General features: G+C 39.7%; 1 protein-coding gene, 2 long non-coding RNA genes and 2 pseudogenes across 3 annotated transcripts; 3 read left to right on the top strand and 2 right to left on the bottom strand.

Moving 5' to 3' along the window:
- Positions 1-16,487: 16,487 nt before the first annotated feature.
- LOC144324510 (centromere protein N pseudogene) lies at positions 16,488-19,262 on the bottom strand (annotated as a pseudogene).
- A 4,530-nt stretch (positions 19,263-23,792) lies between these two features.
- PHLPP1 (PH domain and leucine rich repeat protein phosphatase 1) lies at positions 23,793-230,546 on the bottom strand. The gene is made up of 17 exons (XM_077891039.1): positions 228,890-230,546; positions 126,845-127,041; positions 120,763-120,888; positions 102,451-102,617; positions 79,514-79,660; positions 78,654-78,884; positions 72,106-72,308; positions 70,232-70,292; positions 67,494-67,589; positions 63,999-64,154; positions 52,865-53,065; positions 50,007-50,169; positions 41,443-41,573; positions 37,304-37,408; positions 29,492-29,686; positions 26,843-27,071; positions 23,793-25,883 (listed from the first exon to the last, which is right to left on the bottom strand). Exons 1-17 carry the CDS (start codon positions 230,340-230,342, stop codon positions 24,750-24,752), a joined length of 4,995 nt encoding a protein of 1,664 aa, XP_077747165.1. The 5' UTR covers positions 230,343-230,546; the 3' UTR covers positions 23,793-24,749.
- On the top strand, positions 29,267-44,109 carry LOC144310270 (uncharacterized). Its single transcript, XR_013375974.1, has 4 exons — positions 29,267-29,424; positions 29,551-29,801; positions 40,940-41,012; positions 43,900-44,109. It is a non-coding gene; the product is annotated as an uncharacterized LOC144310270 (long non-coding RNA).
- LOC144324591 (uncharacterized) lies at positions 83,922-93,124 on the top strand. The gene is made up of 2 exons (XR_013390064.1): positions 83,922-84,028; positions 92,042-93,124. It is a non-coding gene; the product is annotated as an uncharacterized LOC144324591 (long non-coding RNA).
- Positions 132,306-132,801, top strand: LOC144293754 (transcription factor BTF3 pseudogene; annotated as a pseudogene).
- Positions 230,547-288,358: the final 57,812 nt, after the last annotated feature.

Consider the following 288,358-nt stretch of genomic DNA (forward strand, 5'->3'; position numbering starts at 1 on the left):
ATAGTCACAGAGAGAGAGAGAGAGAGAGAGAGAAGCAGAGACACAGGCAGAGGGAGAAGCGGGCTCCATGCAGGGAGCCCGATGTGGGATTCGATCCCGGGTCTCCAGGATCACGCCCTGGGCCAAAGGCAGGCGCCAAACCGCTGCGCCACCCAGGGATCCCCCACCCAAGGATTCCTAAATAAAATCTTTAAAAAAAAGAAAAGTATGGTGTGGCCCCAAAGATATGCACATGGGAGTCAGCCCCTTCTACGTTTGGAAACGATGGTTCCGCGGGAGCCTCTCAGGAGCTTCTCAGGAGGACGGGAAACCGGCCCCATCAGGTGGGGACAGTCAGAAGCATGCAGGTGGCACCTGAATAACAGCAAAGGACACTTCCGTAGGAGTCTTGTCTCGGCCACAGCGAGACGACTAGATGCCCCACTGCCCTGCACACCTTGCTGGTAAAAGGCCTTGCTGGGCTGGCGGCGTGTGCCCCGCAGGTGTGGTCAGCGTCGTCACCCTCTCCAGGCTGGGTCCTCGGGGCAGCCTGCGGGGGGGCGGGGGGGGCAAGTGGCACAGCGCTGTCCTGGGAGGAGCAAAGGGCAGCTGGGAAGGCCCCAGGCGCGGTGTCCACAGCCTCGTGTCACAAACTGGGGTCCACGGGGCCCCAGGGACCTGCCCAGGTTCCCCCTGTTGGCTCCGAGCCAGCGCGGGAGCCTGGGTCCTAGTCACGCAAGGGCTCTAACCCAGAGGTTGCAGACCTTCACTTCTCGGTGAAAAAACAAAGCCAGAGCCTGCACTGGAGTGTGTGTGTGTGTGTGTGTGTGTGTGTGTGTGTGTAGAGTAACACACGCAAGGACCACACGGCGAAGGTGGGCTCATCCGTGAAATGGAGAAGATGGTTTTGGGCCAACCAGCCCGGGTTCGAGCCCCTGACCCTTCCCAGCGGTGACCTCAGGCTCAGCCTTGGGTCCCTCCGAGCCTCAGCGGCTCCTTGCGTAAATTAGGAGGATGGTCTTCACCTCCTTGCGCTGTTGTCAAGGTGCAGTGGGACCCGAGACGTTGAACATTTGGGCCCATGTCTGACAGTTCTTTGAGACGTGTTTGGGGGCGCCTGGCTGGCTCAGTGGCTCAGTGGTTGAGCGTCTGCCCTCTGCTCAGGTCGTGATCCCGGGGTGCTGGGATCGAGTCCCACCTCGGGCTCCCCACAGGGAGCCTGCTTCTCCCTCTGTGTGTCTCATGAATAAATATGATCTTAAAAAAAGAAATAAAACACACATGAATGTTAACGCTTGCAAGTCCCACGACGTGAACTCACACCCCTGGAGTTTCCAGCTCCACACCCAGGGGTGCCTGTGGCTGAGCACACATCGGGGGGAGACCACCGCGCTCCCCGGCCGTCGTCCTCAGCCAGTGGAGGCCAGAAAGGGACCTGCGCACCTGCCAGGCTGTGGCTGGTGGCGCTGGGGGCCCTTCGGGTGGCAGCCCCCCCCCGACCCCCGGGCCTGCAGCAGGTGTCAGCGGAGCTCACTCACTCAGGCCACGTCCGGTTCATCTGCAGAGAAGGTTCCGACCCGCGGAGACTCCGGAAGGGGCACCTGCTCCAGCTCGCCCCGAGGCTCAGGGAGGGGCCAGATGACGGCGGTGCGCGCCCACTGCGGGGACAGCGACAGAGGCCCGCGAGAGGCACAGGTCGGCTAATTACCCCGACTGCAGTTCCCGCTGTTGTTGGATGGTTTCCTTGATATTTATTGACCTTGGAGTATGTGGAATGGCCTGTGTCGGACACAACGAGCAAACCAAGACGCAGGGACCTGCCTAACCGGGGTTCGCGGGGCACAGGGCGACGCCAGGCGAGTGGCGGGCGGGCGGGCCTGCCAGGGTGTGTGCCACAGCTCCTGAGAACCGCAGGCATTAAGTTGAATCGTTGGAAAGGGTGGCTACGCAACCAGGCTGTGGTCCACGACACGACACCGGGAACGGTTGCACGAGCTGCCCGCAGGCGCTGACGCTCCCGCAGCGGGGGAGACGCACCCGCTCCTCGCCAGGGCCCCGGCCCGCCTGCACCCCGGCTCGGGCCACCCTCCTGCCCTGGAGGCCGAGCTCCAAGCCCTGGGCGCAGCTCCCGGGCTTCAGCCAGGAGGAGCCTTCTTCCAGCTGCGGGACTCCGGCCCCTGGTGCCCCCTCTTCGGAGGGTTGGCTCTCTCCCCGCCCCGCGAGCCCTGGTTCTCAGCTGTGCCCCGCAGCTGTCCTGGGAGAAGCTCAGGATGGGGCCCAGGAAGGGGCTCAGGATGGGGCCCAGGAAGGGGCTCAGGATGGGGCTCAGGATGGGGCCCTAGGATGGGGCTCAGGAAGGGGCCCAGGAAGGGGCTCAGGATGGGGCCCTAGGATGGGCTCAGGAAGGGGCCCAGGATGGGGCTCAGGATGGGGCTCAGGATGGGGCCCAGGAAGGGGCTCAGGATGGGGCCCAGGAAGGGGCTCAGGATGGGGCCCAGGAAGGGGCTCAGGATGGGGCCTTAGGATGGGGCTCAGGAAGGGGCCCAGGATGGGGCTCAGGATGGGGCCCAGGAAGGAGCTCAGGATGGGGCCCTAGGATGGGGCTCAGGAAGGGGCCCATGATGGGGCTCAGGATGGGGCCCAGGAAGGGGCTCAGAAGGGGGCCCTAGGATGGGGCTCAGGATGGGGCCCAGGAAGGGGCCCTAGGATGGGGCCCAGGAAGGGGCTCGGGATGGGGCTGAGGATGGGACTGAGGATGGGGCTCAGGAAGGGGCCCAGGATGGGGCTCAGGATGGGCTCACTGGGGATGGGGCTCGGTAGTAGAAGCCACACTGACCCAAGCCACATTCCCCATTCTCAGCTTTAACCATACAGACGATCTTCTTGGCCCCTTCTGCTTATTTCGGTCTCATTTTACCATCCGTGCAGAGCGGGGTGACAGGAGGGATGCTACTGGGGCCATCCCCAAGCCCACTCGTACCCCCCACGCCCCTCCCTTCAGGGCTCTGTACGGCTTCCTCCCCTGAAATTCTCTTCCTCCAGGTCCTAACTCGTCTTCATTTCTATTTCTTATTGGAGTATAGTTGATACGCAACGTTACGTTAGCTTTAGGTGGGTAGCGGTGATTTAACAACTCTGATGTGCTCACCACCCGTGTACCTGTGCAACCCTAGTGCACAACCACCGACTGCTCCCCATGCTGCACCCCTCAACCCTGGAGTGAACTCCCAACTGGAAGCCTATACCTCCCACTCCCCTTCACCCATTTGGCCCACCCCCCACCCTCTGGTATTTGTCTTTCTCAGTTATTTCACTTAAGATTATACCCTCTGGGTCCATCCGTGTTGTCACAAATGGTAAATCTGTTTTGTGGCTGATACAGCATTGTGCGTACCGCTGCTTCTTTATCCGTTCATCTCTCATGGGCAATTAGGTTGCTTCCCTACCTCGGCTACCCTAAACAATGCTGCAATAAATATAAGGGTGCATGTATCTTTTCAAATTCGTGTTTTAATTTTGAATGGGTAAACAGTAGTACAATTACTGGATTGCATGATATTGCTATTTTAAGGGGGGTCGGTGGGGAACTTCTCCAGTGTTTTCCACGGGGGCCCCACCAATTTACATTCCCACCAGCAGTGCAGGGGGTGGGGATTCCTTTTTCTCCACATTCTTCACCAAAACCTATTTGTCTTTTTGCTACTAGCCATCCTGACGGGGATAAGGTGGTATCTCGTTGTAGTTTAGATTTGCATTTCCCTGATGATCAGTGGTGTTGAGCATCTGTTCACGTATCTCTGTATGTGGTCTTTGGAAAAGGTCTATTCAGGTCCTCTACCCATTTTTTTTTTTTAAAGATTTTACTTGTTTATTCATGAGAGATACACAAAGAGAAAAAGAGACACAGGCAAAGGGAGAAGCAGGCTCCACGCAGGGAGCCCGATGCGGGACTTGATCCCGGGTCTCCAGGACCACACCCTGGGCCTACGGCAGGCGCTGAACCGCTGAGCCACCCAGGGGTCCCCTCTACCCATTTTTAATTGGATTATTTGGGTTTTAATGTTAGGTTATGGAAGTTCTTTATATATTTTGGATATTAATCCCTTTTCAAATTTATCATTTGAAAATCTCTTCTCCCATCCTGTAGGTTGCCTTGTTCTGTTGACGGTTTCCTTTGCTGTGCAAAAGCTAAATTTTAATATAGTCCCATTAGTATACCTTTGCTTTTGTTTTCCTTCCCTGAGGAGACCTATCCAGAAAAATGGGGCTAAGGCTGATGTCAAAGAGATGACTATGTTTTCTTCTAGAAGCTTTATGGTTTCAGGTCCCATGTTTAGGTCTTTAATCCATTTTGAGTTTATTTCTGTGCGTGGTGTAAGAAAGTGGCCCAGTTTCAGTTTTTCATATGTGGCTCTCCAGTTTTCCCAGCACCATTTATTTTTATGCTTCCCCACTGAATATCCTTGCCACCTTTGTCCTAGATGAACTAGTCATAGTGTGTGAGGTTTCTTTCTGGGCTCTCTATTCTGTTCCATTGATTTTTTTTATGTCTATTTTTGTGCCAGTATCATACTGTTTTGGTTATTATGGCTTTGTGTGGTATAGCTCGAAATCTGGGATTGTGATAACTCCAGTTTTATTCTTTCCCAAAATTACTTTGGCTCTTTGAACTCTTCCATGGCTCTATACAAATTTCAGGATTATTTGTTCTAGTTCCATGAAAAACGTTACTGGTATTTTGACAGGGATCTCATTGAGTCTGTAGATAGCTCTGGGTAGTGTGGACATTTTAACAATATTCTTCCAAACCATGAACACGGAATAGCTTTCTATTTGTGTTGTCTTCAGTTTTTCTCATCAGCGTTTATAGTTTTCAGAGTACAGGTCTTTTACCTCCTTGGTTAAGTTTATTCCTAGGTGTTTTATTCTTTTTAGCACAATTATAAATTGTAAATGGAATTGTTTTCTTCATTGCTTTATTCCTGTTACTTCACTATTAGCTTATAGGAACACAATAGATTTTTGTATGCTAATTTTCTATCCTGCCACATTACTGAATTCATTTATTGCCTCTAATAATTTTTGGTAAAGTCTTTAGAATTTTCTTTGTATAGTATGTCACCTGCAAATACTGAGTTTTACTTCTTTCTTAGCAATTTGGAGGCCTTTTATTTCTTATTGCTGTGGCTAGGATTTCCAGTCCTATGTTGAATAGGTGAGAGCAGACATCTTTGTCTTGTTCCTGATCTTAAAAGCCCTCAGATTTTCCCGAGTGAAGTTAGCTGTGGGTTTGTCACATAGGGCCTTTATTACGTTGGGGTAAGTTCCCTCTAAACCTATTTTGTTGAGAGGTTTTATCATGAATGGGTGTTGAATTTTGTCAGATGCTTTATCTGCATCTATTGAGATGAGCATATAGTTTTCATCCTTCAATATCCTCTGATAATGTGGTGCATCGCATGGATTTGTGGATATTAAAACATCTTGCAATCGGAGAAGGACAAAAATTATATGGTCTCCTTCATTTGGGGAATATAAAAAATAGTGAAAGGGAATTAAGGGGAAAGAAGAAAAAATAAGTGGGAAATATCAGAAAGGGAGACAGAACATGAAAGACTCCTAACTCTGGGAAACGAACTAGGGGTGGTGGAAGGGGAGGTGGGCAAGGGTGACTGGGTGGCGGGCACTGAGGTGGGCACTTGATGGGATGAGCACTGGGTGTTATTCTGTATGTTGACAAATTGAACACCAATAAAAATAAATTTATTAAAAAATAAATAAATAAAATCTATGTTGTCCAATATAAAAAAAAGAATTTTTGAATTGATGTGTTCATTAAGGATATTGGCCTGTCATTTCCTTTATTTTATTTATTTATTTTTTTTGTAGTGTCTTTGTCTAGCTTTGGCATCAGGCTAATGCTGGCCTCATAAGTGTATTTGGATACTTTCCTTCTATATTTTGGAATAGTTTGATGAGAATAGGTATTAACTCTTCTTTAAATGTTTGGTAGAATTAACCTGTGAATCCTTCTGGTCCTGGACTTTTGCTGGGAGTTTTTCCATTACCAGCTCATTTTTGTGACTAGTAACTTCAGATTTTCTGTCTTTTCCTGATTCAGTTTTGGAAGGCTATATGTTTCTAGGAATGTAGCCATTTCTTCTAGGTCGTCCAATTTGTTGGCATATAGTTTTTTTGTAGGAGGCTCTCATAGGTCTTTGCATTTCTCTGGTGTTTGTAACTTTTTTCATGTCTGATCTTTGGTGTGTCCTCTCTCTTTTCTATTGGTTTTCTATCTCTGTTTCTGCTCTCATCTTCATTATAGCCTTCTTATTCTAACTTAGGCTTTGTTCTTCTTTTTCTAGTTCCTGTAGGTATAAGGTTATATTGTTTGAGATTTTTCTTGTTTCTTAGGGTAGCCTGTATTGCTAGAAGTTCTGCTCTCAGAACTGTTTTTGCTGTGCCCCCCAAATTTAAGGTCGTTGTGTTTTCAGTTTCATTTGTCTCCATGTTTCTAATTTCCTTTTTGATTTCTTCATTGACCCATTGGTTTTTAGAAGTATGTTGTTAAGTATCCCTGTGTCTGTGCTTTTTCCAGTTTTTTTTCTTGTAAATGATTTCCAGTTTCCTACTACTATATTTTAGAAAAGATGCTGGATAGGATTTTAATCTTCTTAAATTTACTGTTTTGTGGCCTAACATGTGGTATATCCTAGAGAATGTTCCATGTGCACTTGAAAAGAATGTGTATTCTGTTCTTGGATAGAATGTTTTCTCTATTGTTCACCTGGGTGGCTTAGTAGTTGAGCATCTGCCTTCGGCTCAGGGCATGGTCCCGGGATCCTGGGGTCCTGGGATCGAGTCCCGCATCGAGCTCCCTGCAGGGAGCCTGCTTCTCCCTCTCCCTATGCTCTGCTTCTCTCTGTGTCGCTCATGAATGAATAAATAAAATCTTTAAAAAAAAATTTTTTTCCCTACACTGTTAGTCCAGCTGGTCTAATGTGTCATTCAAGGACACTGTTTCCTTATTGATTTCCTGCCTGAGTGATCTATCCATTGAAGTAAGTGTGGTTTTAAAGTCACCTACTATTAATTGTATTACTGTCAGCTTCTTCCTTTGTCAATATTTCTTTGGGGTTTAGGTGCTCCAGTGTTGTGTGCATAGATATTTACAATTATTAAATCTTCTTGTTGGATTGACTCCTGTATCCTTATATAATGCCCTTATTTGTCTCTTGTGGTTTTTTAAACTCTATATTTTTCTGATCTAAGTGTTGCTAGCCCAGTCATCTTTGATTCCATCTACATGGAGTATCTTTTTCATCTCTTTGCTTTCCGGTCTTTAGGTCTAAAGCGAGTCAGCCTGTAGATGGGTCTTCCTTTTTTATTCATTCAAACACCCCGTGTCTTTTATTGGAGCATTTAGACCATTTATACCTAACCTAATTATTAATAGGTATGTACTTGCTGTTTTGTTCATTGTTTTTTGTTGTTTTTTTTTTTTAATTTTTAATGATTTTTATTTTTGGTTGTTTTTATAGTTCTCTCTTCTTGCTTTCTTTCTTTGTGATTAATAACTTCCTTTTGTGGTATGCTGGGTTTCTTTCCTTTATTTTTCTTGTTTCTATTATGTTTTTTGGTTTGTGGTTAGCCTGAGGTTCATATATAATATCTTAAACATATAGCAGCCTGGATCAAGTTGATGGTCACTTAAGTTCAAAGACCTTAATTTTTACTCCCACTCTCCACATTTCATGTATACGTTGTCATATTTTACATATTTTAGCAAGTCCCTTATCTCATTTTTATTTTTATTTTTATTTTTTTATTTTTTATTTTTTCCTTATCTCATTTTTAAAGATCTTTGATTTTACTACTTCTGTCTTTTAATATTCATATTGGCTTCATAAATGCTTACACTCCCACCTTTACTGTATGTTTGCATTCACTTATGAAATGTTTTCCTTTTATAATTTTCCTCTAACTATGGCCTTGTCTTTTCTACTTAAAGAGTTCCCATTAACACTTGCTTGTAAGGCTGGCTTAGTGGTGATGAGCTCTTCTAACATGTGTTTCCCTGGGAAACTCTATCTCTCTTTCAATTCTAATGATAACCTTGCCTGGTAGAGCATTTTTGGTTGTAGCTTTTTTGTTTGTTTTTGTTGTTGTTTTTCACTTTCAGCACTTTGGAGGCCAGAAAGTACAAGCATAATATAGTCAAAAAATCAAAAAATCTGTCGAAAAATCAGCTGAAAACCTTATGGGGTTTTCCTTGTATGTAACTAGTTACTCCTCTCTTGCTGCTTTGAAAATTCTCTTTTATCTTTAATCTTCAACATTTTTATTTTTTGCATCAGAAGGTGTGTACCCCCTTTGGTTCATCTTGTTTGAAATTCTGTTTGCTGACCCTGGATGTCTTTCCCCCGGTTAGGAAAATTTTCAGCTATTCTGTCTGGAAATAATTTTCCTGCCCCATTCCCCTTTTCTTCTGGGATCCCTATAATCAAAATGTTTGTTCACTGGTGTTGTCTAAGAGATCCCTTAACATATCCTCCTTTTTGAAATTTTTTCTTTTAAAAAAATTCTTTTTTCTTTTCGTCATTCAGCTTGGATGCTTTCTACCACTTTGTCTTCCAGGTCACTGATCCATCCTTCTGCGCCCTCTAATAGTGTTCATTCCTTCTAAGCATATTTTTCATTCCGGTTGTTGAATTCTTTGGTTATTTTTTAAAATACTTTTCATCTCTTTGTTGAAGTTCTGAGTTCATCTACTTTTCTCTCCAGTCCTGTGAGCATCCTTATGAACATTAATTTGAATTCTTTAAATGAAATGGACATAAGCAACCTATCTGATAGGTTTTTTTTTTTTTCCTGAGATTTGTCTTGATATTTCATTTGGAACACATTCCTGTTTCTTCATTTTGTTTAACTTTGTACTTTTCTATGAATTGAGTGGAACAGCTATTTCTAAGCTTGAAGGAATGACTTGAATATCATTGTCCCCTGTGTACTCTGTGTGCCTAGTGAATTTGGCAGGCTGGAGCTGTGGCTGTCATGGGCTAGGTGTCCTAGGGCACTCCATGCTGGGGCTGACCTGGGGGACAGACAGGAGCTGCTGTTGGCATGGGTCAGGGTGGTCCTCTGGCTCTCTTCTCAAAGGGCACACTGGCCAGACAGCTGAAGCTGAAGTGGGTGCAAGCCAAGGTTCCTGGGATACTTACACAGTGGGTACCTTGGCGGGGGAAGGCTTGGAATATTCTTGGGCTCGTTGCACCTATGTCATTTTGGTAAGATCTCTGGTGCTGTGGTGATTGCTGACCAGTGGTGTCCATGTGTGAACCACACCGGGGCTGTCCCAGTTGAGCAGCTGTGGCTGGTGTGGGTCCCAGCATTTACTGACACAGTAGACCAGCAAGGGCGCACAAAGCTTGCTCGTGTCTGCCCTAACAAAGTGGAGGGGGGACTGTAAGCTCTGTTGCTTGCCAGCTCCTTGGACCCGAAGAGGGTTCCAGCAGTTCCTCTGCCATTTGGCAGAGCTCTAGGACTGCATCTTTTTTTTATATTCCAGTTGTTCTTTAAATTGCACATGCTTTTCTGTGTCCCAGGGCTTCTAGGGCAGGAGTGGGCTGAGTGCTCCCAGAGGCACCCAGGCTACTTATGGCACATATCCCCTGCTCCTATCTACACTGTCAAGGTGGTAACCATGGTGCCTGCCAGCCCGTGACCTGGAGAGTGTTCCAGTAGCTCTCCCAATGTTTGGCAGGGTTACAGGTGTGGTTGCTTTATATTTTGGTTGTACTTTTAACATGAGGCTTTTTCTGTGCCCCACAGCAGATGCATCTGCTCACAGACCCTCAGTACTATCCCTTCTCCCTGCAGTGACAGGATGGGGGCAGAGGGCCCCTTCATTAGGGTGTCTGCTGTACTCTACATGGTCCCTTTATCTTTGTGCAGCAACTGCTAGGCCTCAGCTCTTCAGGGCGAGTGGTCCGAGCAGTAGCAGTGGCCCAAGCAGTAGCAGTACCTACGCTGTGTCTGGGGAGGGGGGTGTGCAGGGCCTTCCTGCATTGCCATTGGACCAGAACTCCATGTCTTCTTCTTAATCTAATCTAGGTGAAATAGTCTTTATCCCTATACCTGCTTCTATTTCCTTTGTTTTTATTTTTAACATCTGAAATAATTGTCTTCATTAAAAAAATTGTTTTTTATTCAATGTCTCTAGTCAGGAGGGTTTAGGAAGTAGAGTTGACAGGATTTGAGGACACATGGCAGCTTCTGCCACTGTCGGGCTGGGGGCACACTGGGTTTGTGGTGCAGGTACCCTGGGAGGTGGGAGGCCGGGTTGGGGGTGTGGGAGGGAGGTGGGAGGTGGGGCGGGGGAAGAGGGTTGGATCTCCGGGGCCCTCAGCGGTGTGCAGCAAGCGCCCCTAAAGGCCACACACAGTCCCTGGCAGTGGGTCCTGCGGCCTCCCGTGACCCTGCTGAGCCACGCCCAGGCCGCGGTGCTAAGGGTGCTAGACGGCCCGGGCCGGGAGGGTGATGTGGGGGTGGCGGGGCCGTGCCCGGGCCGGGATCTAGGGGAGGGAGAGCCAGGAGGGCCACAGCATCCGGAACGGGGGTGGTGGTGGTGTGTGTGTGTCCGTTTTCACATCGTTCAAGGGGAGCCGCGTGTACACACTTCGGGGCTGGGAGAAGTGCCAGGAAAGAGACGGAGACACCGTGTAGGTGCCCAGCAAGGGGGTGGGGCCGCTCAGCAGGTGCTCGGCAGCTTGGGAAGGGGGTCAGGGAGCCTTGGTCTTTGGAGCTCCAGCGGGAAAGAGAGGGGAAGGAGGAGGGACGGGGAAGGAGGAGGAAGGAGGGGGAAGGAGGAGGAAGGAAAGGGGAAGGAGGGGGGAAGGAAGGAGGAGGAAGGAAGGGAAGAGGGGGGAAGGAGGAGGAAGAGGGGGGAAGGAAGGGGGAAGGAGAGAGGGAGGAGGAGGAAGAAAGAGGAAGAAAGGGGAAGGAGGGGGGAGGGAGGGGGAAGGAGGGGGAAGAAGGGGGAAAGAAAGGGGAAGGAGGGGGAAGGAAGGGGTAAGGAGAGGGGAAGAAGGGGGAAGGGGGAAGGAGGGGGGAAGAAGGGGGGAAAGAGGACAAGGCAGCCCTCTGCCCTTGCTCTTCCCGCCACCCGCCGCCTCATCCCCTGGAGCAGGTGCCGCTAATGGAGATGAGACAAGGACAAAACCCCACACACTGTGATCCAAGGAATCTCACCACGGAATTTCAGGTGGAGAAGTAGAGGACTCATCAGAACGGGGCATGAAAATCCTATGCGAGCTATATGGAGACAGGGTTATAACCAGGCCTAAGGAGGTTTCCAGGAAAAACCCTCTGAGGCTTACCTGTGAGACATGGTGGCTTCAGCTCCTCAGGAAAAAGCAAGGGAGGCAGGGATGTGACCCACATTTCAATGAGCAATTAAAAAAAAAATTTTTTTTTACAATCACCACATTTGAACTTAATTTTTCCCCTTGAAAGAAAATAAAGGGGGAACTTCTCTTGCTAAGCGTACTCTTTAGTCCCCATCCCCGCCCCCCACCTCCCCTCTGGTGACCATCAGTGTGTTCTCCATATTCAGGAGTCTCCTTGGCTTGTCTCTTTTTTCTTTGCTCATTTGTTTTGTTTCTTAAATTCCACGTATGAGTGAAATCATTTGGTCTTTGTCTTTCTCTGACTTACTTCACTAGCTTGATCCTCTCTAACTCCACCCATGGTGTTGCAAATGGCCAGATTTCATTCCTTTGCTGGCTGGCCGTCATATACATCTACTACGTCTCCTTACGCATTCATTGACTGATGGGCACTTGAGCTGCTCGCATAGTCTGGCTACTGAAAGAGGGCTGCAAAACAAACCTTAAGGGCGCATGTGTCCCTTTGTATTAGTGTTTTTATATTTTGGGGATAAATATTCAGTAGTGCCATTACTGGGTCCCAGGGTCGTTCTCTTTTTGACTTTTTGAGGAAAGTCCATACTGTCTTCCACATTGGCTGCACCAGTTTTTCATTCCCACCCAAAGTGCAAGAGGGCTCCTTTTTCTCCACATCCTCACCAACATTCTTTGTCTCTCATGGTTTTGATTTTAGTCTTTCTGACAGGTGGGAAGTGGTATCTCCTTGTGTTTTCATTTGCATTTCTCTGATTAGGAGTGATGTTGAACATCTTTGCATGTGACCGTTGGCCATCTGGATGTCGTCTTTGGAGAAATATCTGTTCATGTCTCCTCATTTTGTTAAAAAAAAAAAAAAAGGTTTATTTTAGAGTCGGGGGAGGGGCAGAGGGAGAGAATCACTGAGCAGACTCCCTGCTGAACATGGAGCCTGATGTGGGTCTCGATTTCCTGACCTATGAAATCATAAACTGAGCTAAAACCAGGAGCCAGATGCCCAACAACCGAGCTATCCAGGTGCCTCTCTTCTGGTCATTTTTAATTTGATTACTTGGTTTGGGGTGTTGAGTTGTATCAGTTCTTTATATATTTTGGATACTAACCCTTTATCAGATATGTCATTTGCAAATACCTTCTTCAATTCAGCAGGTTGTCTTTTAGTTTTGTTGATTGTTTCCATTGCTGTGCAGAAGCTTTTTATTGTGATGTAGTCCCAATAGTTTTATTTTTGCTTTTATTTCCCTTGCCTCAGGAGGCCTATCTAGAAAGATGTTGCTATGGCTGATGTTGCTCTGTGTTCTTAACAATTTTTATGAATTTTGGAAGGTCTCACACTTAGGTCTTTAATCCATTTTGAGTTTATTTTTGTGTATGGTGAAAGAAAGATGTCTAGTTTCATTCTTTTGCATGTAGTCATCTGATGTTCCCAACACTATTTGTTGAAGAGACTTTCTTTTTTCCCATTGGATATTCATTCTCCCTTTGTTGGATATTAATTGACCATATAACTGTAGATTTCTGGGCTTTCTATTCTGTTCTATTGCTCTGTTTATTTTTATGCTAGTATACCATGCTCTTTTAATTACTACTGCTTCGTAGTAACCTTAAATCTGGAACTGTGATCCCTCCCATTTTGTTTTTATTTTTCCAGGTTGCTTTGGCTATTTGAGATCCTTTGTGGTTCTATACCTATTTTAGGATTGTTTGTTGTAGTTCTGTGAAAAATGTGATTGGAATTTTGATAGGGATTGCATTGAATACATAAATTGCTTTGGGTAGTATAAACATCTTAACAATATTTGTTCTTCCAATCCATGAACATGGAATGTCTTTCCATTTCTTTGTATTGTCTTGAATTTCTTTAATCAGGGTTTTATAGTTTCCAGAGTACAGGTCTTTTGCCTCTCTGGTTAAGTTTATTCCTATGTATTGTTTTTGGTGCAGTGATAAATGGGATTGTTTTCTTACTTTCACTTTCTCCTGCTTCATTATCAGTATTTGGGAATGCCATAGATATCTGTAGATTTTGGATTCTGTAACTTTATTCATTTATCAGTTTTAGTGGTTTTTGGTAGAGTACTTAGGGTTGTCTATATATAATATCATGTCACCTGCAAATAGTTTTACTTCTTCCCAGTTTGGATGCCTTTTATTTCTTGTCTGATTGCTATGGCTAGGACTTCCAGTGCTGTTTAAATAAAAGTGGCAAGACTGGACACTCTTGTCTTGTTTCTGATCTTAGTGGAAAATCTCTGTTTTTCTTTATAGAGTATATTAGCTGTGGGTTTGTCACATTTGGGCTTTGAGTTTTTTTGCCATCAGTGAATGTTGAATTTTGTCAAATGCTTTTTCTGCATCTATTGAGATGGTCACATAATATTTGTCTTTTTAATATGGTACATCATGTTGATTTTTGTGGATATTGAACCATTCTTGCATCCTCAAAATCCCACTGACTGTCGTGAACAATCCTTTTAATGTATTGGTTGAATGTGGTTTGCTAATATTTTGTAACAGATTTTTGAATTGATGTTCATCAGAGATATTGGCCCATAGTTTCATTTTTTGTAGTGTCTTTGTCTGGTTTTGGCATGGGGTAATGCTGTCCTTGTAGGATGTATTTGGAAGCTTTCTTTCCTTTTTTATTTTTGGAATGCTTTTGGAATATTAAGTTAATAGGTATTAACTCTTCTTTAAATGTTTGGTACATTTAATCCCTGGGTGGCTCAGCGGTTTGGCGCCTGCCTTTGGCCCAGGGCGCGATCCTGGGGTCCCGGGATCGAGTCCCACATCGGGCTCCCGGCATGGAGCCTGCTTCTCCCACCTCCTGTGTCTCTGTGCCTCTCTGTCTCTATGTCTATCATAAATAAATAAATAAATAAATCTTTAAAAAAAAACAAATGTTTGGTACAATTGACCTATGAATGTTCTTTCATTATTGGGATTTATTTGATTATGGACTCAATTTCATGACTTAATCACTCTATTCAGATTTTCTATTTTTCCCCTGATTCTGTTTTGGATGATTATATGTTTCTAGGAATGTATCCATTTCTTCTAGGTTGGCCACTTTGTTGATAATGTAATTTTTCATAGAAGTCTTTCCTAGTTCTGTGACGCTGGTGGTTACAACTCTGATTTCTGATTTGGTGTCCTTTTTTCTTTTTTCTTTTTCTCCACTTGATGAGTCTGGCTATCAATTTTATCTTTCCAAAGAACCAGCTCTTTGGTTCTGTTGATGGTTTCTATTGTCTTTTTTAGTCTCTTTCATTTAACTTCTTTTTTTTTAAATTTTTTATTTATTTATTTATAATAGTCACACAGAGAGAGAGAGAGGCAGAGACACAGGCAGAGGGAGAAGCAGGCTCCATGCACCGGGAGCCCGATGTGGGAATTGATCCCAGGTCTCCAGGATCGCGCCCTGGGCCAAAGGCAGGCGCTAAACCGCTGTGCCACCCAGGGATCCCTCATTTAACTTCTGATCTTTATTATTTTCTTCCTACTAACTTTGGGCTTTGTTCTTTTTCTAGTTTTTTAGGTGTGTAGGTTAGATTTAGATATTTCTTTTTTCTTTAGATACACCTGTGTTGGTATAAATTTCCCTCTCAGAACTGCTTTTGCTACATCCCAAAGGTCTTTGGATTATGTTTTCATTTTCATTTTTCTCCATGTATTCTAAAATTTCCTTTTTGGTTTCTTCATTGACTCTTTGTTTAGTTCACATGTTTGTGGTTTTCAAGGTTTTTTTTCTTGTAATTGATTTCTAGGTTCATCCAATTGTGTTCAGAAAAGATGCTTAAAATGATTTAAGTCGTAAATTTATTGAGATTTGTTTTAAGACCTAACATATGAGCTCTCCCAAACCATGTTCCAAGTACATGTGAATGAAATGTATATTCTGTTGTTTTGGGTGGGATGTTTTATATAAATCTATTAAGTCAACCTGGTTTACTGTGCCATTGAAGGACATGGATTCCTTATTTACTTTCTGCCTGGATGACCTATGATTGATGTCAGTGGGATGTAAAAGTCCTTTGCTATTATTATATCACTGTCAATGTTTCCTTTTTTTTAAAAAAAGGATTTTATTTATTTATTCATGAGATACAGAGAGAGAGAGAGAGAGAGGCAAAGACACAGGCAGAGGGAGAAGCAAGCTCCATGCAGGGAGCCCGACGTGGGACTCGATCCCGGGACTCCAGGATCATCCCCCGGGGCGGAAGGTGACCACTGAGCCACCCAGGCTGCCCAATGTTTCCCTTTTTTATTTGTTAACAGCTTCTTTGTTGTAAGTGCTCCAATGCTGGGTGCGCAGATATTTGTTGTTGTACCCTCTAGTTGGATTGATTCTTTTATTTTGCAATGCCCTACTTTGTCTCTTGTTACAGTCTTTGTTTTGTCAAATAGGTATTGCCACTCCATCTCTTTTTTTTCCCTTTCAGATCCTATAATTGTTTAGCTTGTGGATATGGTAGATTAATTGTTTTAAAACTGTTGAACCAGTTTTGCATACCTGCAAGGACTATCCCACTTGGTGATGGTGTATAATTTTTTTTAATCCATTGCTGGGTTGGATTTGTTAATATTTTCTTGAGGATTTTTGCATGTAAGTTCATGAGAGAGATTGGTCTGCAGTTTTCTTTTTTGCACTATTTTTGTCTGGTTTTGGTACCAGGGGAATGCTAACTCCATTAAATAAATTAGGAAATAAAACAAGATGAAGTCTGAGAGGGAGACAAGCCATAAGAGACTCTTAATTATAGGAAACAAACTGAGGGTTGCTGGAGGGGAGGGGGTTGGGGGGATGGGCTAAACTGGGTGATGGGCATTAAGGAGGGCACATGATGGAACGAGCACTGGGTGTTACATAAGACTGCTGAGTCACTGAACTCTATCTCTGAAACTAGTAATACACTGTATGTTAATTAATTGAATTGAAATTTTGATAAAGGATAATAAGGGAATACTAAACCCAAAAAACACCCCTAATGGGGACCTAAATGGGACCACTTAGATGAAATGAACAAATTCCCTGAAAAACACAAATTATCACAACTCACCACATGTTAAATAGATTGTTTGAACAGCCCTATAACTATTAAGGAAATTGAAATCATTAAAACTCCCCAAAAAGAAATCTCCAGGCCTAGATGGTTTCACTGGAGAATTCTACTAAGCTATTCAAGTTAATATCAACTCTACACAAACCCTTTTCCATCTTTGTTCCTCCCCCCACCTCACCCCCCAATTTATACGGAATCTTTTTCCCTTTCAGTAAGTGTGTCTTTAGGTCTGAAGTGAGTCTCTTCAAAGTAGCCTTGACCCACCTTCCTTTTTTATCCATTCAGACACCCCATGGCCTTTATTGGAACACTGAGAACATTTGCATCGACCTAATTCATATAGAACCACCTAAATACATAGCAGTCTGTATTGATGATCACTTAAATTTGAACATATTCTATGATTTTATATAACGGAGTCCTTTGATATGCTACCTCCTGCAATAATTTAATGGACCCAATTCTACCCTTTGAATGGACCAATTTTATGACTTTCTAGAGAAGTTTTGAGTTGGGGATAGTTTCTCTTGCTGCTGCTTTCCATGCCTTAAGACAAAATTCCTAGAAACAAGCAATTAGAACCTGATCTCTCCAGGATCAAAGAGAGAGAGGAGTCAGGAAAAGGACCTCTTGTCACTTTTTAAAGGCCCCCAGTTGCTATGCTTTGCAGGATATGGAGGAAGGGGGTGCACAGTGGAAGAGGACAGAATCAGTCCCAACAATTGTGTTGAACATTTCTCAACTGTCAATATCAAGAACTAACTTCTAAAATACAAGCTTATAAACAGAAGCCATCCAGCTAGTGGTTAACTAGTGAGTGTGCAATATAGTCAAGTTTATAAGCTGTGCTTGTAAGACCACATTCGTCTTATTTACATCTAACTTTAATATAATTCATTCCTTTATGGGGCATGTAAGTGAGCAGTGGAGAAAGTGGTGCATCTGCAGTACTGGCTGGTGCTGAGGATTTCAACGCTTCCAGAAGATGCGGGCTAGGGAACTTCATTAGGCACCAGAGGTGCCTCAGCTTTTGTTTCAAGCTCCTGTTGTGCAAATTCTAGTCTTGGTTGAGGATAGTCTCCCAAGTTTCTTGAGTCCCTCTCTGGACTTTCTTTTTCTATTTCATTTTCATGAATGATCCTTGATCCATGTGTATTTCCAGCTCAAGGGTTCTTTCTTGTAGGGCTGTGGTAGAGGGGTCAGTTTCAAAGGCCTGGTTATACTGCTTAAGGGAGTCCGGATTCCAGCTTTGGGGTCCATTTTCACAAACATATGGTGCTGGCTAGCAACTGGCAGTGCCTGCCACGGACGGGGTGTATTGCTCTTCAGGTGGCAGGAGGAAGTGATGGTGTAGGGAGTCTGGGAATAATGCACCCACATAAGCAGGTCTGTACTGGGTTGGCTTGCTCCACTGTGTTCCCCAGGCAACTCGAACCCACACAGCATTCTCCTCAGTGTCTTGGAAGCAGACTCACATTTTCTACTGTTCCCTGAAGAAGTGTCTCAAATGAACCTTTGACTTGTTCCATATCAAAAAGATCAAGGTCTTCACCTGGTCCTCTACTCTCTGAAAAACATCCCAAACTTTTGGTGCCGATGAAGTGGAGTATGAGTGGTGTTTATAGGGCTGCATCCTGGGGACTGGCACGCTTCTCCTCACAGAACAGAACTCAGTCCTGAACAAGAGATTCCTTTCTTTGCCAGAAGTCTATGGTCTGCAGTTGATTCTCAGACAATCAATCAATCAATCAATCAATTTCCCAGACTTGGAGGATTGTCATCTTTCAGACATTGGGATCTTCAATGTGGTTCTCTTGATAAATTCGGCAATGGTTTCATCCATCTCTTTGGTGTGTCTGTCACCACCAGGCGTGTCTCTTCTCTTGCTGCTTTTAAAATTCTCTTTAATCTTTGACATTTTAATAATTATGTGTCATAGTGTAGACTTTCTTGGGTTCATCTTGTTTTGAAACTCTGTGTTTCTGGAACTTGGAAGTCTGTTTCCTTTCCCAGGTTAGGGAAGTTTTCAGCTGTTATGTCTTCAAATAATTGTTCTGCCCCTTTCTCTCTCTCTCTCTTCTCCTTCTGGGTTCTCTATAACGTAAATGTTTGCTCACTTTCTATTGTCCGAGAGCTCCCTTAACCTATCCTCATTTAAAAAATTTTTTTTTTCTGTTCTGCTTAGGTGCTTTCCACCACTTTGTCTTCCAGATTGTTGATCTGTTCTTCATTTTCTAATCTGTTGATTCCCTTGAGTGTATTTTTCATTTGTTACTGTTTTCTTCAATCCCAACTGGTGTTTTTAAATATTTTCCATCACTTTGTTGAAATTCTCAATGAGTTCATCCACTCTTCTCTCCATCCCGGTGAACATTTTTATGAACATTACTTTGAATTCTTTATCTGGTAGATTGTTTATCTGCACTTCATTTAGGTTTTCTAAGGTTTTGTCTCATTCTTTGAAGTATATTTTTCTGTCTCATTTTATACTACTTTCTCTATTGGTTTCTGTGAATTAGGTGGAACAGCTACTTCTCTTAGTCTTGATGGGTTGATCGTGTGTGGAGGCCCCCTGTGTAGACAGCGTGTGCTTGGTGATGCTGGCTGGCTGCAGCTGTTGTGGTCCTAGGCTGGGGGTCTGGGATTGCTCTGTTCGGGGCTAACCTGGTGGTGTGGCTGGAACTGAGGTTGGCGTGGGCTGGAGCAGCTGCAGGGCTTTCCACACACAGGGTGACCTGGCTGGATGCTGAAGGGAGTCAGCCACGAGCCTTGTGTGGTCCCAGGGCTCTACATGCAGGTGGTGTGTAGGGGGTATGGCTGGACCTGGGGGAGATCTCTGGGCTCTCTATGCAGGGGCTGCCCTAGCAGGGTGTCTGGAGTGGAGGTGGGCATGGGCCAGGGGTCCAGGGGGCTCTGAGCACAGGATGACTCTAGGGCAGCTGGAGGTGAGCCGGGCATGGGCCAGGGGTTCCAGGGTGCTCTGCACAGGGGACTTCTGGGGAGTGACCTGTTGAAGTGACACAGGACAGCAGTGTGGTGACACCAGTACAAAGTATACCACCTTGGGGAGCTGGTTGGAGCTGTAATGAGTGCCATCTGGGGTCCTCCTGGTGGGATAGAGAGGGCTGCTGGAGTCTAGGAACTGGTGGCTCACGGGGTGTCAGGCCAGCTAGGGCCCCGGCTCCTTTCTCTGCACGAAGGTGGGAGCAGACCACAGAATGTGGCCCTTGGAGCCCCTGACCTGGCAGCTGTCTGATGGGGGTTTGGGTCTGGTTCCCTTTTATTTCCATTGCCTGTTTATACTGGGGCTTTTCTCCTGGCTCCACAGCAGTCTGCTCATGGCCCCTGGTAGTATCCTCACTGCAGCTCTGAGCATCGGGCCCGGGGTTCCCTTTGTTGCTGAGTCTCTGTCTCTCCTGTCACTCCTTCAAGGGCCTCGCCATCGTCGTCATCTCATCGTCCTGTGGATGCTGCTCCTCTTCAGGGTGATTGCTCTGTACACAACTGTAGATCTGGTGCGCCAGCAGGAGGGGAGTTCGGGGCATTCCTGGGTTGCCACGTGGGACTGAGGATCCTGAAGAGCTATATTTAACCTACTGAAATGTTCTAGGAAAAGGAATATTCCAGCAATTCTTAAAATGTATTCTTGGCCCTAAAACAAATAGAGTTTACTTTGTGTGCAAGATTTATTGCTGGCTTACAGCACAGATTTTGATTAAACGGAACACTGATCTAAGAACCTTTAAACGTTAATTGTGGAGTAGTTTTCTTTAAGACCCAGAACAGCAAATGACCTATAAATGAGTTTACAAAGTCAATGTCTAGGGGATCCACATTTGGGAAAATGACTTTTGTGCTCATTTCGACTTTTTTTTTTTTAATAGATAAGCTTAGTATTTAGAGTAAAGTAGTTTTTGGAATAAGACCCAAGTAACAGTAATGACTAGAAAGTCATTATAACTTTAGTGTAAAGCCAGTTTTACTTCCACCTCTCTAGAAATAGAGGAATGACAATGGGAGTGGTTTGGTTGGTTATAACCAGATAGAAGAAAATTGTCTGCTGTTTCCCCCTTTGAAGAGGCTAGAACCCTGTGTCTCTGATTTGGAATAAAACAAAGGGACTCATGAACCAGAGCCCAACCAAAGCAGTGCTTGTTCGGGGGCACTTAAATTTAGGGCGGGGGACAGCATGGCTTTCTACTTTAGCCCACAGCCTAGAAGTGGAAGGAGATGAGATTCCTTTGCTCATTTCCTTCTGCCAAGGAAGGGGCAATATGCAGGGTCTATGGTCCACCTTCACACAGGCTCAGTGTGGTGACCCCATGTGGTTGGCACAGCCACCCTTACACCCAAGCCCCTGTGTGGCCGTCCAGTGCTTGGATGGAGTGATGGCTCGATGCCGGTGCCTCTTGAACGTGCTGGATGGATGGACATGGGGAATGAGGAGGGTGTGCGGTGCCTGGGGAGCTTGCTTCCTGTTACCAGTCCAAAGCTCTGTCTGCGACGTGTAGTTCACACTTTCACTTACTGATCAGGGCAACAGACTTGCCAAAATCAGTCTGAGTTTGGTTGTAATTCTGCTATGGGGTGGGATGGGGGGTGGGGGACACCCTCTACGGTCATCTTTCAAATATGCAGTAATATGAACAGGTTCATGATAGCTGAAGGACAAAAGGGAAATTAAAAATCTGCATAAATTTGCAGAAAATTTATGTTGGAGGAGGAACTAAAAGAAATTCAGTGGTTAAGAAAGGAGAAAAGCCGATTTTCTCTACCATTACTTCCTCTCTGCTACCTGTAACAACCCCAACAGATGTTCCTCTTAAGGGTTTTTAATTTAAAAAGCTACTTTTTGCTGTGTTGCCGATTATCTTGTCTGATCGTTGTTAGTTCACTTACAGCCGTGACACTTCCACTTACGTAAAGCAATTCGTAGAGAGGAAAGCCTTAAGTACGTACCTGGTTTGATCACGGGGGAGGCAGGCAGGGCAGACAATACAAGCCCCACACTTACCAGAAATCCTCCTGCACGCGGGTGAGTTCACAGCGTCCTCCACTGAGTGCTCACATGCGCGTCGACACGGGCAGGAGCTGGTCTTTATCCCCCCACCGGGCGGAGCGGGCGGTGAGCTGATTCTCAGAGGCTGAGCTGTAAGATCTGACACGCGTTGTGGACTTTTCTTTCTTTCATCAGGGGGGTGGGGAACCGATGGATGCTGGAGCCCGACTTCCGCTCTCCCGGCAACGCTAGGATTCTGGCTACACCTCATGACAGGTCCCCTGGTCAGGTTCCCACCTTCCAAGGCCCAAGGCCCATCTACACTGGCACATCACGTGGTTTACTGCAGCTTCCCTGCTGGTTAAAGGGGGGGGGGGTGGGGGGTTGCTCACCATCAGGAGGCTAGGAAAACCAGAGGGAACTTTGTTTCTTCTGGAAGAGTGGAGGAAGGATAAAGATAGAGAAGGAATCCAATCTCACCAGCAGGTGGTGCTGTGACAACAGAAATCAAGAGCAACCGGGTCAGCCAGGTTGGGTGTCTGGGCTCCAGCGCCTGGGTGACCCCTTCAAAGCCAGTGGGCACACGTGGGCACACGCCTGGCAGCATGTGGTTGACCAACACCAAACAACTTCTAGGTTCTTCCATCGGACCCTTTTGGGTCTCCACAAGGCTGCAAGCTTGCTAGGCTTCTGCTCTAACCCTTTCCCAATCCCCTGGCCTTCCTGGAGGAAGCAGGGAATGTAGCAGGAGAGGCTGCTCTTCTCTCATACTCACTCTGGAGAGCCCTTGGCTTCAGGGACCTTCATGTGTTAAGCACTTTACAGTTTTATAAGCAGTTCTACCTGTATCATTAGATGCCAACTTGAGCAGAAGTGAAAAGAAACTGCTCAGAAAACCAACTGGGAGCCCCAGGCAAGTGCAAGGAGACCCAGAAGCACAGCTCCCCGTCTGGCCACCTAAGATGCGCTCCTCCGTTATCTTTCATCCACGAGCTGTGTACCCCGAGCTCCTACAGGACGAGACCTTGCCCCTTCTGTCTGCGGTACCTCACCTGTGGTGTGTGCTCAGCGGGACTTCATGATCTAATCAACGGAGAAGTGAGCTCTGACTGGACCCAGGAAAACACCAGCTCCAAGTCTGTACCGCTTCTCCCACCCCAGCCACCGAAGTTAGGACACCAGCTAAGTCTTTCCACGGAACTCACCGATCCCAGTGGCTGCCCCTGGCACCAGTAGCTGCTGTGGGATCGACCCGTCATGGCATCTTCCAATTATTGCTGCCTCAGTTGGCCACACTCACGCAGCAAGCGTTGAGTCGTGTGGCAGCGAGCCGCAGCGTGAGTCTGGGTATGGCCCAGGGGCTTGGGGAACTGAGGAAGTCCAGGAACTAGCCCACATCTTCTGTAGTGAACAAGGCACTCTTGTGAAATTCCGGAGCTTTCTGAGTATGCCCTGATCCCTCTGGAGCAGAGCAAAGACTAAGGAAGGCAAGGCACTGGGGGCTGGGCGCAGGAGCCTGAGCTGGCTTGGCTTCCTGTCTGGGCTTGGGCAGTCTTGTCCCTTGGTGCCTGGTCCCTTACTGGGTGGAGTTCATTCTTCTATGATCTTAGAGCATGTGTACAAGTAGCCGGACCCAGAATGAAGCACCGATGTTACCAAGGCAAGGCTGGTCTGCTCATCTGATTTCTGCTCCCAATGAAAGAGCCAGACAGTCCATCACTGAGTCTACGCAATGAGAAATGCTATGTGCCCTGTCCTGGCCCTGACCTAGCCAGGGACCACTGGGAAGCTGGTCCATGGGAGACAGAGATGATTAGTAGCATGTTTAACATGTGGTTCAAGGGATGTAGGGTTGGGGTGAAGGGGGGTGCTGCAGTCAGCAACGTCAGCTCTGGCAAAACCGGATTTCCCGGTGGACCCCACTGTGCCATCGTTCTGTCTGCGAGCGGTGGAGAGGGGGGCAGCCGCTCCTGACTCTCGCTCTTCACATAAAGGTCTAGTAACCTGTTCATGTGGGTGGAGGGGCCCCTGAGAGAATTGGAAAGAACTTGGCTTTGCGGGAGCAGTTTCCCCAGGGATCTCCTCTATACAACCTCTATCTATCCCTGCGTGATAAAGCCTTTCTATTTCCTGCTATTAAGAACAGCTCTGCAGATTGTGAACCATAGGGTTGATTTCATTAGCGCATTCAACATCGGCTAACCAGTGGGTGTTTTCCCTTAAACAAAACTAGTGGCCCCACAGTTACACCCATTCATTCCAAACCCAAGTTGGGTATGATCTGCTAGAGACACACCTGGCTCCCGGGACAAAAGCAGATGAGTCCAATACTTGTAAATTTTGTATTTATTATAACAAAAATTATGACATGTTCATTTGTGCATTCTGCTTTAATATAACTCTTGGTATGTAAATGATCTAATTGAACGCTATACAATCATGCTGATTGTGGCAGCAGTAAGGAACACAAAAAGTGTCTGCAAAAGTCAGGAGGGTTGGGGGGGGCGGTGGACAGGGGAGGAGGAAAAAAGGTGCAGAGGCCCCTGGGGTGCAGGTTTGTTTCTAGTGGCCTAAGGTCCACCCTATCTGAACAGAAGTGCTCTTGGCTGCTCAGCCTTCACACTGCGGGGTGGGCAAGGGAAGGGGAAGGAAGAGGAAAGTCAGTGGTGTGGGCTGTGTCCTTACGCCAAAACTACAAAACATCTGAAGCGTCACTATACAACACTGAGCTATTTACAATAGAAATTTCTCAATCAACTGTTCTCTCAGAGAAAATTAGTGAATCCCAGTGACTTAAGTCACCTGACAGAGTAAAGCAACTCCTAGGAGTTAGTCTCCATATTCTACAAATGTCTATCATTTTCAAGACAAAAAAAAAAAAAAAAAAAGCCTTTCCCCCAAAGAAATACAGAATTACAATATTATTAAATCATTTAGCACTGGCAACCTGCCCTGCCTTCCAAACAAAACAACAAAAAGCCATTTTAAAAAATATTACATTATCATTAACTGTTTCTCTGTAATATATTAAACCTTTTGTTCTTTGTCTTTACACATCTGATATGTTAGGGGAAGAGGTTAACAAATTCAAATCATATTGGTAAAGCATCACTAGAAGAAAAGTGGTAATTGTTTTTAAAAATGGCCAACAGAAGGAGAACCTACAGAGGAGGTGCCAGGACAGGGTGGGGGCGTGGGAGAGGGTGTGGAGTGAACCCCTGGTTTAACGTGAGCCTGGGAGACTCTTTCTCGGTTAGTTTATTTGCCAACGGGCGTCCGGGGGGGTCATAGTGGCGTGTCACAGTAGTCCGGCAGCGGGTCCCCGGGGCTCGGCCTTGGCGCCGGCTGCAGGCCCGCAGGCTGCTGCTGCTGCTTCATCATCTCCTTGACCTCCTCCTCCAGCTCCGGGGGGATGATGAACTGGTCCTCGGGGTCCGGCTGGGCCGGCGCCGCGAAGTAGCCCCCGGGCTTGCGGAGCGGCGCGTCGGCGGCCACCTCGATCACGTTGTGGCTCCTCTCCTGGGGCGCCACCGAGCCGTTGGGCCTGCGCCGCCCGATGGTCCCCGCCGCGCCGTCCGGCCTCCGGGGCAGCCCCGGCTCGTCCTCGTTGGCGCTGGTGACGATGCCCTCGTCGCTGGCCTCGGCCGGCACGTGCAGCAGGCGCTGCGCCTCCTTCTCCCTGGCGCGGCCGCAGTGGATGTCCACCTCGACCTCCACGCGGCTGCCGTTGCTGAAGACGCCCTCGATGGGCTCCTCGTCGTCGCTGTCCAGGCCGTTGTCGGAGAAGGCGCTGGAGAAGGTGGCGCTGGACAGCTGGCGCTGGAAGGCGCTGGCCAGGCCCCCGGGGTGCAGCGTGCAGCGGGGCTCGCTGGCGTAGGCCGGGCTGCTCTCGGCCAGCGCGCCCGACGGCGGCTCGTCCGAGGCCGTGGAGCCCACCTCGCTGCTCATCTCGGACGTGGACAGCTCGCTGCTCATCTCGGAGGCCATGCCGCTGCTGGAGGACGGCACACCCAGCGCGTCGGCCGGCCGGTCCTTGATCACCATGCTGACGGACGGCGGGAAGATGCCGGGGCTGGGCGGCGGCCCGGCGCCCCCCGCGCCCAGCTCGCAGCAGCAGAAGCTGTCCTCCGTGACGCTGAGCTGCACCACCACGGCGCTCAGGCTGTCGTGGCAGCCGTAGCTCTGGGCCAGGGTGCACAGCTTCTTGGCGGCGGCCAGGGCGTCGGGCACGTGGCGCACGGCGGCCACCGCCTCCTCGCTGGACAGGCTGTCCCACAAGCCCTTGCTGCCCAGGATGAAGAACTCGTCCTGGGGGGTCAGGGGCACCGACTGCACGTGGGGGCGCGGCACCACGCTGGGGTGCAGGAAGGTGTAGCCCAGGATGCGCGTGGACTCCGTCACGCCGTTCACCTTGCCGTCCTGGAAGGGGAGGGGAGGGGAGCCCCAAATCGACATTAACGCAGGTGGGTGGCCGGCCAGACTCGCTCATCTCCTCCAGGGCATCGTGAGCTTCCACCGCGGTGGCGGGGCTGCGCGCGGCTCTGTGGGAACCTAGGAACCCGGGGCCGGTGCATGGCTGCGGGGAGGTCTCTGGCGTCCCGCCCCAATTTCCACGCACACAGGGTGTGCTCGGCATCTTGCCGTGAGTCAGTGACCAGAGCGAACTCCGAGGGCCCAGGCTGAAGGAGCGTGTGAAGCCCTAGGACACACTTACTCCAGGGTTTCTCAACAGTGTGGCTGTACCCTTGGGGGAGCCGTCCTGGGCACTGGGATGTGGAGCAGCACCCCTGCCTCTACCTACCACACGCCAAAGCACTCTCCACTCAGCTGTGAAAAACCAAGGTCTTCAGACATTGCCAAATGTCCCCGCAGGGGCTGGGAGTGGGCTGGGGTGCAAAAGAACCCCTGGTTAAAAGCCACTCACTGCCTTACTCAAAGGGAACAGGAGGTATGAACCAAAAATCACAACTGGCTACACTTACACAGATACACTGGCCCTGGAAGACAGGATGGATACGTTACTGTCCCTACTTTGCTGATGAGAAACTGAGGCTCAGAGGCTTACAGGTTCAGGCTGCAGCTGCAGAGCCAGGATCTGAGTACCAGCAGTGTGGCTTCTGGAGTGGCACCCTTGGGCACCAAACCAGCACCTTCACAGAGGGGGCTTGTGCGTGTCAGAGGAGCTAAGGGCCTGAAGCGCTGGGCATAGCCTCCGACGCAGGGAGGCCATGGAGAAATGCTTTATTGTCCTATGCATGATGCCTTCAGACCTCTTGGACAAAGGATTTACTTTGTGACAAGTTTGGAAGTTTGCTGATCCTGCCGTGACCCCGGCCCCATCCTCCCCACCGCTCTGAGGAAAACCGTGCTCTCCTCACCTCCGTGATAATGGCCTTGTGCTGTTTAATTCTCTTCCGTTCTTCTTCACAGCTCATGACGTATGATCTGGACAGAGGCAACGGCTTCCCGTTCCGACAGAGAACCGTTTGGCACTTGCCCACGTTAGCAGAGGTCAAAGTGAAGGATCCTCCTGGGTCCACAGGGTCATGCTTGATATGACAGAGGACAGCAGCACCTCCAAGTTTCTGTCCGGCTGTTCCAAGTTTCCTGGAATCCCAAACCCAAACACAGCCTGTCACATGTCAGTTTTGCTAATTCAATAGGAACAGTGGCCCCTGGGCAGGGCTAGGAGGAAAAATAGAGCCTGGAGGGTCCACTGGCCTCTTTCACCAAAGTGCTGTTCAGTATCTCCAAGGAAAAGGGCTTATGGAATCTGACCCCAACCCCACCTAGGGATCAGTTTCCCACCAAAGGAGCCCTTGGCCTGCTGCATCCAGCCTGCTGCTCCCTTATCCCCAGGCTCCACGGACAGCAGGAAAATAGCCACTTTCCCCCCTACCCACCTCTTTAAATCTCCTCTGCTCCAAGCAGAAGGAACTGAAGGGCTTGCTTCAGCAGGTACACCTGTACCACACCCCCAGACAGGTGTACTTCAAGATGACCTGGCCACCCTCTTCTCCTTTAGAAGGATGTTTGCTGGGATGAGCCTTTCATTACTGGACCACTCATGTTTTTGCCTTATATGGGGAAGACTTTCTAAACCAGTATTATCTATTCCAGAATATTCACAGGAAGGACATTCTAGTGACCAGGCTCCAAAGTGCTGGTGATATACCCCTTTTATTCGTGACCCCTACTCTATAGACTGAGCACACAAAGCACTTACAAGTTCTGACAAAAGGAGCCAAGAACTCCTCTCACAAGCCCCGTGGATGGCACTACCCCCAGGCGCCTGCGGATCCCGAGTGGCACAGAAGCAAGAAGGCTAAGACGGACTCCTCTGTTTATAGGGGCAGACCGCAGGCACTGTCAGCTCCTATCAGCCATCCACATTAGGCGAGCAGCGGTACCAGCAATGGAAACTCAGGCTGCCTACTTGAATGAGTTAGGATGTCATGCACAAGGAGACACAGTTCCTCCAATGGCTGAAAAGATCATCCATATCCCATGTCCTCTTAATGGGGAAAATAAGAAGCATATAAATGGCCCTGGAGATGGGCTGACAATTTGGGTCTTTAAGCTCCGACCTGTGGACATCCATGACTGGACCGGCAGGCACTGCTTGCTTCATTCCAAGGCACAATGATTGCTCTTAACAGAAACCAGAAATTGGATGGTAGTTGTGGAACAGCATAGCTGGGAAGAAATCTGAGGTAGGTTTTTTCTTTTTTTTTTTTTTTTAAGATTTTATTTATTCATGAGAGACAGAGAGAGAGAGAGAGAGAGAGAGAGAAAGAGAGGCAGAGACATAGGCAGAGGGAGCAGCAGCTCCATGCAGGGAGCTTGATGCAGGACTTGATCCCAGGACTCCAGGATCACACTCTGAGCCAAAGGCAGATGCCCAACTGCTGAGCCACCCAAGCATCCTGAGGTTCTTAATTCTTACTTGGTGCTCGCATGTCTATAAAAAGATCTCTTTGGGATGCCTGGGTGGCTCAGTGGTTTAGAGCCTGCTTTCGGCCCAGAGTATGATCCTGGAGTCCTGGGATCAAGTCCCACATGGAGCCTGCTTCTCCCTCTGCCTGTGTCTCTGCCTCTCTCTCTCCGTGTCTCTCATGAATAAATAAATAAAAAATCTTAAAAATAAATAAATAAAAAGACCTCTTTAGGGTGGGAGTATGAAGGGCGTGTATGCACATGTATGTCTGTGCATATATTCCCCCCGCCCCCAGGACACAATGGTGGTAAAAACAGAAAAAGATCGATCGGGGTGGTTGTTGGACCATCCTTTGGAGTCTTATTGCCCCAGGTCAAATTCTGGTTGTGCCATCTACTAGCTCAAAAGAAAAATTTGTTTTACTTCTCTACCTCAGTTTCTTAGTAAAGTAAGTGCATTTTATCCAGAGAGATGATGTTATGGTATGGCACAGTGAGGTATTTAGAACAATGACTGGTAGATAGTATGGGCTCACTAAATATTATCTATTGTCAGTATTTAATTGCTAATGGTACATGCCCACTAGAATATGAAAGTCGGAGGGAAGTCTAGCAGATATTTTTTCTATTGCTGTTATGAATTGACTTCCTCTGGCAGATTACCATGGAGGGAGAAAGGAGAACTCCTCATTGTTCTCATGACCTTTATCACACTCCCCATTTCCTGGGCCCACAGGGGTGTTTGCAGTACAGTATGAACGGGCAATTCCTTTACAACCTACAAAGCCATTAAAGTGACATAAGAAGGAGCAATTCTTTGAAGGAGGGAACGCTTGTAACATTCATCCCTAAGAGTTACAACATTCCATAGTTTCTATGGTGACTGAAAGCCCTAAACAAAATTCCTGTCTTTGACTCGGCCTCCTACAAAGTTGTCTGAACATCAGTATGTCTCAATGAAACACGGTCCATCCTGATGCTTACGTAAAACCAGATCACCTGAATGCATCTTACATACCCACATGTGAGAACAGTGCCTTGAGACTATTGGGCAAACGGTCTATACTCCTCGCAGGGACTCTAAGTTTTACCTTTGCATAACAATGAACGTATTGACCATGTATTCTTCTTCATTTTTTGTTTTCTGCAGCTCTTCAGCCAAAATGTCACTCATAGTGCACTGGAGAAGGTAGGGCACCTCCACATTACGGTCTCCATCAAACACCCCATAGAGGGCCTCCCGGTTGTCGCAGAAGTTGTTCACCGACAGGGCTGCAACGCACAACCTGCAGAGCAAGAGTGATGCGTGCTAAGTCTACTCATCTTTTCTTGCCCACCCAGCGCTATTAACAGTCTTATCTCTTTCTTCATGACCTCAGATGGGTTAAAAATAAACCTAAGGTAAACCAACCCCAGCTAATTTATTTCATAAATCAAAGAACAGTGATTAGCACTGATACTTCATGATGCCCGCCACCTCCACCACCCTATCTTCTGATTTTATTTTTAAATGGCAGTGAAAGAAAGAGTACAGGAGGTATGGGAAAGAATACAAGATTCTGAATCCACATGTCCATATTCATTCATAAAATATTTAGTAAGGAGACCTCATTGGGCAAAAATGGAGTTAAAGCTAAAATGCTGGGATCTTTTGTATGTTTTCATTTTTTTCCAAACAACCTAAAAAGGCAGGAAAAAACAAAACCCAAACCTATGGAACAGTATTCAGACACTGGCTGATAAGAAGTACAGGTCAGAGAGCAAGCATGAAGCCTGCCCAGCTGATTGCCTGGAGAAAGTTTCTGGGCTGCAGGCAGAGTACAAGAGGTGGGATAGCTGCCTACACCAGAGTCCCTGCACACCAAGCTCTACAGAACCATGTTGTTTCCAAGTAACTTAACTCTGTCCCATAGAATCTCCAAAATTAAACACAGAGGGGAAAGATGACTGGCAGAAAAATCAGAGGCCAGGGCATTAGTGAGTGCTGGGGTAACCTCAAGCAGCCAAATATCCAGGGAACTGGAGTCTTCAAAAGAGAAGTGAGACAGGAAAAACCTCTGAAGAGAATGGTTGAAAAGATTTTAAATTGGAAGAAAACTATAAACCTAATAGATATAAAAAGCTCAACAAATAGTAAGAAAAAGAAAATGGGAAAAAAAGGAACAATTTCTTAATATTGGGAATAAAGGCGGGGGAAGTAGGATAGAGAAGAACATAACCTAAGGAGGAACAAAGCCACGAATGACAGAAGACTTGCAGAAACCATGCAGAAGACAGTGGAGCAACATTTTTTTTAAAGTACTGATAGTGGGGGAGGGGGGGGGTGGAGACAAACAAACCCGAAACTGTCAACCTGGCTTTCTAAGTCAGTGAAAATTGCTTTCAAAAGTTAAGGTGCAATGAAGACATTTTGAGACTCAATTTACTACCAAAAGATGAGCAGTATAAGAAATATAAAAGGAATACATGAAGCAGAAGAAAATACCAGATGGAAATCTGAATCTACATAAAAGAATGAAGTGTACAAGAAATGACAAATAGATGAGTACATATAAAACTCTTATTTTAAAAGTCATTTTACAATAGTGGTTCTCAATGGGGGCAATTTTACCCCCAGGACACATTTCTGATGGTCCCAGTTCTATTGATATTTAGTGGGTAGAGGTCAGGGATGCTGCCAAACATCCTACAATGCACAGAACAGTCCCCTTCCTGTCCAATGATATTACCTGGTTCAAAATGTCAATAAGTACTGAACTTGAGAAACACTGCTTTAGAAAATGCCTATTTAAAGTAAAAATTATAACCATGTATTTTGGAATTTATAACAGAAGTAAAATATGACAATAGCACAAAGACCAGGGGAGGGGAAATGGGAGATACATATTGTATCTTACATTGTATCTTACACAAGGTTCTTACATTGTGAAATGATAGCCTAATTACAGTTTATCTCCAAATAATAAGTTAAACGTTATGCCTTTTGTTTAGTGTGTATAGTATAACTAATAAGAATGAATAAAGGAGATAAAATGGAATCGTAAATCCAAAAAAAGAAAAAGAGAAAAGAAATGGAAAACAGATGAGACAAATAGAAAAGAGTTGGCAGATTTAAACCTTAGCATATTAATTTCATTAAATATACAGGTGGTCCAAATACTGCCCCAAAAGACAAGTCAGATTGGATTAAAAACAAAACAAAAAAAAAAAAACCCAAAAAACTCCCAAAATATCTAATATATGCAGCCCATAATAAATCTACTTTAAATATAAAAGGACAAATAGGTTAAAAGTAAAAGGATAAAAGATATACTATGTTTATACTAATCAAAAGAAAGCCAAAGTTGCATTAATATCAAAGTATATTACAGAACAAAGAATATTACAGTCATTTCATAATGAACTGATCCTTTTCATCACAAAGCTACAATGTATTAGGTGTTTATGCAATTAAGACAACTTGAAATACATAAGGCAAAACTGATAAAACTAGGAGAAACCAACCCATAATTATAGGCTCTCAGCCACTGACCGAACAAGTAGATAATCAGTAAGGATATTCAAGACACAACAACATTATGGATCAAGTTGATCTAATTGACACCTTACCGCAACAACAGAATACTCATTTTCCCCAAATGCAGAGAATATTTACTGAGACAGACCATAATCTAGGCCAAAATAAGTCTCAATAAATGTAAAGGATTCAAGTCATTCAAAGTACATTCTCTATTTTGGAAAAATCTGCTTAGAAGGCAATTTATAGCTCTATATGCTGATATTAGAATATTAATCTTCTAAGCTCAAATCAGTGACCTAAGCTTCTATGTTAAGAAACTAGAAAAGAGCAGAATAAACTGAAAGCAAGCAGAAATCAATGAACTAGAAAACAAATATAATAGAGAAAAACCAACAGACCAAAAGCTGGTTCTTTGAGAATATTAATAAAATCTATAAACCTCAAACCAAACTGATCAGTATAAAAAGACAAATTACCAATATCAGGAAGAACAGGAGAGCCATTACTATAGATCCTACAGATTTTAAAGGATAATATTATGAACAAGTTTGTCAATAAATTTGAAAACTAGGTGAAAGGGATAAATTCCTTGAAAGACCTAGATTACCAAAATTTATTCTAGAAGAGAGAGAATCCTATAGCAGAGAAATAGAATGTGTAGTTAGAAGCCAAAGAAAATTCCAGGCCAACATGGCTTTTATTGGTAAATTCTCCAAATATTTAAGGAAGAAATATCAATTCTGTACAAACTCTTCAAGAAACCTGAAGAAGAAGAAATACTCTTCAACTCATTTTATGAGGCCAGTGTTACCCTGATACCAAAACCAAAGACATCACAAGGAAACTACAGGCTAATATCCATCATGAATGTGGACATGAGCAACAAATTATCAGCATATTGAATCCAGCAGCATATGAAAGGATAATATATCATGACCAAGTGGAATTTATCCTGGGAATGCAAAGCTGATTCAACATTCAAAAATCAATGTAATTTACCTATCAACAGACTAAGGAAGAAAACATGATCATCTTAATTGAATGCAGAAAAAGTCTATGATAGAAACTCTTAGCGAACTATGAATATAAGGGTATTTTTTTTTTAAAGATTTTATTTGAGAGAGACAGAGATAGTGAGAGCTAGCACAAGCAAGGAAGAAAGGGAAAAGTAGGGAGCCCGACCTAGGACTTGATCCCAGGACCTTGGGATCATGACTTGAGCCAAAGGCAAATGCTTCACTGACTGAGCCACCCAGGCATCCGGAAAGGGAATTTTCTTAACTTGATAAAGGGTGCCTACAAAAATACCTTCAGTTTTTAACGTGAGAGAATATATTCTCACCAAAGAAGATATATGGATGGATGATAAATGAATGCATGTGAAGATGATTAGCATCATTAGTCATTATAAAAGGCAAAATTAAATCACAATGAGCTATCACTATTAGAATAGCCAAAACTGCCACAACCACCTTATTATAACAGGAAACACTGGTGAGGATATGCAACTAGAATTCTCACACATTATGGCTGGGAATGCAAAACTGGAAATGAATTTGGCAGCCTTATGAAACTTAATATATAATCCTATGGGGTAAATACCTATGAGTAGAAAACACATGTTCACACAAACACTTGTACATGACTCTTGATAACATTCATATTTGTATTTGCTAAAAATTTGAGACATTCTAAATAGATTTCAAATGGTGAATGGATAAACAATACATTCATGCAATGGAACACTTAGCAATAAAAAGGAACATGTGACATCACAGATGAATGTAAAATGCATTATGCTAAATGAAACAAGGTAGACTGAGGGGGCTGTATTCTATATAATTCCATGAATCTGACATCCTAGATGAGGCAAAACCAAGGCAACAAAAAGGTCAAGAGTGGCCAAGGGCTGAGGTCAGGAGGTGAACTGACACAGAAGGGGCACAGAAGTCTGGGGAGTGATGGAACTGCTCTATAACTTGACTGCAGTGGTGGTTATACAATGACATTCCTCATCAAAACCTGTAGTGCTGTACTCCTAAGAGGGTGAATATTACTGAATATACATAACTTCTAATTCTTTATATATTAATAAAAACAAGCATCTGATCTACATCATGGTTAGACCGAGTTTTATACCTGAAAAAATAATCCTAGCTCTTGAGGAGCTTAACAATAGCTCACACTTACTTTCCTATATAGCACATCTTGTTCTAAGTACTTCACATATGTGGGACTCAGGATCCTTACAACAACTCTGAGGACAGGCATTGGTTTTAGTACCATTTTACAGTTGAGGAAATTTAGCCAAAGTGAGGTAGAGTAACTGCTTAAGGTCACACAGCAAATAAGTAAGAAGCCCAGATTCAAAGCCTGGCTCTTATCTCAATACCTTGAAATCCTTGCCTCTATTAAAAAAAAAAAAAAAAAAAAAAAGTTTTCCTAATTATATGGCTATTTGTAGCAAAGTAAAATTTAATAATCCTAAGTCTATCTTCCTTCTGTACATTCCCTGTGCTAGTCAGAATGAGGGGACGCATTAAAAAAAAAACAACACTTTAAAATATACAGTAGTGATTCTTTTCTGTTAAAGCTTCCTGTTTTTTAGTCTGAGAAAGAAATCTAAATTATCCAGTTTCAGGTTCCTGCTTAGGTTTCCCCAAAGGATCTGAAATGATCTGAGAGGCAACACTGCAACCCTTGGGGAGGGAGAAAAGAAAACAGACATCTGAGCCTGGGAGGCAGAACGACCCCTTCTCCTTCTTATAAGATGGCAAGTCTCATGCTCCTTGTGTACATGACCACTTTAAAAGAAAAAAACCCAAAACACTTGAGACTTCTGGCAAAACCTAAGGGTAAAAAAAAGGCAAGGGGAAATAATGTGAGGACCAGGGTAACACAAACTTGAGGTGCTAATAACATTTTACTTTTAATCTAGATGGTACTTTGCAGATGTATTTGCTTTGGGACCATTCAGAGAGTTGCATGCTTATTTATGTAACTTTCTATACGAATGTTATACTTCAATATAACATTAAAGGAAAAAAAAGTGGAGGTGCCTAGGTGGCTCAATTGGTTAAGCATTTGGCTCTTGATTTTAGCTCAGATCATGATCTCTGGGCTATAGGACTGAGCCCCCTGTTGGGGGCTCCACATTGGGTGTGGTGCCTGCTTAAGATCTCTCTCCTCTGACCCTCCCCTACTCTGCTCTCCCACATTCATTCATTCTCTCTCTCAAAAAAAAAAAAAAAAAAAAAAAAAAAAAAGTAATGGTCAAAGAGAGAATTATACAGTAAAAACAGGTCTAATTGGTCCCCGGCTTCATTAATATGTTGGAGTAGATAATAAATTTTAATATCCAGAGATGTTTAAAAACCAATCTTGGGTTTTGTTTCACAGTAGTATCCTGGAATTAGCAGTTTCACATACTGGTGGTTATAAGCAAGACCTACGTCTTTTTAAAAAAATTTTTTTAGACTTTTAAGATTTAAATTTAACATACAATGTATTATTGGTTTCAGAGGTAGAGGTGATTTATCAGTCTTATATAACACCCAGGGCTCATTATATCACGTGTTTTCCTTAATGCCCGTCACCCAGTTACCCCATCCTCCCACCCCCTTCTCCTCCAGCAACCCTCAGTTTGTTTCCTATGATTAAAAGTCTTATGGTTTGTCTCCCTCTCTGATTTTGTCTTGTTTTTTTCCTCTCTTCCCCTATAACAATCATCATATGATCTCATTCATATGCATAGAGGATCATAGGGAAGAGAAGACCTAGGTCTTTTAACAATATCTCCAGAAAGGAACTCTTGAGTGCTCCAAAGAATGTACAAATGTCTCCCCAAAAATACAATGATAAAGAAAGAAAAAAAAATACAATGATAACATTGCGCAAAGTACACAGGACTCATGCAAGAACCAGAGCCCAGGCACAACTGGTTATTCTGCCTTTATTGGGCAAAGGGAGCAGAGGTGTTGAAATGGGGGCTACCTCTTCTCTAGACAGCACAATGCCAAATCACACCCTTAGGGAAAGAAGGATCAATGTGTCAGATCCAGAACTTAAGTTGATTTTGTTTTCTGCTCAAAAAAAGAAAAAAGAAAAAAAAAGCAGCATGGCAACCACAATTCCACTTTTCATTTTCCACAAAAGATACTCAGCTAGTCAGTGGTTCCCATTCCTAGAGGCCCATTAAAATCACCTGTGGGAGATTTTAAAACATTCTGAAAAACTGGGCCCAGGCTGAAGATTTTAGGTTCCTCACCTGACTGATTCTAATGTGCACCCAGGGTATTACTGAATCATCTTCCACTTTTTGTTCTTTCCCTATTGTCAAAACTTCAGGTTGCGATACCTTAATTATGACTATTCTAATTTATAGGCTTCTTTCCTTTTCTGGTACTAATTATTAGCACCTCTAAAAAGCAAGCCCGAGGAGCTTGATTACAAAGGCCCTATGAAAGGGAAGAAAAAGAAATTGAGATGGACAAGTCCTGGCAGCAAGACAAGCAGTTGACATCTCAGGGAATGAAATATGAAACTCCTGCCAACCTAATTTATTTTTTAAAGATTCATTTATTTTAGGGGCCTGGGTGGCTCAGTTTGGTTAAGCATCAGCCTTTGGCTCAGGTCATGGTCTCAGGGTCCTGGGATTGAGCCCCACATCTGGCTCCCTGCTCTGTGGGGAACCTGCTTCTCCCTCTCCCTCTCTGTCAAATAAATGAATTTTTTAAAAAAAGATTTAGAAAGTGCACATGAAAGCGAGTGTGTGAGCTGGCGAGCGGTGGTGGGGGAGGCAGAAAGAGAGAAATCTATCAGCAGACTCCCTGCTGAACGCAGAGTCCCACTTTGTGGGGCTCAATCCCAGGACTCTGAGATCATGACCCAAGATAAAGTCAGGAGCCGGCCGCTTAACCAACTGAGCCACCCAGGTGTCCCTGCCAAGCTAATTTAGATGGTAAGAAACTATTCCATAGAACTAACAAATCAGTAATGGAAGTGATTGAATATGGACAATCAAGGCTACTTCTCTTTTAATACTATCCCATTTTACTTGGTAAATAGGCTTCAGAGAAAGATAGACTTTTCCAAAGGGCAGGGATGCATTTCCATACTCAGGCTTTCTCTAAACACTGGAGTCTCACAGAGACTCAATGTGTCAGTTATACTGTATCCTAGCAACATCTCTCACAGAGAAGAGTATGTGATGCCAAGCAGAGCTTAGCTTACTGTTCAAATGTAAGGCATGAGGTGGCCTCACTTTGGGGAATCCTGCTCAGATCAGTGTGACACGAGGAAAGTGTGTGCTAGCACTGAGTATCTTCCCCACTAAAGAAGGGAGGTGGGCTGGAGGCGCTTCTCATTCCAAAGTTTCACCCACTTGTTTTTCACCCCTGAGGCTTCAGTGTAGCCATGGCTCCATACAGCTGGGGCTCCAGATGCATCTCCTGTTGAAGGTTGATCAATCTTGAAACAGCGGATATTACTAACAAGAGAAAAGGAAGGGACGGGAATCATTAAAGTCAAATACGTGTGAATTGCTACCTTTATTTGAGAAATGAAAAACACCTGCTAAGCACTCTGTACTTACCATTTGTGTTTAATGTGTTTAAAATATTAGTCTAAACTAGCTACTCAACAAAGTGAAAACAAAGGGGCAGATACAGAGAGAGCATGAAAATTAGTTTCTTATCAGCATCCCAGGGTGGTTGAGACCTTTACACATGGCACTTAGATGGTTGCTGTCTCCTGGGAAAGAAAAGGACAGCTCTCAACCCTGGTATGAGAAAATATTATGTTGGGTATATTCTTACAACGTGAATACCTAGATTTGAAAAAGTACAAAATCTAAGCCACAGTAATGTATTTGAATGATGTGAGAGAATTCTGCAACACTCATTCTCAAATCCAATTTCTGCCCATATCATCCCTTCAAATATTTCACAAATATTGAGGATTTGCCATCCCCAAAGTTTCCAATTCTTTCTTCAAACTTGCAGCCATTTGTGCTAAGACTAATATAAAATTACGAAATAAGGGGTATTTCATAAATCACACATCAACTATGTGAATTTAAACTGGGAGACAAGTCATCTCACCTCGGTGTCACACGTCAGAACTGGTCCAACAGGACCCAAGACAAATACCGGAAATGTAAACTCTTGAATGTGGTTTATTAAAAACCACCCTACTAGAGAGTATTCAGTGCCCCCAAACAGGAAGTCATACAGATGTGAAACAGTTTTTTAAAAATGCTGGCTACCACATGGTGAAATAAATCCTACTTATTTATAAATTGCCACTAGTTTTTTTTTCCTCTGTTACTTAAACAAGAGAAAAAAACCTATATATAATCTCTTAACACAAACACTTTTGTCATGACCCCAAGAATTTAAATTAACTCCAAAATATAACAAACACTGAATACCCTTCAACTCTAAGAAATAAATCAGTATCTCATTGTATTCACTGATTCTAGAAATAGCTGGTTGCAATTTCTTTAAAATTTAAAAATATTCCATGAAAAGAAGTTTCTACTCTCAATTACCAGCAAACATTCACTCTTCCCTTTATCCTAAACTGAAAAAGTGCCAATAGAAAATCCAGAAATAAAACTAATACCTTATTTTATAGTAGAGCTATATATCCTCTCTTCAAATTTTTCAATCCCAACAATAAAAGAGAGCCATTTAAAAAGGAGTCTGCCATTATCTGCTATTCATAGAACCTGGAACCAAATTTCATCCATGCACAATGGCAAGCAAACGTGATACGTTTCTTAAGGCCTACCTAAGGTTCTCGCTACATCTCTGCTACCTTTCTGAATTCCAGAGAAAAACTGAGGGCTCATTTCTAAAGACATGAGGTTGATCAATCTTGAAACAGCGGATATTACTTTTATTCTTTTTATGGAACACAGAAACTTCAAAGAAATAATTCCATCCTAGCATGAAATTAGTGAAAAAAAAAATAATCCTTAAACTCCCCCCAATCCTTTGTAGTGAAGTGTGTGTGTGTGTGTGGTGGGGGGGGGGGGGGGGGTGTTCTCACTCTCTGCCCAGCAGAACATAATGTGGCTGAGCAGCTGTCCGAAATGACCTGAATGTTGACTCTTGTACATCTTTAAACGAGTCTGAGAGAACAGAGGAGCTGGAGCTCAATCACACAGAAGAGCCACCATATGCACTCACCCTGACTGATGTCGAATAAACAGGCCAACCCTTGAAAAGCACAAGAAATACATTAGGTATGGAAGCTCTCCCAAGTTATTAAGAAGCCATAGCCCTCTCTCTGTTAAACAGAAGGCAACAACAGTCTTACACAAAAGTCTTAAGACTTCATGTTACCTTTTTTAAATCTGAGAACACATGTGCTACTTTGTAGTAGCTGCTCCAGTCCAGTAGCATGTAACAGGCTCACCTCAGAGACTTTAACAGATTTTTCTGACACATATATAATAGTAGGGTAATTCTAGATATGTGGTTTTGCATCTTTTTTCTAATTACATCACAAACATTTCCCCATATCATTTTATATCCATCCTAAATATAATAGATATATCTTGATAACTACTTCCGTACCTAAAGTGAGCTCTTTTCTGATTATTTTTTAGAATACATTTTGCCACAGAAAACCCTGGTCTAAGTATGTGAATATTTTTTAAAGCTTGATACACAGAGTCAAAAGCTTTTAAGAAAAGTTGTGTCAATTTACAGTACTCCAGAAGCACCAATTTGAGGGGCGGCGGGAAATGTTATTTAAATATTTAATATTTCCTTGATATCCTGAGGTTGAACATCATGTTTTCATGTAACTCTCTGTACCTCTTTTGTTAAAGGTTAACGTTCTTTGCTTGTTTGAGGACTTTTCTTATAAGAACATTTTCTATTGAAAACATGAATGCTTTTATTTTTCCTATTTTTTGCCAGTGTTTCTTCTTAGTTTTAGGTTTACTCTTGATCACTTCTGGAAAGATATTTCAAACTTTAATGTATAAAAAGTATTTTTAAATATTTATAATGTAAATATCAAAACCAATTTTTATATATTGATTTCTCCTCTTGTGATCTCTGTCTTCCTACCACCCCCCACCCACCTTTTTTTGGCCTAAAAAGTCATACATTCATAGGATTTCTTCTTCCTTTTAGAAATTATTTCATTTTATAGAGTTAACTCTTTAACTTAGCTAGAATTTAATTTGGTGTATAATACAAATTCAACTTTTTTCTCCAAACAGCTATTTCCATTTAACTAATTTTGATATAATTATTTTAACATAAAATTTCATCTTTTTGTAAAAATCCTCAAAAGTAACCTGTATAAATGCAATATATATGTTGATAATCCATTCACTCTTAGTTCTGAGAAGTCTCTTTAGCAAGTATCTAGGGCATTCTTCTCATCACACAGATGAGAAAACTAAGGTCTATACAGACTCGGTTGGGCCAAGGCTTCACACATTGATAAACAGTGGAGAGTGCCTGGGTCCCATGTGGCTTTCCTACAATACTCTACTTCAGCAGTATTCTTCAATTATATATTGAAATCAGTTAAATACCTAAAATGAACAGGCACTAATTAGGCCCATTCTATCCAGGAATCACCTTGAGTGATGTTCAAATTTTGGCTTGCACTAAAAGCCTAGGATAATATTAATAGATCATTGACACTGCTTACTCTTTTTTTAAAATTCTACTCCTTTTCAGTTTTTTTCTAAGATAATGGAATATAACTTTTAGCAGTAGATAGTACAAGTTTAAGCATAAATGGCATACATAATGATTACTGTGTCAATGTCCAAGACTTAAACATACCATACAAATTTCTTTGTAAACTTCTTCACATTTAACATCATATGTAGAGATCTTTAGAGTTGTAATATAACTCTACATTGTTGTTTTTAATGGCTATATTCAGTTGTGAAGCTTAATTCTGTTGATAGACTATTAAGAGTTCTGTGATGAAAATTTCTCAAAGACATCTTCTCTAACGAAATTTCCTTTAATATTTTACACAGTGAACTTCAACTGTAATTCTCTATGGACATCAAGATGAGACTGTATCAAAGAATCCTTTCCCCAAACAAGGAGGTAACTTAGCAGGATCTAAATACCCCACACTCCCACTTTTAAATAATCTGGATTTTAGTTCCACATTGTACATTTTCCCCACATGATGCATGTCTTCCAAAATCCTTTCATAACACACCATGTTATTGGTGACTGAGATGTAAGTTTATGTCGTGGCGCATCACTGCTCCCCTGTTTTTCTCTCCCCTTTCTTCTTTGCAGGCATTATTCTTGTTCCCTTTTTGGCTGGATACTTCCTCAAAAACTTTCTGAAAGGACACTTAGGTATTCAACTATTTGAGATTGTTTCTGGCCCTCCATCGTGGTGAACGATATAGACTCACGAGTCACCTCAAACATGATCGATACAGCTAATAGGTCATATTCTGCTCAGTTTTCACGCTGTGTCTGTGATCACTGATGGGGCTGCAGTGCATCACTAAATACTTACTTCAGCAGTTCCAGGGTCTTGTGATCGAGGGCAAGTCGGGGGTTTCCAGTCAGGTCTAGTTCTTGAAGTTTTGGAGGCAGGTTTTCGGGTAAAGTGACTTCACTTAGCTCATTACAGCTCAGGTCCACGCACTGAAGGAACCAGGGGAAGCAGGAAGTGAGGGCCTGGAGAAGCGAGTGGTTCTACACTCCCACCCGTGCCCTGAGAATCAGTCTTACCATTCACTATTCGATACTGGCCAAATGCAGAAAAATAGGTTGTCTGCTGCCCTCCCATAAACACTTAAAACAGATCTTGCTGAATGCAGCTAAAATGTTTACTTTCTTTGATGAACACAGAAAATCTGTGTTCTTTATTCTCCCATCTACATTTAAAAAATAAGCATTAACTGAAAATCCTAAGCATAGTTTTTCTTATTGCTCACAAAATCTCTGCACCTGTTATAGCCATAAGGGTTACAATTACAACATCAAAATGGAAGTGAAGGATTTTCTTAAGCCAAAAAACTCGTGAAATGAGGAAAGGCCAGGAGACATCCAAAATGAGAAGATACTTCAAAAGAAGCTAAATAAGAAATTGGTAAAAAGACTAGCTGGTGGGCATGCCTGCCATATGCATGAGGCAAATATGGATCCTAAACTCCAGGCATCCAATACCTGGACTCCCCAACAGTTCCTGCCTAATCTCATTTGGAAAACAACCACAAAAAGGGTCAGCATATTGATCACAACAAAATTATGTGTTATCTGTGAATGGGAATAATGCCTCCTTTCTCTCAAAACCTATGTAAGGCTTAAATGAGGTAAGCCCTAGAATGAGGTGCTGCATTTGTGTTATGAGAGCAGGGAACCACGGTAGAAGGCAGCTCCCCATGTACAAGAGAGAACAAGAGTGACTGGCAATTTTTCTGGATAAAAGAATATGCAACCCACAATTTGGCAGAATGGGTTGGAGCATTCAACTCTCTGGCTTGGGATGGCACCTTATTATCATTTAAAAAAAATGCCTCAAGAGCCTATTAAAGTTCTTAAGATGGTTTGAAAGGCAAATTGTATCTAAGAATTTCAGAATCTTTAAAGTAGACAGAATCATCTTTACTTGGAAAGATTTTTAAGTCTATTATGGATTGGGGAGGGACAGAGACTGAATAAAATGAAAACCCGTATTTCTGGAGAAATATATTCTTAACTGACTTCAAAAATACAATGTTTCCACACTGTTTTATACCCTTGCTCCCAAACAGTAGCAATGATATAAAATTATGCTGTAATTTTAAGTAATTATTTTTTATTATGAGAGCATTATAACCACATTACCAAAAGCTGGACTAGCAGAAAAGCTTAGGAAACTTGCCTTAAATGTTGCAACCTAATACAACCAGTGTTATTATTCTGTATTCTTGTAGCCTTATTAATATAAACAAAAACTTAAAAAATAGGTACAATTTCATCACACTGCACTTAATCCATGTCTGTACTCCCATCACCTTTGATAACCTTAACACTCTAAGTAGTACATAAATTCACTTAACCTAAACATTAATTGGGGAAATTGTTATCTCCTTTTTGTTATCCTACTTGTAAATAATGGTTGCATCAACAGTCAATTGGACTTTAATGAAACACTGATAATACTTATTAATGATGAGCTATTCCATCATCAGCACAGACAAGACAAATGGTATCCACACAATGTGTGGAGTAGTGGTGACACCCAAGTGTAAGGGCTGGCTGATATGAGTAATTTAGAACAAATAATTGACAGAAACATATTCAGGTCAGAGCATGCACGACAAGGAAAGACTAGACCTTTTAGAACACTAAATTTTATGAAATTGATAAGCAATGTTTTTTAATGTTACCTAATGATTTAAACTTTCACAGTTCTGAAGATGTAAAATTGCTCATTCTTTAAATTGCAAAATCATAAAATGAGTTCAGCAGGGTATTTATTTATAAAGACAATGCCAGTGATATCTTTATAAATAACCCTTTTAGAGGTGGCACCTGTCATCATCCCGAGCACTGGCCCCCCCTCCCCACCCCTTAATTTACTGCAACCAGTTCCCATATCCTGTCCAACTGCATTGCCTCTCCTGGGAGGTCTGGGACAGCATCCTGACGTTGCTCTACTGTCACTTCCCTGTGACCCACTCCCCACTGCTGTCAGGGTGACTCTGATGTGCTTTATCCCATCTGATCACTCTGGCTTGTCTTTCAGTTGCTCCCTACCGCCTTCCAATCTGCCACCGGACTCCTCTGCATGTCAAATAAGGCCCTTCATCTCCACCTTTCACCACCTGCTTCCTCACGCTCTATATTCAGCTGTGTCAAAGTTAATTCCAGGTCTCGCAGGTGTCATGTTCTCACCTGTGCCTCTGTGCACATTACCCTCTGTGACAGGGACTCTCAGGCTTTCTTGCCTCTTACTTGGCAAAAATCTACTTTGTTCTTGTAGGTTTCAACTCCATGCCAATTCCACTAGGACCCCTGTTTCAAACTGATGCTTCTTGTTCAAAGTATCTGCTTATTTATTCCTTCCATTAGACCAGAATCCTGGAGAACAGACACCACCACTTCTCCAGAGTCCTGAGCACTGTGCATCACAAAGAGCAGATGCCCAACAAATACTTTTGTTCAAATGAGGAACCAATAAACAGCTAACTGCCTGGGAATTGGTAGACAATTATTTGTTGAATGAAGAAATGAAACAGTCATCCAAGAAGAGTCTCTAGTAATTCAGTCTCCTAGGATGGGAAGTGAGGTACATGTGCTTAGATTAAATTCAGTCTGGGCTAAGTCACACCACACTGCAACACTTTCTTTAGTGGCAAGCAAGAGAGAAATACTCTTTGATAGCTCTGCACATTGAAAGTTTGTTCATAAAAATTGCAGGATGCTGGTACCTGGCACTGACTTACTGGCATTAACATAAATAGTGAGTGCTCTATTTATACAAGTACTGTTTCCTATTCTTTTAACAGTTCCCAACGAATGTTTATTGGCTAAGTGATTATAATGGCTACCCCTGGGAAAATAGAAAATTGGGAGGTGAGACTGGAGAAAAACACAGTACTTGCATATTGTGTTGTTGAACATATGCTTCTCTATTGTTTAATACACTAAAACTTTCTTGAAAATATGTTGTTAAACGGAATGTTAAATTTGTCTACCACGTGACTAACAGAAAGTTACCTTTCTCTCTCTCAGGCCTATTCTAGGACATAGCTTACAAAAATTACTTGGCTATAACACAAAGTTCTGGTAAGAATACTCAAAATGGAATTATCCAAGCCTCGGAAAAAGTTAGATAACTCCTAGTTGGAGGAACTCATGACTTAGAGGAAAATTACTGCTAATACATCTAGTGAAGAGCACGGAAAAATAATCAGTGCATCTTAAAGAGAAAGAATTGATCTATCATTTAAGTATAATTATCACCAAAGCTCTAATATCTTTATTATAATGTTTTCCTCACAAAACATTACTAAAGGGCAGCAGCCTGGGTGGTTCAGCGGTTTAGTGCCTGCCTTCAGTGCAGGGCGTGATCCTGGAGACCTGGGATCGAGTCCCGTATTGGGCTCCCTGTGTGGAGCGTGCTTCCCCCTCTGCCTGTGTCTCTGCCCCGCCCCCCACCTTGTCTATCATGAATAAATAAATAAAATCTTTTTTTAAAAAAAGACACAAGCATATCAATTTCTCAAAAGATTTATGTATTAGAGAGAGAGAGAGAGAGAGAGAGAGAGAGAGAGAATGAGTGGAAAGGTAGAGGGAGGCAAAGAGAATCCCAAGCAGATTCTCCTGACATAGGGCTCGATCCCACGACCCTGAGGTCGGTACCTGAGCCGAAACCAATAGTCGGACACTCCACTGACTGAGCCTCCCAGGCGCCCTTGGCATATCAATTTTCCATAGCACTGTGTATTTTATTACCTGCCCAGTAACTGCCTGTGCCACTCTCAAATGACAACTTCACCTACTAGCTGAGTGACTCTGCAATGGCTTGCTTCATTCTTCAGACCACAGCTAGCCTGCCACCTCAGCCATGCTGCCCAACCACTCCAACAGGTGCAAAAGGGGGGCTCCCTATCACCTTCACACTCCTTTGCCCTCATGGGGCAAAAGCTTTTGCTGACGTAATTATTTTTGTAATTATTCAGACATGTATATTGTTTAAATTGCCCCACCTTTCATTAGGGAGTTGCAAAAGACCTTTAATTTTATATAAAGCCTCCTTCTCTGTTACAAAGACTGATTTTTCTCTGAACAGGTTCACTAATTTTTATTATGAATTCATTAAGAGGCAAATAAATCCAAGTATTCATCCAAAGGAACACTGATTTAGCACCTCTAACGTGGCAGACAATAAGCCAGACATCAGACATCAGGGATCTACAGAGATGGCATCACAGGCCCTACCCTGGGGGAATTCCCAGGCCAGAGCAGGAAATGGACAATACTACTTCCAGTTGTGCGAATCAGCAACATGTACAAGTGTGCATGGTTGTGACAGCGAAGGGCCCACTGCTAAGACCTCCAAGAAGGCTTTCCAGGACGGGATTTTTGTAAGGAATCAAAGTTAAAGGTAACGTTAGGAAATTTCCTAAATAATTATTCCTGACCCAGATTCTAGGACCATAATGATGACTGCTCCTCATTTCTGGTTTTCAGATATGCAATATAAATGCATCAATGACCTTATAAATCTATGAGGTCGGCTACTCTACCCAGCTGACACCAAAGTGGTCCCTGATCTGTCTTCATTTGCATTATCCTACTTTCCAAAAAATTAATCCCTTTCCTTTCATCTATTCTGACCCAGCCATTTCCCCATGTTCTTGGTGTTTTTATCACCACACTGGTTCTCTCTCTCTCATCTCACCTTAGAAACAGTAGCAAACAGTTTGATTCCAGGGGATAGTCAACTTCCTGTACCCACTGTTCTCAAGAGTGTGGCATATTAAAAATACTTCATACTTCATTTCCCAGTGAAAATAACACAGATCTTAGAGATGAGTTCACTCACCTTATCCAAGTAGTTTATTTCTGCATAGCACAACATGAAAATATTCTGAAGAAAATTTGAAACATTTTAAAAAGATACTGTTCATCTAGTAATTAAAATCAAGATGCCACGAGAACATGTTAAATTTAAAAAAGAAGTTCCTGATATGGTGTTTAAACTACACATTTCATTTACTATATGTATCACCAGTTTATTTTACCTACTTAAACTACACTTCAAAAAAGGTTAGAATAAGTCACTAATTGGAAGTCACTCAACCAAGAGCTTGGGGAACTGAATGCCATACTCATGATTACTTTTGCTATTTGGATTCATTAGCCACGAGTAGCCGAAATGTGGACCTCAGCCCAGGACCAGCCGAGCCAAGTCTGGCTTATGTGGTGACTCTGGGATCATATCTTCTTCTCTAGCTCATTGAGAGCTGATTTATATCCAGAGGGAAGCCCGTCTACTTTAGGACCAGAATAGAATACAACCTGCTCAGGGCACACAGGACTAAAGGTAGAAGATTCATTTGAAAGTGAAGACAATAAAACTAAGGAACAAAAGTACTCTCACTTGGTCCACTTGGGCTCACTGGAAAACTCTGAAAATATACTTTTTCTTACTAACAACTTATATGATCTTCCTGCTCAAGTACAGAAAGTGATGCCTGATGATGAGATCTCACTAAGACGTACCAAAATGGAAAATGGCCAGATCTAAATTTTATCCGATTAGAAGGTGCATACACTCTCTGTTTTAGAGGTAGATGAATAATGGCTTAATTTTTCAAGTTACAAAAATATATTTTGGCACATGTATTTTAGTAGGGGAACTTATTTATACTTTTAAGTAATAACTGGCTTTGGAGCTTTGGTAACAAAGCTATGAATAAGCACTTTTCTTCAATGGCTTAAAAGATGAGACTGCTTGGAGAGAACAAGCTAGTTAAATATACCAGGGCCCATGCTTCTTTAAATCATGTTCCCTGTTCAGTTTTTATAATTGCAATGATCTAATACCTTTTATGAACTACTTTACAATTACTTCACTTTATTTCCAACAAGCAATATGAATATAATCTAGGGTTATTAACTCAATAATAAAATTTTAGTATAGGCTGAGTATTTCAACTGAGGACATTAAAAACACGCTAATTTAGAGCTCAGTTTGCAGTGAAGATGCTCATAGGTATTTTATCATTTGAGATACAGCTAAGCCTTTTCACCCAGAATTTTCTTTTGGATGGTTTAAATGTGTGTAAATACTTACACTGCAATTTAAAATATTCTCATATGAAAGAACACTGACATGCCAATTCAGAGTTCTAAAACATTATAACTACTACTTTATCAACACTATCTGTCCAGGGCTGTGAAATGTGTACTTCTGCACATACAGGATGCTTGATGTTGCCCACCACCACTCCCACCCCAGAGAAAATCCCCAACAACAAAATCTCTATCTGCTGGTGATGGAAGAGCTGGATCAGAAAGACAGGAGATTATTAACATATGGAAAATGCTAAGATTTAATATCTGGGATAACAAGAAAAATCAAAGACCAAAAGAAAGAAAATCATTAAAAAGGCAATACCAGAAGTAAAATTTTTAAAGGAGCTGTAAAGTCAGTTACAGGCAAAAGTCAACAGGGAAAACGTTAAACAGAAATAGGAGGCGCCGACTTTAGAATCCAGGAAGCCAAGCAAGGGTCTAGGAGAGGATCTGTTTTCACAGAACAAGAGTCAGATTTTGCAAAATCTAGTCAAAACCTAAAAAGTTTAAATGTCTATCTGTATCTGTACTTTAAACCAGATACTTAAAAACAAAACAACAAGCCTAATCCACAGTTTAGAGTTATAGAACATTAAAATAGGAGCAGAAAGTAAGACTGGCAAACGGGAGGTTGGTCTTGAGACTTTTCCCTTCTTGTACTGGGGTCCCACTGGGCATAGCGCACAGAGACCAGTTCAATAGGCCCCCGTAGAAGATACCACAGCGCAGCCCCTGTGTCCAGGAATGGGCAGCACAGGGGCCCTGGGAAGCTTAGCTGCTAACCTTTGCTGGTGCTGGAGGCCAAGACTTGATTAAGTAACAGATTTCCAGATTTTGCTGATCATCAGACAGAAGAATTCCATATAATCAACATCAGAGTTGAACCACATCAAGGACTGTATTAATCATACCTAACATTTACAGAGTCTTTCCTATGTGCCACTCCTATTTCGAACATTCACACGTACTGTTTCATTTCATCCTCACGGCACTGTGGTAAAGGAAGGAATATTCTTCCCCTCATTTACACCTGAGGAGATGGAGCAGTTAAGGAACTTGTAACTGGGAATCAACTCCAGGCCTCCCTTCAGAGCCCTGCCTTGTCACCACTGTGAAAGGTACTATGTAGAAAGCAGAAGTAAACTATGTCTGCTAGCTTATAACCAATGCTCTAAAACGCCAGTGACGTATGAAATGATAGTGTGCTCCAAGTAAAATACATCATGGCCTAAAGTGTGCACACACATGCACACACTTAGAAGATGGCTTGTGTATGCCTTGACCACAAATGTACAAAAAACCCCACAAAATGTATGAAGATGATGTGTACTACTTAAAGTGCCTTCAAATGTCTACACACTTTCTATAATCTGATACACAAAGTTCGTATCGGGAAGTGCCTGAAAAAAGAAGAATGGCCAAGAAGGATGACTTCTGTTCCCTTTTAGAAGATTAGAATATGCTCCAAGTCTGTAACTACAGAGTTATTTTTTATTAAGCACAAAAGCGATGGTCAGAAATGCTAAGGTGCTAGTGAAAAAATACATGATATGTAAAGAACTTCTTACTTTTGTGCCAAAAAAACATGAATAAAAAGTTGTTAGATGGCTTTCATTCTGTTGAACTGGTTTCATCCTATGATCTACCCTGAGTCAGAAGTCAGGAACTGCAGACTATCTTCTGCCACCAATTTGTTGTCTTCATGTACACAAATCCTTTCATTATTCAGGAGCTCAGTATCAAATGGAAATAATATCTGCTAATTTCGTTAAGTTGAAATGAATATTTGGTGACAGCAGTGATACTGTATCTAGGGAATTATTACTGATTGGGTGCAGCGGTGGTGGATGCTATTTAATTGGGGGAGTCTGGGGGAAGAGTGTGCAGTAGTACCGTGAACTTTTTCAAGCTGCTGTCAGACATTTAAGTGACATACTTTTTGAACCTCATAACCACCCCAGAAATAAGGAGGACAAGTCTTGTTAGATGGGAAAGTGTTAGGTGACCCTACGGTTAGCCTTAACTCACACAGCTAGTTATGGACAGAGCCCAGAATATAATTTTCTCAATTCCCAATCCAGTATCTTTTTATTTATTGTCTTTGTTGACTTTTTCCCCCTAATGTTGACTCAACAGTGTAGTCCAATGGTTAGGAAAGATGGGGCAAGGATGATTGGAAGTCTTCAATCTAGGAAAGGTACAAACATCCTGAACTGATGAATTAGAGAAAACAATTCTCTTTTCTGACCTGCAGCTTGGAGTTTGTGGAATCAAACCACATACCTTGATTTCTGGGAGCTGCATAACTTCAGGAAAGACTTCAATGCAATTAGAGTGAGCAATCATGGTGTGCATGCGCCGGCAATTCATGATGGTTGTCGGGATAGCTTTTAGTTTATTTCCACTGATGTCAATTTCTTCAAGTTCTTCCAGCTTTGCCATTTTGCTAAAAAAGAGGAAATCCAAGGGGAAGGGGGTCAAAAATAATCATAAGGGAATTTAAAGAAAGTAATACATAACGAGAATAAAAAGGGAATTTACTATGAGCCTAAGGATTCTTTAAAGATTCATTTGCAGCTATTTTAACAAACAGGGCCATTTTTCACTACTGTTTTTGAGTATTGAAGTATTTAAATACCTCCTTTCCAACTACAAAACAGAAACTACTAACTTCAACTTTTCAAATTAGCAAAAACAGAAAAATGAATGTCCCTTTCCTCTTAAAACTCTGTGTGTGGATAAGTTATTCTGGCAACAACCACTATGCTATGTAGCTTAGTCCAAACTCCAACAAAAATCCTACTCAAGTGGGTCAAAAGTTAGCATTAATCCAATATAAGTGCTTTAAAGGAGCTCAGTTTGAGAGAATGATTTCTTTGTACTGGCACTGAAAACTCAAGGGGATGTAGAGGAGAATGAAGTTATAGGCCCTATGAAGATATGCTTCTCCTAAAACTCTACTCCCCAAATTCCTCTGACACTGGTGATGATACGGTGATGGAAGTATCATCTGGATCATCTCCTGACCTTCTGGCAGTGCCCAAATTCGAACCATACCTAAACGAAATTTCTCCACTGCCTGTTAAACATATACAAAAGTGGACTCTCTTTAATCTTACCTTAATAAAATGCCCTAATATAGTGAACACTTTTATTTAAGAATGTCTTTTATTGTTCAACCTTAATTAGTACTTGATCATAATAATATTAAGTAATAATTATAGTAACCAAATAAAGAAAATTTCAGAGTTAGGTTTTCTTGCCTTTTCTGTAAATCTGGAGGGGGAAAAAACCCTCCATCTCCATAATCCTGTAACAGCAACCACTACCTCTCTCTTTTTCTACCACTGGTAATGCTGGACTCCAAAAAGCGGAGGATTCCCAGTAAGTAGAACTCAAATTTATAATCTGAATCATTTAGTTTACAGTCATTGATATCTCTTCTATTTGCTATGTCTTCATTTGTTACTTTTCTTTCTGACATCTCTCAAATATAAAGATTATCTTATTTGCTTATCTTGGAAATAAATATATGCTGAAGATACAATAAGAACTAAGTTTTCATCTTACAACATCAGGTTTTTTAATATCCTGAACAGTCAACATGGCATCAGGATGTGTTACAAACAACATTGTGTACATAAGACTGTGAAGTAATCCAGCTCTGACTGCCTGAATTTGTAAGACTCTTACATTTTGGAAAGAAATATGGAAAAATCAATGAGGAATGGGGGCATGAAAAATAACTGAAAGTAGAAAACTCAGGCCCAAGAAAGAAAAAAGTTCAAGAAGTTTCTATCCCTCAACATACAAAGAAGGTGGTTGATGGACTAGACCGCTGAAGCATGTTCTTTAATTCAGCAACCATTTGTTGAGTGTCTACCCCAGGCCAGACCTCATAGGAGTCGTGGGGCTGACAGAGACAAATTGCAGTCCTGACTCTTAAGGAACTCAGGGTCTTTAGGGGAGTTACTGTGCCACACACATCACAATACCCAGGGCAGAAATAATAGCAAAATGGATCTTTACGAGGTGCATTAAAAAATCTCTGTATTTAGGCTGATTACAACTGGCATGAGTCACTGAGGAATACCATCAAAATGTGAATTGATGGTAATTTCTCCTGCAGGGCTCATTCATCGTCTTAAATGGTACTGTGAGTCCTTTCAAAATTATCATCTTCTTATTCCATAGTAAAATACTATTATGTACACAGTAAAAGTACATAGAAATTAAAAAAAAAAAGTACACAGAGGTCAAGTACACAGGAGAAAAAAAGGTTTAATCATTAACATCAAATGAGAGAAAAAAAAGAAAGATATACAAAAAGAAAACAAAATAAAAACAAAAACCCAGAGCAATACTTTAAGTCAATGCATATTTGGGCCTTTCTCTTTTCATAAAGTTTCAATAGATTTGTAGCCTTGATGGCAGAGGAGGTAAGCTGTGCCCATAGTTTGCTCTGTCCCAGTGCTGGGCTGTAGTTAGCAGCAGAATACCAGAGGGGGTAGTGTTTGCTACTTTGATGTGTGGGTATGTGTTCCAAGTCTTAACTTGTTAGATGGACAAATGCCAATGACATGGAAGTGGAATAAAATCCTTCCAGACTCCATGTGTGGATTCCCTCAAAGTTAGACACAAGGCCACTGCTCCCTAAAATTAGAAGTTCAAATTACAACAGAATTAAAAATGGAATATTCTAAGAGCCATAAATTATTTATAATGCCACATGGTTTCTCTGGTGCCTTTTACACCACAGCACAAATACACAAACCAGTAGCTAATTAAGAACCGTCAAGTGCCTACTTTATGTTCTAATTCCCACACACTGTATTAGGTTAGTTTTTCAAAAATAATTTAGTTAAAAAGAACCAAAAGAAAAAACACATCCATGAAATGACATACCTTATTTCAAGATCACAACAACACTGTAATGATTGGGTCTTTGGATACATTCATATTAGAAAAACTAACACATTTCTCTTTAGGGAAATGCTAATCATTGCTCATGTGAAAGAGAACTGTGAAGAGGAGTAACAAGCTTTACATTATCTGGGAAATAAACATTTTATCTTTTGCTTTTCCATCTACGAATCCATTTTCAGAAATGGAATGAAGAATATTACTTTGTGATCTTTTACCTTGCTGGAAAACTTTGTAGTCGGTTATAGGCCATGTGAAGGATCTTCAGATGAGGGTGTCCTGTTAACAAGGGCACACATTTATCTGTGAGGTTGTTATTTGTCAAATATAACTCCTGTAAGATGCTGTTCGTCTCTTCAGAAAGAGTGGCTGGAGGAAGGGTTTCCAGTTTGTTTGCAGAGGCATTCAGGAATCTCAGGCTACAATGACAAAATGCAATAAAATCCCACTGATGAGTCCAGAATCCTCAACAAATATAGAATTTTTCTGACTGATACCTGGCATGTTAGAAACTGGGCTTAAAAATATGAATTTAAAATTGGGTCCCGGCTTTACTAGCAGGTATATGGATATATAACTCCACTGTCTATGATAAATAAACACAATAACTGTGTTAAATTTAAAAAAAAAAATCAATTTTTATGGAAGAGAAAGGTGAGAGGAAGTGATTAATTTTATAGTTGGTAGGGTGTAGAAAGGAAAGTGGTAAGGTAAAATTAATATTCTGTCTTAAGGAAGAGAAAACAATTGCCTAGTTTTAAATAAAAGGGCCCTCAGAGTAATAAAACAATTAGACATTAGGTCACAATACAACAAAATCACATAGTGACTAAGTCCTTTTCAGTATGGTGCCCAAACCACATTTTACTGATTTTTACTCACAACTGCAGGAGACACTTTGCTCTGTATTGAAACAATAGACTACTATATAGCACTGAGAATGAAAATCTCCAACCACACACATCAACAAGATGATGCTCACAAATAGAGTGAAAGGAGCAATACCAGGGGATTTGCTGCATAAGTCTGTAATTATCAAATTCAAAGTCAGGCAAAACTAATGTATGGGGGGTGCCTGGTGGCTCAGTTGGTTAAACACCCAACTCTTAACTTTGACTCAGGTCATGATCTCAGGGAAGGTGGATCAAACCACATGTTGGGCTCTGTGCTCAGCGAGGAGTCTGCTTGAAATCCTCCTTCTCCTTCCTATGCCCCGCACCCCCTGCATGCACACACGCTCTCGCTCTCTAAAATAAATAAATGTTTAAAAAAACAAAACAGCTAAACTAATGCATGCTATTAGAAGTCAGGGAAGGGAAGTAGAATCTGGGAGAGGGTCTAATTTTTCTAATACAATAATGTTTTGGTTCTTGATAAAGTGCTAGTTACACATTTAATTTGTCAAGTGTTCACTTAATTTGTCAAATGCGACACTTATGATTTGGCCTCTTTTCCTTTATATTGTACGTCAATAAGATTTACGTTAAAATCAAAAAAGTGTATATGCTACCAGTTATCCAGATGAGAGAGTGAAAATGGCTAAAATATGAAGAACGTTTTTACACTAAACTAGCTAAACTAAAATCATGTCTTCCTTCCATAGTTATTGTGCAACATAAATATCAAAATACAAAGCTGGAGAACTGAAACAAAATTCTTGCTGTGATTGGATTCCAGGTCACTGGCAAGAGAAGGGAAGGACAGAGCAGGTACTGTGCATGGCTCATGAGTCACACTGGTGACCCTCCAGCTTCACGATGCATCTCCACTGTGTGGGCTCCCGTGAGGCTGTAGCACCCAGAACATGCGGAGTGTCCGCCCATCAGACTCCCCACTGTGCTTACCAAGGTCAAAGCCACCTTGCCTCTGCACCTGGAAAAGCCTGTTAATGAACCACCTTTCTCTTGTGTCACAACCCCTTGGGTTTGAAACTTTCAGTGTCCAATTCAGGACTACTCTGCCATATGTTAGAAAAAAAGAATAAAATCTTCCTTAAAAAAAAAAAAAAAAAGAATATGGAATATGAGGTACAGTTATTTTTAACCTTGATCAAAAAGAAGGCTTTGTATTCAGGAGTCATCACCAGGACTATCATGCCAAGCTCTCAATCCACTAATCCTCCCCAATCTTGCAAACCCCCACACATACTTACACACACCCTCCAACTCCACTACTTGTCTAAGGAAAAGCAGCTTCCCCAAAATAGAACATTTTCCATTAAAGAAACACGTATTCCGTTGACATTTAAAAAAAAAAAAAAAAAAAAAAGGAAGTTAGAAAGGGCTGTACAGACCATAAATAGTCATGGGAAATTATAGTCGTGTGTGCTACACAGAAGAAAATAAAGGTCATTCATGCAGTTTCTGAAATGATTTTGAACTAGGAAGGAAACCAATTTCAGCACCATAGTTCTTCAAAGTATTTTTATGAGTCTGTTTCCTTAGGTCCCATTTATATCACCTGACTTAAATACCCTGTTAAGGGTTTCTTCAGTGAAGAATTAGAACAAATTAAAATGTATTGCCCTGAAATATCATGGAATGGGGCTAGCTGGGAAACTATAGGACAATCTCATGAAAATATAATTGTCTAGGAAATATATAGTTAAGGATGCAAAAAAAGAGAATTCATGAATGTTTGTGTATTTTCAGGCCAGAAAAGGAAGGAACATTGTTTTGAAAGGAAAAAAGACTTAACAAGTGAATGCTCACCTAGAAAGCTCCCAAAGGGACTTTGAAAATCCCTCACAACAACTGAATGAAAAGAAGAAAGTGATTTCCATAAAGACTTGTTCTCTCATCTTGTTGAAATTTGTATACTGAAGAGCTATATGCTCTTTGGTGGGAAATTAAGAGGGGGAAAAAATCCCACATCCTACCCCTTCAGGAAATGAAACCAAGTTGAAACTACATGGGCTAGTTCCAAAGGATCTGATTTGAACTGAAAGGGCCTGGCTGAATCATCTTGTTAGTTAACGGTCAGAGAGGAGACAATCTGGCTAAAAAGATTTCTGATTATAATGGTCTCAGAAAAATTCAATTCAATGCCCATCCTCTTAAAAAGACTTGTCTCACAACCTCACAGTATTCCAGCAGGAGACAAATTAGACTGGTTTAATGGTGTAGGTGCTGCATTTCCACCAGACTGAGCAACTACTTTAATTTTGCAAAATTTCTCCAGTTTGGTTAACAGTTGAGCTAAAAAAATAGGGTGTATAACCCTACCCCCTGCTTTCAAAACCTCCAAAAAATTCCTTAAGTACTGAGTTTGGTCTCAACTCAAGATGATATGATAATCTCCTTAAGCCTCTCCCTTATAGATTTTTGTGATAACTGTATAAAAGATAAAAGACTGTTTCACGTGCCAAGAAATGTTTCATCCATATAATCCTCTTCACTAGGCAACCCTCTTCTGCTGAATAGAGAAAAAGCAGTAACATATGACTGCTTTCTATTCATCAGTAAGGTAATACGTAGAGACCACAGCGCTTTCCTATTTTCTATTTCATTTGGTTCTCCCATCATCACAGTGATGCCCCCTACTATTTCACCGAAGACAGAAACTCAAGCTGAGAAAAGTCAAATTTCTTGGCAATTGTTAAATAAATTAATGGCAGGGCCAGAAATAAAACTCAGACCTCATTAATCTTAAGAGCCCAAGATTCCCTAACATATCTCTCCAAAATTCAAATGTTAAAAAACACTAATAATAAAACATTTTCCTGATGACATTTTCATAGGCCCTTCTCTACAAAAATGCTGGAGGTCAAGCAGGGCACCTGCTGGGTAGTGTGAAGACCACATGTGCAAAGTACTTTAGACTCCACTCCTAAGATAACTTAGTACTCAAAAGCTTTTCTTAGCAGAAAGTACAAAAGTTGCAGAGAAAAAAACACTCATGTACAGCTCCTGCCCTAAAGCATTTGGAAAGTTGCCCATAACAGCAGGGAGACAAGTCCACTTCCTGCTTCTTGAGCAATTGCTCTGTTCTTCCCTGGCACATTCTGTCCATCTGCTCTGGCTCATCTAGGTTTTTTTGTTTTGTTTTGTTTTTGTTTGTTTGCTTTTTAGTAATTTCCAGCACATCCTTAAATTTTACAGCCAAATTCTGTCACTGAAACAAAGTGCAGGACTTAGTATCAAAACAGATTTACCTATTTGTAGGTATACCAGGAAGTCTGCATTTTTAATTTGAGGTGGGGAGGGGGCAGAGGGAGAGAGCCTCAAGCAGACTCCCTACTGAGTGGGGGAGCCCGACACAGGGCTTAATCTCCCGTCCCTGAGATCATGACCTGATCCAAAACCCAGAGTCGGATGCTCAACTGACTGAGCCACCAGGCACCCCAGCATTCTACATTTTAATAATTTTTCAGGAGATCAGTACTGGGACTTGTATTCTATTAAAAATGCAAAAGGTTAAGATTCTAAGCCCAGTAAAACCCTTCTTTTAGACAAATCCTTGATCCTGGCCTCCAAACGTCTCAGAACTGTGAAACACTCTAAATTCCTTATCATCTGTCTGTAAGACACTTTTAACAATTTCATCTGTCTTCACAAGGCTGAGAGCTCTTAAGGGAAGGGCTTTCAAACTTTTATGATAGTAACCAAGAGTACAAACTACTTTTTACATGACCACTCAGTACAAACGCAAGATATACATGTATAATTAAAAGTTTCACAGGGGCGCCTATGTGGCTCAGTTAAGCATCCGACTCTTGATTTTGGCCTAGGTCATGATCTCAGAGAAGTGGGATCGAGCCCCGTGCAGGGCTCTGTACTCAACCCAGGGTCTGCTTGTCCCCCTCCCTTTGTTCCTTCCCCTGCTTGCTCTCTTTCTCTCTCTCTCAAATAAATAAAATCTTAAAAAAAAAAAAGTTTCATAATCACTACTAAATCTGACTCTATCTTAAAATGATGTTTTCTATCCTGCTTAATTTCCTAAAGTGCTAGTAGAAACCCACTAAATTAGAGTTATACTCCACTAATTTGAAAAAAGACGCACAATTATTAATTGCCTATCGACATCACCAAAGAGTAGAGAGATTCCAAGTGAAGAAAAAGTGCATACATCCTAAGAAATCTATTATTTTGGAAGGTATGGAAATCTGCCTGGCTACAAGGCTACGAGGTAAAGAAACAAAAATTATACACATGAAAGAACTGTTGAACAAGAACACAAAAATAATTCATTTTAAAAATTAAGTACAATTAAGAATTAATTAACATTTATGCAATACTACAAATTAATTGACAGATCTTATCCCAGTTTCATCAATTATCCCACAGATGTCCTCTATTCGGTCCAGGATCCAATCCAGGATCCCATGTTGTGTTTTGTCATGGCACCTCCTTAGCAACTCTTTTTGTCAGTCTTATTTGTCCTAAACAACTTTTACACCTTTTGAAAAGTACTAGACAATTATTTTGTAGAATGTCTCTCAATTTAGATTTGTTTGAGGTTTTATCATTAGGATAAGGTGGTGCATTTTTGGTAGAAATACAGAGTAGTGATATTGTGCCCTCCTATTAGAAGGCATGTGATTCTCAGATTCAACTCCCAGATATTCTTATTAAGTAGGTCAGGGTAAGGCTTCAAAACTCTGTGGAATTAAGGATTCTGATGATTACGGAGTCAGTAAAACAGAGATAAGGGCCAGGAATCTGCATGTTTAATATGTGCCCCAGGGTACTCTGAAGACACTTTGAGAAACACTTTAACTTTATTCTCAAAATATCAGAAGTTCATAAGTTAGCTCCTTCACTTAAACAAAATAGTGTAGGCAACTTAGCTTTTAAAAATGCCAGAAATATCTGTCTTTGCCAAAAGGCACCAGTTGTCATGGTCAATTGATCACGCTCTCCAAATTCTCTGTTCCTGTTTAGTCCCCTTGATATTTACACGTTCTGAGTCACTAAAACTTATGGTCTGTAATGTGACTAATACTCTGGGGATATTTAATAATTACCATGTATTTCATTTGCACATACACTCTCCCCACTCCCACCCCTGAAAGTACCTTGTACTGCTCCAACCAGGGAAAAAAACAGACTCTAATGTCCACCCACAACAGGAATCTATAATTCTCTTTTAAAGGGTCAGCTGCAGCTTTGTTAATTCACTGGCCTCATATAGGAACAGCTCTCTCACCATCCAATGAGTCTGCAGATGTGAGATGGACAGGGAGGTGGACCTCACCAAGATTTCGCAAATAGAAAGATGGCAGTACCTCATCCATCTGCTCTGGTGACTATCTATCCCACCCTGCCCATCTGTTTCTGAAGACTGATTATCTGAAACTCCTAGGGGCTTCCATCAAGATCTTCAACTTTAAGCAAAAAGAGGTAAGGTGAGAGATCTAAGACAGTGAGAGATCTAGATTAGAACACTGCCAGTTGACCCTACAGGACCAAGTCCCACCCTCATCATAAGACACAAAATCACAGTCAACTTGGCAACACACGGTCCATCACATCTCACATCTGTCTACAGTTTTTGAGCTGCCAGTGAAAAGCAAGTAAAAATAAACAAGACTCAAAGATGAATTAGGAGAGTAAATTCATAAGCTAACATTGCTGGTTCAAACCATAAGAATTTTAATAATACTGGTCTAAGGTTTCACAGAAAGAGAAAGATATTACTAAAAGACATCTAATTTAAAGCAGGCTCCCTTCTCTCATTGGGTTACCAAATACCTTCTACTACCAGGTAAAGATTAATAGATGCCACTCTAAAGCTATAATACTTAACAGACAATATCGTAATTAAAACCATGACATTGGTTTTAGCAGGCAAGATTCAGAGCTAAAGAAAAACTCACAAGAAAGAGAGTCAAAGTTCAGTCTTTTGCTCTGTGTCCAATGACGCATGTTTTTCTGACAGTTCTCTTAAAGCTTCCAAGCACAAGTTCTACTTACAGCACGAGCTAAACCATTTATAACTTATGAAGACTTGCATTCAGGCCCTCTCCTCAGTTATATAACCAAACACAGAACTGGCAACAGTAATTTATTACCACAAAAAAAAAAAAAAAAAAGAAACAAGAAGCATCTATATGTTTTTAAGATTTGTATTTTGGAGCAAACTGAATAGAAGGGGAATTGAAAAAAAGTTTCATTACTGCCTGAAGCTATTTACCAAACAAACAGCTCTGTATTCTATAACAGCAAAGTGCTCTTCTTCATGCCAGGAGCATAAATTGAAACCAATTGTGTCATTTCCCCCCTCTCTTTTACCCTCCAAAACCCACCTTTTCTTATGGTCTGTTGTGTAGTTATTTTAAATTCTGCATCAGAGTGTGAGCCTCTTGAGGGTAACACCAATGTTAGTCATTTCCAATGCCCTGCGGCACCCAGCACAGTGACTTCAGTGTACTGGGCAGCAAGATGTTGGCCTGAACCATGCAAACTAGAACAAATCACAAGTGAAACCACCTGCTAGATGCTTGTCATGGAGATTCTGTCCTCAAAAACCCTCTTTCATGTTTTAAGCTGCATCTTTTCTGGGTCGACCTGCTCCCACAACTGTCAGTTTTCCTTTATTCTTTACCCCAAGACTCATCAAACCAAGTACACAATCTCTCTACATTTTCCTGAATGTAAATGATGCCTCAGTAAAAAAAATACAATTTTTTATAAAAACTTCAATAGAGGGGCACTGGGTAGCTCAGTCAGTTAAGCATCTAACTCCTGCCTTCAGCTCAGGTCATGATCTCAGAGTTGTGAGATTGAGCCCTATGTCAGTAATCTGCTTCAGATTCTTTCTCTCTCTCCGTCTGCCCCTCACCCTGAGGCTTGCGGGTGCACAACAAATGAATGAATGAATGAATGAATGAATAAATAAAATTTAGGAAGATAAAAATCTCCCATTTTTTAGGTTTTGGAAAGGAGATAAGCAGAAGTATTAACCATTTATGAGCAGTAAATAGTTTAATGGGAATCATTATCAAGTGTTCTGTGTTGTCTTTCAACAAGTGAGTAAAGCACTCATCAGCTTTACACTATCCCTTTCATAACCCTATTTGCCTAAGAGAACCAAAACTCTTAACTTTTTCTGAGTCAGAGACATGACTAATAATACACTATGCTGAGAGGTGGCTATTATGGTGGTTGGAAAACAAAAGCACTGAAATATGCCTTCTTGAAAAAGTTCATTTCAGCCTTTTTTGGTCATTTGCTCTTCTCTCATAAAATAAAGGAGGATGCTTGCTCCTTGTAATTCACCCAGCCTCCTTCTCAGGACTTTCCTATGCCAGAATTACATTTCACACAGCCTGCCCTCCTCCCAAAACCCACAGAAGCTGGTGAATGCCCCCACAACAGTTCCTATTTTCCAAAATGCAATTGGCTTCAGACAGACCCATCTATTCAGTCTATGGGAATTGCCTCAACGCCGTTAGCTCACACTGTTAGCTCAGCTTATACTCTCCATGACAGCAATGTCCTCTTTCAGTGGTTCAATTCAGGTCCCTAATTTTCCATGTTGAATTACTAGAAATATTCCAGTTCACACAGTCCTTCCACTTCCAAATTACAGATTCCATTTGGGAACTGTCCAGAATATGCAGCATGGGAAAACTGAGATTCAGAGTGAGATGCACAGGGTCACAAAGTCAACAGTAAGCAGAATCACCTGTGGAAGAATCTAAATTATAGCTGCCCAACTCAAATTCTTTTCCAGACATGAAACCACAGTCTCCTTGACTACACTTATGAGCTCCCCTCAGGGACATGTTTTAGATCAGCCCCAGCACCAAGGAGATCCACTGCCTGCTTACTGATTGCTTCTAGAGAATTAAAAATATACAGAACTGTCCTTTTAAAAACTGAACCCTCAGAACTGAATAAAGACTCATTATCTGTTGGGGAGTTCCAGTGTTTTTTATTACTCTATTAGCCCCGAGCTTATCAGGCTTGGCCAGATTCAGAAAAGATTTATCTCACTCAAAGACTACTAAATCTGAGTCCATCTATCCACTTGTTTCTGGAGACTCACTATAGACACCCAGGAGAACAAGTAGATTCTCATGATAAAACTACACCCAAGTTTTGTCTAGTTAGCCTTATGAAAGAAAACACAAGGTTACAACATAACTTAGAATTTTCCTACAGTACACATGACAACAAAAAGCACATGTCCTCAGCTACCCATATACTGTGCATTGTACTGCTGACTCTTGAAAAACACGGGTTTGAACTGTATGGATCCACTTATACATGGATGTTTAAAATATGGTATAGTGCTGGAGGTGCATTTTCTTTTTGATTTTCTTAACACTTATTTTCTCTAACTTACTTATAGAATACAGTATATAATACATTTATAATATACAAAATATTTGCTATTTATATTATCGGTAATGCTTCTGGTCAACAGTAGGTTATTAGTTAAATTGGGGGGGGGTCAAAAGTTACAGAGATTTTTTTACCCCAAACCCCATGTCGTTCAAGGTTCAACTGTATTTTGATATGAATATAGAAATACAAACAGTTCTTTAAATGATCTTGAAACATTGCTCTTTTTGTCAGGGGAATGATATAGCACATATAGAATGATATATGTCAATTACAATTTAACAATCCTATTTTCTCACAATTCCATTATTTCTCTAGAACTATTCCAGTAGGAATTCGCTGTAACTTACATTAAGTACAAAGACTGTTTTTTAAAATGAGGAAAAAAAGAACAAAAGGAAAAGGAAGAGAGAACTAGGAATGGTCTCTGTCCTAATCTAGGCAATGGTTACAGGGGCATATATGTGTAATAATTCACTGAGTGGTATGCTCAAGTGTTGTACAGTTTTTTTACTATAAGCTCTATTTTGATTAAGAAGGTTTTTATTTATTTTTTATTTATATTTTTAAGAGATATTATTTATTTATTTATTCATTCATTCATTCATTCATTCATTCATTCATTCATGAGAGATACAGAGAGAAAGAGGCAGAGACATAGGCAGAGGGAGAAGCAGGCCCACTACAAGGAACCTGATGCGGGACTCAATTCCGGACCTCAGGATCATGCCCTGAGCTGAAGGCAGATGCTCAACTGCTGAGTCACCCAGGCGTCCCAAGTTTTTGTTTTTTTTAAAAGGAGACAGAGAGGAAAAAAAGTGAAAATCCAAGGGTGAAGGTAGTATTTAAAATTCCTTAAATTTTCTTTTGTTCATTAAATAAATATTTGTTGAGCACCCTGCTTTATTCCGGACATGCTGCAAAATGCTGAGGATACCACTATAATTAAGACACAGTCATTGGACACAGCTTTCATAATCTAATAGTGGGGACAGACAGGAAACAGAAATTATAAGACACTGTGTGATGAGAATTATGACAGGAATAAGCAAAGGGAGTTTGGTACACATAGTCGGGTATCTAATTCACTTTAGGAAGGCAGAGTTCTTTCCATCCATGAAAAATCACATGCTGAATGAAACATATCTCAAATTCATATTTTAAGGCAGAAAGACCCATCATTGTTTTCTTCTGCAAGAGAACCATAAAATTAAACTTAAATTTTTTGTTTTTCTTTTTCTTTTTTTTTTTTTTTTTAATTTTTTGTTTTTCTCATGAGGTATACCAAAGGTTAAATCACCTCTAAAATTATGGTCACTCACTAAAAGTTAACTTTAGCAGAGGTCAACATGATGCAGGCCATCAGCCTGAGCATTTTCGTGTGATGCAAAAAAGATGTTCCAAAGTAAGTCAACATTCAGTTAATGTAAAGCTTTCTTTAAGGAAAGTTCTGCATGTGGCAACTCTCCACAGAAAATAGATTCCACTGAATGTTTAAACTAACCTCCCTCTCAAATCAAAACAATGTCTTTAACTCCTCGGTAAAACAAGCTATTTAGGAAACATTTGTTCAAAGGAAAATAGTTTAAAAGCAAAGGGAAAACTGTGGTAAATTAAGTACAACGGGTCAGAAAACAACATCAGCAAGAGAACTTAGCAAACTCTAGGGAAACTATGTCTGTGACCCAAAGTCACAAATGTGTGAAAGCGAGAGCAGAGAATCCTAAGAATATTCAGCTCAGACTGGAGCAGACTTGTGCACGTTATGAGCAGGTAGCGAACTTATCTTCATTTTATAGCTACACCTCCACAACACATGCTATCAACGACTCCAATCACTTCTCTCCAGGAAGCAGCAAAATTAATGAAGAGCCTGCAGGATAGCCCCTGTCTCCACCCCCTCCTAAATAGAGAAGCGGCTGGCAAAACCATTTTCTTTGTAAATCTCGGACACATCAGATAATCCACACGAAGGGTTGGTCTCATACCATATAAGACAAGAATACTAACAAGGAGGCATTCGACAACTCAGATGGATAATAAAACAAACAAGCTACTTTACCTGTCGGCCTTCATGAGAAGGTTCGGTGGCAGCTCCAGGAGCTGGTTGTGTTGCACATCCAAGACCTCCACTGAGGTCCTTTCTAGCCTTTCAGGTAGCCTTGTCAGCTGGTTATGTCCAGCCAGCAGCTTCCGGAGACTGCTGTGACAAAATAAGCTGTGCAAAAGGGGACAAAGACAGAAGGAAACGTATTTAGAGCTAATCTGGGATAAGAAATAAAAAATGAACAGGAGTCGAATACTTTAAATGATCTCTCCAAAGAAACATACATTCATTCAGAGCAACTGCAAATTCATATTAACATAAGCTCAAACTTGGAGCTCTCTATATTTTAATACTTAAACAAACAAAAAAAAATAAAGGAGGGTGGGGAAAAACTGTGAACAGGAATATTTAACAATGAAGCTCTACTTAGTGAAAGAGAAAAAAAAATTCCATAGGAGATACTGAAGAGAAGGGTCTACCCTTGTAAGACTCCGAAGACATGCTTTACAAGGTTGTAGGTCTCAAGGTAGAGCTCATGTCTTCTGTTGCCCTGGAACACGGGTGTTTTACCTACAAAAGGTTCTCAATAAATATAGTTGACCAATTTTTACCTATAGGATCAACATTAAATAAAGATTCTTCTATCCGATTAAACTTTTACAAATGCTAACTGATAAAAAGTTACATTTTTCCTTATTTGCATTTCACAGTTACAATTAATTCTTCCTTTTCTCACTTCCCTAAGTCTGTATACCTTTCTTTTCTCTTTGATTTAATCCTAGACAAAACAGAGACCCCTCCCAAAGAGAAGGAAATGCACTGAATTCACTAGTCTCTTTTGAGCCTTAAGAGAGCTGTTTGGAACCCTGGCTGTGTTTCTTCTATGGGTTATCAAAACCGCAACAAATGATGAATACTTTTTAATCAAATATAAATCTGCTTTATGACCAATTCAGACTTCGAAAGTTGTAGAGAATAGAACAGCCCCTGGGCTTAAACCCAGAAATGTGGGGTCTATGGCAAAGTGAGGTTATAATCTGCATCAGGATCACTCTGGAGGGAGACGTCCTGGTACACTGTCAAAGAACGAGGCAACCCCTACCCACCTCCTGCCTTCTGCCACTCTGACCTTACTCATGGACCACCAGAGCTGTTAAAATCACTCCACATGATGGTTGAACTTTATTCATTTTAAAACTAGATTCTTCACTCATAGAGACACAAGTAACCTGTCCCAACATTGTGACACCATGGGCTGCCATAAAAGGTACCTGGCATGCCTGCCTGGAAGGTTTGGATATCCATGTGACAAGAAAGATTATCCAGGACATTCAGTCACAGGGGTCAATAGTCACGACTATCACAGGGGGTGGTCTCTGTAATTCACCTCAACCCAGTAATTCAGGATTTGGTTCACTAATTTTACTGTCTTGCTGGGCCTGGGGTGCAATTTAGTATTCAGAGGGAAAAATGTGTTATTTATTATTTACACATACACACTTCATCCTTAAATAAATGGATAACTGAAAGACAGATAACAAAATCTTTATCTTGACTTTCCAAATAAGAAAGTAGATATTATAACTACAGAATGAGTCTTAAATACTAACTACTGGACTTAGCTAAATTCTTCTGGATACTAAGCATTAAGATACCTTATTTTCCTTTTAACATTTCTATTTTGAAATATTAATTTGTTTTGTCAAATTCTTCATATACATTGCTTAAATAAAGCTTGTATATCAAATCAACTTCTAATAAATTGCTGTCTTGTTGCCTGAATATTAGATCAATGAAAGGGCTGATAGAAACTTTACAACTAAACACCGTAAGAAAATAGTACATACTGTTTTTGTCCTACATGTTAAACAAAACGTGCACATGCACACACACAGACACATACTTTTAATTCCTAAACAAGAAGGCATTTGGAATTTGCTTTGTAATCATTTGCTTTTGAATTCATTTAGATCCCCAAACAAGGCTGACTGATTCAGATCAAATCAAAGATTAATGAACTTTGGGGAAATGTGGATAAAAATATCAGTTATCTTATTTTTATGTAATTGTTGGGTTTGTACACATAATATCTTTGTTGTAGCCCACAGTGAAACAGAGGTCTGGGATACCAATGTGCTGCTATTTGTCGGACTGGGGAGGTTTGAAGTAGGGAAGACAACAGAGAAAACAGAAGAAAGGTAACATTCAAAGATTTTGTTCCAACAAATTCTTTTTCCCCCATTAGTAGTAGCCTATTTTGATTTTTGCTGTTTGTCTTCTGAAAAAGTCTCTCTCCATCTCACACATACACTACCATCCACAGGGCACATCAAAGTCCTCTTGATAATGTGATTGGCTGCACTGGGTCACCTAAATACTCAGTCAACATAAAACTCCAAAGCAGAAAGCATTTTCAAATAGACTGAAATTCCAGGTATAACATATGGCCAGAGAACAAAGTAAAATCAACTGAGTTTCTTAGAGACTGAAATGTAACCCAGATTTCTTTTATGAGATCTATATTCTAACAGTGTTAACCAACAGAAATACAATGCAGCCATATATGTAATTGTAAATTTTCTAGTAGCCACATTAAAAATGGTGAAAAGAAACAAATAAATTCTTACATTTTATTTGACCCAATATACCAAAAATATTATTTTAACATTTAACTAATATACAGTATTAGTGAGGTATTTTGCATCTACTGCATATTTTATACTTCAGTACTTCTGAGTTAGGACTAGTACATTGTAAGTCTCAGCAGTCACATGTGACAAGTGGAACCACTCATATAAGATATATAGCATTTCCATCATTACAGAAAATTCTATATGGCAGCACTGGAAGAGCCTACTTTTTGTTATTAATTGCATGGCTAGTCACTAACAGTAATACTTTGTACCAGAATTCGTTAACCCAAAGATATTTGTATCTATGGACACTAGACATCAAGAAATGGCTGTGTCACAAATCTTGCCATTAAAGTGAAAATTATGAAATAAAAATAACACATATTAAGACAAAATAGAGAAGAAAAGTTATTGGACCTTTATTCCTAATTTCTACCAAGAAAAACAGAATCTAGTTTGCTCTTTCTAGGGTTATGATCTAATAATTGTTTTTCCCAAAGTTATGTTTGAGGAAAACCAAGAATTATTTGTGGGGAAGGTAGATATGTTGGTCAACAGACAGAAGCTGAAGATTCTGAAAGAACTGAGATTACTGAGGTGAACCAATCATACTATTGGCTAAGTTTTCAAACACTGCTTATTTAGAAGCATCCCCTAAGCACTGCTCATCGTGGCTGTGGAAAGCCTGGCTGACAAAGTCTCACTCTACTCTCCACTGCATGAAGAAAGTCTGTAATTCCAGGATACCACATAAGGTAAAAGATCCTAGAAATTAGGTTTCAAAACAAAGCCTTCTAGGAGTTCATAATAACAAGCTAAATTATTTAAAAACTGCTTATCTGATTTGAGATTCTCTCACTTGATCTGTAATACTTACCGTGCAGGAAGTTCACATATTTGATTATGGCCAATATCCAAAACTTCTAGCTTTCGGCTTTCACATACCCACTCAGGCACGTTTTCTAAGCAGTTCCTAAATATAAGAATATACAGTTTTTTCTCTGATTGGAATTTGGCCTGAAGTATGGTTTGAAACTCAGAATAATTACATAAAATGAATAAAACTTCAAACAAAATACCAAAGTATCGTGAATATTAATCAAAAGGATATGTATATTCACTTTAATCTAGAAGCAAGATGAAGTGTGACAAGGAATAGGAAAGAAAGAAAAAGTAGAAAAGGACACAGTTACATCATCTCTAAAGTCTTAAAAAAAAAAAAAAAAAAAAGAAAAGGTCTGGTTCCCAGAATTGCTATCCTAAGAAATCTATAAATCCATGCAAGCTTAGCAAGAGGATATCTTATATTGGAAAAAACAAACAAGCATACACATTCTTCTAATTAAGTTAAAAGGCATAAAATAGTTTTATTTTCCAATTCACACTTTTACCCTTAACATTAAAATATTTCTCAACTCCAGCAGGTATCATGAAAGGACTGCCACAGATCACAGATCACAGTAAAAGGAAAGAAATGGCACCAGTGAAATGGTACACTGACCTGTAAGGTCCAGAATTATTATTTGAAAACATTAACTTAGACATGAGATGGCAATTACAATTACCAGAAAGAAGTGAACTAAACTAATGCTGACTTTATCATTAAATGAACTCAACACTTCTTAGACAAATCTACTACAATGAGTTATCCCCCTAGTCAAGGATGATTAGCCTTTTTCTTTTTTTTTTTTTTTATATATGTTAAAAGACCAGGCATGAAAAATGTAAAATGGTATATATACTGTGAGCACAATTCTTCAAAAAAGAGATGAACCATTCCGTGAAAATATGATGCTTGGGACAGGACTTTGGTCCTTTTTTTTTTCCTCCTTTCACTTTGATAAGTGAAAGGAGGAAAAAAAACCCATTGTGATGTTAAATTGGGGGCATTACATGTGATTTAAAAACCATTTTCTTTAATTTTGCTAGTGTACTAACTTTTCAATTAAAATATAGAAAAGCCAGCATTATTTTTTTAGCATCTGTACAGGTACACAGGGTTCTGGCTTTGAAGTTCTGAAGATTGACACCCTCAATTATTTTATTTTATAGTGGTTAACCCCTAAAACATCTTCATAAGATAGGAGAGTAGAAGTCCCTCTCCCTATAAACAACCTTGATATATAGCAATACAACTCTTCTCAGTCATAAAAATAACCTGAAACTTTGAACTTGAGGACCTAGTAAACACCATATGATGGGTGACAGCTCAGTTCCTGCAGGTAACATAAATACATCAGAGGAGGAGGGTGAAGAGCTATGTCAGAGGTGTCAGGTTTTCTAAGAGAAAGCCCTATTGCTGGGGAGGCGACTGAGCAGAGTAAGTTATCTACAATGAAGATCCTGGATATTAGAGTTATAAAGAAAGATGGATAGTATTTAAGTGACAATTCAGGGAAAACAAGACAGGGTTTCCAATTCAGTCTCATTCAGGGGTTTCAGTGGGAACCATTTGCCAATTACATGCTCTAAATAAAAGAATAGATTTACTCTATAGCTGACTCTCTGAAATAAATCTGTTCAAGCTATTTCTATATCCCCATGTATGTAAACCCCATTCCAATACTTTTGTTAAAGGTTGAAGATAGCATTCCAGACTGTTTAAAAATAATAATCAGATAATATCTGACTTCAAGTTTATTAAACAAAACTGTTAGACATGAATTTAGTAGGAAATTAATGAAGCAGTATTCATAAAGTATTTTATAATTAAATTTCTGAAAAATTGTAATTTTAATACTTCTGACACTTTCTTACATAATTCTGATTGAGAATATTATTTTGAAAATCACCAGGTTTGTATATTTTTATGACTAAAGGCAAATTCTGCACCTGACCAATTACATGCCAGTTGTATCAGATTTTGCATATGGAAATGAGTTAACACTTGTTATGCTGAGTGGGCCACATTCCCTCATGTACTATGGTTGTTCAGAAAATTTTGGATATCTCCTTTGGAGTTATGTTAAAAGTTTCAATTTTTGAGTGTTAAGGTTATTAAAATCTAATTTATAAATATAAATACATGCTTTAGGCCTTCAGGAATTAAACATGACACACTGCTGTAGTGAATTGTATAAAAGGTGAGATGGTTAGTCTATTTGCAGATAAGCCAAGCAAAGTGAGAAGGCTGGACAGAAATCCTACTTTGGTAGGGTTGGTTGCTACTTTCTAAGGGTTCTTAGCAAGAAGATGCAGGTGCAAAATAACAGAGAAAAGGAAAAAAAAAATCAAAGAGAGCACAATATTTAAAAAATGAAATTAACATCATTTCAAAGACTGAAGATATGGTTAATATAATTAAAGAACTTCTAGACCTTCCAGCCATATGATACTCAACTCACTAATCCTTCAGGCCCAAACATGGTGGCCAAATTGGTGACCACATGGACATAATATCTTGTTTCTTCTATTTTGAACTCTAGCACACAAATGTAGTATTTTAATTGATAGATATTTATATATATTTTTCAAAGGATAAGTAAAAACTATTGAATTTAATTTGTAATATTTACTGTCAAAATATATTTTAAAATTTTTAGGCATAAGCTCAGACAGGATGATCTAAATAACTTTCAAGCAGACTCTAGAGTGCTCTAGGACTTGGCTTCTTACCGTGAAACATCCATGTAGGACAGATAATTTGGAACTGGGTAAACATCCAGTTGAACAAGTTCTAGGAGGCAGGGAAAAAAACACAAAGACATTATTACCATTCAAGTCACACAGAGACTCTTTTTGTATGTAGAACATCCTCACTGTGCTTTATTCACAATTGTTTAGGTTAGGAAGTACAATACATCCATTTGTTAAACTGGGAAACTACAGGAAAGTACAGAGAACCTCCAATTTAATCACAAGATCTTATTTAGAGATCAAAATAAATCACTCATTCTACTTTCCTACCTTTTCCCAATCCTGTGGCTCTCCTTGTTATGCATGGTAAATGTTATCTGGAAGATAAACTGTATGAACACAGTTTTCTACATCTGGAATTCCTTCCATAAAACCAAATGCATCTGGCTTTTGCCTTTTTTGCTCTACCGAAACCATGTTCTTGAGGGTCACAAAGGACTTCGTCTACCGAAATCTGAAAACCCTTCCTCAAAGCTGTCTGATAAAGGATACAACCATCCACACAGGGCTTTGTTTCTCAGAGTAGTTTCTAGATGCCCTTCTGCTTCTCCACACATTCACTCTGTGATTCACAAGTTCAGCATCCATCTGGTTGCCTATCCTGGTGCCAGCTCTGAGGATTTTCTAAGTTGACTTGGTACCAGCGCTTTTCTCTTTCCCAGTTACCTTACTTCCACGGTTGCAGGTACCACTTTGGAACAGACGAGCCTCAAATCAACATCTGTAGTCCTGACTGCAAGTTCCCATGTGCTCCCATGAAAACCATTACAATGACGGGGATGAGCAGGGAGGCAAGGACTCCATTCTTCTCCATAAATGAACCCTGTACACTACTCACTTCTGTCACATGTCCCTCCACTTAAGAATCTCCACGGGGTCTCTCTAAGCTTACCGCACTAGCTTCAAACCTTCAGCATCTGACTCCAAGCCACACATCCTATCATCTTATAACTACCTCTTCTCATTTTCCAGCGCGCACCTCTGAGTTCAGAATTCCCTGACTTCTCCCATCTGCCAAACAGACTACATTCAGATTCTTTCCCCTTCAACACCCACTTTGTGCCTCCTGGCTATCAAAATCCTATAACTCTCAGGTACCTGAAGCTATCGGACATTTGTCTTGTTTCTCCTGTGAGATGATAATAGTCATTCCAAAAAAAAAAAAAGAAAGAAAAAAATCCCCTTTAAATCATGCACTACATTCTGCATAGAACAAGTATTTGATAAACAACTGTTCAACTTGTAGTACTAAGTACTTGCTTTCACTCAGTTTTCTGATTGCAGGGAATCGAAATCTTCACTTTAGCAAACATAGGTACCTAGGATCTTTTCTTTTTTAGAACTGTCAGGATTTTCAGATGCTGTGGAAAAGATCTCATTAAATGAGCAAGACTCTTGATTTGTGGTGTCCCTGTGGGTATAGAATTCAGATCTCTCTTAAGATTAGTTCCTTTGTTTGAGGAGCATGAAATTTGAGGCCCTGAATAGAGTCCAAAATGGACCTTCCTTTCATTTTCACTCTCCCATATTAAATCATGGTTCCAGACTTACTATCTTAACAGAGGTAGTCCACAAAATAGTTTATTCAGGCCCTTTAAGCAGAGTAGCCAAATCAAAAGTGGGAGTAACATCCCTAAACATCATGAGAAAAATAGGTTGGGAACTACAAAATCTTCCGTTTTGGTTCCTTTAAATACCATACCAGCATTCTTCTTTTATGATTTTTACCTCAGCAAAACCTGACACTTATTTTATTAAATGAGCAAAGTAAAATCAGAGTGAGGTAGAGATGACGGCGCTGAGTCAATTCTTAAAACCAGAAGAGAAACTTTGATGTGGTCTACATTACATACCATTAGAAGCAGCATAGAGCGCTTTTAGGAAATAGCCACAGATGTTTAATGTCACCAGCTGATTCCTTTCACAGTGTAGAACTTCAATGTTATTGAAAATCATGGCATCTAGATCACCAAGCTTATTGTCACGCAGATCAAGCTGAGTGACATGCTGGAGAAAGTCCACTTCATCTGCTATTAGCTTCCTAATTACGTTCAGTCTTGAGGAGAAAGGACACAAACAGAGACTATAATTAACTGCAGTGCTATAAATAAATAACCACACCCTAATAGGCCGAGGTAAGGAGATGGGATGCCAGTCTCACTATATTATAATCCTCCATTATTTCTTTAATCTCTGCATCTGGACTTCCTTAACTGGCCAGATTCCTTGGTTATTTTTAGCTACAATTCCATGAAGGTCTTAATCTTGACAGTATATTCTCAAACACGATTTGGACCACTTAGGCTAGAAGACAAGCACATATGTTGATTTTACCTTAATTCATTTCAAGAGGAAAAATCATTTATTAATCAAATAATCATTTGATTTTATTTATTTTCAAAGAATTAATCATTTATTTTCAAAAAATTTGGTGGAAAACAACACAAAAAATAAAACCTAGAACAACCTGTTAGGCATGTTACAACTATACTAAATATTTAAGGAAGGAGAAAGGATTAGTGAGCAGGGAGATGAGCAGTTCATATAGGATAGAATTTAACAGAGACCTTGGGAACGGGGGTAATGAATGGGAGCCACACATGTACCAGACATAAGAATGCACACATCTGGATTTCTGGCTGGCGTAGGACCAAGGACTGATTATCAAAACTATCTCCATTATTAAAATATTGCCGGAGGGGTGTTTGGGTGGCTCAGTTGATTAACTATCCCACTCTTGATCTCAGCTCAGGTCTTGATCTCAGGGTTGTGAGTTCAAGGCCCAAGCTGGGCATGGAACCTACTTAAAAAAAATACATGTATTTATAAATTTATATATATATAAAATATTGCTTGAAAGAGCAAAGCACAGAAAATACTGAAATTTGGTATCTAGGATTCACTGAGAAATTACTAAACAAAGGACAGCAATGGGATCAACAAATCTAGGACAGAGCTAGGCACAGGAGACAGCTGGCAGAACTTAGACCACAAGAACTAGTTAACTAACAGACTGAAGTTGCTATGAGTGGGTTGCCAAGAAGATACGTAAGTAGTAATGGGGACTAGGAATCAATAGAATGAAGACATACTTCAAAAGGGAGAAAAATAGATGAAAATCTCAATTCCTAGTTTGCTAGGCTATCCCCAACTCCTTTACAAACAGTAAGAACCCTACAAAGCCAACAAAGTGCTGAGATAATGCACTTGGTTAGAAGAATTAATATGAGGGCTGGAGCTTAGGAAAAAGCTAAAGGTTCTAAGTTGTGAATTTCTGCCCTTTGAAAAAATAAAATAATGGTAACTGAAAATAAGAAAGTAATGATAACTGAATTATTAAGAGCAATATGATAAAGTCACTGAAACACAAAGATGAGTGACAGATAGCAAAGAGTTAAAATTTGTCAATCTGTAAACACAGCATATGGGCTCTTCAAATGTCCCCAAGATGATTGTTTTTTTGCTTCTTCTCTTTTTTTATTCCAGGTTGTAAGATTTAAAAACTGGCCACAACCCAGTAATTTGCCTACTTCCAAATGCTCCCTAGATTACTAGAATATGTACACAGAATTTTTTTTTTTTAATTTCACTTTAGGGATGCCTGGGTGGTTTAGCTGGTTAAATGTCTGATTCTTGGTTTCAGCTCAGGTCATGATCTCAGGCTTATAATCTCAGGACCATGAGGTTGAGCCCCACCTTGGGCTCTATCTATGCTCAGTGCAGAACCTGCTTGAGATTTTATCTCTCCCTCTGTACCTCCCTCCCCCACCCAGCTGGAGGGCACGTGCTCTCTTTTTAAAATAAATAAACTAAATCTTAAAAAAATAATAAAAATCTCTTTTTGAACATAACATACTATATAGTAATTGAAAAACTGTCCTGTGATTTTCCTACTTTACACTGTAAGTAACTTTCATAATGTGGCATTATCATCTTCATTGGAATGGCTCCCTCCTGTAATTTCACTGTATTCACACTAAAATAATTAAAGGGTTCGTTTAATGAGGAGACAAAAGAAAAAAATCTATAATGAGAGGGAACTGTTCAGTTTAAATTGCCAAGTCTTTTTTTTTTTTTTTAAATGCTGATTCTGACTTAGTAGATCTGGGGTGGGGCCTCAGAGTCTGCATTTCTTTATTTTTATTTTTAAAGATTTCACTTATTTATTCATGAGAGACACAGCGAAAGAGGCAGAGACACAAGTAGAGGGAGAAACAGGCTCCGTGCAAGGAGCCCGATGTGGGACTTGATCCCAGAACTCCAGGATCACGCCCTGAGCCAAAGGCAGATGCTCAACCATTGAGCCACCCAGGCATCCCAAAAATTGCCAAGTCTTATCAGGATTCAAATATCAAAAGTTTTCAGGCTCAAGCAATAACATAACTATTTAGGATGAACTTTCAAAGAGGCAAAATGTGATTAAAATTTCCTTCCCATAATCTCCAGTTAACATAGACATTTTATTTATTTCATAAATACTGAGATTTGCTGTGTGTAGCGTACACAGGCAGTATGAAAGAGCATGATATTCTAGTTCCAATTTGCTCATCATATCTAGTATGATCTTGAACAAGTCACCTAGTATCTCTGGTTAAGCCTAATTCTAATCTGTAAAATGGGATAACACTGTCCTTGTCCTCCAAGGCAGTGGAGAAAGTCAAATGAAGGAGGTGCCCATAGTATGCAAACAATGAAAGATATAGTGATGATGAGGATGATGACCTGGCTTTGTGTCAATAAGAGTGAATAAAACAAGGTGTTTCTCAACAGATTTTAATGCATTAGTGAGGGAAAATCACAAATGCTTTAAAATATAAAGACTACAAGTAGGGTAGCCCCGATGGCTCAGTAGTTGAGCATCTGCCTTTGGCTCAGGGCATGACCCCGTAGTCCCAAGATCAAGTCCCATGTCAGGCTCCCTGCAGGGAGTCTGCTTCTCCCTCTACCTGTGTCTCTGCCTCTTTCTCTCTCTCTCTGTCTCTCATGAATTTAAAAAAAAAAACAAAAAAAAAAACAAAAAAAACTACAAGTATGTGACAAGTGCCATAATGATGTATAAAATACAGAGAATGGTCAAAAAGCTGCAATGGAGGGAGCACCTCATTGAATCCCCAGAGTAGGTAGAATTAATAGATGTAAGTAGGCAAAGAAAGCAGTGCATGATTTAGGGCAGAATGGTCTCTGGACTGAAGATGAGCACAGGGAGCAAGCCACACACAAGTGCAGGAGAGCAGAGCTTGCGAGAGGCTGCAAGGGGGCTGGCTTTGTCAGTCAAAGTACCAATGATGTGCTAACACTGGGCAACAAGGATGAAGGAGGACAGTGTTGCTTGGTTATCTGTGGTGAATGAGCTCTGTTCTAGACTTCTAATCTACCATGGACTGATGTGTAGTCATACTGCACGTGACCCACAGGCGGCTCCCTGTGTGAGTTCATCAACAACTAAACTAGTCTATTCCTGGTACAACGAGATGAGTTGCCTTAAATGAGTCTATTTACATATTGTGGCAATGTCAAATCACCACGTGTTTCTAAAACGTTAAGTCTCAATTTCTACACATATTTCATTGTGGAAAAGTAACCAGCACAGGTTAGAGGACCACACTTGGAGTAGCTCTGAGTTAGAGTCTCAGCCCCAAGGGACTCACAGACTAGTAGGTTGAAACCAGATAAGAAGAGCTTAAATATCTCCAGCTAAAGAATTGAGGGCTCTGGGCCTTCTGAGACTGCTCCAGAGGCTACACAATGGAAAGAGATGGCTCAGCTAGGAGACAACAGTAGCAGGGAGAAGGAAAAGGAAGGGACAAAGAGAAAAACCTTGTGAAAGAAGAACTGATAGACTCTGGTGGTTGACTATAGACAGGGTCCAAAGTTTCATGCTTACAGAACCATTGAAGTGGTGCTGCAATCAGTAAAATAGGAATCCAAGGGAAAGAACTAGTTGATAGAGAAAGAAATTGAACTGTTTCAGGGGTGTGTGGGTAAGTGTGCCAGTGTGGGGGAACCAAGGTAAAACTATGCAGCAGACAGCTCAAGTGGAGTTAGTCCCAAGAAGAGAAATAAGGGTTAGACAGGGGAATAATCAACGTGAAGATGGAAAATAAATAACAATTCCTGAGAGCACAAGCAACCACTGAGGCAGAAAACAGTGATCAGGGAGAGAGATGTTGGTAACATCCAGTTTGCACCAAGAGAAAAGAGGAATTATTAATGATGCCACAGAAGACACAGTATCAGACTCAAAGAAAGTTGATATGAGGAGAAAGATTAAAAGAAAAATGATAAATGATCACTTTTCATCTGATGTTACATTTACATCTGAAGGAGTAAAAAACCCAATAAAATTAGCCCTTTGCAGAAACTAAGTGAAAGTCCCCTTAAGTCCCCTCACTAGGGATGCCTGGGGGACTCAGTGGTTGAGCATCTGCCTTCAGCTCAGAATGTGATCCTGGGGTCCTGGGATCGAGTCCCACATCAGGCTCCCCACAGGGAGCCTGCTTCTCCCTCTGCCTATGTCTCTGCCTCTCTATTTCTCACGAATAAATAAACAAAATCTTTAAAAAAAAAAAAAAGTCCCCTACTAGCCTCAATTTAATTCTACTAGGCAATTCTACTAGGGCAGAATTACAAGCAAATCAGACCAAGATCTTCCCCTTCTCATCTCAGTGGCCTGGAGGGAAGCAGTAAGCTAGGCGTAGTCATTCAAGATGTAGAGTGTCTCACGGCTACTGTGGTCTTTAAATGTCCTGCAACTGACCTCATCTAAAAAGATCCAATTAGAACTAGAAATCTGGGTGGCTCCATTTAAAAGGCCTTAAATTCTTTAATATGAAAGTTTTCTAAATCCAAGTGACTCAGAGACAAATAATGTTAACAATTTAGAAAGAAAGTTCAGTGCCCTCTCCTGTGACATTCCACAAAGTTCTTGAAGTCAGATAAAGTACTACCATTTGTATTCCTTGAATTAGGAATTCTTGGTCTGCAAATTGCTAACCAACATTTCCCCAGATGCAACAGGCATGATTTCTTTAGTCTGAGGAAAGGGAAAGGCACGTAATTTTTAAAAAATATTTTATTTGTTTAGAGAGGGGGGAGGGGAGAAAGAGAGAGCATATGAGCCAGAAGGAGAGGCAGAGGGAGAGGGAGAAGCAGGCTCTGACACAGGGCTCGATCTCAGGACCCTGATGTGACCTGCGCCGGAAGGCAGACGCTTAACCCACTGAGCCATCCAGGAGCCCCAAGGAAAGCAATTATTTGAGGGACTGGAATAAATGTGTTTCCAAAGCTAGACCATATAAATAAGGAAGAAAAGGAGCAAAAGACGATGCTTCTTTATATTGACAGAAGTCAAGAGGCCTCAGTGAGGGTCTAGCGTTACCAACGGAGAGGAAAGTGGGTAGTAAGGAAAAGAAAGAATCATCTTTGACAAATGGGAGGAGTAAAGAGGCTAAGAATGATATCTGAGCAGGTTCCATAAATAGAAAATAATTCCCAATGAAGTAATAAGAATGATACATAACACACTGGGAGTATGAGGCATTGAACTCATATCTTTCCCAAAGTCTATGAATTAGGTTGTGTTATTAACTATAATTTAGAGATGAGAACATAGTTGCACAGAGACATTAAATTTCTTGCCCAAGATTTAACATCATTAGTATGCGGTCATCAACCCCTCGTTAATGGAGGAATTAGTTTGGTTGAAAAAGTATCAAATTGGGCAAATTGTTATGAAGGTCTAAGCCTGATATGTTGCTTTGTAGGAACTCAGTCCCATGACAGTCTCTTGTTTTCCCCCAAAAAACAGATACTTAGAATAGCTTCCTCCTCCTATACTGATTCTTTGTAGATTAGAAACTAAAATTGAACCTCACATACTAAGGGATTATCATGGCACATCTTTAATGTAGCAAGGACCATGCTAGCAGTTTTCAGTAGAAGTTTATTTATTTAGCATGATCAGGAATAAAAATGCAGGTTCCTTGCTCTTATGAGGGGTGAGAGTGGAGGTTCTAGCCAAACTTGGGCCTAACAGGAGGTTATGCATTTTATATTTTTGTAAAGAACAGTAAACTAAGGGCAGAGCCACCTGGATAGAAAAATAGGAAATTAAATAAGTTAAATAATTCAATTAGTACATTGTATTACATTAGGGAAGTGAAGGAAGGAAAAAAAATTTAAGAAAGAAGAAATGCTCAATGATGTTAACTGTCTCAAGCCACAGAAAAGGAGGACAAAGAGAAAAAATACCCACTTTGCTCTCAATGATAGTTTTTCATTCACATAAATTGCAACTAACCAGCTTGCTCGCCTTGCAGCAGAATGTCACCAAAAGGGCTGTAACCTACTCCTAAATATAAGCCAACCACTTACATGAGATCTGTTTCTTAAAAATAGTTACCTTAGATCCACATGTTTAATGTGAGGCATTTTTCTTAAAGCTTCTAGCCTCAGGGTCTCCATACAGTTTCCAGACATACAAAGTTTATCCACAGCAGTCAATTTCTCCAAAATCTCTGGAATGTCAGTGAATTCATTGAAAGAAAGACCAAGATAACTAAGCTGATGCATGTTCTCCAACTCAGGAGGAAGCGCCTGGAGAAAGTTTCCATCCAGCAAAAATGTCTGTAAGCTAGTAAAGGAAACATAAGAATTATAAAGAGAACGTGTAAGTTCTACGTGTTTATTATCAACATGCAAGTTCCATAAGTATAAATCACATCATTAGGAAAAGAAAATGAACTATCTTTTGCAAAATGCATAAGGAGAGTACCTGAAGCAATAATACACCACAGAGAAAAGATCAGAGATAAGCATCTTAATCTTTTACTGAAAACCAAAATTATGACCCATTTTCCCAACTTGGATAGGCATAATTGGGAACAACATGAACTAACTACAGTGTGAATCAGCCCCAATTCCCATCTTTCATTGTTATTTTAAATATTAAAGTCTTAGAATTCAACATAACTCAGAAAATGAGAAAGTAAGCATGTCATCCCATGGGGAGACGCTCCTCTGTGGGGATATTCCAATTTTAAACAAGGATATTTCAGTTTTTTACAAGATTCTAAAGAATATAAAAGCTAATAAACTAACTCTACAGAAGAGCCCAATCTCTTGCTTTGGGGCCAAGTCTTACATGACCGACATAACAAGTTAATCATTTGCTGTGACCCCAGTGCAGCTTCCCGGGGGTAGGGGGGTGGGGGGGAAGAGGCATTCTGAGGGATACTATGCAGTGGAGTTTAAAGTATGTACTTGTGCATAACTCCGACGGCTGCTGGGACTGCTCGAAGAGCATTGCAGGACACGTTCAGCTCGGTCAAGGTTGGAATATTGCAGACGGCTAACGGAAATTCTCCTAAATGATTATTGGAAAGATTAAGACTCTTCAACTTGGTGAACCTGTTACAATAAAGCAAAAGACAAGAAAAGACAAATGTCATAGATGCATAATGTCACATTATTTTAGCATAGCGTTCGAGATAATCTAACCCAATTCAATTGAGGAGGGAATGAGCCCACAGAGGTTAAGTGTGCAGCCGAGCTGGAATGCACCTCTTCAGACTCTGAGGCCAGTGTTTTACATAAAATAAAAAACATTATAATTAAAAACAAACAAACCTGTCAGTCTAGAATAAGACTCTGTTGGAGTAAGGTTTTTTAGCTTTACCTGGGCCAGCTTCATTAACATACCACTAATTGATAACACAGAGAGGGAAGGAGAAAACAGGCAGGTCTAGCTCTTCCGGAATTTCTGTGTTATCCCACACTATTCACAAATCTTTCTGCTTTCACTTCTCCCCAAATATTAACCTGAGATAAAAACTTAATTTATCAGAAGTACACACTCTCTCAGGAACCAAGTTTTATAGTTTCAAATTTGAGAACCAATTATTATCATTGTTTAATCTCAACCCAACAGTTGATCCTGTTAACCACACCCCCTTTCTGGAGAAGCTCTTCTTCGTTTCACTTGCACTATCTTTTCCTCCCCAGCCCTCTTCCAATACTCTCCAATTCTTTCCTCCTAGGTCCTTTCTTTTTTCTTCCTCATCTCTTCTTCCCCACCCCAGGGTCACACAATTCTCACAATCCTGTGCTTGACCAGTTTCTTTCCTCTCTCTACCTTGCCTTCCTTGGAAATCATTTTGCTGCTCTGTGAACAACTCTCAACTGACCACACACCGTCTCCTGCTCCTGGGCTACCCTACAGCATCTTCAGTGCGAAATTCAACCTATGTCTTTCTCCCAGACCAGCACTTCCTCCTATTCTATTTTTGTGAATGGCTCTTTCATTTCCTCATTTGTCCAAGAGATTAAAGAAGTCATCTTTAAAGTTTTATTTCTTCTCAGTCCGTCCACTACTGACCTCTACCCTTTCTTTTTGAGATGAGAATCAGATTAGTTATTGCATTATGCTAATTATTTTTAAAACTGCCCAAGTCTCTATATTGGGCAGTATGCATAATGCCTAGAACAGACATGCATATCTTAAACATAACTCCAATTCAATTCAATCAGCATTTAAGGAAATTGTCCTGTGACCCATCTGTTGAATTTTATAATAAAAAATGCTAAGCTTTACTTTTTTATTTTTTAAGACTTAATTTCTCTATTTGAGAGAGAGAGAGAGCACACGAGCACACAAGTGAGAGGAGGAGAAGGGAGGATGGGACAAGCAGACTCCTCGCTAAGGAGGCCAAAGCAGGGCTGATCTCACCACCCTGAGATCATGACCTGAGCCGAAATCAAGAGTCAGATGCTACTGAACTATCCAAGCACCCCTAAGTTTTGTTTTAAATAGTGACATAAAGTTTATTCTACACAGAAAGATGACAATGGGCCTATTTGACATGTTAAAAGTGACACATTTGATTTTTCTTTTATAATAGCAATTTTCTTGAATGGCAAAGTATAGACAGAATAATATTTTAAATTAAAAAAAAAAAAAACTTAAGAATTACTACTAAACCTGAATAATCATTTGAAATTTTATACTTTACAATGTGATTCATTAGGCCTTCTTAAAACAAAGAATGCTTATCTTTTATTCTGACTAAATCATCATGATTTATTCATTACATGAGACAGAATTACAGATTCTGTTATTCCTAGTTCAGAGGTTCTCAAAACCTGGCTAGAAGACCCTGGAAGAGGTCCCTCAGACCCTTTCAAGAGAATCCCTCAGGTCAAAACTACTTTCATAACAATATTAAGATGCCATTTGCCTTCTCCATTCTTCTTTTCTCTCAAGTGTCCAGTGGAGATTTCCACATGGTACAGGTGTGATAGCATACCTGACTGGTTGCAGAAACAGGAGAAATCCAACTATCTTCTATTAAGACAGACATGGAAAGATTTGCAAAAATACAAAACGATGACACTTTTCTACATATTTAGTTTTCTAAAGTAGTCACTTTTTTTCTTTTTTTTTTTTAATAAATTGATTTTTTATTGGTGTTCAATTTACCAACATACAGAATAACACCCAGTGTTCATCCCGTCAAGTGCCCCCCTCAGTGCCCGTCACCCATTCACCCCCACCCCCCACCCTCCTCCCCTTCCACCACCCCTTGAAGATTTTATTTATTTATTAATCACACACACACACACACACAGAGGCAGAGACACAGGCAGAGGGAGAAGCAGGCTCCATGCAGGGAGCCCGACATGGGACTTGACCCTGGGTCTCCAGGATCAGGCCCTGGGCCGAAGGCAGCGCTAAACCGCTGAGCCACCTGGGCTGCCCTAAAATAGTTACTTTTCATAAAAAATGTGTAGGTTAATAAGAATGGGTTTATTATTTTTCTAAACGAACATATATTAAAATACTTCTCAGGTTTAGGTTTTTAATGTAAATATCAATAGATTTAATCCACATAAATAGAAACTGCTTAAGGTCTTCAATTTTTTTAGAGTAAAGGAGTTTAACATACAGTTGCCAGATAAAATACAGAAGATAAACAACAGGTTTTTTTTTTTTTTTTAAGTGTAAAGTATGTCCCAAATATTGCATGGGACATACTTATACTTAAAAAAAAGAAAGAAAGAAAGAAAAGAAAGAAAGAAAGAAAGAAAGAAAGAAAGAAAGAAAGAAAGAAAGAAAGAAAGAATTGTTTTTTCTGAAATTCAAATTTAACTGGGTGCTTTTTCTCCCTTCTAAATCTGCCAACTCTATCCTGAAATAGATGAAACTGCTGTTCTAGTCCAAACAAAAACAGTATCCTACTTTCTAGATATGATTCCTCATTTGGTAGAAGTGGCCACAGTTTAAAAATACGCACACAATTAAACTGAACTTAGAAAAAAGTTCCTCTAGGAAGGAAAAAGACCTTCCCTAAAGACATTATCCAACAAGAGTGGAGATGATACGATTACACCTCCAGGACTTAACTCAAGACAGCAAATGAGAGCACTGGCTTTTGGAAAAGTATTTGTCAATAACATGGTGGGTGGGGAGGAGGGGCAGGGAGTATCTTCAATTTTGCAAACAAATTTACTATAACCACACCAAAGGAAAGCAGTATTAAGTTGAATGAGTAAAAAGAAAGTTGAAGAAATGAACAGAAATAAAAACAAGTAAACTCCAAAGCCTATGTATATATATTTGGATTTTAAAATGGCCACAGGCTCTAAATATAAAGAAATGCAATTATTCTTTATATCAATTCAATTATACAAAAACACTACCAGACCTTACAATAAAGTGAACTGTCTTCAGTTCCAGGGGTCAAGCATCCCCACGCAGAACAGGAGTCTGGTAAGAGAGCAACAGCCCTCGATGACTATAGAACACCGGAAGTGGGGCTAGCCCAAACTGAGATGCTCTCTAAGTATAAATATACACTGGATTTCAAATACTTTACACAGAAAAGAACATAAACTCAATGTTTTTTAGAACAGATAGCAATTTTGATATACTGCATTAAATAAGATATATTGTTAAAATTAATTTCAACTGTTTCTCCTTACTTTCCCTAATGTGGCTACTGTTAAATTTAAAATTCACGTATATGGCTCACATTATGTTTTCATGGACAAGCATTTTCTCCATACTAAGGATATGCAGAGTTCCAGACTTCTTTACCCAAATGACACCCAACCTTATTTTCAGGGCTTCCGTGGGCCTCTTCCCTGGGCCCATCTTCTTCACCTAGAGGCCCTAGGCACGGACAGAACTTGGGACAGTGTGTCCACAGACCTACAGTGAGGGATGGAGCTAGAGACACAAAGAAAAGACATTTGGGCCCCTGGGCCAGATTTCCCAATGCTGCCAGAACCAGTGTGAGATCCTGAGAGGGGTCTGAAAATTCTAAACTTGATACTACGCTTGCAAGTTATTAAATCTGTTAAGGTAGGAGGAGAGGACATATTTTATTTAACAGTTTATTAGCTTGATTACAACTTAAATATTTAGATATATGGTATGGGGCCTCCATTTATACTCTTGCCCTAGACCTATACATCTAAGTATCTTAAAATTTTTTCCTTCCTTCTCATCATATTCCCTACATCCCTTGTATTCCTCCCTGTGCAGCCCATCCTCCAAGTTCTTCCCAGAAAAGAACACAGTGTTCAGCAGACTTGTTTAGCAAACAAAGCATGGATTGTTTCTGAGAACTCAAGTTCTTGGTCTGAACACATTAAAATTCATTTGTTTTGGAAACTCTAACCCTTACTCTTCTTAGAGTTCCACTTTTTCTTTACAGATGTGGAAAGCAGTCCGATTACAGGCAACAGGCATCTGCCAATTCAAAAATCCCTTCAAAGGTAAGAGGGAAGGTCTACCTAGAATCTACTTATCTCAGGTCTTAAAATGGGGAAGAGATACCAGAGGCAATGTTTAAAAGAGAGATAAGAAATCAAAATGGGGAGTGGATGACCTTTCCTCCTTTTACCTTCACTCAAAAAGAATGCAGAGGAGGGAACAAGGTGACAACATAGTGTTAGGGAAGAAAAGACTGGAAATCTCTATGTCTCCTATAAAATAAGACTTTGAGCTCTGTCATGCTAAAAGGTGAGCCCCATAAACTATGAAACATGCACAGACTCAGATTCCAAAATAAAACTGGTTCCATTTCCTCCTTTGGAAAAATACATATTTGGTGAAATATCTTAAATAATTTTAAACTACTATCACAGTTCCTTTTTCTTTCTTTACTATTACAGTTCTTAAACCCTAAAATTAAGTCCTTAAAATGAAGTTACATTGTATTTGTTCAGATTACAAATATTTCCTGATAGCTGTTCAATGTAGGTATATAGAACAGAACAGATAAAATTTCATATTAATAAAAATTACTAATGATGATTGTAACAATGATAGTGGTTGGTTTAGCAGTTAATAAGGAATGACTCTTCTTGATGTTCTAGAACTAAAAGGGTAAACTCTGTAATTTATTTTTAAAAAACATCTGTTATATGTATATACCTGTATATACATACACACAGTGCCAAGGCTAAAAAAGTTAACTGAAGTAGATATATATTCTTCATTTCTCAGTTATCTAAAGTGAGAATAAAGGGGCCTCTGAAGTCATTTTCTCTCATTTCCCAAGCTCACAGATAAAGAAAGTAGGCTCAGAGAAATTGTGTAAACATCGCATACAACCTGAAAATACCGCCTTTCAACAGCAGTACTACTTCTCATCTCTCCTGCTCTTATTACATCTTATTAGAGACTTTAATATAAATAGATATCAATTACTAACAATTCTAAGTCACAGGTCAAAGAGTAGCCTCAGAGCAGAGTATGGAAAGCACTCTTTTTTAGCCTCACTTCCCCCGACAGAGAGTAGCACGCTGTAGGCAATGGAGGACGATGAATATTTTGAACACCACGTGCAATTCCATTTAAACCAATTCAGGCACTACCCAGGGTTCACAAACTATCCAACAACCTGCAAAGTCTGACTTCACACTGTAGAGCAAGCAATCTGCTTTAAGGAAAGAACTATAATTTGTGTCCATTTGTTCTATAATACAGCTCAAAGCAGGGGGTAAGAAATCAAGTTAACATTTATCCAGAGTCTTTATTAATTCTTAAAGCAAAGTTATGGGTGCAGTATTACAATATTACATTTAGCCAATGGCAATGGGCATTTATGGGCTTCTAGAACTTGGGTCTCGCTTAACAAAGTTCCAAGGTACACTTTTGTTTTTTAATACTAAGCGTCACATAAAAGTGCAATCAGGGGCACCTGAATGGCTCAATGGGTTAAGCCTCCAACTCTTGACTTAGGCTCAGGTTATGATCTCAGGGTTGTGGGACAGAGCCTGGTATCAGGCTCCACATGAGCATTAAGCCTGTGTCCCCTTTCCCTCCCCGACTTGTGCACTCTCTCCTTTTCTAAAATAAATAAATAAATCTTAAAAGTACAATCAACTAAATACTTGATAATCTACAGAGGCAACTCTAATTGTGTTCACAAAGAAAAACTGAAGTCCTTTCCAAATTAGCTATCCTAAGGACCATATAACAAAGTATGGTATTGCTTGCAGAAGGCAGGGGCCTTGAAATGATGGAAAGTCACAAGTGGAAAGATGGTAGAGTGGAGCTGACACTACCACTGCTTTGCCAAATTGATGATAATGCTTTCATTTTCATTTCCTTCTATATTTACACTATAAAATCAAAAGTATAGTAACAACGATCCTGTATCTAGACATAACACATGCTGTGCTGTGGAGGGGTTTGATATATTAATGTTCTTAATTTTTCCTTTCTTTCCCCCACTTCATACCATCACTAATGAACAACAAAGTAGAAATAGCACCTATGTTGAAACTGTTCCTGAGATAATGGAGCAATCACTAGTTTTTGTCGCTGCCCTTGCCTAGTTTCTGTCTTCATCCAGACAGAGTATGACATACTAGAGTCTACACCCAGCTTGAAATGGATTGTTTTCTTCAGTCACTAAATTTACCACCTATAATCTTCCAAGTTACTCCCACTACAAAAAGGAAGGGTACTTAGTTTCTTAAATTAACCTGAAAGGTTAAAATGCATCACATTTATGCATCCCATTTCCCTATCTCTATTAGACAGGTATATAGGTCTTTAAACAGATCAACTGCAGCTCTATCAGCTTATTTCATTCTGGCCTCCGAAAAGCCACTTGGGAGCAAGTGCTCCTTAGAGAATGAAGTGGAGCCATGTTTTCCAAGGGCAGCAAAGAAAAAGCCAATGTTCCTGATATCAAAGTTGAGAAAAATAAACAAATACAAATGCTGATTTTCATATGCTTTCCCTTCTTGGGCTTGTTTTGTCACGATCATAGACACTCTCAATCTTTCTCCTTTCTCAGTTTGTATCCATTCAATCCACACTCAAAACTCAATGGACAAAGTTCTTTATGGATATTTAGGAAGCAAAACCAAATAAATAGTATGATGACTATTCAGAGACATAATAATTAGCTTTAGATCCACCTAAATCTTTAGTAATTTTCCTTTTAGGAACTGAGGATAGATTAGAAAACTTTGACTGTAAAAATAACAGTATGGTGGAAGCACTTTTGTTTTTAAACATATTCCCAATGTGATTAAATGGGAGTCACATGTTACGTACATGAAGAGGAAACCATGCTTGTTTTACTCAATGATTCTAACAGAGAGAAATCAATATTATTTTCTGGAGTTATTATTCACTACAAGTGGGTCAATTAGAAAAAGATTCCCTGGTGACTGGATTTCCGTTTCATAGTAACAGTCTATATTTCACTTGTTTTTTCCCTGTGGGGGAACACGCTAATACACTTTGGAAATTATTAGGCTCCGATATTAAGTAATGAAGGACCTACTCGAGGGCTGGAGTTGTAAGTCTAGCTCTGGGCTTAGTCTCCTGCTTTCCATTAATTATGAGAAGCAGCTCTCTAATGGCTCAGAGTGGCTGGACTATTTAGTGGAGAGCTGCCAGACTGTCAGTGCTTGGGAATACTCACAATATTAGCTTTTAAGAGGATTGCTTTTATTTGATTACCAAAATAATACATGCTCATTTTAACAAGTCAAACTATAGAAGCATATAAAGATCACATTAATAGTCTCTCCTACTTCCTTCCAAACCCCATCCCCCTGAGTTAAACAGCGTCAAGTCTAGTATACAGACTTCGAAACCTTCTCCTCCTTATAAAACACATATGTGCATAAATAGGAGATAGCCTCCCTCCCCCATGTTTTAAATGGGATTATATCACTCACATTTTTTTCTATAACTTGTTTTCTCATCTACTATAAACAAATCATCTTTCTGAGACAGTAGGTAAAAGTTTCACTCTTTTGATAGCTGCATAATACACAGAGCACAAAGGTACCACAATTGATCCCATCCCTTCACTGACTGACATTAGGAGTACTCCCAGTCTTGTTTTGTTTTGCTATAAGGAATAATTCAACATATCCATCTGTGCATCAATGCTTTCATTTTGCAGTATTTATGGGTGCCCAATGATTTACCCATAATTTTGAAATCCAACAGGCTCTAAAAAAGTGAAAAAATTTTCACTGATTCATGTGGTGACCAAAGCAGACCTGAACTGATGTATTAATGTGAATTTATTCTCTTTAGATATATAAACGTGTCTGCTTATGGAGTCCCAAAGCACGCTAGAGGTGTTACAGAATATATAATATATGTGCTATTTATCTTTAGTAATCTGAAACTCTCTGAAATCTGAAGCACAAATGGCCTAAAGAGTTTTGGGTAAGGGATTGTGAACCTGTATTTCTAAAAGTGTAACTGATGGGTCTAAAAATACGTATAATTTAAATTTTAATATGTACTGCAAAATTACCAAAATGTTGTAGAAATTCAAACTCCCAATTCCTTTCCATGCTCCCTTTGCTAGCATTTAATGTGAGCATTCTTTCCAATATGGCTAATCTGATGGGCAAAAAGTGGTATCTTTTTGTGAAGTTCATCTTCTTCAAAATACATATTCATATCTTTTGCCCATTTTTCTATTGGGTTATTTGTCTTTAGCTTATCAATTTGTAGGACAGCTCCCTGAATATTAACTGCCACACTCAGTGTCATATGCTGCATATGTGTCACATGATACTCCCAGCCTTCTGTTCATTTTCCTCCACTCCGTTAATGACTTCAGCACACATACTATTTTTAATTTTTATTTGCTCAAATTTGGCAATCTTTTCCTTTATGGAGTCTATATTTTTCACCTTGCTTGGGAAGGTCCTCTTATTCACATCCCAAAAGATGGCACAAAAGATGGCACTATATTTCCTAGTATTTATGTATTCCATTTTGTACATTCAGATCTTTATTGCACCTGGCATTTATTTCTTACATGTGTTGTTTGGTAGAAATCTACTTTTTTTTTTTTTTTTTGGTCTAGTAGTTAATTATGCCAACACCATTTTTTAAATTAATCACCATTTTCAATATTCATTCAATTTCATACACTAGGGGAAGAGTGAAAAAGAAAAAATAGCCTACTACTGTTCAAACAAAATAAAGAGAAAAGCATAGGTAAAAACAAGTTACGTTTACTTTTTGTTTCTATTTCTTTTTTTCCAAGAGAATTTATAAAATCAAATGCCTTGCTTTTTTGTTCTTCCCAAGAGCCCACCTTGTAGCTTGGAGCCCATAAGATGCTTCAATTAAACAATTCATCTGACAGAGTAACTTGTCCCTTTTATCTGTAGAAGGATACATCTTAGAAAGAGTATCAAAGTACTTTTTAAAAAATGTGTATTAAATGTACTTTCTCTTGAGAAGGATTAGTTAAATCAGTGAGTGAAAGAGATGTCAGTTAGCAACTTAATTTATCCTCCTTGCACTTTAAATTCTGATTCCTCTAGCGTGAACTTTGTCCTACAGCCTTGTTTTAATATATTTGCCCTAATCCAGGTATTATGACATAGGGCAACCAGAGCTATAGTATTTATGTAAGAGAACAAAACAATTTGCAAAAGACTTCAAAGGCTGTCTTTCCTGGATAAAGAAGGAAAGAAAGAATATTTTTTGCCCTATGTTCCTTTCGGACTTGTCTGTAGCTGCAGTGGCATAAGACACATTTAAGTTACTGGGCCTACCTCAGGATTGCTAGGAACATCTACTCTTCAGAAGTCATGACTCAGCTCCTTTTAGCTTTCACACCCTCAAACTCTGATGCCCTGGGATTGAACTCTCTCATTGGTGACTTCTCGGCTTCTTGGTGCAATGATTTTTTTTTCCTGTTGTCCCTTCAGGACAAAGTCCACCAGCCTCGGAGCCAGTGAACACCTGCCAGGGTCTTCTGGTAGTTTCAGCACGCGTACAAATGTACAAATGCTAATATGGCACACAACCAGCTTCTCAATGCTTGAGCCAAAATAAACAGAAACCATTCTATCTTAATCCTAATCACCATTAATGACTCTCAGTACAAGCAAAACAGGCATATCACCTTTTCCTATAACTAGAAAACAAAAATAAATGCATGCATATCTTGGATAAAACTATATTTGAGAAAAATTTGCTTAAGAATTGCCACAGAATAAGTATAGCAAAGCTACAATTCACAGACATAATTTTTGCAAAATAATAATCAAGGAAATCGAGAACACTCATATTGGCAACGATTACAATGGACATATTGCTGGGATGCAAATTAAAGCATTCCCTAAAGAGAGACATTTCTATTTTAATCCTCTTTTAAAATAATTCAAATAGGAGGCACTTATTGGCACTTACTTTGTGCCAGACCTAGGCTAAGTTAACCCTATGTAGCCAGTAAGAGAGCTCCTACCCACGGGGAGGTGGGGGTAGGGAGACGAAAGGGGCAGGCTCCCATGAATCAAGGAAGTATATTTTATAGAAAACCATTCCAAATCATAAGACGGTAATCATGTGGAAAGAGCAGTCACTAGATCTACAGTAATCTACAGTAACTCTGCACTAAGTAAATTCATCAAAACAATGAGTCACAAGCAGCATAAATCTGTCATTTTCTGATTTTTTTATAAATTGGCAATATAATGATTAAGAAGACAAACAAGAGGTATGTTACTATGTTACAGCTAAACATATCTTTCCTATGAAATGGTTTCTTTATTCATTTTATCCATGACTATCTGTTCTCATTTTTTTACTAAGAGATCTGCCCAGAACCAATTCAATTACAACATCATTCAAGAGATGTTTAATATTAACCACCGTACTAGTAGGACAAAGAACAAAAATGTAAAAAATATTTCTGCAAAAAGCAGAAAACAGATCGCTATTTCCATTCCTCTTCTCAAAGGGGAAAAAAAGAGAAGATTTATAAAGTATACTTGGATAAACTCCCAGTTGAGTCATATATGGATATATAAAAATGAAAACCAGATAACATCTCTATCAAAGATACCAGATTACCAAAGGAGAAAGTGAACATAAGCTAAGGTCAAAAAGAATAATTATATCATGAAAATGTGCTTAGACAGGAGTAGCTCAAGCTCACATCACAAATAAACCAAGTATATCTGGTTAATAGAAAAAAATCCAATACCCAAAGTTTACTAGGTATGATAAAACTCTGAACTATCCATTCACTAAACTTTGTCTCAGTTCTTATTATGCACAAAGGTGTGTGAAGCATACAAATGTGAACTACATACAGTTCTCACCCTCCAGGAACTTAAAAATAGTTTGAGAGCAAAGCTGCTATAATACAAAGCACAAGGTGAAAACTCACTGGAAAACAAAAACAAAAACAGTAAGTACTTACAGAAGAGAAAATTCACTTTGGCCAAGGGACACAAACAAGAGTTTAATGGGGAGATGGGGATTGAAAGAACGTTCAAATTTGGAGAACAGGATGACCTGACCGTTTCTCAAATCTAGCATATGCTGTTAAAAATGCATTTTCCTGGGTCTCGTCAGCAGAGGTTCTGACTCTGCAAGGATGGCAGGGAAAGAAGGTATCTCCGTTCCCTGTAAATACCTCCATGTGATCCTGAGGTAAGTATTTCATAAATCACATTTTGAGAAACACTGATTTGGAAGGCAAAAAATACAGGGTATACTTAGGAAACACTGAGCAAATGACTGCGTTAAGCAGTAAGAACTGTGGTCTTAAAGGGCACATAAAGTACAGAGTGCCTTGAATTCCAGATGAAGATGCTGCTACTTACCTATGAAAAATCTGAATAAGGGAGTGAAATCATCTCTGCAAGGATGCATGGCTTTGTATGTATCATGCAAGTCACAGAACACCTCTGCTTTCCTTGTTGTGCTTCCATTCTAAACACACACACATTCTACTGCTCTTTGTGGGGTGAAAGATGCATTCTGACAGAAATCTTACAATTGGAAAAAAGAAAACGATTTGGAAAGTCAGACTTGCCCTAAGGTTCTCTTGTTAATTACATTTCCCAAACACATCACCAGGGAGGGATGGGTGTGCCCTCCTTGAGAGAAGCCACTGTGAAATATCCTGCCAGCAATGGCACCATCATCCTACCCCCCCACCTCCCCACACTCCCCCACCTCCCCACTTCTCCCACCCCGTGGGAAATGACAGCAGGTGTGTGACTCCTCCCATTCACAGCTCTGTTACTATGGAGAGCATGGTGAGCGACATCAGTATTACAGGCACTCTAAGGCATAACAACTCTCATGGATCGTTTGTGTTCCAAAGTGACGCATGTATGTGGTCAGAAGGAGCTCAGGAGTGAGCTGTGGCTGTCTGACCTGAGGCAGAGGAGAGAGGGAGAAGGGGGCATTACTGAGTTTCCCTCAGCATTCTCCCATTGGCAACCAAGGGTTTTTTGGCTTTTTTTTTTTTTTCTTTTTTTCAGAAGTCATCAGGAACAACAGTAATTGTGCTCCCAAGTCGTGACAACACTTCATCATCAAAAACCACAAAATAAGCATCATTGGTGGGCCTCTCCCTACATGCTTATCACTGTGTCCAAGAACTATATGCAGAGTGAAAAGTTGGTCACCACTCAGAATAACAAATACCTACAAATACTGTGTTCAACTTTAACCGCTTGCAGTTAAGTTAAAGCTTGCAGAGTATAGCAAAGAGCTCAACTAGAACAAATGGAAGAATGGAATTGGCCAGAATATAATCGCCTCACTGGAATGAAGCCAAGGCTTCTGAAGATCCCTCCTTTCTTTTTATTTAAGTGGGAAAAAAGGTTAAACATCTTAAAGGATCCCAAGAAGTCAACAGGGCAGACTGTAATTTAATACAGTCTGGCTGATAAAGAAATCTTTTGTTTCTTTCTGAGCTCCCTCCTTTACATGCACCATGTGAGGGAAGAGGAAAATTGGCTATTATTTTCAGAAATGAGGTCGAGAGCCCACAACAAGGGGAAGACCAAAGGCTACACAATCTCAGCGCCCCAAGCACTATGGAAAGGTTTTCCTTTGATCAGGGAGGAAAATGGGAATTGTGTGAAATGGAAAGCTTCCCAAGAGGATCAAAATTCCATCTGAAAAGCAAAGCTGTATCATAAAGGAACTTCCAGTGTTGGGAAGAGTTAACAGAAAGAAGGGCATTAGACCTAGTCTATGAAATTCCTTACACACTTGGCAAGACTCACCAAACCCCAGTAGTGGAAATTCCATCCCAAGGTTATTCATCCCTGAGCAGCACTTGCACTAAGTGTTCTTTAATACATTGGCCATATCCTTTCTGCAGCAGTTAGCTCTTGTTCACTTGTAGTATTTTTTTATATGGCAGAGCATCTTCAAAGAAGCTGAAATTGGGCTAAGTACTGCAGTTCTGTCTGGCAAATGAGCTGCAAAAACATTTTAGCATGCTGCTCCTGATTCTACTGTTAATGAATCATCACTATTCCCATTAAAAGGGAGTTTTCAGAAATTACTGATAAAAACATTAATATTAAAATCTCTCTTTAAAAACCTGGAAACGAACTTTTGGTATGGGTAAGTAATTAACATGAATAACTTGGTAGCTCTGGAATGCCAAGATCCCCAAAAGAACAGAGTAGGAAATAAGGTCATTTGTTTTCCATTCCATGGAGATTAAAAATGTAGAATATTGAGCTTTCTTTCTAAGAAGAAGGTATTTGATAAATTCCTAGCATAATTATGAGTTTCTCAATGCTCATTTCTTCATAGCTTTCATTCTATTCCACCCACACACTTGCACACCCAACTTAACTTCATTCCTTCTCCTCACTGTTCTCCCATTTGAACATCCCTCTTCTTTTCAGCTAAAACACATTTTGCTTCTAAACAGGTATCAGGGATCCCTGGGTGGCGCAGCGGTTTGGCGCCTGCCTTTGGCCCAGGGCGCGATCCTGGAGACCCGGGATCGAATCCCACGTCAGGCTCCCGGTGCATGGAGCCTGCTTCTCCCTCTGCCTGTGTCTCTGCCTCTCTCTCTCTCTCTCTCTGTGACTATCATAAATAAAAAAAAATAAAAAAATAAAATAAAATAAAATAAAATAAACAGGTATCAAATCACTTCTTTCCTCCAAGTCTTTAACTCACGCTGTCTTTGACCTAGAGGTAACTGTAATCTTTACCTTATTTTAGGCTACATTATACCCATTTTATACCATAGTCTATAAGATACAATTATACACTAACTCCTCAGTTCCTTGAAATTGATCTCCAGGTGCCATACAATGTAACATGATTGATCTACAATCATTCTAAAGGACTACTGTCGGCTTAAAATAGTCACCTCAAGCACTAAACATACCAAATGGTGCCAATGTTTAAAGCATTTTTTGGATGTTCTTTTCTGAAAGTTTTAGGATCACATTCCTTTTGATTATCCTTGGTGGTGGGAAAACTAACAATTCAATCCAACAAATATTTATTAAGGGGCTTGCCATGTATTACATCCTGTGGCTAAATATAAGGGAGAAGCAGAGAGTGAAGACAAAGATAAGGAAACTCCATGTCTGATCTCAAGGAGTTCATGTAGATGGCGATTTTTGAAGTTTTCAATTGTTTATTATAAAAGGTATACTTGGTAAATGCATCAAGTACAGAGAAAGCTAACAACTCAGAAGACAAAAAGGTCACATGGAAATGGGAAATAACTAAAAGCTTCAAAAAGCAAAGGTCACTACAAACGTGCTTTGAAGGGAAGGAGGTTTCACTGGGTAGAGCCTGGGTCTGGTGGATGAGAAGCAGGAGAGGCACATTCCTTTGCAAGGTGAAGGTGAAGTATGTTTAGAGAATGGTGAATAGACTCGTAGACTTTTTTTTTAAAGCAGTCCAATATCATATTGTCTGTTTAAAATCTAATGTTTCCTTTTCGAACTTCAAATCCCTTCTTACACATCTTCGTAATCTTTTCTGAATCACCTAACCCCACAGGCTGTCCTCTCATCTTAACTTCAACCAAAGAAACACATTAAGGATTAATTACCAGTCTCCCTTCCTTCTACACGTGGCTACAAATACCTTGTGCAAAGAAAGAGGATATACTTAACACAGAGCTGAATGAATAAAGACAATTTCCACCACCATTCGTTCACACAGTCATTCATTTACCATGTAGTTATTTAATGGCCCATCTGGTAGTAGATCCTTCCTCTGAGGAAGAACAGATCCCTGCTCCCTAAGAATTCAAAGCAAACAAGATAAATACAGAAAACAGTAGGAAAAAAAGAACAAAAACAAAAACCAAAAATGGTGACAGGCTGAAGTCAACTCTTTCCTTACAATCAGTACCTACACTGAAAATCATTCAGGCAAAAATTAAATGCAACATCAAATTGTTTACAAGTTGAAGCAATACTGCTATTCCTACGTATTACATCTTTGGGAGGGCAGTTTTAACTATTGCATAAAATATTGTGAAACTGTGAGGAGCATAGTAACAAAACAATAACAAAGTTCAGTATCCAAAGAAGAATGTTAAAAAAAAAAAAAAAAAAAAAGTCTGAAGGTGGTAAATCTGAGGGGATTTATATTTTTTTGGCCTATTTTAGGAACACATATGGTAAAAAATACATTAAAAATTTTGTAGACATACATGATTTACCAAATAATTTGAAACCCCAACTTCCACTGAAATTAAAGTTAATAATCCTCCTACTGAAAAAAGCAACTCCGTTCCTAGAACTTGCTGGGCCCCTCTAGCTGTGCTAAATTTGTTTCTCTATACCAACTCACCTATAAATAGCAAGAGCTGGAAATCAGATTTGCTTCCCTTATTAATGGGTGGAAGTGACAGACAACTACCAGCCATCAAAACAACTGAAACATAATCAATTTGTATTTAAGAGAGTGATTATTATATACTTTGTCTAATTTTCAAAATACAGAATTAAGCAATTTAAGTATGTTTTAATTATTACCAATTTGTCAAATATTAAAACATAGGCTTATCTATAAAGGTGATAGGCAGAAGTGATTAATAAATTAAAATTATCTAAGATGAGGATATTTAAGTTTAAATGAAGTAGCAAACTTTCCAAGTACCATGGACAAAGCTACCAGAAACAGGTGCATACAAATTATTAACATCAAATTGCTTTTGAGCTTGCTCTTTGAAACACTGTGCTATTACCATAAAAGAACTCTCTGATCTGTCATCCCTTACAAGCTCTAGATCCCTTAATGCAGTATTATTACCCACAAAACCTTACTAAATGGTAATTTTAAAAGAGCTAGATTTATCAGTACAGTAATATGTTTGAACCCTAATTTAATTTTGCACAAGTAAGTTCATACTGCTTTAGTACAGTATTAAAAACAATAAAATTAAGACATGGGAAGGAAAGTTATATTCCTCGAACTTAAACCAGCAAAAAGGTCATCCTCTTCATGACTTTACAAAGAAGTTTATTATATTTTATTTTTTAAAATTCTCCATTTCAAATAATAATAATCTTAGTACTAATACCATCTGGGTCATCTAAATGGAGATGTGGCTACAGTAAGTAAAGTACTATATCTATTAATAAAATAGAGGTAAATAACGCATAATTAATAGTGACATACATCATCAGGAAAGAAACCATTAAACTACCAAAAATTACTCTGATTTTGCCTCTCCTCTATATTTTGAAAACTAACTTGAAGAGTTCCAATGCCAATAAAGGAAAAACAAACAGTGGTCGTTCCAAGAACAATGTTTTCCCTCTGAAACTGCTGGCCTATGTGTGTACATCAGCATGCCATCTTTCCAGATTTAGAATGCTGCTGGAAATACCAACGTAAATGTTCTGTAAAAACAGCTCATTTATTTAAGGCAAGAATTTCCAATAGGAAGAAAAATTAAGGGGATATGTGGTTAAGAGAAAAAGTCACAGAACTCCTACCTGTTATAAATGCACTGTACTTAAAGTTACTCCCTGGATATCTACCCTAACTTTGTAATCTAAAAATTCATTCCTTGAAATAGGTAAAAACAAAATAAGTCCCCCTCTGGTACCTCTCTAACATATTCACAATGAAACACACACTCAAAATTAGCACAAATTCCTTAAATCCATGAATAAAAATAAGCAACTAATATATGGCATATCTCAAATGTATATTAATTTTATTGGAATATAAAAGCTACATAAATTTTTTTGGAGTCTGTTAGTTTAAAATATATATTATAACTTATAGCACTAAGTGCGTGTATGTGTATTACATACTTACAGATTCATTACTTTGAGAACTTTGCAATAAAACATTTCTTGGACAATGTGGATAGTAAAAAATGGTAGGAAAAAAAAAAAAAAACTGGCCTAAAGCCCATTTGTTTTCCAAAGGGCAACACAACAGCAGCTTCACCAGTTGCTCAGAAGCCCCCCACAAACCAAGTTCCCTCATTCCATCTCCCCCAGGCATAAAGCAACAGAAAGAAAACAGAAACCTTTGTTGCAGTGTAAAACTGTAAAATCTTCCATCTTAAGTGAAAGACATGGCTTTATATTGTACCCAATAAAGTACAAACTAGTAATGTGTACCTTCATATGCTTTGTTTGCTTTTCTTAAAAAAAAAAAAAAAACATAAATGAAAGAAGTTGGACAACACTACATACTACCTACCCATTTATATCAAGTACAAAAACAGGAAAAACGCATTTATGCTGTTAAAAGTTAGGATAGTGATTATCTTTGGGGTACTTAGAGGAGAGCACAGGAAGGCTTCTGGGGTGCTAGATATTCTATTTCTCATACAGGTACTGGTCACATGGATGTGTTTACTTTTTGGAAACCCACCAAATTGTGCACTTATACTGCCTTTTCTATGTTTTTGTTATACTTCTACAAAAAGACTTTATGAGGTCATACAAGGAAGAATTAGACCTCAGATCCTCTCCCCAGCTCCAGCAGAAGACAGTTTGTTCCCTGGAAGAAACTGAACTGGAGAGTCTCTGGCTCAAAGACCTCAGGAAGAGTAGAAAACACTGTTTTGAAAACAGGGAACAATTAAAAATCCACACACTATACCTTGAGATTCCAGCTGTCTTCCAATCATTCTGCTTCCTGAATCTTGGCATGCATTGCCCACAGAGAAGACCAAAGGATTCCTCCAAGTAAAACTGACATGCCTTAGGCAAAAGATCCACAGATATTGTCTCTGGAAGTTCCCCCAGTGAAACCAAAAGCTCACCCCTGATAGCCGTGGTAGGGAAGCTATATGGTGGAAAAGCCCTGCCCACATATCACGGTACCCAACTCACTTCAGTGACTTACCATTAAATAGGAACAGAGAGCAAAGGGTCACCAAATAGTTACCTTTCTAACACAACAGTCAGACACCTACACAAACAGGGGGGAAAAACAGTGCAAGGAGGACATAAATAACTTTAATTTCCTCAGAAACAGAAGACATGCACCCATGAAAAAAAGATGAGAATGCTATTAAAATGCACACAAATTAAAAACAAACAAGAAAGAGCTATTGAAAAAGACAGCAGAACTTCAGAAGGGTTAAGATAAAGTAGAGAACATCTGTCAAGAAATAGGGCATTAAGGCAAAGAGATAGGAAAATTATAGAATTAGAGGATAAAGAAGGAGGTCCCACCTAACTAACAGGAATTCAAGGGAAGACAAGAGAAAACCAAGATGGGGAAGAAAATGATCAAAAAACAGAATGAGAAAGTTTTCCAGAACTGAAGGACATAATTTTTTCAGATTGAGTGTCCCTCATAATGGATGAAATTAATAGAGTGCCATAAAAAGAAGATCCTAAAATCTTCTGGAGGTTGTTTAAAACAAACAAGTAAACAAAAGAGGAAAAAAGATCACCTACAAGGAGAGGAATTAGAATAGCATAACACTTTTTAATACCAACTATAGCCCCTGGATCATAAGGGTACACTGGCTTCAAAATTCTAAGGGTACATGTTTTCCTACCTAGAAGCCAGCCAAGGTAACCATCCAAGTGGGAGAGAAAAATATTTTCAGATATGCAAAGTGTCTTATAAATTGGTCTCCCATGTCTCTTTTCTCAGGAAGGTATTCCATTAAAAAGAGGAAGTAAAGTAAGTCTTTCTTCAAGTTACTAGATGTCAGCAAACTCCAGGTCCAACACAGAGCAGATGAGAACCACCAGGAAAATGACAGAAGGTCATTTGAGGACGCCAGCTGTGCAGCAGGCTTACAGGGCAGGTAGCTACCCTAACTCTGGGAGGAAAGAAGTGTCCAAGAAAAAGGTGTCAAGAAGAATGTTAGAGTTCTGTCAGAAAACTTAGAAGACTAGAGAAAAAAAGTACACAAGTGAGAGATTACTCTCCAGCCAGCACAAGAGAGAAAATATAATCACTGCATTTAAGTGCCTTAAATGTGGCCCACAGCTCCACGCTCACAATAAGGACAAACTGACAGGAATCCACTGAGGGAACAGGAGGAGCAGCAGTTTGTGCAGATGGTGTGACAATGTCACAGAGTTAAATCTTCACCTTCCATACTAAGTCAATATATAATGTCCAATAACAAAAAAACAAAACAAAACAAAACAGCAAAAAAAAAAATAAAACCCACCAACCTAAAATAGCAGTACATTCAGAGTACTTTTGAAGGTGGAGGAAAATAGCAAAAAAGAGCCAAAAGACTCAAAAGTGGTTGGGGCAGGGCTGGGGTTTAAGGATGGGCTGGAGTTCCATGCACATATATCTTATTTTAAGTCTTGTTGTTTATTAAGATTTTTTTAAAAATCTACATAGGATGTTATTCTGATGGAAAAAGAAGTTTAAATTTTAAACTATAAAACAAAACCAAGGAATGTACAAAATAGCAGACTTCTAAGAAAACGAGAGAGGGTGTATTAGAGCAGGAGAATGACACAAAGCTCCTGCCAGATCCAGGTGAGAGCAGAGAAGTGCTTCCTCCAACAGCTGGTGGAGAGGCCATATGCTGAGGGATGAGGAGCACAGGAGAAGGGGGAGAATTATAAAGAAATTTACAGATGTAGGATCCACAGATATAGAAAGCCAATCAGAAAGCTCTGAAAGAACTAAAAACAAGCAGGGCAATGTCCCAAATATCCTTTCACCTGGGTATTTATTTGTTTAGTTCACAAATGCTGGCTCTTTGGGAGCATCGTATTTCCTTATGGAATGAGAAGCATTTTGATTTTGTGTCTAGGTTTTAAATTTTGAAATTAAAAAAAAAATTGAAATTATCATGAAACACACAAATAGAGAAATACAAAAAAAATAATGATCATCCAAATATCCATTATTTAGCTTTTTCAAGTATTACTATTTGCCATATTTGCTTCTAAGTTTTTTAAAGAAATAAATATGATGGATATGGTTGAAACCCTTTTCAGATCATTCCCCAATCTGATCCCCCTACACTGCCTCACAGTAACTATTAATCTGAATTTGACATTTATGTTCTCCATTCACTCATCTCTAAAATGAGAGCTTTGGTTTGAATGAATTCTAATGCCCCTTTGCTGATGTCTTAGTATTCAATAGTAGGATATCAAGTTCTTGAAGTTCTGTAGTGGAAATGCAGAAGCCTGCACTGCTATGAAATACACAAGAGGCATCTGGGTGGCTCAGTCAGTTGACTGTCCTACTCTTGATTTTGGCTCAGGTCATGATCTTAGGGTCTTGGAATCAGAGCCTGTGTCAGGCTCAGAGCTCAGCAGGGAGTCTCCTTCAGATTCTCTCTCCCTCCTTCCCCACCCTCTTTTTTTTCTCTCTCCCCTACTCTACTTTTGCGCTCTCTCTCAAATAAATGAACTAAATCTTTAAAAAAAAATACACAAAAATATTTCAAAATCATTTTAAACTTCAAAAACAGACTGAATCATGATATAATTAATACTTAGGCAGAAAAATCATAGTCACTTTATTATGGTAGTGTCAGTAAAATTATTATTATCAACACATAGGGCACATAAAAACTGAAGTTCAAGGATTTCACTGTGGTTTCCTCTCATTGTACCCATTTGCTACAGGGAAAAAGTAGGGAAGTGCTTGAGCCTTCTGGGAGTTCTTACTGCCTAACTAACCAAATAAGTGCAGCACCCAACGGTCTGTTTTCACCATATTCTTTTCTTCAGGTAATCACAGCAAAAATACTCTTTAAAATTACTTGTATGCAGCACAGGAAATACAGTCAATAATACTATAATAGTGTATAGTTTGTACAGTGGCAGAGGATAACTTGTGGTGAGCATTTTGTAATTGTCAAATTACTACACTGTACACCTGAAACAAATCTATGTCAACTATATTTCAGTTAAAAATAAATCTAAAAATAATAATTTGTAATGCTAGTTTTACTTAGAAATGTCCTTCACAATGTAACAAAGTTATTTGTATTACATCTTGACCCCTGAATACATCTTTTTTATTTTCTGGGAGACAAAATGGGAAGTACACAAAAAGCACCTCTGCTGTATAGTAAAATATGATGGTTTTCTCAAAGAAAACACTTGTATGATTATCTGAGCCGTGAGCCAAACTAGTCAATAATTCATGGAATATCACTTTTATGTGAAAGAACAACTGACAAATTCATTATTCAGACTTGGGTATTTGGCAGACATTTTCTCTACAATGAAGTGAGAAGGTCATTTCAGGAAAAACAACTGACGGTATTTGTTGCCAAGGACAGCCTTCAAGCTTCCAAATGAAAATCAAAATTTTGGAAAACTTACTTCCACCGTGAACTTGAGAACTTCCCAATACTTAAAGATTTTTCTGATGAGATCAGTGGTGGTATTAACAACTGTGATATCTTAAAATTGCACAATAAAATGCGTTAACATTGGGAATATCCCCATTATCTAATGAACCAGTATTTCCCAAATGACCAATAATTAATGCAGCAAAATGATGCATGGGCAAGGACCCAATCAAAGTGCAAGAAAGATCAACAGAAGCTAATGTAAAAGAATTTTTTAAAGTTTAACAACAGGGTTTTAGATTCAATGCTGGAATCAACATTTACGAAATGACCACTTGTCAAGTTTTGGTATAGTATCAAAGAAGACTATTCACATTTGTCTGAAAAGACCATTAGAACAGTCTCCTCTTTTCCAATTACACATAGCACAAACTTTATAATAAACACATACTGGGTTATTCTTCCTGAATATTAAAAACCATGAACACATAATCACGATGGTGTTACCATAGTTTAATCTCAGATCATTATCTGCCATTTAGAACAAATGAACAATTCATTGTTTATTTAAGAGTTACAGTCTTCTGCGGTTATAGTCTTATATATCTGCAACAAATATATGAGGCTTAATTTACCACAGAATCAAGAATGATTGTTGCTCTAAAAAGTAAATGAATATAGTAAATTCTTAAATCTGTTTTAGGTACATGCAAATAAAGTCCCTTCTCTCCAGTTATAAAGCAACTGTTTTCATCTAACAGTTGACTCTTGAAACCTACAAGCTAATCACCCAGATGATCTGGTATTAGTGGATTTAAACCTTAGTTCTTAAACTGGTAGGGAAATGTTTTTTCACAGAAAAAAAATGTACTTTTTATAACTTTCAAAAGTAATAGTTTAATCTGTCAGAAGTAACAGATATCACACACAGATTCATTTGCAGATCAGTGTTTTCAAGAGAAATCTTCTTCTTACATAAATCTATCCAGTTAATGAATATCATAAATCATTTATTTCAAAGGCAGGGACCTTCAAAAAAATTCAGATGGAATTGATAATATCCTTACTTTCATAAAATCCTATTATTCTGCCCTCTGAAAGAGAACGGTTACACGCTTTTTTAGCTTTTTAAGCCAGAATATTCAAGAAACAATCAGAAGCTACCCATTTTTGTATGCTCACCTTTGCAGTTCGTTGAGCCCCCTGGCAGTTGGCAGGCAGGGATTTTGCCTTAGGAAGTTTTGTTTTAAGTTGAGATGAGTGAGGTCTTGGCTGTAGAAGAGGTTGGCAGGCAGATGCTCCAGGCTACAACATGAGAGGTCCACTGAGCTAATGCGCTGTGATGCAACCTGGAGGGGGATAAAACCCAGCCTGATTTTAATACCCTCCATTTATCCTACAGATGCCCTCTATGGATGGAAATATAATGACCCCATTGAGAACACAGACATATTATACAAGTGCCACTAGTAGTCCAAATATAAACCAGTAGACTATTTACTTACTATAGAATTGAGTCAGGTACCATAAAAGCGGAAAACAGTGTCCCTGCCTAGGAGGCACTTAGAGTAACCTGGTATAGGAGACAGGTTACAAAAAGCACAGATTATCCTATCAGGTTCAGTGATACCAGTAATCTCCTCCAACCGTGGGTTAAGTTCCTGAAAACATTCATGGTAAGAGAATTCAGAGCTAAATAATACAAGACTCTAGAATAAATACTGGGTTAGGAGATAGACACTAAGGTCTAGATGGAACCTATCAAAGCCCTTGAATATACAGATTTAAAACAGCACAAATAAAAGTAGTATCCATGGCCTTGTACACATCTTTAATAGTAATGGTAGCATATGATCAGATTCCACTGCCTGCTTGCTCTTAACTTCTCGGGTTATCTCTCGCACAAAGCTTCAGTGAGATGCTGACAAATTCATCGTGCTTTGCTTCATGCAAGTATTCTAAGGAAAATTTATTTTCTGTCTGATTATTTATCCACATAGTCAAAGCCTTCATGGTTGAATGACTTATTGTGGTGAGAGTCCCAGGGCCAAAGACCAACTAGCGTGCTAGAGACAGAGCACTGGATGATCTGTATTTCTCAAATGCTTTCTCCCATATTTCAGGTCATGTGGTGCCACTTTATGCCACTGTATGTGGCTTTGGTCCCTCTGACACACACCTTGGCTTCTCTCCTCAGAGAGGCCATGAGAATTCTATGGGAATTCTGTTCTAAGCTCTGGGTTGATTCTCCCTCATGCTCTTTATTTTTACCAAAGCTTTATGGTAGAAACATCACTCCTTAACTATGATCAATCTGATGTCCTCTTCTATTACCAAACTCCAGCTTTTTCTTTCCCAGTTACAGAAAGCAGTAGGGCATGGTCTTCAGGAGTGTGACTCTGGGGTCCATGTGCAACTTTACATTCTAGTTCTCCCAAGTAGGAGCTGAGAGAACCTGAACCAATCACGGAGCCCCCACAAGCTCCAGTTTTCACATCTGTGTAACAAGTGTAAGGGTGACACCTACAAGACGGCACAGAAACAGCATTCAATACACAGTGACTGCTAGTACTATCGCTATTAGTATTAGCAGTACTGCCAAACAGAATGATTCACATCTTACATCTACTGAAATCCAAATTCTCCTGACACTAAAAAGGTATTCAGAATAGTAAAACTATTCTGCTGATAGCATATTTGAGGTTAGAAAGAAATTACTGTGCACATATAGAGCTAAGGGGAGAGTGGGGTAAAAACAGCCTGGCAGGGCTCAATTCAAACTTTACAGAGGAAGTCTGAGTTTGCTTCTTAGCAACCATATCTTTTCTTGAATTTTCACTATTAAAAAAGAAAAAGAAGAAATTGTTTACCACAGAAGAAAGGAAGGAAGGGAGGGAGGGAGGGAATCCCAAATAGGGCCAAATCACCCACATACACCAAAAGATGTAAAAAGAGCCTTGAGGAATGTAATGTGCCTGAAAGGCAGGTGCAAACACTCACAGGAACCTGTTCACAGGAAGCGCGGTGCACAGATGTTGAGCACACAATGGTGTGCCAGGCCTTCTATCTCCTACAGTACAACAGTAAACAAGGCAGCACAGTCTCCACCCTGAGTGAACACACTTCAAGAGAAGGAGAGAGGACTTAAGGTACTACATGATAATGGTTACAATAATCAGAAGTACAAGGGCACAGAGTATGATCTAGGAAGTCAAGGAAGGCTTCCCAGAGGACCTAATGTCCAAACTCAAACTTAAAACTCAAGTGGAAATCTGTGTTTTTGTCTACCTCAAATCCTTTTTCCATATATTCCTATAGCAATCCTTCCAACACCTGAGATCCCAAGAACAAAGCATGCTGACCCTCTGGCCATAGGGGTAGGCATATTCTCCAGGCTTCAGCAACCAGAATACCCCATCTACTGAACCCACAGACTGATCCAACAGGTACTAAGCTAGGCTAACCAGAGGCCTTCTCTGAGATTTATATATTGTGAAGCCAGGAGAGAGGGAGAAAACACAAACACACACGACTCCATATACCATGTATAAATAGTTATGAAGCAGTAACTATTAACTGCATAAACCATACATTGGTCACATGCCAAATTAACGATAGTGACTGCTTCTAGATGGATAAGGAAGGAAAAGGAAATAGGAATGAGAAGATAGGAGATTTGGAATTTATCTGTAATGATTATTTCCTTATAAGAGGACAGTGGAAGATATGAAGAACTATGGGAACACATTAACAACTGGGGAAGACAAGTACATGGAAATTGTAATATTATTCTTTGTGTGTAATATTATTCTGTGTGTTTAATTTTTAAAAAAGTGTAATTTCAATGAAAATTTCAGTTAAAGAAGAAAATGGATGAGAGTAGCCTTCTGGCTTTCCTTGCATTCAGTGTTCTACTAGGTGGTACACCAGGGACAACAATTCTTCCAAGGACCCCCTTAAACCCACTGTAGTGCACTGAATCATGGCCCCAAAAAGGATTTGAGATAGACAAAACCACAGATTTCCACATCCTAATCCCTGGAGTCTATAAATATTATCTTACATGGCAAGAGTGAATATTACCTTATATGACAAGAAGCATTTCTTAAGGATCTTGAGAGAAGGTGATCATCCCGAATTATGCAGGTGGGCCCTAAGTATGATTATGTGTATCCTTATTAAGGGAGAGGCAGAAGGAGTTTAAGGGAGAAACAGAAGAAGAGAAGTCTATGTGACCACATGAGGGCAGAGACCAGAGAAATACAGGCCACCAGCTAAAGAATGTTTAGAGCCACCAGAAGCTGGAAGAGGCAAGGAATAGATTCTCCCCTAGAGCCTTCAGAGGGGTATGGTCATGCCAACACTTTGATTTTGGACTTCTGCATAAAGTTCTGTTGTTTTAAAGTCACCAAGGTTTTGTTAATTTGTTTGTTTGTTTGTTTTTTTAATTGATTTATGATAGTCACACAGAGAGAGAGAGAGAGGCAGAGACATAGGCAGGGGGAGAAGCAGGCTCCCTGCACCGGAAGCCCGACGTGGTATTCGATCCCAGGTCTCCAGGATCGCGCCATGGGCCAAAGGCAGGCACCAAACCGCTGCGCCACCCAAGGATCCTGGTTTTGTTAATTTGTAAACTAATATATACCACTTCATAATTTTTTCCGGAGTACTTTTCATTTTCATTCACTCAACATGTTTACTGAATACCCACTATGCGCCAGTTACTGATCTTGGTAAGTACTTGGTATGCTTCAGTGAACAAAATTAAGATACTTGCCTCCATTAAACTTAGATCTCATACATAAGTAAATTATATGTTAAAAACTGGCAAACACTATGGAAAAAATAGAGCAAGGAAAAGAGGGTCAGATTGTTGGAACTATGGGTAGGTTATATTTAAATAGGCTGGTCAGGGTGGGCTCCCCTGAAAAGGTGACATTTAGACAGGATATGAAGAAGACACTGAACTGATGTGTCTAGAGGAACACTCCAGGCAGAGGAAGTAGCAAGTGTACAGGCCCTAGAAAGGGGTGTGCCTGGCATGTTCAAGGAACATCATGGAGACCATAGGTAAGGGGACCTGTAATGAGATCAGAAAGGTAAGGCGTAGATCTGGCAGGGCCTCAGCAGATCTGGCAGGGCCTTTTAGATCACTGCAAACACTCTGGCTTTTAATGTGAACAAAATGGGAAGCATGGAAAGGCTCTGAAAATCTCTGTCTCTAGACTGTAAGCTCCATAAGGGCAGGGATTTTTGCCTATTTTGTTCACTAATTATACCCCCTGCTCAGTACTTGGTGACCCTCGAAAAAGTATTTGCCAGAAGAATGGCCACTGGACTACTTTACAGCCCTTTCTTTCTCACCAGCTTGCATCTGACCCACCTAGTATATTCTTTCACACAGAGACTACTTTCAAGAGGACAAATCCTATTTCGATGGAAGCATCACACTAAATACTCTCTTTGAACAACTGAAAAAGAATGATTAAATGTCAAGTGGTATTTGATTCCTTGCCTCGTTCTGTACCGCGAGCTGTTGCTGCTGGAAACAGGGAAGAAACCACATTAACAAGGATACAATGAGCAAGGGGGGGGGGGGGATCGTTGCAGAGCTAGAACAGCTACAGCAACAGCAGAAATGCTGGCAGCAGGGCAGAAAGCTGCTAAGGTGGCCACAAAAGCTACCATGAGTTGCACCTCTACCCAGTCCCTGTGACAAAGGGAGCCTGAAGCACTTCCACCCAGACCAGCCTGGGCACCTAAGGATACGCCTCAAAGAAGTTTTGCTCAAATCCCAAATGAAAAAACTAGCAGCTGGATTGCCCAAAGAAGCTGTGACCCACATACATAGCACCTATTAAAACTAAGATCCTTCACAGGAAAGACCTAAATAAGTAATAAAAATAAATCAAAAAGCCACCTAGCTACACCTCAGGGCAAGTAGTCTTTTATTACTCTAACTTTTTTTTTTTTTTTTTTAAGTAGTAGGAATAACAATAATTCTAGCTAACATTTAGGGGGTGCTTCACTTGTGGAAGGCCCTCTTCCAACCGCTTTAGCCATCATATTTAGTTTTCACAACAACTCAGTGTAGCAATGACTTATCCCCATTTCAAAGATGAAGGGTAAGCTGAGTCACAGGGCACGTCCATGGTCACACAGTTCAAGCACAACAGAAACTGAGTTTGCAGAAGGGCTTGTACTTATAACTTCCGTGATAAAATAATGACAGAACCCCTTAGGCCACAGCAAAGATGATCAGATGTCATCCCTAGGATGAGCTTAAGGCTCAGGAAGGGCAGTACAGAAGACAGTCCCCCTTGAGAAAAGCAGAAAGTACCTGCTGCCTACAGACTCCAGGGAAGGGTGAAGCCCCAGGGGGGCACCATTCCTTGACATCATGGACTCTGCCCAGTCCTGTCTACACTGCTTGTCCACCTGGGCAGCGGTGATGCCACCTGGTAAGCACCAAATTGAATCTTAAAAGGTTACAGGACAAGTTTTAAAAGTTATAGAAAGTTGGGGGGAAAGTGAAAGAAAAAAGCACGTGCAGAAACTGCCTCAACTCTTTGTTATGGGAAGGACCTCACAGTTAGAATATGTAATCCTTTTGGCAAAAGCTACTGTACACCTATTATACTTCCCAACATCAAGACAGTGGAAGATCAAAGTTGAAACCCAAGCAACTTGACGTGCAGGAGAAAGAGCACAGTCTTAACAATCAGAGTGTACAAACAACTCTATCACTTCCTAGCCACGTGGCTCTGGATAAGTCACTCCATCCATCTGTCCTTCTGCTCCCTCAACACTAAAGTGGAATAGACAGTACCTACCCTTTGAATTTACCAAGCTGCTGTAAATAATATTCTCCTCATTAAAAAAAAAAAATCAGGAAAGGCTCTGCAGACGCAGTATCCCTTGACCAGCATCCACAGTTGCATGAAGTACAAACTTGTAACACAAAAAGGATGATAGCAGAGACAACTGCTCTCGCCACCTTGAGCAGTTACACAGATAAAGCTCAATCAAAGGCAGAACATGAACTACACATGAAGGGATTCAAGTGTTAGAAGATCAGTTCAATATAACTGTGATAGGGAAATTAGTGCTAGTCTGGATTAACAGCAAAACTTCTTTTGAAGGCTTTAAGAGTTGGTGAACTAATCACCAACCTACATGTAGGTTCATGGAGGGGAAATCCCATTCCGGAAGACACATAAAAGTGACATGAATTCTAGTCACCTTCTCAGGTTGTCTTTTTTCCAAATTACTTGTAAATATGTGTGTGTGGTGGGGGGTAGAGGGAGTTCACTTGGATCTCAAAATATCTCCCCCAAAGAACACTATGGGGTAAAATATAAAAATTATAATATGAACATCAACAAACTTTTCAGACTACCTACTGGGCTTCCAGATATTTCTAACATGCTACTCAGCTCAACACTTTGCTCAGTTGTTTCTTGGCAAGCTTTTAGGACACTTATGTCAAAACTAGTCTCTACTTTGAGTCTAGCTGAGTTGCATTTCTAACCCAAAAATATCTCTATCCTAACTTATCCTTGCTATGCTTTTGAAATTATCATCTTCTCCTACAACAGAACTGTCCTCCACATTATTCCCATTACTCCTGATGTTCACTTTGTGGGCAATCATCTTTTATTAGCAAGGGAAAGCTTAGAAAAACATTCAAGTGATTTTGTTGTTGTTGTTGTTGTTGTTACCACTATATTTTAATGAAGTGGCATTTATCCTTATTATGTGCCAAACATGCTCAAAAATTAAGCAAAATGACCCTGAAAGGCTTGGTCAAAGCAGCTGAAATAGCACGAGTAATTCTGCTTGTGTAAAGCAAAAGACTGCTGTTCACCAGTATAATGAGTCATTAATTGCTCTGGCCTAACCTTCAGTGGCTTGGGAAATTATGCCCTGGCTACAGGGATAGTCTCTGGGGAGTTTACTCCACTTCTATAAAAAATTCTTAACCTCTTAACTGACCTAGTTTTAATTCTCACCTCCTAAAAAATGTTTTGGGAAGGCATGAGGTAGAAGAATATGAATTTAGAAGAATGTTTATTAATCTTTAGGCTAAGCATTCTAGCAACTTATTTTCAACTTCATCTTATCATGTTTTTTAATACCTTCTAAATGAAGTTTCCAATTTTAATAAAATTAAAATTAACACTGCCTTACAACATGTGATCATTTTCTTTAAAAAAAAATTCTATAAATTTCTACAAGAAATACTTTCAATTGACCCCAGACCTTTTTGCAATGACATCTCTCCTGATCCTGTACTAACATTACCATTTTATAAAATCTGTTTAACAGATGAAGAAAACTTTAGTATAAAATTAATTACAATATATACATGAATAGGAGCCACTAATTAATAATTAATTGGTAATCATTAATAATTAATAATTACTATACTTAATAGGAGCAAAGCAAGGTGCCGATTTTGTTAGAATACTGTTAAAGCATCAGGCTATAAAAATATAGAAAAAAAACAATACTGAGAAATTTAGAATAAGAGCACCACTTAAGCATCCAGGTCTCTCTTTGCTAAGGGAATGGATGGGGATGAGTGAATCTTTCAACACATGTTTATCATTTGCCTCAATGAACCAGGCACTATACTTGGTCCTGGAGAGACACACTCTATGTCTTCAAAAGCTTGGTCTCTTGAGACACAGATACCTAAACAATAGTCATTCAAGAAGGTACACCAATGGTGTGATGAGAGCACACAGAGCAGAGAACACAAATCTCAGGGCAAGGCTGTGACAATTCCAGCACCTACATTCCCCTCCCTTAACAAAATGGGCAGGTATTCCCAGGGACCTGGGCAGAGACTTGCACATCTCCACCAAGAGCAGCCACAACTGTGGTATTTGTCCAGGGAGCTCCTTGCATGGCCTCAATTGGAAATGCAGACCCGGCACCACCTTTCTTGGCAGAAGCATCAGTGAGAAACTCCAAGGAGATGGCACCACCAGCCTCCCAGAATCACTCCTGTGTTGCTCTGGCAGTTATCTCCCCTCCACACACACAAACCCCATTGTGTTTCTGAGTAACAACAGAAAAACAGAGCTTGGCTTGGGTGGAGATCAAATCTGAACTCAGAGTTCCTTCCTCATTTCCTTATTGGCAAACTGGGTGTAAACAGTCCCTTTAGACAGTGGCCACCTGAGAAAGTGGCATCTCCCTGACATGGGGAAGGGGAAAGATAGCCAACCACAAAAAAAAAAAAAAAAAAAAAAAAAAAAAAAAAAACCTGAATTCTAACTTTCTGGTAAAAGAAGTGATATAAATGTATACTTAAAAGATTCTACTATTAGAAATAAGGTACTTGACTTTGTATTTTAAGCTCCAAATCTAATATACAAGGTCCAGTATTTTAGATATACAGAGGTCACTGATATTTTTCTAATTATTCCACGATTCCTTACTTTATAAAATTATAAATCAAACCAGTGGGTAGAAGAACTCTTCAGAGCAGCTGCAGGAAATGCAATACTCTGAGTTACAAATATTACAAATATTGAGATTTTTCAAGATAAGCATATATATAATGGAAACTAAACTCTTAAGTATATATATATATATATATATATATATATATAGGACATATATATATGGATATGTAAATATATATTTACATTAGTCTAAATACTCAGATTAAAATAACTTAACTCTATAATATTAACATGGCTAGATACAAAGATGTGATTGATCATATATGTTAAGTTCATGATATGGCAATACTTGACAAGTTTTTGAAGACTTAGGCAACAGCAGCCTGTCCCCTCAACAAGAAAATCAATTTATTAATGATTATCAATTTAATCTGCCTCAGATGACTCAGAAAGCATCTCAGATTTCTTAACTATGTCTTGGTCATCATTTAAGAAGATCGATGACGCTCCTGTCCCTAGCAGCATATCCCACACAACTGACTGTGTGACAAACCACCTTTTATTCTATCACTGAGCTGCCTGGATTCTGCTGACAACTGTATATATGAAGTACTTCCCTTTGACATTTTCAGTAAATTTCAGTTGTTACTTGAGTCTTGGTTTGTTTTGTCCCCTCAGGCCACTGTAAAACATCAGAAGTACAATTAAAGAAAAAACAGCAAGGTAGCAGAACTTCTTGCATAAAACAGTGCTGGATACCGTATACCATAGAGTGCCCTCATCTGCAAAATGGAGATGTGATAGTATCTCTTCCAGAGTGACTACTATCTTCTGTTGTAAAGCCTGAGGTCGTAGAGCTGTAATGAGTACCTACCTCACAAGGCTGCTATAAAGCACCTAGACGTGTGCTTGGCACATAGAAAAGATACCAAAACATTTAGTTATTTCTATTGGCATTATTGTGGTCACTACTAGATCAATTCAAGGGCTAAGTAACTTTGTTAACAAAATATATCAATGAGTTGGGGATTAAAAACAAAAACTCTTTTTATTTTGTTGTTGACCTCATGAATGAATAACTAATTCACTTTGGATACAATGTGTGAAGAAAGGAAGATGATGGTGCTCCCCAGCTGGTATCTGCAAGTATGCGTATCAATAAACCAGGTAACACCCGAAAGGAAGCTGAGGAAAGGATCTGGGAGCCATGTGACAGAGACTTGTCGGAACTACCAGGGATGCTCCTCCTGATAACAGACTGTCAAGGGGTGAGGGATGGCAGAGAAATCATGGTAACTTCCATATTCAGAAGTTACCAACTGGGGAAGAAGTAGAATTAGCTCATGTTATACCAGAGAGCAAAACTGGATCAACAGGTTGAAGCCACAGGATACAGACTTCAGCTCACTGGTAAGGAAGAGCTGTCTGGGCAGACACTACAGGTGTCTGAAACACTAGAGACAGTTTTTAGGAGGGAAGGAAGTCTGGGACTCCAGAAAGTCCTTTTCGAATCTTGAATTTGAAGTCTCTAAACTAAGAGCACTGATCATGGCTACAATTTAAGGTTAAACTAAAGAAATTTCGAAGAAAATGCCAAATAATTGTTACGATAATTATTCCAGAAAACTACACTAGGTAATACTACCTTTTTGGTGACTACGTGACAAGGGCCCTTTCCAATCTTAAAATAATACGTTGTAACTTTAAGCACAGCTGTAGCCCCTCACTTGAAAAGGTGAATGAATTTTATTAAAAGTAATAACAATATACAGATAAATCCCACATGAGGAGCACATCTCTTCCGTTTGTTGAGATCCTAATCTAGAAGTGGAGTCTGGAAGAGTGCCCAGCATAAAGAAAGGGTGGAATTAGTCTTCTCCTTTCCCTCCCCATGTCTCTCGGGGCAACTCTGTAGTAACACCAACAAAGCTGCAGAAGAACAGGGAGGGGGTGACAGACCTGAGGAGGGAAGACGGAGACACAGGGGATGAGTTTAACCCAATAAATGTACAAGCCAGCAGTATTTCACAAAAGTACGAGTCTTTTGTTAGGGTATGGGAAGCAAATGTATTTTTTTTTACTTGTATAAAACTGGATTATAAAACTTTGGAGAAAATTAAATGGCTTTAAACTGAAATGACTCAGAATTCAAGGAAAAAACCCTTCTTTAGGAATATGTTAACTAGGATTTCAGAACCAATAGCTGCCACAGGAAAAAAAGAACAGACAGGATTAGCAATGTGGAAATAAGATGAAGCATAATTATAACCACAAAGAGATCATTTTAAGCATTTTTACTAACTTAATCAGTTTTATGTATTACAAAAACAAAACTTAATGCAATCCAAAATATTTCATCTTTAGCTTAAATTCAAAGCAGAATTCCTAAGTTCCTTAATTTCATAAACTGTTGCTCATATCTATAATAAGAAAAGATTGCATACCATGAATTTCTATATAACGAATCCATTACTATGCTGTAAAGTTAGTTATAATAATCAAATTTCCCCCAGGAAATGACATGGAACTAGCAGGAAACAATCTAGACTGGCCAGTACTTTTTTTACTTTATCTAGCTTCTATTTTTGTTTTCTTTCTCATGCTGCTCAGACATCTGTGATATGACTATGTTTTCACATTTTACCCAGCTGTGCCTTTGTACATACTTTACATCTCTCCTTGAAATGCTCTTCCCCTCATCCTTGTGGTAAACTCCTATTCATCCTTCAGAATTCAATTTGCCCATTACTTCTTTGAAGTCTTCCTGTACCCAAATAGCTCATATACTGGATTTCCAATTTTCTTCTCACGTCTTCACTACAGCGTTGGTATAAGAGCAATCTCCTTGGGATGGGGTGATGTATTATAAGCTAAATCCTTGTCACTTGCTTCACTTAAGATTCTACCACAGATCTGCTAGACTGTCCCTGCTCAAATGGCCCTTACTTCTCTCCCTAAGAAATGGGTATAAAATGTTAAGTGAGGGTTTCCATCAAAACAAATCAAAACAAAACATAAAACGCCTGGACTTCTTAGCAGAAACATACTGAGAGTAAAGCCTCTTACCATTATAATCCCAATGTTAGCACAATCCCTAAAAGACAGGTTTCAAATCATGCTGACAAAAAGCAGCATACTCCCTAATCTACATGCCAAACTAAGAAGCAAACAATGTGTAAAAGATGACTAAGTAATCTTACAGGGTTCCTTGCAACTATTTCTAATGACACAAATCTGTGTGTTGGAAACCTTAATCTTATTACATTAGAATGACTGGACTCAAGTATTAGTGAAGTATTCTTTGAGTGAAATCTAGACAATAAAACACTTTTAAAGCACCTGAAAGCAAAAGTTCATTTGTGATTGACCATATTCTTTGTTCTTATTTAAATAGTGATATTTATTCACTATTTCATGTGATCTTTAATTTAGCACGAAATGTGGCCCTAACTTCCCTACACTATGCACAGTAAGAGTGAACCCAATATATCCAGGCAACCAAAGTTCACTGCAGTGACTTAAAGAAACAAAACAAACAAAACAAAACACAAGAGGCCTAGAATTAAGATACTACAGTTAATACTGGAAGAAAGATAGGACAGAGTGCCACTATGATGACCACAGCCACTGGAAACTGCCAACATGTACACCACTGATCAACACAGACAGAGACGGGTGCACAAGCTATGCTCCTAATGGGGTATGAATTTGTAATGATGGGCCATAGAACATATACCTGGTAACACAACTGGTCACTGCTGAAGATTGTAGAAGCTAGGTCACAGGTATATGGTTGTTACTCTACTATTATATCCACTACTAAATATTTGACATTTTCCATAATACAAAATTAAAAACACATCCATGCATAATACCCAGTGATCTTAAATCTTCCTTGAAATAAAGAAACAAACTTTAAAGTGGGACAATACAGTGCTGTAGAAGTAACTAAGGCTTAATAAAAAATTAAGTATGCTTAGGCTATAGATTTCCATAAATAATAACTGAAGAGAGTTCACAGGATTAATCAATGTCTGAAGCTAATGCACTCCAACAAATGGGCCACAAAGATGGATATAAAGGTCAGCATTTCTTAGAATGTCATTCGTGTGTTTGACAGGAGATCTTTTGCAGTTCCTATTTTCTCAACTACCCCCTGCCCCCAACCTTCCTCCCACCATTTGGAAAACACACTAAATACATGGGCCTGTGTTGAGCAAACAGAGCCCTTTTTTACACTGCATACAATGGGATGTTTACTGGATTTTTAAAGCATGTCATGCATTAATATTTTAGGGATGACTTTATAATCAATATCGTAATCCTCCCAAGGGAGCTGTTTCCTTCCATTCACAGTATCTACCACTAACACCCACCCAAAACAAAAACTCCAAAGACATTGCCTTGTGTATTATTTTTGCAAGCAATACTAAGTCTTAGGAATAAATTTAAAGAAAAATAAGTATGTAAAGACCTATCTTGGTAGAACATATCTAACTTTTTATAAATTTTCCCATAATCAAATGAAACAAATTAGAAGATTAACACTTCTCTTTTAGCTAAGATCCAGAAGCATAAAAATAAAGGATTTTCCTTTTATATTAATTATCTCATTCATTTTAATTTAAAAATCATTGGAATTGGTTCTTTTTGTCCTCCTACTCAGTCTGAGGTGATGGTCATTAAAAATCAGAAACTCAGATATTTCTTTCTGTTGTTTTACTTTCAGATCCTTATCAAAATGAATCTCATTTAAACATTAGGATGTATGACATATGAATATATATATATATATATAAACACACACACACAATGGAAAACTACTCAGCCATCAAAAAAATATGAAATCTTGTCATTTGCAACAATGTGGATGGAACTAGAGGGTATCATGCTAAACGAAATTAGTTAATCAGAGAAAGACAATTATATGATTTAATTCAGATGTGGAATTTAAGAAACAAAACAGAGGGCAACCCTCTTGTGTCCCCTCCCTCCTCCCAAGCTTGGTACTATCACTTTGCTATTGCTCAATAAACCTTGCTTTGCTGCCCACCAAAAAAAGAAGAAGAAGAAGAAGAAAGAAGAAAGAAGAAAGAAGAAAGAAGAAAGAAGAAAGAAGAAAGAAGAAGAAGAAGAAGAAGAAGAAGAAGAAAAGAAAAGAAAAGAAAAGAAAAGAATAGAAAAGAAAAGAAAAGAAAAAGAAACAAAACAGAGGATCATAGGGGAAGAGAGGAAAAAATAAAAGACGACAAAAAAATCAGAAGAAGGAGAACATCAGAGAGGGAGACAAACCATAAGAGACTCTTAACTACAGGAAACAAACTGAGGGTCACTGGAGAGGAGGAGCTGGAGGGATGAGGTAAGTGGGTGATAGGCATTAAGGAGGGCACATGATATAATTAGCACTGGGTGTTATTATTATTTTAGATTTTATTTATTTATTTGAGAGAGAGAAGCAGACTCCCTGCTGAGCAGAGGGCCTGATGCAGGGCTGATCCCAGGGCCCTGAGATCATGACCTAAGTCGAAGGCAGACTGACCTAAGTCGAAGGCAGACACTTAAGCAACTGAGCCCCCCAGGAGCCCCAGCACTAGGTTTTATAGAAGACTGATGAATCACTAACCTCTACTTCTGAAACCAATAATACATTATATATTAATTGAATTTAAATTTTAAAAAGATGAAAAGATATCACAAAAAAGAAGGGGAAAAAACCATTAGGATATAAAGACAATCCATTCTGTGAATGTGGTGTTAAAAAGAAAAGTCTCCACAGTAACCCTGAATGACTATACTGTATAACTTCCTAATGCCTAAGACATGAGGAAGAAGAGGACAATGGAAAGGGAAATTGGAAGTCCAAGTGGCTTATGAGAATCAGCTCTGGCCACTCCAAATTTCCCATAAGCACATACTCCCCAATGGATCCAGCTTCTCATCCTCCTTTTTCTAGTAGCCCCAACTTACTCACCCAGGATGCTGGATTAAAGAAAAAGAGATTGTCACAGGACTACCCTTAATAAACGAAGTTTAAAGAAGAGCATGACTGTTTTATAAGTGATTCACATCCAAACAGTGGGTTCTCATATGGATTTCTTCTATAATATCTAACCTCTTCAACCAGACCCTTACAACCAGTTTCTCCTTTAATTCACTAACCATAACATCTTCTAAAAACTTTTGAAATGTGTATCTGGTTTTTAAGAATAGAGAGAGGAAAGACACTGTTATCTAAAATATGCATTTAGTAAGATGTTCTGCCCTCTGTCCCTGATCCCTGACTTTTCAGGAAGAAATCATTCTCCCCAATGTCTGACATCTCTAATTATGTTACCCCAAAAGGCCGCTATGTTAGGAATAGCAAAAGGTCCTTTGTTCAGATAAACCAAGCATATGTCTTTATCTGCTTAAAATAAACATAAAAACAGATAATGCTTTAAAAAGATCATTTGGCCAATCAGTGATTAACAGCAGGAATGATGGCCATAAAATTATTTTATGTATTTATTTACTCGGTCATTCTCAAACACACACACGCACACACCGTTAGAACCTCTTTGTGCCAGTTATAAGTCTATCATGCATATTTGACATAAGCCCTAGGAGGTAAGAACTATTACTATTCCCTTTACTAAATGAAAAGGTCTAAAACTTAGAAGCTTTGACAGTGTCAGGGTCAGTGAATGGTAGGATCTATGTCTGCCTTAGTTTAAAACCCGAACTCTTTACTCTCATACATTTGTTTTCTCCAAACATTCAGAGCCTTTCTGAAGGAAAGGAGGTTAAGGTTCTAATTCAAATACATTCTTACTAATAGCAGCCAGCTACTAGTTAACTAATTATTAATTCTAGTAATTTAAGGTAATTAGTTTAAATTCCCTCCTGGAAGCACCCACCCACACCTGTGTGAAATGTAAGCTTGTATACATATATGCGTGTGAATAATCTTATGCATATAGCTACATTACACATTAAATACTTTCTAACGGCAATACAATAATCAGTGGAAGAGGAAACTCACACCAACACTCCTCCACCTGCCACCATCACCTTCTCTTGTGTCACTTCTCTCCCTAGCCCCCACCTTCTCCTACTGAATGGCCTGGTGCATGAATCTGTCTGTGGTTTGAATAGTCAGAGAGAGAGAGAGCCTTGTTCCAGATCCACTATCCTACTAGACCATGGAGACGTCATATTCACAAACTAGCAGCATCGAAGAGTACTAACCAAGCTAACACTTGACATTTACAATCACCAGCAGCAAGTTAGAAATAAACAATTTCCATAACCCATTAAAGAGGCATTTCATAATCTACCTCTTCTGCTTACCTCTGCTGTCTCTCTAGAAACAAACTCTTTGAAGTTAAAAACTATTTTGCCATTGTTTAAAGGTGCCAATATAAAAAGTCTAATTAGTGCTTTGGTTTCTGACTGAGGCTACAATTTACCTACTCATTCAAAGCAAGAACCTAGAAGCCATTTTTTATTCTGACCTTTTCCTCATGCTTGATATGTAATTATCAGTAATCCTGTCACTCAATCTTCAAAACACATCCCAAAACACATCTATCCACTTCTCTCCATTTCTGCTCTCACTTCTTGCCTGGAATATACCAAAGAGCCTCCTGCCAGTCTGACCCTCCTGCTTCTCTTCTTGTCCTCCGCACAATAGCAATGTCAGATCATGTAACTTTCTGGAAGAGAACTCTTTGAGTGGCTTGCCATTATGCCAATAATATAATGCCAGTTCTTTATTCTCTTCTGTAACAGAGGACCCCTGCCTTCCCTGACTTTACATCCCTTGTTCCAGTCTTAGGACTTTCACACTATCTTCTCTACCTGGAAAACTCCAGCCACTAGATCTTCAAATAATTAGATACTTCTACTTCTTTCACTGACATTCCAGTTTAAATGTCCCCTAGTCAGAAAGAGTTACTCCTCTTCCATTATTCTCTGTCATTATAACTTGTAATATAGCTTGTATATATTATAACTTGTATATATAGTGATTATTTGGTGTTTTGTCTGTTTACTTATTTATCATCTGTTTCCCCAATGTAAGTGCTCCCAAGAGAGGGGAATTAGACTTGTTCTTTGCTATATCCCAGTACATAAAACACATACTTGACATACAGAAGGTGCTTAATAAGTGCTTGCTAGCTTTAGAAGAGTGACTTATCAATTGTGTGGATGTTTAATATACAAGACTATTAAACTCAATACCTATTAATCCTTTTGTTGTTTCAATCAAAACAACCTGTCATTGGTAAGCTTGATAAATTATGTTTATTTACATCTTTATCCATGTTTAAGTATTTATACCTCTGACTTGTTCCAAAAAGAATGCAAAGCAGGTGACTATGACACTGCATTTGGTTTAAAAGATCAAAATGTCTCCATATAGGACATTCTATAAAATACTGACCAAGACTCCTCAAAACTGTCAAAGTCATTAAAAAAAAAAAAAAAAAAGAACCACAAGAAGACTGAAAAACTGTCACAGACCAGAGGAGACAGAGGAGACATGACAGTCAAATGTGATGTGGTATCCTGGATTAAACCATGGGACAGAAAGAAGACATTAGAAGAAAAACTAGTAAAATCCAAATAAATCCTGGAGTTTAGTTCAGAGTAATGTGTTAATATTGGTTTCTTAGTTTTGCCAAATCTATCATGGTAATAGAAGGTGTTTGGGAAATTGGGTGGGGATATGTGGAAACTGTTTCATGTTTACAACTTTTCTGTAAATAGAAAATTCTTCCAAAATAAAAAGTTTATTTTAAAAAATCAACATCTCCACATAGAAATGTAATGCACTCTGACTACATTTTGGCATTTTACTTTCAAAAAGCAGAATATAGGCAGTTGACTTACTGCCCTGAACCCATGCAACCATTTAAATATAAAAGCACAGTATTATTTAATACTTGCCTCCTCGCATTTGCCACCACAAAGTAATTTTAAAATAACTAGACACATGCACTTAAGGCCTCTAATATCACATTAACTCTGCATCACGGTTAGGAGAATCTTCTAGGTCCTATCAATCCTAAGTCTGCCCATTGCTTCTTCTCTGAAAGGAGGGGAAACCAATAATGTTCTTAAGTGTATGGCATCACCCGAGAACACAGTTTTTACCTGATAATTCAAGGGCAGCCAGTATTTCAAAAAAGTCTTTCTAGATGTTATTCTCAAATTTTCTATTAACTTTTAAGCAAAGTTATTCTCTATTCATTTGTTTGATAAATAATTACATCATACAGCAGTCTGAATCATATTGAACTTGGATAGCAAACTGGATTATGAATTCAAAAATATGAAAGTAAATTCCAAAGTAATGCTTCTATACCCAAGAGAGGTTTCATCGTTTCATAAACACACCCAAAACCAAGGCACAAAGTACTACAATCCACCCATTTTACACATAATTCTATAAATGTGATGTAAAATCATCTTCACACACAGTACTTGAAATACCAACACTTATTTATCTTATTTATCCTGTTATTCTGGCTTCCATTACACACACACACACACACACACACACAGAGGTATACTATTTCATAGGTTATGGTGATCCTATTTAATTAGGGGACTATAAAATGGTCAAAATAATCAAGATGTCAAAAGAAATTAAGCCATCCGAAAGGCAGAAATTGAACAGGCGAAAAGGAGATGGCACAGATTAAACTACTTCTATGAAAAAATAGAGGAAGAGGGGAAATTTGTAACAATTCTCTGGGTATTTTGTGGTTTTACAGTTGTCCTACCCTGGGCTAGTCCCTTAAATATTCTTAGCCTATGTTCCTTATTTTTAACATTAAAATAGTAATGCCAGTCTACCCACTGAATTCTTTTTTGTCCCCTAGGATAAACAAAACCTAACAAATGAAAACAATTAAAAATTTTTTTAATTGGCTACTTTTCAGCCCAAACGAGTTTTACAAAATTAAAAATTGTAAACTACTAGCAGTATCTGAAAAAAATATATATAATACTACATTATGGAACTGAATAAAGCAGAAAGCAACCCTTGAGCCAGCTAGAAGCTGAACGGTGTTCTTGGGTAAGCACCTACCTTGGAGACTTGTCGAAGCCACCTTAAATACTCTGTGAATGTATCAAAACAAATGTAGTAGGTCTGGCTTTGGGGTCCAGAGGAGCTAAATGCTAAACAGTGCTGGTGCTTTTTCACTTCTTCTACCTATAAAAACAAACAGAGACAAAAATGAGGCAAGAAAGCAGACCAGTTACATAGTTCATTGGCCCAACATACATACCTTTGGCCAGTGAGCCTGCACGGATTTGCATCTTTCCCTATATATGTTCCTCTTCATACTTAAAACACACTAAGTTCCTAAGTCTGACCAACAAATTTAAATTACTAGGAAATCGAAAACGGGGAGTTTTATTTTCTTCAAATTTCCCCACAAGAGGGAACTTCTCTTCTTCCTGTTTAAATTGGATGACTCCCTTCCTTATCTTTATCGTCACAATAGGGTGCTGAGGTTCTTCCTCCCCTTGGAAGGAGTTGTACTTAATATTTTACTTAAGGATTTTTATTCCAGGTAAGTTTTTTACTTTAAGGGACTTTTGTATCACTCTGAATTACAATCTTTTGAAAAAAGTCTTTAAGCATGTTAAATAAGTTTTTAAAAATTTAACATGAAATTGAAATTAACATGAAATAAAACTCTACCAAGAGAAGTTTCAAGTCCTCACCAGGCAATGATACAGTCCAATCAAATTTCCACTGCCCAGTAAATTCATCTTAAGGGGAAAAAGTTCAGATAATCAAGTAACATGACATTATACAAGTTCCTATGCTTCATTTGCAAAAATGATCACAAGTCAACAAGTGTAAAAAATTTTCAAAAAGATCAGAATCAGAACCAAAATGCAGTTAAAAGTTAGATGTTCTAGAACCAAAATGCAGTTAAAAGTTAGATGTCAGGGTGCCTCGGTGGCTCAGTCGGTTAAGTGTCTGCCTTTGGTTCAGGTTATGATCCCAGGTCCTGGGAGAGAACCTGGCATCAGGCTCGCTGCTCAGTGGGGAGTCTGCTTCTCCTGCTCCCTCTGCCATTCCCCCTGCTAGTGCTCTCTAGCGCTCTTTGTCAAATAAATAAATAAAATCTTTTTTAAAAACCCTACATATCAGGAACAAATTGGATTTACCTCAGTAAAAGGCAAGATGGCTTAACATTACTGGAGCTACAAAATCTTTAATCACATTAACAGGTTAAAGAAGAAAACTATATTATCATCCCCACAGCTGCAGAAGAAGTATTTCATAACATTCATCACTCATTCATCATTCATGATAAAAACTCCTAGCAAACCAAGAACACAAATAACAATTCAAGCTGACAAAGGGTATTTATCAAACATCTAAGGCAAACTTCAGTGTTAATGATGATATATCACTCTCTTTAAGATCACTGAGAAGACAAGTATTCTATTCATACCAGAGTTCTGGCCATTACACTAAGACCAAAAATGTATTAAATATATTAAAGAAGGAAGAAAATTGTCATTATTTGAATATCATGATTAGCTACATAGTAAAATGCCAAACAATCTATAGACACTATATTAGAATAAGAAAATTCAGCAAGGTGGGGCTAGATATAAAAATCAATACTCAAAAATCAACCACATTTTTACACTCTAAAGAGAAAATACATTTTTAAAATGCCATTTAAACTAATCAATATTAAAAGAAATCAGATCAGTGATTTCTGGAGGATAGGGAAAGTGAGGAAAAGTGTGGGAGGAAAGGGATACAAAGGAGCACAAGGAAACCTTTGGGGGTGGTATGATCATTTTTTTTCTTCACTGTGGTGATGGTTTAATGGGCGTATTTAGCTATCTATACTGTTATCAAATTACTACCAAAATATGCAGTTTATATTTTGATTATATCTCAAAAGAGTTTGGTGAAGATGCAGAGAAACAAGAACACTTGTACACTGATGTGAGTGTAAAACCATGCGTGAACTTTGGAAAACAATTTGATATCATCTTATAGCATGTGCATATGCCCTACAGCCCGGTAACTGCACTCCTAACTATGTATCTAAGAGCAGTGTTTCTCAAGGAGGTCATTTATTATAGGATTTTGAATTAAACAGTTCACTCTACATTGTACAGTACTGTCTAATACTTTGCATGACATTTTATCCTTTGAGTCCCTGCCCTATAAATGCCAATAGATTCCCCCTGTACCAAAGAGATTGGTATTAACCAAACACTATCTACTTTCCACATTTTCCAGACACTCTGCAAGTAAGGTGAAGTCATGTGACTCATTCTGGCCAATGAATATAAGCAGAAGTTTCTGCATCCAAATATACAAGAGCCAGTTCATGATCCTCCTGTTATGTCTTCCCTTGCCTAAGCACCAAAAGTAGGGTACATGTTCCAAATGTTCTAAGAGAGCAGAGCCTCCATCAGACTGGGTCCCTTTACAGTTATGTGAAAAAAGAAATCTCTACCAATCTACAGTGAACAATTAGTGGAATAAAAAAAAGCAGTTATGTTAAGTCACTGACATCTGGGAGGATTTGTTACTATAGCATAATTTAGCTAATATCAACTGATACGTTGACTGCTCAATAATTTCACAATCAAAACACTTGCATATATTACCAAATGTCCCCTTTGGGCACAGTAACTCTAGTTGAGAACTACTGCCCTAGGAAAACTACTTGCATACCAGGAGGCATATCAATGTAAGACTATTTCAGCAGCATTATTTATAATAACAAAAAACTAGAAGCAACCCAAATGTCCATCAACAGGAAAATTACTTAAGAAATTATGAGAATTTAAAACATTTACAGAAGAGAACATTGAGAACATTATTCAGAAATGAAAACCACATACAGCAAGCAACATAGAATCTTATTATGAAACAACATAATATTTAGTGAAAAAATTCAAACACAGAAGCCCACACATAGCACAATACCTTTTTTATTGGATCAAAAACAAGCAAAACATAGTTACATGATTAAACTTATTTCAAAAAAGAAAATGATGAATATATATTTTAGGACAATGGGTGGATACCTTGGGGTTGGGGAAGGCAATGGGACAGATATAAAGAGAACACAGATAGAAACACTGGTACTGATAAAGAGAACACAGATAGAAACACTGGTACTGATAATGCTATGATTAGCTGAATAGTAGTTAAACTGAATAGTAGTTAATGGTTATTTGATTTATTATGCATCATAATTTAGCAATTATTGAGTAAAATATTACAATATTACATTTAAAAATCTATGTTAAATTCTAAAGAATAACATAATAGTTGCACAATGAATAGAAACGTGTCTATTAAATAAGTTTTTCTCAACATTAAATTTTAAGAGTGCTTCATTTAATTTCATATTTGGAATTAACTTTTGAAAATGTACCCTAAAGGACCATGCTCTAAGTGGTGTGTCAGATTTGATTATCAATAAGTATTGCTCAGTTATGGTCAGTCTATCTCATACTTCATTTCTAGGTATCTTCATATATATTTAAAAAAACAAAAACAAAAACCTTCCATTTACTCTTAGTTTTTCCTTTAACAGAATGAAACAGTGAACAGAATGAAAAAAGGAACAAATAAACATTAATGAAAACTCAGATTGCAAAGACTGAATTATTTTTCCCTAACTTGGTCAAACAGGTTTTAAAAGACTGTTTTTCAATATACTCAATTATTTTTAAAGGCGTAGTGCAAAACAGGTTTTACAAGGTTTGTCTGTGAGAAAAGGAAGCTATTTCAATTTATTCAATAGTAGAAGTCCATCCAATAATAGGCCTGGGAAACAAGACAAGTTGCTAGCTCTGAATGAAAATGCTAATTATAACTCGATCTTCTGACCTTATCTGAACATTCCATTGCTTTCCTGCCTCTGCTTCTCTGAGCACAATAATCTTTCTGACCATCTACTTCATATGTCAAGAGATTTTTCACCCTTCAAGTTCTACTATGATTGCTACTTCCTTCATCACAAACTTCCCTGATTCCCCACAAGAAAATGTAATCTCTCCTTCCACTCATCTCCTGCACTACTTTTCTGCATGTCTCTTAGAGCAGATATTGTTGTGCCCATCCTTCACCTCTGGATAGGAAATTATAAGCAATTCAAAGGCAGAGTTGATGACTTACCCATCTAGGTATTTCTGGGACACCAAGCAAAGTGGCTTCCCCACAGAGGTTATTTAATAAATGGTTATATTAAATTTGCCTAAGCAAATGCCTAACATCATAGAGAAGAAACAAACAGGCTGTTGACCTAACAGGGCATCAAACATTAAATATGCATTTTTAATAATGACCTACAGGAGTAATAATGATAACTAATTTTGCAGAATTCAATCCAGAGGACAAAATCTTCAGTAATAAGATACAACTAATTCTTCAATGCTCAGACAAAAGGGAAGTAATGGTTTCAAAAGAGGTGACTGAAATAGATCTAAACGTACCTGTCAGCCTGACCAAAATCTTTTTTTTAAATGATCAAGTATTAGTCTTCTTAGGATTAGAATGCATAATAGCACAGGGATGGATGGGGATCTGACATGGGGTATTTACATAAGGAAAGACTAGTTTAAATGAAGAATGAATTTGCCATATAGCAGGTGAATAACAAAGCCATTTACTACTGCACACATCCGATTTTACCGTATGCATTTCTAATCCCTGGAACCAGCACATCAAACATGTGCCAATTTTAAAAAGTTCACCTTAACAAAAAGTTGACTTTCTTTTCCCCCCCTCTATTTATATCCTCCACGTTCTGTCTTCTTTCCAATGCCCATTCAGGAAGAAAAATGGTAAAGAAAATATTTGCCTAACATGCCCCCAATTTTCAAAAACCCTTTTCTTCATTCAAATTCGCCTTCCCATTTATTAAGAGATTATCATATCATTTAAAAATCAGGAAATACTAACATATAATTATATGGTAATGATACTCCTACCAACACTTGGATATTAATAAATCGATCTGGCAAAAAAAAGAATGTAACATTTTCCCAAGCAATCTGGTTCTTTCTCTTTTATAAATGATAGGAATAAAATAATTATGCCCAAAGCAAACCAGCTAGTAATGTTGGAAAGATCCACCAGCTATATTACAGCTTTTCTCTGAAACAAGTTAACATCTCAGGTTCAAAGATTATGATTGACTAAAGTGATAAACTAAAAAATGCTAACTTTGAGGTACTGCGGGGGTGGTCAGTTGGTTAAGCATCCGCCTTTGGGATTAGGTCGTGATCTCAGGATCCTGGGATTGAACTCATCTTCGGGCTCTGCACTCAGTGGGGAATCTGTTTCTCTCCCCCTTTCTCCCTCTGCCCCTCCTACCAATCATGCTCTCTCTTCTCTCAGAAAAAATAAAATCTTAAAAAAAAAAAAAAAAACCACTAGGGGCAGCCTGGGTGGCTCAGGGGTTTAGTGCCGCCTTCAGCCCAGGGCGTGATCCTGGAGACCCAGGATCGAGTTTCTTGTCAGGCTCCCTGCATGGAGCCTGCTTCTCCCCTCTACCTGTCTCTGCCTCTCTCTCTTTCTGTGTCTCTCATGAATAAATAAAATCTTTTAAAAAAGAATTTAAGAAATAAAGACTAAAAAAAAATGAAAAAACGAAAAACAAACAAACAAAAAAACCCGCTGACTGCATTGGTCACTATACAAAAAGAGACAGGTATGCCGAAGTTGGATCAAAGATTCATGCAAGAAAGAGAGAGTCTAACCTTTGGTAAGCATGTTTGAATGGTCCTAAAGCCGTGGACTTAGGGATCATTATTATACTATACTACACAATACAAACTCAAGATACCAAGAGATGTCTACTCATAAAGAATAATTCATCATCTACAGCCTAAAATATAACACTGAATTTTAGTTGCTCTGTTTTCAGGCCTATAAGTAAGATGCATGTACTAACAAAGTGATAACCACGGAGGCTTCACGTGGGCCAATGGCATTGTTATCTTCCACAACTCTACCATCCAACAATGCCCAATGGTGGAGCACAAGAGGAACTGAATTAGATCTTAGATGAGTGAAAACCATGGGCCCCATATTAGAGAAATGGCTCAAAGTAAGCTTAATGACACTAGGGAACCTATTAGTATTTTGTTCATTTTAAACTTACTTTTCCACCAATTAGTGGCAAAACATGCATCTTTCCGGTCAAGCTGTCTTTCACAGATGATACTATTAGGCAGGTCCCACACAGGATGACTTGGCGTCTGGTCCATCGGTTCACTGGCAACTGCATTTTGCCTTTACGGACATTATACATTCCTGAGAGCTGAATCCGTTCAGAGCTACCGGTGCTGTGAGGTTTTCCTGAAACAAACACAAGCAAATATTTCAGTCCAAAGAGTTGGGCTTTTTTCAACTCATTGGCATACCGGATAAACTACCAAGGCAACAGAGAATAATTATTGGGCAACAATCTAATTTATAATTGAAGGACTCTGAAATCTGCAGTCATACAATTATGGTTAAAAACTACCACATCTACTCCACAGGCGCACTTTAATTTTAGGTAAAGAAAAGCTTTTTCCTTAAAACCCTCAGAAAAGACCATTTTAAGTCCTCTGTTATAACCCGTTTTATTTCCTTCTATATCTTCACATTTTTTTCCTACATTTATAAAAGGGGATGACTTCAAGATTTTTATAAATAGCTTGTGTTTATTTAAGTACATTAGGAAGAAAATATTACAGACCAAGACAGGAAAATAACATTCAAGATCCAGCATGTAATGAAACTAATCAGTTTTAATGGAATTAAATGCTGATATATTTTCCTCCTACAGTCACTTAATGAACACTTAAGTGTTCTATCTATTAAGACAAAAAAATATTTAACTTCTCTTTTTTTAATATATAACTTTCCTAATAAGAAAATACTACTCTCTAACAAGATAGATTTAACACCAATCTATGAAGGATGGTGTGTGGTGGTGCTTGTGACTCATAGAGGGAACACTGAGAGAGAGGCATCAAAGACAAAGATGGCTGTGGGAAAGATCTTAAGAATCTTCGTGTCCAAGATGGAAATGAATTTGGCAAACTGACACTGAGACAAGTCCTATCAAATGGACCGGAGAACTACTGTGATTAATGTATGACAGCATTATAAACAAGGGGAAAAACATTCCCAGTTGTAGATACTGGATGTATAATAGCAAAGAGTCCTGAAACCCATGCTCAGAAATAGACTAATGAGAGACATGTGTCCTTAAGTAGGACCTAAGCCAGAAGGGTTATATTTATTTGGAAATTTGCCTAGTTGCCAAAGGCTAGCAGAAGAAACATATTCAAGGGAAATATATTCTTCTTTTTTTTTTTTAAAGATTTTATATATTTATTCATGAGACACATACAGAGAGAGGCAGAGACACAGACATAGGGAGAAGCAGGCTCCTCACAGGGAGCCTGATTCGGGACTCGATCCCCAGACTGGGATCATGCCCTGAGCTGAAGGCAGATGCTAAACAACTGAGCCACCCAGGTGTCCCCAAGGTAAATATATTCTTATTAATATTTAAAATTCACATAAATACCAAGTAGTTTTGGTAGATGTCTAATACCTACTAGAGAAGGAAACAGGAAGAGCAGGAGCACCAGAAATAGATCTCAAGAGATCCAGAGAGTTGGAACCCTCCCAGTACATACCTTTGGGCAGAAATAACAAAACCAGCAGGTTTGAATTTCACTTCCTCTTTCTCCCAGTATATCAAATGTGTTATAAAATAGATACTGCACACTACATAATTTTGCTGGGGCTGGGCCAGAATGAAGTGTAACAGTGGTTCAGCTATTTGAACTTGGTGCCCAGCAAACAACTACACAAAGCTAACACTCTCAAGGGGGCTGAGAACTCCACTGAGTTGTTCAGTTACCAGACGCTAATGCCCCACAAAGAGGTAGGAAGCTCAGGAGACTTCAGGTCAGACACAACTTGCCAAAGTCTGCCAGTAAGGGATCAGGCCACAGTCATTTGCTTGTCCCCTTCTGTGTAAGTTCATTTACACCTGGAGAGAAAAATGCTCAGACTCCCAGGCTTCCTTTCTACATGACAGACTCTTCCTGTAGGGAAGCAGGTAAGTGCAAGACTATGGGAGTTCTTTTTTTTTTTTTTTTTTAATTTATGATAGTCACAGAGAGAGAGAGAGAGGCAGAGACACAGGCAGAGGGAGAAGCAGACTCCATGCACCCGGAGCCCGATGTGGGATTCGATCCCGGGTCTCCACAATCGTGCCCTGGGCCAAAGGCAGGCGCCAAACCGCTGTGCCACCCAGGGATCCCTATGGGAGCTCTTAATGAATGTAAAAAACTAACATACTGTAATGAGGAACCTGATCTAAATATGCATGTGCGCGCGCGCACACACACACACACACACACACACACACATTTACATACAGGTTAAGGAGGAGACATTTTATTTAGCCACACCTGAGAGTGGCTTCAAGGACACTTGTTAACCTGTCACATTTATGTATATCTGTGGGTAAGTAGATCTACAACAGCGGTACATAAAGACAGCCGTGCAAATCCCCAACTCCACAAAAATGCTAGAGAAAGCCCCAGAACAAATCACCAGATAGAGGGGACTACATGTCCCAGAAGGGATATACGTCTAGGGGAGTATGGAGACATCAACAGAGACAGGCTTTTTATTCTCTCGTTAGAAAAACTCCCAAAGGGCCTAAATAGTCTTAGAGCCTAATGGTAAGATCAGTCTGTCCTTGGAAAGCCCTAAACATCCCAGTTTGAATCAAACCCCTTCTTGTCTTATTCTGAGTGAATTTCAATGTCCTTGTGGTCGGCTCTCTGCCTGGGTGTTCCAGATCAGACATGTCCTCAAGACTTGCTGTGTTCAAACAGGGCTCTGGGGAAAATGGAGAAGAATAAGTACTATATACCTGGGCAATCACCCAGATGCCTCCTTTGTGTCAGACTTCCTTATTCTATGACATAAGGAATATTTTATCTCTTCCTGCCAGTTCTCAAACTTCTCAATTCAAAGGAATTCCAATTGTCCTATGCTCTAATAAATATTAACAACACCAAGTAACCAATGCCTTCCAGTTCAAAGTTGGATCAGTTGTTTAAACTTTTATTTTAGAAATGTTACTCTAATCCCCTACAGGCTTAAGGCATTTCTTACAGGATCCAGGAGGAAAAACAGACAGCAAAAGCAAGGATTTCAAGTTGATCACAGCAGAGTGACTGAAGTCTCCTTCAGTCTTTCTCTATTGGTAGGGAATTTTACTAAATAAATGATTAGAAGAGAAGTATTTATTTATTTAAGAGAAACTACAGTCTGCTCTCCTACAATATTGTGATTCATTAATACCAATTAGCTCATAGGATTGTAAATAGGGGAATGGTGTCATTTTAACATGCATATTGTGTTGATTCAAAAAGATTTACTCTAGAATTAGAACTTTCAATAGCAAAGAAATAAGCCCACAGCAAATATGCTGCCTTGGTTCGCACAAGCCAGCATTTCTATTGTTCTGTTATTGTGCAGTTTTAATATTCCTTAAGGCAGTTCAACTTTCAGGCACACTAGGATACCCGAGTGGGCCCTATGGGTGATCTCCTGAGGACCCATCATTATTTTTGTTAGTATTTTGGTTATAAAGATGCATGGACTTATAGTCCTACCCCCTTCCAGCTGCATTTTCCCATAAACCTTTTTATTTTTTTAATTTACAATTTTGGAGAACATGAGAATTTTCAGGAATATATATAAAGTAGCAGAAACACCTGTTATAACTACAAAAGCACTGAAACAAGAAAGAAATAAGTACAAATATGGTTGTTGCCAATAACGTCTTTGCTAAATATATAACCGTGCCTATCACTGTAGAAGTTTAAAAATATGTCCATAAAATTCCTTACAATTCTTCCCTCAACAGAGCATAATTCCACTCCTCTTGCACGTGACTAAGTGACTCTCTTCTAACAAACAGAATGTGGCAGAAGTCAATCAACTTCTGAAACCAGGTTGTAAAGGGCATTGTGCTTCCTCCTTTCTCTCTCTAGGATCATTGCCTCTGGGGAAACCAGCTGCCATGTCACAAGGACACTCTGGAAACTGTGAAAAGGCCAACAAGGTGAGGCACTGAAATTTCCTGCCAACAGTCGGTGAGGGGCTGAGGTCTCTTTTTGGCAGCCACGTGACTGAACCATATTGGAAGCAGATCCTCCAGCCCCATTCAAGCCAGTGCCCCCAAGACATTACCGACTGCACAGCTCATGACACTTGAGCCAAAAGTACTCGGCAGCTAAGCCACTCACTCCTGAACTCCTGATTCGGAGAAATTAGGGGATAATAAATGTGTGGTATTTTAAGCCATTAAATTTCAGGACAATAACTAATACAACGTTATAAAGTTGGTTTCATTTAATTCTATTACCTGAACATATAGTATTACTTAAATAACCCACATTTCCCTAAAATCACCTACAAATTTACAAACCGTTGTATAAACTAATGAGGGTCTACTATAACCAGAAATAGTAGAAAACAAGAATAAGAATAGTATATAAAGCAATCATAATTTCCAAAACTTTAGAGAATGAAAGTACTCATCATGATATGGCACCAAAAACTAAGAAAGTCTGATCACTGTACGAAAGTTAATGGAAGAACTGACCATGTCCCTGGAGCTGAAAATGGTCAGAAATGAGTGCAAACACTGAACCCTCACCTCACCTCCTCTACCTTTAGAGCTCTGACTGATAAAACTCTAAAGCATGTTTCTTATTGCATATAAATCCTTAAATCCTTCTTGACTACTTTCAGTGACAGAAAGACTGAATTAAATTACTTGCCTAGGGTCATTTCAAGAGCCGGCGAAGGATTTAAACAACCCATAACAAGGTCTAGAGACCTGAGTGCTGAAGTGGCACCTGGGAATTCTGTCTCACAGCTGAAAGCCTAAACAAGCTCAGCAAGACGTGCTGGCAGGGGCTTTGAAACAGATTTAAGACTAGCTGCTTTTAGCTAATGGAAATGACAACCAGCTGCTAAATAGATTTGAGGAGGGTTAATTTATGTATCAGATCAAAATATATAAAGTCAACTGCCCAGTAAATCTTGCTTCTTACTGACAGATACTCAGTTTGATTAGGTTTATCTGTATCCCCAAAATTACTGTAGACCCTTATTGCAGAGAAATCTCATGACTTGAACCTTTCTCTAATCTCTAAATTCTTGAATACCACTAGAGCTTATAATTTCCCTTAAAATATTAATCAAAACAGTACTTGGGAAATGTGAGCTAGCCCTTCATATTATAGATTCTGTAAACACAGAGCCAAAATAATTTTTTAAAACTCCACCAAAGCAAAGTCTAATATAAACTGTAATAAAATTAGCCATGAATCTAAAAAATTCGAGAAGTCAAAATAATGATTACCATGACTGCACACTGTATGTAATATATAAGTATAATAAATTAAAATACTGAAAGGAGCTGTCATCTTGTGTCCCCGCGTGTGTGCACCTAATCTCACCTGGTCCGCCCGAGACCCCCTGAGCACCAACCCTATTCCCCCGCGTGGTCCTATTTCCGCTCCAACAAGATGAAAGACACTATCATGAACCAGGAGAAACTCGCCAAACTGCAAACACAAGTGGCACTGGTGGGAAAGGAACTGCTCGCCGAAAGAAGAAGGTGGTTCATAGAACAGCTACAGCAGATGATAAAAAACTTCAGTTCCCCTTAAAGAAGTTAGGGGTAAACAATATCTCTGATATTGAAGAAGTGAATATGTTCACAAACCAAGGAACAGTGATCTACCTTAACAACCCTAAAGTTCAGGCATTGCTGGCAGCGAACACTTTCACCGTTACAGGCCATGCGGAGACAAAGCTGCTGACAGAAATGCTACCCAGTATCTTAAACCAGCTTGGTGCAGACAGTCTGACTAGTTTAAGACTGGCTGAAGCTCTGCCCAAACAGTCTGTGGATGGAAAAGCACCACTTGCTCCGGAGAGGATGATGATGACGACTAAGTACCAGATCTTGTGGAGAATTTTGATGAAGCTTCCAAGAATGAAGCAAACAGAATTGACTGAAGAAGATAAAACTTGAAGAAGTTACTGGGAGCTGCTATTTTATATTATGACTGCTTTTTAAAATTTTGTTCATGGATCTGATAAAATCTAGATCTCTAATCTTTTTAAGCCCCAGCCCCTTGGACACTGCAGCTCTTTTCAGTTTTTGCTTATACACAATTCATTCTTTGCAGCTAATTAAGCTGAAAAAGCCTGGGAATAAAGTTTGAAACAAGGTTAATAAAGTTCTTTGCCTAGGAAAAAAATAAATAAATAAATAAAATGCTGCAAGGAAATGCTGAATGAAGACAAATTACAGCAGAGGGCTTCTAACTAGCCTACATCAAAATCACCTGGAAGGCTTTCTCAAGACAGACTGCAGGGCTCCACTATCCAGAGTTTTCAATTCAGTAATTCTGTGAGGGCTAGCCATTCTGCTGATGCTGCAGGTCTGAGAACCACCATTTGAGACTCACTGAGCTACAGCCTTAGGTTAACACCGTCTTTTCAACCTAGTGATCATCAGTCTTTGGTTGATAAACCTTAACCAAAGAAGCAAATGCATCAAAGCTGGGGAAAGGATAAGAAAGGCAACTAGGAATGAACTAGAAGAAGCAAATGCTGCCTTCAGACCCTCAGCTCTCCTTCCTTCCCTCATCTCTTGTCCTCACAAGGAACTTGTCTCATCTCCCAGGCATCTTTAGAATTCCCTCCATTCCATCATCAGAATTACCCCTTAGTTGTCTGAATACCCAAGGGTCACATCTCTTTTGGGGATCTATACTCAGAGAAGGTATTTTCTTCAAAGGTGGGTTTCATTACAATCTTGCATTTACAGAGACCATAACCCTTCCCTGCTTTATGAGTTCCTTCAGCTCAGTTCCAGGAGCAATACATGGCTGGCGGGTGTGGCCTCCCCTTATTAACTTCACATTTGGCAAAGAAAATGCATTTGAGAAATTTCATCAAATCAACCTTCACCTGTCAGTTCAATGTCTTCACCATCTGTTACTTCCCAGAAATGGCAGTCTCGTCTCCCGGTGCATAACCAGAGCATACCTTAAGAGCCTTTTCAACAGTGTCCTGAGTTTTTCTTTTTCATTGGATGAGCAATTTTTTCCTTGGCTAGAAAAAAATCACTGTAACAGTTTCACTAACTTTTTATTGTCATTTCCATTACAGTGCACGGTTGACTTGTTCAGGTCCATAGGTTTGTCAAGCTTCTGCCACATTTAACACTCTTAAATTACCTACAACTTCTATTTTCTGGCTAAAAACCATCACTTTGGTAGACTGAAGAAAAATCCTCATCACCTGCTTTTCCAGCTGGCTTTATTTTTGTCATACTTCTCCACAAAGGATAATGTCATAATGTCATAAGCATTAAAGCATAAAACACCATGAGTGAGGAGAAACAGATGAACTTCTCAAAACCATGAAGTAGGGCAACAGGCCTCCTGGTATGTCTGATTCAAATGCAGGCCTCAGAAAAATTACAAATGACTATTTATCATGAAGCGCGGGAGGCCTTGGGATGACTAAATCTTAAATCTGAGAATGCCTAAGGTCCAGTATACCCATAACTGGTCTCAAAAGAATAAACACACTCACTACCTCCTTTAGATAAAAATTGTGACTTGTGTCAGAGGTGATGCATACCGCTGTGGGCGTGGAAATCAGGATGATGAGGCTAGACAGCACCAGAGCTCCTGCTGAGTCAAGTCTTCACTCACTGAGGGATGCTTTTATTAAACGGAGGGTTACAAAGTTTCAATGAGGCACGCACACATTCATAAATAAATGCTAAAATAAAAATTCTAAAATCAAGCACGAATGATTTCTGGATAATCCACATCACTCCTCCTCTCTCCTATTAGTAAAAGAGACCAGATACATTTCAGTCCCTTTGTTGTGAAGAACACACTTTAGCCAAGATGACTTGACAATGTTACAAAGAGCAACGTCCACACAATCCCATTAAAATGCCACATGATTCAAAATGTTTATCCACAGTTTTCTCTGGAAGGTGGGGTTCAAGTTTATGCTCCACTTTATAACGCACACCGAAAGGTTTAAATTTTGTAACAGAAACAGATTCCAAGAGCAAAACTCCTAATCCCTCTCTACTGCATTAAATAGTTACCTTTTTCTCTACATTAATCTAGATTCAGATATTCTAAAGGAAGTTAATCTAGAGTCAGATATTCTAAAGATGACCTGAAAAACTATCTTCTACCAATGTCACCTCAGAAATGTCAGAAACTCACTCACTCTAAATAGATGACCATCCCTCAGTTTACTAGGAATCTCAAAGAAAACAATTACAAAAACCTCCCCTAAATTAGTCCATTTACATGATTTACCTATAGGTAACTATGGGAAACTTGAAGAGCTTTATTTTAAACCTTCTCAGAATAAAACACAAAATGTACAAAGCTCTCACTTATATTCTTTTACTATTTTAAATACAGCCCAATAATCAAAAGTTTAGAAGGGTAGTAAAAATACATAAATAAACACAATCCTACTTTCTTAGTAGCATTATAGTCTGAATTTTTTTCAATTTATTTGCAAATTATTTATAATCTTGTAATCATAACATACACATTATCTTATACCCTGCTTTAGCCTCTTCAAATTGTATCATATAGACTTTTCCAAATTGTCATTCTATTTTAAAGATTTGCAAGATACTCCATAAATAATCATTTGTTTACTCATTTCATTATTAACTATTATTTCCAAATTTTCATTGTATGAACTGCCGAATCAAAGTACAAGGTATTTTTTTGTGACTCCCAATCTCTCTTTAATATTGCCAGTTCTTTCTAGGTAGCAACTTTAAATTAGCTATAAATGAGCAAAATAAGCAAAATGATTAAGAATAAGCATGCTTCCACTACTAAATATTTTTCCTAAAGAAACGAGTGACCTTTGCAGACATCCTAAGAACATGTGAAAAAAACAAAAACACAGCACACTAAGCTATGTTATTCAAAAAAATGAACCCACATCCATTATCTATTTGGAAATAGGTGTCAGATTGCTGATACCAGTAGATGTGTTTGAGTAAGACATGGGAAGCCTCCACTTTTTAAAGAATGATTAAAAGAAAATAGGCTAAAAAAGCAAGGGAAGGGAAAAAATGGCCTATAATTTTTCTGGTGAAAAGTTTTACACTTGTACACGTACACAGCATTCTGATTTTATCCAGCACTCTATACTGTTTTTCCTCTCTGTTCCCACCTGCCCCTCCCCCCCAAAAGCCCAAAAGAACAGCTTTTTACCAAATGGAAAAGTCAGAGGGAGAGGTAACTTTGCCATAAATCACTAACTGGTTGTAACTACAAAGAGTAACAAAACACTCAGCAATGGATAAAAACACTTCCAAACCACAATGAAAAAATAGTTGTAATTGACTGTCATGGATTTTACAGTGCTTGTTATCATAAAAGCATATTTAATAAATCTTTCAGATCTAGGGTACTGATTTAATTCTTTGATGACCAAATCATTTATTCACAAGTAAGTCTTTTTTTGGTCTTCGGAGGGTTCTAGAACCCCAGAACTCCAGGCTGCCTGGGCCTTAGAGTTCCTCCAATGAACCCCATTCTGTGGCTTGTAAATGCCAGAGAGTAGGCCAAATACACAACCTACCAGCTGTGGCCTTTTCCGATGTGCAGGTCCAAAACCTAGCACAATATCTGGAACAGACTAAGGGCTCAATGAGTACCTGCTTTGTCAGTGAATACACTCCCATGTTTAGGCTAAAGGAAACAAGCACTTCTCAACATACACGGCTCAAATTACAAAAACTATGAAGTCTATAGCTGGGTATTTGAAGAAGAGACAGAAGAAAAAAAATACATGGCTCAAAACAAACTTTCTAAGCTTCTAACAATTTTTAGTTTATATTACAAAGGAAAACATTCATCTAGAATTATCAGCCAAATATTTCAAACTTCTTTTCTAGAAACATTAAGGGAATCTTATTTTAAGTAAAAAAAAGGGGGGGGGGGCAGCCCGGGTGGCTCAGGGGTTTAGCGCTGCCTTCAGCCCAGGGTGTGATCCTGGAGACCTGGGATCAAGTCCCACGTCGGGCTCCCTGCATGGAGCCTGCTCCTCCCTCTGCCTGTGTCTCTGCCTCTCTCTCTCTGTCTCTGTGTCTCTCATGAGTAAATAAATAAAATTGAAAAAAAAAAAAAGTAAAAAAAAGAAGGTTGTTATATTAATGGGCAGATTAAAGTCATTCAACTAAATTACAGTATGTATATATATAGTTTGACAAAATAAGTCTGTCCTTATTTCCATCATAAAGTATATGAGGAGTATGATAATAAACAGATATAAATATAAAGACTGTAGATATAACCCAAAGATGAGTAACAGAGATCAGAGCAAGAACAATCAGAAAGGAGGATAAAGGGGAGGCTCTATAAGTCATTATTCCTCAACAGGAATAATGTCCACTTACCGTTTTTAGAAGAATGACTGGAAAATCTAAATCCAACATCCAAAATAATAAAATAAAAGCTTTATGGCTAGAAAATATATTAAAATGATTTTTAAAACATGAATATACCAAAACACACTTTTGTATACAGTAATAGCACATATTACATATGCTATTTTGGTAGAGCCTGGCTGGATGTTCAACAATCCCATTTCATCTTCCTGGATGCACATAGTAACTGCATTTGTCATCCTCTCCTGGAATTCTGCTGAAGTCTTGCAACTAGTTCTGGCCAAGAAAATGTGGGCAGAAATACATAAACCACTTCTAGATCTGCCTATGCCATACATCCTCTTCCGCAGGCTCCTCACCCACTGACCAGCTGGATGAAGATGGTCTAGAAGAATGCTCAGGATGCTCAAGGGGCTGGTGAGCCACAAGATGGAAGGAGCTCAGGTTCCTGAGTCACTTGGAATGGAGCTACCTGACCAGAAACATCAGCAATGGACTTGATCATGAGAACAAAAGAAATCTGTATCATGTTAAAGTATAAAATCAGTATGACTGGTTGTTGCAGTAACTAAAACTTCTCTAGCACAGTTATATTCAAATCAAAATTTCACCCTAACTAGAACTGAAATAAATTGTTATCATATTGCATGAGCAAACTGCTAAAACTAGGAACACCAATATGCATAAGTAGGGTGCAAAGCCTCCCATCCTTCTTACGTACAAGGGGAAAAGGGCTGTGATTGACTGTGCTATCTGTCACAACGGAGGGGCAGAGGTAAATGATGCTAGCACACTTCTTACAGATACCATCCATAACAGCAGTCAATTCTCCAGAAGAGGGACTCTGAGCAGCAACTTGAATATCAGCTATAGTGGCTCTGAAAGTTGCAACAATCCATTTTTCATTGAAAGTTACTCTTGGAATCCTAAACTATCTGTATTAGTCATGGACCTGCATGCCTAAGTCTGCCACAACAAACTACCACAAATTGAGTAGCTTAAAACAACAGAAAGTTGTGGAGTCTATAAGTCTTATATCAAGGTGTCTGTGGGGTTGTCTCCTTCTGAAGGCTCTAAGGGCGAGGCTGTCCCATGCCTCTCTCCTCGCTTCTGGTGGTTACAGATAATCCTTTGACATTCTCTGCCTTGTGGCCACATAATCTCAATCTTTGCCTCCATCTTCCCATCACCTTCTTTGTGTGTAGCTCTGTATACCCTCTTCTCTTCTTATAGGGACACCAGTCCTTGGATTTAGGGCCAACTTTAATCCAATATGACCTCATCTCAACTTATCATATCAGCAAAAATACTAACATCACATTCTGAGGCACTGCATGGACATGAATTTTGGGAGGACACCTACTACATTACTGATCTCTGATCTAATCAAGTCTATTTTTCTTTGGTTTTACGGTTCTTTTTTCAAAATTTGAGAATTACATATTTATACTACCGCCTTTATTCAGTATTGCTATAGTGTATTCTCTCTATAACGTAGTGTATTCTCTCTATAACGTAGCGAATATATTACTAAGTTTACAATAAAACTACTTAATCATTAAGTATCATCTAAGATCAAGCAATTTGTGCTAGCTGAGCTCTAAAAAGATTGCTAGGTACAACATCGCATTTTTACCTTTAAAAAAATGTTAAAGGCAAATGCCCAGGCAAACAAAAGTACCATGTCTTTAAGCACGGTATCTGGAAATTCAAACTAGAAAAGATACATGAAGCATTCCACGATTTTTGTCTGTAGCAGGGCAACAGCTTGGCTAAAGACCAGTAAATGGCACATCAGTAGACTGTGCCAATACCAGCACTTCACTTCCCTCCACGTCAAACAAACTTCTTTCGTAGTTAAACAAACCTCATTGTTTATTTAACTGTCTTCAAGAGAAGCTCTTAGCACTAGAAGAAGACTTAAAAACCATGAAGATTTAAACCTGCAGACTATTAAAATCTTATGTATTTTTTCCCACAATTTTACATACTTTTGGTACATAACAACTCCAAATGACGCTAGCATCCATTAATTATATAAACCAACCGGACAGTGAACTAAAATGCCAACACATGTACAAATAATGTGCACATTAGTTATAAAACACTGAACAGAAGAACTTATTGAGCATATACATTCATTTAACCAACATCCAGGGTAAAAAAAAAACTCACCAAAAAAAGCATACTCAACAATCAATTAGTTGGAAGATGTGCTAAAAAATGCCAATAAAATCTGTAATCAAATGTATTCAAGGTCATCATTATGTATCATTCTATCTTGGACTAGCAACTGTATCTGTGTAAAAGGAGAAAAATCATTCTCAATTTTCCTGTCCTCCTCATTATCTTCTATTCTTATCAGCTCTATTCCCCAAACATATTCCAAATCCAATAGCTTTCACCTTTTGCTGACTGAACAAATTCTCAGTTAATTCCTTTGTTTCCATTCTCTTAAGTCACTGTGGCAGCCATCCACAACCCCTGTTGTGAGTTGAAATGCATTTCCCAAAAAAAGATATGTTTAAGTCCTAATCCCCAATACCTGTGAATGCTGCCTTATATGGAAATAAGGTCTTTGCAGATGCAATCAAGTTAAGATAAGGTCGTATTGGATTAGGGTAGCTCTAATCCAAAGACTAGTGTCCTTGTAAGAGGAAAATTGGGACACGGTCATAGGAAGGCAAAATGGGCATGTGATAATGGAGGTAGAGACTGGAGTGACAGTTGCAAAGCTAAAGCACACCAAGGATTGCCAACAACCACCAGAAGCTAGAAAAGACAAGGAAGTATCCTCCTCTTGAGCCTTCAGAGGAAGCACTTTTATCTAGCCTCTAGAACTGCAAAATAAATTTGTCATTTTAAGTCAGTCTGTAATAATTTCTTATAGTAGCCCCAGAAAACAGGTGTCAGCAGAGCTGTATGCCCTCAGAGGTTCTAGAGGAGAATTTGCTCCTTGCCTCTTCCAGCTTCTGGAGCTGTCAGCATTCCATGGCTTGTAGCCACATCACTCCAATCCATCTACAACTTTACTGTCTTCTCTATGTGTGACTCAAGTCTCCCTCTGCTCTCTCTTATAAAAAATACTTGTGATTGGATTTAGGGCCCTCCTGGATAATTATCCCATCTCAAGATCCTTAGCTACATCACATCAGCAAAGACTCTTTTTCCAAATAAGGTAACATTCACAAATTATGGGGATTAGGAAGGACATGGACGTGTTTGGGAGCCTGTACCACCTAATAATAGTAGGCATGGGAAACTTATAAATGTGTCTGGCAAGTGAATATACCTTTTTTAGAGGGAAGGGAGGGGGAAACAGAAAGGAAAGAGAAAGAAACGAGGGAGAGTGAAAAGGAGAGGGAGCTTTGTGTTATGAAGCAACTCTCCAGTGGTTACTATCCTCTGTATCAGGTAATATCCTACCTATCTTTCAACTTGCAATTCAAATGACTCCTCTGCAAAGTCTTCCTTGATCCCCACTTCCCAGGGCACAAGTATTCCATACCACTATATTTATATCTTTACCCTAACTTTTCTCCCACTTTCCCCTCTCTACCCTCAAGTTCTATGACTCTAAACTCCGAAGGCAGCAGCCATGTCTTATTCATCTTTCAAGCCTCTGTAATTGTCACAGTATATGAGAAGAAGTAGGAAGAGGAAATACAGTAACATTAGTTCACATAAGTTATTCAATAAAAAGAAAGAAAATTTTCAAAAACTGTAGTGAAAATGGTAGAGATTTCTGTCAACTTTATCATTCCAGTTAAGAAAAGGCAAAAAATGGGATTCTAGTTGGTTTCTGTTAAAATGTGGAAGTCCCTTCAGTTCCCATCAATACCATCTGGTACCACATGCCTTTGCAAGATAAACCTGCAAAGTCAGTACAGCAAGTGGCTCTTTTAAGAAAATAAGCCAAGTCATGCTTTCACCAAAACCTGGCCCAATGGCATGAGAACAGGCCCAATAACCTAGACACTCCATCCAACCAGCACATCCTGGGTTTTGTGCTATTGCCTGAACAATTGCTCCTATATTTGCGCTGGTTCTGTCCAATCTTTCACCTACAAAAAAAAAAAAAAAAAAAAAAAAAAAAAAAAAAAACACCCTCTGATTCCACTATCAAATATACAAGTGAAACTCAACCAAAACCAAACTTGCATGTTTCATTCATGCCATGGTATCAATTTTTGGTGTCTTTCACAGATTTAAAACAAACAAACAACTCTCCTAATTTAGCATACAGAATAGAGTTCCTACAGTTTTAAATAAAGTCTAATGATAAATACATTAATATTAGTTTAAAGAAAATATTAACATTGAAGTCTACAATGAGAATTAAGGCAGGATTGGATCAAAAAAAAAAACGCTGAATTCTAGACCTGACTTTGCCACTAACTAGCTCTAGGATTTCAGATAAGTTCTTTTACTTCTCTAGGCCTTTATCTTTCAAATGGGGACAGAAAATGGGAAAATAATATTAAATCACTGGTTAACAAACTGTCCTCAGTGATCTTAAGTCCCACCTTTCCCCTAATCCAATTGCTAATAAAGCAGTTATCAAGAGTTATCTGAATGATATTTCTTTTAAAGAAAGGTTCTGAGGGGAGAACACACACATACATACACACACACACACACACACACACACACACACACACACCACAGAGGATTATCTGATGACTAAGGGTCCTTCTTGGCACCAGGTCCTAGCTTTCTAAGATTTACATATTAACATTCCCCAGATATTTTTATTTCCCAGCTGTGTAGAGAGTAACTCCTTAATGTTCCGTATTTTTGTTGATAATGGTGATAGTGCCTTCAGTGTTATTATACCTTTTGTTGGTGCTATTTTCTTCTGTAAGAGGTCAGAGGACTGCGTGAGCTGCATCTTTTTAATGTATTAATTATTCCTGTAAACAATCTGCTAAAATCAAGCAAATTTTTAAAGATCAGAAGAACATTCCTTCCTACTCATCCAACTGTGGCATTATAATTAAGGATTGTGGTTAGAAGTCAAAGTTAATGGTAGAAGGAAAAACATGACATTTTCATTTTTATAACCGTTTGAATGCTTACTCTGTCTTCATAATGTCTTCATAAATACTCAACTTTGGACAGAAAAAGATAGTCATGGCAGAGCTATTTTGAGCTTCTCTCAAATTAATGATTTGGAGTCCTTTTAAAAGTTATATGGTTATAACTTAATTTCCATTTATACTACTTATGTCTTATCTCCCTAAAGGCAATCAATCCTTTTAAAGAAAAGAAAGGGGAAAAAAAGGAAAATTTAGTTATTTTTTGTTTGCTGCACTAAAGTTTTGTGTAAAAATGGCAAGGTGGTGGCTTCTAGCTTTCACATAGGATATATATTCTTAAAAATACAAATTTAGTGACATTTATATTCCAGTCCTACTGAAATTGAATTCATATTAAATGGAGTTTTAAGTGACCTGCATGAACATCTCTATATGTGGCAGTGGGTATACAAGAGGACAGGTTCCAACCCTCAAAAATCTTATAGTCTATTAAGACAACCAGGCAAGTATAATATACTTTGATAGAAACCATGACAGAAAAAGTACAATGTACTGGGGATCACATAAGGTACTAATTCCAAACAAAATGATTATTTAAGACAATTATTTGGCATTAGAGAACTATTAACAAGTTTGCATATAATTGGGCAGCCTGGGTGGCTCAGCAGCACCGCCTTCAGCTCAGGGTATGACGCTGGAGACCTGGGATCTAATCCCACGTCAGGCTCCCTGCATGGAGCCTGCTTCTCCCTTTGCCCGTGTCTGTGCCTTTCACTCTCTGTGTCTCTCATGAATAAATAAATAAAATCTTAAAAAAAAAAAAAGTTTGCATATAATTAGTGTGATACTCCTACATGATTACATACATGGATGGGATCCAAAGAATGGGCTCATCACAACAGACCTTTAACTTTATATCTCCAGTACAGTCTTCTCACCTTTAACTCCAGTTTCCTTTGTCCAGATGTCTACTCCATATCTCCACCTGAATGTCTCTTCCTACTTTTCCAAGATTAATCCATCTTCAGAAAAGGCAATTCCACCCATTGAATATCTCAGTAAAAACCCACAGTGTTCCTGGACTCCTCTCTCTTATACACCCCAGATCTAATCCAAGCTCCACCTCTGCTCTATCTTTAAAATATATCCAGATTTCAATCATGTATCAACCTTACTTCCACCTATAATAGATGTGTTTTACCTTTATCTCTCTTTCAAGAATTTCTCCCATAGCCTGCTAGGTGGTCTTCCTGCTTCTGTCCTTAACTCACATGGGTCTATTGCCAACACAGTACCCAAAAGATATTCCTCCACTCAAAAGCCCTCAATGACTTACAAACTCAAAATAAAAGCCCAGCTCTGTTATAACCTAGCAAGTTCTACTGACCTGGTCCTCTACTAACTCTCTGACTTACCATCCCCTCCCACTTGCCCTGGCCATGCCCCCCAGTCACACAGGCCACCTGTGTCAAGGCATTTGAGCCCCAAATATTATTCCTGGTTATTTCTGTTCAGCCCCTCTCTGCCTACTGTAAATCACTAACTTCTCAGACTAACCACTTAGAAACTTCTATATTAATTCTAGGTTTTCACATTTGCAATTGGAGTCTTTCATATTAACAATTATAAGCAGTTCCAAATGGCATTTATTCTTAGCTTGGCTCTTAACACTAACAAAATTAATTCACTAATTACCAATGAGTAAAAATTAAAAATTACATCACGTAGTAGAATAAATCTACACATTATGTTTCATCAGCTAGATAAAACTTGATAGCTATTAAATAGACAAAAATGTCCTGAGTCAATAGAATAAGGGAACACACATACACACAAAGTAAACAAAAATCTGAAAATGAATTTATTTTCAGAAAAGGCATGGATTTCTTAAAATTACACCAAAAGTATGGATCACTATTATAACTCATTTTTTTTCAAAGCTCTCTCAAGCCTGGTCAAATCCTTCTATGGAAATCTTACTAAGGGGACACCTGGGGGGCTCAGCCAGTTAAGCATCTGCTTTTGGCTCAGGTCATGATCTCAGAGTCCTGGGATGGACTGTCACATCAGCGAGGAATCTGCTTGTCCCCCTCCTACTGGCCCTCACCTCTGCTCATGCTCTCTCTCAAATAAAATCAGAAAACCAATTCTTATTCAACCTTCAAGGTCCTACTTAAGTATTTCACATTTGTGTTTTTTGCCTGTCAAATTAATTTATCATCTCTCTCTGTCCATAACACTCTACATACACTTCATACTTAAAGTATACTTCATATAATGTTAAAATTATTAACTTTTCTATCTTCTGTTAGTTCAGGAGCAAGAATCATGCTATTCACCTTTTTTTCTTTTTTTTTTTTCTTTTTTTTTTTTAATTTATTTATGATAGTCACAGAGAGAGAGAGAGAGGCAGAGACACAGGCAGAGGGAGAAGCAGGCTCCATGCACCGGGAGCCCGACGTGGGATTCGATCCCGGGTCCCCAGGATCGCGCCCTGGGCCAAAGACAGGCACCAAACCGCTGCGCCACCCAGGGATCCCCGCTATTCACCTTTATATTCTCACAGGGCCCAGACCAGTGTCTCACACAGCAGACATTCACTAAAAGTCTAAACAAAGTAACTGAGATAACTGGAGATAAAATAAGAAACCACTTCTAATGATAAGAAAAATTCAACTTATATACAGTATTTTCTAACCAAAAACTCTATACAAAAGAAAGAGGAATAACATTTAGCTGATGGACTATACAAAACTTGTCCTTCATACACACAAAATGTCAAATTTCAAATTTTGTATTTTTAGGAGCAAAGAAGACTAATTACTAGCTATGGATACAAAATTACATACTACAGTGATCAAACACAATCAAGTATAAACCTTTCTAAGAGACTACAAAGATGACAAAATCCATCCATTTCTTGTGCCAAATCCAAAAATCCTTTCAATCTCCACATTTATCATTGTTAATTTGACAAACTCCATTAGGGCAGCATTATTAACTTTTTAGACAATTGACTAGCTTATTTCACCCCAAGTTTAGAATAAATGTTTCACATTCATTCAGCTCTTGTTTATCAGCCTCTGCTGACTTGCATTGTCAGATTTATGTCAGGCTTTCAGTTTATAGGTTAAACTGGAAGGGGAAACATCTCCAGTCCAGACATAGGGCAAAATGCTACTCACCTCTGAAAACGAATGCATGCTGGAGCCATACTAGTGTGTAATCACACAACTGGACTCTCTTCACCACACTGGACTCACCTACTCCCTTACTCCCACACAGCAGAAGTAGAACTCCGGAATATACCACTGAATCGATTATTTCCAAATTCTCACCTCAGAATGATCTACATACACAAATGTCTTAGTTGTAGTTTTGTTTGCAAACTATGTGAGTACAACAATGTTATCTTCTTGTTTATGCATCTACCCCAGAAATCATAAGCCTACAGAGAACTGCTCAATATATTCAACTGAAATTTACTTAAAATTTTAGCCTCATCCCTTAATTTGATGTCTTTGAGTTTTAGGGTAAATACAATTGATGGAAAATATAACTTCCTAGACAAACTAAGATGGATTATGATTAATAAGGAATCACTACCTCATATTTTGCCAATAATGTTATATTGGCATATATTTGTTGGCCAAAGACGTGAGAGTTTTCATATGATAAAAAAGAAAACTAGGAATGCCTGAGTGGCTCAGTAGTTCAGCATCTGCCTTCAGCTCAGGTCATGATCCCGGAATCCTGGGATCGAGTCCCACATCAGGCTCCCTGGGGAGCCTGCTTCTCCCTCTGCCTATATCTCTGCCTCTCTCTCTCTCTCTCTCTCAATCTGTCTCTGTCTCATGAATATATAAATAGAATTTTAAAAAAGAAAGAAAGAAAACTACTTTGTGGTTGCATATAATATCCCCAAAACTTATTAACTTGAAAACAGAAAATCTAATTAACGTATTCATGTTATAATAAACCAGAGCTTTCACTATGAAAAGGAATGAGGGCAATTTTTTTCATGAAAAGGATTTGAAACTAAAGCTACTTTTGGATAACTAATATACTGATTTAAATTAATTCCTGATGAACTGAGCATTCACCTAGAGTTTTCATTTTTGGCATTTCCCCAAACAGCTTCTGACTCTTTATCTTATCCCCTTTAGACAACACTTCAGCTCATATAATCCCAAACAAATTTATAAGGAAAATAAAACTATACTTAAGAGCTTTAAAGTTAAAGAATATAATCTCACACTAAGATCTGAGGGCAAAGTTCTGTTTAGATAAATAGGAAATTACAGATTTCAAAACAGATGTTAAACTCATCCTCAAAGATATAATTTCAACGTTGCAAACAACATTTAGACAGTCCAACTACAGAGAGAATTAGTGTAGACATAATACACAACAAAATTCTTATTTATCATCTTTTTATTTCCCTACAAAGTGTTTGCCTCAGAAGTATTATCATCTTTCAGAAGAAAGAGGTTTACTCAAATCTTGGGACCAATACAACTAACAACAAAAAAGAATCTACTAACCAAATAACAAGCTACTCTGAAAGCATAATATACTTGCTCACCAGTCCTACTGCTATGACCATTTAATGCCTTCTGACTAAAAATGGGGAAAGCAGGAGAAAGGAAAAAAGCATAAATATTAAATAATAGGAAGGAATAAATACAAGAGCACCTTTCCTTCTGAGTTCTAACAATAAATTCAATTTGGAATTACTGTAAGAAATCAATCTAGAAAGAAGAAATAGATATTACTGATTTTCCTGACTTACCTAATTTTATCTACAAATCCTCCATTTTTCTTTATATGCATAACATATGCATAGCATATGATGTCAATGATGACATCAAAGGTGTATTTCTTGTGTTCAACAAAGGACATGACTTCTGAGGGTATACATTGTATATAAAACACTTCAGCTTGAGTTTTTGTTTTGTTTTCTCCATAGATAGATGAAGAAAAGCAGATGGGCGGGTAGAAAAACTAGTCTGCAATTTAGGATATGATAAACTACAGAAATAGGACAAACAAAACAACCATTATTTGTATTAAAAGAACATTTTACCTCATAAAACTATTTGCAAAGGAGACTGGATTAGATAAAACATTTTGAAATACTTTCCGAAGATTTGAAACTTTAAAAAAAAAACAATTTTGGCTATGCATATAGATGAAGGGGGGGAAAAGAAAAATCTTGACCTCTACCTCACACCATAAACAGCTCTTAGCATAGGAGAATATCTGTATTACCTTAACACAAGCAAAGATTTCTTAAACAGGACACAGAAAGGAATTATCGTTAAGGAAAAAGTAGACATGTTAGAGTACATTAAAACTAAGAACGTCTGCCATCAAAAGACACCATTAAGAGAGTGAAAAAAAGCAAGCCACAGAGTGGAAAAAAGGTATCTGCAACATATATAACTAGCTAAGTAAGGACTGATATTCAGAATATATAAAAAGAACCTCTACAAATTACTTTTAAAAAAATGTTTTAAAGAGACAACCCAGTAAAAAATTGGGCCTCTACCTGCACCTTCCTCTCTCACACACACAAATACTTACAGAGCCAAAAAACATATGCAAGGTACTCAATCTTAGTTATTGGGAAATGTAAATTAGAAACACATGAGGTCACACTATACACCAAAGAGAAAGGCTCAATTTAAGACCAGCAATACCATGTATTGGCAAGGATGTATACCAACTCTCATACATTGCTGATAGAAATATAAACTGGTACACACCTCTTTAGAACTATTAGCATGATCTACTGAAATCAAAACATGAATACCCTAAGACTCATTCATTCCATTCGTACAGATGTACCCAACAAAAATAAATATGTAAGTGCACTAAAAGATGTACAAGATTTTTCATGACCATATTAATTGTAAGTAGAAAAAGAAAAACGGAACTTTACAACTGCCTATAAACATTAGAATGAATAAACTGCAGAACAATTACACATTGTAATACCCCACAGCAATGAAAATAAATTATCATTACATGCAAAAGCATGGATAAATTTTACAAACAACTTTAAGCAAAAGCTAAACACAAAAGAGTACACACGATATAGTTCTATTTATCTACAGTTCAAAACAGGGACGCCTGGGTTGCTCAGTGGTTGAGTACCTGCCTTTGGCCCAGGGCGTGATCCTGGAGTCCCGGGATCGAGTCCCATATCGGGCTCCCGGCATGGAGCCTGCTTCTCTCTCTGTGTCTCTGCCTCTCTCTCTCTCTCACGAATAAATAAATAAAATCTTAAAAACAACAACAACAAAAAAAAAAAAAAAACAGGCAAAATGAACTGTTAATGTTAGAAATCACAAGTAATGGGGCACATGGGTGGCTCAGTTGGTAGTGTTCAACTCTTGATTTTGGCTCAGGTCATGATCTCACAGTTGTGGGATCAAGCCCCACAGTGGCCTTCATGCTCAGCATGGAGTCTGAGATTCTCTCTCTCCCTCTACCTCTGCCCTCTCCTGCTCTAAAACAAAACAAAAAGAACAAGAAGAGGGGAACCTGGATGGCTCAGTGGTTGAGCGTCTGCCTTGGGCTTGGGGCGTGATCCTGGATCAAGTCCTGCATCAGGCTCCCTGCAGGGAGCCTGCTTCTCTCTCTGCCTACGTCTCTGCCTCTCTCCATGTCTCTCATGAATAAATAAATAAAATCTTTAAAAAAAAAAAAAAAAAAAAGAAGAAGAAGAAGAAATCTGGAGAATGGTTATTTTAGAGGAGGAAGGTAGAGGTAATAATAGTAACTAGGGGGCACAAGGGGATTTGGGATGTTGTTAATATTCAATTTCTTGAGCTCAGAGTAAGTCACTTGGTGATTAAGACTTGTGCAGCTTTCTGAATGTATATTTTAATAAAAGACTTAAATTCTTTAAAAATAAAAGCAATTTGATATAGAAAGCTAATGATAGGCAAATATTTAAATTAAAATTTCTAATGTGTACCAAGTGTTAACACCAATATGAACCCTTAATATATCCAGTATCCAGGCAGCATACTCTTCTAACACTAAACATTTTGACATTAATTTTTCTTAAATCTGACTTTATTTAAAGCATGAAATAAATAAAAACAAAAATAGAAGTGATTAAGGCACAGGCAGTCTGCACTCTCCATCTTCCACTCTGCTCTGCAAATTCATCTTCTGCCACTCACCATAGACCCAGCCCTCACTGGGCTTCTCTCCACGTGAATCCTTTCTACCCTGCCCTGACTCCATTCCTGCTATTCTCTCTGCCTGAAATGACTTTCCTGAACTCCTACACCAATTCAATTTTTCATTTGAACTTACTGGTCTGAACTGCTCCACCCAAAGGCCGTAATTAGTAGGCTTTTACTTAGTTTATACTCCTTAGACATCTTTAAAAGTTGTCATTTGTCTGCTCAACAAAGTTCCAAGTGACTACACAGGGCACAGTCTCATTCACTTATACATTCACAATGCCTGGCACAGTAGAAAGATGGATGAAAATATGCATGTGTGCATTTAAAAAAAAAAGTTACAGAATGAGACCAAATTATTTTTAACCAACCAATATTTAAGTGCTTATTTTAGTGAAGATATTTAGCCCTAGTTAAGAGATTAGAAATAAGGTTACTATAATTCAGCTGCATTTTGTAGTCTATGTCTTGGTATCTCTACCTATCCACATAGCTGTATGATGTTTTAGAGCCATACAGACTATATCTGCAAAGCTTAAAACAATTTCTATTATCAAAATTCAAAAAGTCATATTTTATCTGGGAGAGGGTTAATCCCCATTTGTTCAGGCTCCACTGGGCTCTTCCCCTCCATGGAATTTAATCTGCCCCCTTCCCATGTGCCCCCCTCTAGGGAGACTGGGGGTCTGTTCTCATTTGCCTCCCAGATTGGCTGTGCTGCTATTCTCTCTTTCTCCCTGGGCACAGAGTCTGTCCCTTCCCTAATCACTCCTGAGTTCACCCTTCTTTTATCTGACCTTTCTCCCTGCCAACAACTGGAAGAAGAGGTAGCTCTCCTCGGCCTTCTCCCCCAACATTCCTTTGCCTCTGGGTGCTAGCATACACACTGGCCCAGGAAGGGAGGTGGTCAGGGGACTGAGGGACACAGAAGGCAAAAAGGAAAAGAGGTTAAAAGAAGATGGTGAGAGGGGAAAAGAGGAAATAAAAATAAAAATGGTGTGGACATACCTCAAAACAACAGAAGGTAACTGATCCTAAAGACACGGAATGAAAGCTTCACTGTACATGAATGTGGACATGAAAGGTAAATATAAATGATGGAATGTGGGAAAGACAAGAAACAGGTGAGAAAATGTGTTGAGATGCTGAAGAGACAGATGGTAAGTTCCCAAGAGTTGGTAAGAGAAGAGGGAAACTATGGACATAAAAACAAACGGGACGGCTGCACAGCTCAGTGGTGCAGCACATGGGCTGTGAGGTCAAGCTCTCAAAGTCCAAACCCCAGCTCTGTCCTTTAGGAGCTGTGCAGACAAGCTCCCCATCAAACCCCTGGCGGTGGATTTTTGTTGTTGTTCCGCTTTGTTTTAATGTTTTTGCCAGTGCTGTATCCACAGTACCTAGAACAAGGCCTAGCACACAGTATAAACTCAAAACACAGTTACTGAATGAATACCCTTAACCTCTCTGAGAATTTCCATAGCTATAAAATGAAGATTGTATCAAACCAAATTGTTATGAGGGTAAGACAAACGTAAAACATTGAGAACAATGTCAGGCATCACAGAAAGCATTCAATAAAGGGAGCTTTTTACTAGACATTAAGCTATCATAACCAGAGAAATCTGAGCACACCTGCAGAGAAGTACTCCTCTCCATAGCCAGTTATGAACAAAATTAACAATAACATAATTCTTATATAATTTATTTTACAAAGTACAGTGCTGACCTTGCTGCAGATTTTTTAAAAATCTGGGTATAAAATTTACATAAATGTTTCAAAATTTACCAAGCTCTTCAGTTTAGTAAATATGATCATCAATGGCACAAACTGTAATACTTTCTTTTACTAATTGTTTTAGAAAAATGAGAGCTTAAACACAATCCTCTAGGCTCACTCAACAGTTTCACAACAAAACTTACAGGTCAGTCAACTCCAGAGATCAGGGATCCCATTTTTTTAAGGTAAACATTGGCATACTCACTCCGTGGCTGATCCCAAGTACCAAATTATCGAAGTCCCTTATAATTATTTTTTGGCACGTAGTCTCACTTACAACACTGACTAATTTTGGTAGTGAAACTGTACATTATATAAAAACAGTTTATGCCTGATGCATCTCTTCAGCTCCAAACCACACCTACCATGTGAAAAAAAACATGTCACCTTGGCAAACCCACAGTTAAGAATTAATTGCTCTGGATAATTGCATTAGAAATTAGTTGTAATTCAACTCTCAACTTAATATGCACAAATACCAAGAAGGGAAATTTCCAGTTAGGTGAAAGTAGACAATAAAAAGATTTCATAAAATAAACTTCAGCTGAATTTCTCTCTATTGGTACATCCACCACCAGCAGTAACAAGAGATTCTCACTCCTAAGGATTGAGGTTAGGAGTGTTTACGAAAACTCACTAAGTCAGGCAAAGAATGAAGGTAGCTTGAGAAGCCCACTCAGCACCCAACACCTTCAAGGCACTCTAGAAAAAAAGGCCCTAGCTCACAAAGTTATTATTAGGATCACAAGCAGTTAACACAAACTCTCAAAGCAATAAAACAAATAATTAGAACCAAGGCAAATATCAAAACTGAGAGCCATTCTCTTCTTTTTATTATGACCCCCTGGAGGAAGGCCTCATTCTTCAGCCACCCTCCCTTTGCCTCCCCCATGGGAGTAATTTTCACTGCATATAATGGAAAACATTAAGGGTGAGAGTCTATGCATGATCAACCTTAGAAGCAAAAAAAAAAAAAAGCTGAGATCACTATATACTGTAATCTAATATTAATACTGTTAGAGCAAGTTTTAAAACATGAAGACTGCACTTGCTAAAAATAATCAAACCACAAAATAGAGAGCTTGACCCAAATAAATTACATTTACGCGACACAAAGTCTAAAACGTTCATTTATTTGCTCTGAGTATGATGGCAAAAGGTACAATATGTCAAAATTCCACAATGCATGCGACATAAACCATCCACAGAATTTAACCACTGAAATACAACAGGGACTCAAATTAATCACGGTCTATCTACAACAAGTTGAAGAGTGGTAATAGAATAAGAGGAGGTGACAAGCATTACAGTTAATTAGCCACTTGCCTTGTTCCCTCATTTCCTTCGCCTCCTCAAACTGCAGTAAGGCCTGCCCTGACCACCCCATTTATAATACAAGAACCAGCTCCTCCCAGTGTGCTGGCACTCCTTTCCCTGCCCCACTTTTTCTTTTTTCCACAGCACCTATCACTTAGTATATTATGTAATTTACTTCTTTCTGTATTATGCTTATCTTTTCTCTCCACTGGAATCTAAACTTCATGGGACACAGACCGTTGTTTTATTCCTGGCTGGATTGTGAGAACCTATAGCAGAGAGTCATTTATTGAGGCTTCCACATGGTGGCCTCAATAAAAAGTTATACAGTGAATGGCTGGGTAATATTTAACATCTGTTTTATTATGATAAAAGAGTTTTAGTTACAAAAGAATATTCTTAAACAGGCTGGAAAGTAAGAATTTTATTTATCAGTTTTCTTTACCTTAAGTATCTGAGGATTTAACTGAAACAAATGAGTAAAGATCAAAATTAACTATTGTTCAATGAGATCAATTATCTGTATCTTACTTGCTCAACATTCATAGATCGCTTGCCTATGTACAGAATGCTAAGAAAGAATGATTTAGGCTTGAATTGCAAAAGAAACAAAATAAAATTTCTCTTCCCAAGCAATTAACAATCCAGATGACAATATGCAATCCAAAAACAAAACAGTCATCAACAGTTTTCTGAGACAACTGCAAATTCTTAACAAGTTCATTTCTATCTTTCAGCAGATGGCTGACCAAAACTGTGCTTTGTTGATGTTTTTAACAAATTTTCACAATGAATAATCATGTTCAAATGCTTTTTCTTCTCTTTGCCTACAGATAGAATCCTTGGCACATTCTATGTAAAGGCACCTGATCGTGCTCCTGGAAGAGAGCTGTACTTTTTTTCTGTTCTGATAACCTTCAACTCTTCCCTATTTCAAATGTTCAAATACTTCCATCTATAAAGTTCAGCCAAGTTCATAAACTATCTGGCAAAACAACAAAATACAAAGAGACCTGGGACCTTGGCAGGGAAAGGGATGAAGGTTAAAGCTATGTTTGAACGATTCCTTCCTTTCCTCTACTAGGTTCAAAGTCTTTCTTTTAACTCTTAATTCATTGTGGAAGCAATACAGCAAAGTGGTTCAAAGATGTAAATTCTGGTGCCAGACAGCCCAGGTTTGAGTCCTAACTCTGTCACTCATTTCCTTTGTTGACGAGTACCTTAGGTCCTCCCCGTAAAATGGTTTAAAAAAAAAAAAAAAACAGTACCTTCCTCATTAGTTTGTAGTGAGGGCAAGGAAGCCAGTGTACCTGCAAAGTGTGGTGACTGACACATCATGATTACATTAGTATTAGAGCCTCTGAATCCTACATCTAAGTCTTACAAACTTGGAATTGATTTTTACAATGTACGTCACAAAATCCATTATGATCGACAGTTTTAGGTTTGTCCAGAAAGTAATCACAAGATACAACTTGCTTTAGAAACTGTGTGTTCACAGAGGAAACAAATAAGAATGTACCATGTACGGGAAGCTCGGTAACCTTTCAAACGATGAGTTTCAGGTCATACAAGAAATTAATGTACCTTCAATAAAAGATGACACGGTATAACTGTCTCTCCAGAACATTATTTTAATTGCTTTGTATAGGACATTTGGGACCAGTAACAGACTGTAAGTAGAGAAACCTGCACAGCAGGAAATTATGGCAATAATCCTGGCAATGGGGCAATAAGGGTTTAGAGGGGGAACCTGCAAAGGAAGAGGTCGACAGGCCATACTAATAGCCTGAATGAGAAGGAGCAATAGGATACTGGCAGTAGAAAAGGATTCTATGCTTTCTAGAGGATGGGATGGAAGATGAACTTACATTTATTCCAGGTGATCACAGGGCTCAACTAAAAAGGTTCCTTTAAAGCAGAGGTCAGCAAACTACTGCCCAAGGGCCAAGTCCAGCCGGTGGCTTTTATTCTATGACCGGTGACCTAAGAATGGTTCTTAACTTTGTAAAGTGGAATTTTAAAGAGTTGTAAAAACAAAACAAACAAAAAAATAACAATATGCAATAGATCTATGTGACCTGCAAAGCCTAAAATATTTCCTATTCAGCCCTATACATAAAAAATTTGGCAACCCTGCCTGAAAGTAATAAAAAGGCAGATTCCAAAAGAGGGTGGAACCGTGGATAACGAAGAGGTTTGTGGCCTGCATGGCGTAAGGTCTGTGATTTCTGTTTTCTCTCCTCTGTTCTCAAGAGAAGCATTTTGTTTTCTACTCCATTCACTGAATCCTTAATGTGGTTATGGGAGTAAAACTACTGATACTCATTAAAAACTAATCCTCTCCTGCACTGCAAACCTAGGCCTACAGAGTCCCCTTGGAATATTTAAATAACAAGGGCCAGTTTGGAGTACCTCATCCTCTGTCATCAACAATAAATCTACAAATAAAACCTAAGTGATGTGCGTAAAAAATTAGTACTTTAAATTGCTAATCATGTGCTTGTGTATTTATGACATTTCTTCTAAAGTTTGAAAAGACTTATCAGTCTTACAGAGAGCCACTTATTTCCAGGATAAAAATGCTGATTTAAAATCTTTTAACAATACCTACCTTTCAGGAAAGCAAATTAATTAGTTATGGCAAAGGTCATTATGCATGTGGACAGCAACAACAGAGACACTCATCCATATCAGGAGACCAAACTTGTAAAACTTAAGTTTGATGTAGGACTGGACACAATGGAAGCTAAGACCCAACAGGAGGCCAACGGACCCCTGTTGAGAGACATTCAACTAGTTCAAACCAGAACAGGTGGAGAGTAGGGAACTACCAATGTGGTGTGATAGTAAGAGTATAGGCTTTGGAGTTAGAGCTGTGTTTGAATGCTGGGTTTATCTCTTCCTGTGTGAACCTCAGTAAGCTACTAAGCCAAACCTTAGTTTATTTATCTGTAAAACAGGTAAAATTACCATAGATAAGATACTATAGATATATCTGTAATATCTGGCCTAGTACTTGATACATAGCACTTACAACTCTATTCATTATCTACTACTCTAGCACCATACATCTTTCTTGAAGACTGTCCTCTTTAATTTTTTTCTTCCTGATCTGTCATCAACAAATGGAAGGGTGATAAAATAAATGGATTAGGAAAAAATATTTTTTCAGAGAAAGAGTATGAGCCTGCCAGAGTTGGGCAGTAGAGGGGACAGAGGGAGAGGGTGAATGAGAATTCCAAGCAGGCTCCATGTTCAGCATGGGGCCTGACGGAGGGCTTGATCCTATGATCTTGAGATCATGACCCTAGTGGAGAGTTGGATGCTTAACTGACTGAGCCACCCAGGCGCCCCAGGAAAAAAAATTTTAATGCAAAATGTATAGAGTTAGAAAAGGCTGAAATAGAGAACACTGGTTACTAAAGGTGGGAATGCAATCACTATTAACTACTGTTATAATATATATACAGCTCCATGTTCAGTAAATCCAGATTATAACTGTGGTTATGGGAGAGGAGCAAGCTATTGCAGACTATCTAGACATAGGACCAGTCAGTATTAGGATCAGCCAAAGCTGGACAATAGGTAGATTAAGCTCCATATCACCAGGTGAATTTGGCAGTTGGAACAGGATGGTTACATCAGGTAGGCAAGCTGACATGAGAGTGAATCAACAGTCGGTATTAAACATTCAGCTTTGAAGATTTACTCATAACAGTTACGAAGAACTAAGTGGAAAATGTGGACCTCAGTGTCCAAGAAATTGAAGTACTAGATGGGAAACCACAGAAAGTACTTTAACATGGCAGAGGAAGGGAGAGACAAGGGGAAGGAAGGGAGAGGAGAGGAAGTGGAGGGAGGGGAAAAAGGGGAAAGGGGAAAAGAAGAAGGAAGAAGGCAGGCATGGAGGGAATTAGTTGAGACTGTGAAGGGGAGAAAAAAAGAGATCAAAGAACAAGACTAGAGCTTAGTTTAGTTACCAGAAAGAGGTAAAAAGACATGGCTGGGACCCAGTAGTCATGTTGGCTCGATCCAGGACAGGCTTAGTCCCAAAATACCAAGTGGAGTTGAAACTCCCAAGAGGCTTCGGTGGAGAGATGGACCGTTACAGAGCTTCAACCACAGATCAGGGAGGTCATGGAGCAAGGAACCATACTGATAAATAAGAGTCTCTCCTCCTCTCCAGAGCCAAGTTTCTCCAAAGGGCAACTAACTCCACCCTCTACCTCCTGTGTACTGGCCCCAGCTCTCCATAACAAGCTCACTCCTGAATCACTCTCCCCAGCCCATCTCAACTTCTATAACATTCCTCCTCTCCAGTTTTCTACTTCTCCATCTTCTTCATGGAATTCCTCTTACAGATGCTCTTATTATCATGTTCATTCAATATGAGGGGTTTCTATAAATGTGAGTGATTTCCAGCTCTGACTTCTAGGTTCCTTACTTCTATTCCCTTCCGTGATATCATTCTTAACTTCCACATCACAAGGTCAGCCCAATCCCCCACCCCCACCCCAACTAGCTAGTCCAAACTGGCTGCTGAACTTCTCTACTAGGAAGACCTACAAGCACATGAAATTCAAATCCAAATTAAACTCATCATCTCATATCCTAAAACCTGTTCCTCCTCATCTATTTTCTCTCTGGCTTCCCCATTTGCTAACCAAACCCTAAACCGGCTAGTTAATCTGGACACACTGGTTAATTTCTCCATATCAAATTTATCACTAGCCAAATCTCCATTCTCAATCTCTAATCCATCCTTCCCTCCCTCTACTTCTGCAACTGCTTCAGGACCTCATTTTGTCTTTCCTAGATGACAACAGCCATCTGTCTGTATTTAATCCAGTTTACTTCATTCCTTTACTCTGCTAATGCCATCAATTACTCTCCTGTCTCACCACCTCCTTTAATGATTGTCCCACAGTCTTTAGAGGACAGTAACAATAATTACATTAACAACATCAGGAACTAGCATTTATTGAGCACACACTCACAAGCATTGACCTAATTTAATCATCACAACATTTCTATGAAGTGAGTACAATTATTAGCTCCAATTTGCTGATGAGGCACCAGAGACCATGAGAGTTGTCCCCAGGTCACAGAGCAGGTTAGGAGGAGGAAAAGCCAGGATCCAACCTAGAGCCATGCTCCTGACCACTGGACAGTAGTGCCTCACCTAAACTAGCCACAACAGAGCTAAGGAAGTTCTTCAGGACTATCCCTGCTGACCTTTGCAGGCACATCTTTCTGCAAGTTCCAGGTTAACTTTCCATCGCTCTAGTCACACTAGACCCACGTGCAGTACCCCAAACACATCTCTATGGTTGCATGTGTCACTGATGTCTCTCTGCTTGAAGACAGACACATCTGTTCTTCCTTACCTTCTTTACCAGTTTAACTTCCCTTCTCATCTTACAAAGCTCAGGCAGAGACATCTGCATGGGAATGCTCTCCACGGCTTCTCTCATTCATCTCTTCATCCACAGTACTTAGTGAATGAAGGTGATTTGTTATCAACACCATACAGCAAGCAGATGTTAGTAATCCATATTACAGAGGAAAAAATCTTCAAATGCACCTAATTCCTTATATGTACTCATTGCCATTAAAGTCCCTTCAAAGTATCTGAAAGCCCTATTTCTTAGTACATCAAATCCCTCTAGGTTATTAAATAAAATTTTTCAGAACTGATTTTTCTATGCAGATAACTAGGTGACTGGCAGGTCATGACAAGTATCCCCCTGCACACTACATTCACTGGATAAAACTTACACAGATTTTCTAACCCAAGTATGCTCTCAGTGCTATTCCACAAGTAAATTTTATTCTTAATTGCAAAAGCATTTCTTTGTGTGGTACAAAACATCAAATATAGGGGAAAACCCACACTTTGAAAAGAGAGGTAAGGGAAAAAAGGGAAATTTAAAAAGAAAATTAGGGATGCTGAGTTATCAAAATATAATTCAAACTCAGAGCTTCATAATAAAAGGAAAACGTTCTTAACCTGTCTATCAATGGGCTGCTCCTCTGCATTATGTTTGGGTAGCCAGTATTTAGAGAAGTCATTAGAATACATCCATAAAAAGGTAAGAAGTAGGTTAGAAGAAAATGAGAAGAGAACAAATGCAGCCAGTCAGAAAAGGACAGCAAAATCAGAATTTATTTTCCCAAGTAAGAAAAGTGATGATGTTACTTGAAAAAATTAGGAAAAGCCATTTGTACTCAAAGGACAACAGCAGTAAGGTAAGCTGTTTCACATCAATATCTGTGGAGCACAAATGGTATATAACAAATACAGTTTTACTCTGACACTGAAAAATCATCATTAAATATTCAATAAATTATGCTTGAGAAAATACTTCTTTTCTAAACTGCCTTCAGGCTCCAGCTCTTTGAAAGATGGGAAACTCTCCAAGTCAATGCCTCTTGGGTTTAGTTTCCTATTTCTGTAGCACTCATTTGAAGTAAGGTTGCAGCATGGAAAGACAGGTTTCACTTAATCACTCTGATTAGAAAAACGTGTGCTAAGTTCCCAATAAAATCTTCTCTCTGGCTATAGGAATCTGAGATGGTTATATTCAGAGTGGGGGAAAGAAAGATATTTTTATAATTTCTTTATTCAGAAAAAAGAGAAAATGTCTCAATCCAGAAAAAGTAGTCTGCTCATTAACGTGAAGGGCAGTAACTTTTTTAAAAGGTATTGACCCAAGTCACTTAAGACTTGACTTCCCTCAAGGTCACCTACTTAACCACTTGGAATCCTAACCCTTCAATGACAATATCTGCAATTATTAATCAGTCAACAATAAGCGGTATATTCTAAAAAGACAAAAAGTCTTAACTAGTCCCTTCAGGAATTCCCTATTATCCTATTATAAAAACAGCCACAAAAAAGTTCCAATGATAGGAGCTATCCTACCTTGTTTTCCTTACAGAATTTCATAATGCTCTGCTAATTTAGAATATTTCTGTGAAGACTATGGAAATAACACAGCAAGAACATTTGATGATATACCAAAAGAACTGTCATATTGCTGGCAAGAAGTTGCATTTCCCTTTAAAACTCACAGTTAGGAACAAAGCATATCTATGTAGACTCAAGAAGAGCCAACTAAAGGGACACCTGGTTGGCTCAGTTGGTAGAGCATGTGATTCTTGATCTCAGGGTTGTAAGTTCGAGCCCTACGTTGGGTGCAGAGCTTACTTAAAAAATAACAACAACAAAAACTCTGAAAGAAGAGCCAAGCAAGACCATAAGAGAAACATGGCAGGAAACTCTTCATTTTGGACTGGAAGCAATTATTAATACTTTCATATTTTAAAAATTTTATTAAAATGATCATACTGTAGAATGGAGATTTTATATAACATTTCAAAAGAAAACTCATGACTACGGCAATGTCAGGCTTGTAGCAAGCCTGCCTTGGCTTCTGTTCCCTCTCTCCAAGTACATGAGCAGGTCTCATTACTGACTTTTTACTTGAAAGTAAAAAACTATGTATCTGAACAAAGTTTGTTTTCAAGCAAATCCAATCATTCCACAAAACTCAAAAGAACTACAAACCAACCAATAATTTTTAAGCACTTACCAGGACAATAATAAAAGCATGCCTGTCTCCGCTTGTCTTGGGAACAGCTAAAAAAGAGGCTCTCAGAGTTCCAGGCTTCCAGTCCAAAGGTCCACCAGGTATCTGGCCAGCTCCTCAACCCGGGACCAGGAAAACAAAGCCAGTCTCCCTCACTGCAAAATCGGCTCCCTGTCCCATTTCTGCAGTAGCAAACAACATTCTCCCAGATTTAAGAGCTGCAAAACCTGGAGTCGCTTTTAAATCCCCTCTCCCTCTTGCTTTCCCTATCTAGTTAGTCACTTTGCCCTACAGGCTTCACAGTATCTCTTGCGTGCCAGACCTTCCTCTCGGTTATCCATACCTATAGAGAACTATCCGTACCCACCGTGATAGTTCTTGACCCTAACTTCCCACTTGTCCCTCAACTATGGCAACAGCCACCTAACTACTTCTGCTGGCCCCAGTTTCTCCCCACCACACACCCCAAGCATGCACACCACCACAAGGAGTTACTGTGGTATCTTCTCCTGTCCCACTTAAAGCCTGGGGCTTTTTCTAGAACATTCTATACTGGTAATTGGTAACAATAATATCTTGGCTGTCCTAACCCTGGAGATCATGTGCTCTTCTAGATTACTGAGCTTTACAGATGTCTAAGAATTTATTCTTTTGGCAGTAAGTTTATTTCCTTTTTTTTTTAATTTTTATGTATTTATGATAGTCACACACACACAGAGAGAGAGAGAGAGGCAGAGACACAGGCAGAGGGAGAAGCAGGCTCCATGCACCGGGAGCCCGACGTGGGATCCGATCCCGGGTCTCCAGGATCACGCCCTGGGCCAAAGGCAGGCGCCAAACCGCTGCGCCACCCAGGGATCCCAGTAAGTTTATTTCAATGCTTTTGAATATATCATAGCTTGTCCTGCCTTGTCAAAAGTCAAATAAACAGTGAATACTTTTTCTTGATGGTCTTGAGTCATCATTATTAAAGGATATGTAAGAGTATAATAAATGATATTCATAAAAATGTCCTCAGGGACTACTGAGATCCCAGGCTGGCTGGCTCCCACTTTATGACTGCTACTTCCAAATTACGCCAAGTGCATTTACTAAAATTCTGCAGTATCTATTTGGGCTGCAGCAGAGAGGCCTTTTCTGCAGGCTACCTGGCTTACGGTTATGTTTACAACTGATAAAACTGCCTGATAACCAAACAGGTGAGGTGTACCTATATATGACTTCTTATTTATAAAGTCTTGCTTTTCCAAATTCTTTGGGAAAACTACGAAGGCGGTGACTCTGTATTATGCAATCTGTTTCCTGTTATTCCTAGCTACTGTTTTATCATCTTATAGCTCAAAAAAATCACTAGCCTCACACAGAATTTACTAAAAAAATTAGCTGGAAGATAAGTATACTTACACATAGGACTACAACCACAGTAAATGACATATGGAGGGTGTTAAGAAAAAAAGCCAGAGAATTTAAGTTGTTGCTATGAAAAGTATTGAAGGTTTGTATGTTTAGTTTTCTTGTATTTATAAATAGGTATGTGCATATGCATTAGATATAATTATAATTAACCTCAAGTGCAGCCTGGAACTACTTACCTTCATCAGTCAGAATTTCTGCAGCCACAGAAGAAGAAAGCTATGCTCCAAATGGGCATCAGGGATTGGAGGCATGAAAAGAACCGAAGGCAGACAGCAGGACCACAGTACCAAGACTAGACAACAGAGATGCAGAAGCCCTGACGCTGGGCTGGGGACCCTGACGAAGAGTGGAGGGTGTGGGCCCCTCCCAGTGAGGGGTTTTCCTGACGCATCACCCTTCACGGCTGGAGCTCCTTCCGTATCTCACCTCTGCATAACACCTTTTCTAAAACAGCCTAGAAATTCTGGTAAAAATACAGCATTTTATGAAATCTTAGGTGTACTTGTCTGTTCTTCAAAAACAAAGGCACTGTTCTGCTTTTACTCCAAAGCAGCTAAATGTAATATTTGATCAATATATAGACATAGACACACACACACACACACACCCCTCTCATTTTTCAAGCTATGATTCTCTCTGGTCAGCAGAGAGAATGTGTAAATGTTCCTGTTTTGTTTCTGTGAAAACAAACAATCTTACATATATTAACTAAGGCTTAACGAAAGAAATTACACAGCATAGTTGAGACTCCTGAAGTATTTTTAGTGATTCTTCCTCTCCCACGTGCCCACGTGTATTCATCTGACATGGTATCAGAGCAGCCCTCCCTGTCTAGTTTATTGCTGTGACACAAGCCTTGATGTGGCTTTGTTTAATTTAGCTTTATGGGCTTCTCTGCCACAACATCAACATCTCCAGTGATGGGAAATAAAGCCAGCCACCTCAATAGCTGGTAAAAGTTGCCTTCTTACACCCTCCTTATTTGCTAACACACAGCTAGAAGGGTCTGGAAGAACTGGCTCCCTTTGCACAATACAGAAACATAAAAATACAAATAGAAAAAAGGGAATATAAGATATAAGAAGCTTCTGCATATAATCAAATGTGCAAACAAAAGGAGAAAATAGCATATAAAATTTCAGATACTCAAACAGAATCATTCTTTAATGCATTGTGATTTTTCTGAAGTCCAAAATTCATAGTAGTTGTACTTCATGAATACATATAATCACTAATGACTACAAAAGTAAAGACCAAAAGGAAAGAGAGGGTGAGTGGCCCAGATATCCTGGAAGTTTCTACTTGCCTATATTCCATAAAGATAATTGGGATTAACCATATTTCAAAAATTGAGAGCAGTTTCCTAAGCAAAAAAAAAAAGAAGAAGAAGAAGAAGGAAAAAGAAAAAAAGCCATCCTAAGTAAATCATCTTTTCTCTGGAATCCAGAATATCTTTTTCACATAAATCTGTCTGTTTTAGGTTTATCCATCCAGGATCAAAAACAGAAGCTGTGCCTTATCAACGGCTTGGTATGGTTATTTTAAACTCAAGATTGGTGTTTTTAAACACATAAGATATAACAAGCTTTAATTACAATTTATGGTGACACACAACGGTAGACTGAACAAGAACAGCCCCTAGGTTAAGAAACAAAACAAAAAAGAAACCCTACCTCTGATCTCCATCTACTCTTAAGCTCACTTGAACCACATAAAATGATGCTCGGTTACAAACAGCATACAAAGGGGAAAGCTTTTACATTTTGCCAGAAGGCACGATTCCAATATAAATTGAGAAGGGGAGGGACTGATTTCACGTGAGGCTCACCATGTTGATCCTCACCAAGGATCACATACCCACTGTGGGTCTTGCCTAGTGCTAGCCCTTCGTGACAGAAGTCATCTCTCCCTCTTCCCACTGTTTCAGTCCTTGCTTCCTACCTTAGCTTCCTGTACTCCCAGTATCCGGCTCATAAAGAAAACTAAAAGTGTGCCAAAGTACACAGCATCAGGACAATGAAAGATGATCCATCTTCCAGAGATACCGCCCAGGGTTCTCGGTAACAACGATTCAAAGGAAGGAATTTAAAGCAAAGGACCATAAAAGCTCCTCCAAGACAGGGAGACTACAGCCCTAAACAGAGAAAATGCTAGTGGCCTAATTTCTTCATGGGCAAGTTATTCAAAGATATCAAATAAACATAAAAGAGACCCGAAATGTTTATGACAGGAGGGTACTGAATGAATGTTGTGCGACTGAGGTCTGATACAACTAGATATATTGTTCAAAAGGCAGGCGACTAAAGAAACACTCTGAACAGAGAAAATGCTCTTAACCAATCTCCTCCTACCCCACCCAGCAGATTAACCACACGTCTGGATTCCTTCAACCAGAACACATCAGTGAAGCCCATGGCACTATGAAGTCCCCCACAGAATCACAGAACTTTTCTACCCCTACCTGCTGAGTGGTGGGTTCAAACCAAACCTGTAGTAACAATTGTATTACATTAACATTTATAATATCAGGAAAATAGGAATAAAAAAGAAAAGTTATTTTTATGAAAACTAAGTTCAATGCTTTGGAGAAACTCAATAAAGTGAATCAATTAATAAAGTATTAAAATGTGTTTCTAAAGAAACTGTAAATAATAGTGGGGAGGCAGGACCTGATAAAAATCTAATCACCTGGTTCTGAGGCAAGAACTAAAATAGCAGTTTTGTTCCTGATTTAATTCCTGGAACTACCTGTCAGCCTGGGAATATTACTCTAGGAAATGTACTTTGCTTTTCTCAGAGTCCTTTTTCAGAATGATGCTTTAGAGGTATCCTACATCTCCCCTGCCTCCATACAAAGTCTAGCATGAAGAAAGTACAAAAAAATAAAAAAATAAAAAAATAAAAAATACCACAAAATACTTTATGCTCTGGGGCACCTGGGTGGTGCAGTCATTTAAGTATCTGACTCTTGGTTTTGGCTCAGGTTGATATCTCAGGGTCATGGAATCAAGCCCGGTGTTGGGCTCTGCACTCAGTGTGGACTCTGCTTTGGACTCTCCTTCTTCCTCTCCCCCGACCAAAATAAATAAATAAATCTTTAAAAACACTGTATGATCTGCTTTAACCAACTTTCTCAATTAACTGACTAGATACTAGTCCAATCTTATATACAAGGCTTCATACTAAATAAACTTCACAAACCATACATAAGGATCAAGGCAAAAAAAAAAAAAGGTTACTATCTGTTCAACACAACTGGCAACTGTGCAACTGTGTACAAATATCTCTTTGAGTTCTTGCTTTCATTTCTTCTGGGTATATACTCAGAAGTGGAAATTGCTCAATCATATGGTAATTTTATTTTTAATTTTTTGAACAACTGCCATATTGTTTTCCATAGCAACTGTACCATTTTACATTCCCATCAACAGCACACATGGGTTCCAATTTTTTTTTTGGGGGGGTTCCAATTTATCCATATCCTTGTCAACACTTTTTTATAGTAGCCTTCCTAATGAGTGTGAAGTGATATCTCATTGTGTTTTGATTTGTGTTTCCTTAATGATTAGTGATGTTGAACATTTTTTTCATGTGTTATTGGCTATTTGTATATTTTCTTTGGGAAAATGTCTATTCAAGTTCTTTGCTCATTTTTCATCAAATTGTTTTCTTTAATAACTCTTTTAAAGCTTCCAGGTATCTCTCTCTTCCAGGTATCTCTTTCTCTCTCCAAGAGGTTAAGTGCAATAAAGTATACAAAGGCTAGCCCAATGTACTTAAGCTTTCTTTCTGTTGCACTGGTACTTGTTTGCTTTCTCTCTTCCCTCTCTCATTCCTCAGTCTTTCTCCGTCCCTCTCAAATTGATGGTCTAATCTGAAACAGGAGCAGAAAGAGAAAAGACAGTGATAAAAGATATACTGAGAACATAGTAATCTTCCTCTAAGTATTTACCTACAGTTACCTATACATCATTATAGTTACTGATTAAGCATTTATTATGGGTCAGGCACTAAACTTTGAACTGAAAATCTTGAGATAATATTCAAGTCAAAGACTAACTTAGCTAGTTCTCCAGATTCATGGCTCACCACTCTTCCCCATGCACTGTCTGCTTCCACCATGCCGAATGATGGCATGGTTTCCTCATCTCTATAGTGTTAGTATACTTCCTTCTAACTCAGGCTCCAAATCCAGCATGAAGGGTAACAATCCAGGGAAAAGACATGCCAAGTCTTGGCAAAATAGCAGAGTACAGGGGCAGCTGAGGGTCTTTGGAAAATTAGTTTTAAGTGAGGCTCTTTCTGACTGTAAAGAAGTTGGCCCCCTCACTTATATCATTTAAGCCTATATTACTGGCACTCTCCTCTCCTCAAGAGAATGTTACTTATCTATAAACAGTACTAAAATGTACAGTTTAGGTAGGTCAGTTCTGCCCAACACCACCTCTAGTAGCCACATTACTAAGTTAGAAACCAGTGTTATCTTCCTCTATCTCAGTCCCAAAATATTGCTTTGCATTTCTGCTTCTGTTCTAGCAAACAGAGCAACCACTTCGCCCCCCTATAAACAGTACTCTCTTTTCCTGGGTGATACTAAATATAATTTGTAAATTATATAAGTAATTAAATGTTGAGAACATTATCATTTAAGGCAACAAAACAGGAACACAGTAGGAATCTTAACACTGCTTCAGATTTTGCACAAATTCTCTCTGTTCTTCTAATGATGGTTATAAAGTCTTAAATGGCTCTTTATCTACTGACTGACATCACCATTGGCAGCCACTGCGCTGTAATTGTTTTGGGGGAGAAGCACTGCACATCTTTGAGCTGCTATCACATGCATTCTCTACTCCCTCTCTACCATCCAAACACTGTATTTAGTGAACAATATAAACAATACATCAATTAGAGTCCTTTAAAATTGAGAATCAAACAGAAAAACATACCAATTATCTGGTTTTCCATGTTTTCTAACAACATAATTTTGGAACTATGATTTATTTGCCTCAAGTTATAAATAATTAGTTTTCAAATTATTCTCTCCTCCTCTAGCACTTATGTCATATTAATCTTTTTCCAAAAATATCTATATATTTTCTGACTTCATGACTCATTTTGCCCTGAGCAGACCATGCCTCAATTTCTTGATTTATGGCAACTACGTCAAAAAAGAAGCCACAATTACAAAAATTTAAGAAAAAAAAAAAGATCCCTATAATCTTCTGTTGGTTTGTCAGTGAGAGTAGACTTGTGCTCTTCTCCAATTCACTGTGAAAAACTCAAATTAAGACCGAATGGGATGACAGGAAAGCCAGTGATGCACCACAGACTGAAGCAGGCTACATACCACTTGCAAACTAAATGAGGTTTTTTTGGTGATAGTTCCCTCATTTCTTCAGCACACAAACAAATGCGTAGTGTTAGTAGTCTGAACTTGCACCACTCATTGAAATGATCTGCTCTAGAACCAAGAGAACCCACAACCTTCTCTCCCTTCTAAGGATGGGCACTTGTAGAAGAGGCCACAAAACCTGTGTTGTGACTTACAGCACACCAAATTCTATCACTTCATTCTAAGGCAGGGAATACTAAAAATTAGAATTCTGCTCCTGCTGTCTTTCTTATAACTAACCTTCAGGATGGGATTATTAATACTAGAAACTTTTGTTTCTCTCTGAGATGATTCCTCAGCAGTAGGTTTCTCAACCATGGCACTACTGACATTTGGGGTAGGTAATTCTTTCTTGATAGGCTTTATATTGAATATTGTAGGATATTTAGCTGTCTGATGATAGATCCCAGAAGCCATCTCCCTAGTGTAATAGCCAAAAAATGCTTCCAGATGTTGCTAAATGTCCCGTAGGAGACAAAACTACCCAGAAGAAAACTACTGCTGTAGAGACACTGTATTGTCTCCTACTGTATACAGAATCTAGGATGAGGAAAGAATAGTCAAAGAATGAAAATAACCTCAAGATTCTTGCCATTGTGTCACATTTTAAAGATTAAAATCCTTGAAGATCATGAGCCTGCTCTGAAGTTGCTGGTGCAGCAGCTGCTGAGGCCCTGGCTGGCTGGCTGGCAGCAGGAGGCCCCTCCTTACTGTGGCCCACATTCTACTCATTCTCAGGCCCCTCTGGAACAACAGATCTAACCTAATTTGAGAAGTATGAGGTTCCTAAAAGACAAGTATCAATATTTCCTTTTTCTTATCCATTATGGACACTGTGTGCCTATCTATAGTCACTCATTTTACTCTGTATGGAAGACGATTTACTGTTACTAGGTATTCTAAAACATAAACCTGTAGCTGCTCTAAGGGAATAAAAAAATGTGTCAAGAAGAAAGGGTAAAGAAAAGCTTTCTCCAAGGCTTCAAGTGTTCCCCTGATAATGGCGGTATTCATGGATCAGAAAAGATATTCATTTCCTGAGTGCAGCACAATAGCTTCTTGTTAAGGTAACCATTACAATGCGGCATTACCTAAAGGCTTGTGGGAAGTAGTACCTCAATCTAGTAACTATAGGTGACTCACTTTACCTTTATTTTATTTTGGACTGTGAAAACAAATATTCTAATTCATCAAGTTTAGCAGGAGTACATTGGTGGGTACCATTTCCATACCATTCCCAACTTCTGGCAAGAATGACGTTTCATTGGTCCCCAGCCTATGTAAGAGATTCTCATAAACTTTCACCAAAGCTTATTTGCTTATGAGAGCTGAAATGAACCCAAACCATCCTAAGTTTTCAAAACATCTCAAAAGCAAATAAATTCATTTTACTCCAGCACAGATACCAAAAAGCAGACCACTGGAAGTACAGAAACCAAACAGCACTTTGCTCCAAAAATAAGTGATCTTAATCTGTCAAAAATTACTACATTGCTCTTTGCTATACCACCTTCAACAACACTAAAAGTCCTCATCCCTGTTTCTTCTCCTACTCTCAGCTGCATTTTACTTGGAAATAGATAATAAAATTAGTGAAGAAGACAAAAATCACATTGAAATTCTTATAAATCTTCATTTATAGATTCTTTGACATATACACATTTATAGTTTATACAAAAGATGGAGTGCATGTAGCTGAATTCATTTAAATTAAATTAAATTTGTATATATTCATGCACTATAGTAAAACAGATTTAAGCAAGAATATATAAAAGGCAGGGAAAGACCTATAATGTATTATTCAATGCTTCATACTAAATCCTATCTTTTTAGGTGATAGTACTGTGTGCCAATCCTGAATTATCCTACTAATATTCAAATATACTAATTCAATAGAGCAAAACTACTACATCTTGTTCCATACACCTAACATCTATTTTTCATAATTCCATAAATGGTAGTCTGCATCTGATGCTTCTGCTCTCTCTCCGTGAGTTCTACTCAGTCCACTGCACTAGGCTTGCTGGGTGCTCACAAATGCAAGAAAAATCATGCTTAGGAGACAATTGCTCTGTCAGACTCATATATTTGCTGAACCCCCACCCCCAACCCAACTGAGCCAGATGAATATTGGTTCACTGAAAAAGGAAATAGGAAGCAAAGTGTTTGTGTAAATACGTAACGAAGACAAATCTCTTCTGTAGCTAAAAAGCATGAAATCATAAATATGGCTGAAAGTACATCATTACAATAGGGCTTCGGACAACAGAGAATTCAAGGCCATGTCCAAAAACAGAATGTAAAACAACAATGAAGAGTCACTGAACCACCACCATTGCCACCAAGCATAATCTGTGATGGGACGAACTGGCACTTTCTCACAAAACACTGTTAGAGGGCTAAAACAGCATCTTAGGGGATCTCCATTTCAATGAACAGAATTCACAGTTGTGAATTTCCCCAATACATTCTAAGCTAACTAGAATCTGGTGAATATAGGTAGTTTTTAAGAGAACATATATATAGTAAATCAAATTTTTTTCCATTGGGCTCTATGTCTCATGGAATGTCTAATGTCATAAGAAAAGTGGTACTTAAAATGCACAAAGCTGTCCCTTAAATCTGACAAATTAAAATCATATACATATTGAAAGATATATTTAAAGATCGGTTACTTTCATGAAAAAAAAAAAAATCATCCTATCCCAGGTAGGGGGTGGAGCTACACACCTCTAAATACACTGGTGTTTAATTTATATTTCACATACAGCCAGAAAGAGGAAAATATCACCCTGGCACACAGTGAGGATTACAGTCAGAGAAACAGGCTGCAACAGGTCCACAGAGCAGTAAGGGCCTGATATGGGCACCACACACCAGGGATACAGAGCCAGGTTGGACAGGAACAAGACGCAGCATTTCCAAACAAGACAGGTGGGATCTATGCAAACATTAGTAGACAACTAAATGTCTACTGCCCACAGCTAGGCTCCCACAAGCAGGTTAGGTGAGCAACGCACATGAAAACAGGACAGGAATAGTTCTCTGAGAGTAACAAACACTGTTCCCAACTACATGGGAGTTACAATCATTTATACTGACATGTAACCTTTTATGAAACCACCAAATTACTGAGTACCTGGGAAGTATTTTATACACCTTATCTAATTTAATTAACTCTTTATGAAAATCCTATAAGGCAGATATCATCAACCCTATTTTAGAAATTAGAGAACTAAGATTCAGAAAAGTGACAATTTTCACAAACTTAAATAGCCATTAAGTGGTAGAGATACTGTTTTTTTTTTTTTTTAAGATTTTATTTATTTATTCATGAGAGACACACAGAGAGAAAGAGGCAGAGAGACACAGGCAGAGAAAGAAGCAGGCTCCATGCAGGGAAGCCCAATGTGGGACTGGATCCCAGAACTCCAGGATCACACCCTGGGCTAAAGGCAGTGCCAAACCGCTGAGCCACCTGGTCTGCCCAATAATTTCTGAGCCAAAGTATTTGATTGTAAAGACAGTGTTGTCACACTGAGGAGAGTAAATTGCCCATCACCTCTAAATGCATGTTTTCTCATGTAAACGCACACTCCAAAAGGTTAAGTTACCAATAGCAGTGTCCTATTGTTAAGGGTTCCAGCTCCATTTAATCTTCTATTACAATATCACACTCACTAGGAGACTGGAAAGGATAAATGATATCAGATAATACCAGGGAATCAAGGACCACAGGTGAAAACAAAGGGAAGGGGCCTGGTGCTGTTGAGACACCTCACTATACAGTAAGGAGGAACCTGGACTCCTCCGCATGGAGATGTCACAGTGAGTGCAAAGGAAGAACTTGACAAACTACCGCAAAGGTTTTCAAAGTGTGAGTCCTCACCAGCAGCATTAGCATGACTCAGGAACTTGTCAGAAACGCCAAGTCCTCAGTCTTCATCTCAGACATACTGAGACAGAAACTCGGGGATAGGGCAGCAATCTCTATTTTAACAAATCCTAGAGCCAATTCTGATGCTCATGCTAAAGTTTGAGGACTAGTGAACTAAAGAATATAGGACATACAGTATTCTACACTATTTCTGAAAACTATTATGTATCTAATGTCAATGATGAATTATATGAACTTTAAATAAACCTTACGCACTGAAGTAGGACACATTATGCCAAATTATAAAATTCTTAAATGATTTCCAAAGAAGAACAAGATTGGGATCCTTTAAACAGTGATAAGGCCAAAAGTAGCATCCTAAAGACAAACCTTTATTATACATTTAAACATTGTCACTTTTAAAATCAATACATCCAATAAATCATGTATAGTATTTCTCAGCATAGCTGCTGCCAGAAAAGTGAAATAAACTAGAGCACTTCTGAATCTTTCAGAGGTTTTAATGTTCTGCTAATTAAACAAATTTGACTTTCCATTCTTGCAAAAGTTTAATGATATCTAGACAACTATCATATATATCACACATCCATGCAAGTGAAAGAATAACTGATTCATGCCTGGAATTACATAATTATACACTGTTTAAAAAAAAAAAAAAAGTCCTTCCTCTTTAAGCAAGCTCTACATTCAATGTGGGGTTTGAACTCACGACCCTGAGATCAAGAGTCTCATGCTTTACCGGCTAAGCCAGCCAGGTGCCCCAAAAGAGAACAAACATTTAAGATCATTTCATTCAACCCTATTATTTTATAAATTAGAGAACTGAGAGCCAAAAGACTCATGTGGAGAATTGGCTACTGGCAGAACTAAAACCAGAGCCTGGGCCTCCTGACCTCCACTCCAGAATCCTCCCAATCTACCACCCTGCCTCAGACGTGATTTAATTTAATAAAAAAACAGGGCACATGATTTAATGACGTTTTAGAAATTTCCAAAATGCCTCTAGAATATAAACTTAAAATTTTGAAAAAAGGAAATTATTATTCAGCTATCTCTTTTAAAGAACTGATAGAAATCATGACCTGACAAATTGAATAAAAGATAGGATCTTGTATCTGCATACCAGCCCCAGCCACAAGAGACAGGATCTGCTTCCAACCATAATTGAATTCTGTACTATGTAATGAAAAGATGAATCAATTATCAAGTAATTTAAACAGACACTCATATGAACTAGTCACATATTGTTTTTAACTTGTCACTTTACTTCCATGAGGATAATTATAAGGAACATTCATCTCTCCTAATGCTTACAAAGTACCCACTATGTGTTTCCATGCATAGATACATAGGAACCAAACAGAAAGGCACAGACTCTTTAGAGAATTAGTGACCAATGAGAGGGACGGCAGTGAGTACTATATGAAGACAATAAAAATAGTGTAATCGAATAGAGTGGCTGGGGAGAAATACTGGCAAGGACCTCTCTGAGGAGATGACATTTGATCTGAGAACTGACAAAGGCATCCAAAGGTCTGGAGGAAGAGGATTACGGGCAGAGGTGACTGCAAGTACAAAGGCCGAAGGAGGGAATGAACTTGAATGCTCAGAGGGCAGAGCTGCTGAAGCCAGGCTAATAAGGAGAAGAGGGACAGGAGCTTGGAGGCCTGAAAGGGTGTTTGCATTTCATTCTAAATGCAATGGGAAACCTTTGGAAGGGTTTTAATAGGAGCACAACAGGATCAGATTACTTACTGAATACAACAGAATCATTACAAATTCCAAAGGCGCTTTTGAGTTTACCACCCCCCCACCCCCCCACCCCCCCGACAACTCACACTCCTGGAGGTAAAGATGTACGAGCCCACAGCTAACCTCATGGGACCATGGGAGGCAGAAGGTTGAATTTAAAATATTTCCAAAGTATAATTTGAGCAAACATATTAAGGAATGACTTGAAATCTATACCATATCATCAAGCTGCAAACATTAAAATCAATACACTAACACAGAGTTGCTCTCTGTTACTCTCTAGGTCAAATGACTCTATCTCCCAGATACTCTGTGTGAGATCTAGATTAGCAGTCATAAAACAGTTTTACGAGATGCCTGTTAGAAGGCTAATGCTACCTACATCAAAAAATAAATCATCCAAAGAACAAACTCAATTTGAACACATGCTTCTACATTTCTAAAAATATGTAATCTTGCTGCTTAGAAACCTGTCTCAAACCTAAACAGCAAGGCCCTGATAGAACAGCCATGGTATAAAACATGTCAAAGAAAATTCAGAATAATGATCAGTGATGCTCTTATCATTCTCTTCAACACATCTCCCACTGCCAATGCAACAAAAGTTACTTCCTAATTAAACTGAAGGCTATATTTAGTCTTCCAGATTATTCTCTTTAAATAAATTCTCTTGATTTCGGCTCAGATATGACCTCAGGGTCCTGGAACCTAGCCCTGCATCCTCCACGCTCAGCACGGGAGTCTCCTTGAGATTCTCTCCCTCTCTTTCTACCCCTCCGCCTGCTCAGACTCTTTCATTCTAAAATAAATAAATAAATCATAAATCTTAAAAAAAAAAAAAAAATTAGGCCTGGGGCACCTGGGTGGCTCAGTGGTTGAGCATCTCCCTTTGGCTCGGGTCATGATCCCAAGGTCCTGGGATTGATTTCCGCATCTCCCTCTGCCTATGTCTCTGCCTCTCTCTCATGAATAAATAAATAAAATCTAAAAAAAAAAAAAGGCCCTCAGGGCACCTGGGTGGCTCAGTGAGTTAAACCTCTGCCTTCAGCTCAGGTCATGATCTCAGGGTCCTGGGATGGAGCCCTACATCAGGCTCCCTGCTCAGTGGGGAGTCTGCTTCTCCCTCTGCTCCTCCACCCATTTGTGCTCTCTCTCAAATAAACAAAACCTTAAAAAAAAAAAAATTAGGCCCTCTACATATAAAACTAAAAGATTTTTTTAAAATATAGCATCCAAAGGGGATCCCTGGATGGCTCAGCAGTTTGGCGCCTGCCTTTGGCCCGGGGTGTGGTCCTGGAGTCCCAGGATTGGGTCCCAAGTCAGGCTCCCAGCATGGAGCCTGCTTCTCCCTCTGCCTGTGTCTCTGCTTCTCTCTGTGTGTGTGTGTCTCTCATGAATAAATAAATAAAATATTTTAAAAAATAAATAAATAAAAATAAAAATATAGCATCCAAAAATTATTGGCTGCCTAGTTTTCTCAAGTCAATGATTTCCATTACTACTATTTTAATTCCTAAAGGTAAAACAAACAAACAAACCAAAAAACCCCACACAAAACCCAAAAAACAAAAGAAAAAGACAGGCACAAAAACTTCCTATGTCACAATGGTCTGTGTTAGGAACTAGTAAAAATATTAAAAGCAATACATTAAAAAGGGTCCAGGTTAGAGGCACTTAGGTGGCCCAGTCAGTTAAGTGTCCAACTCTTGATCTCAGCTCTGGCCTTGATCTCAGGGTCGTGAGTTCAAGCTTCACGTTGGGCTTGCCTACTTAAAAAGAAAATTAAATAAAAAATCTAAAAGGAGTTCAGGCTAATAAAAGAAATAATGACAACAGAATGTTGTCATGCCTAAGTCCTCCAAGTTTGGGATCACTCCTTTACATAGAAAACTGGCTGATTTTTTCTCTTTCCCCAAGCTACATTCTATAACATGGACATTCCATCAGAAGCTAAGCTATCACCTAGACTTAGGCAATTTTGAGGAAATGGAAAGTTACTGTGGGAGTTATTTCTCCAGGGAGTACCATGAACAGAGTGAGATTTAAAATGACTTGTGGCATATTACAGAAATGGACTGGAGAAGGAAGACGCCATGCATAAGGCATCGATGAGAAAAATATTTCAGTGTGAAGTTCAAAGACAATGAAGAATGAAGGCTTGAACACAGACAAAAAAAGTTTAAAAGAGTCCTTACTTTAGGAGAAGAGAAAAAAAATCCTTTCAGAAGAATAAATTTACAACACATGATATCCAATTATGGGAGCTGAAGGCCATAAGAACAAAAACTGAGGTTTCCCAGAGAAGAAGGAATTCGGCCTCAAGACTGTACTATAGAAACCCTGCCTCATACAGATTTTGGACTCAAGACTATAACACCAATTCCTGTCTGAATTTCCAGACTGCTGGCCTGCCTCATACACTTCACACACAAGACTGTAACATCAACTCTTCCGTTAGTTTCCAGGCTGCTGGCCTGCCCTGAATATTTTGGACTTGTGAGCCCTTACAGTCATGTAAGCCAATCCCTAAAATAAATCTTTTTATGTATCTATAGATATATATAGCATCTATACCTATATATCCATCCTATTAGTTCTCTTTCTCAGTGAATTCTGATAGATATGAATCCATTTATACAAAATTATAGAAAATGCAAACTAATTTATAGTTACTGAAGTCAATCATTGGTTCCCTAAGGCCAAGGATACAGGAAGGATGAATTGATTGCAAAGTGGCACAAGAAAACTTTTTAAAAAGGCTGTTGGCAGTATTTTATATCTTGACTAGGGTGGTGGTTTTGCAGGTGTACAGATGTCAAAATTGATCAAATTATATACTTCAAATGGGTATAGTTTACCATATATAAATCATACTTCAATAAATTATCTACCATGGGCAACTGGGTGAATAATAGTGCCACAAACTCAAATCAAGAATATAAGATGTACAGGCTAAAGTAGATTTAGCTTTAATCATGTTAAGCTATGGTTCTGTTGGGACATCCTGTGGTAATGCCAAGAAAGCCAATGAGTTTAGGCTTCCAAAGATAAATCTGAGCTGAATGCAATTTAAGGACTTGGTTTTGGAGGAAGGTATTTTGTTTGCTTGATTTTGCTTTTGCTATTCATTTGATTTGACATATTATTTTATTTTGCTTATATATAGAAAAAAACATGAATGCTTTTATAGCCTGAATTAGCTCACAATGCAGGTAGATTGCTGATAACAAATGAGAAGGGCAAGGTTTCTAAATGGTAGATCAAGAACACAGGAGGAACTATACCTTAAATAATCATCTCAACGGGTACTACAAATTCTCAAGACAACTTTCAAATTTACTGTGTGTGTGTGGGGGGGGCTCTTCTAAGAAGGGGCAAGCATCTTTATATTAGCTCAGTCAAGGATAAGGGAAGAGATGATTTACTAAGTGACCTTTAGGTCAAATGTCTTCAAATTTATCATGCCATTTAAATATCATAATTTTGGGGGCACCTCAGTGGCTCAGTAGGGTAAGCAGCCAACTCTTGATTTTGGCTCAAGTCATGATCTCAAGTCCTGGGATCTAGCCCTATATCAGGCTCCATGCTTAGTGGGGGTTCTCCTCAAAGATTTCTCTACCTCTCCCTATCTTTCTAAACTAAATAAGTAAATCTTTAAAAAATAAATATCACAACTTTGTAACATTTGTAGATGAAGAATGAGAGACTCAGAGAAGTCAAGTGACTTTCCCAAGGTCAAAAATTTTGAGTAAGGCTCAAAATGAAGTTGATCTGACTCCAATCCCCTTGCACTTCCCCATGCCATGGCTATGTGCCTAATAATGTGGAAATATCATACGAAAGTAAGACTGGTTTGATTCAGCTGGAGTGAATAATATACAGGAAGAGGAAAACACTGGCCTAGAACCATATCTTACATGGCCTTGAATTTAGTTCAACTAATGAGATTTTGGAAATAGGTAGAATGAGCCAATGAATTAAGGCATATGTCACAAAAAGGTTATGATATTTTCTACCAAATTCACAGCAGCACTGGTTTTTCATTGCTTTGAGCTTCCTCTAAGTTAAAATACTCTAAATTTTGGCTAAGAACTGGTGGAAAACCTACCCCCTCAAAAAAAAAAAAATTTTTTTAAGTTTTATTTATTTGAGAGAGAGCACGAGCAGAAGGGGAGAGGCAGAGGGAGAGGGAGAAGCCCCATGTAGGGCTCAAACCCTGATATCGTGACCTAAGCCGAAAGCAGATGCTTAACTGACTAAGCTACCCCAGGTGCCCTCATCCCCCCCGCCCAAATTTTTAGTAGTCCTACCTCCAAACTCTAGCACCTTGTGGTGACAAGGTGTAAATAAAGAAGACATACAAATGACAATGAAACTTTACATATAGCCAAAATTCTTACCAACACCAGTCTCTGAAATATACTACTTTACCACAGAGAGACAATAAAGACAAACTAAACCAAGGCCCACAAAAATAACAGCACCAAAAAATAATAATAATAACACACTGATGTACAATAGCTCCAAGCTGCACTACAAGTCTTTCAAGGCTCTGAGAATGTCCCATCTACCTAACTGAGATCAGACCAGCTAACACAAATATCTCATTATATTTCTGGAAGTCTTCCAGCAACCAAAATCTATGAAACATTAAAAAAAAAAAAAAAGTGGCGTGTGACATCTTAGAGAAGATCCAATACAGCACTACCATAGAAACTAAAGCTGAAAGGATACCCTCAAACTCTAGCAGCCCAAGGTTGCCAGTGTGACCAAATCCAGGTCTTTTCCGGTTATATTGTTCCTGGCATCCATCACTTCTCTTCTGCTTCCATAAAACATCACACTGCCTATCATCTCAAGTGGCCTTGAGTGAACCACCAGGGTCCACTGTACCCAATTTCAGTTTTTGAGTTTCTTTTTCAAGCAGTTCTAATTATTTGTAAGGATTGTATTTCATGACTTATCCCTCTTAGAGGTCATCCAAATAAAAAGAGAAAAATCTACCTATTCTTTCTAAAAACAATAAAATTCACTTTATCTTGCAATTACCAGGTAAGTCCAGGGGACCATTTTATAAATCTAAGATATGTTACGGGATCTTAGTGATCTTATTTTTACTATATCTTGAAACAGTTTGCTATTTGCAAGCTGTTCCATTCTTAAAAATTACCGTAAGATTATTTCATTATTACTAAACAATTACTCCCAACTTTGCTTTAAAAAAAAAAAAAAAAGAGGCGTGCCTGGGTGGCTCAGTGGTTGAGCTTCTGCCTTTGGCTCAGATCCTGATCCCAGGGTCCTGGGATCGAGTCCTACATTGGACTCCCCACAAGGAGCCTGCTTCTCCTTCTGCCTATGTCTCTGTCTCTCTCATGAATAAGTAAATAAAATCTAAAAAAAAAAAAAAAAAAAAAAGACTAACATAAGCAAACAGAAGAATGGTGGTATCACCTAAAGAATGATGATTTCATAATGAAATGTATTGCTACTATTGTACCATCCTTCAGTTTTCTTATTGTACTACCAAAGTATGATGTGATCTTTCAAGAAAGTTTTAGACTGAACATACTAACTTGGTCATCTGCTTTTAGCTTTACATTGAACACAGCTGAGAATTCAGAAATTGTTACTGTCTGCCCATAATGGCAAAGAGAATAAAAATGACAAAGACGTCACAATTAGACAAATCAGAAGATGAGTGCAGAGACAGATGACAGCACTCTAAACTCGAAGGATGACAATGAAATTAATCACATAAACAAAATCTCAGACTGTCAGTCTTCAAATGAAGATAGTGTAGATGGATTTTTCTCAAATTAAGAACTGATACATGAACAATATATTTCTAAGTATAAAAAGTATGGCATTCTCATCCATTAAGTCGCTCAACAAGAAGGGCTACATCATGCAATGTTTTGCAACAAGAATGTGGACTAGAGCACTTTGCTAAAAGAGCTTAAAACTGTAGTCATTCATTTATTGTGATGTTTATGATCAAAATTTACTTCATTTGGTTCATTAGTAGATTGCAAGTTAACAGGCTCAAGACAGAGGACTAAAGAAAAAATATTCATGAAAAATATAATTGAAGGATGCCTGGGTAGTTCAGTGGTTGAGCACCTGCCTTCTGCTCAGGGTGTGATCCCAGGGTCCTGGGATCAAGTCCCCCCATCGGGCTCCCCACAAGGAGCCTGCTTCTCCCTCTATGTCTCTGCCTATGTCTCTCATGAATAAAAAATAAATAAAATCTTTAAAAAATCATGGTTATCTTCCCTCCCCACAGCAATCACAGCTCATTATTCTCTTAATTTCAAAACCAAAATTCACTTTTTCAACTTGTCAATAATTTTTACCTCTAACGTGACAGGCTTCAAAATTCTGTAAAACAGCCTAGCAGAAACCAAGAATTACATGAAATCTCCGTGTCCTTCCTACATCGTCTTCTGATGCCATAATACCAAAAATTTTAGTTAAGATTTATATTCAACAAGCCATTGAAATTCAAATGTATTTTTAGTCTCAGCTTTAAATCACATGACTGCCTTATGTTTCTTTCAACCAATCATCTCTGAAACTGTGTTTAGAATGCTTAGTGTATGACAAGGTCTTAAGAGTTTTCTAGACAAAGTTATTCTTTTAAGACTCAGTCTTTATCATTATCCTATTAGTAATCATTTTATACAATGACATATTAAACTTTCCAAATATTATCTCCTATTCAGCCATGATGATCAAGGAGGGTAGCAGACATCACTAATAGATTGCTATCTGCACCATAACCTTTTCCCAAGGAACAGCATATAAACCACTGACTTGACCTCTATAAAATAACTTAATTGTAATTCTGATACCTAAAGGCTTACTAAGACATAAACTGTTTGCTTTTATCCTAATTAGAACACAGCTTCTGAGATTTTAAGGTCTTGTATTTGCTTTCTACAGTTTTTAATCTCCTTTTTCATTGTTAGGTAATCATATAATTTCCATCCCCACCCACATACTTGCTTGATACTGTCACTGCAACTGCCTATAGCCTCTTTTTCCCAATTGCATATTTCTAATATAACCACATAACCAAGCTTCACAGAATCATATTTAAAGATAATGAAATCTGAGCTAGGTAAGATTTAATGTCATCAATTTGGGATATTCAGAGAAAATTTCTGCCTATTTTCCTATTTTTCCCTAAACTCCAGATAGGTGAAGATTGTTACACAGCCTTTTGTTGTTGCTCTGTTTCTGTTGCTTACAGAGTAATATAATTATTAAACTCATATCCGAGAGAGTTATAAAATAGCCTTCTCCATCCCTAGCCAATGATATCATTGTTGAGTTGTTTTCAATAGAATCTCAAGCTGTACTTCCTGCCTTACAGGTCATGTCTGGTTCCGTTTTTGGATCTTCTCCATCGTATTCAATCTCTTTGGTTCTCAAGGTATCTACCCACTGATTTAAGGTTTGAGGAATGGGAGAGAATGTTGTTTTTGTAATTTTTGTTTTTGCTTTTCTTTAATCATAGCAGCTGAAATTTTTCATCCAAGCTGTGGCTTCTTTGATATATTGCAGTTCTCAAACTTTTAGACTTCACTGGATAGTTTTTGTCTAAAACTGAAATCAAACAAATTTACAAAACAGGGCTTCTCAGCAACACTCCTTTTCCCAGATATAGAGGTACCAGTGGGTTCTCATCTCCTTCCCAGGAGCCCTACGATGACTTGAGCCACACATCAACTCTCTTTTCCACATTCTGTGTGGTTAACTAGTGCCAGCCAAATACTGCATCTTAGCATCTTTCGTTCCAAGCCACTTTGTGGATAAAGAGGGCCAGATTTAAATGGGCCACTCACTGAACTGATTAGGTCTTTGCTTTGTACTCTATTAAGCCAATAGAGGGGGAATGTAGGAGGCACAATTTCTCTAACATAACAGACAGGAGGACACTCTATCTTCTCTCCCATGCCCCCAAACACATGCTACCACCAGATTCAAAGAGCTATTACCTACTTACCTACTTAGAAATGCAATTAAATATATTTTCAAAGTTCAGTTCCTGGATTCTAAAACTGTGTGGCAGCAGCAACTCTCATGAGTCATTATGTAGGATTTCATGCCTATGCCACAGGTGAGTCATGCTCCAAACCATTAAATCACTTCATCTAAAACTCTCAGGAACTAAATTGGGTTTTGCCATGTATAGGCTCTATCATTTCATATATGGAGGAAAAGATCAAATTGAACAGAAAACTGCAAATGATTTTCTTTCTAATCTTATATAGTAACAAGTGTATTCTCCCAAATCCTAGGACTTTCTCAAGTGGGAGTAGGAATCGTGGTTTTGCTCTGATACTCCAATGCAAGCACATTTCCCACTACTCATTAACTAAGAAAAGGCCAAATAACATTGCAATCTTTTTTGAAAAGCTGAGGCAATCTCTGCTTTAGTGATGTCCTTTGAAATTATTTAACTTTTCCCATTTCTGTTGGAAAATTAATTTTCTTGATCTGGCATTTCAGCATTCCCAGATTCTGTGATATCTACTATAATTAGACCCTAATAATACTATAATTTAGACTCTGATAGCCAGATAATATTCAACATCAGATCTTTTTCATTTATTTCCACTTAGCTCCCTCCCACCACAACCACTTCCCATAATCCAGGGACTTGGCAGGGGTAGCTGGCAGGAGCTGGATTTAATCTGTGGATAGCAGTTAATTATAAAAGTAACAGGTCCCAGCTTGTCTCTACTTTCCACTCTAAAGAATATTTATAAATATCCATACATTTTAGACAGTTTATTTTTCAAAAACTTCATTCTATATCTTTTATCCTTATAAAACAACTCTCAGAGTCAGTAATTAGTAACTTGACTTTCGAGATAGAGGCTTCCCCCGCCTTCCCAAGTTTAGAACCAGTGAGAAACGGAGAGAGAAATCAGGCAGATGGAGATATATATATATATATATATATCAGCTTTATTACTAATAAAGCCTAGGTTGGAAAAGGTAGCTTAGATCAGTTAGCCAACTGGTCTTGCTAATATTTTAGCCCAGAATTAAATGATTTTATCTACCAGTCACAAGTACAGCTCAACAGCCATAAGCCTTCCTGCAGGGCCAGCCCCTACAAAACTTACAGTATGAATGGGCAGGACAGAATGTAGGCACTCTGCAGGAAATGATGAGCTGAACTAGACATGTGTTCAGTTCCTTTTTCCAAACTTCAGAAAAACAAGTCACTTCTTCTCCCCTAGGGAAGAGTAGGTGAGGGTTCCTAGAGAGGTCAGGAATATAATATTATCCCAATAAATGCCCATCCCATACAAGCAAACACAAAACCAGAAGAAAGAAGTTCTCACCCAACATGTAGCACCAAAGGGACCTCGAGCTGCCCCAGAATCCAGAATGACATTTCTAAGTTCCTACACATTGTTCTCTCTGAGTGAAACACTCTTCTTCTCCCCCATGTAAAACCTATTCATCTTGCATTATTATCTTCAATTTTCTTTTTTGTAGGAATTTTTATAAGTCATGTATCTATTTTGCAAGTATTTGCTTATTAAAAATTAATACACTCTATATACTCACTTAAGCAGGCATCAACTGCAATATGCTGAAATGAAACAAATAACGGAGGGCTGTTAACTTGTCTTACATTCTTCCCTTAGGATGTTTCAAAGTATGTGACCAAATAAATGACTTATAGATCCAAAGAAGGTACCAATGTAACATCAAATGTTACTAGACCTCAATTTAAGCATAAAAATACAAGGTTTCATATTTTCTTCCCACATCCATGTGTATCTATTTGTACACTCCCTATGTAAGCACCCCTCTATGGAGACTACCGGAAAACCAATGGGATGTGACATCAGAACTGAGCTTTAAGGAAGCAACTCTGGTAGCAAGGTGGAGAGGAAAAAGTTAAAAGACTGGAGACCTAAAATAGAATAGTGGCAATGAACATGACTAGGCTATGCAAGAAATGACAGAGGTGCAATCAACAGGAACTGGGGGGAAAAGGGCTAGATCTGGAGATAGTATGAAGAAAGGAAATGAAGATGACAGAATTTCAGATGATTTTAAGGTGACAATACTGAATGAGTCAGAAGATATAATAGCATTAATCAAAATGCACAAAGAGCAATTGGAGGGAAGGACACTTAGATGGAGAGATCCTTCAGAAACATTTACATTTAAAGGACAAGTGAAACAGAAATCAATGAAGGAGTTGAAAATGGTCAATGACACTGGGAAAGAACAAGGACAGTTAAGTGTCATAGCAGCCAAGGGAAGGGAAAAGCATTTTAAAAGGATGAAATGATCTTCTGTGTCAAATACAGTCAATATTTAAAGGAGACAAGGGACAAAGACATTCATGGAGGTGGCAATAACTAATAAATGAAAGTTAACATCTACTGAGTGCTTACCATGTATCAAGCACATTGTTGAAGAGACTTACAAGTACTAATTCATTTAATCCTCCCAAGAACCCTATGAGTTGTTAAGTGTTATTACCATCCGTATTTTGGTGATCATCAAGAAAATTACTTCCATAACAAGGCAGAGGCAGAACCCAGATTGGATGGGGCTGAGAACATACAGTGTTGAGAAGAAAAAAAGAGTTATAAAGGATTTGCTTATTTAAAAACAAACCTACAACAACAAAACAGGGATAGAGGATAGAAACAGAAGCTGAAGGTCTTGAAAGTGACTTTAAGGTTATTTGAATGTTTAAGTGTTTAGTGACTGAAGCAACAGAATGTAGGCCTATTCAATAGGAAAAGCATCTTAGTGCCACTGGAAAAGTCACATTTAGAGAGAACAGGGGTGTATACTATCAAGAGTCCAGGGAGCAAGTAGGGAGGGACATACAGAAGACAAAAGCATAAGGCTACCAGACGACAATGTCATAGTGCTACAGTCGGGGTGACTACAGAGCAAGAAAGAGTAAGATGTGAGAGGGGACAGAACAAAAATGGCAGGTGCATAGCAGCCTCCACCTTCCTTCTGCCACAGAGATTGGAGTAGGTGGGTAGCACTGGTTTAATACAGGCAACAAGAGGCTGAATGAGGCATGCCCAGGACTTCTGGCAGGCACAATGTGTGTACCCAACCAAAGGACAGAAGCTATGGCTGAGGACAGCAGATGTCCAGTGCCCCACTTACAATCTATATGGAAATCACTTGTGCTCTTCCTCCTGAATTCCAGAGGAGGTCAGAGAGCACAGTTAAGGCCCTTGTTCAGAAGCATACAGAGTTGGTAGGGATAAAAGAATGCTCCAAGCAGTGGGGGAGGGTGGCAGACAAGTTACTGCAACCACTTTGGTGCAACTGTTTGTCTACACAGGGTGGTGCTGCCCCAGGCAGTTTGTGGGCACACGCATATCCTGGAGGCAGAACCAATTGTTAGAGAACAAAAAAAAAAAAAAAAAAATGAGTAAGCGAGCCACACTGGGAAAATTTCTGGATAGAAATTTTAATTGGCTAGGTGAAACCTTGGGCTGGTAGGTTTTGTGGATTTAGCTGCAAAGTGGTATTAAAGGGTGTTAAAAAGTAACAGCTGTGTTTTAGATCATCTTATTTTACAATTTATATTTCCTGAGTAAAAACACCAAGAACTCTTTCCCACAGACATCTCTACCACAACCATTATGGCAAAGTAAGAAATAGAGCATTTTAAAACAGATTATAGCTATGCAACAAAGATACTTCCTTTGAGCAAAGCATATCCTACTTGGATCAATTATAAGACCCAGTCACAAAACGAAGAACTGTTCTAATATTTAAAATTTAATTTCAAAGTATAAATCTGTGTGAAAATCATGTAACATCAAGAGAACAAAGATTTCTAGAAAAACGTACTTTTTTTTAAAAGTTAGGGAAGAATTATAGAAAGAATGTAAACTGAATGGAGAAGACCCACGTCCTAGCTCAGACTGAGCTGATCATTCCTTGCAGGATCCTGAACATCTCTTCAACTCTCAATGAGTGAGTTGGACTACGTTCAAAGTACATCAAAGCCACAGGTTTGCAAGCACAGATAATTAATCTTTCAGAACAAAAAGAGGTTATCTATTTAGCCAGTCAGGAATTCTCTCATACCACCTGTAATTTATAAATTAAAAATCAATACTAATTGCTATAAAAAATAATAAATGTTATCAGTTAAGTAATCTCATACTGAAAACTATTAGATCTTTATTAGGTTTCAGAGCATCTGATTATACATAAGAATAGAGTCTAGGACACTTTCCTGTTTTCAAAATCTTTAAAAAATGCTTACAGAAATATATATATATGTTCAGAGGGCACCAGGGTGGCTCAGTCAGTTAAGTATCTGCCTTCAGTTCAGGTCATGATCCCAAAGTGCTGGAATCGAGTCCCTTGGCAGGCTCCCTGCTCAATGGACAGCCTGTTTCTCCCTCTCCCTCTACTGCTCATCCTGCTTGTGCTCTCTCTCCCTCCCTTTGTCAAATAAATAAATAAAATCTTAAAAAAAAAAAAAAAGAAATATATGTTTCTCTATTTCACATTTGTAAAATGCCTATATTTTTATATGTTGATAGCCTCATATTCTCAATTCTCATATTCTTTTAGCACATTGCTTTGAAAACTGTACTATTTAACAATCACCATACTTCTTAGAACATTAAAAAAACGCTGTACTGCTTTTTAAGTTTTAACTTAAAATCTGTACATATACAGCCCTGTCCTCGTTAAAAATGCCAGGACACCCATTCCAAGGGATACCACTGTGCAATTTCCATCAAGTTTTGCTAAGCCACTATCAATAACAAACAAAAGGCCTCCACTTTGTTTTATATTCACCCTTCTTTTCCCATAATTCTGGATCCCTACAGAATTAAATGGTGTTACCTAGTTTACAATGTAAAAAAGTAATACAAAATGCATTGTTCGAGGAGAGTAGAATTGGAAGAAGAAAGAAGAGGGTGATAGAACATTACACCGAGGGCCACGACTACTCCATGGGGTGGGAATATACTTATTACTCACACCAGGAATCTGAAGCTTAGGGAGGTGATGTAAATCTTGTCCAAATATGCCCAGCTAAGTAAATGGTAAAATTAGGATTCCAGACCAATTATAGCCAGCTCCCAAAATCATACATTTTTCTTCACCAGTTCATAAGCCACAGTAAGCACAGAATCAGCAGCAATAAAGGTAGAAAATCTAATGCCATAAAAATGGGGAAGCACCTGTAGTAAGAAATCTAGAACAGGACTGCAAGTTGAAAATGCCTATGGGGCCAGGCAAGTAATACAAAACGAAAAGAATTCAGTGTAACTGGGGAACAGTTGTACATCATCTAAAGACGGCAGCTATGCTTCACTTCGTGCAGGATTGTGGGCCTGGTGTTGCCAGACTGTTTCCTTTCAAGAGACATTAAAAATAATCTCATTTTTAAAATGCTGACAATTTTTTTTAATTAAACACTATATTTCACAAACAATATAAATCTGTGGACCACTAACATCCAGTCCCTGGAAATGCCAGATTGCAACTATCTGAAAGTGTTACTATGATTTCTAACAAAAACAGTATGGAACCCAAAGGGCAAAGAAGTACAGTTCTGACAACTGGAATACTATAAAGCTAGATGAATCACTGTATCCCTCTAATCTAAACTGAACTTAGTTATTAACAACATGGTCCAATCTTCATTTTTTTTGGTTTTCAATTTCCCAAAGTCAAAGAGTGCTAAAGAGAAAGATGGAGGAAAGACAAACTATACAGTAATGATTTTAATGGCCCAGGCAAAACCTACTCTTAAGTGTGTCAGTCAAGCCACTAGTTATAGAAACTCTAATATCCCCAATTCTGAACCAGTTAAGATTAATTTGGGTAGTAGTGGGCAATCCCAGTCTCATACCACATTCTTAACAAATTTCTAATATGTTTCAGAATTACAGTGACATTCCTGAACACATACATGTAACTATATACATAAATACATCTGAAGCAACATCAAAAACATAGAGGGCAGCCTGGGTGGCTCAGTGGTTTAGCGCCACCTTCGGCCCAGGGCGTGATTCTGGAGTCCCGGGATTGAGTCCCACATCAGGCTCCCTGCATGGAGCCGGCTTCTCCCTCTGCCTGTGTCTGCCTCTCTCTCTCTCTCTCTCTCTGTCTGTCTCTCTCATGAATAAATAAAATCTTCAAAAATAATAATAATAATTAAACAGAAAGATAAAGCTGAAATTTACAACACAAGAAAAATAACGTCAATTTGTTATTTAGATTTAGATATTTGGGAGGCTAAAGTGTTGACAACCTAAAATTCTAATTACCAGGCAGGGTAAAAACATCAGAAAGGGTTGAGACATTTTTGAATAATTAAATATGGATTTCCCAATTATTTCACTATTTTAAAGTCTGTTCACTTTGAACACATGTACCTGAAATGGTTCACTTTTTCAAACCAAAATGGGAAAATCACTAGTTCAACCTATCCTTTTTGTATACTCCAAAAGAAAAGTAGTCTAGGAGGAATAGACAAATACATAGTTTAAGTCATAGAAGATCCAACTAACCACAAGTAAAAGTGGGGTCCATACATAAGGGTAAAAAAAAGTGATTTGTGGGTTTGCCAACAAAGTGTAGAATTAGTCCTTTTTAATTAGCCATTAGCCAAGATCAATTAGCCATTGATCTTAGCCAACAAAGCATAGCCAAGGGAAAGTAAGCACACCAGTATGTTACATTTCAAGTTAAGATCTTGAAATTGAAACAGAAATATTCATATGTCCAAGTGATTTTGACAAATATTATTTTAGTCAAAGATACACAAATGAGAACACAACCAGTATAGCTGACTCTTCCCACCTCTCTCCACACATTCTCAATCTGTTGCATTTTCAAAGAAACATGTTTGTGAGGGACATCTCGGTGGCTCAGTGGTTGAGCATCTGCCTTTGGCTCAGGGTGTGATCCTGGGGCCCTGGAATGAGTCCCACATCGGGCTCCCTGCAGGGAGCCTACTTCTCCCTCTGTCTATGCCTCTGCTTCCTCTCTGTGTCTCTCATGAATAAATAAATAAAATCTTAAAAAAAAAAAAAAAAGAAAGAAACATGCTTGTGAATAAATTCAAAACATTTTAGTTGCAAATACAACAGAATCTCAGAGTAGAATGGGGCCTAGGAGTATAGAGTGCTTTTATTTTACAGGTGAATGGCAACTGTTTCAAGCTTTCAAAGAAAACATTTTCCAAACTTTTTATGTGAGATCTCAAGACAATTCTTTTTAGCTTTTTTTCTACAGCAATCTTATGAAATGACATGACCATTTGATAGACTCCACACCATTACTAGCACACAGACCCTTGACATGGATCCCACCACATCCACTAAATCACCCTCTGTCATTACATTTGTGATTAAAAAAAAAAAAAAAAAAAGGCAGTGATAAGTTATCTTAAAGGACTGTTCACTCCATGCTCTATACCTCCCACAAAGTAGATTCACAAATTCAACTAATAAACATTCCCATATAAATCCTATTTTGACTCACAAGCATCACTGTTGGTTCTATAAACATATATGTATCCGACACAAATTTCCCTTTTTTTCTAGGTTTGGAAGGATTTGAATTCAACAAGAGCCTCCATTCTGCACAAGGATTTAACCTTACAACCCTCCCATCACTGAAATCACCATGTGAAAAGAAGCTAATTTGCATTTGGTTTTCCTGTGAAAATAATGTTTCATTATTCTTAAAACTGAATAATTTTCAGAAATGGAGAGTTGTTGTTTTTTTCTTTTTTTAACTCTCAAGGAAATAGTTAATTCTAGTAGCAAGGGTTTTCCACATGCAAAATCCAAGTATGGTCATTAACTGAAATTTTCTTTTCTGCAATGGGTTTACTGAGGAAAGTAATAAACTTAATAAGATGTTTCATCTCTGTCTCATACCAATTCACTAAATAATACCTAGAAAGTTAAGATGCCAAAGGCTCTTCAGCAAAAAGAAACTCAATTTTTTTCCCTTTGGTCGATAATTATGGGTTTCTGTAACTACCCAAAAATGCACTGAGGAATTAAGATTTTGCTTTAAAGAAAAAAGAAGTCTAACAGTCACTAGCCTAAAAGAATAAAACTGTAGAATGTATAGTTTAACCATCTTCTCACTTTTTTTTAAACAAGAAATTAACTACATCAAAGGAAAACAAAACACTAAAGGAAAAGACTAAGGAGAAACTCATGTCAGAACAGCACAATTGAGCACAAAAGGTTGCCCACTTACTAGCCACATAATCTTCGGTCAAGTTACTTGGCCTCCCTGTGCCCATTTCCTCATCTTTGAAATGTCAGTTTCCTGGCCATGAATGAAGTATTTCATTTTGCCTTTTTTTTTTTTTAAAGCTATGTTACTAAATTATTGGATGCCAAGTGTATGATTTACTTTGCTAAACGTATACTAAAAGATTGGGGAAAAAAAGTTCACCCCTATAATCAAGTAATTTTACCATCCAAGTATAATAAATTTCTTTGTGTGATATTTTTCAAATACTTGGAGAAAAAGGCATTTTACACATGTAGAAACCAGCTCAATGGGTCAAAATGTGAGCTGCCTCCCCCATTCCATAATCTACGAGAATTTATTTAGACGTGCCCATAATCTGGAACTTTCCACAGATGAAAATGAGTTGAACATTTTTTTCAAACCCGAAACACACAAATGAAAAAAAGGCCTTGCTCATAAAACAAATACATTCAGGGTCCAGAGCCAAATGGGCAAGATGAAAAGGTTTTTTGCAGGAAATACTCAGAGGTGATCTGTTCATACAGGTCTGGAAGCAGGTGAAAGAGCAAGCCTGGGAGGAAGGCTCCAAAGCTAAAATGAAAAGCTGGAAAAAAAGCATTGGGCAGCACGGGACAGCACCCAGTCAGTCAAGTACTGCAGGGCCATCCCACCAAAGAATTAGAAGGAAAACAGCAAATATAAAGCTATAAAGAGAGAGAGCACACCTCTCCCAGCCCCATTGCAAGTTTTAGGGAACAGCACCCTTTCCAAGTACCTCAGGTGCCAGACAGAAGAGTAAGCTCAATTCTGTGGGAACAGAAAAGAAACAAAGGTTTCAGAAGTTAAATGGGGCCACCCCATACAAATGGGTCTCAGTATCACTACTGTAGCCTGCACTCGAGAGATAAGAAATTGGAACACTACTTCTTCAAAACTTCAAAGAAACACCAAGCCTTATTTGAAACACAGCAGAACAAATCACAACATTACTAATACATCTTTAATAAAGAGCAAGAAATGAAATAAAAACTAATTAAATTCGCACTTGAGTTTTATCTCATCCAAGCAAAAACTGAACTGTTGGAGAGATAAGAGAAGCAATGGCCATTTCAGGTTTGCTTCATGTAAGTTTCTGTTTGTTTAGGTAGAAGTTCTATAAACTGATGACAGATGATGCATTTGAGGCCTTGTATTTCCTATAATGCATTGTCTGGCACCTACTGCAGTGTTATACATACAGTGTTGACTTTTGTTAAAACAAAACAAAACAATCATACATTGCATCTGCTGTACTATCTGAAGAGTTTTTTTTTTTTTTAAGATTTTATTTATTTATTCATGAGAGATACAGAGAGAGGCAGAGACATAGGCAGAGGAAGAAGCAGGCTCCCCGCAAGGAGCCTGATATGGGACTCGATCCCAGGACTCCAGGATCATGCGCTAAGCCAAAGGCAGATGCTCAACCACTGAGCCTCCCAGTTGCCCCTGAAGAGGAGGTTTTAAAGTTATGGTTACCCCTTGTCCACTCAAATGTACCACCTTTCACCCATATGAAATGAGTTATCTCTCATCACCTCTAGGGACAAGAGCCTCAGCATACATATACTCACTGCAAAGAATTGGCACACGCTGTGGTGGCTCCTTCCACATTCCCCTTCTTGACTGAACCTTACTTTTCACCAAGTACCCACCTCTCCTGCCAATAGCCACATGCTTCAGGAGAAAGTAGACCCAGTCCTAGCTCCAACAGATAGACTGTGATTTCTAAATCAATCATGGTAACTGGTTTAGCATGGACATATCACGAATCTTCCCAATGAAACGAAAAATCCAGCGAGGCGTTTCTGGGAAAGATTTCCTAAGAAAATTTATGTTCCTCCTGTGCCGTCCTCTACAGACTATCATTTCTGGAAGTCCTATTCAGAACTGCTAACATAGCTTCTGACCAAGAGGAAAGCGTTCCTGGGAGCAAAGTCCCAAGTTAGGGATAGCAGAGGTGAGAAACAGGACTCAGTTGCTTCATGACAGCACTGAGCTTCTGATCACACCACCGACTATCTGAAGCCTGTCAACTTCTGGATTCTCAGTGCCTTGAAATACTAAATTCCCTTAGGATTTAAGCTTGCTTGATTCAGGCTGTCCGTTACTTGCAGCAAAAAGGCAACCTAAGTGACCCATACCATGGTGTGGGCCTCCTCTTCTGGTCAGGTGTGAAAGTTAGGATTAACTTCTTGACTCCCTTGTGGTTGTGTGGGCCACGTCACTTCAGCCAAGTAAACTGAAAACCCTCTAGAACTCTCTTCTGCCTTTTGCATGGTAATAGTTCCAGATACTAGTTTATTCCATCAGCCTGGATTCCTGAGTAATAATGCTGTGCAGATTCCCCCCTACCTAACCTACTGCTAACAGACAACAAATATATGTAACACAAACAGGAATTAAACCTTTACTATTTTAAGCCACTAAATCATTTGGTAGTTATCTGTTAGTGTAATATAAGCTAATCTAATACATTTTATTTTAAAAAATAAAAACAGAGGCGCCGGGGTGGCTCAGTTAAGCATCTGGACTACTGATTTCAGCTCAGGTCATGATCTCAGGGTTGTGAGACTGAGCCCTGCGCAGGCTCCATGCTGGGCAAGGTGCCTGCTTAAGATTCTCTCTCTCCTCTCTTTCTCCCTCTCCCTGCCCCTCCCCCATCGTGCACACATGTACTCTCTCAAAAAAATAAAGAAAAGAAAAACAAATAAAAAAAAGAAAACACTAATCTGAGTTCCCAGTTACCACAAATAGAATGGGAAAAAATATTCTCACAAATCATGTTTTCATTTTCCCTACCCAGATGTAAAGAAATGGCAAAAAGTTTAGCTCAGGGAAAACAAGAGAATTTCAGAGAGAAAAAAGAGAATACCTTCTAAGAAAACTCCAGTTTGTAAATGCCCAGTTCAAACAATAGTAGTTACAAATATCTTACCAGCATATTATACAGTAATTTTCTACATAAACTTTTCCTTCTTCCTTCCCCATGGGGTCATTAAAGGGAAAGGAGTGATCTATAGAGAAGGCTGGTATTGGTAAAAACCCAAAGAAAGGAAAAGAATGAGCCAATGAGCTAACAAAGCATGATGGGATCAGATTTTGGACATTCTGGCTACTGACAGTTTTCAACTTATCTATAGCTATACTGAGTAAAGGATCTATAATGATCATCTATCCAGAAGACAACAAAGAAAGGAATATGTCTAAACTTTAATAGCCTTCAAAAAAATACTTGTTAGTTCATTTCACTATGTCAGTTATTTCAAAATCCTATTATCTAACTAAAAAAAATGAAACTGTCAATTGTTAGTTTCAAGAAATCTATTTTGGTCCTAGTGACACATATTAGGGATCCTAGAAAGTCTGGAACGATTTGATGCTTTCTATAACGCATTAAAAAATTAAAATCTCAAGTTGTATTTTTCCTCTCTTCATTTACATGTGGAATTTGGTACACTGTGCATGCCATTAAGTTACACTTCTAGCAAATCAGAAGACAAACAACTTCCATTACCCTTAGATACAATAGGTGAACAGTCCTCTTCTGACATTTGTCAGAGAGGCTCTACCTTTTGATAGAATTTTGATACTTGTGGATCCAAAGTGGGTGATTCCACCATGCTTCCCCCAAGCACTATGACTCTTTCTTAGTATAACTGCGAAACGTAGTCTCGTCATCCTTTGTACCATAAAGCCTTCTTTGACAGCCAAACACATTTTATTACAGACACTTGGTAGAGAGAATTCAGAAAGTTTAAAGACAGCAGCCTGCACACCTCTAAGAGTAGCCAAACTTACAGATAGACCCCTGCACACATTCATGTCCACACCCGGACACGCCCTATTGCAATCCCAATGTTGATTCCCAACAACAATCCCCTGGCCCCATGCACAGTCTGCCAGAGTGACAAGACAGGTGATGGGGAATGCCTGTTGCACAAGGATGAAAGGAATTCCAAAGAACAGGAACAGCTGAGCAAGAAGCTCAGCACAAGTGAGGGGCCAGTGTATGTGAGACAGAGTACAATGGCCATGCTCCCCCAGAGAAGGTAAAATGGAAAAGCCCTTCAGAACAGCTGCAGTGGTTAGGACAGAGGGGTGGAACCAGCAGGCTGAAGGGCTGGTTACAGAACTGTAACAAAAAGCATTTCACACACAGCCCTCACTAGGAATCAAGAATAGGGGACAACTCCAGGAAATTAACCCCACTCCAAAAGAGCAGACTTCAAGAAAAAACAAAACCCTCAATCTCACAGGATTAAAAATCACTGTAATATCTATCTTTTTCTTTTGCCCATAAGAAATTTTACAAAAGCAGTCAATTTCTCTAAGCAAAGTTGCAAAGAAAAAAAAAATGCCAAACTTTTAAAGTCATTAACTTGAAAAAAAACCCTCTTTTACTAATCTAATTGTTTCAATCACACAACGTCATAACCCCAGTAAGGTGAAGTTCACCTAGAGAGCTGGTAATGAGGGTATGGCATGTCCTGTTTCAATGTTTATGCTGCAATCAGTAACTAATGAACTTTGAAAGCCCCAACCCTTAGCACAGCACCTGAAAACAGCTACACACATTTCCTGACACTGCACTGATCAAATTCTCAGGAACAGTGAAAAGAAGATTCAGACATCCATCAGGGAACAAGATCAGCTGCCAACAACACATACCAAGTGCCTATGCAGCCTATGGGACATTGTATGGGTTCAATAAATATAGTTATTATAATTACTATTATTAAAACAAGCCCTCAGTTATTTTCCCCTAATCAAACTCTCCATATATACCATATTGTAAGTTGTCTTCTTTTTCTGTCGTAAGTCTTCTTATGTGAATTATACAGATTCACTTGATTAATATTTGAAAAAGGGCCTATTAAATAAAACATTTAGAATAAAATATTTAAAATATCTTAAACAATTACATTTTAACATAAAACATAAGTGTACACTCATTTATCAATCTTTTGATGTACAGCCAAGTATAAACTCATGGTTCTTACATAAACCACACTTACAATGCATTCTCTAAAACATTCAGTTTCTGTTTCTTTAAAGTGGGAGCCATTCATTTGTACAACAAACGCTGAGAGCCTACTACAAGCCAAGCACTATACTGGAAATTAGTAAGACTTTGACCTTCACTCTGAGGCAGAAACCATTGGAAGGTTTTGAGAAGAGTGACATGATCTGACTTTAATTTTATCAGGATCATTCTGGTTGGGAAGAGTGCAAGCAGGGAGACAGGTCATCAATCCAGGCCCATAAATCCAAGAGAGATGACCAGACTTCAACTAAGGAGTTAGCAGTGGAGATAAATCAAATCCTGGATATGCTGGGAAGACAGAGCCAATATAATATTCAACTCAACTGGTAGAGAAGAACTGCAGAGGCAAACCAGAAAAATCACCTCCTAGCCTCAAACCTTTGTGAGGAACAGTCAATGTTATAAAGAGTAGACAGTGACGTCAATTAAGAGAGCTTCTACCATAAAACAAACCTTGCTTCGTCTGAGAATAAATTTGCTAAGTAATTCCTCCTTAATTCTAAAACGGTATCTATATAGGCCAGTTACAATGATAAAACATGCAGTCTAATCCCTAACAATGTATTTTCTCTTCTTCAATAAGAGATCAACACATACCAAAATGGAGCTCATTGACTTCCTAGCATCCCAATTTCTTTAAAATAATTATATCCATCTAAGCATGTTATCATAAGGGGGCAACTGGGTGGCTCAGTTGGTTAAGCATCTACCTTCCACTCAGGTCATGATCCCAGGGTCCTGGGTTTGAGCCCCAAGCTGGGCTCTCTGCTCAGCAGGTAGTCGGCTTCTCCCTCTCAGTCTCCTCTCCCCCTGCTCATATTCTCTTAAAAAAAAAAAATCTTTAAACATGTTCTTGTATGGATTAAATAAAAGTACATTTTATTGAAACTTTACTGAAAGCACCCAGTATTCTGTGTTCGGCATAAGGAGGAAGTACTGTGGCACCAGACTCTAGAACTTACATCGTCATCTCGGTGACATGCCCCTGCGTTATGTAGAGCACAGCCCATATGCCATGCTCAGCAGTATTTTGTGGGAAAGGATCAGAGTTGCATTCTCACTCTACCACAGACCTACCTGGATGAACTCAAAGAAGATTCTTGAGCTTTCTGAGCTTCAGGTGTAAGTGGAAGCTGGCAGAGTGACTTACATGCCAGGCATGTTCTCAAAATTGTTTATTTCATAGTCTTCAATTTCACAGGATCTATAATTCAGTCTTAGCTTGTTTTTCTTTTTTTCCTTTTTCTTTTCTCTGAAGCCCTCAGCCTACCTTCATCAAAACCTGTAGGTTCTTTTTCCAAGCAGCTCTGAACTTGATCACCTTTATTCCCCTTTTTCCATTCCATTCCCATTGCCTCATTTTTTCTCAAATGAACTTAAACAGCCAAACCTGTAATTGGCCTCCTGGCTCCTGTCCCTCTTATCCGGCTCTAAAGTAATCTTTCTTTTTTTTTTAATTTAAAGAGTTTATTTATTTATTCATGAGAGACACACAGAGAGAGAGAGAGAGGCAGAGACACAGGCAGAGGGAGAAGCAGGTTCCATGCAGGGAGCCCGATGTGGGACTCGATCCCAGGACTCCAGGATCACTCCCTGGGCCGAAGGCAGGTGCTAAACTGCTGAGCCACCCAGAGATCCCTACGAGGTGCCCCCACGCCTACAAAATCAGGTCCACATGCTACTTAACATGGCAGACAGGCTTCCTCCTGTACCGATCCTACGTCTCCAGCCCCAACTCCAGCCTTGTCTCTTCCAAGCCCTCCAATACAGTTTTCATCTTTGTTCCCATTACACAAAATTAACCACTTTACCCAAACTCTGCACACTTGTTCAGGGCTTCGGGGCCTTCGTAAGTTTCCCCTCCTCCAGAAATGACGTCTGTATCCCTACTGTCCTCACCTGGCAAAATCCCCACTATCTCCTAGATTATATAAAATATAATTTCACATCTTTCCCTTAGTTTAATGTCATATCTTCTATGAAAATGGTTTATTCAACTACTCCTGACCCCTGACTGAGCTACTCCTTCCTTCTCGCTCTTCCACAGCACGGGGCACGTCCGCCTCTGAGAGCACAGTCCAACATCAATGTGAGGTTTTGAGCATCACGGGCCCAGTCTCCTACATGCCTGTATCCTCTCCACGGTAACTAACGGTGCCTGGACCATCCTAGAAGGTACGTACATGTATGAGGAACAAATCAAAACAGGTTCCAACTCTGCAGGCTGTTTCAGTTTGCAGACAGATGGCAGCTACACTTGTGGTGAGCACAGCATTATGTGTAAATGTCAGACCATTATGTTGTACAGCTGACACTCCTATAACATCGTGTGTCAACTATACTTCAACTCAACAGGAAAAAAAAATGTAAATACCTCATGCAGCACAATTTTTCCAATTATTATTTCATATTTTGTTTTTTTTCTGTCGTTTTAAGTCTTGGGAATCTTAGTGTTCTCTCCATGAGAGCCTCTTCCTTTCAAGTTATTGGTAGGCGGGCATACTTTGCAGGATTAAATCAAAGTTCTTCATTTTCTCTACTGAGTTGTTTTCTAGATCAGGGCTTTTGAACTTCAGTACTATTGACACTTAGAGACAGATTCCTTGTTATTGGGGTCTGTCCTGTGTGTTACAGAAGGTCTAGCAGCATCCCTGGCCTCCACTCATTAGCTGTCAGTAGTTTAAACCTCTTCCCACCCCCAAGTAGTGGCAACCAATATTTCTCCAAAGACTGCCAAATTTCCCCTCTGCGACAAACTAGGCTCTGGGTTGAGAACCACTGCTCCAGACAACTATTTCTGAAAGTGACAAACTATTCCCATTTAAATTTGAAATTAAAAAATTTAATTCACTGTGATAAAAATTACAACTTCAATAAAATGAAATAAAGAAAAATCCTGGTTTGGGCATCTGGGCAGTTCAGTTGGTTGAGCATGTGACTCTTGATTTTGGCTCAGGTCATGTTCTCAGGGTCATGAGATCGAGCCTCGAATTGGGCTTGGTGCTCAGCTCAGAATCTGCTTGAGATTCTCTCTCTCCCTCTCTCTCAATCCCTCCCCCAGCTCACACTCTAAGTAAATAAATAAAAAAACAAATAAATCTTTTTTTTTTTTTTTTAAGATTTCATTTATTTACTCATGAGACACAGAAAGAGAAGCAGAGACACAGGCAAAGGGAGAAGCAGACTCCCTGCAGGGAACCTGATATGGGACTTGACCCCAGAACCCCAGGATCACACCCTGAGCCAAAGGCAGATGCTCAACCACTAAGCCACCCAGGCATCCCAATAAATAGAATCTTAAAAGAAAAAGAAAACTCCTGGCATGAATGTAAAAACACTCCACGCAAAATGGTATAAAACAAAGGCTGTGTGAAAATGAATATAAGAACAAAATCACAGGGTGCCTGTGTGGGTGGTCAATTAAGTGTCCAATTCTTGGTTTTGGCTCAGGTTGTGATCTTGAAGTCATGAGATCAAGACCCAAGTCTGGGCTGTATGCTCAGCAGGGAGTCTCAGCAGGGAGTCTTCCTCTACCCCTCCCACTCATGCTCACTCTCTCTCTCTCTAAAATAAATAAGTAAATCTTTAATAAATAAGTAAGTAAATAAATAAATAAATAAAATAAAGGTAACAAAGTCACCACTCTTATGTGTATCTACTCTAAGCAGTGAGAGTACAACCGTGGGTAAAACAGACCCGTACTTTTAACCCTATCATCAAACTGGAAAGCCAACATAAAGTGTTAGTAGTAGAGTGCCCACTTGAGATTAGTAGATGAGAATCATATTTTATGAGACTTAAATCTAAGACTTAAATATGGCCATTCCTACAAGCACATATCCTAGGAGAAAAACATCACAGCGTAATTATAAAGGATATACATGTTAGCTGAGATTTGATTTCTCACCAACTATAACATTTACTAGCAAATATGACTAATGATAAAGAAAAAAGGAATGCAGAAAAGGAGGAAAATAATTTAAACATTATGGTTTTATCTCAAAAATTATTTTCCTAAGGCATGGAAACAAAAATCCTTGGGACTATCACATAAAAATACAACCTGTTTCTCTTTCATAAATTATTTTAATACCTATTCATTACTATACTGGACAATCTCTGGTGCAACACTTATTTCAAATATAACTAGAAACATTTTCATTATCAGCTTGCCATAGAAGGAAAAGACAACTGCCTAATTATGTACTTAAACATAATGAAATATTACTATACATTATGATTCCCACCTCACCAAAAATGAAACTCTGCATTATTTCTATGAAAACTAATGACTGTTCAGTTCTTTGGCTTGATTCCATTCTATTACTTGGTTTCCTACACATCCAGGCAAGGATTCTACGTATCAGGAATTCTTCCTATCATATTAAATAGCTATTTCTTCTGTTTACAATTTTTAAAAATGTATTTCACAGTACAAAATATAGCATAACATGTATCTACATTCTTCACTTTCTTCTACTTTTCATCCAATCATCACTCCTGTTTTCTACTGAAGATCTGACTGAAACGAGGGGTGGTCGAGGGGTTATTTAACTTTGTTTTGTTTTCTAATTGCATGGCCAACTTCAAGAAGGGTCTACCGAGACAACAGAAACTTGAAATGATACCACATACTCAAAAGGCCTGAAAAAGACACTAAACATGTAACAAGAATAGAATCTAACCTTGACCACCCCCTAAGAACCCCATTCTACTCACCAAGGTTTCTGGGCAAACAAAACTCAACAAGATCAAGCTTCCTTGGGCTATAGAACCACCATTAATCAAGATAATAACCTGGCAATTCAAAACTGGCACACTATTTATTTACTCTCAAGAGTCCATCTACACTCATCGTTCTCTTAATTTATTTCCCACAAGCATCCCAAAACAAAACAAAAGATAACACAACTTGGGTCATTCCAGTTCCCTTCCTCCCATGCATATCTATTTATTTAGAAAACTAGAAACATAAAGAATTCAGCATCTATTAGTAAAAAGGTCATATATTAGAAACCAGACCAAAAGTAATACTTTTTAAAAATTCTACAGAAGGAAGGGATAAAAAGCATTCCTTGGCCTCTTTAAATTCTTGTTTAAATTTTAAGATGTTCACTTGAACTTCTCTCCTGCAACTGCGTCAACTCCCAACCTGCTTGCTAATACAACCTTAAAAACTATTTTTTATCATCCCCCCATCTCTTCTCAGGCTCTCCTACCCCCCACCTCCACCATCACCACCTCCCCGCCCCCTCCCCCCCCCCCCCCCCCCCCGACCAAAAAAAGTCCTTTAAAATACACTCAGTTAAAGGAAGTAAATCCTTTGGAACAGATTGCCATCTATTCTTCCAATGCCTCCTACCCTCATCTGACCTGAAATGCTTCTTCTGGGTGTTCTAGTACTATTTGTAAATAGATGCCAGAGGCAGACACAACTCTTCTGTGATTTACCAAGAGTTATCAATCCATTGAGTCACTTATAGCTATCTTCTTGAGTTTGCTTTTTGTTTGGGGTTTTGTTTTGTTTTTAAGGAGCAGAGCAGGAAATGGAGGGGAAAAAAAGATCCACACAGTCCTTTGCCTCCCCCCACCCCCAGATTTCCCCTCCCCCTTGCCTTCATCCACCCTCAAATGAATGTGAGAACTTCCTGCAGTGAGAACACCATGAATAGGACCTGGCATCTAGACAGGAAAGATAGTACAGGACTATGAATGCTCTGAATAAAGCTTCTATGCAGCCACTAAATTAAAGGAATTCAGGAGTTACACAAAGGGCCTGGCTATTTAATGGATTCGGTCTTTTATTTTACAGTATAATTAGGCGGCATACAAATGAAAGCCTTTCCCAAGGAGCTGGACTGTGCTAACAAAGCCAGATGACTGTCCCCTACCCGCTCCCCCTTTCTCCCCTTGAGTTGATGTTGTTCTTGCTCTTAGACAAACATTTCAGGAGGAAGTTGGCTAGATACAATAATTTAATCCACCCTTTTAAGAAATACAAATTATCTTGTACCTGGAGGTGAGATTCTAAGGGAACTTCAAGTTATACTACCTTATACAGACCCCCGTACAAATACATTATTTAAGAGGCAGTGGTCAGACAAGGAAAGACTACCTCTTTCCTCCCACAAACATCCTCTAGGCTTCACACTTATTTTTTAAAAAATAATAGAAAATGTTTCCAAACTAATTCTACCTATTAGATTCATGAATCACTAGTAGGAAAAACTTATCAAACATCTCAGATGTGCAGGTGTTCTAAGAATCAGTCTAAGATTCACTCTGGATCATCTACCTCTGAGTTACCATACTCAAAAGTCAAACGGCAGTTAAAACTGTATTTAAAAGAAAAATGCAGCTATCACATTGGGCCCCTGAGAATTCGGGGTACCTGAGCAACAGTATGTTACATGAACAGACACACAATCAGCTCCACAAATGTGTCTCATTTCCCCTTTCTACTGTACTTGAACCATTTCATTTTTGTCTTTTTATTCTTCTGCCCAGGCCCTCTACCCAAAACGAGGTGACCTAACATCTAAAACTCTAAAAAGAAGAGAGGGGACAGAGCGTTTTGAGATGCAACAAAAAGCAAGTGCATTAATAAACTGCAGAAGAATTCCTAGTAGCTTTTGACAACCTAAGAAATTCATCCTTACTACCAATAAACCTGTAGAACAGTCTTTATGTGACAGAGACAAGTGGCACAAGTAGCTGGAAATACAGGAAAAAGGAAGAAAGATCAATAAATGTAAAAGACAAAACTTTAGTAGTCAGAAATCTAGAGACAATTAGAATCTCATCAGAACTCTGAGAAACACCATAAAATATTAAGTGCTAGGTTTTCAAGACTGTAAAGGCTTTTTCCTCTACGTATGTAAGTTATATATGTAAAATAAAGTGGTTATATTAATCATCACAAAACAAAAAGCATAGTGTGTGTTTGTGTGTGTGTGAGCACGCGCGTGTGTGTAAGGAGAAAAGGGGAAGGAAGAGAGGTAGAGGATGGTTTAGAATGGGGAGGGAGAGAAATTATACTATACGTGTAAGACTGTAAACTATAAGCCTCATGAGGATGTGAACTACTACTGTCTCATTCACCATTACATCCCCAATGAACTCACATCTGCACACAGCAGCAACTGACACTCTACTTGCCAAAAGAAAGAAGTTGGAAGATGGGTATTAGGGGCTGAACTGTGTTCCCCCAAAATTCACATGTTGAAGCCTTTACCCTCCAGTACCTCTGAATGTGACTGTATCTGGAAATAGGACCTTCAAAAGGAATATTAAGTTAAAAGGAGGCTCCAGGGTAGGCCTTAATCCAATCTGAGTGGTGTCCTTCTAAGAGGAAATCTGGACACACAAAGGGACACCAGGGTTCCAAGTGCACAGAAGAGGGGTCATGTGAGGACACACCAAGAAGACAGCCATCTGCAAGCCAAGGAGCAGGGCCTCAGGAGAAACCAAACCTGGCAACCCCAGATCAGGGACTTCTCCAAGAACTTAGAGGGGAAAAAAAAACTGCTGTAGTACACTCCATGCAGGCTGTGGCATTCTGTGATGGCAGTACCGGGACACTAATACAACGGGGAAGAGGAAAACCAACAGAAAAGAAAGAGTAAAAGTGAAAGGAAGAAGCTGAATAGTTAATCAAGATATTAAGTGTTATCCCTAAGCTTAGAAACTTACTCTTTTTCCTATATACTTTTCCAAAGTGCAACAAATACTTTGACAAGAAATACGTATCATTTTTTATAATTGGGGGGGTGGTGTGGTAAGTCTATCCTTTTTTCCAAACCCCAGGACGTTTGGAGTTTGATAATATGAGGCTGTAAAAACGTACATATTTAGAGAGTACCAGTAAGCCTAGGGGTAAATCTAAGCATGTGCTGACCAAATAAAGGTAATGAAGAAGTTAAGGAGTAAAAAGTAATTTTAAAAAAAGACCAGTTGCAAGTAACATCAAGGACAGGAGTAAAGTTATCAGAGTTAAAGAATTCTAAAGTCTTTGGGGTTGTGTTTTGTTTTTTAAGAGACACAGCTTTGGAATGGTGATTAACTACAGGCTTTTTAGGTCACATGTTCAAGTTAAATATTTTAAGGTAACCACTAAATACTAAAACAAATATAAAACTTCCAGATGAATAGAAAGTAATATGAGAAACTAAAGGAAACCCCACCAAGAGATTAACAAATCTAAACAGGAGAGGGGAATATAAAATTAAAAGGAAATAAATGGACTAAAATGTAAATAAATGGACTTAATTTATAGATCCTCAAATTAAATTTTAAGCCTGCTATATGATGCTTAAAATAAGGACAAAAATAACAATATAGAAAGAACATCACATCAATATTAAATAAAATATCCTTTAAGGCAAAAGTCCCTTTAGGAAATAAAAAGTCACTAAATAATAAGAAAAAGATTCAGTCAACAAGGTTAAAATTCTGAATTTACCTGCAATTGATCAACACCGTCTCAAAATACAACAAATATCATCTGAATTAAAGGGGAAATTTAATGAATTCACAATCACTGAGAAAGATTTTATCATAGTGTCAATAGATTGAACACTCAAAAATTAGGCTACAGGAGATTTTAATGATACAACTAACAGGCATGATCTAATGAACATATATTACAGACCAGCATCCAACTCTTCTCAAGCAGACATGGAACAATTTTAACAAATCCACCAGGCCATAAAATCAACCTCAAAAAATCCCAATGAATCAGTATCATATAAGCATTTTCTCTGACAATTATGCCATAGTAAGCAATAAATAATGTACAAAGAAAAAAAATCACAATAAAATTATGAAATACTTAGAACTGAACTGCGTATCAACGAAAACTAAAGCACCTCATTAAAATTTGTGGGCTACCACTAAAGTGGTATTAAAGAGGTATTTATGGTCTCCTATAGACAATGTGTGTTGTATGTGTGGGTGGTGTGTGTGTGTGTGTCCCCTTCATATGTTGAAACCTAATCCCCAGTGTAATGGTATTAGGAGGTGGGGTCTTTGGAGGTGATCAGATTATAAGAGTGGAGCCCTCATGAATGGGATTAGTGCCCTAATAAAAGAGACCCAGAGAGTGCCCTCTCCCTTCAGACAAATGAGGATATAAGAATTCAGCTGTCTATATAACCTGGAAGAGGGCTCTCACCAGACCCTAGCCATGCTGGCACTCTGATTTCTAGCCTCTGGAACTGTGAGAAATACATTTTTGTTATATAGAAGCCATCCAGGCTCTGGTACTTTGTTATAGCAGCCCAAACTAACGAAAAACTAACTGGTCTTCGAAAAAAAGAAGGGCTGAAAATTAACTAGCTAAGCATCTGACTTTAGTTATTAGAATAAAATGAAACTCCTAAAAAACTGATTGATAGAATTAAAAATAAGGGCATATATTAAATAAATATGGGGAAGGGAAACTTAAATTTCAGGAAAACCTATGCAGATTTTTTCAAAACACAGATACTAGTTACAAACTTGTGGTTAGACCAACAATAAAGAGAAGACACATACAAAGGAAACACTGTAAATGCAGTAGAGATTTCAATAATGTCAGAAAAACATACATAGAATATTTTCTAGAAAAATTTACCTTCCCAAAACTGACCCTAGATGAATTAGAAAACCTATCTATAGTTATAACTATTAGATATATTGAAACATCCTGTTGAAAAGCTACAGTTAAACAAGTTCCATCAAACATTCAGGGAACAAACAGGTAACTCCTCTATTTTATACAAATTGTTCCAGAAAAAAAATTTTAAAAAGGATCACTCCCAATTTACCTTTTGAGGCCAGTATAACAAAATAGGAGAAAAACAGTTCAAAAAGAGAAGTTTAGCTAATTCTACTTCTAAAACACAAAATACTACTTAAAATATTAGCTAATAAAATTCACCAAGATAATTTTTTAAGTTTCAAGAATTCATGGATTATTTAATATTAGAAAAAATTTTAACTTCACATTCCAGAGATTAAAGGGGGTGGGGAAGAACACCATAAGATCTCTAGGTACAGAAATAAAATAAAATCAATACTATTTTCATGATTTTAAAAGCAAACTTCTCATAACACTCTTTACAAAGTTTATCAACTGGTAACTTAAATGGCAAAATGAATTCCCTTTAAAGTCAGGAATAAAATTCAAGTTTCCTTTCACCATCTTCCTTCAACACTGTATTAGAAGTCCCAGCCAGTGTGACAAGAAAAAGAAGTTATATGTTTAAGACTGGAAAGAAATAATACCACCACTATTTGCAAGGTATATGGTTGACTACATAAAATAATTCAAAGAAATATACAAACTATTAAAACCAACAACAAGGGATCCCTGGGTAGCGCAGCAGTTTGGCGCCTGCCTTTGGCCCAGGGCACGATCCTGGAGACCCGGGATCGAATCCCACGTCGGGCTCCCGGTGCATGGAGCCTGCTTCTCCCTCTGCCTGTGTCTCTGCCTCTCTCTCTCTCTGTGACTATCATAAATAAATTTTTAAAAAAAATTAAAAAAAAAAAAAAGAAACTTAAAACCAACAACAAAAAACTAACAAACTCAGCAAGTTTGCTAGGCTTACGATCAAAACACAAAAATAAATTGCATAACTATGCACCAGCAAATAATTTTTAAAAATTTGAATCCACCACGTTTAATAATATGAAAAAAAGTAAGATATATGGGAATGAACATCACAAAGCATGTGCCAGGTTCTGAGATCATAAGGTGTATACATGTATACATCTTTTAAAAAATAATGTTACACTCACATGTGAATCAAATACAGTAAAATGTTACATTCAACAAAGCTCAAAGTATTCTTTATATTACTCCCAACTTGTCTTCAGACTTAAAGTAGCTCACAACAACAAAACAATGTTTTAAATGAAAAAGTACTGCAAGGCTAAAATCATGTGGGTAAAATCAAGCTAAATTAATTGCTATTTAAAGCACATCATTCAAGTAATTTTCATCTTACAATTTTCAAAGGCTATTACAGGTAATATGCAGAAAAGAAGAAAATCAAATTGCATAAATAAAATGTAATATTTAACAGCAGGGAAGTGTTAACATCTTCGAAAACCTCACTATAAAAAAATCCGTTTCTCTTCCAACTATCTTCCTCTCCTTATTAATATATAACAATCCATTAAGCATGCACTAGTCTTCCCTTTGGAGGCCTAGAAATAGAGCCAGTGCTCAACTATCTAGATTTAATACCTCTGACACAGACCATCTCTGACACAGCTCACTTGAACTTAGCACAGTATTTCAGCTTCAAATCTCCCATTTAAATCAGTTTTCCTCCAAACTGTAAAGAATCTTATCATAATTTTCCTTTTATCTTTATGTAAAAAAACATTGGGTGATATTTACCAACAGTAACTAATTTTTTTAAATACAGCAGCTAAAAGGGGCAACAGTACCATGAAGATTTTTCTTTTAATTGGGAATTTCTCAGAGATTTGGTCCAGTGATCATCGTCATTTTAATGTTGAAGGTGCCTTGAAAAATATATTTTGTAAGTACAGTGTGGTGATACTCTTCCTATTGCAATTATTAAAATCATCTTCTCATGGAGTGATGGGCATTAAGGAGGGCACATGGTAAGATGAGCACTTGGAGTTATATGTTGGCAACCTGAATTTATATAAAATTTTTAAAAAATTTTTAAATCATCTTTTCAAAAAAAATTCTCTAATTCCTTTCAATATTTACTGTGCTTCCTTGTAATGCTCAACCTTACTACTACATGAAGATACCAGATGTTTTCAATAAGAGTTTATCATTTCTCCCACAAGTGCCACTGAAGGACTTTAAAATTGAAATTCCTTACTTTTAATAGTACCATCTGTTCTTTTCAGGTCATAATAAAAAATGTGCAAAATGAGTGAGATTTCTTAGTGACATGTCAGTTCATTGATAATTTAGGATCACCCAATCTACATTTTCATGTATTATCACTAAGAAATAAGAATTCAGATGGTTAGAACATGTGCTACTGGCAACTTGTATTTATTTTTTAGTTTTTTTTACTCATGATAAATTAAATACTCCCCAAGAGTCCAAGTGTACAGAACTTGACCTTAACCACACTTTTATAAAAATTTGTCAGTAAGCAAGGAAAAGTTCAGGTAGGCTTAACATAACCACTCTCCTCCCCTCAATAAAGCATCAATTATAATTTTTTTTAAATTTTATGACATAATCTCTATGCCCAACGTGGAGTCGAACTCACCACCCTGATCAAGAGTCCCATGTTCCTAAGCCAGCCAGGCGCCCCAGCCAGGCGCCCCCTCAATTGTAATTTTTTAAATATGTATTATTGTTATAATGCAAATAAGATTAAACTCCAAAACATGAAAGTATTTTTCCCAAGTGTTATTTTTAGCAATATGTAAAAAATATGTAAAAATGCCAGGTTTAAAAACTTTACCCAATTATACCAGGTATTCTCCTAAACTATCCATGTCTGTGAGCTCGTTCATGCTGTCCGCCTCTCCTTTTTCACACTTGTTACAAGCCCTTGTTAACACTAGACATAAACCAAAGGAAGAATTAAACTCCAATTCTTAAGGCAAAATAGGAAAGTCCAGCTAATATGTTCTCCAAACACAAATAAACTGAAATCTCTTATTGAAAAATCTATTGCTAACTTATGTTATTAAATATTTGCACATCTATACAAGTTATTTCTAATATTGTACAGTGTAGTGTGCTGCACACAGCACAATTACAGTCACTTTTGATAACGCATGCCAATGGGGAAGACTAGAAGAACTAACATCTATGAAATTTTGAACATGGATATACATTATAAGATTTTTTTCTCTATATTTTCTCCATTGGTTAGTTTTGTTCACTGGTTCCTGTCCTCCGTCACTCATTCAGTAAGAACTTACTGAATACCTACTATGTTCCAAGCATTCTGTTAGCTTCTAAAACTATAAACACCAATTTCCATGGGGGCATGAGAATAGACTCTTACAACGCACTGAACAAGTCTTATGATAGATATACAAAGCACAATGGGAACATCAGCTGGCTCTGGCCATTTATCTAAATAAACATCAATTGTTAGATAGTAAAACAGCCCAAACACCAGCTGGAGTAAAACATGTAGCAAAAAATTAGAAGTAAGCTACCATGCATGCATAGAATTTAAGCAATACCACATAGATGAAAACAAGTCCTGTTGCTCTAAGTTGGGAGTTCACAAATCCATCAGCCCACTGGGACCAGGCAGAAACCATGAGTGGAGTATTTGGGGTAATGTGAAAAGGACAGGCACCCTCTGAAGCAAGCTGCCACCACTCATCAGCTATAACTGTGGACATTGCCACAGAGTCCTAGTATGTCCACATCTCCTGACCAAAACAAAAATAAAAATAAAAATAAACCTTGATTTTTATGGAAAACTTTACAATATTTAAATGATAACAATTAATTTTAAAATATTTCAGGGAAAAAATAATAATACAATAAAATATTTCAGGGGCACCTGGATGGCTCAGTCTGTTGAGTTCCCAACTTCTGACCTCAGATCAGGTCTTGATCTCAGGGTCATGAGTTCACATGCTGCATGGAGTCAATTGAAAAAAAACTTTTCAAACAGTGTCCACAAACAAAACAGGTCTGTGAGCCACACGTGGCCCAATGGGCACTAGTTTTGGACCTCTGTTCTAAGTCCTCCAAAAGGAGATTCAATTTAACACTCTTGATAAAGTTAAACAAAACTCAAAAGGAAAAAAAAAGTATATATCAAAACTTTCGATATATTCCTGTTAACACCACAGAGATATAACCCCAAAAATTTAAACTATGAGAAACTCTAGAGGACAAATACCCAGTTTTTTCCAACAAGTAAACTGCAAGGGAACAATAAAGGGAGAGGAGGCTGAAGGGGAAAAGAGAGACAGTAAGGATATCAAACTTTAAATAAATGTAAAAAAAATAAAACCAATCACAAGATATTGACATTTCAATCATAATTCAAACTAAAAATTTAAGACACTTACAAATTTGAACATTGACTAGATATTTGTTGAAAAATAGGAATAATGTTTTAAAACAAAATTAGTGTCATGGCTGTTTTTACAAGAGTGTATACTTTAGAGACTCTTAAGTTTAGAGATACTTATAGATGAATGAAAGGATGTCTAGGATCTGCTTCAAAATAATCTATGTAGGAGGAGAGTCAAGATAAAATAAGACTGGCCATGAGTAGGTAATTGTTGATGCCAGGCAATAAGTACATAAAATTTCATTATTTTGTCTACTTTTTTTTTTTTTTTTTTTTTGAGAGAGAGAGAGGGAGAAAGGGACAGGAAAGAGAGGGAGAATCTTAAGCAGTCTTATGCCCAGCACAGAGCCTGTGGGGGTGTTTGTCTCCATCTCATGATCCTGAGGTCATGACCTGAAATTGTGCTTACTTTTAAAAAGTGAAAAGTTTTTGAAATTTCCCTAATGGCAACAAAAATCCTAAAACAAAAAACTTTACCTGTTTCCTTTTTACTATCACTTGATCTCATCAAAAGCAGGAAAGTAATGCAAAATACAAAGACAACCAAGAGGGGGGAAAAAAGGAGAAAGTAATAGTTTCACTAATACTGTAAAGAAACTAATCTGCCCTTAATTGAAATTTTGACTTTGTGCACAAATGACCCCAGGACCTCTCTCATTTAAAAAGTGTACAAAAAAGAGATCCTAAACAGGTATAATCTCATTCAATATCTTCTTGAAAGGACATAAAAACTGTAATACTGTATCCCAACTTCATTGAAATAGAACTTGATTGCTAATGTGTTAAAAGAACACAGTGAATTGTTTTTTTTTTTTTATTTCCTCAATCAAACATGCTTGATATTCATCACAGCTTATTATTGCTGGGGGTAAGTTAGGGGAAGATGGGAGTGCACAACAGGAAATGTTTATATACTACTCATTTGATGAAGGGCATTAATTTTTCTCTTCTAAGAGAAAATTGAGTGGGCTGGGATGGGAGGAGGGAGAAGGTAAAATAAAGCTTTCTGTAAAAATTAATGTGAGGCTGGTAAAAAGCTTATGCCTTTATTCTCAACCATGGCCCCATTAATTTGAGAGCATCTTGGGTCTCAGTGCAGAGTCAATATAGCAGGATAAGGAATTAAGTGGCTACAGGAAAGGCTAGAAAGACAAAGAAAGCACATGTAGAGAGTGTACACAGGAAAGAGAAAAAAACTGGCTGTTCTGTGTATCCAGGATAGAAGGCTTAACAAATATAGAAAAGACAGGATAACTTTTCTCTTCCCTTTATCCTTTCTACTGAGAAGACAAAGGAGAGTTATAAAATGATAGTCATGACACCTGTCCTAGAATGAGACAAAAGCTATTTAACATTTGATAACCCAATGAAATGGTTTCCTATTATTCTTAAAGTCCATTCCAAAACACTAGCTACAGCCTATAAGGCCCTTGCAGCCAGGCATAACCTAGAGTGCATATCTACATATTTTGTTATTTAATTTGGGGGGATTATGATGATCAAAGCACTCAACTTGCCAAAAGTTGACTCCAGACCACACACACCCATGATCTGGCCCTGACTATTCTCCAGCCTTGCTTCTTGATACTCTCAATCTCACTCACTGTACTACATTCACAGTGTGGTCCTTCCTCTAGGTCCATAAACATGCATGGCCTCCACATATACTGTTTCCCCATCTGGAATGCCTTCCACGTACCTTATACCCCAAGCCCTCAAACCACTATTCATCCTTCAGGTCTCAGCTTAAATGACAAGGATTCACCGCTACAAAAAAACACTGTTCTTTCCTTAGCAGCACTTGCCACAGTTATTTATACAGGTACGTGTTTGACAAGTCTCCTCCTTGCTGTGAAGTCACGAGGGCAAGGACCATGTCTGTCTTATTAAAGACTGACATGTAGTGGACACAAGGTTCAAGATTTATTTGCAAGCAGGAAAGGAGGGAGTATTCTCCCTACACCACCTTACTGGGCTCTGTTTTATGATCATCTGTGTCCTTGTGCAACCTGGCTTATGCTTCCAAAAATGCACAGGATATCTGATTCATTTTTCCCACAACCTTCAAAGCACCTCATGCCTTAGGAAGCAAGCACTCCGCAACTATCTGCATTGACTAAGTAGATGAGAAACAAAAGAGAGTATCCCATAAAAACAGTTTCCATTACACTGATCAGTGAATTTTAAACATAAACAAAACGTTGTACCTACAACTGCCAATCCAATAAAACATAAAAACAACTCTACTGCCATTCCACCAGGTTCTCCAAATCAAAAGCAATGACCCTTTCTCTCAACATTACTACTGTTTGGCAATTCACCATATTTGATAGTAAGAGTTAACAATTATGGTTCTCTCTGAAGAGTTTCTATCCTATTTCCCAAAACATCTTTATTAAAAATTTATATAAACCAACTTTGCAATGGGAATATAAAATAACAGATGATCAGATGATCTAGAGACTACAGTAAATATTTGGGCAATTACATTCTTAAGAACAACCAAAATGCTGATTTTTCATCTGTTTCAATAACCACATTTAGAATCTAAGCATCTAGTCCAAGTACTGAGCACAAAACAGAAATTCAACACTTGTTACAATTAACAAGAGGTTAAACAATGGGTTTGGCATGGTTTCTTAACAATATGTATTATTCAGCAATAACTACCCCCTACACGATCTGATTTATACCAATCTAATCTTATTTATCATGTCTTCATGCTCATTTTATAAACATTCAAGACATAAGTCACTTTGAAAATCTAGGAATGGAAAATGTGTCTTCAGAATCAGTTCTCTGGGTGGCTCAGTAGTTGAGCATCTGTCTTTGGCTCAGGCCATGATCCCAGGGTCCTGGGATTGAGTTCTGCATTGGGCTCCCCACAGGGAACCTGCTTCTCCCTCTGCCTGTGTCTCTGCCTCTCTGTGTCTCTCATGAATAAATAAAGTCTTAAAAAAAAAAAAAAAAAAAGCAACTTTCATCTTTCAATAGGTCATGAGGAAGAAAAAAAATAAGTATCTCAGAAGCTTTATTACTCCACAAGTAATATAAACAGAAAGGAAACAGGATATAACAAAAAGTACAAACACCATTTTGTCATTTATTAGTTCCAACCTTTCCATAGGTTTTTGACCATATCTATATACTTAACCTCTCCCCCAAAACACACACATACACACACACACACACTCTTACAGATTGGGAAGAGGAAACCAAACCTGTGCAAAACAAACCAACGTACCCAATACAAACACTGCCAAACCTGTAAAACCGAGTCTGGCAATCATTTCCTACACCTCTACTTCACTAACACCCTCCAACCCCACCCAGTGCAGTAAGGTGCTTCAGAGTAACCCAAGAAAGGATCACCCTACAGAAAAGTCAGCATAGGTTGAAACCAGGGTCATAAATCCCCAAAAGGGCAGAGACTAGGATTAGCTGGCTGATTTACTCAAGAATTAAATAAATAAAATAAATATTTATCCTTACCCATTCTTCCTAATAGCCTCAAAGAAATAAATAGATGGCAGAATACCAAACAGCTAACTGTTTCATGGGTGCTCATGATATCGTCCCTCTTATTTCTTTCAGAACTTATTTTTCCCTCTCCGTTCATGCATCTTTCTTAGCTTTCCCCACCCTCTCTTTCCCTTCAGGATAGAAATGCTGTTCCTAGTCTTTTCCTTCAGCACCTCTTTCCTTTCTACTGAGGCTTAACATATCAAATAAAGCATACAAATCCGAATGGTACATTCAATGTTTATACCCAGGAAACTAAAACTCAGAAAACTACAATGAACAGTATCAACAGATGATAGCTCAAACCCCTTTTCATCAACATGCCCTCGAAAGGTAACAACTATTATGACTTATCACCAAAAATTAGTTTTGCCTGTTAACTGACCTTCATATAAATATAGTCATACAGTGGGTCTCTTTATTTTTTTTTTAAGATTTTTTTATTTATTCATGAGAGACACAGAGAGAGAGAGAGGCAGAGACACAGGCAGAGGGAGAAGCAGGCTCCATGCAGGGAGCCCAACGCAGGACTTGATCCCCGGTCTCCAGGATCACGCCCTGGGCCAAAGGCAGGCGCTAAACCGCTGAGCCACCCAAGGATCCCCAGTAGGTCTCTTTTTTATCTGAATTCTGGCACTCAACATAATCCACTCCCACTGTTTAAATACAAATATTCCTCAGAGTTGCTTCCTCGGGCCCCTCCTCACTCCACTCGCATTCAATCCCAACACTTCATCGACTGCCTAACGTTAGATGCCCCCTGAGCTCTCTCCAGACATGCTTTAACAGGCACCTTAACTCTAACACATCCAAAATCTAATTCACATCTTCCCACCCACTTACTCCTCAAAGCCAATTCCTGCTCCTGTATTCTCCTGTTGGGTGATGGGATTACAGTCAATTAAACCAGAAACTTCCTCCTCCCTCACCCTTGACACACAAATCCTGTCAGTCTTATGCATAGTACATCCCTGACATGGTATATCATGACACACTTCCCGACCTGGAAGACATACTCAAATTAGTTTCAGAATGAATAATAAATCCTGAACTATTTCTTCTCCTCCAACATATAATCATTTGATAAGACCCCAAAATTCTACATTCTAAACAATTTTCATTCTGCAGGTCTTAACTGCACTGACCTAGTCCATTCAGGTCTTTTTCATCTAGCTCCCAGGTAGGCCCTTGGTCCCCATATCAGGGCCCTATCCCATCTATTCCTATTCTACTCTTTCCAATATTCAAAATCATCTTCCACCCACTCCAACTGCAGCGGGCCTGACTAGTTCCTTATTTGGTACCACAACCACATTGTACAAACCTCAAAAGTGACATACTCTGTATTGCAATTATTTCTTTCTCCCTACCAGACTAAACTCCTTGAGGCAAGGCCATTCTTTCTTTGGATCTCCAGCTCCTAACAGAGTGCTATAAATGTTTATTAAAGGCCACAATAAGGCAGTAACCAAGTCTCTAGCAGCTTCCTCTCCAACCATCCTCCAGCTAGCTGCCAGTTAACATCCTAGAATATAAACTTAACCATGTCACCGTCATGCATGTAATATGCTCAGTAGCTCCCGCTGCTTATCAAGTCAAGTCCTTATCATGTGAGGCCTTTCATCATCTGGCCCCAACCTCCTTTTCAGTTTTACCTCCTACCACTTTTAACCTCATCACCTAACACTTCACCAGTGGAGATACCCACCATTCCCTGCCTACATGGTACCCTTTCATTCATGCTTTAGTTCCTGACACCCCCTTGTCATGCAGTGCTAGCACCCCATTCACAAAGGGAATCCTTCCCATGGAGCCTTTCCAAGGCATTACACTTCCAGAGAGAGCTGTTTTATCAGGGTTCTGTGTTCCCTTGGCCCTCTGTAAATGCCTTCATTAAGGTATTTCAAGTTTTATTATAATTATTTATGTAATTTACACACACACACACACACACCAGATGGAAAAGTGCCAACATTCAAAAGGCATTCATCCTGACAGCTTCATAAATTTAAAATAAACATTCTTTTTAGACCTCTTCACTTTTGTCCATAACCAGCACTAGCATTTATTTTGAATGCAAAAAGAAGGAGTCATATGAAAACCAAGTAAACAAATAATTTTTATACCACCTTCCTGGGAGTTACTGCACATACTGTAAGCAGTAGAAAGCAACATAGCTCCACTGAGCTCTGGAAGCTGGGTGGTGAGCCACACGCATTTACCAGCTAAACGGATGGCTTCAGTTAGTTTAACACGTACTACCACTTCAAATTCATCCTCTGCAAAATCAGTCTTCAGTTGATAAATATTCATGAATATTAAGACCAGGAGACATACCTTCATTCATTCTCATATACAATTCCTAACTCTAGAACCTGATCCTTCAGCTTTACTGAACTGGTGATATGAACTAATTTCACAAACTGACCCACAATTCTCTCATCACTCAAACTGCACACATGTCAGTTTCTTTCACCAAAACAGCCAATTAGCTACTAAGTCTTAGGATACCATCTTCACAGGTCTCCTTTTCTCCCTCCACTGCTCTAGTTCAGGTGCTCTGTATCTCACTCACACAAGCTCCTAATGATTTCTTTCCTCCAAATCTAATCTCTCCCACTCCCAAATCATCTAATGCTAGCACTTCTTAAGGTTCATTGTACAGCTGAATCAGACTGAGGATCTGTAAGTCTGAGGAAGGGCCTGAGATTCTGCATTTCTAACACACTCCTGGGAGATGCTGATGATGCTAGTGAATAGATCACATCTCAAGGAGAGCAAAACTCCAGTCAACATTATCCTAGAGTAATGTTTACCTAGTAAGCAGTCAACAGGCAGACGCCAGATGACCATCACTCAGGGAAGCACAGATTTCTATGCCAGATAAGAAACTGAACTAGATGCCACTGGTCTCTTCAAATGCCCAGATTCTATGCCCTCCCCCTCAGATATCCACATGATTGTCACCCATTTTATATCATGGTGTCTGGCAAAGGTATAATCTAGCAGGTATTTCTTCAATTATTACATTCACCAGATTCTGACTTAGTAACTATCCTGACGACTCTGGTTGAGCCTACTCCAGTATCACAAATGTTTCTAAAAGATAAAGATACTGTGCAAAGGAGTAAGTATAGTTGTGCTTATGATGGTACCTTAAAGATAAATGAGTACTACCTTCCTTTATCCATCAGTATTATTTGGAGGTTGAAGTCACTGGGGTTAATCTGCCAGTTTCTTAGAACCAAGAGGTTGTGGGGATGCGGTGGAGGTGGAAGATCTTACACACATCTCCAAAGGCAGGAAGCAATGACCGCTCCCAATTCTCTCTTAGCAGCAGCAAGCTGATCCAAGATATAAAACAAGCATTCTGACTGTACTAACTACAAAACAAGCCCTAGTTTCAGAAATGGACTTTTATGTGGTATCTTCAGAATGACATTATCCTTTTAAGTAGTTCCAACATATCTGTTTACAGAACTTTTGTCATCGTGTATTTATTAATGACACAATACCATTCAAATTGTGGCTAAAAACACCAAGTCGCTCTTACGACTTGGTTACAGAGCAAAGGATTTGGAGTGTCTGCTTTATAAACAGGAGAACCAGAAACTACTCTCTTTATGATTACACTGATGCTAACATTTCTGTTAATATCCCCCATAAAACACACACACAAAAAAAAAAAAAAATATCCCCCATAAAATCAGCTTGTCAAGTGTTGATGTTACTTTAATGAATCAACTGAGGTCTCTGTAAAAATTTGTCAGAGTGCAAAAAGGTGCTAATGACAGTGGAAAATACACATTGGCAGGTGATTAACCTCAATGCTGAGGAGTATGAATGAGAAGCATTTTCATTTGAATTGGAAGCATGACTTACGTTAGAATCTAAATAACTTTTTTTTTTTACCATGGTGTTTGTCATAATTTAAAAACAAAAAAAGTAAAATGATTTTTTCCCAGTGTTGTCATTCACATTACTACACGAGACAATATTTCGCAGAGACACATGCCTTCTATTTAAAACAAAAACAAAACAAAATTTATAACAGGCCATTAGTAAAGACTTAACTTGCCATATGTGTAGAACAAGCTTTCCAGCCATGGATTAAAGAGCTAATATGTTGCTTTTGTTTATATGAACATTCAAGAACTGTGTTTCCTCCTGGTCCAACAAAAAGTCTTCTTCATCAATGAAGATTGAAACACTAGCTGAACACAGTTAAAAATAAAATTCCCAGATTATGACCAACTCATCATTGTCCAAACTTTACATTAATGCAATCTACATGTATCACTAAACTAAAAGAAAGTAACTGTCTCCAGAAGATAAACACATTTCCCATAACTCTCATAAATCTGAAGAATCCAAAACCCTCACAGCCCTTAAAGAAAGAAGTAAGACAATGTCTTTCATATGTATGGCAGGATACCAGCACCAGGCTTCAGGGCAACATGGAGCATGTACATATTTGTATTTTCTTTTCAAAAAAGCAGAATTAATATTTGCTTAATCCAGAATAGTACCCTCACAAACTCAAATACCAAATGGACCCCAAATGATTCAAGTGGATAAAAAGGCCTAGATACCTAGACAGAAAGGTATTTAATAAATCTTAAGGGATTAAACTAGAACTACTAATCCCAAACTCGGTCTGACTGGATTTGAACTAGTAATCTACAGTTGCTTCTCAAAGAATTCAGGATCCCAGAATTAAGGCAATCATCTACTCTTTCTGGTCCCTCAAGCTTTGGCTCAAGGGACTTCTGGGGATTCATACCATGGAGGCAGGTGCCTTTCTCTTTCACTTCTACTATAGCAATCTGTGAACCCTGCCTGTACTGGAACACTTTTCACCTTTGTATAAAAATGTTGGCTTGTTTTTTGTTGTTGTTGTTGTTGTTTTTACGAAATGCCCTCAAAACTATAAGTACGTCAAGGATCCTAGAAAATTCAAATCAGTCATTTTTTAATCAAAAGCACCTTTGACATATAGATATAATAATTACTAGACGGACAGATGGATGGATGGAAGTGTACAGGCTGCCACTGTCACTGAGCAACTGTATATCCCATTTTCCTTAATGAGCCCTAATTAACTCTAATTAACATTTGTGGCAATTTGCTGTTGCTAAGAATAATAAAACCACACTACATTTGTGTAACATCTCACAGTTTACAAAGCACTTCCACATATATCATCAAATCTGAACCTTACAAAGTTCTTTGAGACACATTTATTTTATCACTTCTCTTTCTCTAATGAGGCTTAAGGAGGTTACGGGGCTTATGATAGGTCTCACATCGAGTAGAGAAGCCCACAGTCAAATCTAGGTGTCTAAGTCCTCGATTACGGTGCTCTTTCCACTCTAAAACTAGAGCTTGGTTGTAACATTTATTTCATTGATCTCAACAACCTCATGGGACACAAAGTATCTCTTTCAACAGAGAAGGAGGGGTGCCTGGGTGGCTCAGTTGGTTGGCATCTGATTCTTGGTTTTGGCTAGGGTTAGGATCTCCAGTCCTGTGTCAGGCTCTGAAATCGGCAAGGAGTCTGCTTGGGATTCTCTCTCTCTCTCCCTCTGCCTCTGCCCCTCCCTCATTCATACATTCATATTCTCTCTCTCTCTCTCTCTCTCTCTCTCTAATAAGTAAATAAATCTTGGAGCACCAAGTGGCTTGCGTCATGATCCCAAGGTCCTGGGATCAGCCCCACATCTCACTCCCTGCTCAGCGGGAAGTCTGCTTCTCCCTCTCCCTCTACAGCTACCCTCCCCTCCTTGAGCTCACTTGCTCTCTTTCCCCAAAAAATAAATAAAATCTTAAAATAAAATAATCTAAAAAACAAAACAAAAAACAGAAGGAATAAAGCAAGTAGAGCTCTAGGGACAGTGGCAGATTCAGAACTCAAGTCCAGGCCTTAACTACTTCAAATTCTATGTTTTCCAAATACTGATATGCCCAAACTGGCCCCAGATTATTAGGCATAAGTTCCCCACATTCAGCAAACAAGGTCAATACTAACTAGTTGACTCTGATGTCAGATACTTGGCCCTGAATTCTGTGCCTCACTTGCTGTACAAATCCAGACAAGTTACTATACTGCTCTATAACTCAGTTCCTCTATCTGTAATACTAGGGTAGGGTAGTAACATGGTCTACCTCATAGGGCTGTCACTCACACACACACACACACAAAGCACTTCCACATTATATATATAGCACATAAAACACTGCCTAGCATGTAATAAGGATGATATAAAAGTTTGCTAAATAACAAAATATTACTCAAATTTCTTGAACATTATATATAAGGAGTTTTTGCACTTATTTCTTCAAGTTAATAAAAATGCCATACAGGTCGTCATTGTGGAGGAAAAGAAACGTTACTTGTAAACACCTAAGTAAGTTTGGCAACTGCATCTTTATTTCATTTAGTATTTTAGGGCAATGGGTCTGGAGACTTTCCCCTTAAGTGTTAATGGATTCAAGCCTAGAATCTATTCCATCCACGATAATTTGGAATTTAGGTAATACAACTAAACACCTACAGAAGAGAATCTCAGTTTTCCACCAAAGAGGAAGGCCATGAAATGCAACAGTGTACAATTTTTGTCTTGTGGTCACATAACTAAGAATTGGTCACCAGACCATGAAAGCCCACTTACTAAAGGTGGCAGATGTTCTAACTTGACTTTTCTAGGTTTGACATCTATGACTCTACTATCCCTTACCCCCAATAAAACTATTTCATTTTTTCTGGGAGTTCATTTACCTATAGCACTAAAGCACCCTAAGTACCATTTAGAACACTGGTCCCATTACACAATTTTCAGCTATCTCAGAGTTATTTTGCATTATATCCTTGTCATCTCAATTCACAGCTACACACAGAAACCCCTTCTCAGGTCAACTAAAGAAAATTTCAAAGCACCACTGGCAGTTGTTACTGATTTTGATAGGCATATTAGTCTTCATTTTTCTATATTCAAAAGATAAATCATGTGTGCTTCACAGTGACCTCCAAAGTAGTCCCAGAAATTCTTTAAAAGGAGAAAAAAGGAATCTCCTCAGCATAAATAAGCAGGTGAATTCTGCCTAATGCAATATATATATATACATATACATATCAGCATTTTACACTCCAGCTAACCCCACTCCCACCCTAACTACTTCAGGATGACAAAGTATCCATAGGAAAGGAGAATCCTGACACATCCATATTCCAAAAGCACATGAGTTGCCATCCTGAAAGCTACTGAGAAATTAGGGAGTAAAAAAGAAATGTGGTAGAAATCAGATAAGGATCCTTCCCTTTCTCCCTGTTTTCCTGAACAAATTCAAAATAGCTATTAAACCTCTACTGTTCTATAGCATAGATTTTAATCTCCATCAGTTAAGAAAAAAAAAAATGACAGACTGAGGAAAAGTGGCATTTTAAATCAGTGAAGAAATAACTCAATTATCCAATAAAAAGCATTGACACAATTTGTTCTTTCCCACCTCCTATCTTTCTTAAACAACATATTAAAATTTTCAGCATAGAAAATAAAACTATAAGATACCACAGGAAAATACAGGAAATTTCACTTTTTAATCCTGGGATAGGGAGTCTTTCCTAAGCATGACACAGAACCCTGAATATTTAAAGGAAAAGACTGACATAAAAGTGTAATGGATAAAGAAAATATTAGTGACTTACAAAATAAAGCTAGTTTCCCTAAATATATTCCTAAAACAAATCTATAAACCCATAGGAAGAAGGCAAATATCAAACAAAAAATGAGCACAGGATATGAGAATAGGCCGTCACAATATTAATATGTTACCAATTAAGATGCTTTTTTAAAAAAAGTTCCATGTAATTAGAACTGCAAATTTTTTTTAAATCAAGATTTCTTTTTCTCCCAAGACTACTTACCACACTCCACCTATCCCTTCCACCCATAAATAGGACCACCACCTTCCATTAACATCCTTCCTCAACACTCCATGGAGAACGCATGTATGGGGTGCACACAAGAGAAAAAGTGTCCTTCAATTATAGTAGTGTTTACTTCTTCCCATAAGGAGAGATCCTTATTACACACAACTGAATGTCAGCTGCCCCCAGCCATACCATCTCTCCAAAAGACCATCAAGAAAAATTTCTCCTGTGTTTCAGCATCTGGAGTACATATCCTACATGTCAGATGCAATGTATTTTTACCCTTTCATACTTCTGCACTTTAAAAAGTTCCCTTCCTCATATTAAAAATGAACAGTCATCTTTGAGGAATTAATTGACTCAATAGATTAACTTCCCTATAAGGAAAGCTAAAACTTTCGCTTAAGGTAAATGATTAAATTAAAATAGAGCCTAATATAGAAGGGAATCTCTCTCACACTCCTAAAAATATTCACAAACTGTCTTTTTGCTAACAGGACCAGGAATTTCGTTCTCTCTCTCCCTCTCCAAGATATTCAAAACAGTAGCAGATTTCGTGATAAAGACTTCCAAAGAAAACAAACAACAAAAGCCCAAAGATTACTGAAGCCAGTTGTTTTGATTTTTTTATATTACACAAAAGGGGAACTTTGTCTGTGTGCCTGAATAAGCTATGTGCATCTCATTGTGAGAAAACATCTTTAATTTTTTTTAAGGATGTGATACTGAATCTTTTTAATGAACATGTTGGAATGGGAATTATTTTCAAAATCTATTCTTAAATTTTTCTCCCAAATAATTGTTAAAAGTCTATGATTTCTACCACCTTTCCATTCTAACAATTTCAACTTCAAAGTGCTAGACCAATCACCATTGGTTTTCTCATTTTCTAGTACTGTGACTACGCTCAGCCACCTGTCTGTCAACTTTAAAGTTCCATATTAAATCCCCCAAAGAGTAACATCGTTGATGAAATCTAATTTCCCTCTATGCAAAAATAATAATAATAATTTCCTTCTATGCAATTAAGATATCCAGCTGTTCCATTAGAAGCCCCCTTTATATCTGTCAAAGAGATATGCAACCTCTCAAAAGCACTGATTAGAACGAAATGAAACTAGAAATACCTTGAAGTCACAGAGAAACCACCAAATCTGTGAAGTATACACTCCATTTTTTTTAACTTTCATTTTGAATACTAAATATAAGGAGGATCCAAAGATAAGTTTGTAATTCATAGAGTGGTAAGAAAACAAAACAAAACAAAAAACAAAAACAAGGGACAGATAATCCAAACCATGGGTGCTACTCCTAATCTGGAGTCTGACTTGATCAATGATCTTGGACCACATACTTAACCTCTGTGGTCTTGCTTTCCTCATCTATAAAAATACAGATGTTAGGATCTCTATGGGAGCCTAAATTCTATCATTTAATCAAATCAACAATACAAAACTTTCATTTTCTTTTAAATGGCTTTTTCTCCTGAGACTCGAAGCTCAAGGAGACAGGCACACAGCTCACCAAGAATTAAAACTAACAAACTAGTAAATTTTGCATGTTTGAATACCTCGAATACAGAGTTACTATTACAGTAAACTTGATAAACTAAACGATGAAAGGATTTTATAGTCAACTTAAGGAAGAATTTTTTTTTTTTAATTTTTATTTATTTATGATAGTCACACAGAGAGAGAGAGAGAGAGAGAGGCAGAGACACAGGCAGAGGGAGAAGCAGGCTCCATGCACCGGGAGCCCGACGTGGGACTCGATCCCGGGTCTCCAGGATCGTGCCCTGGGCCAAAGGCAGGCGCCAAACCACTGCACCACCCAGGGATCCCAAGGAAGAACTCTTTAAAAAGGATATATTTCTTTAAATTCAACTCTAGCACACTGAGTCTACGTTGAGAAGCAGGGCTGGCAGGGAGGGAGGGAACCAAACATCACCTATGGTGTCATCAGTCCAAATCTATACCAAAAAGGGGGGTCTACTCTGGTTGTCCATCTCAGGCTATCTTGCATATAAGAGGTTCAAGTCCATTCCTTTCTCGCTGAGAAGATGCAGGGGATTTGACTCTTTTAATCCAGAGACAGGTCTTATAGAACTTAACTAAAACAACTACAACTTTTAGTCTTTCTAATGGGAAGGAAAGGTTCTCCAAAGGAACCCCAGTATGTTAAGAGCTGAAAGAGGTCTTAGACTTATTCCACTCCAAGCTCTTCATTTTACTGGCTAGGAAAGCAATACTCAGGACAGGTTAAAATGAATGCCCAAAGTCATGCCAAGTTTCCAAACTTTCAGATTACTTTCCTTAAACTACACGCCATTTTTTTCTCAGAGTGTTAGATAAAACCATGGAATTTTGCCCCCAAAGTTATTTTTGAAAAAACAAACAAACAAACACTAATCAAGGTTACTTCCACCTGATCCCAGGACACATTAGCCAAACTCAAGAACCATAATGTAGCACCCACTCCGGACTAAGACACAGCCAGGCAAGTTCTCAAAATATATGGATGAGAAAAAAGAACTCCTTAGGAAAAAATTTCTCATAACTGACAAGGTAAAAAAATAAAGTCGTTCCGTGCATGAAATTTCACATCCTGGACCATGTGTTAGGAGTGAACTGATTGTAAAATCCAGAAAATTATTGAATAGGCAAGGAAAACAAGTAGAGATCATACTTCCACTGTATTTAAAAACATGCCTCATAGTTGAAAATAAAGCCCAAATATTCTAGCATATAAGGCAATTATATCGTAAGATTCATTCTCTAACCTCTTTTCCACCAGATGTAAGCATCAGTAGAAATAGCTAGAAATAAACATAATAGGAGAAATAAAACTCTTCCTGTTTGAAATGAATGAAGGGGGGAAAAAAACTAAAAAGAAAAATCAACCAATTCAAATCCTCTCAAACCTCAAATTTCTAATTAGATTTTTCACTCCTTATTAAAACGGGGTAAGACAAAATTATTTCTAATTCTGTTCAGTCTTCAACTGAATGCTTTCACATAACTGGAAATGAGACCAATTTTAGCAGGCTTCATTTGGGAAAGTATATATCAAAAATTCTGCATATTGTTTTTTGATAAAATATTGACATTTACAAACTGATAAAATGTGTACAACCTACAAACAGACTTTTCCTCTCCTTTTCTTATAGAACTGCTAGGTTCCAAATTCAGAAAACTACCGGACTTGTACCTGAACAAGACATTTTATCAGAATATATGTTTTACAATGTATTGAAGCAACCTCAAATGTAAAAATACAACAGGAAAACAATTATTTCAACAAGAACTTAGAGATCTGGAAAGGTTATGCTCTGTTTCATTAAACATACTAAGACGGGATCCCTGGGTGGCGCAGCGGTTTGGCGCCTGCCTTTGGCCCAGGGCGCGATCCTGGAGACCCGGGATCGAATCCCACGTCGGGCTCCCGGTGCATGGAGCCTGCTTCTCCCTCTGCCTGTGTCTCTGCCTCTCTCTCTCTCTCTCCTCTGTGACTATCATGAATAAATAAATAAAATCTTAAAAAAATAAAAAATAAAAAAAAATAAACATACTAAGAGGTATACCAGTATACCTCTTAATTATACGAAATATTTAACAAAACCATTCCACCTCTACATCAAAGTGTAATTATACTTCAGTAATGCAGTAATCACTATGCTTGATTCTAAAGTACACTATCACACAACTTGGAAAAGTTGCTATTTCACAGTTAACCAAATATCCTAATGTTTTTTAATAAAAAAATATCATGGAAGTCTATTCTTTCCAGATCCCTGAGTTTCAAATTTATCAAAATTTCCCAAAGCCTAGAGTTGAAGTTTCATACAAATCCAAATACAACCAGTCACACAGACTTAGGTTATAAATACCTAATATGTCTAAAGAATCCACATGGCCATTTTTTTTGTTTTGTTTTAATTATGCTATCTTTAGAAAACCGAAGGTAAGTATAAAGAAAGGCTTGCCCTAGAAGCACAGGGACGGACGTGAGACCAGATTCAAAACCTCTCATTACCAGTGTTACACCAGATGCCTGGGATTAAAGAGGTAGAGTAGGTTTTAGAAGGTAGGGATTTTTTTTTTTTTTAAGGCTTCATTTTCCCAGACATTTCGATAACTTCCTCTCTTTTTCAAAATATCAGGCATCTTTTTTAAAGGAAAAGCTTTTCTACTGAGTGGCTTCAGGATCTCCTGACTTTCACAGTACAACAATTAAACCCTTCTCCTGTCCAAATAGACTGAACTGCGTTCAAGCCAGGCACATAACAAAATCATTAAATCTAAGATGCCTCATTTGACAGATGTCTCATTAAATGCATCTCAAAGTTGAGGTGGGAGATCCTTTGAAAAGAAGGGAAAAGAACACCTGTTAACTCTAAGAAAAGTTTAAGAGAGAACTGCTCTCTCAAAATCCACACAGAGCTTCACTCACGTGAAACAGAAGATATTAATAGTATGTGGCACATCTAAAATCTCCTGCCATAAGAAATGCCTCTGTGTATATGTGTGTTTAACACATCCCTTGGGGACCCAAACAGGATGGAAGGCTGAAGAATCAGGGCATACACCACCAGCTGCTTAACAAAATTCCACAAATTCAATTCAACAAATGTTTAAACTAAAATGCCAAGTATTACACTAGGCTTGGATCATAAAGAATGTCAATGAATGTTATGTTACCAATAAATCAAATTCAGGGCTTTAAAAAAAAAGAGAGTAAGAAATAACAAAAACATTGTACACTTTAAAAACTAATAATGACCTTTGGATAACCAATCAGTTAAGGTGGTGGATTTAACAACCTTAAAAAAAAAAAAAAAAAAACTTTTAACGCAAAAACTTTAAAACTAACTTATACATCTCCTCTCCCTGTAATTATTTCACTGAGCACAAAAGACACACATCTTAGAAACAACTATGAAATTCAGGGAGAATAGCTTACTCTCCAGCTCCATATACTGTACGAATTATAAAAATAATTGTAACAATAGCATAGTAACACCAATAAAGCACTATCGCTAATGTACCAACAATTCCACTGTAAAATAGGACTTAAGCAAACCTTTTCTGATGTAGATTTTCAATACTTTACAAGTAAGGCTATGTTTTAAAGGCACCAAATTACCACACCTTCCCCCCTGAAAAGTTATTCACTTTTCAGATGAAGTGTTAATTCTCTATACCCAATGAAGATTTACAGTTTAACAAATGAGGCATGGTCGAATTAAAAAAATAGTCATTAAGTAAACTTCATTTCCTAACAACTTAAATGCAAGTATGACTATTGCAACCAGACTATTTACAACACTTTAGTACTCTTTCTGTACTGCCTATTTATTTGCCAGTCTTGGTACCTTAGGTTTTTAAAAACAGCATGATAAAAATTAGGGCCATCAACATTTCACAAGGAATACTGCTTTAGACTGGAGGATAATATCACCTCATTAACAACAAAAATAGCGTATTTTCTGAATGCTTCTAACCAAGTGAAAGAATCAAGTGTAAATGAAATTCAGCATCGATTCATGGAAAGTGATATGAATTGCAAAACAGAACATCCCAGCTCTCTATTCTCAGCTCTGCCAAGGACTGAAAAACCACAAGCAAGAGGCAAACCTCTCTGTGCATGTTTCTCCATCTGAAAAGAGGATTGACACTGACTCCTCCCTAATAATGTTTTTGAAAGGACAAATGAGATAATTTATGTGAAAGCCCTTTAAAATTTTTGAAGATAATAAAACCCAACATATTAATAGATGTTCTCAAACCACAGTTATGAAGAAGACAGCATGCACTTTACATCAAGAACAACAAATATAAAACAACAAAAATAAAGTCAAACCCTTTGTTCTTAACATTGAAAAGACTGCTCAAGCACACACTGGTGTCACATGTTCATACCACGTTACTCAATACTGCTGTAATTATAGTAATAAGAGCCTGCTGGTCAATATTACAGCTTAATGCTGAACCACCCCTTCTCGGTTTCCATGTAGGAAACCATGTAAGGTTTGATCATTCCCTAAAGAGAAAAAAAGAAGAAATATGAGAGGGGTTAGGAGATTGTTCTCCTGAGCAATCCAAAGAAGTCACATAAAAATATCTTGTCCAAGATTCAGTAGGCACAGTGGGTGTGCTCTCCATTCCATCAACATCCTTTCCCACTATTACAATTTGAACTTAAGTGGCTAGACCACTAAATCTAAAAGGTGATACAAGAGTCAAAAAATATATCGTTTAATACTGCCCTTGGTCAATGACTTAGACTCCCCAAAGAGTCCAAAACGCAAAACTCATTGTTTTGAAGTCCATAACTTATTTCAAGCAACATAAATTTTTAAAAATTTTTTTACCTAAAATTACTCTTCCAATTAGAATTTAAGATGGTTTGTTTTAAAAGGAAATTAAATGTTAAAGTACTTAAAATACCTAAGACCAGTAGCCTCATATAGACATGTAAATTTTGTCATATTTTAAATCAGCTAAAAAAATGCTTGAAAGACACATTAATAATCTTCAAACTAAGTTTTCATTAACAACTCTGTAATTAGATAGCACTTTCATCCAACACCTTACAGTTCATTAAAGATTTTCATTTTACTTTACCCAAATAAGTATTTAAATATTCAAAGGCTGCAAATGCCTTTCAAAACCTTTTAATAATAACTTGAATCAAGTTATAAATACTAAAATTCTATTGAAAGGTGACCTTCAAAAGAATGAAAGTTCCCTGGACAAGAACTTCTCAAAAAAAAAAAAAGAAAAGAAAAAAAAGCAGCTGATTAGATAACTAGATAGACAGCAGATAATGAGCTCAATTTAAATACAGGAAAGTATTCAAAAGGCTTCAAAGGCAGCTTCCTAATCTATCCTTAACTCCAACTACACATATAAACAAAAAGACACGCTCAAGAAATTTCAGTTATATGTAAAATTATAAAAACAAATGTGGCATACAACACCATCTTGAAGGGTTTCCTCTAAAATAAACCTTAATTCTCTTTTTCCTAAGGGAAAGAATTACTACCAAAATATAACAGTCCCATTGGGTGTCCTACATTCCACTGCAAGGGTAATTTCTAGGAATCTCCACCAGTGAGGTACAAGCCCTCAGTGCGTGTGAAGTCCTGACAGTGTTCCCATAATAAGACCACCTTATAAAAAGGCCCTTTTGTTCGTCAATAACTACTTTCTTGCAAAAGTTCAATTGGACTCACTATATACTGAATTTTGTTCTGTGGCAAATGAACAACAGACATTTTGCTTATTACCTTGGGATTAAAATAGGCTCAATTCTGTGTAAAAACCAAAATACACAACTAGCCATCTCTATAACAATCAAGCATCTTCCTTCTAGGACACATTACAATGGCTTCACATTCAATAACAGGTTGGATACTGTTTGTGACATCCCCATTTTATTAGTTATTTTTACAAGTGTATACACAGAGGTATATATATACTTATGCTGTGCATACAGAGATGAAGTTCAGAAAATAACAATTACAGCTTTTCATAAAGAGCAAAACAAAAAGAATAAAATGACCACACCAGAAATTTAAGATTCAACCAGAAAATCTGTCACTTTTCTATTGATAAGTTTAAAACAAAACAAGACCACTGTGTATCATTCACTTAGAATACTTTAGACACACTTGAAGAGGCAATCAAGGGAATCAAAGATTTAAATTTCATGAAGAGGACACCCAGAACCTTTTCCTATGGGCATTTATCATGATGGAAAACATGCGGAAATAAGAGATGCAGAGCTCTATCTATATAAAATATGTTCAATACTGTTTATTTTACATATCCCTTGCTTTATATATATTTCATTCAGTGCAATCGGTTTGGTTATAAGGGCATTTATCATTCTCACATTATTATCCTCATTCCAACTGTGATTACCGTTTAATGCTTTTGTAAAATACTCTCATCAGCTCCAGGAGAAAAAGATATAATTGTTGCTCCTACATTAAAAAAAAAAAAAAAAATCACCGATTTTCTAGGTCATAAACTTTTAAAGCTGTGTCATCCAATTGAGATATTATCTGCAGATAACTGCAAATGCTATTGTATTACGATATGGCTTTCTTTATAAGGCAAAAATCCGTCAGAAATCCACTTGAATTATAGAAAAACTTCAATGAAACTTAAAAGGACATCTCACCAAGAATCCTACTGGTCTTGCATATTTCAATGTGCCAGTAAAGATTTCTTCATTCAAACTGACTAAACTGCCACTAAGACACAAGTTGGACCAAAAACATTAAATTAGAAAGTATAACAACAGATTAACAAAGTTACAAGTAGGATTATCTTTCCAGCAGCACCTACAAACTGAAATAGTAACGCTGAGGAAGATTTAAGTCTCCTGATTTAATTTTGTCATGCTAACTCTATTTTAAATAAAACTTCTTATAATTAAGAGCATAATTGTTTAAACTAGAGGAGGAAAAAGATGCAAACAAATATAAGGCTTCAATGTATCAACCAGGATGTATATAGCTCATTAATTTAGTACCCTCCGATTCTTTAATCAAGAGAGAAACATCAGTCACCCTTAGTTTAAGAATTAGATCTAATATCTCAAAAAGCTGGGGAGAAAATAGAAAAATTTTTAAAGTGTTCATCTGGAACCGAAAAAAAAAAAAGAATGAGGAGGATTTTAGATACCATCTCAAGAGATGATAACCACTTCAAGTCTTATTGTGATCCCTACTGCCAAGTCACACTGCCATCCACGGTCAGAATCGAGAGGGAGAGGCTGGCAGCAAGAAATGAGGAAAAGAAATAGGCGACATCACTTTTGATGCAAGAATCACACTTGTAGATGAAACTGAAATAAAGCAAAAAAGCTCCGGGGGGAGGGGGGGGAGTATCACTAAGAAGGGTCTGTTAGCGAGGACTCAGGGAGCAAATAAGCAAGACAAGAGAGCTGAGCGAGGGCACCAGGTGACGAGAAAGGAGCTGGGGGGGGGGGGGGGGCAAGAATGGCCAACGGTGGACAAATGTACAAAGAACGACCTAGGGCACGTTTGTTGGTCATCTCCCTCTCTGTGCACCAGACGGTTCCCCTGAAATCCCAACCTGCCTCAAACCCGACATGCCCAGGAGGAGAGGCCCGAGGGAAGGCCCCTGGTTCCACGTCCTGCCGCGACCTGGGTTTGCGGGCGGTGGTGCCGCCTCTTCCCGCAGCGCTTCCCACCTCGGGCCCCCGAGGCCGCCGGCCCGCGCCCCGCTTCGTGTCACACGCAGGGCGCGGGGACGCTGCGGAGAAGTCACACGGGCTCCCGAGGACTCGCACGGACTCTCGGTGGGGCGGGCAGCCGGCCCAGGGCACCCGCCCTCGAGGCCCCGGGGGCTCCCACCGCACGCGCCAGAGGCAGGTGACCGCCTTACCTGCGTAGAAGCGGATGAGGCAGCCGACCTCCGAGTCCATGCCCTCCTCCTGCACCCTCCACAACTCCCCAAACCCCAGCTGGAAGAGGTAGTCATTCTGGATCTGCAACGGCTTCTCGTCGGCCTCCAGGCGCCGGGTGGCCTCCCCGTGGAGCTGCACGTACAGGGTGGGCGGCGGCGGCGCCTTCTCCGGCGCGCTCGGGGGGCGGCCCGGGGCCGCGGCTGCCGCCGCCTTCTCCTCCCGAGGCCGGTCGCGGGCGGCCCCTCCCGGGCCGTCGACGCCCCGCGGGCCTTTCGGCTGCAGCGGCGGCGGGGAGGCCGTCGGGGAGGGCGGCCGGGGCTGCGCGCAGCGGCCGGGCCGGGCGGGGGCCGGGGCCGGGGCCGGGGCCGGGTCACCCTCCAGCTCCTCGCACGACGACGAGGAGCCGCTGCCGCTGCTGTAGGGGTCCAGCCGGTCCGACACGCTCTCGGCGCTGGGGCTCAGGCTGAAGCTCTCGGTGTCGGAGGCCGCGCCCGCCGCCGCGCCGTCCAGGGCCCGCCGGGCGCCCGGCTCCCCGGGGCTGGAGTCCGACGGCGCGGGGCTGGCGCGGGAGGCGCGGCGCGTCCGCCCGCCGGGGCCGCGGGGCAGCGGCAGGTCCGCGGGGGGCGCGCGCGGCGGGTCCCCGACGGCGGCGGGCGCGCAGCTCCCGGGCGGGCGCGGGGGCGGGGGCGCGGGGCCCGGGGCCCTGCCCGGCACCCTCACCACGCCGCCGCCCTTGTGGCCCACCTGCAGGAGGCGGGCGGCCACCTCGCCGGCCGTGGTGTCCAGCGTGCACAGCACCGGGCGCAGGTAGGTGGAGGCCAGGTGGCGGTCGAAGACGTGCACGCAGCCCCGCTGGAGCTGCTGCCTCACCCAGTCCCGGTCCGACGGCTGCAGCTGCAGCATCTGCCGGTGCTTCAGGAGCAGCGTCTTCCTGTCCAGGCTCCGGGTGCACAGCGACGCCGAGGCCGAGCAGGGCGCCGAGAGGCCGGCGGCGCCGGGGCAGTGCGAGGCGGCGGCGGCCGAGGACGAGGACGACGACGACGACGACGACGAGGAGGACGACGAGGCGGCGGCGGCCGCGGACAGATTCCTTTTCAGCCGCCCTCTCCGCAGCAGGAGGGAGTTAGCGCCGCCGCCGGCCCCCGGCCCCGGGGCAGCCCCGCCGGCGGTGGGCTGGGGCGCGCCGCGCCGCCGCCGCCGCCCAGCGCCTCCCGCCCGGCCCGGCAGCGCCTCGCCGGGGGCCTCTTCCCGCGCCCCGCCGGCCGGGGCCGCCAGGGGCAGCGCGGGCTCCGGGCTCCGGCCGCCCCCGGCCGCCGCCGCCGCCGCCGCCGCCGCCGCCGCCGGAGCCGGGGCCGGAGCCGGAGCCGGAGCTCGGTCCTCCCTGCTGGTCTCTGGGAGTCGCTGCGCCGTAGCCGCGGCGGCGGGCTCCATTGCAGTGGGGCTTCGCGCTTCCCCCCCAGCTCCGGAGGCAGCGGCACGAGAGCGAGGCGGCGAGCCCGAGGTGGGAGACGGCGGCGGCGGCGGCGCGGCGACGAGGGAGAAGCCAATGGCGTGCGGCGCGGCCGTTCCAGGGGATTATGTGGCAATTCGGAGCATTCCGTCGGTGCCTCGGTGTTCCATCCCGCGCGCCCGCCCGCCCGCCTCGCCGCCACCGCCCCCCCGCACACGCCCTCCCCGCCCGGGTCGCGGGCTCGGGAGCGCAGGCCCCGCCTCGCCGGGGCGAGCCAGCCGCGTCGCTGGGCTCATTGAATATTAATCAGGCGCCTGGAGCGGGAAGGCGGGAGGCGGGCTGGGCGGGAGCTCCACGGGGGCCTCATGAATATGCATATTAGCATGACGGCATTCCCGGGAGGAGCGGAGAGAGCCCGAGGACGACGGGGAGGCGGGGCTTCAGGGTAAACAAACGTGACGCGTGCGTACGGGGGCGGGGCGAGGGGGGAGCCGTTTCCCGGGAGGTTCCTGCGCCAGCCTCGGAGAGGGGCGGGCAGAGCCCGGAGAGGCGCGCGGTGCACGCTGGGCGTTGTAGTTCCAGCGCGGGAACGAACCCGGCGGAGGGAAACTTGGCGAACCACAAGCCCCAGAGTGCCTTCCTCTCTGCCCCTCCTTGCAGCCGGCCGCGGGCTCCGGCCACTGGGTATTGTGCCCTCTGCTGTTAAACTCTGCATCTGGGAGTGTTGGTGTTGGTTAAGCTGTACCCAGCCCGCCCGTTCCCGCTCCCCTGAAGACTTTCGTTTTCCCTGCTGGTTTAAAGTGAGGGCTTTGAGGAACTCTACGCGGTGTGAAGTTCCCGCTTTCTTGGGTTCTCACCTCCACGCCTTGTAGGAGATGCAAAAACACACCCGAGCCCGCCGGATAACCGGCGGTGAAAATGGCCAACCTTACTTTCCTCAGTTTTTCCAGGCTAGGGAAGTTCCAACCTGGACAGTTGGTGAAAGCGCTTCCTGGAAGCGGTGCAACCCCGAGCCGAGCCTCTCCTACAACTATATGTGGGAAGGAAAAGGGCAAACGACTCGGGTCTTGTTTTTTCCCCCAGTGACCTTAAAAGTTTGGGGTTAACGTAATGACAATGGAAGCCGTGCAAAGGAGAAGAAACGATGGACCAGAGACGTGGTGGGATGTGAGATTGGCTCGTCCTGTGTATTCTCTCTTAGGTCTTACCTTGTTCTTTCTTTGAGCATTAAGGGGGAAAATGGGGTTTGCGGCTGAAATGTTTCGTTGTGGTCTGAAAAGTTGCATTTTCTTATCAGTGAAAATAACATTGTAGGCTACACTAGAATAGCTTCCTATTCTAAAGAATTTAATGGATCTAATTGAAATACCATTCCCCCAGATTGTTTTATAAATCTGGATTTTCACGAGTGAGAACGTGTCAACTGCCAACTATCCAGAGCCTGCCTTCAATACAGTTACTGACCTTTTTTTTTGGGGGGGGGGGGGGGGGGTGGCGCCACAGAGAGAGAAAGAGAGATCAGGGGTGCCTGGCTGGTCAATCAGTGGAGCATGGGATTCTTGATCCCAGCATCGAGGGTTTGAGTCCCACTTGAGCACAGAGATTACTTAAAAATTTAAAACATCTATAAAAGAGAAAAAAAAGAGATCCGCTGAAACTTATCGCTGAAGTAAATTGATAAGGGCAAGGAAAGTCACACTTAGGTTATCTACACAATTTCATTGAAGAGGAATGGAGGAAGCTACCAGGATAAAAATAAATATTTCTCTTAATTCTTGAAATTCCTGGAAATGATTTTCTGTATCTTTCTTTTGAAGTCTTACCCCTTGGCCTTATGAAACTAATTTTTATTGCGTCTCAATTCAATCAACAGCACAGAGTTCCGTTTTTTAAATGAGGGAGAATGCAAATCCTCCCATGAGAGATAAGATAGTCACATCAATTTAACAAATAATTATAAACATAGTTTACACCAGTCACTGTGGTAAACAATTGAATAAAACAGACACTGTTCTTGCCTTCATATAGAGCATATAGGTTATAAAGAAAGACATTCAACAAGTGAGACATTCAAAATGCAAGGTAACATGGGAGGAGACAAAATTAAAACAAGGGGAATGACTTTCCTAGGAAGTCAAACAATAGAGACTAACTTTGGATAAAGTTTTCTGTAACATATGAAACTAGGTAGTTGCTGAAAGTTCTGTCTCTGAAAGAAAGCAAAGCAGAAAAGAAGTAATATATTTAAAATAAATGTCAGCTACGCTAATCCATGTTGCCTTGAGTAGCTCCTAACACAATTAGTTATAGAAATGAAAAGAATATTTTAATTTACCCTTTCTTTAATTAGATTAAAAAACAAAGAGCATGAAAAAAAAAGAGCATGTTAAATTTCAGTCCTAAAACATAGACTGTTTACACCTCTTTATATTCATTAGTTCCTTCGCTGATTTCCTACAAGCCTGTTTAATTTTTGCTTTTTTTTTTTTAAGATTTTGTTTATTTATTCATGAGAGACAGAGAGAGAGAGAGACAGAGAGAGAGAGGCAGAGACACAGACAGATGGAGAAGCAGGCTCCATGCAGGGAGCCGGACATGGGACCCGATCCCGGGTCTCCCGGTCTCCAGGATCCCACTCTGGGCTGAAGGCAGCACTAAACCGCTGAGCCACCTGGGCTGCCCTAATTTTTACTTTTTAAGAAATATACCTTATAGCTCCCAGATAGCTGCCTTCTAGAGGTATATTTCTTTAGCTAATGTAACGAACTCATGGAAAGCTTATTCTAATCATAAATACTGTTACCATTGGCCAATGGTCCATTTTCATCCTAAGAAATTGTAGTACTGTACTTAATCTAGTTCTGGTTCCCATCATTCAGATTTATATGATCACCCCAACTCTACCTTTTTATCCTCTTGGAATTTTGTTTACTTTTTGAAGGTATTTATAACCAAAACATCTCCTCCAAGGGGAAAAAAAATTAAAGAAAAAGCATAGCTCAGAGAAGTTAGTATCCAAAGTACCGAAGGTAAGAGGAGCTGGGAGTCATCATACACACTTGCCTCACTTTCTATTAGGGATTACTGAATTGGAAGGGGGGAAATAATGACTGATGTTAATGTTAAAATATCTCAGCATAAAGGAAAAAGGAAATATATCCAGCCTAAAAGACAAAACAAAGCAAAAAATCCTGCATTGGGGACAGGGTAGGGAAGAAGAAGAATGCAGAATATAATTTCTAATAGATAAACTATTTTGTGCACACTGTCTGAAAGATGCCTTATTCCATTGTACCCAGAATAATAAAAATCAGAGTTGAGAGAAGAGCAGAAGAGTAAGGGTTTACAGTCCTTCAATAAAGTTACTGAACTTTGGGGTGAGTGGAGAGAGAGAAAGTAAAGGAGAGTTCATAAAGGATACAGTCCCCTTACCACTAGAACAATTGAAACCTCATAGTTGAAATAACAGACATTGATAAGGGCAATGAAATATGTGCTTAGAACTTGCTAGTATCATGGAACATCATCCAGACTATCTGAGCTAACCCACACTATACAATTGCTCTGAATAAGAAAAGGATTTCAGTAAAGGACAAATATTTTCCAGACACCCAGGAAATAGCAGCTTCTCCTACTTAGAGTGCAGGAATAGGCCACTATCCTGAAACCATGTAACTCATGAGTCCTTTAAAATGTTCCAAATGTACAATCTAATACCACATTTCTGACTAGCCACACTCTTCAAAGAATCACATCTTAAAATGCTAAAAGATAATCCTGAAAAGAAACAACAGATGTAAAAGTTGCAAACCCTGATGCCAAGTTGTTAAAATATTTTCACAGCTAAGTATAGAAAAAGAGAACATAATTTTCAATTTACTGCCACAGTTTATTTTATGCCGTGGGATTTATAACTGACTTGCTGTGTTTTGCATCTAGGTTAATCCTGTTTGCATCCTTAGATCCAAGATAAAAGAAACCATCTTTGGAATTTTTTTCTAATATAAGCAGTTGGAATTTTAATGGAAGCATGAATTGATAGCTGGGATGGTTTCAGTCTGAATTGTTAGGGGCTCAGCTGTGTCCAGAAATAAACTCAGAAAGATGCAATATACAATGTAATACATTTAGTTAGTACATTATGAACAAGGGATCTAATTATAGTTTCACATTCTTATATCCCTTGAGCTACTAGTGGTTTACCATGCCTAAATTGCTCACTATTTACTCATTCTTTTTTACTATGAGGGACCCATTTAGCAAATTACTGCTCTAGTGCACTAAATGGGTCCCAGGTGGCTAAACTGAATTCATATGTTCCCTTCTCACTGGCAGGAAGATACCTTCTGTTCTCTCTAAAACCTTACCCCTCCCTCACAAAACTTAGCATTTGAACTCTATCGAAAGCTCAGATCGCCACTATCATCATAGGTAGTCCACTTTATAAAAGTACATTTGATAGCTTTTCAGATTTTAGTGCACTCTTTTAAATCCTGTGGTTCTTTATTTTTTTTTTCCTTATTTCTCACATCCTCCCTCGTAGAAATAAACAGATGTATTATATTATGTCACAACGATGAAGTATTAGACCGAGTAGAGACCTTGTAATCTCATCTCTTCCAGCAACAGTGTAAATTACCTGGGACATCCATTCAATATAAATCACCTGGGACATTTATTCAACAGATATTTATTGAAATTTTACATAAATTGGGTAAAATAAATGGGGTAGGCACCATTTACCCCCAGTAAATAGTATAGACAAAAAAAATCCCCCCAAGGAAGAGCTTGTATATAAACATCGATCTTTTCAAATCTTTAGTTAAAATTGACCTCTTCTTTTATATAGATGGTTGTTGTTTTAGGCAAATGGGAAATATGGCAATCTAGATATATTTGTTACATATTAGGGTATAAATATTTCCTCCCTAAATATTCTATATTCTTTCTCTTATATGTAAAGTCATCATATAATTGCTTTAAATCTGGGCCTTCATAATATTTATACATTTAAAGATATTAACTTCAAAAACTGATCTATACTCAGCTTTTTAGAAACTCATTTTGGGTTCTAATCTGTCCCAAGTACCTAAGATCTCTTTCCACCAAGATTTCTAACTAACAAAAATCCTTCCAAAATCTCCTAAAGCATTTTCCCTAAATCTTCCATGACTAAAAATAGAAAAGTAGTGTCTAGATAATGATTCCCCTATATTTATGGTCATTAATTATACCCTAAAGGAGTAGCATGGATATTTTCTTTTTGTGCCGCACAACAGAATGATTATAGGAGACACAATCAATTCCTAGAAATCTTACCCCTCTCCCCTCTACTTCCCATCATATCCATTGGTCTGGACTCCTAGATACAGTTGTTTCTTAAGGTTGTCATAACAAAGTACCATGAACTAGATGGTTTAAAACAACAGAAATGTATTCTTTCACAGTTCTGGAGGCTGAAAGTCCAAAATCAAGGTGTCACCAGGACCATGCTCCCTCTGAGGCTCTGGGGACATCCTTCCTTGCCTTGTCCAGCTTCTGGTGGTTGCAGCATTCCTCGGCTTGGAAGTACATTCTTCAATTTCTGTTTTCTGGCATTTGTCATTGCATAGCCTTTTCCCTGCATCTCTATGTCTCAACTCCTCTTCTTATAAAGATACCAGTCACGGGATCAGGTCCCATTCTAATCTATTATGATCCTGTCTTAACTTGTATAACTTGTAACTTGATATAATCATATCTACAAAGACCCTGTTTCCAAATACAGTCACCTTCTCAGGAGCCAAGTAGCTGTGAATTTTGGGCAAGGACACTCCAGTATACAAGGTGTTTTGTATCACTCCTCAGGAGTGACAATCTGAAATTCATCAGACTTCTAGATTTCGGGGATTCATGAAATCCCACCACCCAAAAAACCTGTTGACCAAACTAGGGATATCAACCTTTTACTCATTCATTTGAATATTCATTAAGTCTCCCATATCAAGCACTAAGTTAGGTCTGAGTATGTAAGAGCAAATAAAACAGTATAAGCATTGCCTTCAAAAACATTTTTATAAGTATATTTAGGGTTTTTTTTAAGATTTTATTTATTTATTCATGAGAGACACAGAGAGAGAAAGAGGAAGAGACACAGGCAGAGGGAGAAGCAGGCTCCATGCAGGGAGCCCGACGTGGGACTCGATCCCGGGTCTCCAGGATCAGGCCCTGGACCGAAGGTGGTGCTAAACCGCTGAGCCACCCGGGCTGCCCCAAAAACATTTTTAAACTATAAATATTGTAAAAATACTATTAAGGAAAGTACATTTTAACACACACAAAGAGGTGGAAAGACAAGTCTCCGTATAAAAGGTAGTCTTTTTAAATTGAACAAAGTTAACTTTATGGAAAATTCCTTACTTTGTCCCTTTTTTCTCATGTTACCACAAATCAAGAAGAATACCTGGCAAACCAGCGCCACATCTCAGACCGGCATCTGGTAATCATAGCAATAGGGCATCCAAAGAGTTATCTCTAGTGCTCTTCCACTCTGTAGCCCGTAATACATGGTTAGATGAATACAGAGGTATTACTTTCCAGAATTCAGCAATTTAAAGCCATCTGTTGCCTTATGGATCAAAATACTACAAAATGTAACTACTGCACCGGTACCATATAACATGTTTGATCTTATCGTACCTCTGTGGTACCAATGGGATGCCAGGAAAATCAAGAAGATGCACTCAGGCTCAGGTGGGTGTATGAATAAGCTGGATATAAAGAGGCGACAATAGCAGAATAACATTCTCAGCCTTCTACACATTCCACAGTTGAAAGGTAGCCACATGTAACATTTTAGGGGAGCTCAGTAATGTCTAAGGTTGGAAATCAGAAGTCTTCATTCTAATCCTGGTTCTATACTTACTAGTTAAGTATGACATTGGGAAGACATTTGACCTCAAGGAGGTTTTTAGTTACTGCTTTAGGAAACAAAGGGACTCAACTAGATAGTGTCTCTAAAATCTCTTCTGGAAAAAAAAAAAGTCTGATTCTGGCTAAAAACAAAATTGTCTAATTTGGAATACTGGCAAATGTTTTTGTTAGTCAAAAAGTAGAGACCTTCACATTTAGATGCTATTAAATTGTGTGTGGGGGAGCCTTTTAAGACTGATTCTTGCCATTTAAAAGAGTCTCTAATGCATTAAAAAAAAAAAAAAAAAACAGCAGGTTTATTCTGACATTAAAGAAAACTGCTGGGTTTTCAGTCCTTTGAAATCTGAATTGTCATGAATAGGAACCAACCCATGACAACAAGATCTACAGCGTCAGATTCCCAAACTCCAAGGTCTTTATCAGTTTTCCTTTTATAGTCACAGATGGGTAGAAATCTCAGCACGAGATAAGGTCAGGGCACCAAACATCAGCCCCAGTGAGCACACGTGACAAGGATGTTGTTAACAGCTGCAGTTCGCAATACCAAACAGAATCAACCTGAATGTTCATCAACAGTAGAATGGATAAATCAGTGGCAGTATAGTCTACATTGAAATACCAACAGAGCAACAAACATGAATAAGTGATCACAATGCTAGGCAATATGAATGAAGCTTAGCATGTTGATTGAAAGCAGCCAGGCCCAACAGAATGCTCACCATTTGATTCCATTTATACCAAGTTCAAGAACTACCCAAACTATTTTTTTAGGGATCCAATTTAGGTGGTAAAACTGAAACAAAAGGAAAAGGAAGTAAATAACACAAACCACTAGGTGAGAGCGAGTGGCAAGGGGCCTAAGGGGGCTTCCAGGATGCTGACAGGGTTCTGTCTTGACCTAGGTGGACCTAGGTGGGTCCCTCTTTTTAGAAAATGTGTTTCAGTTGTACATTTCTACATTCAGTTGTACAGTTTCAATTGTACATTTGTACATTTGTTTGTATTATGCTTCATAACAAAGGTTTCTTTAAAAATCAACTGTATAGGGGAAACTGGGTGGTTCAGTTGGTAAAGCCTATGACTCTTGATTTTGGCTCAGGTCATGATTTCAGGGTCATGAGATCATAACCTGCTTTGGTTTCCCTGCTCAGTGGGGAGTTGGCTTGAGATTCTCTCCCTCTCCCTCGGCCCCTCTTCCCAGTCACAGTCTCTCCCTCTCTCTAAAATAAATAAATAAATCTTATTTGAAAAAATCAACTGTATGCTTTTTGTTATAATCTGAACTTCTACATTTTGTTCATAATTAAGAGTTTAAAGTTAAATTTCCCATCACTTTTTTCATTTAGAATTTTATTTATAATTTAAAACAATAAACTATAAGTTTAATTTAGGAGAGAACTTCAAATATTAATTATAAGAGTAATAAGTTTATTACTTATTACTGAAAGTCTGGACAATACTGAAAACACTAAAGATGCAGAGATGAACCAAAAAATCCAATGACTTCTACTTATTTTCATGTATTTCCTCTCAGATTTTTAAATGCATATTAATATAGTAGAGATCAGAATATAGCTACAATTTTTTAACCTGCCCTTCTCACTCGAAACTATTCCATAAAGACTTTTCCATGTTACTAAAAAAAGTCACCCTAAATATAATTTTTAATTTCTAGATAAAAACGCATCATTTTGGCAAACCATAATTTATTTAAGAGCTCCATAAATAATGAATTAATGACCAGGCAGGACGCTATGCCAGCCCTTAGTGTTTTTATACCATTTTTTTGTACTGTTCTTCCTTGAGGAAATAAGAGTATAGTTACAGCCTATCTTGCTACAGTCATCTTTCCTTATCTCCCCATCCTTCAATCACAACTTAACCGCATTCAAATCAGGTGCTGTCCAAAATCCTTTTTAGATGAGCTTATGAAGAAGTGGAAGTGAGGAAATATCTATTAAATGCCTATCCCATGCCACAGCAGGGCAGCCAGATTTAGCAAATAAAAACATAGGACACCCAGTCATTGCACTATTTGGACAAACTTGTATGAAAAACTATCCATTGCTTATCTGAGATTTGATTTTACTGACTGTCCTGCGTTTTATCTGGAAGCCCTATCCAGGGTCATTGCCAGGCCTATCCATAGATTTTTCTCATCCCTTTGACCCTAGTGAGCATTATATGTGATTCCCATGGTAAAGAAAAGCTCAGAAAGTTACAGGATCTTTTCTCAGCTCACGAAGCTAGAAAGGGGCAAAGCAAAAATAGAAACCCAAGCCTTCTGACACCAAGATTAGAGCTCCAAATTTGGTGGCTTTCCCCCTAGAGCTTGGGTAATATGGCCCCAACTCACCCTCAGTGAGAGGAGGTATTTCATTGATTGTGATCGGTTCTTCGAAAAAATTGCTCATCACTCCTCTGTATTGTTATGTTAAAAAATGAATACTTAAAAAAAAAAAAAAAGATTACTGGACCCAAGTGGCAGGGCCAAGCTAATGAACGGGATTCAGAAATGAGTCCCCAGGAAAAGAGGCTTTTCATTGACCCAGAGCAGCAAAGGGGGGGCTTCCTCCACCATCGTACTCTTTTGACAGTCAAATGAGATGGCTTTGTTTCAGTCACCCCTAGAAATCCCAGGGGTGTTTGCATATTTGGGGTTTGTTGGGCTCCCTGCTGCATCCTCTATATTTTGGTTTAAAATAAATAATACAAAAATAATAATAATAAATAAATAATACAAAGGTAAACCATCCAGAACTGGCCCCTCTGGGGATCCCTGGGTGGCACAGCGGTTTAGCGCCTGCCTTTGGCCCAGGGCGCAATCCTGGAGACCCGGGATCGAATCCCACGTCAGGCTCCCGGTGCATGGAGCCTGCTTCTCCCTCTGCCTGTGTCTCTGCCTCTCCTTCTGCCTGTGTCTCTGCCTCTCTCTCTCTCTGTGTGACTATCATAAATAAATAAAAATTTAAAAAAAAAAAAAAAAAAAAAAGAACTGGCCCCTCTGGAGTCCGAACGAAACAGGACCAGAGTGTAAGTTCTGTTCATCTTCAGGCACAACCCCAGCCCCAGCACGTGGCTCATGCCAAGCTCATGGAACAACCAGAATTTTCTCTCGCTTCTCCTCATTGATCCATTTGAGCCTTACTGCTTCCCTTCCCCACATACTCAGATTTTTTCCAGACAAGCCATTTGGCAACCCCCCCAGATTCACTACCTCTCCTGCACAGAATATAAAATTCCCTAGGCCCCGAAATGAGGGACGGTGTTGGTGGGGTATGACTGCAGGAGTGGAGCTGAAACTGGAAAAAAACAGTCTCAGGCCCCAGCTATGCTCCTAAGATCCCCATGGACAAGCCCAGGTGAGGAGGTGGGGCTTTGGAGGAGGACACAGACCTCCACAGTGCCGCCCCCTGAGGACCCCAGTCCTCACTGCAGGTGAACACATCTGGCCAGTGGCCTCCAGCTCTGAGGCAAAGAGGAGCGAAGGTTCTTTCTTCTACGCCTGGGGAAGCAGGTGTCAAACTCACATCAGCATCTGGAGCAACTAGCAGCTGTGCGTCTCTCCTGCAGTCCTGATAACCATCAGCTCCCAGAGCAGCTCTCTGGCCAGGCTGGCACTCTTGTGAAGCCCACCCAACTTGTAGACGGATAAAGTAGTTGGCCCAGGGAGCAAGTGGCAACTCCAGCTTGCATTTATTAATAGTATCTTCACCAGGTCTCTGAGAAGAAGGTGACCAAGACAACCTAACATTTCCCTCAACTAGACTAAACTTTAGATAGGCTTCCTCATGACTGCAGGTGCCTGACTTCTCTTTACTTAGAGCTTTTCCTTAAAACATTCATAACTATTGATTCCCTACCCTTCTGAGATGTATGTAAATCATCCTTAAAGGCTCTTGCCAGTTTTTTAGCCCAGAAATGTTTATCTCAAGGACCTGGGAACCCCTTCTTTGAAATATAATCGAAGGAGAAAGCAGAGCTATCTCCCCGTCTCTGTGGCAAAGTAAGAGCCTAGTTTCAGTGGGGGTCTTGCTCCAAGTTGCAAAACTACCTCCTATCATAAAAAGGTAAGAAATGTATTGTTCCTTTGGAAAATTCAATTCTCAAGCACAGATGGCCCAACATCCTCCAGTACTCTCTCACTTGCTCACCTCAGCCCTTAAAAACTCTTCTGCCCCCTGCTTCAGTGAAGTTGGGCTCAGGCTAAGTTCAGGTCTCTCCCTTACTGCTATAACCTTAAATGAAGTCTTCCTTGCCTGTTCAACTTTGGTGCATTTTTTTGCTTTGGAACAGAAAATCTAGTTTCTGATTTTTCCCCAACCATTAAAAAGGCCATAAGTTTTGCACAGTGGCATCATGCTTGCAAACGAGAGTTGCCCTAGAACATAAGCAGACATGGATACAAAGCATAGCGGGCACTTAGGAGATAGGACTTGAGAAGAAAGGCTTTCCTTCCCCAGAACATCTGTACAGCTTCTCCAGTAACCTAGCCTGAGTTGAAATGACCACATTCAGATAAAGTAACGGATGTGAGGACCAAGGTCTTTGAAGAAGACAGAGAGAGCTCATTATTCTTAGGCTATAATTAATATGCTATGGGGCATCATGCCAAAAAGTTAATCTGAAGTAGATCTTAGATCTAAATATGAAAGTTAAAATAACAAAACTTCTGAAAATGACCTTGTGATTGGCAAAGCTTTTAAAACACAAAACTTCTCCTCCAAAGGCATTATCAAGAGAGTGAGACTGGAAACCACAGACCTTGGGGAGACAAAGGATTTATAATCAGAATGCAAAGGGAACTCCTACAAATCAATAAGAAAAAAAAGACAATCCTTTCAAAAAAGCAGGCAAAACAACTAAACACTTAAACAAGCACTTGACAAAAGAAGATAATCAAAAAGCCAACTAGCGTGTGAAAAGATGCCCACCAAGATTACTCATCAGGAAAATGTGAATCAAGACTACATACCTTAGAATGACTAAAACCAACAGTGATGATACCAAGTGATAGATTATAAAGCCACTACAATTTTCCCGTAGGTCTGTGTGATATGAGTACTTTATACATAACCCTTTAATAAAAGGTTATGTCTTTTTTAAGACATGGGAACACTGGATTTACTTAATACTTTAATTGCGTATGACTCTGGGCATGTGAGATAGGAGATGGGTGGAGTGTTGGGTAAGGTGGGCCCAGGGAAAAACAAAGTTGGGTGGAATACATGGAGACAATGCCCAAATAGGTAGCAAAATCTGGAGAGAAAGTGGAATGGTATTCACCTTGCAATTTTGTCGGTGAATCTTAATTTCTATGTTTTTCCTAACAAAGAAATCTGCACAAAAGCACATGAACCAGGACCTATCTTTCCTTGTTTGAGCTCAATGTGAACCTACAGATCCGGACTCAAAACAGATGTGCATTTATTGATGTTGGGTAATCGTGATGATACCAGCCATATAGATTAACTCATTCAGGAAAGTTTGATTGAACATCTACTATGTGCCAGGCACTCTGATAGGTATGAAGAGTACAGTGATGACCACATCATCCATATACCCTCCTCTCTTGGATCTTACAGCTTTGGAAGAGAAAAATGCCTACATGTCAACAAGCATTGCTCCTATAAAAATATGTGCCTACTCTCCAACAGGAATCAACTCCTCAACTGGAATTCAGTCCTGTCCTTTAGAATCCTCATCTTGTACATGAGAGAGGGATGAAGACAGGGAAGGCAGGAGGGACGGAGGGAGAAGGAAGTAGCTGGCTATTCTTCTGAATTAGAATATGATAGATATAATTTTTTAAATCGAAAAATAGGAAAAATTCAAAATCTGACAATTAGCAGAGGGCTTTTTGCCCTCAGAATATTGCAAAGAATGAACAATCATTTTATAATTATGTCCTTTTTGTATTTTGTATTTTTGTATGGAAGTTAACACTTCCATAGTAACATACATCTTCTAGAATTATGACCTCCTTTCCCTCTGGTGCTTGAATGTGTAGAAACCTAACTGTGAAATCAATTCATGTTAGACCTGAGTCAGGCAAAGTATACTGAAGGATGATAGCATGGAAAATCTCCCGTTCATATTTTCCCCTCCTAAAATGTAAATACTTAAATACTGTAAAGCAAATTTGATTGATAAGATGTATAACTAATAGTGATACCAAAACATAGGAAGAAAAAACAAATTTTAGTTAATGTGTTTACATTTTTTTTAAAAGGTTGGGGACTCATAATTTGGTGTTAAAAGACTCAAGGAGATGGGTGCCTGGTTGACTCACTTGGTTAGGCATCTGACTCTTGATTTCAGATCTGGTCATGATCTCAGGGTCTTGGAATCAAGACCCGTGTTGGACTACACACTGAGCATGGAGTCTGCTTGAGAGTCTTCTCTCCTCCTCCTGCTTGCGCTCTCTCTTTCTCTCTAAATGAATAAATAAAATCTTAAAAAAAAAAAAAGACTCAGAGAGAGAGACCCATTAGAATTTCAAAAATTAGTGTCAGAGTATTTTAAGGTATATCTGAGTCTACTTCAGTTCTATTTTAAATTGAACAAAATGAACATAATTTGTATATAGGACTGAACACAAACAAGCTTGGTTGATTTATCAATATGGGGGGGCTGACATTTTAAAATGAAAAATCTTAAACCCATTTCAAAAAAAAATGGAAGAAGGAAAGAATAACTAACAACTCCAGCTGTTGTACTTTTATATACATAGTAAGTCAGCTTGCAATAAATTTATATCTAAAGGTCAATTAAAGTGTAAAACTTTTTTCCAGATTAAAGCTCATATTCTAATCCATCTAAGTTTTTTTTTTCAGTCTGGACTATAAACAAAGAATAGAATGTATTGCAAAAATAATGCCATGCATCCTTATAGAGCATTCCTGTTGACAAAGTGTTCTTGTGTACATCATCTCACCTGATTCTCCCAACAAGTCTGGGAGGTAGATATCCCAGTTCTGATTAGATACTCTCACTCACAAACTTTGAGGACAAAGTCTCTGAAAATAAAGAATCATTGAAATCTGGAGAAATAGCCTATACTAAGATGTAAATATATTGCTACAGAAACCCGAAAACTACCCAAGCTCAATCAAAGTGATTAAGGTATATGGCCACCTCACCAACTGTGCAGTAATATAACTGTCTGAAAGAAAGATGTTTCAGCAGAAAGATGTTATCATCTGAAGGGACCCAAATAAAATAAGAATTGACTCACACTGTCTGGAAAAAAGATGTTCCCTTCAATAACAGAGGTAAGCACAAGTTGTTTTGGTAGCATCTGGTCAAGATCTCTGAATCAGCCTTTGAGAGCAGGGCTGGTGGTGAAGGAAGTCTGCCTAGGGAAGAAATGAGCTGATGCCAAGTCCTGGAGGACTAGGTTTGCCAAGGGGAAGGGGCCCAGTAGAGCATAGAGCTGATTTACTATGTGACACTTACCTCTCTGGATTTCACTCTCTCATCTAGAAAAGTCTACAATCCCTTGGTTCCATTTGTCATGCTGGGCAACCAAGTTCACCAAGAGGAAAAATCAGAAATCATCCTGCTTGTGGCCAAAATAAAGCATGGCCCCTTTGTGGCTTCTTAGCAAAAGCCATCAAGGGCACTTTAATGCACCTGTACCCATTAGTAGATAGACAATGTCTTCTTTTTCCAATGTGCTAATATAGAAGTGCAATGCTTTTCTATGCCCATCTCAAAGAGTGACAAAGTCCAAGCCATTCAAGGACAGTACAAAAGTCAGCAAACTGACCAGGTAGTCCAGATGGGTAGGAAAAATATATTGTCTACACTGTATGCAGCATGATTTAACAGTACAGTAGTCTGTTGGTACAACTGCCTGAATGTACCTTTGCTCCAGAAACTGGTTATCACATGCTCAACCTGGCCAGAGACCATGAAAACCTCAAGAAGGAATGGAAAAGGACAAATTTAAGGAAGAAACTATTGAGAAAAAAATCATAAAATTACCTTACATATATTAAAACAAGATCAATTTCTGGCAAAACAAAAAACAGACCAAAAATACTTGTTTAACTCCCATCTCTCAAGAAATCCCACTAAAATGTAGCAGACTTTAAAAAAAATGACAGTAGACAGATGAATATAGATTGTGGGGTGCCTGACTCAGGGTTTCTGCTCAGGTCATGATCTCAGGGTCTGAGATCCATGGAACCCTGTGTGAGGCTCCACACTCAGTGGGGAGTCTTCTTGAGATATCCTCTCTCTGCCTCTCCCTCTGCCCCTCCCCAACCCCTCTCTCTGGAATGAATAAATGAATCTTTAAAAAAAAAAGTAGATAGGAAGAAGCAAGGCAATAAAATTTTGGAAGCTGAAAACCTAAGGGATGAGTGATAACCAAGTTAGCAGAACTAAGAAACTGAACACTAAACCAGCAGGGGAGAGATCTGAGAAGCAACATACTCTCCAATGAAGGTCTTCCTAAAATCTCAGTGCTGACACTAGGCTCTTCCTGGAAGGAATAAATGTGGGATTTTTTTCTTTAAAAAAAAAAAAAAAAGATTATTTTTAATTAATTTGAGAGAGAGCATGAGCAGGGGGAGGGGCAGAGGGAGAGGCTGACTCTGCGCTGCCTGGCCTGCGGCTTGATTCCAGGACCCTGAGATCATGACCTGAGCTGAAGGCAGATGCTTAACCGACTGAGCCACCCATGTGCCCCTAAAGATGGAACTTAAAAAGAAGAGGCTGCTAGTCTATTCAGGAAGTGAGGATGGCAATAGATCACTTTCAGTGAAACTAATTGTTTTTCAGCACTTATTCCCTGGAAATAGCAGAAAAATAGAGAGTTCTGGGATTTGGAACACTAAGGATGACTGAAGTGAAATTTTACATGCTCTCCCAGACTTTTTCCTCCACTCTGCCTCTAGACCCCATACCATTACACACAGTGGAACATACTCAATTCTGCACAGGGCACCTGGCAGAGGGGGTGAGTGAGCCTGAAATCCAGCTTGTGTTCTATGCACCAGCCATGTGCCCTGCTGTAGGCTCTGCCCAGACGAAGGTGCACCTTTTCTTCTTGTCCAGAAGGTACCATCTGATCATGGAGCCCTCCTCCTGGAGAGCTACCTCCCAGAGAAGCCATCTTCTCCCGATTCTCACAAAGCCCGGCATAGGCTTGCACTGGTTCTGCCCGGGTTTCTGGCAGCCAAATTTATCTTCATGAAAGATCCTTCCCAGGGGTGACCAGCAAACCTCCCCCCAAAACACCCATGGATGCCCTGCTATGTTGCTCTGCAGCAAAGCCCACCATCCAGGAGTAGTGTACACATAGGAGGAAGAGTGCACAGCAGAGAATCAAGCCAGAAGGAATCCTTTCACAAGAAAATGGAAGTAAGCTAAAAAAAAAAAAAAAAAAAAAAAAAAGTAACTTGAAGGAAAACAGACTTTTAGAAACTACTTATCGGTGTCTTCAGAAAAGAGAAAATACTGCCTGCATGAAACAAGAACAAGAAGTCATAAAAAAGCAACACCAAACAAAAAAGAGCTTTTTTACATTAAAATAAGACAAAAGAGGGGCACCTGGTGATCCCTCAGTTAAGCATCTGCCTTCAGCTCAGATCATGCTCTCAGGGTCCTGGGATCCAGCCCCACATCAGGCTCCCTGCTCAGTGGGGAGTCTGCTTCTCCCTCTGCCTCTGCCCCTCCCCCCCTCCTGCTCATTCTTTCTCTCTCTCTCAAATAAATAAATAAAATCTTCTAAAAAATAGGACAAAAGAAATGAAAATTTCAAAAGAAAGCTTAGGAGAAAACTTGAGGAAATCATAGAAATACAGAAAAAAATTAGAGAAGCGTTAATATCCAAATACTAGGAAATAGAAAAAAATCATAAAAGATATTTTTTTTAAATCAAGGAACATAAATTTCTAGATTGTGTGGCCCATCCAGGACCCAGCACAGGAGATGGAAAAAAATAGATCTAGATCAAGGTGCATCATCATGAGACTTCAGAACATTAAGCACAAAAGGGAAAAAAAAAAAAACCCTCAAGGTTCTATAGTGGGGGGCAGGGGGAGTTGTATTCAAAGTCTGAACCAGAATGGCTTCAGACTTCCCAGGAGCAAAGCAGCAGACAATGGAGTAATGCCCTCACATTTCTGAAGGGAAATGACTCCCAACTTAGCATTCCATAGCTGGCCAAACAACTAATTATAACTTAGATAGGAATGAAGGAAAGAACAAACAAATGAGAGCAAAACAGAGTTAGAGCAAAATAATGATACTTTCTCAGATATGCAAAGTCCTGTAAACTTTACCCGTCACTTTCTCCTTCTCAGGAGCCTCCTGAAGAATGTGCCATAGAGAAAGGAAGAAATGGGCCAAGAAATAGGATGTTAGAGGATCTGGAAAACATAGACCCCAAGGGGGAGGGGAGGGGATCCCCCAGTTGATGGTCAAGGAAACCACACAGGGAGCTGTACTGCAGGCCTGAGGACTCCAGGATGAAGGAGAAGTCAGAAGGCTCTTCCAGAGATGCTTCCATGAGATAAAATTAATAAAATGCCCATGTGGGCTCCAACACAGTGAGAAGATATTTGCTCTCCTGGTGAAGACTCTGGGGCTTAATTCGTGGTAATTAATGAAGACAACCAAACGAATGAAAAACCAAGACAATTATTAACTTCAGGGGAAGCAATATTTTAGACAATAGGAAAAGTAGTCTTAAAAATACCACATTAAAAAAAAAAATACCACATTACTCAGCAATAGGAAGTTACGTCGTCAAGACAATTGTTGACAATCTAACCACAATTTTGATTTAACTCTTTGGGGAGGATGCCTGGCAGAGATTGTAAATGTGTGGTAGTAATGGTAAGGTTTGTAATGCCTCACATGGAAATGCCATGTAGACAGATTATTCTGTGATAAGAACTACCAAAATAAATAGCTAAAAGGATTGAAAGCATTTGCCTTTAGGGAGAAGGAAATGGGGGAGCAGGGAACTGTCGATTTATGAAATAAAACTACTTGGCTCTTTATGGATAACATTGATGAAAACCAAAATTGAATTTTAAAAATCAGAAGGACCATACTTTTTGTTGGATGGAGGGAACAGGAGAAAGAAGTTGGGTTTAAAATCAAGTATCATTTGCAGTAGAGACAAGATGTTCCGGCGATCAAAAATGAGAGATGGGAGCTTGGGAAGCGGGACGAGGTTTGGAATAGAGATTTTGTAATTATTTAGATTGGAAGAGAATTCACTCTATAGGAAGAACGGTGCTGAGCAATAAGAGAGTTCTTGAAGACAAACATTGCATAAGTGCCATTTAGAGTGTCAGGAGAGAAAAAGACTCCATTAAGAGAGCAGCAGAGAAAACCAAGGAAAATAGGAGTTTCAATAGGGTGGGAAGGGGAGTGATTAAGGTCAAGTACGCAGGGGGTCAAAGAGGCCCAGACCATTCGAATAAACAATGAAAAATTTCTAAAGAGGGTATTCTAATCTAAGGATTAAGTTCACACCCTATAATAAGCCTTAAATTAAAAAAAGGTTTTGGGTTTTAGAAGGATCTTGTATTTTTCCAGGGCACCACACAATGACTGTGACCCTGTTTTCAGTAAACACACAGTTGTCTTTCATGGTGCCGTAGCACAAACCCTGCATTAATAAGAAAGTGGATCTTAGGGCATATTGTCATTTCCATTCCCATACAAAGCTCTGTCCCTGTTTTTTTTTTTTTTTTTTTTTTTCTTCCCCACACAAGGGCTGGCATTGTCTGTGTCAGAGATGAGCATTTGGACTAAAGTTCATGCCTTGGCGAGGATCTTCCTTTTGGCTGCATTTCCCTGGTGATCAGCTGCCTGTCATTGGCTGTGGTGTTATTGACACCCCAAACAAGAAGGAAGCACAAGAAAACAAACAAAATGGTGTGTCAAAGGCTACATTCAAAATACCAAATATTATGTTAAATCTCATCATCAGAAAGGTTTGACTATTTCATTTTGCTGAGTCAAATTGAGAGCTTGGCGTCAGGACTAAAAGTATAATTGGTAGCAAATGTTCCCTATCTCTCATAAACGTTTTCTAGCATAAATTGCCTACACACTTCCACACCCTCCAAACAGATGCAAGACAAATAGAAAGTCTAGTTTTTAATTTTTTTAAAAGATTTTATTTATTTATTCATGAGAGACACAGAGAGAGAGAGAGAGAGACATAGGCAGAGGGAGAAGCAGGCTCCCTGCAGGGAGCTGGATGTAGGACTCCATCCCAGGATCCCTGATCATGGCCTGTGCCAATGACAGACACTCAACCACTGAGCCACCAAGGCATTCCAAGTTTTATGTTTTTCAAAAGCCCACCATGACACTGAATTTTCCCATTTGCAGTGTCTATTTTCCACATTTCTGCTTTCCAGACATTTCCACCTCCGACCAATCAGAAGGACAAATAGTTAAAAGAATGGTATTAATTCAAAATTCAAAAAGCTCACACAAGTCCACCCCAAACAGCCTGGCTAGCAAACATTTTTGTGCTGGTATATTTAGCAATTTCCCACTGAAGTGTCAACCGAATTACCCTTCAGGGGGCAGAGCAGGATTTCCCGAGCCTGCAGGTTCAGAATTTGTGGAGTACCTCCCTAGAATGCCCCACAGTACCACTTTTCCACACAGATCATAGGAACTTCTGTAAAGCAGTAAATAGCTGAAATGGCCTTTTAAAATTCATAATTAGGGGAGAGGGAGTAGCTCGTCCTGACTCCTGGGAAAACAGTGTACTTGGATGTCATCTGCTTCTTTTTCTGGGATACAATAAGTCTGAGGTCTCTGGTTGGTTTGGCAACCCAGTTGGATGTTGAAGCCTTTTTCAAATGAGAAACAAGAATTCGCTAGTCAATGCCTTCTAAGCTAGCAGCACAAGGGTAAATTAGCAATATCTGATGTGGTTCCTTCTAGCCAGGCTGGAGGTAAATGCATATTTTAAGCACAAATGAAGGAGGGATGAAATTCACACAGATTAAAAATTTACAAATATTTTTGCTGCTTGATACACAGTCTGGGGGGTAGAATGAGGATTCATCTGTGGGCTATGTATTCACATGTAACATCAACTCTCACTTCTTTCACGCATTAAAATGTTTTTCAAACAAAAAGGACAATGATGAGATTTAAATGTTATGTGACCATTTGAAGTCCACCAACTTAGATCAGTCACAGGGCCACTTTGGAAATAAAAGACATAAGAGACTTTCCTAGAATCTAGCCACAATCCTCTCCAGTGTCAATGGAGGGTCTTCAGAGATGACTAGGGCTGAGGACTGAATGCAGGACAAGAGGTTTATTTCCAACCCAAGTAATTCCCCTTGCTCAGCAGGTGTCCTGGTTTAGCAAGTACCCTCCTTATGAAAGGTTACTTGCTGGAGTTTATCTGATACAAGCTCTGAAATGCTGTCCCTTCAGCAATGGAAAATGTCAGATCCTTTATCAGGTGAGCAGTTAAACAGAAAAGAACTCAGTTGAAGAAGACGGTCACACCAAGCCCAGAGAGAGAAATTTCTTAATGTGCTGCCTCAGAGCTGGGAGAGCAAGGTAAACAAGGAGGAAGAGAACGGACATTTCCACGTGCCTGCTTTTAGCAGAGGACTCCTAAGTGCTTAAGAAATCATATCTCACTTTAGCTTCACAAAATTATCAAAAGATAGGCGGACTCCAAAATCCTCATCTTGGTCTACTAGGCCATAAGTGATCTTGCCCCTGGCAGCCTCTCTGGCTCCCCACATTCTTGTCCCTTGCTGGCCCATTTTCTCCAGCCACATAGCTCTCTTGACTGTCCTTTGAAGCCACTAAACAGGCTCCAGCTCTGGACCTTTGCACTGCTGTGATATCTCCCTGTCTGGGTGCTCTTCCTCTGGATGAATGGCAAGGAGCCCTCCTCTCACCCATGGAAGCTTGCTCCCAAATGACCCTTTCCTATTTAAATAGCACCTCTCCCATGCTTATCCCTTTACCCTGCTTTATTTTCCTCCATAGCATTTGTAGTGGGTTGAATCATGGCCCCCCAAAATCATGTCTACCCAGAACTTCAAAATGGGACCTTATTTGGAAATAGGGTCTTTGCAGATATAATTAACTAAGACAAGGTCATACTGGATTAGTATGAATCCTAAATCTAATGTGACTGGTGTCCTCATAAGAAGAGGAGAGGACACATAGAGATACACAGTCAAGGAGAGTCATATGTGACTATGGAAGCAGGGATTGGAATGGTGCAGCTGTAAACCAAGGAATGCCAAGGATGTAAGCAACCGCCAAAAGCTAGGAAGAGGCAAGAAATTCTTTCCTAGAGCTTTGCCAACATGTTGACTTCAGACTTCCAGCCTCCAGAACTGTGAGAGAATAAATTTCTGTCATTTTAAGTTACCCAGTTGGTGGTACTTTCTTTGTTACAGCAACCCAAGAAAACTAATACAGATAAAATAAAAAACACAAGAAACAACAAGTGTTGGTGAGGACGTGGAAAGAAGAAACCCTTGGACGCTGTTGGTAGGAATGCCAACTGGTGTAGTCACTGTGGAAGACAGTATGGAGCTTCCCCAAAAAATTAAAAATAGAACTACTCTACAGTCCAGGAATCACACTATTGGGTATTTACCTAAAAAATAGCAAAACACTCATTCAAAGGGCTACATGCACCCCTGTGTTTATTGCCGCATTATCTAGAATAGCCAAACTATGGAAGCAGCCCAAGTGTTCATCGATAGATGAATGGTGGTTATATATACACAATAACATATTATTCTGTCATAAAAGAATGAAATCTTGCTATTTGTAACCACCATGGATAAAGCTAGAGAGCATAATGCTAGGGAAATGAGTCAGAGAAAGGCAAATACCATATGATCTCATTCGTATGCAGAATTTAAGAAACAAAACAAATGAGCAAAGGAAAAAAAAGGGAGTGAGACAAACCAAGAAACGGACTCTTAACTTTACAAAGCAAATTGATTCAGGTCACTAGAGGGGAGGTGGGTGGGTGGGGGCCATAGCGGGTGAGGATTAAAGAGTACACTTCTCATGATGAGAAAATAAAATGCTAAAAAAAAAGAAAGAAAATGAATACGGCGTATGTCACAACCTGACAGAGTCTGTATTTATTTATTGGTTGGCTTGTTGTCTTTGTCTTCTCCCACTGGGATATCTAGTCCTTAAGACAAGGCTTTTGCTGTTATTGCTGTTCATTGCTGTGTTTCTAGCGCCTAGAACGGTGCCTGACACATTAGCAGCACACAGTGTTTGTTGAATGACTGAAGAATGAATATTCCCATTTTGCAGAAGAGGAAACTGAGGCTCTGAAAGGTTCCTCTGAGTTCAAGGTCATCTAGCTAATAAATAGAATCAGATTTTTTTTAATTTATGATAGTCACACAGAGAGAGAGAGAGAGAGAGAGGCAGAGACACAGGCAGAGGGAGAAGCAGGCTCCATGCACCGGGAGCCTGACGTGGGATTCGATCCCGGGTCTCCAGGATCGCGCCCTGGGCCAAAGGCAGGCGCCAACCCGCTGCGCCACCCAGGGATCCCTAGAATCAGATTTTAGGCCTATCTGACTCTCCAAATCATAACCTTAACCACACTGTGCAGCGTTTATTACGAGGCCAGCTTTTCTCTTTTAAAACCTACCAGGAGATACAGTCATCCTTTCAGCCTCCTCTTTCAGGAGATACTTAGAGTCTGAAACAAAGCTCGAACAAACAACTGGAATACATATGGAAGTTAATTCTTTGGGCATTTCTTATCATCGCTTAGCTTTGACAGACACCAAACTCAATTCTTTTTATGTTGGTCACAGTGGTCATGTCTCTCTTTTACTGAAAGCAAACTAAGAAGTTTTATCAGATCAACTTTTCTACAACCAATAGCATTCCACTGACCACACAAATTCAGAAGTCCTTTCACCTAGATGCTGTTTGTGAATTTGTGTACAGCTGCTCTGTGGAATAAATATTCATTCCATTAATGCTAAGTAAATACTCATTTTGTATACAGAATTTTACCTTACATTGTTCACATAACTACATTTCTTTGTCTTCCTAACAGTACCTTTTCTTTGTCTTCTTACATTCAAACCAAAGAGTGTAGGTAAGCTTTCTCCAAGCTGAAATGTGTCGTGATCTTGAGGTCTTATCTGGACTATACAAAGCACATAATGTCTTTACCAAATATGGCAAGAAGGAAGGCAGGCAGGCAGGCAGGCAGGAAGGAAGGAAGGAGAGAGAGAGAATTTGTTTTTAAGTGATCCATTTCTAATGAGGACATTGGAACTGGGAAATTACTTCTTTCTTCCATTTATTTTTTGCTTGTTTGTTACTTCTAATTTTATTTCTAAGGGGAAGCAACACGACACCTGTATTATTATTCTTGCATTTGGGGAACACATCTACCTCAGTCACTATTACCAGTCAGTGTGTCTCCTCTGAAAATAGAATATAGAGAAAAAGACACTTTTAAAACTCATTTTGCCATTTCACCCCACAGCTTGGCAAAGACTTGGCAAAATAAAAATGTCCAGATTGAGTAAGGATGGCAGGAAGGAGGCACACCCAGTCATTAGAACCAAGTGGTCAAGTTGCATGGGTCAAGTGCAAAGTGGTGAAGACAGCTGGTTCAAATCTCAGCTCCCACATTGACTGCCATGCGCCTGTGGACCAGGAGATGGAGAACAAGAAGAGCATCAACGTGCATCTAATTACTGCTTTGACTAAACTGTCACCGCACCATTCCACTGTCGTGGAAGCTGCTAATAGTTAGGCATTGTTGCATGGGAACTGGAAACCAGTAACCAAATATACTTAGAACGGAAACTACTAGGGGACAAAGTTCCCTTGGAGATGAATGTACTGTGAAACAAGTTTGCCAGGTTATTTCAGTAGGTAATATGAACCTATCATATGTTGTGTTTTATAGAAAAGTAGATGACGAAGTTCACAGGTATACATTTAGATATTCAGATACATCAGTTTTTTCAGAAGAACGTTTAATTTTAGCATATATTCAAAAAGATTGAAAAGTCCTTAAATAGGAATTGTGAAGATCTACCTTGATTAGATGTCTTATATACTGTCTTCCATTTTTCCATGTTCCCTGAAATGAAGTAGAAATCACCATTGCAAACTAGAAGTTGTAGCATCTTTGTTTTGGGGGGACAGCATATAAGAATTGCGTGATAGCTCATCATTGAGCAAATTAATAATGTCTTAATAAAGATAACTGGGGCACATTGTGGCTGGATCAATTTTTATGCAGCCTGCTTTGGAAACACTTTCTTGAGACCAGCAGGAGGCCTTGTCATTAATAAATGCTCCTCTTTACTTTCTTTCCTTTGGCTACAACTAATTTGAATAAAAGTGTCATTTTTAAAGCATTGGATTAAAGAAACACATTTTTGAGGAAATAATAATTCCCTTCCCTACCCCACTCTGAAGCAGACCAAAAAAAAAAAAAAAAAAAAAAAATCTCTATTAGCACACGACAACAGCTCCAAGAAAAGACCAGAATGGCTTTTTATTGTCTGCTTGGCTGACTAGCCAGATGGGGTAAGGGGCTGGACATGGTGAGACATTTTCCCAAATGTGATACTTGTGAGTTTTCTCAAGCCATAGAGGTCTGGGCAATTACAGAGCATTACTTCTTGGAAGAGCCCGACAGCAAAGTATAAGAGCCTACAGCAACCAGAACCCCACATCCCTGTGAAAAGAATGGGAAAGAATTAATGACTGACGTGCTCTGGGTCTCTAATGTATTCTAAGACTGGTCAGCGAAATCTCCCTCATTTTCATTAGAAACCAACTACTTGATTATAGGAATCTCTTCTACAATGCCATTTTCTCATGCTTAGAAAAAAATCTTAGCTGTTCTCAACTTGCATGACATCATTAGAACAACAACAGAGGGAATAGAGAGAGATCAATAAATAGTAACATAAGCATCCTACACAGCAGCCAACATTGTGAAAAGGGAAAACAAATAGTATAATACATTGCTTCCCCTTTTAACTATGGCCCAGCAAGTACTCTAAAAAAGAGGGCAGATATATAAATAGGAACTCCCACCCACCTCCCAATAACATGTATTATCTTAATGATTCAATGTTTATGTGGTACCTTTCCTTGGGACAGTTTGCATTGAAAGAATATTTCCCAATTTCCCCATATGACGTGGTTAAGACAGACCAGAAAGACACAAAATCCCTAATTTTGAACATGACCACATAATTACAACATGGCCTCTTGTGGCAAATAGCTCCTTGGTGGAGGTGAATAAACTATTCTTAGCACAGAAGGCCAAATATCAGATCTAGAAGGATCACTTATAAGTGACAGTAGAAATCCAGTATTTTTATTTTCTCGAAGGTCATCTCCAGTGTTGAGTATATGTTTTGGACTGTGGCGTGCTGATACCTTAAAAATGTTTGAATACCTGCATTTTTTAAAACATACAGATGATACCAAATTCCATAGATACAAAAGAGTTTACAGGGAAAAGACCCTATCCCATTCCCACACTTCAGGGTAAAGCACTATTACTCATTTCTTGTGTTACCTTGTAGAAAAATCCAAGCAAAAAAAAAAAAAAAAAAAGAAAAATCCAAGCAAATACATGCTGTCCTGAACCTTGTTTGGAGTGGGTTTTTTTTTTTTTTCTCTATTTACACTTTATCTTGTATATGGTTCTGTCTTGGTGCATAAACCCGGGTTTGATATATTTAACACACTATTGAAGAACATCTTGTAAATAAATGGTAAAAGCATTTGATTTTTACCTTAAGGACACCAGGAGTTTAAAAAAAATACTGATATTGAGATACGATTTATATACCATGAAATTCATCCATTCTAAGTGTACAATTAAGTGATCTTTGGTACATTTATTGGCTTGTGCAACCATCGCTATAATCCAGTTTTTGAACACTTCCATCTCCCCAGTAAGACCCCTCTCATCTGTTTACAATTGCTCCCATTCCTAATCCCAGGAAACTCCACGGAGGTAGCTTTTCTGGATGTTCCATATAAATGGAATCACACGGCATATGCTCTTTGTAACTGACTTTTCCACTTAATATAATGTGTTCAAGGTTCATCCACATTGTGACAGGTATCAATAGTTTATTCCTTTTTATGGCTTAATGATATTCTACCATATGGATATAACAAACACCTCTTTATCCATTCACAGGTGACAGACATTTCCAGTGTTCCCAGTTTGTGGCTCTCATGGTTGCTGCTGCTATGAACACACATGAGCAAGTTTTAACATACACTTTCATGTCTCCTGCATAGATGCTTAGGAATGGAATGGCTGGGTCATGTGGTAGGTATGTGTTTATCTTTTTAAATAACTGCCAAACTATTTTACGATGTGGCTGCACCATTTTACATTTTCACCAGCCACAAATGAGGATTCACTGGTGTCTCCAACGTGGCTACTAGAAGTAGGCTTTGCCATTAAACTGTAGGTTGGTTTAGAGCCTCTGATGGGTTGAATTGTGTCCCCTCCCTGTACTCCCCCATCAAAAGGTGTTTAAGTCATAACCTCCAGTACCAATGAATGTGACCTTATTTGGAAATGGGGTCTTTGCAGATGGTCAGGTTAAGATGAGGTCATTGGAGAGAGCTCTAGTCCAATAGAACTGTGTCCTTATAAAAAAGGGAAACTAGATACAGAGACTCAGAAGACAGTATGAAGACACCAGGAGATCATCTCGAAGCCAAGGAACACCTGGGGTGCCCAGAAGCAAGGCGAGAGGCCTAGAACAGGTTCTCCCTCCCAGCCCTCAGAAGGAACCAATCCTGCTTTTGCCTTGACCTTGGACTTGCAGACTCCAGAACTGTGAGTTAGTATGTTGTTTAAGCCACCCTAGTTGGTGGGATTTTGTCATGACAACCCTCACAAACTAATACAGGTCATCAAGTCTCCAGCTGTAAAATGAGATACAGTGTGTTTAAACAATCTATTCTTATCAGAGCAGTGAATAAATTCTATCTTCCAAGAAATAACCAGGGAAAAAATAACAGTGAAGCTGTCTCTGGAGGCCATCTCGTTTACCCAGTAACTACAGAGCTGTCTGATTTATGGCCAGCCTTATTATATAAATTGTCTCTTTCTAGACCTTGAACAATGCTGGGCCCGAATGTAATTAGAGTACAGGGGCCCCCTGAGTAAAGCAAGTTTGTGACCATATGCCCTGATTAGCCCTCTTAACAAGGAGAAAACGAAAGATTGCAGTCATTTTCATTTTCAGGAGACTTTTGTTTACTCATTCTGCCGTGGAAGCCAAAACTCTAACTTTTCCCCCTTCCTTTTGCTGGCCAATTCCACAGGTAACAATATGAAGGAAAACACTTATTTTTCCCACAGTGGGCCTGAGAATCCCCTGGTGCCAGAAGGTATATCCCATTGGCTCGTCCAAATCTGCTGTCCACCTTCCTCCACCCTGCTCCCTGCCTGGGGAAGCCGACCCAGGAGACCAAATTAATTGGCCCCCACCCTGCTGCCTCTGGCAGGGTTCGCTAATTGGAACACTGGGGAGGGGACAGGGGGCAGAGGAGGACGGGTGAGTGTGAGGTCGGCTCCTTCCCTCTCTGGCCACTGCTGGGTGGCTGTGCCTACCAAAGGCCTCAGCTCTGGTCTGTGGGCCCCCTCTTTGGGTTCTGGTATCTGTTCCTTCCCTTGCCTCAGGGTTTTTAAGGGTATATCGTACCCCTGTCTTGCTGCTTAATAAATTACCATAAACTCAGTGACTAAGAGAACCCACATTTACTACCTCACATTGTCTTGTCTATTTAGGCACCACAGAGTGAGCGCCACAGAGTGGCACCTACAAACAGCAGAAATGTATTTCTGGCCATCGGGGCGCTGAAGTCTGAGATCTGAGTGCCAGCAGGTCGGGGGAGGACCCTCCTCCAGACACAGAAGGCTGCCCTCCCAGGGCACAAAGAGGGCAAGAGAGCTCTCTGGGTTTCTCTGATGGGGCCGCTAGTCCCATTCACGAGGGCTCCACCATCATGACCCCATCACCTTGTGAAGGCCCCATCTCCCAATACTGTCACATGGAGGGTTAGGATTTCAACAAGTGAATCTGAGGGGTGGGGTCACACACAGTTAGGCTAACGCAGGGTTCCTGTGAGTCAGGAGTCTGGCCTGGCTTAGCAGGGCGCTCTGCTCAGGGCCTTTCAAGGCACTAACTTCGGTGTGGGCCAGACTGCACTGTTTTCTGGAACTTAGGGTTCCCTTCCAAGCTCACATGGTTAGTGGCAGAGTAAGTCTTACACAGTGACCTGATCACCGGAGTGACATCCGTCCCACCTGCCATATTCCCTCGGCTAGGAGCAGTTCATGGGGCCTACCCACGTTCAAGGGGAGGAGATAGGACAAAGCTGTGACTCCTTGGAGGTCATCCTAGAGTTCCGCCTGCCACTCTTCCTACCCTGGAGTTGTTTCCCTGGAGCTCTGCCTCTGCCTTTGTAAATGGACGCTCAATTAAATTCTCCTCAAATTACCCTATTGGAACGTCCCATCTGTTCCTTACAGGACCCTTCTGATACAGCCCCTAAGCAAGTGGCCTGCTTTGGTGATATGCTTTCCTGAGTCTTCTGTGAGCCAGGGCCAGCTGCTGGCTGGGCTTGAGGAGCTGAGATGGAGCTAAAGTGCCCAGCACAGCACAGGAGAGGGCAGCCATCATTTCCACTTGGCTGCAGTGGGGGAGAGGGATGAGGGGAAGAGTCTGGCTCTGTAGCTGGAAGCCAAGTAGAGACACCTGGGAACAGATGACTAACCGGGAGTTAGGGGATGAAATGCTGAGTGGTAAGCAACTAGGCCCTCTCACAGCCCATAAAACTTACATCAATTCCTCCTGCCTCAAGTGGGCATCTTCTCTCAGGGGAGCTTCCAGAAGGAAGAGCAGAGTCCTGCTTAGAAGTGGGTTTGGAGCACAAATGCAGCATGCCTGCATTCTGGGGCATATCTGGACAGTGCGGCACCTGAACTACCGTGACACTGGGAGCCACACTGCTTCCCATCAGCACTTAGAAGACTCATCTATTTAGGGTCTTCTTAAAATTTTTGACTTTCATTTTTTCCCCCAATTATCTCACTTTAGAACATTCATTTTCATGCTTTCTAGAATTTTTTCTTGTTAAAAAGCTCCAATGTTCCTAGACCACTGGGCACAATGAGTAGATAGGCCTTACCTGAAGCTTGAAATCTCACCCTATTACTTAGCATTCTGCATTTGAGATAATTTCATTAGCCACCACGCACCATGATCCTATGATCTATCTTCAGAGAAATAAAACTAGAATATAAACAGGCTGAACAAGGTGATGGTCCATATCTCGCACATTTATGTGAGTACTTGAGAGATGCAGAAGCGTCACCTGAAAGTCTACTGAGTTGCTTCCTGATGACAGTCATGCGAGTCACCAGGGCCATTTTCAGTGGCAGCACACAACAGTGGTCTTCAAAACGGTTGACCAGCAGCACCAAGATCATCGCGGGCATTTCTGAGAAATGCTTTGTTGGGCCCCAAAGACCCACTGAATCAGCAACCCCACAGGTGGAGCTCAGCAATGAGAACCTCTGGTTGGAGACAGAAGGATTAAGGACTTAGTCACTTTCACTTGTGTGTTTAAGGGGAGGGCCCTTTAAAAACATAGAGAGGGCAGCCCATGTGGCTCAGTGGTTTAGCACCACCTTCAGCCCAGGGCGTGATCCTGTTGTCCCGGGATCAAGTCCCATGCGAGCTTCCTGCAGGGAGCCTGCTTCTCCCTCTGCCTGTGTCTCTGCCTCTCTCTCCCTGTGTCTCTCATGAATAAATAAATAAAATCTTAAAAAAAAAAAAAAAACATAGAGGGAAGAGAGAATTTGTTCATTTCTCCTAGTGGAGAAACAGTGGTGTGGTGGCAACTGTTTAGAATCAGCTCTCCAGGGTGTAGGGTGTGGGGTGTGGGGGGCCCAAGCCCCGCTTTGTAGTACCTGCCAGTTTCCGTGGTGTCAATACTGTCACTGCAGCCCATTTCTAGCTGGCAATGTGAGGTCTCGGGACTGTGGGACCTTGTAGCCTGGCACAAGCAGATTAGGGCAGGGACCTGTGACTTGGCCCTCAATAGATCCAGTCAATCTCCCTGGGGTTGTTTATCAGGTTGAAGAATTCCCTTAGATCAGGGTCTCTCAGTCGTAGCGCAGTTGACCTTTGGACTGGATAATGCTTTGCCCTGGGCATTGTACCAAGAGCAGTGTCCCTGGCCTCTATACGCCTCCCCCTTAAGAGTCACTGCCTTAGATTGACCATAACCCTTCCCAGTTCATTTATTTTATTTGTTTATTCATGAGAGACATAGAGAGAGAGAGAGGCAGAGACATAGATAGAAGGAGAAGCAGGCTCCTCTCGGGGAGCCCGATGCAGGACTTGATCCCAGGACCCTGGGATAACGCCCTGAGGCAAAGGCAGTTCTTTAGGGAATCTTCTCATGTACATCCACCCTTAGGGCTCTTCTGATTGCATCCCCTCAACTCCAAGTCGGGCAGCTTTCTTTCCTCTGCTAACTCTATCCAGACACAACTTTCCAACCACTGTGCCAGTCCTGGCTTATTATTCATTCTGCTGCTGCTTCTTATTGCTTTGCCCCATGACCCAGGTCCCGGTTAGGCACCTTTCAGGTGGTGCTGTGTATTGTGAGGGTGCATTCCCAGCAACAGTACAACCACTCCTACCCACCGCTGCTTCCTTGTCCTGCCTTAGATGTCCCTGGGTGATTTGACATCTCTCTTCCTTCTCATCAGACTAGGGAGTAAAATGATTTCTTTTTCTCTAATCCCCCTCCCTTCTACTGTCTGCTTTAAACAGTCACAGATGAGTTTTATCTCCATAGAGTGTAAAAGCCCTTCCAGTCTGTTAAACATTTCCTAGTACTTGCCAAGTACATCTGCCCTATGTAAATAGACTTGAGTGAACAAAGTCAGGAAGACTTTCTCAGCCTCTAACATTAAAAAAAAAAAAAAAAATCATTACTATAAACCAGTTACACAGCAAGAGCGAGGAAAGCAAGTAACCTTGATGCTCTCTCAGTAACAGAGACATCATTGGTACATGGAAAAGTAAGGTTTGCTGCTCAGGTCTACCTGGGACATCAAGTAGACGGGGCCAGCCAATGGCAGGGGGGCCGAGACTCACCAGGCAATGCCATGTCTTCTCCACGGCCAGCTGTCTCCAGTCCTGTCCTCTGAGCCTCCATTCAGGATTGGAGTTTAACAGTTTTGGCTCCACAGATCCAGATATTGAAAGGCCCATCATCCAAGGGGGGTTGAAGAGATAGGAAGCTATTTTTGAGAGGCATTTTTTTAAATGACCATTTTTCCTCTTTTAACAATGTACTTTAGAAACTGGAGGTTGTGACAGATGACCTCCGATAATCCTTCCCAATTTAGAATTCCTAGAGTTTAAATGCTACTCTTAAACATATTTTAAATGCCATGACTTAAAAACAAAATCAGATTAACCAACAGCGTGATGTTTTCTATTTGACATATTTCTCATATTGTCTCCAGTGATTGCTTCTAAATTCCCTTTTGCTGATCCTTTCCCACAGAAAAGGGGGGATAATCTGTATGTTATTCATTCATTCTATTAATTCTGAGGATCAAAACAATGTAGCAGGAATGGAGCCAAGTGATGGGTATTCAAGGAGCTTCCAACCCTGTGAAAGAGAAAGACATGGAAAAGATCACTACAGAAAGGTGTAAGGATGCAACCACAGCAAAGGACCTGACACATGTAGGAGCGCAGAGCAGGGACCAGAAGATGGGGCCAAGGAAGCCTTCAAGGATGATGTAGGCAGGAGTTATGGAGCAGGAGAAAGAGGGGAGGTGTAGAGGCAAGAACAGTCATGCCAAGTGCAGTGGGGTGCCTGCAGTCCAGAGTCCCTCTAACAAAGTCAGAGGCAGGAGGTGCCAGACGTGAGGCGTGTGTAGATCAGTGAAGGACCAATGGGAGACAGGCAGCCACCGAAGAATAGAAAGCAGGAAGAGTGTGATTATATTTGCATATAAGAAGGATCTCTTCAGCAGCTGAGGAAAAGAATTAGGGGACAATAAGACCAAGGAAGAGAGACTCTTGAGGATGCTGGCATAGTGGTCCAAGTGGGAATGATGCCTGCCTGAATTGGGGCATGGGTAGTGAGGATGGAGAAAACCGGACCACGTTGAGAAATACTGAGTGATCGTCTGGGTGGTGATGGGGAGGGACAGAAAGGAATTTCGAATGACACTCAGGTTTCTGACCTAGTGACAAGTGATGCTACCATCTGTGATGAGGAAAGTAGGAGGAAGATATGATTTAGGCTCTGCTTGGGTACATGTGAGATGCGTATTCATCTATCCAGCTAGTAGGCAGTAGGATAGCCAAGTTCTCTTCTTAGGGGGGAAATAGAAGTTCTAGAGAAAGAGATTTGGGAGTTATCTGTGCATAGACGATGTTGAAACGATGAGTGTAGCAAGGACTATGGAGGAAGGATTAAACCCTGGGGGACACTGGAGTCTAAGGACTGAGTGGAGAGAGTCACGCCTACAAGAGAGAAGAGCAATCATAAATGTCGGGAGTCACAAGCCAGGAAATGTCATGGAAATGAAGGGAGCATGTATTAAGGAAGAAGGGATAAGTTAACAAGGAACAATTGTTGGACAGAACGATTGACACCGCTCAAAGCAGTTGGGAAGTCAGAGGTGGTCTTTAGGGAGCAGAGCTTCCATAGAAATTAGAGGGCAGGAATTTGAGAGGTGAAAGGAAGTTGAAGAGGGGAGAGAGAATGTAGACAACTATTCAGAGAAGAGAAATTGGACAGGGATGTTTTTCTGTTTTAATGGCGAGACTAGAATCGTTTTTCATCCAAGGGAAGATACCAGAGGAGAGGAGAGGGAATTCTTGAGGAAAATTAGGAAATCGGAGAAATGTTGGAGCAAGACCTGATAGGTGATTGATATCGTGGAAAAGGCGAAAGCATGGAAAAAGGGGAAATGGTTGTAGATCCCTGGGGCAGGGCAGGCAGGACCAGGCTGACAGCAGATGGATCCAAAAGCCTGGGGAGGAGGCTGAGGGGGAGCCATATCTTGGTGGTTCCTTGGTAAGTCAGACATAGGATTATCATAGGACAAAGCAATTCTACTCCTAGGTATATACCCTAAAGAATTTAAAACAAATATTTACTAATTTACTATACCTGAACGTTCACACCAGCACTGTTCATAGTAGCAAAGAGGTAGAAGCAACACAAATGCCCATCAGGGGATGAATGGATAAACAAACTATGGTCCATGCATGTAATGGAATATTAGTCAGCCATAAAAAATGAAGTAATGATACATGCTGCCACCCAGATAAACCTCAAAAACATTATGCCAAATGAAAAGGTCACAGCCAGACACAATAGGTCACTTACAATATGATTCATTTATATGACATATCTGGAAGAGGTGAATCCATAAAGCCAGAAAGCAGATTGGTGGTTGCCCAGGGCTAGGACGATGTGGAAATCAGGAGTGACTTTTTAATGGGTGCTGAGTTTTACTTTGGGGTGATGGAAATGGCTCAGAACTGTATAGAAGGAATGGTTGCCCAACACCGTGAGTGTACGAAATACCACTAATCATTCACTTTAAAATGGTTAGTTTAAAAAAAAAATGGTTAGTTTTACATTATGTGAAAGTTACCTCAATTAAAAACAAATCTTACAGGTGCCAAAATAATACAGGGCCCAAACGTAGGTGGAAAAGTTGACCTTGAAACAACAAAAAAAGACAGGATAGATTTTAGATGTAGCACATTGTATAATTGAAAAGGTAAGAGATGGGAAACAATATTTGATAATGGCCTCCATTTTCTCAATAAAGTGATAAAAAGAGAATTTGTCTCCCGTTGGGCAGCCAACCAACTGTCATTTGGGGTTGTGGTCTTCGAGGATGGAAGGATGGCCTGGACTAGAATCATCACTCATCACTCAGCATCCTAATCTGGAGGGAGGGGCCGTTGAGGCCTCCATTTGACTGAATCCTGACAAGGAGCAGACCATTCAAATACAACTGTTTTTCTGTCGTTTGCTTGAGTTCAAAGAAAAATCCCTCAAGTGGATTTTGCTTATTCTAAGACATTAGAAAGTACTACAGCCTCCCAACATTCCAGCGACAGGGCCCTACGGGTTCTAGGCCTAGCTTCTGGTCCAGTCCTCGCACATCTTCTAGAATTTTTTTTTTAAAGATTTTTTATTTATTCATAGACACACACACACAGAGGCAGAGAGACACAGGCAGAGGGAGAAGCAGGCTCCATGCAGGGAGCCTGACATGGGACTCGATCCTGGGTCTCCAGGATCATGCCCAGGGCTGCAGGCAGCGCTAAACCGCTGCGCCACTGGGGCTGCCCCATCTTCTAGAATTTAACATGGCTACTCTCTTATCAGATCCTCTCTGACAATAAACAGCAGGGATACTTGGCCAGGAGTCAGGTTGGGTTGTAAGACCTGTTTAATTTCTTCCAGGAAAAAATACAAAATAAAATAAAACAACCTCTGCTGTCTGGCAATAGGAAAAACCTCTGCATAGAAATGTTTACTCTTCTACAATTGCAGGAGATCCGGTGAATTCAAGGACTCAAACTACCATCATCATTACACTGGGTCACCTCATATCATATAATTTTCAGAATGATTGCAGGAAATAGATGAATAACTGAATGAATGAATGATTATTATGGTTATAATTATTATAATTAATCAATTAAAGCATAAAAATGCACAGCTTTTATCCTGGGTCAAGCTGGCAAGTGATTTATCCCAAAAAGGTCCCTAATTTGGAATTTGGTAAAAGTCAGGAGGCTTCATTAAAAATGATTGATTATATTAGCTCAGAATGTGAGTCTCCTAATGTCACCCTGAGACAAAAAAGGGCTTCTAACAAAGTCTGTAGGTTAATAGTAAAACTAGAGGCCTGGCAACTCGAGAGAAAACAGAATTCTTTTGGAAAATTGGACTTAGTTGGACATAGTATCCTACAAATGTCTCTCAGCTGACCTCAGGCCTGTTATCTGATCTCTGTCCACCTTTGGCTTTTTTAAAAAAATATTTTATATATTTATTCATGAGAGACACAGAGGGAAGCAGAGACACAGGCAGAGGGAGAAGCAGGCTCCCCGTGAGGAGCCCAATGTGGGACTGGATCCCAGGATCACGACCTGAGCCAAAGGCAGACACTCAACCACTGAGCCACCCAGGTGTCCCAACCTTTGGTTCTTTAAGCATAGCAGCTCGGGTTCCCATGTCCTTAAGATGGGCTGCGTGTGTTGTTCCAGGAAATCTCTTTGATTAAATGGTAAATTTTACTCCCCTGTACTTAAGTGGCATGGGTTTGGGTAGAGCCCCGCGTATACAAACACTCAGCTCACAACTGGCCTTTGCGTTAGCCCCTCGCAGACACCTCTCCAAGGCCTCTATGCCTCATCCCTCCTGTGGGGGGCACAGCCCCTGCCTCCAGACCCCCCTCTTCCCTGCTGGGCTGCTGTCCACCCCGGCCCTGGAGTGCTGTGGTTACTGTGGTAACAGTAAGAAACTCGCTGGCATTTGTGTGTTTGCCTACCCACCTACTCACCATGACTCACGTTATTTCTATGGGAAAATGCTTTCTGAGGTTTGAGTCAACAATTTATAACTTGCATTCTAATATTTCTATTACCTTTACAGTGCTTCTTCTTGGAATTTGGTGTAAATGAATGTTTGTAATCATCAAAACAGACCGGTGACACAGCTGAGCTTCGGGTTACAAGGCTCTACAAATCTTAAAAACACAGCACATCAGTGCATCTCTAGGTAGAACAGTGAGTTGCCTTAGCATTGCTGCCTGAAGTCAGAAGCTCTTGCTTCCTCAGCTGCACCCTGGGACTGTGAGGATCAGATGAGAGACTGTGACATTGGTTTTGAAGTTATAGGGGATTCCATACATTCCATATTTTCATCTATATGCAGTCAGACAAGCAAAGACTCCAGAGTAGCAACTTTCTTGGTTCAAATCCTGGCTCTGAACCATCTGTTCTGTTTGAACTACGTGAACTTGTGCAAGATACTTAACTGCTCTGTGCCTTCTTAACCGGTGGGGGAGAATCGCACAGAGTAACTGCAGGCAGTGATGTTTGTGAAGCTGGAAAAGCGAGAAGTGCTGAGCACAATACTGAGTGCCGTGCAAGTGTCAGCCACCGTCCTCGTCATCTGCATCTTTACCAGCAGCAGCATCTGTGAGGGGCAGCGCGGTTTAATGGGAAGACAATGGCCTGGAAAGACAACGGGCTGGGAGTCTGAGAGTGCTGAGTAGAAGTGAGTGGTTCTTATTCTTGCAAACATAGGCAGCTGCTTTATTGCTCATTCAAGAGGAAACTTGGTAACTATTTTAGATACTTGTTTATGTCCATGTAGGCATCTCTAGATAAAACTGTGATGCAGATTAATTTTTTTTCATAACTTGTTAGTCTTTAAAAAATCCACATGGCTAAGGATGTGGACCAAAAGCCTGGAATTTCTTAGCATAGACTCACCTAGGTTTGCCCTCTCAGCTGAGGATGTCAGCTTCCAGTTAACTTTGCAGACTGAATGCCTGCCTTTCTACTCCCTCTCCAAACCCACCAAGACAGCCATAAAAGAATAAAATAGGGGGAAGTGACTGAGAGAGGAGATGCAAAACATTTCAACAAATTTTTGAAAGATTTAAAGTGGCTGGACAAAGGACATCTAAGTTAGGTTTTATTTTCTCCATTCTGCTCAGTGTCTATACCCAGCAAAGCCAACAGAGAGAAATTGAATCCACCACGAATCCTCAAGAGGCTGAGAATCTGGGAGCATCAGACATCTCTGAGTCCAGGGGTCAGGATGGGGCTCAAAACAAGAGGAGTTGCTCACAGGTCTGTATAAGAAGGAGCTAGACCCAGATCTTCTTGCCCTACATGGCCAGGGGCTAGTGCTCCTTTACCATGCAGCAGATAATAGATTTGCTATTATCTGAAGAAGGTGAACCAGAGATATCCTGATCCAGGGGACAGAAAGCACAGCAGAGGGCAGAAATCCTATGTACAGATATTATGTTACTAAGAAAGAAGAAAAAATGTACTAGGTAGCAGTTGGCACTATTAACTACAGAAATAGACATTTTCTCTAGAATTTAAAGACATGACTTCATAGATTTACTGAGCATCTAAACACATACACACACACAACAAGCTATAACATTTTTGCAAAATGAAGAGGTTGCAACCAGAGGTTTAAAAAAAATCCTAGAAGTTTTCAGAGAGAACAAGCAGGTAATGCATGGGGACCAGAATAAGAAGCACTGGTCTCGATAGCAATACTGGAAATGGGCCCTTGAAACAGCTTAGTCAAGAGGCACCTGGGTGGCTCAGTTCTTAAGCAACTGACTCTTGGTTTTGGCTCAGGTCATGATCTCAGGGTTGTGAGAATGATCAAGCCCCCACATGGCGCTTGGGATTCTCTCTCTCTCCCCCTCTGTCCCTCCCGCTCATGCTCCCTCTCAAATCAATCAATCAATCAATCAATCAATCAATCTTTTTAAAAAAACAACTTGGTCAAAATGTTTGCTGGTATTTACCATCCGCTACGGGAGCTGTTCTATCGCAGATCACATGAAAGCCAGAAGGCACTGCTGAGGAAAGATCAGCATCTCTTTCAAGTTAGGGTTTATTGTAAGAAGCTAAGTTGTTATTCCCATAGACAGCGATTTGACGTGCACAGCTGTCATTTACACATCACTCCGTGAGGCATGAGTTTTTGTTTATATCAGATAACTGTTCTCCTCATTTGCTCTTCTTTATTTCGAATTTTCTTGCAGATGTGAGATATGAGGCAATCACTGTTTCGTGTTGACTCCATTGGCAGAACTTTGCAAAGGGTTAATGATAGTGATTTGATATGATGTCATCAGATGTTTCAAAAACCAAAGCAATTCAGCCCAATAATGGCACTCATGTGTTGTTGTTTCATACAATTTGTGGAATCAATGTAAAGTTTTGGGAGGTTTATTCTGTTAAAGATGAAATGGCTAATGTTATTGCTAATTCTATTGTAAATTCAGTTTAAAAGACCATCATTAGGGACGCCTGGGTGGCTCAGCAGTTAAGCATCTGCCTTTGGTTCAGGGTGTGATCCTGGGGTTCTGGGATCGAGTCCCACATAGGCTCCCCACAGGGAGCCTCCCTCTGCCTTCTCCCTCTGCCTGTGTCTCTGTCTCTGTGTCTCTCATGAATAAATAAATAAAATCTTTAAAAAAAGGTCATCATTAAAAATAAAATGATTTAGTTTTGTAGGGAAAATGCAAACACAAGTTTTGGAGAAGCACTGCACTGTGGGAAAAATAATACATTTACCCTTAATATTAAGAGACCAAATGGTCCTGGCAATGGTTTCTTGGATATGACACCAAAAGCACAGGAAACAAAAGCTAAAATAGACAAGTGGGATGACAGTAAACTAAAAAGATTCTGTGTAGCAGTGGAAACAATTCAGAGTAAAAAGGCAACCTGCAGAATGGGAGGAAATACTTGCAAACCATATATAAGGGGTTAATATGTAAAATATATAAGGAACTCCTACAACATGGCAAAAAAAAAAATAACCCAATTAAAAAGGGGCAAGGAGGGGGTGCCTAGATGGCTCAGTGTGTTAAAGATCCAACTCTTGGTTTTGGCTCAGGTCATGATCTCATGGTCAAGGGGTTGAGCCCCGTGTCAGGTTCTGCACTTAGCAGGTTCTCTGTCCCTCTCCCTCCCACTCATTCTCTCTCTCTCTCTAATAAATAAAATTTTAAAAATAAAGTAAAATAAAAATGGGCAAAGGACTTGAATAGACATTTCTCTACAGAAGACATATAAATGGCCAACAGGTATATGAAAATATGTTCATCATTAATCATCAGAGGAATGCAAATCAAAATCACAATGAGCTATCACCTCAGAACTGTTAGAATTGTAAAACAAACAAAATAATGAGAGTTAGTGAGGAGGTAGAGGAACTGGAAGTCTTGTGCACTGTTGGTGGAAATGTCAAGTGGTGCAGCCACTATGGATGTAGTATGGAGGTTCCTCAAAAAGTTAAAAATAGAACCACCGTATGATGCAGCAACCCCATTTCTGAGTATTTAGCCAAAAGAGTTGAAAACAGGATCTCAAAGAGATTTTTACCTTCCCATATTCATTGAAGTATTATCCATAATAGCCAAGAAATGGAAAGTCAAATGTCTACCAACAGAAAAATGGATAAACAAAATGTAGTATACACTTACAATGGAATATTATTTAGCTGTATAAAAAGAAGGAAATCCTCCATATGTGGCAACATGGATGAACTTTGAGGACACTAAGTGGAATAAGCCAATCACCCAAGAACGAACACTGCGTGATTCTGCTTACGTAAGGCCTCTCAGAAGCACTGAATACAATAGTGGTTACTAAGGGCTGGGGTGAAATGGGGGGGTGGGCAGTGAGTTGTCATGCAATAGATACACAGTTTCAGCCATGCAAGGCCAGATTCTAGCCATCTACTGCCCAACAATGTTCATATAGTTAACAATACTGCACACTTACATTTGTTAGGAAAATAGATTTCATGTTACGAATTTGGGGTTTTTAACGACTATTTTTTAAAAAAAGCCAAACGGAGCAAAAATATATTTGAAATTGTTCATGATATGCATAATTTATAATGGCATCTAATCAAGCTATGATAGTCTTCAAATCGACAGAGGGGTGGTTGACATAATTTACAAATATATACACAGAACTACAATATTATACACACACATACACAATTTTTGTGATGAAGCTGATGTTGAATAAAACATTCTTCCTCCTGGGACTTCCTCATTTGTCCCCTGATGGAACCTCCAAATCTACCTGTGGGAGTGCCTTGTTTCACCCTGGTCTTTCCTCTTCATCTGGAGTCAGTCTCCCAGGTAATATTAATCAGTCCCATAGTTTAAATGCCATGTATGTGCTGATTGATCCTAAATTTGTATCTCGAGCCCTGAAATGATCCATTTGAATTCCTAACTTGAATAACTAATAGATTTCTTAAATGCAACATGTCCAAAATGGGACTCAGTTTCCCCAGACTGAAACCCATCCACCCCCCAGTCTTTTTCCATCTCAGTGACAAGCACCTTCACCCATGTTGTTTCCCTATCTCTCCAACCACCAAATGTCATCCATTAGCAGGTCCTGTCAACTGCTCTCCAAAGCATGTCCTGAATTTATCCCTTCCTTCCCATATCCATCACTACCCCCAGGTCCCCTCTTTACGATCATCTCCTTCCTGAACCTCAACACGGCTTTCCTGACCTGCCTCCTTGCTTCCCACTCTTGCCCCTTCTACACACCATTCTGCCCGCAGAAGCTAGAAGATCATGTAAAACCCCAAAGCTGGGCTTGAGACTCCTCTGTGTTTAAAAACTCGCCAATGAGAGGATAGTTTGCTCTCTACTCTGGTCTGCCAAGTCCTCCATGACTGAGCTCCTGTTTGTCTCTATCTCTGTCTATGCCTTTCTCCCCCTCACTTGCTATGTTCATCCATCCTGATTTTTGGCCAATTCCTAGAACATATTCAGATCTTTCTTACCCTAGGGGCTTTGCACTAAATTGTTCCTTTTTCCTGGAACATTCTTCCCTCAGATCTACATGTACATGCCTCCCACCTCCTCAAAGAGGATTTCTCTAACCAGCCTATCCAATGCTACTCTCTCCCATGTTATTCCATTATATATTCTTAATTGTACGTATCACCATAGAAAAGCATTGTTTTATTACATGTTTACTTTTGGTGGTGGGGGGTGTCTTTATCCTCCACTAGAATATAAGTGCCACAAAGGTAAGGTGGCCAGATTTAGCAAATAAAAATACAGAACACCCAGTTCCTTGCAAATTTTAGATAAACGATCCAAAAATTGGGAGATACTTACACTAAAAAATTATTGTCATTGCTTATCTGAAATTCAAATTTGAATTAGACCTCCTGTACGTTATCTGCAACTCTGTCCAAGAGTAGGAACCTTGGTGGCTTTATCATCCCAGCACATATTGTAATGTCTGACATATGTGAGCACTCCATAAAATATTCATAAAATGAAACAGTGACTGAATGAATGAAAGAAAGTAAAGGTGTTGCTTTGTATGATGCTCAGTCTAAACACTAGTTTTAGTTATTGTGATAGTTGATTTCATGTGTCAACCTGACTGGGCTAGGGGATGGTCAGATAGCTGGCAAAACATTTCTGGGTGTGGCTGTGAGGGTGTTTCTGGAAGAGATTAGCATTGGAGTTGGTGGCCTGAATAAAGTAGATTGCCCTCCCCAACATGGCACACGGGCATCATCCAATCAATCCACCGAGGGCCCCAGCTGAACAAAAAGGTGAAGGAAGAGCAAAGTTGCTCTCACTGCTTGAGCTGAGACGTCCATCTTCTCCTGCCCTCAGACATTGGAGCTCCTGGTTCTTGGGCTTTGGGACTCGGATTGGCACTGACACCATCAACTCCTGGATTATCAGGCCTTTGGATTCTGACTGAATTATACCACAGCTTTCTTGATTCTCCAACTGGCAGGAGGTAGATCATGGAACTCCTCAGTCTCCATAACTGCTGAGCCAATTTCTATAATAAATGCCCTCTTATGTATACCTGTATATAGCCGATCGGTTCTGTTTTTCTGGAAAACTCTGATTAATAGTTATTTATTCTGTAACCTGGTGGTCCTCAAACTTGAGTGTGTGTCTGAATCACCTGGGAGCTTGTTAAAAGAGATTGCTGAGCCCTGGCTGCCGAGACCCTGTTGCGGTAAGTTTGGGGCAGGGCCTGAGGATGTGTATTTCTAACACATTCCTAGATGAGGCTGCTGCTGGTGGTCTAGGGCCATACTTCCAGAACTGCTGGTTTAGCTCAAAGCTGACATTTCTGACTTGCTTATTCAACGAACAACCTTTCTTAAATTCAAATTTGAGGATACAGGAAAGAATACTGGAAACAAGTAGTTCTAGTCCATCTGGAAACAAAAAATGGACTGATTCTCATTCTGTGAAGCAGGATTGCCTTTGGCACCATGCTTTATACAGCTGAATCCATTTTTTTTTTTTTAAAGAAAACCCCAAGGCCGAGGAATAAATCTCTAGTCATACAAGAATGTATTTTAGGATGAGATATGGACCTTTAGAGAAATCATAGAACCATCAGAGTGTCTCAGTCAGGTAGAAAGCGGAAGAGTCATGCGACAATGTCTTAAAAGTTGGCCAAACAGAAAGAAGTCTCGTGAGGCCCCATTTATGTTTTCCAAGTCAATTAAATGTATTTAATCAGTTGTTTCAGAGCTAGTCTTCTCTGCAGGATTGGTAGACAAAGAGGACAAAGGCACAGCTCTACCAGGTGGCAACATGAACTGTGTCTTTGTACAATTTGTGGGTGCTCAGGGACTCCTTGGACCCCTTCATTTCCATAAAAAGACTCCTCTTCCCTCTTCTCGAGCAACTTTAACTGTTTACCTTGGAGACAGGTTTTTTTCCCCCCATCTTCTCATTTTCTCTTAGTCCCATGTGGCCATAATAACACCTTGTAATACATTTTAATGTGCTTACACTTCTGTAATTTTATGTTATGAGTTAAGAGACTGAATCTGAGAAGACCCAGGTTGCAGGGCTGGAAACACTCATGGCCCCACCTCTGGGATTCTAGCTACAACTCCAGCTGCCTCTCCTCCTCCTAATTTCCCAGTTTCCCAGGTTCTCAATCTAGAAGCCACCTCCCCCTGGGCGCTCCCATCCTCCTGCGATTCTACTACTGCATACATGTGACACTCCTTTCTTCTCCTCACTCCCACCCCCACTGCCCTGGGTCATGCTTCCCTACTCTCCCCTGCCCTCCCTGCTTCCACTCTCTGCCAGTCCATCCTGGGGACGTGCCTTCTTTCACTGATTGACTCAAGATCAATTACCAAATACTCCCTCCACGTCAGGCTGTGCTAAACACGATGAGTGGGGAACTAGGTGATGTCTCTCCCTGCTTTTCAAAGCAATTTATCTGGTCGTCTCACCCTTCGGAACCAACCATTGTTCAGACATTAGCTGGATAGTTAGGTATACCTGTCAGGGCCAGTGTCCCCAACAAGAAAGCATGGAGTCCAGACAGTTAAGATAAAACAGCTCTGGCATCCTGTTCTGCAGCTTAGACAGGAGCACGCTCACATTCTGCTTTGCAGCCCTTGTAGAAATGACTTCTGCAAAATGTCCTAAAATAAGATGACTAGGGATCCCTAGGTGGCTCAGTGGTTTAGTGCCTTCCTTTGGCCCAGGGTGTGGTCCTGGGGTCCCAGGATCGAGTCCCACATTGGGCTTCCTGCGTGGAGCCTGCTTCTCCCTCTGCCTGTGTCTCTGCCTCTTTGTGTGCCTCTCATGAATAAATTAAATCTTTAAAAATAAAATAAGATGATTAACCACAAAGCATTTGTCACCATCATGGGCAAGGGACAGTTAAGTCATAAGCCCCCAGATGTCAGCAAGAAAGACCATCAGCCTATAGACATTAACCTAATAGGTAGACAGACGTGTGACCAGAACCCTAAGTAGCATGGCTCAGTGTACCCTGATTGCTTAAGACAGTTCTGCAAAAGAGCTTATAAAAATCTCTAAACTTAGAAACTCTGGAGGCAACCCTCTCAGGAGCCCCTCCCTCTCTGGGAGCTTTGAACTATTGCTCAATAAACTTTGCTTTGCTGCCCATCACTCTTTGGTCTACCTCTTTATCTTAGTGCGGCCAAGGACCATTAGGGACAAAAATCCTGTCCCGCCATGGCTGGGATGTGCCCTGAACTCCTTGAGCGTGTGGATCTTGCCTGAGCTTCCTTCTCTTGGGAAGTTCTCTGCATCTCCCTTTGCTGAAGTTCTTTCCATTTTACACTCTCTCCCTTCTCTCTCTGCTGCACACCACTGTCCCCTCTAGCGTAACACACGCACCATAGTCATTCATACTGATCCTTCTGTGGTACGAGCTGGGTCTGCTGCTTGGCTTCACACACCACTTACCATCTGGTAGTTAGGTCCCCAAGAAATTGTTCCTCTGTGATTCGTTTGTGGTTGTAGGAATGTCAAAACTTTACCTCCACCCGTCTTAGGTTTTCAGCTGGGCCTCCTTAACAAAAAGGTTCACAAGAGGAAAACAGTTTACTGACATGTGCACACACATCATACAACAGAAACCACAAGGAAACATAACTCAGAACAGTGGCCTGGAATTCCAGCTCATACAGCGTCTTCCACAAAGAGCAGGAATACATTTATGGAGCTAAGACAGGACAAGGGTGTGGGCCTGGGTCGTAACCTGTGGAATAGTAACCAGGAAAACAAGGGTGACTTTAATAAAGGTTGTACAGATTCTCAGCCCCAGCTCCCCATCTCTGTGATAAGATCGCCTTCTCCCTCCTGGTCCAGAGAGGGCACCTTTCACACAGGAGTTTCATCTCCAGCCTTCAGGAAGGAAAGGAGGGTCAGGGTGCTCTTCTCGTAGCTGCCATTTCTCAATTGTCTTTAACTCAACATGCCAAGATGGCACATTTTGGGGTGATGTACTCTGAATGCCTTCATAGTTAAAGGCTTAAAAAGGGCGCAATGGTACTGCCATCCGCTCCAAGGTAGCATAAAGGTCATTAGCATACAGTATGTGGCCAGAGAGAAAAAGCATGATGGGCATATCTTTATTAAAGAACATGAAATGCTGGTAAGTGCCACCCCCTTCCCCCCAACAACATCCACTGAACAATTAAATATGTCCTCTATTCCCTCCTGGTGGAGGACACCAGAGGACAAATGGCACTTAAGTAGCATTATAGTCCATCAGGTCACAAATTTGACCCAAGCCAAAAGATTCTGAGGCTGACAATCTGTTGTCTTTTTATTTTGACTCTCCTTGTAGTTGTGCCAATGTTGCATTTTATCTATTTTTGTGTATCATAAAACTTTCATTAAAATAATGTGAAAGAGGAAGAGGAAAAAAAAGAAACCTATCTCGATTCTAGCATCTGAATACATCTGTTTTGATTTTCTGTATTCTCTTCCAGGCTCCAGGCTCTGTTCTTCAGACATTAGTGTGTTTGTTTATATAGATAACAGAACATATAGATGTAATCATAAGGCATGAGCAATTTGAATTTGTTGTTGCCAATGAATATTACATTTCAACTTTCTCCTATGGTATTATATAATTACAACTTTCAAAAGCAGCAAAAATTCTACTGGATAATATACTATAATTTATATGCTATTCTAATATTGAATAATTTATATGTCCCTTTATTCCCACCCATCCTGTCTCATAGATTGCACTGCAAAAAAAAAAAATGTCTTTAAGCAAAAATATTTCAAAATCAGCGAAATATTTCTTGGGATCAATTTCCACCAGTGAATAGGATTATTGTATGAGAGGGAATGAATATTTTTATGGTTGTTGCCACAGCTAAATTGCTGTCCTAAAGGATATTCTCAGTTTATGTAGTAAATTTGTATGATACATTGTCAGGATGCCCCATGCCCCACATCAACACAGGAAATGGTCCATTAAGCCAGAGTTCTTGGATGGGAGTTTCTGAGCACCACACCCCATAAGTGAACTGAAGAGTGTTATGTTTGTATTCACTTATGATCTGCCAAAGTACAGGGACAATTTATGGCAATGTGTCATCTGTTCCTAGACAACTTCCAAGACACTGTATGGTTATTTTTTTCCTTGAAGATTGACATTTCTGGGTGTATGTGTATCTATCTCTACCGTAACTGCCCCAGGTTCACAACAGTGGGAAGGGAGGCATGTGAAAGAAAGGCGGGGGGATGCATATTGAGAGTCCACACAAACTCAAAGCCATGGGATTTTCTAAGATTGGCAAGAATCCAGGGAAACTCAATATGCGACAAAGCACTAATCTTTGAGCCGCAATTGTTCTATCCCTTAAATATTTTCTTTTAAAATCAGACCTGGCTCAAAAACCATATGGGTATTTAACTGACAAGGAACAATCTAAAATTTTTAAATTTCTCCACTGGGGAAAAGAGCAACTCTCTGCTTCTACCTCATTTCTCCTGCCTGTCTTTATATTTCTCACCCCAGTCCCCACCCACCCCTCCAGCTAGATCTCTCAGCTTGGGCACTATGTCATCTTCTTTGTGACAAGCAGTCAGCTCTTTATCCCTCTTGCTATTTCACAGGTATGTGTGAAGGTGAAGTCAGAAACATACATGAAGGCTCTTAAAAACTAGAAATAAAGCGCTAGGTTCAAGGATAAATACTTATTAATCATCATGAACATTTCCGAGACAGCAAGAAAATGAGAGATAATATTGCCAAAAATAAGAAATTGGAAAAAATGGATGATGTAGAGGTCAATTTAAAAATAAAGTGGAACATGATTTTGGAAGATTGGTCATAAATATATCGAGTTGGCCTTAAAAGTGTTACATTTTGGGTCAGTCCAAATAAATAAGCATTTCTTGGCTTCCTGAGAAATTCAAAATCTTGGTAAAATATGGCAAGAAATCTAATTTTTGAAATATTCTTCTCTCCCATCAGATTGATACGTATGAAATTTTAGCTGATGTATGTTAACACACTGTTGAGATAGTCATCAAAGCAATAATTGGGAGCACATTAGTGGGTAATATTCATCCAACAAACAACCCTTGAAAGCTTGCAAGGCTCAGCTTGCTGTAGTTGGCATTTTGGAGGATTAAATAAGAAAAAACCCGATCATTTCCATTTATAAGGATGACTTTTTCTCATAAGGAAGGATTTGATGTTTATGGGATGTGGTATGTCAATCGCCCGTTGCTATACTCAGGGCTGAGGGGGACCTGGAACTAGATCAACTAATGAATCAATGGTTATTATTGTTTTAAATCTCTCTTGCCAATTCTGAGATATTAAAACGGGGATGCAGGGGACATCACAAGCTGTCATTTGCTTATTTAATGTGATTTCTGGGGCACCAGTTTCTTTCTTTGAGCAATAAACTCACTGTGTGCTATTCCCTAAAACACTGGGGTGCAGGATTTCGTTGCTTTCAGACCCCGATCTCTCTGAAAATGACCTAGGCAACTAGTTGAGTTGTGACAATCATAACTGTTGGTATGTTGGCTTCCGATTTTGTCTTGAGAGGGAGTTTGTTAGGGCAAGAGCTTAAGACCCAAAATATGGAAGAGAGATTTCAGATGAGTTGGGGGACTCCAGAGAAAGCTCTGGTTCACACTGCAATTTGGTCTAGGATCAGCATGTACAAAACACAAACGCATATATATTTTTTTAAGTACAACAGGTAAGTCTACCTGTTGTAAAAATGTGGAACAATGTGATATTCCACAGGATGACTACATAAATAGGGAAGAAACTGAATGGGTCTCCAAGAGAAACTTCCAGACCACTCCTGAGAGTACATTGCCCTAAGATGGAACTTTAACCACCAAGAATAAATCAGGCCTTGAAGAGATCCATGGGCAGCAGAAGAGGGTGCCCCCCCCCCCCCCCCCCCCACTGAGAGGAGTACTTAGGTGCTATCCTAGATGCCAATAGGCAGTGTTAAATAGATGAGACTGCTTTGTGGGAAGCCAACTGCCATGTTACCTGAATGTGGGGGTTTTATCAGTGTCGGCCACTTGTAGTGCATGAAAGAGACAAGAAGGTACAGATTGCCCAGGGACTTTCATTCTTCAAATGTGTTTAGTACAAAATAATTTGGGACTGAACATGCAGATTCTTAATCACCCTGTCCCCCTCAGATGTGGTGCCTCAGGTGGATGTTCTGGGCCATGTAAGCCGTGGCTCTGCCCACTGCTGGTCAGGAGCAGTGCTCAGCTCTACTGCTGGGAGGATTTGCTTCAAGACCCTTAATTTGTAAAGCCCTCTGTTACAGCAGCCTAAGGAATTCTTCTTAGGACTTAAGTTTTGTGAAACAGCCAAAACTCCCTTAAATTCTTTCTTAAGAGGCCCCCTATTCTGTGGGGAAGTGCCAACTCCACCCTCAAGTCTGCTTCCTGCTTGGCAATTTAGAAAGAAAGCAGAACAGTGAGTTTTCTTAGCCCATTATTCACCTCTGAAAGGTAATCAAAGGGAATGCCTTTCCTCCTATTATCCTATTGTTCAATTTTATGGAGGACTGCCTCTGAATATAGATGTTGTCAAAGAAGCCAAGAACCTAATGTAAACAGAAATTTCCAAATAGTACTTGTTCAAATTATCTTATTCCCAGGACTAGCTCTGCCAAGTTCCTGAAGGATAGTGAGCTATCACAACTGGGGCCTCCATATAATTTAATTCACTTCAATGGCTCCACATCTATCTGTGGGACTCCCAAGTAGGCCGCGAGGGCACCAGCTTAAAATACCATATAAATGGAATCATACGATGTGTATCATTTTTATGCCTGGCTTCTCTACTCAAGCTCACATTTGTGAGAATTTATCATGTTGTTGTATGAAGCTGTAATTGATCATTTAAATTTAAATTTTTGTAAAGGCTTTAAATTTCTGTAAAGGCTTCCATTATAGGAATATACTACCATTTATTTACCCATTCCGCTTTTTTTTAGCCATTTGCGGTTTGGAACATATGTTAGCTTCCTATTGCTACTGTAACAAATCACCACAAATTTAGTGGCTTAAAATAAGATTATTATCTTATAGTCCTGGAGCTTAGAAGTCGAGACTGGGTCCATAGGGCTGCGTCACTTTTGCAGCCTTTCGGGAAGAATCCAAGCTGCCTTTTACAGCTTCTAGAGACCACATGTATTCTTTGGCTCATGGTCCCTTTCTCCATCTTCAAAGCCAATAATATAGCATCTTTTATGCTCTTTGCCATCTGTCTCCATCCTACCTCTTCTCTCTAACCTTGACTCCCCTGTGTCCTTCTGAGAGTAAGGATCTTTGTGATTACATGGGGCCCACCTAAATAATCCAGAATAATCTCCCATCTCAACATCTTTATCACACCTGCAAAGTCCCTTTTGCAATGTAAGGTAACATATTTAGTTTCCAGAGATTAGACTGTGGGTATTTGGGATGCCCCTTCATAGCCTACCGCAGAGCGTTGTGAATAAACCTGACAAGTGCATCTGTCTACCTGTCTTTGGTGTGCTCATTTGCTTTCCTCTTGGCTGTATATCTAAGAATGGGATTTTATAGGGTATAAAAACGTTCAGTTTTAGATTCTGCAAAAACAGTTTTCCAAAGTGGTACTAAGTTACATTCCTACCAGCAGCATAGGAGAGTTCTAGTTGATCCACACCCTCTCTGACACTTAGTATTGATATTTAACCATTGTGAGTATATAAAAGTATCTCATTGTGGTTTTAGTTTGCATGTCTTTAGTGACCAGTGAGGCTGAACATCTTTTTATATATTTATTGGTCATTTGGATAGTTTCTCTTATGAAGTGCCTGGGTGGTTTTTTGTTGTTGTTGTTGTTTTTTAAAATCTTTTGCCTATTTTTCTATTGGGTTGTCTTTTTCTTATTGATTTGTAGGAATTCTTTACATGTTCCAGATCAAAGCCCTTTGTTGCTTATATGTGTGATAAATGGCTTCTCACTCTCTGTGGTTTGCTTTTTACTCTTTCAATGATATCATTTAAATGGACAGAAATTCCTAATTTTAATGTAGTCCAATATCTACAAGGAAGTCTTAAGAAACATTTTTAAAAGTTTTGAATAAAATGAAAATAGAAACACAACATATCAAAATATATGGAGTGAGGCTCACACTATACTGAGAGGAAAATTTATAGTAGTAGTTTCTGGCACTGTTGATTTAATCAATTATAGGTTGATTATCTATTCTACTAATTTCTACTTTTTTAAATCTATTTCCTTCTTTCTACTGTTAGATTTGACTTTCTTATTGCTTTTTAAAATTCTTAGATGTGTAGATCACTGATTTTCCAGCCTCTAAAAATTTTTCTGCTATATGCATATTAAAACGCAAATATCTCTATACTTGGCTTTAGCTGCATCCCCCAAGTTTTGAGATGTAGGAAATTTTTTTTTAAATATTTATTTATTTATGATAGTCACAGAGAGAGAAAGACAGAGAGGCAGAGACACAGGCAGAGGGAGAAGCAGGCTCCATGCACTGGGAGCCCGACGTGGGATTCGATCCCGGGTCTCCAGGATCGCGCCCTGGGCCAAAGGCAGGCGCCAAACCCCTGCGCCACCCAGGGATCCCGAGATGTAGGAAATTTAATTATGTTTTAATCAAATATTTTAAAGTTTCCATTGTGATTTCTTTTTTGATTCGTGGGTACTGTAAGTGCTGAATTTCCGAATATAGGGGGGTTTTCTCTTCAAGTTTGGTTATTCATATTTAGCTTGCTTTTACTGTAGTTTGAGAAAACCTCCTAACATTGGTACTGCAAATTCTTGGTACCTTGGTAGCTCCCCAATGCCTTAAAAATGTTTTCATATTTAGTGCAGCTTTTCTAGTTGTTTTCAGAAATAAGTTTGCTACAAAACAACCTATTCTGCTATTGCCAGAAGCATGACTACCACCGGTGATAATTTAATTAATTGTGATGCCACCACACCCAGAGATCACCAGGAAGGAAGGAAGGAAGGACGTAGATAAATAAATAGCCATCATTACATCCATGGTCAAGAGTTCAGCTTCTTAATCTCAGAATTCCATCTTATTTTCTCCAAAGCCCATGTCTGTTTCTAACATGCCATTTATCACTGCTCTCAAAGTTGTTCTTGACAGACTCCACGTTTTCTATCTGATCTTATTTCTCTTCTTTTTTAAAAGAAGATTTTATGTATTTATTCATGAGAGACACAGAGCGAGGCAGAGACATAGGCAGAAGGAGAAGAAGGGTCCCTGCAGGGAGCCCAAAATGGGACTCGATCCCACGACCCCGGGATCACGCCCTGAGCTGAAGGCAGCTCAAGGATGCTCAACCACTGAACCACCCAGGTGTCCCTATTTCTCCTGTATCTTAACATGGGCCCCACCACCACACTTTAAAATACTCTTCTCCCTCCTGTTTGCAAATACCAAATGCTGCACGTCCAGTCGTGTTCCTTTGTTACATTGTTCTCTTGGCCTCTCCTCACTTTTCTTTGAAATGTCTCCCCTTTGATTATTTTTGTCTAACATATGAGAAAATAGATATGTAACTGTTAAAGTAAAAAAGAGGGTCATCTCTGTGTCACTGAAATTGCCTGGAATACCAGCCTGGCACATGCCACATTTATGAGAACTCTTGTATGAGAGGCAGGGAGAGATAGATAGGGGACTATGGGATCGGGCTTACAGAAATCCCAAAAATGCAGAGGTGTAAGGAAGCCAGAGATAAGGGAACCAACCAGACCACCCTGCCCTAGGTGTCTTTTTTATGTCAGTCATCTATGACCAACAAAGAATAACCAGACCCAAAAAAGAAGCCATTAAAGATGTTATCACCAGTCTTTACTCAAACCAAGACATCACAGAAATGATAAGGTCACAAGCTCCCTGGTCAGTTCTAAATAAAAGACTGCCCTTGGGGGCCCATCTTGGCAAACCTATCGGGACCCCCTCACTCCTGAGAGCTTTTTCTGTATCCTTGCTTAATCAACTTCTATTGTTTTATTCACTCTCCTTTGTCTGTAAGATTCATTCTTTGACTCCATGAGACAAGAACTAGCTCCCCCACTTCACTCTGAACTGGTGTGCAAGGCAAGAGCTTCACCTCACTTGAAGAGGGTGGGAACAGGTTGGAGGATTCATAGTGACCTGTTATCAAAAGGAATTATATGTCTAACAGCAGTACACTGCACGATGGGTACAGTAACTTTACATTTTGAGATTCTCATTCCCATTTCAAAATCTCAAAAATAGAACACTGTTCTAGAAATGTTTTTTTTTAAGATTTTTAAAAAATTTATGATAGAGAAAGAGAGAGAGAGGCAGAGACACAGGCAGAGGGAGAAGCAGGCTCCATGCCAGGAGCCTGATGCGGGACTCGATCCCAGGACTCCAGGATCGTGCCCTGGGCCAAAGGCAGGCGCCAAACCTCTGAGCCACCTAGGGATCCCCTAGAAATGTTTTCTATTTGGTTATAATTTTTTAAATGAATACATTCTCTATAGCCCTCCTCCAAAGCTAGCAATTGCAAGCCTCCCTCCAACTTTTAGCTGGAGACATAAATAATTGTAATATTGCTATCAATGGGCTCTGCAGCATATAGTGGAACATGATGTATAGTGGAATATCACTCAGCCACAAAAAAGAATGAGTTCTGGCTATTTGCAACAACGTGGATGGATCTAGAGGGTATTATGCTAAGTGAAATAAGCCAGAGAAAGACATACACCATATGATTTCACTCTTATGTGGAATCTGAAAATCAAAACAAATAAATGAGCAAACAAAAAACAGAAACAGACCCATAAATACAGAGAACAAAGTGAGGGTTGCCAGAAGGGAAGTGGGTGGGGGAATGGACAGAAAAGGTGAAGGTGAGTGGGAGATACAGGTTTCCAGCTATGGAATGAATGTCACAGGGGCTAAAGGTACAGCAGAGGGAATGTAACCAATGATATTGTAATAGTGTTGTACAGTGACAGGTGGCAGCTATGCTTGTGGGGAGCGCACAATAATGTATAAAGTTGTGAATCCCTGTCATACACTTGAAACTAATGTAACATTGTGCGTCAACTATACATTTATTTATTTATTTATTTATTTATTTATTTATTTAATTTATTTATTTATTTTTATTTTTAAGATTTTATTTATTTACTCATGAGAAACACAGAGAGGAGAGAGAGAGGCAGAGACACACGCAGAGGGAGGAGCAGGCTTCATGCAGGGAGCCCAATGGGGGACTTGATCCCGGGTCTCCAGGATCAGGCCCTGGGCCGAAGGCGGTGCTAAACCGCTGAGCCACCGGGCTGACCAAAAACATATTTTTAAAATTAGAGTATAGTTGGGGATCTCTCGGTGGCTCAGCGGTTTAGCACCGCCTTCGGCCCAGGGCCTGATCCTGGAGACCCGGGATCAAGTCCCCCATTGGGCTCCCTGCATGAAGCCTGCTCCTCCCTCTGCCTGTGTTTCTCATGAGTAAATAAATAAAATCTTTTTTAAAAATAAAAATAAATAAAAAATATGTTTTTAAAACCCATCACAAAAGGTAGAATCAGTGCTGAATGTCACGGGGCACCGAGTAAGGGACTGTCACCCCAGAATTACGCATGCTGTGACATACAGGGCAACTTGGCCGTTTCTTCAGAAGTAACTTATCACCATGAAGAAAACACAGATCCTACCGGATAAGATCCCCGACAAGGCACAGCAATGATGTCATACCCAGGGGAGGAAGACCAACTCCCAAGGTTTGAGACCAACTCCCCAGGGAGATGAAGCCAATGGAGCAGGAGGGCACTTGCTGGCAAAAAGTTGTAAACAGATTGAAGTAAACACGAGTGAGTCCTTTTGTTCAAGGATATTCTAGCCCCGGGAGAGCTGAGAAGCATCACATATATATGTCATATATCATAGAACTATCATTTATCAAGCCGCACATGATAAGCACCTGCAGTGGGGTCTTATCTATCGCAAGCGGTAAGAAAACATACCATTTGAGAACAAAGGGCCATTCCCGGCCTCCTTTCCTTCCTTATGTGAATTTGAAGGCACATGGTCAGACTGGAGAGATGGTAAATTATTCACGTTCTGTTAGGGTCTCTGCGGGGTCCTGAGAGAGAACACTCTTCTTCCCTGATTGATGAGCCCGTTGGGAAATAAAGCAGGAAAGATGGCAGGGCCAGGCTACAACATCACCTTTATTAATCTGATACTGAAGATGTAGCTTCTATCTGTGAGCAAATAGGCTTTCCAATGCTGAACTCCTGTCACAGCAGCACAGACCATGGCAGCCTCTCATGCTGACCTTGCCCCTCCCCAGCCTGCCCCCCAACTCACACCCTGACAGCAAGGTGGCTCCCAAAGAGGAAAACAGAGATGGTCTGAGCCAATCACATTGGGAAAGAAATGCATTCTTCCCAAACTTCCTATCAACAAGGTCACTCCACCCTCTCTGAGCAGAGGGGTGCTACATAAAAAGAGCCCCCTCCTCCTTCTCCTGAAAGAATGTGGGGAATAGGTGTACCCCCCAAATATAACCCCGATGCTTTACCTCCCTTATGGGTTGCACCTGGGGTCCTTCACCAGTCCACACTCATATGCTCTTTGCAAAAGTCCTCTTTAAAAGATAATGATAAGGTGGGAGTGTGCATGTGTGCCCATGTGTGGGTTTGTATGTGTGCATGTGTGTGTGTGTGAACATGTGTGTGGGTTTGCCCATGGTGCAAGTGTGCGGACATGTGCATATGTATACATTGTGAGTTTGTGTGTGACCATGTGTATGAGTGTACAACCATGAGTGAGTGTGTGTGCAGATGCAGGTGTGCATTACATGCACGTGCATAAGTGTGTGCATGCATAGGTATATATATGTGTGTGTGTGCCTGAACGTGCATTTACATAGGGGTGCCTAGAGCACAAATGTGCATGTATGTCTGTATCCAGCTCCGGAGCCAGACGTTCAGGTACCTATTTGGACAGAATTGTTTCAGCAAACATTCCCGGAGCACCTACGATGGCCAATGACTACGGCGACCATGAAGAGGAGTATTACGTGTCTCTGGATGCAAAAAAAAAATTACAAGCTGCTAAGGAAAGAGAGACACCTCAGCAACTGTATGCAGCAGGAGGTCAAAGATGCTAAATGCCATAACAACAGAAAGAAGAGGAGAGTCATTCTGATCCGTAGGATGGTGAGGCTATTCGAGCGCAGCTTGAGAGAAGATGGGAGGCCCCAGGAGGGTATTCTAGGCAAAGGCATAGGGGGAGCTCAGGCCAAGGGTGGAAATACAGGGCCTGTTTAATAAGGAGACATTCGTCGTGGCGGGGCTGAGATAATATGAATGTTACTGGATCAAATCAGATCAAGAATAACATCTGGCCTTTCTCTACCTTATTTCTCAGAGTATGTGGTGATGATGTGGGAGGCCAGCTCACGGAGAACGTTGATGGTCATACTAAACGACATGAACCTCCCTTCTTAAGGCTAAAGGAAGCTGGTGTGTTGGAGTGGAGATGGGGAATGGTGAGGGTGGTGCTGGAAATCTCAGGCTAGGAGCTTAGTGCACTGGCCTAGCTGGGAGGGAGTGAGGGCCTGAACTAGGCGACAGAAAGGAGGGGTCAACGGGGGGACAGATACACTCAACAGTATTCTCTTAGGGGGAAGAGGACGTTTTCAGACCTGGCACCTGGCTGCATAATGGAGTCAGCAATGGAAGGAGAAAGAGGACGATGGGGTAGGAGAAATGAAGGTGATTTGGAACCACTGTGTCTACCCTGATAATCTATCAGAGCTAGACTCTGTAATCCCAACGCCTACACAGATTCTTGGGAATTGTGTCCTCCTGGTGAGGCACCAAAGAATGAATGTTTTCTGTTGCCACCATGCTTCCTCTGCCTGAGGAAATCACTCACTTCTGGAGGAAGCCCGTCCTCTCCCACCCAGAACCCTGGATCTCTAATGGATTTGGCTCTGGAGCTCTGTCTCAAGAAAAGTCCCAATTTGCATCCTCAGTGGGATCTGAAGTCCTAGAACACAGGAGACACTGCTCTTTTTTTGTTTGTTTGTTTCATGTGTGAAAAAATCTTTATTATTTATTTGTTTGTTTATTTTATTGGTGTTCAATTCGCCGACATATAGAATAACACCCAGTGCGCATCCCATCAAGTGCCCCCCTCAGTGCCCATCACCCAGTCACCCCCCAACCACCTCCCTTTCCATCACCTTTCTCTTGTTTCCCAGAATTAGGAGTCTCTCATGTTCTGGGAGACACTGCTCTTGCTCTGGTCTGCTCTGTTCAATGTCTAACGAGCCACATCTGGACACTACGGTGCCCGTGTCCAGTGGCGCATGATCTGACCCGGTGAGGAGGGGACCTAACCCACGTTGGCTGTGAATGGGCACATTTGTGCATCTAAGGAAAAGTCAAGTTCTAGTAGAGGACAGGCTTCAGGATGACTCCAGTCGACAGACAGGGATCTGCTGGGGCAGCTAGGATGCAGAAGTGGAAAGAATCTAGGACCCTCGATATGTCACATGAGTCAGGAAAAGGTCATGGGGAAAAGGTCTTCAGCTACAGAATCCAGCAGAACCAGGGGCTAAAGATAGGATGGAGTTGGAAAGGCAAACACAACCGGAACTGAGGTGGATTCTAAGAATGAGGAATGGTTAGCCTGAAATAGGTCAGGACCCAGGCAGCCGAAAGCCAGCAGTGGCCGGATTCACAGTGTGGGAGCCTGAGAACCCGAAGGGATTGAAAAGTCAAGGATGTAATGATGTAAACCCGCATGGGTGAGCCTGAGAAAGCACAGCGGGCCCTGGGGCTCACGGGCCTGGAGGAGAAATGGTGGCTTTTCACTAAATCTTAAGATCCTGGAAGGCAGAGAATGCAGATGTGACATTTTGGTAAGCAGGCGATCAATAGGTATTGGCTGATTGATTGCTAAAATAAGCTTTTCAAGAGGATAGCCCCCAAACTGCTACCTTATATCTTTGGAATGGCTTTGCTTTTCTAGTTTCTCTCTCTCTCTCTCTCTCTCTCTCTCTCTGTTTTTTTCTCCCCTGGCAGCTGTTACTGCCTCAGCAAACTAAAGCTGTTGCTATTTCAGCATCATTGCTAAGAAGGGCATCGGAGCATCTTCATATCAGGCTGAGCTCACTCGTCCAGATTAATTCCTTAGATGTTCAGCAGAATTTCTGGTAAAGTCACCTTTCGGTCGGAACAAAAGACAGATAACTCACTTTATCTGTGAGCCTCTTATCTTGTGGAAAACCCAAAATTCTCATCCATCCCAATTTTCACGGCAATTCAAGAAATTGCTGGAAGAAGAAATGTGGACTCTGGAAGGATATGTGAAGGCGGCTCTCTGCTCCTCGCCACCCTGTGAATGCCCCACCATTCTGGCGGTTTCCGATTCGGTTCCACGGGGATCACAGAGACTGGGTGAGGACTGTGTTCCCGGAGCTCCCCACTGGTTTTAAAGAAGTGGCCAATCTTCACTTTTATTTATAGAAGCCTCAAGAATTATCTCCAAATGTCAAGAGTCCAAGAAGATATCCAGAATCTTCAATCCGGAGTTTTAGAGGACATGTGGGGTCACTTAAACCCTTCCTGTGTCAGATGAGTAAACTGAGGCTCAGAAAAGCAACTCTTAGGTCCTACATAAGCGGAATGTTGGCACTTTGGATTGAGCTTCCCGGGTTCTAGGGCATCACGCCTCTTCATTGACTGAAATACTTGCACTGGATCCAAATATTAAGACATAAATGCAAAAAAAAGGATTAAAAATATAACCAAAAAAGCAATGAAAACAGAAAAAGGCCAAAATGAGGCGGAAATACTCTTTGACAAAAGAATGACGCATATGGTATTTGCTCCCTAGACCAGGGGATATTTCTGCTACACACGCACACATGCATCCAAAAGACAAAGCACTCTCAAGCTGTCTAAACATACATTTCTCAAAGGTTTATTGTATTCCTTTTTTCTATGCAAACATGAAAAGCAATGAGCAAGTAACGCCAATCCTCAGCACCCAGCATTATGGAAATGCAGGTATATAAGCTTTGCCCTTCGTATCTCTCAGGAGGTGTTTATCCCCCAGAACAAAGGAAAATTATAGGCATTGTGCTGACAAGGGAAACGCAAGCGTTTTCTTCCCTCTGGTTTTTTGTTGCTGGGGTATAAGATCACATGTGCCATAAAACTCTCTCCCATCTGGCTGGTTTTCGAAACTTCTCTGGGACCCAGTTTCTACAGTTGAACAGTTAATTCTCTTGAACACTTGGGAACTGTTGCAATGAAGGAGATTCCAGGGAGAGTCATTCGTGAACTTCTGCTTGTTTTGAGTTTTGCTGAGGTGGGCCTTTGCGTTACCAGGAGAGAAA

This window comes from Canis aureus, chromosome 1 (genome assembly GCF_053574225.1).
Source record: "Canis aureus isolate CA01 chromosome 1, VMU_Caureus_v.1.0, whole genome shotgun sequence".
Taxonomy (NCBI): Eukaryota; Metazoa; Chordata; class Mammalia; order Carnivora; family Canidae; genus Canis; species Canis aureus.

What these genes read in the sequence shown, in the direction of transcription:
- PHLPP1 (XM_077891039.1), bottom strand. Translation starts at nt 230,342, where the DNA reads ATGGAGCCCGCCGCCGCGGCTACGGCGCAGCGACTCCCAGAGACCAGC. An exon ending in CCTCATCCGCTTCTACGCAG is followed by an intron (nt 127,042 to 228,889) that starts GTAAGGCGGTCA and finishes TGTTTGTTTCAG; the next exon opens with GAAAACCTCACAGCACCGGT. An exon ending in GGCTTCGACAAGTCTCCAAG is followed by an intron (nt 102,618 to 120,762) that starts GTAGGTGCTTAC and finishes ATCCCCCTCCAG; the next exon opens with GTTGCATCACAGCGCATTAG.